General features: G+C 42.7%; 8 protein-coding genes and 1 long non-coding RNA gene across 22 annotated transcripts; 5 read left to right on the top strand and 4 right to left on the bottom strand.

Moving 5' to 3' along the window:
• Positions 1-2,045: 2,045 nt before the first annotated feature.
• EFEMP1 (EGF containing fibulin extracellular matrix protein 1) lies at positions 2,046-47,557 on the top strand. 2 transcript variants are annotated; one of them, XM_059840542.1, is made up of 11 exons: positions 2,046-2,382; positions 2,842-2,929; positions 5,827-5,875; positions 6,054-6,314; positions 35,206-35,328; positions 38,714-38,833; positions 41,012-41,131; positions 42,524-42,643; positions 44,070-44,193; positions 44,314-44,509; positions 46,337-47,557. In XM_059840542.1, the coding sequence occupies exons 2-11, from the start codon at positions 2,849-2,851 to the stop codon at positions 46,493-46,495; spliced, it is 1,353 nt and encodes a 450-aa protein (XP_059696525.1). In that variant the 5' UTR covers positions 2,046-2,382; positions 2,842-2,848; the 3' UTR covers positions 46,496-47,557. The 2 variants fall into 2 exon arrangements, with proteins under 2 accessions (XP_059696525.1, XP_059696526.1); XM_059840543.1 differs by lacking the exon at positions 2,046-2,382 and adding an exon at positions 2,582-2,725.
• Positions 47,558-66,204: 18,647 nt separating this feature from the next.
• Positions 66,205-81,346, top strand: PNPT1 (polyribonucleotide nucleotidyltransferase 1). Its single transcript, XM_059840545.1, has 29 exons — positions 66,205-66,410; positions 67,758-67,818; positions 68,130-68,204; positions 68,783-68,888; positions 69,202-69,251; positions 69,719-69,782; positions 69,868-69,915; positions 70,612-70,725; positions 70,942-71,128; positions 71,302-71,353; positions 72,048-72,105; positions 72,245-72,341; positions 72,437-72,539; positions 73,348-73,418; positions 74,035-74,071; positions 74,820-74,886; positions 74,989-75,078; positions 75,385-75,438; positions 75,543-75,649; positions 76,198-76,269; positions 76,366-76,429; positions 76,981-77,064; positions 77,524-77,607; positions 78,261-78,367; positions 78,453-78,508; positions 79,052-79,130; positions 79,493-79,540; positions 79,891-80,049; positions 80,740-81,346. Exons 1-28 carry the CDS (start codon positions 66,220-66,222, stop codon positions 80,044-80,046), a joined length of 2,382 nt encoding a protein of 793 aa, XP_059696528.1. The 5' UTR covers positions 66,205-66,219; the 3' UTR covers positions 80,047-80,049; positions 80,740-81,346.
• Positions 81,347-85,117: 3,771 nt separating this feature from the next.
• PPP4R3B (protein phosphatase 4 regulatory subunit 3B) lies at positions 85,118-104,791 on the top strand. 2 transcript variants are annotated; one of them, XM_059840558.1, is made up of 16 exons: positions 85,118-85,542; positions 86,881-86,936; positions 92,702-92,800; positions 93,274-93,894; positions 96,758-96,835; positions 97,033-97,149; positions 97,776-97,892; positions 98,237-98,368; positions 98,794-98,896; positions 99,533-99,574; positions 99,828-99,986; positions 100,204-100,373; positions 100,958-101,097; positions 101,571-101,755; positions 102,271-102,395; positions 103,072-104,791. In XM_059840558.1, the coding sequence occupies exons 1-16, from the start codon at positions 85,401-85,403 to the stop codon at positions 103,165-103,167; spliced, it is 2,382 nt and encodes a 793-aa protein (XP_059696541.1). In that variant the 5' UTR covers positions 85,118-85,400; the 3' UTR covers positions 103,168-104,791. The 2 variants fall into 2 exon arrangements, with proteins under 2 accessions (XP_059696541.1, XP_059696540.1); XM_059840557.1 differs by having other exon boundaries at positions 85,120-85,542; positions 102,193-102,395.
• Positions 104,792-105,676: 885 nt separating this feature from the next.
• Positions 105,677-116,227, bottom strand: CFAP36 (cilia and flagella associated protein 36). 2 transcript variants are annotated; one of them, XM_059840559.1, is made up of 10 exons: positions 116,070-116,227; positions 112,475-112,539; positions 111,487-111,588; positions 110,969-111,083; positions 109,957-110,044; positions 109,238-109,289; positions 108,238-108,364; positions 107,822-107,991; positions 107,257-107,409; positions 105,677-106,594 (listed from the first exon to the last, which is right to left on the bottom strand). In XM_059840559.1, exons 1-10 carry the CDS (start codon positions 116,182-116,184, stop codon positions 106,508-106,510), a joined length of 1,074 nt encoding a protein of 357 aa, XP_059696542.1. In that variant the 5' UTR covers positions 116,185-116,227; the 3' UTR covers positions 105,677-106,507. The 2 variants fall into 2 exon arrangements, with proteins under 2 accessions (XP_059696542.1, XP_059696543.1); XM_059840560.1 differs by lacking the exon at positions 111,487-111,588.
• Positions 116,228-117,807: 1,580 nt separating this feature from the next.
• Positions 117,808-131,177, bottom strand: LOC132324445 (uncharacterized). Its single transcript, XR_009485626.1, has 3 exons — positions 131,049-131,177; positions 129,434-129,582; positions 117,808-118,012 (listed from the first exon to the last, which is right to left on the bottom strand). It is a non-coding gene; the product is annotated as an uncharacterized LOC132324445 (long non-coding RNA).
• CCDC88A (coiled-coil domain containing 88A) lies at positions 131,034-201,848 on the top strand. Of its 11 annotated transcripts, XM_059840555.1 has the most exons (35): positions 131,034-131,155; positions 132,420-132,651; positions 134,665-135,050; positions 135,172-135,272; positions 149,405-149,513; positions 153,142-153,211; positions 156,764-156,822; positions 157,416-157,499; positions 158,052-158,192; positions 159,302-159,471; positions 162,975-163,056; positions 164,190-164,348; positions 166,795-166,941; positions 167,430-167,574; positions 168,164-168,348; positions 169,666-169,803; positions 171,839-172,909; positions 173,395-173,522; positions 176,329-176,470; positions 177,044-177,220; positions 177,721-177,882; positions 180,661-180,938; positions 181,713-181,856; positions 182,376-182,562; positions 182,931-183,076; positions 183,747-183,839; positions 184,031-184,245; positions 188,987-189,070; positions 190,116-190,319; positions 190,608-190,679; positions 191,647-191,727; positions 193,117-193,382; positions 194,455-194,938; positions 198,651-198,750; positions 199,292-201,848. In XM_059840555.1, exons 3-34 carry the CDS (start codon positions 134,988-134,990, stop codon positions 198,713-198,715), a joined length of 5,652 nt encoding a protein of 1,883 aa, XP_059696538.1. In that variant the 5' UTR covers positions 131,034-131,155; positions 132,420-132,651; positions 134,665-134,987; the 3' UTR covers positions 198,716-198,750; positions 199,292-201,848. The 11 variants fall into 11 exon arrangements, 10 of the variants coding, with proteins under 10 accessions (XP_059696538.1, XP_059696537.1, XP_059696539.1 ...); XR_009485625.1 differs by having other exon boundaries at positions 194,455-198,750; XM_059840554.1 differs by having other exon boundaries at positions 198,651-201,848.
• A 1,492-nt stretch (positions 201,849-203,340) lies between these two features.
• LOC132324444 (prolyl-tRNA synthetase associated domain-containing protein 1-like) lies at positions 203,341-204,591 on the bottom strand. Its single transcript, XM_059840561.1, has 2 exons — positions 204,464-204,591; positions 203,341-203,891 (listed from the first exon to the last, which is right to left on the bottom strand). The coding sequence occupies exons 1-2, from the start codon at positions 204,542-204,544 to the stop codon at positions 203,454-203,456; spliced, it is 519 nt and encodes a 172-aa protein (XP_059696544.1). The 5' UTR covers positions 204,545-204,591; the 3' UTR covers positions 203,341-203,453.
• Positions 204,592-206,290: 1,699 nt separating this feature from the next.
• On the top strand, positions 206,291-215,927 carry MTIF2 (mitochondrial translational initiation factor 2). Its single transcript, XM_059840563.1, has 14 exons — positions 206,291-206,477; positions 207,716-207,947; positions 208,433-208,538; positions 209,435-209,606; positions 209,767-209,927; positions 210,340-210,516; positions 210,911-211,050; positions 211,430-211,554; positions 212,286-212,490; positions 213,073-213,325; positions 213,961-214,101; positions 214,855-215,019; positions 215,149-215,289; positions 215,668-215,927. The coding sequence occupies exons 2-14, from the start codon at positions 207,723-207,725 to the stop codon at positions 215,835-215,837; spliced, it is 2,181 nt and encodes a 726-aa protein (XP_059696546.1). The 5' UTR covers positions 206,291-206,477; positions 207,716-207,722; the 3' UTR covers positions 215,838-215,927.
• Positions 215,928-216,484: 557 nt separating this feature from the next.
• On the bottom strand, positions 216,485-218,162 carry RPS27A (ribosomal protein S27a). Its single transcript, XM_059840564.1, has 5 exons — positions 218,007-218,162; positions 217,670-217,724; positions 217,394-217,479; positions 216,978-217,109; positions 216,485-216,667 (listed from the first exon to the last, which is right to left on the bottom strand). The coding sequence occupies exons 1-5, from the start codon at positions 218,052-218,054 to the stop codon at positions 216,518-216,520; spliced, it is 471 nt and encodes a 156-aa protein (XP_059696547.1). The 5' UTR covers positions 218,055-218,162; the 3' UTR covers positions 216,485-216,517.
• Between the last annotated feature and the right edge of the window lie 37,617 nt (positions 218,163-255,779).

Here is a 255,779-nt window from a genome sequence, read left to right on the forward strand (position 1 = left end):
CTGTGATACAGGCAGTGTTTTCCTAGGTAGTGGCTTAAGACTTTTTAAAATTTTCACTTAATCCAGAACCCAACAACTCAAATTTTGTTCTCTTTGCGAGGCATGGATGACAATGCCACTATTCAAATGGCAATTCAATACTCACTATAGTCAATTAGTATAGCCATAGTAGATAAAAGCAGTTATGATGTTCTTTTGCATTCATTAGATTATTAGAAATACCTGCATTTCTTTCTATAAGCAAGAAACAGTAAAGTTTGAAATATATGAGGGACCACATCACAAACAGGAATCCAGTTTATACCAACCAAAGTGAATAGCTCAGAGTCAATCCAACACTGTGAAGCTGTATTCCTAAATAATGGAATGCAGGCTTTAAAGGAATCATTTTGGAGCAGGAGGACACATGTCAAAAGACAGCCTGCTAAATATGAAATTAATATGCACACAAAAGTATATGCAAAATGTCCTATAATGTCATCAACTTAGATTTTCTTTATTCCACCATGTTGCTGTTTCTGTTCTTTATTTACCAGCGAGGTGTGTGGATTGCAAGTACATTTCAGGAGTCCCACTTACCTGTAAGCACAGAAACTGCAATGAGAGAGGGAAAATCCTACCTTCTCTCACCTAAAAAATAAAAGATAGGCAACATATGGTTGCAGCTACAAGTATTCTAAAACTACCAGCTTGGCTGATTCTAGAACAGATAAGAAGTGATTTGATTCAGAGACAAAATTAATGAGCACTGTATGGCTGTCCAAAAAAGAACTCATGCTTTGTGGAAGATCAACTATAATTTAATGTTAAGAATTATGGGGTTGTATAGGAAAGCCATTCTCTAGGCCAGCAGTGTCAGAGGTCTGCAGCATAGTAAGACATTTTTCCAGATCTCCAGTTCTTCAGGCCCTTCAAGGACTACATTAAGGAGACAAAAACTTATTTTAAAACTAAAGACCTCCTGTTGAACTACAGGAAGAGAATAGAGGCGCTGTACTGTGCCACAGGCCCCCCAGAAGCAAAACTAGGGAATTAAATAAAGATGTAGTGAACGCGTTCCTGGACACCTTCTCCTCACCCAAACCCTCCAAAGCTTCTAAACCCCTGCAAAGCCTCCTCATCCTTCTTTCTGTCCATGAGCTTTCCCCTGGGTGGGGAAATAAGAGCATTTCACAGCCTGGAAAGATTTTTAGAAGTGATGACTGCTGCACTTAGGTGGTGTCTGAGGAACAGGCATTGCCCTGTGGAGGGCTTCTCATGGCTTTAACTACCGAATTTTTAATAGCCACAACACATCAGTAATCCTGATATTTTACATTTCATGGGGAGGTTTAGATTAAATATTACAAAAAAAAAAAAATAAATTCAAGGAAAGAGTTGTAAAGCACTGAAAGGGGCTGCCCAAAGCAGTGCTGCAGTCACCACCCATGGAAATGTTCAAAAATGCGTGGATGTGGGACGTGAGGGCAAGAATATTGGAAGTAAGTTCTGTTTGCAGCCAGGTGAAGGGTAAGAGATCGAATGGCCTTTTTTGTGAGTTTATTTTCTTTTTGATCTCCTTGTGTTCAGTGTTTGGCTTGCATATTGTATGTCATGGAAGGAGCGGAAATTACACAAGCTTGGACTGGGGAAAAACCCAGTTTTCCAGTCTCAATTCCACATCTGGTTACGGTTGCGACTGAGAACATGGCAGCGACGGGCCCGATAGTCCCAAAGCTCTCTTTTCCCAACCTTAAGGATTCTACAGTCGCATGACTCACGACAGACACCAAAACGATGGCCGTGCTGCGCTTCCTCGAAGATCCCAACCGGGACGAGCCGCCGCGGGGCTGGGGCACCGGAGCAGCGGCAGGGAGCGGCTCCCGGGGCCGCCCTCCCCTCACGGCTCCCCGCGCTCCCGCTGCCCGCAACGGCGCCGCGCCCGGGGCTGCCCTCACGGCCCCAACATGGCGGCGGGGCCGCACCTGCCCCGCGCGCTCCCGCGGCGCCGGCAGGGGGCGCGCGCGGCGCCGGCGGGACAGGAGCCCGTTCTATTTAGCCCGGGGCCGGCACCGGGCACGCACCGACAGCGGCGGGGGAACTGCGGCCGCCGGGCACGGACGGACAGCGGCTGACAGCAGCGGGAGAACGGGCACTGCCGGCCGCCGGCGCCGCACGGCACCGGGGGGAAGGAGAGCGAGCGGCCGCCGGCACCGCACCGACACCGCGGGAAACGGAACGAGCGGCCGCCGGCACCGCACCGGCACCGCACAGGCACCGGGAAAAGGAAACGAGCGGCCGCCGGCACCGCACCGGCAGCGGGGCAAGGGGAGCGAGCGGCAGCCGGCAGAGCAGCGGAGGCGGTGAACGGGAGCAGCGACCGGCGCTCGCCCGGTCCCGCAGGTAGGAGCGGGCAGCGCGGGCGGCTCCGTGCCCGCCGGCCCCCGGGCACGGCTCTGCCCGAGCGGGTCCCTGGCAGAGCCCGGCAGGTGGGGGGTGTCCCCCATGCCTTGCTTTGACCGAAAAATTACTTTTCCGCCCCAAAGCGTGCGCCGGGCGGGCAGTGCCGCTGCCCGCGCCTCGTCCGGCGCTGCTCCCGGTGAGCGCTGGGGTGTTTTAAACTCCATTGACTGGTTATTTCCGCCCCTCTCTCCCAGCTGGATAAAATCCCCGGGCTGGGAAGCGCGGCCAAGCCTCACCCTCTCCTTGCGGGAGCGAGCGGGCAGCGCCGGGCCGCCTCTCCCAGGTAGGGGCTGGGTGGGCTCCCCCGGCAGGACGCGGTCCCAGGGGTGCCGCAGCCTCTCCCAGCAAAGGAGACCGCTAAAAGCATTCCTGCTTGATTTGTTTTTCCTTTCTTTCAAGGTTCACGATGTTGACAGCTATGTTCTTGGCTGCGCTCGTTCTTACTACAGTACATTCGCAGGAAACTGAGGAAACCATAACGTACACGGTAAGGTTTAATAGACTTGGAGATAATTACTGCTTTGCGGGGATTCTTTGCTAAATGACCCTTAAGAAAAACCGAATTTCTTGCCAATGTATAGCATGTGCTACAGAGGTCGCTGAGTTTGAATGTTAACCATAAAATAAGCTGTTCCTGCACTCAAAGAGTGTTTAAAAGTTCAAGTTGACAAGATTGAGCAAAATACATTACAACTGTTTGTTTGGAAAAGTTTATCTGTGTACTCAGTTTGAGGGACTGAACAAAATTAGGAGGTTTTAATATTTTTTTATTCCATTTTCATAAAGACAGGGTCCCTAGGACCTTAATTTGAAATATATGGAGTTTGACAGATAATTAGGTCAAACATTCTTTTGTGTTTTCTTATGGATGTTTCAAGCTGTTTTTAACAAAATGTAAGTACTTCCAAATTTGGGGCTCTTAATGAAGCATCTGAATCCTGGAGTGATCATGGGACTGTTCTTTTCTGGGCTGGTTTTGAGCAGTGGCTTTGCATGGCTTGATAAAATCGTTCAAGAATACTGGAAATAGGTTCTGCTTGCAACCAAGTAGCAGGCTAAGAGATTTAAAGGCCTTTTTTCAGGCTTTTTCTTTTCAATCTGCTTGTGTTCAGTGCTTGGCTTGCATAATGCATGTCATGGAAGGAGTGGCAATTACCCCAGCTTGGGCTGGGGAAAAACCCACATTTTCACATCTGATTACAGCTGTAATCCCTGCAACTTGCTTCATATGGGTGGACCTCTGGATATGTGCACACACATCAGCCCAATGCCACACAAGCAGAAAATTCTGCACACATGCAAAAAGTTAGAGAACCACAGCCAAAGCCCAGGATTGTGTCTTATACAAGTAATCCCACTGAAGTCAGTGGGATGGCTCAAGCAAGTAAATATTGCAGAGTTGGACCTTCTTGTAGAAGTCAGGGCTTAAAGAAGCCTCAAGTGAGCATCAGGAAGTCAGTAATAAAATACTTTAACACTGGGCTTTAGAAGCATTAGGGTTTTGAAGGCTGGGAGTAGTTTTATTTAGAGGCTTCTGTGATTTACTTTTGTTTTAAAGTCCCTGTATATAAGTGGAAACTGAAGATGTAAGTACCTTTTGAAAATCTGGACCAAACAGGGATCCCACCCTCTTCCTTTCTCACAGTTATTATATGAGGGGGGTTTAATTATGCAGCATTTCACATAATTCTGATTATACCAGTTGAACATTTCTAGTAAGCCTGTGTGACTTGGGCACCTATGCTCCATTTCCAAGGAGGTTTTAGCCCTTAGGTGCTTCACTGATGGTTAAATGCTGATCATGTGAAATGAAACAAAAAAAACCCAGCTTTGGGAGGTTTTGCTCTTGGGATGCTACTGTTTCTCATGCACACATTGTATCCATGGAGGGCCAAATCCTCTGCTATTGTAAAAGCCTTTGGCTGCAGTAATAGATGGACTTGGCTCCTTGCAGTTAAACAGACAGTACTTCTGTTGTGCATTAACAGGAATTGGGTGATTCAGTAAATGCATGAATTAGCTGTTTTCCTTTGGGTTTGCCTTTTCATAGCTACAGTAACTTTGGAGTTGTCAACTCAGCATGTAGTCAATCCTTTAGAGAGTGTCCACTTACCCCTTGGGGAGAAAAACCCTTCCAAGCTACAACTCACTGCCACATTTGACAAATCACTGGTGTCACCTGCAAGAGAAGAAAATATTTTCAATCCTCCTGCTGAGTCAGAGTCTGTCAGTAACAAGTCCCTTAAAATAACTTGAGGATAGGACCTGCAACAAGTGGATCTTGGCATCAGAAAGTCAAGTTTGCCACTTGTAAGTCCCTCAGCAGCAGAGGAGTTGCAATAAGATTTAGCTTGCTTGACTGTGACTAATTACATTAGTCAACTCCATTCCTGTTTTGTATGGGGCCATTAAAGTAATACCATGAGCAGCCCAAGATGCACCTACACAGCACAGTCTGGTTGATTCAATGGTATTTTAATATTTTAAATGTTCCTGCTGCAGTTGGTAGTACCATGATACTTTGCTAGTCAGTCTCTGTAACTGTGACCTGCAATTAAAGTGACTGCCCTCTGGATAATTTAATGGTTTTGGGCAGAGGAATAATGAAGATGCAGAGCAGACTATTTAAAATCTTTCCTGAACTTGCTGGTGTGTATTGATAGGAATAGTTGCTGAGTATAGCCTTGTTTGAATTCTGCAAAGTCTTCTATAAATAAGTAGTCCTGCTGTTATAAACTCCAACTGTTTATTGTGTGTGTCTCACAATATAAATTGTCTTTCCTAGACTGCAGTTCCTGGAGTCATATGATTAAAAAGCATGTGAATGAATTTCCAGCTGTCATGGGATCCTTCCCCATTGCTAGAGTGCTAATGGGAGAGAGGATGAAGTCCAGGGGCACAGAGTCCTCTTGGTCCCTCTGGCAAACAGAGTCTGAATATGAAAGAGGTTCATCTGTTGGAAGGCAGGGAATGAGATCCAAATTCAGAAAAACTTGTTGCTTTTCATAAAAAGATTTTCATTCTGGTCAGCTTGGTCACTCCAAGGATCATCCAAAGATTCCGCCAAGGAGAGATGGTGTAACACAGGGCACAGGAACAAGGGAAGGAGAAAGCAATGGTTTTCTCACTTTGCTCCCCACCCTGCTCACAACAAACTATCTTGAGAACTTCCGAGTGGGAATGCTCTACGAGCATTCTTGTGGGAAGGGACCCACAAGTTTTGCTGCTCCTGCACAGCAGTGATGTACCAATTGCCGTTTTTCTAGCCTACCAATATATTGCATTTCCCTTTGTGTCACACTTGGAGTTCCCAGAATACACTCGACTGTTTTTCCAAAACAAAGAATCCCGAGTAACCAAATTATTACTATTTTTTCTTCACAGCAATGCACAGATGGCTATGAATGGGATCCTGTTAGGCAACGGTGCAAAGGTACAGTAAATAATTTTCAAAGACAGACTTGTCACTGGTATTCTTTAAGTATTCTCACTGCACACCCCTGTTTTGGACACGGAGGTGTGTGTGCATGTCTCGTCGTGTTCTTTGTGTTAATGGCTGTTGCAGAAGGTTCGACTGTTAAAAGCATGACTTGTGTTGTTGCTAACCACAGATATTGATGAATGTGAAATAGTCCCAGATGCATGTAAAGGTGGGATGAAATGTGTTAACCACTATGGAGGATACCTCTGTCTACCCAGAACAGCGCAAATTATTGTAAATGAGCGAGAAGAAGCAGCAGCTGAATCCACAAGTGGTCGGAACAGCGTCATTCGCCGGACCCCGGCCGACCCCCAGCGCGCCACTCCCAACCCAAGCCACCAAATCCAGTGTGCAGCTGGGTATGAGCAAAGTGACCACAACGTGTGCCAAGGTAAGCCATGCCTGCCTCCTCCTGCTCCCATGCAGGGCAGTGGGGGTGACCACAGAGCCAGGGGGATGACAGCCTGTAGCCCTCGTGCTGACTGAAGGGGCTGGTGCTCCATGAACACCTTTAAAGAGACAAAAATAAAATACAGAAATGTCACTGTTGTTGTTCGAGGCATCAGAATGTGCAGTTTGTTGCAACCTTACAAGTCTGTTCCATCTGCTTTTGGGCTAAAAAATTGAATTAATTCTGTTGTCTGTAGCTCCTAAAAAAAGTCTTAAAATTACTCTAGTGAAGTGTTTTGTGTTGTATTAAATATTTCTAGGAAAGAAAGTGCTCTGAAATGAGTGGGCAATGTAGCAAGGCGTAAGCAATTTGGAAAGGTTTGCAGAACTCTGTATTTTTCAGTAAGTGAATGCTGAATGAACAAAAAATAACCACAGGATGAACTTTTGCTTAGAGCAGGCTGCAGTGCAGAAAGGTCCTGTATTTTTACTGTGGATAAGGAATATTCCTCCAGCAGTAGGAACCCAACTTCTGAACAGCCTGTGCTCCTCTGATCTCTGTGGAAGTAGCCCTAGGCCGACCCTGCCAGTTCACTCCCAGTCCTAGCCTTGCCACTCTCTGAAACTATGGCAATGAAGAGCTTTCATCTGAGTGTACATACACCACACAGTGCCAAAAATTCTCAGGGCATTAGCAATGTTAATTGTATGCATTCAGGAACCAGCCTCACAAGCACTTCTGTAAACTAAGACTGTTTCATTTATTATTTTATATAAACAGTTTACTCTTCTACTTGCTGAAGTAACAAATGTTTTGGCCATTGTTTTATTTTCTTTCATAGAAATGTATTCTACCCCTTGCTCACAAACTTGCTTTTCAAGCACATTGGAGGGACACCCGTGCAAAGAAAGGGCAAAACTTGACCCCACGGTTCATCTTTTCCACTTTGTGGCCTGTAGCAGTATAATCACATAAAATAGTACTTTAGGGACTGTAATCAGGGCAGGCTGTAATACACAGTGGTAGTTTCCTTCTCCCTGGTATTCATGTACACAGGACATTATTTATCACTAGTAAGTAAATTCCCTGTCATTCTGGACCACAGTAATCATCATGGAGGCTGGAGGAGTTATTTTTGTAGGCAAAGCCTCAGAGTTGCATTTCTGGCTTATCTGCTCATGTCCAACATTTCTGTCACTCTGATTCAAGAATGTCAAGTACAGAACCTACCACAGGAGGTCAGATCTCCTTAACCCTAGGCGTTCACTGGGGGTCATCAGGGGAAAATCAAAATTTCCCTTAGATGGAAAATTGGCTTTTTCCTTAGTTTAACTTGGCAAAGCAGCAGCAAAACCAGGAGCAGAACTGCTGGGTTTGGCCTGGTAGTCCCTCCTTCAGGTGATGCTGCTGCCACTGCTCTTCGCTGGTGAACTGTAATAAACTGTTCCAACTTCAGCACATAACATTTTTATTTGATAAAAAATGCAAGTCATGCTAGAAAATGTCAAAACATGACTATCCCTTTTGCTATGCTGGCTTTAGGTGTATAAATTTGGGATACAGTAGGGCAGTTTGACAGCATTTAGTACCCATAGTTTGTGCTCCAAAAAAAGGTTGAGGGTTAGGTTTAACTGAGAGACTGACAACTGGTTAAGGTTTCTGTTTTGTTGAGGAGAAATTGGTGGTGATAGATTACTATCACTTTACTCCATGCTCTGACTTCCTGGAACTTGCAACTAAATATTCCTATTCAATTCCCAAATCTTTGGTTCATTTATAACAACAACTAAGTGTTGTTACAGTACCAGAAGTTTTAACCAGCAGGCACACAAACTGTGGTGAAATCTTGGGCTTGACTGCATCAAGCTACTCATTTCCTCATGCCAACCTTTCAATCTAAATGCAGAAAGCATGGAAATATTAGTGTTTAAAAGCTGAAATGTATTGGATTGAATGCATTCCAGCTGGAAAAAGGATAGTGGACAGTGTGCTTGAAATGAAGGATTAAAGAGTTTTGGAGCACTTAAAGCATGCATCCAGCTTCATGATCTTCATGCTTTTCACTGCTGAAAATATCTTATAAAAGATAATCTTGATCAGCAATGGTCCCGCTGCGGATTTATTTAATTATGGTTAAAAGACTTTGCTATGATAACTACTCGAGGCTCCTAGGGAGTGTAACTTACAGATATAGTCACACTTAAGCTTGTTTTATTGTTTAGTAAATCAAATATGAAGTCCAGCTCCTTCTAATTGTTTGCAGATGTATGACATTTTCCTTCCAGTCCAGCAGCACTTAAGTATTTTATAACCAATGTGAAAGTGTGGAGACCTCTGTTTCAAACAATAACATGCTCCAAGGAGCTGAATTACTGACATCATGCTGCAGTGTGAGGGGCCTTCTGTTTTAACACAAGTGTCCACTCCCTTTTCAAGCATGGAACAGTGTGGGAATGACAGGCCAAACACACTCCTGTGCTTCCTGTGCTTGGAATAAATGCCCATAAACGGCCTGGTCCTGGTGGACTTCACTCCAGTGATGTGCTGATACACATTTTTATAACTACCAGTGAGCACAAACATGTTCTAGTGTGACCCCACTGATGTTAGAAGTGGGGGTAGCAAACGTTTCCTGGGACATTCTTAAGATACTCTTTAGGAGCAGTGATGCCAGGAGCCCCCAAAGTGAAGCAAGGATGAGGGAGGTTATTCTGGAGAAAGGTCTCTGATGTGGAAAAAGTTGTGCTTCAACATAAACACTTGAAGTGTACTTTAAATTCTGAGTTTCTGATCTTACCTAATCCTCTCCATCCCCATCCCAATCAGTTCCCACTTCACTGTCACTCCTAAATTTGGTCCCTAAGGGAGATTCCCATATGTGGCACCTGGTCACACTTTCAGGAAGCCACTTGGATGTTCAGCCCTGCCCCTGTGAGGGTATCACTGTAATGGGGAAGAGCAAAACACAGAGTAAGAAATCATTTGAAACAAATTATTGAGTTAACTCAGGTTCCCAGACATTTTTTCCCTGATAAAAACCATGAATAGCTGCACTCTGTGCCTGCACTCAGGCCTGAGTTTTATTTTACTTTGTTGTTAGGCTCTCTGTGATTTCAGTCTGCTCCTATTGAATTCAAAAGAAAATCACCCAATTAATTCAATTTTGTCAAACCTAATCTGCAAGAAAGTACTGGCTTCTCCTAGAATGTTAATGACACTTGAATGAAAAAAGGGACCAAAAAAGGTACCAAATAACCTGTAAACTTGAGAAGGGAAAAGAACTCATTTTCCTTAACTCCTATCATGTTGGCAATACAAGCAATAAAGTAAGCAAACATTTTTGCTCCTCAGCTAGATTAGCTTTTGCTGTTTCTCCAGCCTGTTTGTAACCCTTTGTGCTGCTGCAATGTCAAGCACAGGAGGCAGACAGACAGCAATACAAGAGATCAGTGCTTGCTTCTGAGGGAGAAAGGCATTTTTCCAGAGTTCTGTCCAGACTTGGTGGACATTGGTTGCTTTTTTCCTCCTCTGTGGAAGAAGGAAAAAAATGAATTTGTTTTCTGTGCTGTGGTTATTTTTCCCTCTGCAAACTCATTTTAGGTATCCTTACACTGGTAGAGGTTATGGGTGGTTTTTTTGTTTTGTTTTTTGGTACTTTTCAAAGTAACTTATTGTACTCAAGCATGCTTTTGACTCAAGAAGGTAATTGTAAATTAGTTTAAGAAGGCTAAATTTTGCATCTGTAGAATGCTTTTTGTTATTGTCCTGTTGGGGGGGAGGAACAAGGGGGAGCAGTTCATGATGTTTTCCATAAAAAAATCCCTTTATATTATACATATTTACATATGTCAGGGATGTGCAGCTGGCATATAAAGAACATTAAAGGTGTGTGAACATGCAGGTGCACTTGGCTGCCCTTGGCAGAGCCCAGCTGTGCCCTGGCAGGAGGCTCCTCCCTGGCATTTTGGCAGCTCCTAATGAGCTCCACTCACTGTGCTTTGATTCCCCTCCCTGAGAGCTCCTGGAACGTGCAGCCACATCCAGCCGAGCTGAAATTCAACCTGAAATGCACCCCAGGGGTGCCACTAATGTGCCACAACCACTAATGAGCACTCAGCCCTCAGGGCCAGACTCCAGGGAGCCTCAGAAGTGCATGGACTGGGATTTTGGAGCCTCTGCACGAAGCTGGGATCTGCTCCCATGGGCTCAACCCATTTTCTAATACAGACACAGCCTCAACTACAGCCAGAGATGTTCCTTAGCCATGAGAATGGTTTTGAGAGCTTTTTGTAAAATATTGTAGCATCCCAAGTTTCCCCCCTTCCTGTAGGTAAGGAGTGCTTTTAAAAATGCTTCAGGGCTCCTTGTGGCTGCCCCATCCCTGGAAGTGTCCAGGACAAGGCTGAATGGGGCTTGGAGCAACCTGGGACAGTGGAAAGTGTCCCTGCCCATGGCAGGAGTGGAAAGAGATGATCCTCAAGGTCCCCTTCCGACCCAAACTCTTTTGTGATTCTGTGAACAGCACTAGGACTGTTGAGTTTGAGGACAGGGTGAGGACAGAGCCTGTGGCAGGAAAAATAAGGCCTGGTTGGGTGGTTTAGGATGGCAGTAGCTCCAAGGGCTCACTCAGACCGTGTGTTTGTGCAGCACTCCAGCAAATGGGGAGCACTTGTTGCCAGCTGTAGCCACTCTAAGAGACTGACCTGGTTATGTGTGCCCCTTCAATGGTAATTACTGGGACAGGCCATAGGAATTCTGCAGGTCTAAGAGGATCCCCAGAAGGACACAGGCTGACACTTTCATGGCTCTTTGTTCATAGTCTCCAATTAATTCCTTGTACATTTGGATACATCATGCAGAGATCATCTTTCATCAGCCCATCCCGAACCAACTGTTCAAGCTGTTAATCTGTGAAACTGCTGCACTCTGCTGCAAAGCAGCATCTCTTTAGTAGCCCTCAGGGTCCACAGGGGCGTTCACAAAAACCCATCTTGTTTTGAGGGCCTGGTTTTGGGCATTTTTGAAATCAGGCCACTCTGAATCATCTTCCCATCTGTGCTATTTGCACAGCTGTGGGTGTCAAGTCAAGACCTTGGAGAGATACTCTCTGTTCTGTCTGACCATTTTACTGTGAACATCCATCACAAGCATAAATACTAGCAGCTGCTTTCCTTTCCTGAGTTAGTTACTGCTTTCCCATTGTCCTGACCCCTGCAGGAATACACTCAGTGTGTTGCAGTTAAAGATTCCTCCCATTTGCTCATCGTGCTAAGTGTGCTAGAGGCAAGCAAGCTTCCCCAAGTTGTATTTACCTTAGCTTCCTGAATTGGGATTATGCAGGCAAGCACTGGACTTCGAGTTTAAGTAAACTCATTAGCAGTTCTCATGGCTTCTTGCAGCAGAAGAGTGGGATCACACAGTAGTCACCTCGGCTGTCATCCTCGTGGGCTGCATTTGTTGATTTTAAAGCCTGTTGCCTTAGTAGCTCGGAGGAGGCTCATGTTTTGACAGACAAAACACAGCAAATGGATTCAGAAGGCACATGGCCTGAAGAAAGTCCAAACTCCAGCCATCTGTCCTCCTTCAGAATTCCTCTCTCTAAGCCGGAGGTCTTTTTCACAATGCAATCAGGAATAACACCAGATAGCAAAGGGGAAGAATGTGCTCATGCCTGGTCCTGACTTGGCACCCCAGAGTACTTGGCACCCCTTTAAACAGCTCAGAGCACTTATTTCTCTCTTGAGGAATTCCCTGTACCTGTTGCAGACACTGAGATCTGTGCATCCTACAAGTCAGAAAAGCCACACCAGGAGTGAGGGCTGTCACCTGCTGCACCAGAGGGCACAAAACAGGACTTGGGGCAGCACAGGCTGTTCTCCCTGTGTTCCCTGTGCCAAAACCTGCTCTCAAAGGAATACATTCCATAGCATCACAGTGACACAGGCACTTCCCCCACCAGTGCCAAGGCACCCTGGCAGCTGCTTTTTGCACCTCTCTCAGGTGATTTTCTAGTGACACTATTGCCACTGGGATGTTCCCATTGTGCTTGCTCTGAGCAGTTGTTTCCTCCCAGTCTCCTGCACTGTCACTCAGCCTCCTGAGAAAGGCTCTGTGCTCCTCCTCGCTCCAGTTTTTTGCTCAGGAGGATTTTCTCTCAACCACCACTTTTTTCCTCCATTTTCAAACCTGATTCCTACTTCAGATTAATTAGTGTTTAAAGGAAGTGCTCTTACCTGTGTTTTATTTTCACTCCTGTAGTCTGGGTTACTGAGTCACACTTGCTAAAACATTTCTGAAGGATCTCAGCATTGCAGACACATTTTTCAAAGGTCCAAGATTTTTATTGAGCATCCCTAGTGATAGAGATTTAGGAAGCTGGAAAACTAGTTCAAGAGCTGAAATTTGAAACTTATTTTCCTCATTTTATTCTCTTTCCAAGTGATATCTCCCTTCCCATGCTGACCAGGGAAGATGATAGCTGCTGTTTCTGTGTGCCAAAACAGCCCTACAGGAAGAAGAAAGCTTCCTGCAAAGGCAGCAGAGGCCTGTTTGATTCCTCCCTGCACCACCCAGGGATGCCTGTGCTGCTCTCCCTGCCCTTTGCTAGGGAACCCCATCTGCTGCCCTGCAGCCAAGCCCAGCAGTCTCCAGCACTGCAGGAATTCATTCAGTGGTGGTTGGGCTCGCTGGTTTGCCATTTTCCTACTGTCAAAACCAGTGGGAGTGTTCCAGGACTCCTTTCTAGTGAGATATTTTTGGTGTGGTAGAAACCACAAGGAGAGTGTAATTTTTGAGTTCACCTACCAGGTTGCATCTTAAACATTCCACATTTTTTGTGGTGTAGTCAACTCCTCTTGTGCAGCACTTTGTCATGGCAACCCCTTTGTGCTGTGTCTGTGTTAACTGGGATTAATGTAAGCTGAGCTTGACCACCTCCTTTCATTGCACTTAAAGAATATTTATTCTTTTCTTCCCCTCTGTGATGCTTTTTGAGCTCGTTTTTCTGGGCTATCATCATTAGGCATGGTCTAGAATAAGTCATGTGAAATGTAAGCCTCCTTTGGGCTGAAGGGTTCTTATCAAAGGGAGCTTTGCCACATACCTGACAAAGGGTTTAGATGCTTCTATCCACAAGGTTGGAAGATCTCAACTGGGCTTGTAAGATCTCTGTTCTCTGTATGACAATGGAATAGGTAATCAGACATATAAAGTTCATGAGTAAAAAGTACAAAGTTTCACAAAGAAATATCTGTTTCATCTTTAATTTGATTTTATTTTCATAGCTGCCAGATAGCAACAGTTTTGGAGAGGAAGTTACTTGCCATAATTCAATAGACAGCAAAATGTAACCTGAAAAAAAAACCTATACTAAATACACAGAAATGCTGTGTGTACCTTCTTTCATCTACCTTTTAACTTTACTAAAAATACAGGAGGGACTTGCAAATTACAGAGCTCTGAACTATTTTAGCACACATGTAGTTATTATAAAATACCTTTAATGCTCATTCCCATTTGTGTCTCATTTGTTAATCTGAAACCATGTTAAAGGTTGGTGCTGCTGTAAGCAGAGTAATATCTAATTTTTGTTAGGTATAATTATATGATCAAAGCTGAAAAAAGTGACTAAGAAAACATTTGTTGCACACACTTTTATAAGCTACAGTGCTAAGAAAAAGTTCTTGAGGCCCAGAAATTAATTAGACCTTTCCTGGCAAAATATATCCCAAGCTCTTAATTAAGCATTTTTAAAATTAGATATTCAGTAGCCCCTTGTCTGTTGCTGTTACTGAATGGCTTAAATAAATAACTCCAAAGGGAAATTCTTCAAAGGAATGACAAAGGATTCAGTGTGTGAAGGTCTATCTCCTGGGAAGAGAAGTTTACTTTGGGGAACTCTCAATCTGGCTTTATTAACTCCTGATATAAAAAATTCATGCCTTTGAGTGAACATTAATTAATTAAGCCTGTTTTGATGAGCTCTGAGCAGAAGATATTGCTGAGCCTTCCTTTATGAGCTGAATTTAACCCGAAGGAAACTGCTGGTCTGGTGCATGACCCAGGGTGAGGTGATTTAAGCAAATCTGACCCTGCACTAGAGCCTGTTCAGCCCATGCCTGAACAGCTGTCCCATGGGGATTCCTGGGGACAAGCAGAGCTTGTTCCAGGGTTTTTATGTTCCATGGGGATTCCTGGGGACAAGCAGAGCTTGTTCCAGGGTTTTTATGTGCATCTGCCTGCACAGGTGGGATTCCTGTGACCAGGTAACAGAAGGTGTGCAATCAAACCAATCCCACTCTCAGATGGAGCCCAAAGACAAACTCTGACCAGGCAGATTGCTGTGCAAAACTGGGCCTTATACCAAGAGTTAAGTTTGGGTTTCAATTTCAGTTAAAATTCACCAGAGTTAGAGAAACTCAAGGAGGTTAAAAAAAAAAAAAAAAAAAAAAAGGCATCTTGTGGGCTATAAACCCCCAGAATTCCAGAAAAGCAGTAATTTGGACAACTGATTCCTGAATATCTTGTAGTTTTATAAATTTAGCAAGAAATCCTTATCAATACTGTAACAGCCTAGTGTTGTCAGAAGTACTTAGAATTGGGAAATACAAGGGCTTTTGACAGGTAACAGTGTTCTGTGTGGTTTTAAAGAGGTTGCCAACAAGTTAACATTTCATAACAATCTTACACAGAGCAAAGGAATCAAACATGGCCAAGTGAGCAGAAATTTAAGTGTGATTTTAGTTGACATGACCTATCTTATAAAAATAAAAACCAGGACAAACAATCTCTCTCCTGTCTAAACTGATTCTGGGGAGAATTTCAAGTGTCTGGGATACAGAGTAGGTAGAATCAAATAAACTTTTAGAAACAACAAATACTTGCTTGTAGTTTTTAAAGCACTTTCTTCATAAATTAATTTGCTCTTAAGGGACTTTCTTATCAGGAGCCAGTTCTCCATAGAACTTGGGAGATGATAAAACAAGGACTGGGTAAAACAAGGACTTGTGTGTCAGTCACTCCTTGGGTGAGTTAAAAGCAGGAATATAGGAATATTTCACAGGGCAGAGAGCACAGAATCACATCAGAAATAAGCAGGGCTTTGGAGCAACCCCTGCTCTGCCCCTGTGGGCTCTGGATAACACCTGACTTCATTCCTCCCAGAAGTTGTTGGAGACTAAATCAGGAAAGAGAGCAGAATCCAAAAGTCATTCCCACTTCCCAAGGGGAAAGAAAAATCGTGTTCTTCCCTGACATCATCCTGCCTGTATGTACTCTGCATCCAGACCTTCCTCAGTCTTATCTGGCTTAACTTGAAGCATCATGACAGATTTTCTTTCCCACTCTCTCCTTATGTGTTACTGGAGGAGAAAATAATTTGGGGGTGGTTGTGATACCCAAAGATACTGCTGACATTCTTCCCTGGAGCAGACAGCACTGTACAAGCAGATAGAAACTATAGACTTAACACCACGGAGCACCTCTTGCCTTTCTGCTGTTTGCAGGAGCAGCAGAACTTTCCAGCTTGAATTATCCTGAGGTGGAAGAGAGTTAGAACCACACTCTTGAGAGCATTTGTGCAGTAAAAGTTGGGTGCAGGAAAATTTGGCTGAAGGAAAAACACCCACCCATTTTCCCTGTTGCAAACGCTGACCATTATTTAAACAATCCAGAAACTGTATTCATAGATCTTAATCTATTAATCAGCATTCTTCAGAAAAAGGATGATTTTGGGGAAGTGAAAACTTTTTGTGTGTGTTCCAAGACAAAGTATTCCTCTGTTAGAAACTGTGGCTCTCTATGCCTATAAAAAGGAAAATTCCTCATTTCTAGACAAGATATTTTTACAAAAAAGTTGCTTCATTATGTATTTAAATCAAAACATTCTCTCCATTCTGGTTACACTCAGAGCTCAGTATCCACTGTGAGGAGAATCTCTTCCTTACTATGTATGCAGATTTATAAGGCTCCAGGCACCTTTGAAATAAATTGAAAGCACAGCCATGTAATAGAGCCAAACCCCAAAACCAGCCAAGGAGATCCACCCAGCAACACCCTCGAACACCCTCAGCCCTTCCCCTAAGCACAGCTTTAGAGTGCTGGTCTTGATCTTGTCTCTGCTTTCTCCACCCTCCTAAAAGCTTCCTGGGGGATTCCCCAGCTCCAGAGCCATGCAGGGGCTGTTTGGGATACAGGAATTGTTCACTTGCTTGGTTTCCTTCCCTCTCAAACAGCTCAGGAGCAGGGCAGCTCTTTGCAGAGCCTGGGACAGGGGGATACTGAAAAACAGGAGCAGCAGGAGGAAGGAGCAGCTTGGGGATGCAGAGGGGTTTTAACAGTAGATCACAGTGTAGCAAAACCATACAGGAATAATCAAGGCAGGTTTGTAGCTGCTTTTTCCCACTTTGAAATTCACAATTTGAGTATTTGTGATGCTGGAAGGTGACATGGTTGGAGAAGCCCCCCAAAAGGAAACACTTCCCAAAATCTCTGCCATGGGATAGGAGTGAGGCCAACAGTTTAGGAACTTGATCCAATAAAGGTCTGGACATTTTATACAGTGAGAGCAGAAGTTAAAAAGCAGCAACTTTTGAAAAGGTTAAGCAATCTAATTTATGCTTAGGGCAGTCCTCAATTCTTCACAAATGTCAGGATGAGATTGATTGTTGAAGAGCAGACTGGTGATATCTGCACTTTTCTGAGGTATGTCCCAGTGCCCAGTTTGAGAAAGCAGAATCAGTATATTTTCCATTTTTCTGGATTTAGTGGCTGTTATCTGTGTTTGAACACCAAGCCAATTCCCCAAAGCTCTGGATAATCACTCTGGTGGACATCAGATGTTCAGTCCCATAATGGAACCACTCCTGGCCCTACAGGCTGCAGAAGGTTGAGCCTTTTTTGGGAGAGCACAGACCAGTGTAGTTTTGTTAAAAATGAAAACCTTTGGAAAATTCAGACAAAGTTTCTGTAATTCTGACTAAGTGGTGTATAAATAATCTGATTGTTAGCTGTCAAATGCAATTTCTATATCAAAAAGAAATCAGGTATTGATATCAGAACATTGTCATCACAGGAATCAGGGTTTGTTATTGCGGGGGAGAGCAAGCAATACTGAAATTCAGTGACACTGAGTACTGGCACAGCTTCCAGGGGCCCTCCAAGGTCCCATTCTCCTGAAGAACATGTGCATGGAGAAGGAACTGTCCTTCACTCAAACCAGCCTCATGGGGCATGCACCCCCCCACCTTAAGGGCTGGACTTGATGACCCCTTTTAACTCAGAGTATTCCATGATGTGTGACTTAGCCAGCACATCACACCCCACAGTTGCTGTGTTCAGTGGTACATCTGGGACAAAAGCAGCAGCAGGAGCAGCTTATATCATCCCTTGCATTTGATTCTTTGTTTTAGTATCTGTCATGTCCAAGCCAGCCAAAAAGTGGCCTCAGCACGTTCTGGCTGCTGGAGGCTGGGGGAGCCCCGGGGGCTCCATTCACATGCCTCATGTGTGACCAAGCAGGGGCTGAGGAGCCACTGCACAGCCTGGTCCTCAGGGTGGGGTCCCACTCCTGCCACAGCCTCGAGCAGGAAGCTGGAAGCAAAGCATTAAAGACACCAAAGGGACCGGTTGGGATTTTCACATACTCAGTGGCCATTGGGGGGGTTCAGCCAGCAGGAAAAACCCCAAGTGTGTAAGAGCAGGAAAAACAGCAAAAAGGCAGCAGGAACCAAAAGTGGTTTTTCATCTGGCTGTAACACTGTGAGCGGGACAGCCGTGGGATGTGCCTGGATGGAGCCCATCCCCATGGAATGCACCATCACACACACGGCTGTTCCAGAGCTCCAGAGCTGCCTCTGTCACACACAGCCAGCTTCAAGACAGCATTACTGTCCCGTTGGGATGCACTTGGGATGGGCTGCACAGACAACAACCCTTAAAAACTGGAATGATAATATGCAGGTTTTTCCATTCCTATCATTTGTCCTTAATTTGAAAAATTAAATGCTTATGTCCCATTGTTAACTATTCTTAGCACTAATTTCACAGTTTAGCCCAGTGGTGACCAACTGGTTTCCTTACAATTCTTCTCTTAATTCACAGCTGGGCTGAACTTACTTACTTGGTTTGAACTTAGTTTGGCCGCCTTAAAAAAAAAAAGTTGTGTGATAGTCTCCACATGATTTAATCAGAAACCTCACTGCATTCAATTCTTGCCTGAAGAACACTATAAAAAGTCAGAGGAAAGAAAGGTAGCAAAGTTCTCCATTCTGGTTAATAGCTTAGAGTAGTTTACAGCAGCCCAGTTCAGGTGAGAAGGAGCCTTGGAAGGTCTCCAGCCTGACATCCTGCTCTGCTCTGAGATCAGACCTGGGAGATTTATCCAGTCAGGTCTTGAAAAACCCCATGGAAGTAGAGCACAGAATTTTTCTGGGCACCTGTTCCACACCTTGACTGCCCTAATGGCTAAGAAATTTTCCCCATACCTAGAATTCCTCCTTACAATTCACCCTGGATTGACACACACAAAAGAGATGTGCTAACAATTACTTATGGGGGAAACAGGTTTGTTTTCTTACAAATGTGTAAGTGAAAAAGTGTTCTCCATAAGGGGAGGTAACAATTCTGGGCATTCTAGGTTTGAATGAAAACATTTTCCTGAGGAGCAGACTGGCTGAATGTCATTCCCAGTCTCCTATGACCCAACTCCCATTACAAAGGAATCTCTGCAGCTTTTTAACTTCCAGTTAAAAACAAAAACAACAACAAAAAAATCAATGTGTGTCCACAAACAAGGAAAGAAGGGAAATTTCACTGATCCGTGACTGTGCTAACTTGAACTCTGAAAAACTGCAGATATTTTCATAGCTAGTACCCACCAAGCTTCTCAAAGTACTGAGAGAATATCAAGACTGATTTTAATAAACAAAACCACTGTTTGTACTTTGAACTGTCGCATTAAGACACCTTCAGTTGCATTCCAGCTTTTAAAGCACGCATTTAGATCCCAGTATTTTCCCTGACACCTTTGCACATGCCTCAGTTTACACAACTGCTCCCTGCTGGCTTCAATCAAGTTGTTGCTAGGAACTTTTATTTTAAAACCCCTCACTAAAAAACTTGCCAGAGCAAGCCTGCAATACCAGGCACAGGCTGATCCTGCTCATGGGTGGGTAGGAAATGCTTGAGAGTATCGGAGGGAGTAGCCTTGATCTGGAGGAATTGCCTGTTTACTCAGCTTGCAGTTCCATTGCTGGGACACTTTTCAGATCCCTCTGCTGAATATCCCAGCTTGTCTCACATCTACCAAGGCTGCTCCTTTTAGATACTCTTCAATTCTTGTTTCTCTTCAACTCCTTACTCTCCCCTCCTCTTTTCTTTATTAAACTTTTGGCAACGAGGGCCAAAACCTGACTGAAAACAGCAGTTCACACTGTGGTCCTGGATAAATTATGGTACAATTAGCAACGTCACTTTCAAAAAGTTAATGAAATAAAGCTGCTCCTTTAGGAAAGCAGATACTTTACTGTTGATGATTTATGGTGACTCCAGACAGGACTGTGAATTTGCAGTGCCAGATGAGGCCATGCAGTCACTTCTACTCACTAAATACGTTGTGCCACTTCTCTAGGAAATCAGGCCTGGCTTGGTTACAAGAACCAACTCCTCAGCATCTTCTCTGTAAAATCTTATCCCTTCTGGAAGCTGAGTTTCCAACTTGTTGATGATCTGCAAACCAGATCAGTTTTGTCCCTTCTGAGGAGTAGATGGATGCAGGGGCTGGTTTGGGACAGAGTGACACGTAACAGTGCATCCACAGAGATCTTTCCAGGAACCTCTCAGATGCTTTTCTGGCTCAAGGGGCCTTGCTGTCCACCACTGGACATTTTGGGCAAGTACATGTACATGTAATAAGTGTGGAGCCCTGTGGGGTAAATAAAAATTCCTGCACAAATAAGGGGAATAATAAATCAGGCCCAAGAATTTTAAGGCGATGTGAAGAATTAACCTGTTTGCTGAACCTTCTCTAGATAAGAGGTCATTGTTCTTTGCTTTGAAAAGATTTTTGGTTTTAATATGTATTTAGCCTTACTTATCTATTATACTTCGCTTCCTTTTTATTTTCCTTTAATTGAAAACAAGACCTAACTCCTTAAAAATTGTTTGGACTTGATCCTAAAACACACTGAACACTTCCTAGTCAAGAAAATAACAGGGTACAAGAACCTTCATGACTTGGATTTCATTTGTCAGAGGTGTTTTTAAACCTCTGAAATCCCTTCAGAAGACCCTGTGGTTACTAGCTGAGACATTATTTCTTTTCTTTCGTGCTGATTTTTTTGCCTGTCCATGAAATCTCCAAAGCAAACTAACAGTCTGTTAGATCCTAAGTAACTTTAGATACAGATCTCACTACAGAGGATGTTCAATTAACTGCTAGAAACCAATCTTGTCATTAGTCTTCCACTGGTGTTTGTTGGTAGCATCTGATTAATTAAACCCATCCTCTAAATCAGGCCAGTTAGTTAAATGCTATCTATGAAAGTTTTCAAGCTACTGAAGCCCACATGTTTTCAGTCTGCTAAAAAACTTCCCCTCCTCTTCAGTAGTCCCTGTTATAAAACCTTATATCTTGAAAAAGCTGTTTTTAAAAAAAAAAATCTTTACAACCCACAACTTTCATTACCTGGTTCTTGCTGTGCTCTGAAATTCCCCCCTCTGTCCTCTCTGTTTGCTGCTTGAACATCATCCTGGGTTTTGGTTCAGGGTTTGGAGCAGCACAACAAGGGAATCCTCCACAGCCAGAGCTTCTGAAAGCCAAGAGCAGAGAGAAATCCAGGCTGGACCTCCCAAACTTACACAATGAATTTGAGGTTGATTAGCATGGGAGAAGGCTTAACGCTGCACACATTGGTTTGTGCTCTTCCAGCTAACAACTGTAATTGCATAAATAATAAGATTAGTAAATTACTTTTAAAAATTACTTTAAAACACTCCAGCTTTAGAATTTTAAGCAATCCCTCCCTTTATCCTATAGGTAAGAAATGAATGGGCTCATAGATCATTTATTCTATCTTCCTAATACTCAGCTACATCTCTCCTTCCTTCACCTTTTCATTCTATTCCTTGCTCTTGGCATTAATTACTTGGATATAATTAACCTCCTCTAGATTCATCTTTTGCCAGTTCACCTCTTGCCTCATCAGTTCCTGGAAGGTAGCACTTCCATGAGGAAAGAGCCACCAGTCAATTTTGTTGCCATCCAGCAGCTCAGAGAGGATGGCATGGACCTGTCCTTACCTGCTGCACTGCAAAGCTGAGTGGACAATCCATGCACTGGAAATAAATCCATCTGGAAGGCATTTGAGGCAGGCAGGCATCTCTGAGAACCCTAAGTGTGATTGACTGCTTTTTCCAATAGCTTTGATGAAAGTCTAAATTGAGAAATCTCTTCTCCCATCCTGCAAGAATTTATGAGCAGAATATTTTTTGACCATCCACCACTGGCCTGTGTTCAGCAGCATCTGAGGCCCTCATGTTTCCCTGTGGATCCTGCCCAGCCTTTAACCTCGGCAGTGGATTTTAATCACACATTCATGGCTGTCTGCTTAAAGCTCCAGACAGCCAGGCAGTGCCAAATAATGTACTGACAATGTCCTGGGCATCCCTCAGATGTGCCAGGATGCAGACAGGCATCCCTGGCACTTGGCTCATACATTCCATTTGCAAGAGCATAAAGATCTGGGATCTCATGCCTTTTAAAGAGGGGAACAGAACACACAGAGAACTGAGCAAAAATCCTTTGGGAAAAAAAAAAAAAAAACTGAAAATGTCCTCAATGCTTTTTCAGGAAGGATGGTTCCAAAAAATGGAGAGGAACTTTTTGCAATTTATTTATTTGCATTTGCATTGAGAGAGTAGGTTTATATCAGATATCAGAAAAAAAATTCTTGGCTTGAGGTGAGGGCTGGCACAGATTGTCCAGAGAAGCTGTGGCTGCCCCATCCCTGGAAGTGTCCAAGGGCAGGCTGGACAGGGCTTGGAGGAACCTGGGACAGTGGAAGGTGTCCCTGCCCATGACATGGGGTTGGAATTGGATGAGCTTTAAGACTCCTTCCAACCCCAGCCATTCTATGATTCTGGAGCTTCCCACTCATCTTTCTTCCTGGGGCCAGAAGCAATAGAAGCATCTCAAGCCACAAAGTATTAAAAAAACTTGTCCAGTGAATCTGTCAAGGCTTGTTCCTTCCCTTCCCCCTGGGAGCTGCAAAGCCAATTCCTTTTATTCCTGCCATTCTCTGGAGGCAAAAGCTCAGTTTGGACAGGCATCAGTGCTAATGATTGTCTCACAGATCTCCCTGTGTCCTGGCCTCTGTGCTGCTGGAGCTTTCCAACCCCTGCCAGAGATCCAGGACTCTCCTGAGGTGGAGCAATGGCCCAGACCAATGTTCCCTCCTTGCAGCCTGTACTTGGCTCTGCTGCTCACGGAGCATCAACACGTTCTGGGGAGCACCCACACTTGGTCACAACCACAAATGGCTTCAGAAGCAACAATTTTCTTTAATTTGATTCTAAAGTGCTCTTGCAGGAATTTCATATCTTACAGGGACAAGCAGGGGTTGTTGGAGGAGATGCTTTTCCTCTCACGACCACTTTGCAAAAGCTGATTTTCTCACCGGGCTGTGTCCTGACAAAGCCTGGTTGTCTCCCCATGCTCCCTTACCTGTGTTCTGTACATTTTAAGATCATCTGGAGACTTGCACAGGGCTGTATCTATTTTAGAGTGTTTTTATTGGCAGCTGGTGTATACTACCATGCACCCACGTGAACAAAATTACAGAGCCCAGACAACTTTTGTACAGAATTCCTTTGGCCACGGTTTCTCTGTGGGTTTCATTTGGCAGAAGTGATATCAAGCAGAAGTCTTTCCCTCAGCTTCTGATGTCAACTAAAATGCACCTTATAAATAGAAAACACAGGCATTAGGAGCAGTGCCTTTGGGCAATCAGCCACCTTTGGGCTATGGGAAAAATTCAGTTAGATATGATTCATAAATGTAATGAATAGGGTGCCATAAACTCGCCTTGCTCTTCACAAACAAAGGCACATCCTCTGCCTTGAAAAATTAGAAGGGCAGAACCCAAAGGAACAGGGAAAGAAAAACAGGAGAGGAGTGGGAGATTTAAGGAGGAGAGGGAAAAATGGGGCTTCAGCTGTCAGTGGAAAGTATAATTTTGAAGCCCACCAAACAATGTGTGGAGCAGAACTCCACTGCACCCCCCATGGCCCGCTCCTGCTGAGCTCCAGCCTTGCTGTGCAGAGCTCACCGTGTAAGACATTTCAAAAGGCACTCAGTCTGTTCTTCAGGCTCTGGTTTAGCTGAAGGCTCCTATTGATTACAGCTGGAGCTGGATCAAGCTGGGGCTGCCTGTGTTCTGCTGGCAGCCTCTGGTTTGTAAATACCTTTCATCTCGTCCAGCAGTGATGATGATGTGCTGGGATGATGTGGCAGCAATTATTTATCTGCTGCGTTGGGTTTTCTCCTCCACGCTTGCCAAGAGCCCTGAAGTCAGGCCATAGAGAGGGATGCTGACATCTTTACATTTCCATTAAATCTTCCTGCTTCTTCTGGAGGAATTCTAACAGCTCTATTGTCATTTCAGCAGTCATTTCTTTCCTCACTCTCACACTGATACATTTGGAAGCACTGAACCTATTCCATGAGATTTAGCAAGTCTAAACTTGTCACAAATAACCTTGTTATCTGATAGCACTCCCCAAAGGAAACCCCCTCCAAGCCTCCCTTCTCCCAGGCTTCTGAGCATCCTGTCTATATCCAAAGATGAAGCAGGAAAAGCAGGCAGGGTAGGCCTTGGTTACCCTCTGAATGGATTTACACACTTGCTTAATACCATGTAAATACTGACAAATAAAGCATGGATCTTGTCAAACTTAAGAACTTAGCAAATAAGGAGCATTAGAAACAGCAAATAGAGCTGAAGTATCTACTGCCAAGTCAGTGAGAGATCCCATGTCCTGCCTGGCAATCACTCTAAATACATCCTTTCTCCCACTTCATGTGACCTTTCCAGGTCAGCAATGTTGTGTGTTAGTTTAATATTTTAAAACTGGAACTTTACTGGTATTTGGCCTACTTTTTGCTATTTATTTTCTAAACAAATGATAGCCACTCCCTTCCCAAGCTAACCTTTTAAGCTTCGCCAGGAGTCTGTGAAGATCACAAGGTATTTAAAAAAAAAAAAGAAAAAGAAAAAAGAAAAAAATCACATGCTCAGGCAAACAAAGCAGGTTGCTGCACTTCCCCCTCCCTGCAGCTGGATGTTCAGAATGCTTCAGGAGTTCTCCACTTACTCTAGGAAACTCTGCTGAAATCTCATTTGCAGTGAAAAGTGCCAGGATTATGGTAGCACAGCATCTATTCTGAGGCAAACCCATGCAACTTCCCAGCCAAACACCAGGGGAAAAAAAAAAAAAAAAAAAGAAAGGAGCAAAGCTGTCCCAATTGCTACTTCTACTTGATTGCTTAAAGGCAGCTGGGAAGGCAGATCCTCAGCCTGAGAGCAGAGCACATCCCAATTTTAAGGCAAAGGAAATTTGGAAGAAAAAATAGCTCTCTCTTCCCAAGGAAACTTCTGGTTTTTAGAATGTTCATTTTTATTTATTACTGACTCATTGAAAGAACAAAGTATTTTTTGGTGTCCTTTTTTTTTTTTTTTTTTTTTTTTTTGTTCCCAAATACAGAAAAAAAAAATGTGGCTAAACCCCAGAAAAATCTTAGAGTGGGGCCAAAAATAATAATAATTTTCAGTTTTCAGAATTTTTTTGTCAGGTCTTTGAAAGAACAACAAATATTTCCCAAGCACTGCTGTAACTTACTAACTCCAGTGGACTGCACACCCTCAGCTTATTTCAGTTACCCCTCTCATCCATCTCCCCTTTTTCACAACCTCCCCTGGGCTCCTGTCTTGCTTCTCCTATGTTCATTTTCCTTCCTTCGTTAGTATCCATACTGCTTTTTGCTTTTTTTTTTTTTTTTTTTTTTTTTTTACCTTCAAAGGATTGATTTCTTTTCCCCTGGTGCCTCTGCCTCACTTTTGATTCTGCCTGGCTTTGCCTCTCCTATCTATTCTCTTGCAAACAAAGAATTTTTAAAACTTCAAACTCAATTTTAAGCCCTCTTCATGTGAAGAATTACATGGAAAATTGAATTTTCCACTTAAGTTCTAAGGAGGAAGCAGTTAATAAGAATTCTTAGGGAAAAACAGACAAACAAAAATTTATAAGATCCAGTTCCGGATGGTTTTGTTAGATCAGAGCTGTCTAACACTGCTTGTCTTTGGCATAGTCCAATTTATATTGCCACAGAAACCTTAACTTCTGCACACCCTTTCACTTCACTTGAACTGTGCAACCTGAACATTGTGTTTTTCTATCCCAGCTCTTCCAGTCCCCTCCCATCCCTAGAGTATATTTTGGACCAAATCAACTGATGTGTCTTTTTTAAGTACTATTTCCATCGTTTGCTTTTACTCTTCTATCATTCAGAAGCTGTAGGAGGCATGAAAGTGAGAATTTCTTTTAACCATTTATATTTCACAGCCCAGTGCCTGCCAATAACACTTTAAATGGCTTTTAGTTACATTTCTTCAAAACAAGGCATCTGTGGGTATATCCAGCCACATGCTAAAAGTATCACATAACCACATAGGAAAAATTCAGAACTAAATAATGCCTTCAAAGGCATTTCTGAAGCTGGAACAGCATCAGGAATCTGCTTATTTACGTGGGGAGCTGGGGAGATTGCAGCATGTTGGTACTGCCAACAGATAGGATGATTAGTGCTAAAAACAATATCATCATTTAGATAAGCCCTCTCCTTTGGAGAGTTGCTATTGAACTCAGCTTGAACTTAAATGTTCTCAGCTTGGAAACTGGAATTCCTAAAAAGGCTCATTCAGCCTGCAAAAGCTGAAGGGGAATGAGATGGTATTGATAAAATTGGACTCATATAAAATATTCTAAGTCACTTGTCCTACATCTGAAGTTCCTTCTAAAGGTTCCTTGTTTCTTGTGTCAGCAGAGCTGCTCTGATCAGCAACACATCCACTACCAAAAAACCCCCAAAACTGGGTTCTGCGCTTCTGACTGGGACTAAACCAGTGGAAGGCATGCCAGCATACAAGATAAGCAACATTTTTTGCAGGAGCTGTTTTCTGAGCTGTCTCAGAATGAAAGTTGATTTTTGAAGTGTGCCCTGAACTCACTTTTTGGGTAGATATTTATATTTTCCTTTGCAGGCATCCAGCAGCTGCCAGTGTAAGTGCTGTGAAAATGCTTGCAAAGCTTTAATGAGCTTCAACTTCCTAATTAAAAACCACAATGAGCTTTCAGGCCTTGATTTCCCCAATATTACAGGTTGTAGCAGTGATATTTTGTTCAGTCAAGCCTAGCTAAAGGAAAGTGCTTACGAGGTTTCCAAGGAGAGAAATAAACAAAATGGAAATGAAGAGGGAACTTGGAACTTTCAAGCGTACGTAATTAAGAAAAAAATACATCCTTCAGATAATTCTGGAAAGTATTAGGAGATATTCATAATTCATAAGCAGTTGTTTGGTTTTCTTTCAAGCAAGGGGGCAGCTTTACATCAAACACTGACTAGCTTTTCCATTAACTTAAGTAAACAAACCAGTATGTTTCAAGTTAAGTGAACATCCTTTTTTATTTTTTACTTTTTTAATAACTGTGTGAATTAGAAATAAGAACAAGACATTTACTTTCAAATAGGAAATTAGCTTGCATGCTATTTCTTCGTGTTAAAAATACTTTGGAACACTCACAAAAACAACGTTAAGCTGAATTTATGGAAGTGTTCCATATCAGTTTTGAAGATGATATGCCAGATGTCAGGGAGAACTCTTTCATCTGCAATAATGGAATAGTTTCATCCACCCTTGTTGTTTTTGAGCACAGTCCAAGTGTATTGGTCATCATGGGTGGGTGATCCCCACTTGGGCAGGCATGAACCAAAAAGCACAAGTTGTTAGACCTCTAGCATAAAATCACAAGAAAGCAACAGCAGGAAATACTCTACTGAAAGTAAAAATAAGCTATTGCAAAATGTAAATCAAAAAGTTTACCATTATGGCAACTCATGTTTTGGAGCACTCAGAGACTTGCAGATACATTGCTCTGAATTAGTGGATTGTAATGACTCCATTTAGGGCTCCAGCAAAAATAAAGCCAACAAGACAAATTTTAAATGAATCCATCAAAAGCATGGAATACTTTTCTTTTTGATGAGTGGGGATGCTAACAGTTAACAATGTGGTCTTCTAATGGGGGACTAAAGTGCTCTTCCCTTTGAGAAACTTTAAACACAAGGACACATTATTGTCCATGTTCTTATTTTAACAATACACATTGGGGTAACACTGGATGGGAAATCCTTTTGGGAACAGTTTGTGGCCTTGTGGCCTCAGAGCAACACCATATCAGCCATACCACTCTCACTTGCAGTGATCATTTTCATTCCTGTGTTACCAATGTTTTACGTGGCACATTCATTTAGTTCCCTGTGGCTGTGGTTAGATAATGAGGTATCCATCTAATTCCAAAGGATCTTGGAACAGGGAGCCATTTCCTGTGTGCAATGCACCTCCCAGAGTGCTTGGTGTGTGCTGGAGAGGGAAGGAGCAGGAGAAAGGAAGAAAAGCATTTTCAAATGCATCCGTCCAAAGCTTCATTCATTTTTTTCTCCCTTCTCAGCTGCCTGCCTCACACAGGCATGTGGGAGATGTTCTAGTGCTGAAAGCCATGGTTCCCTCCTTCATTGAGCTGCTCTGGGTGATAAGTCAATTTGCTTTGGACATACCAGAGACAATAGATAATTGTGACAGAAAACTGCAGGGCAGGCTCACTTAGGCCAGCTTGTTAACTCTGGCCTGTTAATAGAAGGATGCTTTTCCTGTACCTTCCTATTCCTGGAATCTCTGTGCTTGAGTAACTTGCCCAAATCCACAGAGGTTGCTCTGGACACTTTTGCAGTCCAAATACAAAAATCACACAATGACTTGCGGTGCATTCAATTCTCTTTTTGCACACTTACCACATCAATTTACCAGATTTACCACATCAATGCTTTGCTTCTCTTGTGTTCTGCCATGACCCCCAGGAGCAGGAGGAGATGAATCCACAAGGAACTTGCTTTGCTGCACTCTCAAATGGGAAATGTTTCAGCACACCAAACGGAGTGCAGTTTTTCAGGAAAATCTCATTAATTTAAACATTCTACCTCACCTATTTGCTTTAAATGTAGGTCTTGGCTCTCGCATCTCTTTTTCCTGTGCAAACAAGTATTTGTGCAGGTTACCTTCGCTCAACTGTGAAAACTTGTTACCAGGGCAATCCGGCCAATATACCTCACATGAAAGGGCAAAGGAAAATTTAAAAAGGAAAAACCAGCAAAAAAGGGGGAGGTTTTGGGCTGCTGCAGAGCTGTGCAGAATTAGAGAGGGTGCCTCATGACACCACTGGAAAGTGACAGCACTTGGAGTGAAGGTCTCTGCATTAACAGGTTTTGCCACTCCAGGAATTGGAAATTTCTCAAGATATTTCATCTCCTGCTGCCTCCTGCCCTGATGTTATGTAACAGATCCTATGCTGGGCTCTACCACCACAAAGCACAACCTCCCAACACCAATGAGTTAAAAGCTGTCTGGGCATCCAGCCCAGATGAATAACATTGCAAATGTTGAAGGAAGTAGCAAGGGAAATAGAAAAGCCTTTGACAGAAATTGTTGATAGCTTGCTAAGGCTGGGGAGGGAACCAGGGAATTTGGAGGTTGCTAATGTTGTTCCTATGTGTAAGAAAGGATCAGGGAGGATCCAGGAAACTACATAGCAGTGAGCCTGGCTTCAGTTGCAAGAACAATATAAGGAACATAAATAAGAGACAGAATACTTAATTTGGTCAAATAAAACAAGCCCATACTCATGGATGAAATGTAGAGGTCTAATTTCTCCAAGTACATTATCTTCAGGTGGTTCTTTCTGAAAGATGCCAGTATAAAACATCTTACAGACAGAATAGAAGTTAATGAAGTGGTCAGAAAGGGAAAGTTTTGACAGAAGCCTGAGGTTAAGTAAATTGTCAGTGATGCTGCAGCCCCGTGCAGATCGCTGTGTGTCTGATATCAGACTGTCTGGTGCCATTGCTGACGTGGGAGCTGATGTTTGCTCTTCAGATGAATCCATTGGAAAAATAGACCAAGTCATTTTCTGGCCTCGCTCACACTGAGAACTCAAAAAATTTAAACCCATTAAGTAAAATATTTATGGTTTACATTCAAAACAAATTGAGAACAGGTTCACTGCAGCCCATAACAAGTGCAACACTGACATCGGTGGGACCATCACAGATTTGGATTTCTATGAATCATTCAGGAACTGCTCCATTGATGCTCCTCAGTGTGGACAGAAATAAGAATTTCAATCCCAAAAAATATTTCAAGAGCTTTCTTTTTTTATGTGGTGGAATATTAAGGTTGCTATGGACCAGGATAGAGAAAAACAACCTATTTTGTTTGGACAGAGGAGGATGTACACAGAGAGCAAGAAGATGCTGTAATATATTGCAATATTTTGAGAGAGCAAGCAGCAAGAAACTGAACACTTCAGCCACAGGAGCAAGACACACTTGAGTTAGTTAAGAAAACATTTCTCCAGCTCTGAGCACAACATACAGGTATGTGCTGGAAAGGAGGAGAAAAGCTTCAAGTGGCCTAAATAAGATGAAGGTGGATGTTTTTCTCTAACAGTCCAAAGCCCTGGTGAAATGCATCTCCTGGTTTTATGTGCTGCTTCTAATGATACGAAGCAAATTGCAGAGATTAAGCTGTTGCATAAGTGAGTGAGCAGCATGAGTCAGGGGGTTTGGGAAAAGTGAGTCACAGCGGGAAGGGAACAGAGCCAGGGCTGGAGCTGAGAAAGGGAGACTAGCAAGAAAATTTTAAGGATCTAGATAAGAGCCTGAGAGAATGGAGTGCAGGAGAGAAGCAGAAAAACTATCTCTAAAAGAGGGAGCCATGCACGAGGGTTAGGGAAAGCTATAGCTAAAAAGCAGGTCAGGCAAAAATTTTTGTACACAACTGGTGGTTGAAATACAGAGCAGGCTGCCAAAGTCAGCAGTGGAGGGACAGAATTGTGCAAATCACTTCAAGAGGCAGTGAGGGCACATTTTTGGAAAATGAGGGAATCACTGGGTATAGCCATTAGTGAGGCTTGTGGAATTAAAACTATGAAATGCAAGCTGATTTATATTTTGAAGGAATACAGGAGTGAGCTCTGCTGCCCTCCATGGCTCTCACATCATGGCTGTGGCACCCTGCAAGCCTCAGACACTTGCCTGTGCAACTCAGAGCATTCTCTTAACTCACAGAGAGTTATGGATGGCACAGTCTTCCAAAAGCAGCTTTCTAGAACAGCCCTGGAAATTGCTGCAAAGGCAGTATTTACATCAGGGTGAGTCACTGGGGGCTGAAGGCTCCATTTACCACAGCACAGTTGAGGACTTACATTTCTGGAGGAGCAGGGGAGCTCACACATCACTTAATTGAGACAGGCTGTCCCTAATTGTTGTGTTTCTGCCCCACTTCTCCTTAGACTGCCCTTGACTTCAATTTAAGGCTTTTATACAGCAACTTGATAAAGGCCCACACCACCCAACCCATTCTGGGCACAGCAAGGTTGGTCCAAGCACAAGGCTGCAGGAACAACAGAGTGAGATTAAAGACTCTGTTATGAGGCTTTATGGAACTGAACTCAAAGTGTTCAGGGAACCCGAATTCTGGGCTTCTCACATCCTCAACTTGGGAGCTGTCCCATCTTTCCAGTGCAGTATTCTGGATGTGACACTTACAAGCAACAGACACAAATTAACGTACTCAATCTGAACCCATTTTGCAAATAGTTTTTCTAACAAAAGTACAAATAAATCCCTTAATAAGTTTGATTTTGGGTAGCCTAATGAAAGACTACATAATTCCCTCAGTTCAGTTATTACAGTGATCAAGACACTGAAGGTAACCCAGCTCCATTTTTAAGATTGATCCGCAAAAGGATTGTTAAAGACACCCAGACTATTTCAAAGGAATTTTTCCACCTACACAGGATGTAACTGTCCAGAGGAAAACTGTCTGGGAATAAAAATCTGCGAACCTCATCACTCAGACTCAGAGATACAGTGAGTTTAAGAGCTAACCTGTATTTCACAGGTTGCATGCATCAATAATCAAACACCATTCAGGTTTTTTAACTAATACAAACTTACAGCCCTTGTTTATGTGTAGTGAACAGCACAACCTTTAGAAATGTTAGTGAGATTAGAAAACAAAGGAAAAAAGAAAGAGCAGATCAATGTCATTACTACTTACTGGTGTAATTTACATGGCTTACCTAGACAAACAAATGCTTGTACAACATCTAAAAATGAAATTTAAACAAAGTTGATGAGGAATGATTTGGGAGTGTTTTCAGGTGTTTTCTTATCAGGCAAGATATTTGTTTAAGGCAGAAGCCTCAGCTATGGAATGAGCTGCTGAAACAGTTCTGGAGATGAAGTTTATCATGATGACACTAAATTTGGAAAAATAGGATGTAGAGGAAAGATGCTCAAGAATGAGCTTGTAAAAGCCCCATATTTTCTTTCTAGATCTGTTTCTTATACTGCACTCATCACTGTGGTATCTTGAGCGCTTTCCAGTAGTGCATTAAGCAACATGACAAACATCTGTCACATGTTTGTTCTCTCACCCTCTCCCCAGAGGGACAAGCGTGTGCAGTGGAGAGCCTTGCTTTAATTTTTTTTAATTATTATAAATACACATGCACGTAACACGTTATTAAACATTCGTGCTAGAGAGGAAAGGTCAGATAAATTTATCTTGCTCTCAGGATTAGAGCTGGTGAGCTCTGTGATGTTCCCATATCACACCCTTGCCCCAGATTGCAGTGTCTTCTCAAAGACCAAATCATGGCCATGGGAGTCTGCACCATGCAGAAACCAACAGTTTGGATTCCCAGTGCCTCATTTACTGTTCCCACTTAAGCCCAGGGATTCTGTCAAGAAACATCAAATGGAATGAGGTGGTAGAATTTAGGGAAGATCATGTACTTCTCAGATTTGATGGAACCTCAAAAGCACTGTCAGGTCAGAGGGCACTGAAAAAGTCATGGTAAATCTAGGAATTTCATGGGTTGGAAAAGTCTTATTTCAACAACGGAACAAAGACCTGGGAGTGAATGATTTCCCTACAGGGGGACATACACTGGGAAAACAATCTGGAAACTTGAGTTTGGTCAGACCCTGAAGAACTGCATGCAGATAGACAACCTACCCACTCAAGAGCCACAAACACATTGCGGGAATCCCAAAATAATCCCCAGTCCCCAGTGTGGGTGGTGCCATTTCCCATGGGCAGAGAAGTAGGTGTGCATTGGTAAATAAATTACTCTGCCTCTGCCACCTCAGAGAGAAATGGAGCTGCTCTGCCACATGCCAAGGAAACTCCAGTGTTGCTGTTGCTTCCCTCTGATGACTCCCACACCTCTATTTCTCCAGTAACTCTCTGGACAGTTGGGAAACAGACTATTTCTGTAATGGACAGTGATCTGGGTCACACTGAGTGCCAAGAGCTGGAGCCTCCTCTCTGGCCTTGCTCACAGGGAGAGCTTCAGCATCACTGCTAAATCCACCAGTGCTCCTTCCCATACTCCACAAGGGCTGGGCTGCTCTGGGATTGCACCAACCCAATCCACATTTGGCTCTGCTTTCAGCACAGAAATCCTCACTCACTTCCTCACCCCTGTATCAGTCGCAGCAGCAGGACACATCTGTAACTACTGCAATACTGGACACGCCAGCACTGAAACCTTTCCAGGTGCCTGCTGTTCTCCTCCCACCCTGTTTCCCTCAAACACAACCTTTAGGCCACCAGCCTTGCTCTACCAGCACGGATTTCCCTGCACAGGTGGGAGCAGACCCAAGCATGGCAACCTTACCACCCTTCCCTGGGGAAGGCAGGAGGCTGCCTCACTTCCCACACCTTTTACAAACCCAGATCTTGGCCACAAGATCAAAACCCTCCAAGGGTTTCCAGATGGGGAAGCAGTGAGCAGGCAATAATTGTTTTTCTGTCCAGCTGAACTTACCATCAGGAAAAGCCAAAAACCATGAGTTCAGAAGTAAATCTCTGAATCATTTTAGCTTGAGTAGCTTATTATTCAATGCATTTTAACTAATCCATCTTAAAAGGCAACTTCAAGTTTACTCATAAATGAAGCTCCTAAAGATCAAATGAACCTTCTTTGTTCCGGCACAGTCTGCAACAAAAAGGATTGGAACTGTACAAGTATTTTATTTCCAGCTTTTGTAGGAACTGGGAGTACAAAGCTCACGAGATCCCTGCAAAGACTTGCCTTGAGCTGCCTGGTGTTGGGGTGGCAGGAGGTAGCCAGACCCAAAAGTCTTCTTCACACCTGGGAATGTGCTTTTTAGTGTCAGGACAACAATGAGCTCAGCAAATCCTGCACCAGCACAGCAGCTTCAGGACTGACACTGTGCAGAAATGCAAAGAGCAGCCTAACATAAGAGACCTTTAGCTTCTCTGTAGAATAAAGGGAAGATGTATGTAAAATATTTGGACATTTGGGGAGAGGGTAAATGGTGAGAATTAATTCAAACTGTTGATGGTTTATTTTTTATTGAATCTTGTGGTCGAAATTGTTTTCATTTGTTATGAGAAAGAATCCATCATTTTTTCCAAAGCACCACCCAGAATCTGCCACTGGTGATGTTCTAACATCCCCAGTGCCTATACAAATAGAGAGGTCAGCTGAGATTTGTAAACTAGAGATCATAAGTTTTAAAGAATTTGTTTATTCAGCCTAGAGTCTCCAAATTGTGTATGATGCCAAAATTAAAAAGTCATCTCACTGTACTGTGTCATGTTACAATACAAAGCTCTCCAACATTTTGGATGTTCAGATGAGAAAGCAAATTGTAATTCATTTGTCAGCACATGCAGCTTAATTATAATTAAGTACCTCCAGCAGTCATAATGAGCAGGCAAAATGAAAATGCTGTTTTTATACTTGTATAAACCTGCATTGAGTGCAAACTAAAAGCTGCCTGAATTACTCTGAAAAGCATCGGGCTAGAACTTGCAGTTTTAGCTGCACTGAGCAAATTCAAACATACATAAACTGTTTCCAGAGACTTGAACAGATTGACTGAATTAGGAGAATTTTCATGGGAATGACAAGAGGCAGAACTCTTCCTGATGAGGCCACCACATACCAAGTTCCAAGTCCCTGTCCAAAGCATGGAGCACGGGAACCATGCAAGAGATCAGCAGAGTCCTTTCAGTACCAGCAAAACAACATATTTCTAACTCCTCTCCTTGAGAAAGAGCTGAACTACACTTGCTGAAATTTTCTGGAGTAATTCAGCATGAAACATCCAACCAGCGTGGGAAAAAACCAAAACAAAACAAAACAGGCAAATGATTCAAATATGATGAAGCTACAAGAAGTTCACAGAAAATTCTGGACCGACAAGTACAAAATATTAATGGTATTTGACAAACAAATGTTGAAAATAACCATATCTGAAAATATCTACAAAGGCAGTGTATGAGAATTAAAACATTACCAGATTTCTGATAGCTGCAAGTGTTGAGATGACAGCTTGGGAGTGCACCTGAACTTTTCTGCCTGCACTCATAGGTAGCTTGAAGATGTGTAAAGCATTTCCACAGGCTAAATACTCTAAGTAAATGCAATGACTAATATTGCACTTGTTTTCTTTTTTATAAAGATATAGATGAATGTGCAACTGGAACCCACAGTTGCAGAGCTGACCAAGTGTGTGTCAATTTAAGAGGCTCCTTCAGTTGCCAGTGCCTTCCAGGCTACCAGAAACGAGGGGAGCAGTGTGTTGGTAAGTGTTGCTTTCAATTCAATGGTTTTCTTTCATTATCTACAATTGCAAACTTCATGTTGGTCATAAAGCAGATGGGTATGTGTGGTGTGAAACAGCTGTTTCACTTTGGAATGCAATGGAATAGTCACTTTACCACAGTAATTAATCACTAAAACATGGGAAGAGGAGCTTGTTTTAAGGATAATCAACACTTGGAGTTCACAAGCCAGTTCTGCTAATAGCTCCCATTGTGGGATTGTTTGTGTTGGGGCATTGCCCGGTGTCCCAGAGACTGCCACGAGTCCCTGATGGCAGCAAAGCACACCTTTGCCCTGAGATTCAGCTCCAGGCCCGTGGGGCACAGCACTCCCTCCCCCAGCCCTGCTCCAGGACTCGGCTTTCTGAGCACAAATGAAAGAGATGGAAACTCTGAATGCAGGTACAGGAGAGCTGCAGCCTCTAAAACCCACCAGGCTTCATTCTCCACGCCAAGATAAGCTGTTGGCACCCTTGGGAGCCATGCAAGCATAGCATGGAATTAAATCCAAGTGCAGGGCAACACCACGTCTCTGTCCCATCCTCAGGTGGGGACATCACGCCAAAGTGCCATCCCCCTGTTCCTGCATTTGACACCTCTTTAATCACCATTTCAATGGATAAATTGCTTTTAGAACCACTCCAGCCATTAGCCTTGGGTTTGTCAGATAATAAAAACAACGGTGAAGGAAGAGAGTCACAGCTACACATCAGGAGGTGATATTCAAGACAGCCTCCTCTAATACACTGCCCTGGTTTTATGCTGCTTAGGAGAAAAGCATTTGATGCTGGGACTTTTCCTCTTTCAGGGATTCTGCATTTCAAAGTGTCTAAGCATTTTTAAATTTTTATTCTTAATTTTTTTTTTAATTTTTATTCTTAATCTCTTCTCTTCCTGCTAAGGCCACAGGTAAGAAACTGAGAAGATTTTAGTACACCCCTAGACTAACTTCAGTTTCTGGGCATGGCCCTTTCTTCAGGATTCCAATCCAAGGGCTGTAGAAATAATAAGAATAAAAATTCTTATCTCTTTCCTAAGAGACATAGATCAGGCCACAAACTGTCAAATCAGTGTAAACACAGGTCTATCTGATTTTTCTCAGCTCTCTGTGCAGGAGTAGGATGACTAATTTGGAATGTAGGTAGATGAATAGTTTTGGAGGGTCATGCATTTATTTTTTTTAATATCTGGGGTTTATTTAGATTTTTTTATATAGCAGGTAAATTATATTACTGCCACACAACTGCATTTTTGATATCAAGACCCATGGTCCTAAATGAAAGTCAGGAAACAGGACAGAAGTGAGAAGAAATGGGAGTGATAGACCTTTATACCTAAATGTGAACATATTCATGCATCTAAATCTATCCATGAAGAGGTCTGGAAAGTGAAATTTCCCGTCTCCTATTTAGGTCAAAACCAAGAATAACACCTGTGTTACATATTACACACTGACCTAAATTACAAGTACATCCCAACAGTTAGTACTGTCAGCATTTCAGAATAAAGCCTGTCTTTAGGGATTTTATAACAGCTTAGCCAGAAAATGTTCTTGGGGCCAGATCTTGATAGAGGTTCTCCATATGGGAGGAAATGTTTCTCAAATTTGAAAGAAATTTTTCCAGACTATTTTGGCTTGAAGGTAGAAAGAGAAAAAGATACATTTTTAACAATTGGTTGATTTTAATCTAAATTCACTAACAATTTCTGACTTTTTTTTAAAATTTTTTTTTTAATTTGCTTGTTCACTATTGCCAAATGAGTATTTTCTGAAATGCATGACTGCAGGGAGAATGAATTGTTTTCCAGCATCACTTCAAACAGATTTGGCCCAATTGATGAGATGAATCTCAGCCCTTAGATCTGCCCAGAGCTGATGTGCCTAATCCCACAAGGAAAATTCTCACTGAATAAGAGCCACATCCTGAAAGCATTTATGTGTATAAATGTACCAAAGCATTGCTCATATGTATAATCCCATTTTTTTAAAGTTACTTCTAAGAGCTTAGTCCTGTAAAAGTCAAGGATGGAAATCTACTGTGCCTCCTTAATTTATTCCATTTCCACTTCCAAATTTCTCTCTGCAACAGGAGTTATAGTGACAATTGCTACTGTATGGATAGCCAGGAATTTTCCAGCAGAAGCCTTTTCATTCAGAATCATCCAAAACACTCCACTAAGTTCAGCCCTAAATTTGACAAAGAAAGGGTTAACTTCTAAAGATTATTTTTTCACTTGATATTAAAACAAACACTTTCCTCATTATATAAAAAAAAAAAAAAAGTCTTGGCCTCTTTTTAAACACATCTATGGTGGAAACAGCTGGAGGTAGGAAATGCAAGATCTGGCATGGATGTGGGAAGTGCCTTTCTTTGTTCCAGTGAATACTGCTCTGATTTGTGTGAGTGTTGATCCCTTGAAATGTCCCATTGTGTACAAGCCCAGAGCACAGCGTTGGGTTTCTTCACCGAGCTCCAGCCACCACAGCTCAAGGCAGCCACTGCACATACACACAATAATGGAATAATAAAACATGTTTTCCAGGCAAAGCCAGAGCCACTATCTCCCCCAGAAGGCAGGGAAGCCTTTTAAAATGCAGAGGGGTACGGGAATGGGGTGGTGCATGTTCTGTGTGGCAGGCAGGTGAAAGCCCTGCTCTGATGCACAGCAGGAATGCTGACTCTTGGAAAGGCAGACTGATCCACCACTGTAAGGAGAGGCTATGGAAGGCTCTCAGTGCCCGAGATGCACAGCCAGGTGTGGTGCTGCTGGGTGGGAAGGGATCCATGACAGCCAGGGGAAGGGGAGCAATGGGAAACCTTTGGGGAGCAAGGCAAGGTCTGGGGATCCCTGTGAAAGCACAACCACCTGTTTCCTTTTCAGGCCCATTAATTCTCTATCCTTGCCATTCCCTTGTACTTGCACAGAAAATCTGGACTGTTCTTAATGGAGCTGAAAAGATTTAGTATGTGCCAGGAGTGCTGCGAGGTTTTGGGAAAATGAGCTCCAAGGCACATTGGCTGTGTTGGTCAGCACCGTGTCTGATCCTGAGGGATCAGGGAAAGCTGAACACAGCACTGAGTTTTACCCCCACAAAATAAACCAGACCAAGCACTACTGCAGGACTGAGTCAATAAAATAAAGTTGAAATGCACATTGAAGACAAGGAGCATAAAAGCTTGTTACAAAAGAGTCACTTACAGGAAAAGTTCAAGTGTATCTTGTAATAGCCAAGGAAGCAGTGCCCAGCTCACATAAGCTTTCCTCCTGCCTTTAACCAAGTACAATTAACTTTGCTCAGACACGAGAACAGCAGGGAGGTGCTGTGCTTCCATGTGAACTAACTGGTGTTTTTTGGTGCCCCAGACATCGACGAGTGCACCCTGCCCCCGTACTGCCACCACCGCTGCGTCAACACGCCCGGCTCCTACTACTGCCAGTGCAACGCTGGCTTCCAGCTGGCATCCAACAACCACACCTGCGTGGGTAAGCACTGCTGAGGACTCCCCAGCAGCCCCCCAGACACCAGCACACACCTGCCACACACAAACTGAAAGGAAATCAACACCAACCAGGAAAAGACTGCACTGAGAGGCTCCTCTGTGAGCGAGCCGAGAGCTACAGGAGGGCTGGAGAATAACAGACATTCAAGAAAGCTCTAAATTTTTTTGTTGGCATAGCAGATTTCCAAGGAACACCTAAAGCCTTATATTCAGCATTTAATCCTAGATTGACTTGTTCTTTCAGTTCTGCTTTATTATTTCCTGATATTATTCCCAGATCACATGACACAGGCCAGAACTGGGAATCTAAGGAATCAATACCATACCTCTGCAGTTAAGGGTAATTACCCTCAGCACATGGTAAAGAAAGCCTTTAGGTCACATTTGAATATCTAGAAAATGTTAGAAATTGAAACAAGGGTTGCTAAGAGTCACCTTTCAGCTGTGATGTTGCCCTTAGAAATAAAACACTAAGGGAAGCTGCACAGTAAAACTTTAAGACTGATGTCCAGTTTGAAATCACAACATCTGTTCTAGAAGGATGAAAGTGATAATAAAGGTAACTCTGCAGAAGCACAGAGAGAATGGCTACAAAATCAAGAGACTGGTGGTGGAGATGGTCAGCTCTTCATAGATGTAATTTGTGTATATAACATCTATATTATACACATAGAAAAATTAGGCTGTGTTTTCCAGCTTCCACCATCCCTTCCAACATTGCCAACCCTCATCAAGCACCCTGGCTCTCTGCACAGCTCTGCACTGAGACAGGAATTGCTTGGCTCTCACCAAATCATAGGATTTTAAAAATTGCCAATGGACACAACAGAACCATGTGACAAAAGTCACTGACTTGTCCCTTTCCATGGCTCAGATGGAAGGTGGATTCTTTCAGCACTTCACCAAACTTCCCTTTCCTGGCTTTCCAGCCTCCCAGCCTCATCAGGCACATTTCTACCAGGTAAAGGGGAGCAAAGCTTAAGGAGAAGATTTATGAATGGATGGTTGCTGCATCAAGACAAACTCTCACATCTGGCCCAGCAGCACTTGACAGCTGCAGCTATTACATTTGTGTCACGACTTCTGCCTCTATTGAAAATGGGTCAATATTTCTTGGGAAATGAACAGAACTGGGGCTTTGGCCACCAAATTTATTCCTCCTGGTAGTATTGGAAGAGGAATGATGTACATCCTTTGCACTGCTGCCAGAAATGAACTCAGAGGAAAAAAAAGATTTTGTGATGAGTTTTCCCTGTTATCATTCATTTTCAGGACAAGGAGGTTCATTATGCAGAGAATTCATATCCTCTTCATTGGTTTCAGTTTTCTGAGTGCCTCATCTTTGTCAGTTTTTAGGTGCATCTGTAAATTTACAGTGTTGCTGACATTTATAAGCCATGAACTCAAAGGTTTTTCTCCAAGCACAGCTCTCTGCTCATGGAGAGATCTGATAAATACAAACATGAACTGAAAACATGCAGGATGGAAATACAAGGGAAAGCACTCAAATCCACAGACTGACAGGAGCAGCAGTTAATCAACAGTCTGTGCCAAACAAGGGCTATAGATTCCAGAGGTGATTAGACTTATATAAACTTCCCATTAAAAATTGCTTCTCTTCTCATACCAGTGTCCTCAAAATGTTCTTGGGATGGGCAACACCATGGAAAATGCAGCACAGAAAAATACCTTCCCCCAATATGGTCTAGGCCTTAGAGCTCTGCAGAACTCCACTGGCCTCAAAGGCTCATGTTATAATTGCAATGGAATTTAAAAGAACAAATTTTCAGAGTAATAAATAGCTCAAATAAATCTTAACCACTGCATGCTGAGAGGTCTTATCAGTATGTGTTCCTTATATCAATTATTTATAGAGACTTGGCATTTCATACCTGAAAAAAAGGCGCTGGAATGTGGAGCTTAATAGCCACATTAAACATTTTTGGGAGAATTCATCACACATTGGAATAACTCTCATTCCTGGAAAAATACTGGTTTTTACATGGAATGTAAAACACAGATCTAACATTGCTCCAGTGTCTGCAGATCTACATTGGTAGAGCCAACTGAGCTTCTGCTGAGCAACAGGCCCAGCCTAAGGACTAATCCACCAAGCCTAATTACCACCTACACAAGAAAAATATCTCATTTTTCCTTTCAGACATAAATGAATGTGATGCCAACAACCCATGTGCACAGCAGTGCTACAATATCCTGGGTTCTTTCATTTGTCAGTGCAATCCAGGCTTTGAGCTCAGCAGTGACAGAATCAACTGTGAAGGTGAGACTTTTTCTCTTGGAAAATCAATTTTTTTGGTTGTTTTTTGTTTGTACTGAAGCCTATGAACTAAGGGACAAAATAGAAGTGGAGACACTCTGTGGGTAGAGTTTGTAGCCAAAACCCTTAAGATATTTAATTTTTATGGTACAAAGGAGGTTAATTCACACCTGAGTAGCTGCAGCTGCTTTCAGGTCTAGGTGGGAATGGGTCTCTCTATAGCAAATGCAAAACAGGACAGAGATTGGTGCACTTGATCCCAAGTGGGAAGAAAAGTTTCTGAACCCTGATTGCACAAACTCCCTGGAATTGTGGGTGGTCTAATGCTGATGATCATTTAATGAATTGGAAAGGAATGCACACCAAAAACAAGGGCAATTTTGTGTATTGTTCGGCTCCTCTGAAAACAAAACCTCCAATTCCCGATTTTAAGGGGACCACAAGTGTGCTTTAGAGGTGCTTTGCAGCCTGTGTACACAAACAGCATGCCTCCTGTATGATTACACAATCAACACTTTATTTCCTCTGCCAGAGGCACCACAGGGGTGCCCTAATCTCCTTTTGGACACATGATGACCTCACCCTTAGAGCCCACATCCTTTCTACCAGCCTTGAAGGCAGAGAGATCCCTGTTTCAGCACTGCCCTCCCCGGTGAGCTGGAAGAGCTGTTACAGATGCTCCCTCTGCTAAGCCAAGCTGCTTAACCTAATCCTATTTGAACAGAACAGGGAACAGCAAGCATGCAGCCTCCAAGGACAGCCCTGAGCCCAGCCCAAGAGCCGGGCTCAGCTCAGAGGTAGGAGGAGGGAGGTCTGTGCTTTCCAAGCCAACCCCTCCTCTTGATGGGTTTAAATTCATTTCCTGTTGATGGCATACACTGTTCAGCTCTGTTTCACACCAGGCCTCCCTCACGAGGGACCGGTGGATACACAAGGATAAAGAAGCAGGAGAATGATATCCACTGATTATTATTAGAAGGCAAAAAAGAAGACCTTTCCCTCTTTCCCAGAGAGCTACTCCATGAGCATGGGGCACAAGTACAAAGCAACATTTTTGCCTTACTAACTAATTTCACAGCTGTGGGTTTTTTCCTCAAAGTCATCACATTTTGGAATACTGCAAGTATACAAAATTTCAAGAGTCATTTTCCCAAACTTGTTCTGAAGTCTAATTTAGCTTATACTTCCTCAAATCCACACCACTTCTTTTGGAGGATTACTAACAAAATCCCAGCAGAGCTCTCCCTTCCATTCTCAAGGTGTTAAGCAGCACATTTCAGGTTTTGGATAGCTCTGTTTAGATATTTTTTCCCCAAGCATTTAGCTATTATATTTAGTTCTGCAACAAGGTAAATCTCAAAAGCCAATAACACAAAGCTCTTTTGCTCTCTGCAGACACTGATGAATGCAGAACCTCAAGTTACTTATGTCAGTACCAGTGTGTCAACGAGCCAGGGAAGTTCTCCTGTGTGTGCCCTGAAGGATACCAGGTAGTAGGAGGCAGGACATGCCAAGGTAAGTGCCCTCCCCTTGGCAGGCTCAGCCCTGCATTATTTACACCACTTCAGGCTAAGGGTGATTGCTAGCTAAATGGCTGTATTGCATGACAGGATTACTGTGCTGATAGCAGAAGATATGTTGATAAAGCACTTGATGATTCATTAAATATCTTCTAATCTCATTTGAATCCTTCTGCTCCACCTCCAAGTCCTTTGGATTACTAGGACAAAATGTCAGTTTTTGCAGCCCTCAGGTAAAGCTTGTCTTGGATGTCAAGGTAGTGGCTCTAAATTTGAGATCAACATCCCTGAATAAATCCAGGTCATTTTTTACAGACATGAAACATGGCTTTATATCATGTTTCTTTTCAGAGAGATTCCTAAATCCAGCCACAGTAAAAATTAAAGATATGTTTCTTCTGATATAAAGGAGAAAAAACTGCAAGCCTTCAGCAGCTTAGATAATTCATGTGCAGAAAAACAAATGTTCTGGCCAGGTGCCACCAAATGCCAGGATTTTCAAGTTTGTGTTTTTTTCTCAGTGATGCTAAAAGTCTTTGCATCTTATTAGATTATATTGTTCTGCAATATTCTAAGAGTAAGAACTATTGCTTCTGTAATGCAGAACCAGATTGAACAGAATGTATTTTTAGAAACCAAGAGGTGTGATAATTAGGGCCAGAAAACATGAGAAGCTAACTCTTTATCAGTATTTTGTCTTACAAAATCCTGATTAACTTCTTTTCCTTCTGAAGAACAGCAGCTGACACTGAGCATTGTGGGATGGTTGATTTAAGCATCTAAAAACCTGTTTGTGCCTTCCAAGAGATTACATTTGGATAAAGCCTTTCTGTGCCTGTATGAAATTCAGGAGACCAAGTGGGTAGACAGTGGGGCTCTGGCACTGACAGGAAATAGACCATTAATACAGTGCAAGGCTCACAGTCCTCACCTCCCTTCAGGGTTCTTTTCTCAGGCAAAAGAAGCTCTACTTTGCACAATAAATGAGTTTTCACTATTCCTTCTAAAGCTATTTTGGTGAAAATGTAGCTATTAATGAAGCACTTTAGAACCATGAAACCCGGGTTATAACAACTGAGAAGCCACAAAAGGCAGGTAATCACAATTCTTCCATGAGACCTTTCCTTTTTCCTCTGTCTCCAGAACACCTTCAGCTGTAAAACCATTCTTTGCTAATTATAAACTTGACAGCACTTCCACTGTTGCATTATATATGATTAATGTGCATCTCCAGTCAGCTAAAAATATTCAGTCTCACTTAACTGCCAATAAGCAAGTTTATTCCACTTCTGCACAGAGAAACCCTTTATAGCCAGGTCCCAGAAAACAAGACAAGGACATGGAAAGCAGGTTTTTTGTAGTACCTTTGTAGAAACCACGTTTCCATCTGCTTTGACACAGTCCCTCCTCCTTCCTCCTAGATATAAATGAGTGTGAGACCACTAATGAATGCAGAGAAGACGAAATCTGCTGGAATTATCACGGAGGGTTCCGTTGTTACCCCAGAAATCCTTGTCAAGAGCCCTACGTCCTAACCTCGGAGAAGTAAGGGAAAAACTAAATCTCGTGGTTTGGGCTCATCCTGAAGAAGGGGCATGATGGAATTGTGCAGAACATTGTGTTTTGATGCCTTTTGCTGTGCTCTCCCCCCTGTTTGTGTGGCAGCCGCTGTGTGTGCCCGGTGTCCAACGCCATTTGCCGGGAGCTGCCCTACTCGGTGGTGTACAAGTACATGAGCATCCGCTCCGACAGGACCGTGCCCTCCGACATCTTCCAGATCCAGGCCACCAGCATCTACCCCAATACCATCAACACCTTCAGGATCAAGTCTGGCAATGAGAACGGAGAGTTCTACCTGAGGGTGAGTACTGGGGGCACTCAGAGCCTGCTCCACACCACCCCGTCCTTGTGACAGCCCCAAAGGTCCCCACAAGGCTTCCACAACACCCCAAAGTTCAGCAGCTTTTTGGTGCTTCCTTACCAAGTGTGTTTGGTTTTCAGTTTTTACCAAGCCTTTTACTTTCCTACCTGAAAACCCAAAACTGTGACTCCAACTCTCAGGAATATTTAGCAATCCTGGGACACCCATGTCAGATTCACACAAAATAACTCCCTGCCTTCTCCTCCTCTGTACCAACACCTCAGATAAATCTGTTTAGGACACAATTAGACAAAGACTCCTTGTACAATTACATTAATTACATTTCTTATTTTGCAAAATAAGAAATCAATAACAGCATTCTCAAAATCTGCACCCCATCCCAAGGTAAGCTCAGGCCAACTTACATTGGTGTTGAAACATAACTAAACCTTTATTTCCCACAGGAAAAACCAAGGAAGTTCAAAAAACTCGGGATAGCAGTATTTCCTGTTAGTTGGCTACATTCAAGTAGATACACATAAATTGAAGTGTCTAGAACACCTGCTTTTTAAGCAGATGTTTTTTGAGTTTTTTGGGAAGAAATCTCATTTTCTTGAACCCCTATAATATTTACAAATTCCTGGGAAATCCTTTCTTCATGTGTGGCTTTACACTCAGTAAAACAGATTCAGCACAAAAATCTTCTATCAGAAATACAGTAATTGGGAAGTTTTAATGTTTCATTATTTTCCTTCAAATCAGGAGATTATGGGCTTTTGATAGTACAACAAGTGTACCAAGCTGTGGTATTGCCATTTACACCATGTTTACTCAAGGTGGGAACAGGGAACTACTCATCCATATATCATTTTTTCTGAGATAGACCCAGAGGAAAATACTGGATTACAGGTTACACATCAAAACCTCTTAACTAACCCCAAAATACAAACAGCTACTTGCTTAAAATAAAAGCAAGATCACTGCAGGTCCCACTTGGGTTAGACCCCAGGGTGGCCCTCAGACTGACCCTGGGAGTAACAATTCCCACCTCCTGTTGCCACCCAACAAGAAATAACAGGCCTTAAATAAGGAAGCACGTGTTTATTCCTGCCAGAGGACTGTGGTAAACAAAAGCTTATTTGGAAGTTACTCCTACTGTTGTAGTAAAATGCTGATCTGGCTCCTGGATGCAGCAGATGGATTGGATTCATCTGTGCACCCAACTCACATGACACAGGGAGAAAATATTTGTAGTAGGCAAAGGGAGAGATGGAGTTGATCCTTTTATCAGCATCTGGAAAAGGCAAAACTGTTGGACAAACCAGCAGCATAACCCCAGACTGGGAAAGGAGCTTAGAAGCAAAACAAGATGGGGATAGCAGTAGGCACACAGCAGTAACAAAAATCTCAGCATTTATAAGGACAGCACAACTCCTGGAGCATGAGCCACAAGACAGACTTGAGTTTCCCTCCACTGAACAAACTACCTCACTGTTAAAGACATTAGGGCTCTTGTTTCACTTGTTCTCTCTCTATTTTAAAACCTGGTAGATGGGGTTAAAACAAAGACCATCTTGGGATAGATTACCACTTCCCACATCCTCTGGGGGAGTCAGCACAACCAGGAACAGATTCTGCAGTTTATTCCTGTGGGCCTCAGTCAGGTGGGCTTTTCCCTGCAGCACAGCCAGGTGTGAGATTAGCCACGGCCCTTTGGAAGTGCTGAAAGCGCCCTTGCCTGAGCAGGCCCGTGCTGAGACAGAGCAGTGACCCAGCAGCAGGGAGCTGCTGTGGGCTGAACTGAGCTGGGCTGTGTTGTTGTTGCAGCAAACCAGCACGGTGAGCGCCATGCTGGTGCTGGTGAAGTCCCTGTCGGGCCCCAGGGAGCACATCGTGGACCTGGAGATGCTGACGGTGAACAGCCTGAACTACCGCACGAGCTCGGTGCTGCGGCTAACCATCATCGTGGGACCCTACGCCTTCTAGAGCCCGCAGCCGCCCCGCGGGCACGCGCCGCAGCCAAAGAATATTACCCGAAAGAAAGCACTTACTATTTTTATTTATAGATTTTGCTCTCTTTTTTAAAAGGATTTGTTTAGTAAGTTGATCTCTCTTATTCACACGTTACACCTGTAATTCCAGATTAGTAGATGTGTTCCATAGTATAACATGGGCATTGTCACTTTCTGTATAAAGATTTAAATCTTTTTTTATTACCTTCCTTGGACTAGATACATACTATGCTTTTATATGAGAACTGTATGTTCATACTATCCTGTAAAGCTTCACACACCCTTCCTAGCCAAATAGGTCATGCAATTTAAAAGTGATCTTCTGTTTTGTTTTTATTTTAAATTCTAATGCAGCTACACTGAATCTCAAAAAAGAAAAAAATTATGTAGTACGAATGATACACAAAGTAACGGTTATCTGATAAGCTAAAATATATTTCTTATTTTTAACTACTTTGTAACAAAAGGTAACAGTAAATAAAAATCTATTTCTGTAGACATTTATGTGCTATCACAGTTGGTTTTTCTAATCTGGGTTGGAGGTAAAGTGACATTGTGAGAAATGCTTTGCATCAGGTTTTTGTATGCAGATTGTGTTAACCGTACCATGGAATAACATTACTCTCTCTCCAAGAAAAATAGACCATCGGAAGAAAATGTCTCCAACAAAGAAAGAAACTCCAAATGGGAAATCACCAGGCAGGGCACAAATGTCCATGAGAACACTGTTGGTAGTTACTGCTCAGAGGGAGGCAGCATTTTCAGACTGAAGTAAACATACTATTTTCCAGAAATATTATGTTGTATACTAAGAATTGAGTGCATTTTCTTATTAAGTTATATCATTTTCAGGCACTCGGTCCTGTGCTTGCTCTTACAACTCAGATGTATCATGTACAGTGTTCATAAAATTTATTTCTAATTCAAGAACTAATAACATCTTTTGTAATATGTAAAATCTTATTTCTTGTTTAAAATGTAGCAGTTAATCCTTTGATGTACAAAATTTTTAATAAAGATCTCTTACCATATTGTATTTGGTCTCTTTTGAGGTAGTTTGTTACTCCTGCTGTTATTGTCACGTACTGTGGGAGTTGGCAAAGCCTTGTTGAGGTCTGAACAGTCAGAGGGATCCCGATCTCAGCCTGTACAGGATGAGTTCTTGGAAGATTCACAACACAATTCCTTTGTAGAAGAATGAGCCTGCTGCCTACTGAGATTTAGTTTTACTGACAGCAAAAGTTCAGTCCAGAACAAAACTTAGAGCAGGCCACAACCACTGTGGTTGAGGGCAACACATCCCCCGGGCCGGGCAGACTGCAGAGCAGGCCCCCATTATCCAATGATCATTCCTTCAGGAAGTCATTTGTGGCTTTAAACAAACATTTCATCTGCCAAAAGTCTCGGAGCACGTGGCTGCAGCACAGGCCAGGAAATGGTGCTGGTGCTGGGTCACGTTCTCTTTGCCTGGGGCCCCAAGCAGCGGGGTGAGACCCCCGGCACTCCTCGTCACTCCCAGCAGGGAGGGGCTCACCAGGACAAATCCAGTTGCTCTGTAGTGGGATTTAACTGGGGTTTGCCGTGGTGAAAAGTCTCTGCTACAGAGTTTGGCTTGTAGGAAGCTCCTTCCTCCCCATTCATCACTACAAATCCACTTGGTCTGAAAGGCAACTTCTCGTTCCACACAAGCACTGAGCAAGATGCCTCCTGCTCCTCCATGCAATTCCCATGGCAAATGGCACATGCTCACCTCTCCGCATCCTTTAATTAACTTTGTCTCTCAATGTAGGCTGTCCTCATGAGCTGTGCTGTCCCTCAGGCACTCCCTCCACCCCCAACATCAGCACTGTTCTTTTACACCAGCTTTTAATTTCCAAACTGTGCAATCCAGCATTGCCCACTCCAAGAAAATCAGCTTTGGTGCTTTTATGGGCAATTCTCTCTTGAGAGGTGCCCAGAAGAGGCTCAAGTGGCTTTACCTCCTTAAGACCCCAGACTTGAAGGGGACCAGGCTGGTCCCTGGAGCAAATTAAGGAACCACAGATCATCCCTGAAGTCTCCAAGCTTCCAGGCTGTGCCCCAAGGATTTACTCAACCAGTTTTTATATCAGTTTCACCAACAGCCCTTTCAAGCCTTCCATTCAAAACTCTGCTCATCTGACAGTAACCCAAAATTGATCACTATATATAAAAACATTTATACACCTCTCAAAGGGCAGAAGCAGCAGAGGCAGTTGTGCCTCACACACGTGCCCAAGTCATCCTCAGCCTGCACAGTCCTGCACTCCTCACTGTGCAGGATACTTGGCTCAATCCACTTTATTTACACACAACTGCCCTGCTCCCTGTCTGTTTGCAATATCCAGGTGTCCAGCAGACCACTGAGAGACCAAAGTGTCAGTGGTTGTCACACAGCTCAGGAGTGCAGATCCAGCCATGTGTCACTATTCTGCAGGCTGGTTGAGCCTGAAGATGGTCACTGGGTGTGGGCAGCGCTTCCATGAGAGCCAGGAGCTGGAATAACAGCAGCCCCTCCAAACCAAAACAGGAGCAGAGCTGAGCTGAGCAGAAACTGGCAGGGGGTGGTTGGTTTTGTTTTGGGTAGGGGTGGGGTACATGACTGAGCATGAAAGGAGCCCACAGTCAGAATGAGAAGATGATTCAGAGCCTGAACAAGGAGAGCTTTTGTACACCAAAAAACCTGCACAATTTTAAGAGGGAAACCTACAGGTCCTCCAGCTCTCCAGGCAAGCAGAGCTTCACCTGTTCCCTACAATTTGTACAGAAGTGCAGCAAACATGCAACGAGAGTTTGAAGAGCTACTCGGATTATAAGGGACACTAAAATCCCAAGAAATTATATGAGAGCAGAGTATTTGCTCAGCCTTCTCTGTATCCCACTGCCATGACCATTACCAAGAACACACTCCAGGAAGGGTTCTCATATAAATCTGTCAATGTTGGAGAAGAATCTAAATCAGGATCACATGCAAAGTTAAGTATCTTCTCAGAAACAGAAAACAGGGAGAAAAGGGAGGAAAAAAATGGGGTGAGTAAACAGAACTTAAGGAAATCAAAATGCAAGTTCATTCACTTCCCCAGGACCACCTGAACACTGTGCAGTGGGATTATTTTGCTTGGAAGGTTCACAAATGCAAGTTTGTTGTTGAACCTCGTTTCCATGACTGCAAAGAGTTGCTTGTGTTTTGAATGATCATCCGTGTTTCTAACTTTATAAGTCTCCTAATAAAATATAGAACAGCTGCTGCCCCAGTCAGCTGTTGAGCATATGGAGCCCACCAGGGACAAAGCCCACTGTTAACACAGAGAATTATTTTTAACGCCCTCACATATCTAAACCTCCCCATCATCTCAGCAAAATGGCACAATTCCACACTTCCCAGCTGGGGGAACACCTGCGTCATGCAAAGCTGAACTGGGCTGCATCTGCTACAAAACCCAACTTTATTTCATCTGGCCAGCAGAAAAAAGTGATCAGCCTCAGTGAATAGGGCAAAAAGTTAACTGTGTTCTATATCTGGGGAAAAGCAGATGTCTAGTTAAGATGTTTATACAGCAAACATTTCTGTATATATTAGGAGGAAAGAGAGCTGTTTAATAAAACAGAGTTGGGTTAGAGTTGCCAAAGCAAATTTGAAGGGCAGTACAACAGCTTTTGTAGTTTTTGCATGGGAAAAGATATGAAATCCTGTTTTATATTGATATTGATTATGGGCATTGAACAAGTAATTTTTTTTAAGTGACCTCAAAACTTACTCCTTAAAGTCTCACACTATGTGTATTTGCTCAGCAGAAAAACTGCAAATATCATGTCACAGAAACATGACAAAGCAGCATTGAAGGCACCGCCTGATTTATTCCCTGCTATCTCAGCAATCACCTTGATACTGGCTGAGGGACCAAGACACACAGCAATATTTCCTGCAGACAAAAATACTGCAATCAGGTGAGCCCCAGGTTTTGTTTGCAAACACCTTTACTCTGGCAGACACATGATTTCTCATGAGATAGATTATTTTGCTTTCTGCTCCAGAATCTCAGTGGTCCCAGAAGCAACATCAGCACTCTGCATCCCTGCTCCTTCACAGAAATGCATCTAGATAATTAGTATTTTTTAATGGTAATAATATTTTTGTAACTTCTACCTAAGCACAAAGTACATTTACATTTAAACAGGATAAACATTCAAAAGGGGTGCAGCTCTCAGCTAAGCACTCCAGCAGCCCCTGCCCTGCAAACACACTCTGCTGCACTTCATTGCATTGCTGTAATAAAACATTCTTTTTTTTCTCTCTCCCCCAACCCTTAAGACACCCACTAAAGCTTCTGCAAGTCCACAAAAACTCCCAAAGCAAAGACATGGCCCATCCCCATCCATACACCTGAACAAGCACACAGAAAGGCTTTCAAATGGAGCAGCCTGCCAGCTGGGTTGACAAAAGCAACATATTTATGCTGTTAAATTCTGAAACCACAGCCATGGAAGCTACACAGGCACCTCAAGGTTTAAATCCTGCCAGTGCCACTCCAGAAACATCTGAACCTGTGACCACATCCTCTGGAGGGTCACATTTTCTTCTTGCACTGGAGTGTTTCTGGAGTATCTCTGTGCAACATACAGGAATGTTTCCTATACAGAATATATACAACAAACACCCAAGTGGGAAGTCAAAAGAGCAAAATTCCTGCAGGCGGCATGGAAACTAGGAAAACAAACAAATTTTGGAAGCTCAGAGCAAGGGCTGCAGAGGGGAAGCCAACATACCAAAACAGCAGGGTAAAAGGCATTATTAAAATCAATAAGTCATTCTCTGAGAAGCTGAGGCTGTACATGAACACGGCAAATGGAAATGTTCCTGAGCTCTGCAAGGTCAGGGGTGAAAACAAACACGGCAGGCCAAAGGAGCAGCTTGCAAATGCCTGCACTGGCAAATCAAAACTCTCCCAATCACGGCAAAAGCAACATCCCAGGAGGCTGATGGGACCAATGGGGGACCCACACATCAGGGACACAAGCAAAAACCAATAATGCCATGGCAAAAAAAAATGAAGTGAAACTTTCTGTTGCATGCCTGGAGGAGGAATTTGGCACAACAGCACAGTGCCAGAGCTCCTCTTGCAGGCAACGTATCAAAGGACCTGCCCCAGAGTAAGAAGTGGATAAAAGAAGTGGAACAGAACATTTTGCTAATGATATCCAGTTGCTCAGGTAAAGATGAGCATCCCCTGGAAAACAGAGCCCTTACAGTGCTCTAAATATTGAGCAGGAAATGCCAAATAAAACCAAAGGGGATAAATGCAAAGTGATGCACATGCAGGAAGTTATCCCGGCTTTATTTGAACAGCAAAGGCCTCTGGACTGACCACTACCTCCCTGGAGAGCATCAGGGTTATGGCACACCATGCAAAGAGGAAACCACAACTCCACAAAACTAATCCAGCATCAGGAATAACTGGGGATCAGAGCAGGGAACGAAGCTGAACCTTTGCACACTTGTGCAACTGCACTACAGCATAAACACAGCTTGGAGCTTGGGTCCTGTTCCCTTCTTGCAGCAGGATGCTGGGAATGTTAAAGCCCAGACCAGGCTGCACACATCCACAGCAAAGCCTCCCAAGAGCCATTAAATACGTGGCTGTCCTGGACAGGAGCTGTTCCCCTGGCACCCGCAGGCACAGGGCAGCATTTCCAGGTTGCCATCGGCAGCTCCGGAGCTGTTGCACGCCCTTGCCAGGAGCTCTGCCGTCAGCACCAGCCCTTGGGATGCCAAATGCCCAAAACCTGGAAATGCCACCAAAAGAAGAAGGGAGCAGCCTGCACAGAGCATGTTGGTGCTGCCTCCATGGCCTGCATTAGTGAGGTTTTTGTGTAGCTGCTGCCAGCACCGGGTTCGGTGCCCAAATATCACACCCAGCTCAGCAGTGGCCATAACTGCATCAAAGCCAACTCAGCCAGCAGCAAATGTTTGCAAAAAAAGTCACCTTCAAGGGAGAAAAATTTCACTTCTGCCCAGTTTAAAGGCACTGCCTGGGGGAAGGCAGCAGGAACCAGAGCACTGCAGACAAGGGTGTTTCCAGCAAATCTGTTTCTGCACATGCTAATTAGGCATGAATTTGATCCTTGGAGTGATTAAAACAGATTTGCATTTGCTGCTTTCTCTCCCCAAAATAAACCTGGTTTTAGACAATTTTGCAACCCAGGATCAGTCCAGAGACTGCACCCCAATATTTAGTAGGGCTGTTTTGTTTCAGGAGAGCTCTACAAGTTGGCAGAGGTAGGTAGGCAGAGGAACATGAACCAACACGCCAAGAACTCTCTGCAAGGCCTGTGATTCTGTACTAAAAACCAAATCACAAGGATCAAAATAGTAACATGAAACTTTAATGGGGTCAGGAGATTTCTGCCTCTGCTCTGGTATGCTGAGGAGGAAAGATTTGAATTGTACAGTGAACATGTCCAATAAAGCACTGACATTCCATGGACAATCAACCATACCAGGCTGAAAGCTACTCAGTTCTAACACAAGCAAACATTTTGCAGGAATATGTTTTCTCACTTGTTTTAAATTTTTTTACTTGCATTCTCTGGGGTGACAGAATTTAACAGGCCACAGTGTCATTCCTGTGAAGCTTCACTTTGTGCTTTGCACAAAGGCTGTTTGCATATGAGTGCAAAGCAAAGCTGGAGAGGCACCACACTCACAGCAATCAAAGACGCAGATAAAGCTCTCCTGAACGATTACTCACATATCTGCTACAGGTGCAGGATACAGAAAGAAATGAAGATCCAGTCAGTACCAAAATCCCACCCAAATCCACCTGCCTGCAGGTACCCAGGTGATGGAAACATGTCTCTAAGCTGGCAGCTTGTTGGCACAAAAGAAAGCACTTAAGTCACTATTCATCTTGTCATAATTTGATGCTTTGTACCTAGGCCAAAATCCCTAAACCAGGCTATTTGCAAATGTTAAGTCCAGTAGCTTGGTATGTTTCTCTTCTCCAGATTGGAATAAGCATTAACCAGCTCAGGGAAAAAAATAAAACATACTCATAAAATTTCCAGATTCTGGTTTTTAGCCTCTATTACTGAATTTACAAGATTATTTTGAATTTGAGCACTGAGTGTTCAAGCACATTTTGGAGAAGGGTAGAACACCCCCAGCCCTTCTTTACTCCGCCTGTTCAATGGACTTTGGGCACCAGCAAAACACATCCTCCACCATAGCATATTCTTATTTTAATTTAACCCTTCCCCTGCTGTTATACTGCTGCAGGGATATTTTTTAGCTCTGCACAGCAGAATATTTCTTCACCCCTGGGATCACCCGGATTTGCACACACTCAGACACTTGGGATCAAGGCTTTTGGTCTGATTGCTCCTGACCACCATCACCCAAAATGAAAATACTGTGCTTCAGGGGGGACAATACTTTCTAGAAATTCAAAATGATCAGCCTGGCCTTGAAAAGATTAGACAGTGCTTTCGAGCAGTGGAAGGTATTTGCTGATGAGGGGGTGCTGCCTTACACCACAGGCCCCAAACCCCCAGCTATTTAACCTAGGGTATTTCAACAGCTGTCCTGGGCAGAAGCTTGCTGAGGTTGCCTGGAGTCCCCAGAAGGATGTAAAATATTTGTAGTAATTCCCCGAACAAACCCAAGAGGCTTCCTCGAAGCAGAGCCCTCAGCTCTGTTGACTTGTGTTTTTAAAAGGTAATATAAATTCCACTTACGCTGGTTTGTTTTGATGTTGAAAATTGGTCTCCATAGACATGCTTGAAATCATGCCCTGCAGCACAGAGGCTGGAGCCAACAACCACACAGCCCTTCACCGGTTCAGAGCTCAGGAGGCTTCAGAGGTGTAAATGCCATCCCACCCAGCACAGCAGCACCAGGAGAGCAAAGGGAAAGGGACAGGGTGCCCCATCCCACAGGGAAAGCCCAGAGCTGTGGCCACCCAGGCACTGGGAGAAGTCTGTGGGGTTCCCCCCACATCACCCTCGACCCATTGCTCGCACATTTCCTTCACCAGGCACTGACAAGCCTTAAAGAGCACATGGGAAGCCTAAAATATTAATTTTGTTCATTTCTAAAGCCTTGTTGCCCTGTAGGAGCTCCTTCGAAGGCTGACATGCAGCTAGGACCACAGCCGTGTCTGCCAAGCAGAAACAGCAATAAAAAGAAATCAGGGTGAGACAATCAGGGGAATATATGGAGAAATGACAAGTCGAGGTTTTTATATGGAAATTTATATCGAGGGTAGCATTCCTGTCTAACACAAGCATTTTAATACTTCCGGATGCAAGCTCCAAGCCAAAATCCAGTGAGGTCTGATGTTACGATAGTGTTTAAGCTCAGGGATGCTGAGCGTTTTGCAAGAGCTACAGGTTTTCCCAGTGCCAAAAACCATGCAGAAGAACAACAAAAAAGCTTTTAATTCTGCCCCAATGACCCCTCCACACTGTCCCAGCACAGAGCAGAAACGAGTCCTGAGGCACCAAACCGCCCAAGTGGACTTGAACACAGAGGTGCTGCAGAGCCTGCCCACCCCATCCCCAAAAAAGGCAGGAAATGGCCTACAATATTTGGGAAAGCATTATTTCCATGACACTGTTTTCTTCCCTTCTCTGAAGCAGCTCTAAGGCTCCTTCAGCCACCCCCTGCACCACCCCGGGGTGGTTTCGCAGCACTCCCTAGCACAGCAAATCCCAGGCAGCAAGGAGGAATTCCCTGGAAAGCTGGCTCAGGCTGGGATAAGGCACAGGACGGCCTGGTTGAGGGGGATATCAGGCTGAGATCAAACCAGGAGACGTTGCCCAGGTCAGCAGTGCAGCAAGCGTGAGCCCACGAGCGATAAAGTGTTCAGAACAGCTTGTCCCGGAGCTGCCGCTGCTGCTCTGCGGCTGCCAAGGCCCATTTCTGCTTGGTTTATGCACCATGCCAATTCCTCCCCTATAAGATTAAGCTGCCTTGAGGCAATTTCAACTTACACATCTGATATTTGGAGCATTTGCTATGCTCTGCAGCTCAGGCACAACCCCTGTGCTGCCACTTCCCCTCTTCACCTCACGTCACCCTTCGCAAAGGCACTCACTCCCATTTAAGGGCTCACACACCTTTTCTGTGATTTTCAGACATCAAGGGAATAACATTTCTCTGAAGAGCAGGACAGAAGCATCAGTGCCATAGGGATCAACACTTCAGGGGCATCAACCTGACAGTAAAGAGTACAGGACCTGTTCACTTGGATATATCCATCATCCTGGAGAAGAGTTTCCCCCTCTTAAGACTGTTCAGAGCTCATGAAATCCATTAACTCATCACAAATACCAAACCTAGAAACAAATAAACGCTGTTCAAAGCCTAAAAGCTTGGTTTCAAGACCATTCTGAGTGATTCCAAGTCAAAAAGGCAGATACCCAATTAAAAATATTCAATAATCTTGAAAGTCTCCAAATTCCTTATTTGTTTATTTATCCAACTACACATGAATAATTTTAGTCTAGCACAGGCCTGTTTGGGTGCCAGATCATGTTTGCAAGTCTGCCCTGTGAAAGGCAAATGTACAGTTGAACTTGGATGCTATGCAAGTATCAGCCAGCTATTAGCAGTGATTGTTAAACAATTTTTCCAAAAATTAGATCAAACAAAGCTCAATGCCTGTGGTTGTTGCTGGTTACCTCTGTGAGGAAAACAGTTACTAATACACAACTGGTTGGGCTCAAATGATAAATGCAAGTTAAATGCCGCATTTATCTGGCTAAAACAGTAATTCCATTTTATAGAGGTTTTTTTTTTTACATCATTAAATCCAATTTCTGTACACACCAACAAGATGGACGGACCTAAAGGGACACTTGTGTGCACAGGAACCACCATCATCTTGATTCAGCTCACAAAACACCAGAAATTTTTGCAGATGCACCTCCAAAACCATTGGTTAAACCACCTAGATGAAACAGTTGTGTAACAGAGTTATAAAGAAGACCATGGAAAAGCAGAAGAGGAAAGCAACTTCCTGAGGGTTTGGCATTGTTACTATTAGTGATGGCTGAATTCATTTTGCCTCATTTCCAATGCAGTCAGATCTTCAAATAAAACTTGAATACCATCTGTTTGCCATGATCCAGAGACAACAAGGGTTGGAGACCAGGAGTCATGATGATGGCAATAGTTATATACAGGTTTTGCTTACCAGATCCAGCCTGGGACCTGTGAGAAAGGCTCTACCTGGAACAAGGGAAAAAGTTTCCTCTAAATGCAAACCCATTTCTAACTGAATCAGCATTGGATGTGTGGAAAGAATACATTTACAAGGGAAAAGATTTTACAAGAAAATTTTGCAAATGTAATCAATTCTTGCATGGAAAGAGTCTCTGGAACAGCAGGGCAGAAAGCACTGGCTTTACAGCAACTGGGCAAGAATGGTTTGCAAAACCTCTGCACCTCAATCTGTGCTATAATTATACAGCTCATTAGTTTAATCACTAACAACTCCAGACTCTTCATGCTGAAATCAAGAGTGTTGCTTTTCTGATCTGGGAAGCTCTCAGAAATCAATTTTTTTTAAAGCTGAATTTTTTTAGAAGGCTGACAAAACCAGGAGCATTAAAACTCCATATATTCAGGAACTGAAGTAAATCAACTAAATAAACATCCAAAAAAAGCACCAAGAAAAGCCCTAGAGCAAACTTAATTGTGATAACTGAGTTTAATGATGTAAAATGGCAAAGCTCATCATAAAAAAATTACAACTGAAACTTCCCCCCAGTATTACTCAGGGCAGGTTTCACTCCACTTAACTCGGACAACAGGAACAGGATTCACAATTCATTTAGTCAAGGAAAACCTGTGGGGAGCAAGAGGGCTGAGGAAGCAAATCCATAATTAACTCCATTTGGAGGCACAGTTATGATATGAGTGTGCACTAATCCTTCATTTTCCTTCCCTCAAATATTTGTGCTCCTAAATTTGTAGCCAAGATTTGCACATTTCCCTGAATGAGAATAAATCTGTGCAAGGCTTTGCTCTGACATTTGCTTGGTGTAAAGCCCACTCTGTCCCAGGCAAAAGCAGCCCAAGCTGGCACACAGGGTGTCCCAGCCCCTCCCTCTGCCAGCAGCAGCACGGGCCAGGGGACACAGGCAGGCTCCTCAGGAATTCAGGGATCGCAGCACGGCCATGCCAAGCTCCAAGGGTCAGCCCAGGAGGTGCCATGGGCAGGTTAGAGAAGGGAAAGCCCCTTGAGGAAGCATCCATTAACTCCCACCCAGTTAAAGGCAGGTGCTGAACAGCCCCCAAATTGCCACAAAAGCACCCTCAGCAGTATTGCACTGCAATCCTCAAAAGCATATTCCCTCTTGCATGTAACCAAGGCCACTGGTGCTCAGGGCCAGCCCTGGCCAGGGATCCCAATGCAGAAGCCAACAAACCCCAAACCCTGCAGAGTCAGCCAAGAAATTGGGTTTTATTCCAGCTCAGCCACTCAGGGCCAGAAGCTCCCAAACCTCAGAGGCTCCCAAACCTCAGAGGCTTCAAATTCTTCCCAGGGTTAAAAAATCAGCCCTTGCCTCAAAATTTTGTGGCATGGCAAGTGAAGAGAGGATTTTCTTGGCATTGCTTTTTTTTTTTTTTTTCTTTTTTTTTGCACAGCCTCCTTAGAGGTTGTGAGTTTGCTGGTGCCCATCAGCATCTTGCACTGTACCCCTGTTATAGCAGAAATTGCTGTGCAAGTCCAGCCATGTGCCACTGCTCTCAAAAGTATCAGGGTCAGGAAGAAAAGACAAGATTTACAGATGAGAGATTTTTTTTCTGCCCATGGCAGGCACAGAATTACATTTGCTAGAGGATTTCACAAGTAGAAACTACTCAACAATTGCTTGGAATTGGAAAATAGGTACAATCCTAAAGGAAAAAAGTCACTGAGAGAAGATTCAGCAAAGAGATCAGAGTTAACGAGACCCTGGATATTGCTGCCCTGGCTTTGTGTTTCTATTTGCCTGTACACACAACCATTTTTAATATCCTGAAAACACCAAAAACAACTAAAAAATCCTTTATTAAAAGGTGTTTTTTTCAGAACTATGTTGGAACCTCTGAAGGCAGAAGGATAGAGTATCACCTGTCCTGGGAATAATATGCTGGGGGTTGTTGATAAAGATCATTCCAGTGACACAGCTAAAGATCAGGGAGTTTCACTGAGAAACTCCTGGTTTCCTTCAGATGCTCTTTCCACCCACCACACAAACACTTACAAACAGCTTATAAAGATCAGGTCTGGGATGCTCTGAAGTCAACACCTGAAACAAGATCAAGGCCAAACACACAGTATGAAGTTATGAGACAATAAAATAAATCAAAGGTTGCAGCTGAATCACTGAACTGTTACCAGCTGTGGAGCAAATACCTGTTACTGGGAGCAGCTGCTACTACCCTATAAAATTTTACATGTTCTGCACATTTCAGACCCCAAAACAGGGTTGACTATAGCTTTAAAATGCAGATACCCCTATAAATATAAACAATTACCACTCTTCTCCTACTTTTACTAACACTGGCATTTTTCAAGCCAGTTGCAACTTGTGCAGGTAACTGTGTGAATTAAACACCACACTGAATTCTTTACTAACTTTTCTTTCAACAAGGTAGCAACGTGTAAGTGTAGCTGTAGTAAGTGCTGATGAGATTTATAACTGGGTCCTGACTATAAATCATAATTTTATCATCCCCAGAAATTTTTATTGCTGTTTTCATCCTTCATTTTATATGTCATATCTCCTCCCATCAGGAGGACCTATATCAAGGTGTAGCTCTTACTTCATACCCCAAAACATAATACAGATTTTTTCCCCAAGGAAAAAAAAAATTAATGCAAATATTTATGGATTCCAAGGAGTCAATTTGAGGAAATAAGTATTTGCCTTCATAGTAAAATTTCAAACCTCCATACAAAGAGCTTGACCCAGCCCTGGTGAAGCCTGTGACATTTGTCAGAGCAAGAGGATGGAGCCAAACAAACTGCAAATGGATCAAGGACATGGCATGGGTTGACAAGCTGCTTCATCACTGGCTCTTAATTTAAGTTTAGACCTCCTTTACAAGGCAAGTGGGTGAGAACAGCAAAAAAAACCCATATCAATCACCACATCCACACAGTTCCCAACTCCTATTTATAGCTTTGCTTTGAAATTGAGGACAAAAATGCAAAGCACCATGCCAAAGGGGAACAGCCATGATCCACAGGACTCTGAGCTGCAAGGCTGCTGCTTTATTTCAAGTGTGCTGTCCACCACACTCTGCATTGCTGCAAGTTCAGGCTTCATCAACATCCAACTTCTAACAAGATTTCAAAGGCTTTTTCTTGGAGTTCTCAGAGAGCAAAGAAAAAAGGATTCAGTGGCTGAGATGCTTTAACAATGGACAAGTTGTGGTCAAAAAACTCTCCTCTCTTTCTCCACTATCTGGACCTTTCTGCTTGGCACCTCCAGCAGCCTGGAGGCTTCCAGAGCTTTGTTCTTTGTTAGAGAGGCTCTATGAATCACAGTCCTGCTTTTGCTTCTCTTACTTGAAAATGCCTCTTAAAATTGTTTTAATGGTTTAAGTAACCATTAAATAGCTATTGCCAAATGTCACATCCACAGGTAAATAATCACAGCTTTTCAGCTTGGGGTTTGAAGAGCTATAAATTCACCTTTTTGGACTGATTTTGTGCCATCATCCAATACACACCACAGATCAATCACAGTTTGCCTTTCAATCACTAAAGGAATTCAGGGCCTTGGGTCATTGCAGACCTCCTTGCATTCCTTGGTATGTACCATAATTCCCATCAGATGCATTTAATATTAGAGCTTTGGCTCTTCACAGCCAACAAAGATCTGCAGGGCCTCTCAGGGTGACACAGAGAGGAGCCCTGAGCAGTGCTGAGCCCTCAAATGGGATTTTTGGAGTGTTTTCTAGACTACAAATCATTTTAACTTGGGCACCTAAATACTGACTTGACAGAGTGCAAGCACACATATCAGGAAGCTTTGTGCATTACACGTGATGCTCACTTACATTTTGTACACCACAGGTCAAAGTCATTTGTAGTATTAGAAGTGGTTCTGATTCAGTTTAGAAAACAGGATTCTGAACATTACCCCACACAGGCAGAGTGCTTTTGCATTTAGCTTTGCTCAACTCCTTTGTTAAAGGCACAGCACTGAATGATCAGAGTTCACAGAAATGCCTGAAAAGGCTTTTAAAACGCACCTCTAGGTGCTCCTCTTTAATCCATTAATTTAGGGTCTCTTCAGCTCCTCTCCACTCCCTCTGCACACAAAAAGGGAAGAGCACTGTCCATAGTAAATTCTGTAAAATTTACTATTTCTGTAGATCTATCTCTTCGCTTCAAACAAAAAATCCTTTCAGAGTCAATCACTCACCCATGCAAATTGAGAACTGACATGAAAACCAAGCCGTTGTTTTCTATTACTCCTTAAATATTCAGAGAACCTCGCAAGTTTCCAAGCGAGCCGTGGAGGAGTTGCGTGGGCAGGAGCTGCACCCTGCAGGCACCACCAGGGAACAGCCAGAACGGAGCCCGGACCGTGCGGGGCGCAGCGCAGCCCGTGCCCGGCTCACCAGTGCCACCGTATGGCAGAGGGTTACTTTCAATAAAGGCACCAAACCACGCTTTTTTGGGTTTTACTCAGTCCAGAGGGCTTCCTGCCAACATGGGCACGGTATTCTCAGTTTTGGTACTGCAGAAAAGTCAGGGCATGGTGAAGACCCCCCCAAGAAAAGGGGGGGAATTAAAATGTGATGTTTCACATTGCCTTGAACACTTGTTATTCAGTGAACTGCCTAAAAAAAAAAAGTAACTCTCACTGTGGTTGCTCATCCTCTGATTTCCTGGTGCAGTGTTCCAGGCCCATCTACTAATTTCTTCCCTCTGTCCAACGGCAGGAGCAGCCCCCAGCACACACCTGACCCCCAGCTCAACACCCACTGCCAAAGTATATCAACCACTTCAAATAAAGCACATTTACTTCAAAGACACGCTGCAAATAAAAGAAACGCTTGCAGAATCTCACATGCCACAACAAACAGGTCTATGTATTTAATAAGTAGATATAAACAAACAGAACGTCCACGTGGTACCTGTCCCACTGACCTGGAACATTCCTGGTTCCTGGGGAGATGGTGAAAGAGAAAGCAGCTCAATAAAGAGGTATAAAATACAAAGGTAACACCTTTAAAAGGACAGAGTTTGTTAGAGGGAAGAGTTTTCCTTTCATTAGATAGAAATGCATTAATACAATAGAAATACATTAATACAATCTTGCAGCACATGTAGATGATTATTTCAGCACAATCCAGACTGAGCAAAGGAATTCAAGTGGTTTTAAGTGTCAAAGAAGCCAAATCCACAGCTCCTAGAAAGCAGAGTACCTGCTCAAGGACATTTAAAACTCCTGGAAGGAAGAACAACATAAAGTCTCTGTGTCTGAGGAATATGGAGAGGTTTCACTCAGAATATAAAACCACTGCCCATTACCCTGCAGAACAGCCCTTGCCAGCTCACTGAACAGGTTTGAGTCAAATCCCCAGCACAGCTACAAGGTCCTCACAGCTGAACAGAGAAGTTTCCACTACAGCACCTCAGTTTCAGAGGCTACTCCCACCCTTTGCATCTGCTGAGCCTGTTTTGACCTGCCAGAAGTTCCAATTGCCCAGGTCTGGCTTTTTCCTTCATGTGACCCACCTAAGAGCTGGCCTACAGAGACACATTACATCCCATCCACCAGCAGGAAGGCTTGGCTGAACCCAGCTTCTTGGTTTATAAGATACTTTAACTCTCAAGATAACAAATAGGACAAAAGAGAGGTCAAGAAAACATGAAGGGATTGACTCCAGCAGTTCAAGTAAGGGGTTCATATTTTCTTTTGGGTTATTTTTCTGTTGTCTCCTACAAGGAGGGGGAAAAAAAAAAAAAAGCAACCACTTTCCTGAAGTTCTTCACTAAGTTTAGGCTCCACAGCAATAAAAATTAGGACTCAAATGGTTTCAAAGTTTGCTGCTGAAAAGAAAAAAAAGATGATACCTTATGTGTCTATTACACTGTGGGCATGACACACAGGCTTTATATACACAGGCACTTTGACTACTGACACATCCAAACAAACCTTCTGGAAAATAAAAGTTTGCTCTGACAATTATTCAACTGTCTGCCCTAATTGCTCCTTATAGAGTGCAAAAATAAAATATTAAAAAAAACCCAACATACCCAATTCACTTCAGAAACAACAACACTGGTTTGGGAAAGGGGATTTGCATCTTCAACTCTTTCTCATGTGTTCAAGCAGTCCCATAAAACAAATGGTTGTAGAAATTTCCAACTTACTTGGCAGGACAGCACAGCTTGGGTGAGCACAGGCTTCAGTTTAGTCACCTACACCTTCTGCTTGAAGCCACCTTCCATTCCCAGGGCATAGGGAATGCTGCAATTTCTCACCTGCTCAGGGAACAGAGCAGCACAGAGCCCTCAGGAACCTGGGGGAGAAAGGAGGGGTCTGGTGTTGTCCTAAAATAGGAAGATCCAGGAGGCAGATGGGCAATTTGTTGAATACAATCAGTCCCCCCTTTTTATTTCACTCAAATCAAAGATTACACCCACCTACCACAGCCATTGTGATTGCAGAGTTCATCCACAGAAGAACACTGAGACACTGGAGTTACACCAGCTAAGGAAATCCAGTGGCATCTGAAAGCCATCCCGAGAGATACAGCAGGAAATTAAATTAAAGTACAGTTAAACAGGCCAGGAATAAGGAGAGAAAACCAAGTGAAACTAAGCTGGTTTAAAGTCATGCAATTTCAATGGATTCTCCCAAGGCTTCTTATGAAGTCAGGATGAGAGATCTGTATCCTGCTAAAACAAGTTTATCATTCCAAAGAAGTTACTTGCTCAGGTGCAGCATCCCAGGACTGCTTAAAGATGCCATAGTTCTTCACAGTTTGCAATATAGCCAGAAGGGGATGCCCCACCTGGGCATGCTGGAATGGCTGGAACACCACTGGGAATCTTTCCTGGAACAGCTGCAGGTACAATATCTTATCAGCAATGATGGAAAAAAGGGGGAAATAAATCCCTGTCAGGCTGTTTGTTTGTTGGGTTTGTTTTTAATTTAAGTTTTATATTGAGCTGCTTTGATAGAGCTGGGTGTGTACAATGGGTTCCTCTTTAAAATAAAATTATAATACATCCAAAAATAAGTGTGTAGAGCTTTATGCCAAAACCATGTAAGGGGCTCAATTTAATCTTGTTTGACAAAAAACTTGAGCCCAGGAAAAACCAGAAGCCATCCAGTGGAGGAGTGCATGGAGAATGGTCACAGCCTCTTCCTAGGACAGTTGGTTGCATGTTTACCATTCCTTAAAATAGCCACAGGTCATTGTTTTACAAGTGCCTGTAGCACTTGAAGTGAGAGATTGACTGAGCTGCAGGATGGGGATGGAGAGAGTTGGGTGATCAGCTACAGACGGACCCTGACCAAAATAAATAAATGGCAAAATAAAGAAGTGGCTTGAGACTAAGTGGATGTTAACTAATTCCCTCAAGGAACTTGGAGAACTTCAATGCACGAGAGCTCTCTGCTGCACCAGCACACCCAGTGAGCTGGAGAGGAGGGGGCACAGACAAAGGGAGCTGCTTCAGCTGCTCCTAAATGAAAACACTACTTTTATTAACAACCAGTAGGGCCCACAGAGCATAAAACCATGGAATAACGTCACAGGGAGATACTAAATATGTTTCAGTGTGGCAGAAGCTGCTAGAAAAGGCTAAAAAACTTCTGCTGCTCTCCTGAAAGCTTTCATAATGATCTTTTTTTGTGGCTTGTTTGGGAGTTTTTGTTTGAATTTTCAACAGTGGAATTAAAAAAAAAAACAAACCAGAGAAAATTTAATGAAGTGCAAATCTTTCTTAATAAATGAACCACAGTTTTGCCTTCTTTCATGATGTTAAACATTAATTTTGTTTGCTGCCTAGAATTTGGAATGAAATCCCAACTCTGGTATCCTTTTCCTATGACAGTGGTATGGCCACAGTTTCAGTCCATGACAGCAATGAAATTTTCATTTATCACCTTGGTGAGTGTGAGAATAGCAACTGCAATAATTACATAAAAAAACATTCCAAACAGTTGTCTGTTTGTCAGCAGCAAAGTGAATGTGAATTCAAGAGAATATGGGGAATATTTCTGCTTTGCCACCTAATAGATTCTTGTACCAAACAAAATTGTACCAATAAATTGTAAATCTGGATAAAGTTAACAGCCCTTTTGCCCAGATCAAATCCCAAGTTTCTGATCATTTTACTTCTCTCTTTTGTGTCTTGCCAAAAAGATAAGAAACATGTTGGCACAAAAGAAAAATTATTGCTTGGACTGTTCTCCCAGTCTTGAATCTGTTTCCTATAAAAGCAGCTTGGACAGAAAACTTGAGTTAAGTAAACAAGCAACATCAAAATAGCTTTAGAAATAAAATAGTAGCAGATTGATATTTTTTTTAAATAATTACTTGCCAAATATAAATTGTTAAATGCAGATGGCAGATAAGTTCAAGGTGATGTGTGACAGATACATGTGGGATTAAATGAATATAAACTATCTCACTGTTGGTGTGATCAGATCTCCACAATCACATTATTGTTCACTCACCTCAGAGACATAACTAGCACTAATTACTCATTTATTTTGCATTACACTGAGGAATAATTAATAAACTAACAAAACCACTATGCCCTGAGTGACATTCTGATGCACTCTGAGCATGTAAGAGCGCATGAAGTTTGGGATAAGTGATATCTGTGTTCTATCCTTCTTGCACATTGCAGATTATTTTGGTGTTCCTGGTTTAAAAGTATGTTTCGGTTGGGTTTTGGAGATTTTTAATTTTTTTTTTTGGGGGGGGGGTGTTTTGGTTGTTTTTGGGGTTTTTGTTTGGCGGGGTTCTTCTGGGGTTTTTGTTTCTCTTTTTAGGGTTTTTTTGTTTGTTTCTCTTTTTAGGGTTTTTTTGTTGTTGTTGTTTTTTGGAGTTTGTTGTTGTTGGTTGGAGTGTTTTTGGTATTTTTTTCCTTGTTGCTTTTGGGGTTTTGCTGTTGGAGGTTTGTTTGGTTTTGGGTTTGTTTCTGTTTTTTGGAGTTTTTTTGGTGGGTGTATTACAGAGCAAGGTCTGCGGAGTAAACTAACCCCAGAGGCAGGTACTTTTCCCCTCACGAAACCATCCGGCCGCCGGGCCTGCCCCTCAGGCAGGTGGGGCCTTTCGGCGGTGACGTTACCAACCCTCCGGCCGCCTCCCGAACTCCTGAGGCGGCAGCCCGCTGCCGGTGTCTCCTTCCTCGCTCCGAACCCCCGTTCGAGCAGCTTTTCCTCAGATTCCACCTCGAGGTGGCTCCAAGGCCGCCTCAGGCACCGCCTACGGACGTTTTTCTGCCGCTTTTTACCTCAGGATTCGAGAGTGGCGGAGCGGCCGCACTCGCGCGCTCTGCGCTGCCTGAGCCTCCCCAGCCGCTGTAGCGCCCGTACGGAACCGAAAGCGGCGCGGCCGCGCCTCAGCCAATCCGCTCCGCTCTCACTGCGCGGCGCCGCTGCCCCGAGCCAATCGCGCGGCCGCCCTTTCCTGCCGGCGGCGCTATGGCGGCCGCCACGAGCTGCGGCCGCGCCGCGCTGGGCGCGCTGTCCCGGGATGGCGGCGGGGCCGCGGCGCGGTGGCGGCGGCTCCTGCCCCCGAGCCGCCCCGCCCTGCCCTGGGTGTGTGCCCGAGGTGCCGCGGCGGGGCCCAAGCCCGGGCCTGGGCGGGCCGTGACGGTGGAGGTGGGCGGCAGGTGAGGGGGTGTGGGGGCCGACAGGGCAGAGCGCTGTCCCGGCTGGAGAGTAACGCAGATGTGAGGGGAGACTGGTGCAAAATGCGGGATGTGTCGAGGTTATCCTCAGTCGGGACGTTCTTTGGTGTCGGATTTTGGTGTGTTGGAAAGCAAGGAAGGAGCCCGGAGCAGTGGGATCAGCCTTGTCATGGCTGAGTCAGGGCCATCCAGGAGCTGAGAAGCCCTAAGGATGTAATAAATCAAGAAGTTGATGGATGCCTATATGTACATTGCCAACTTAGCAAAACATTCCAGGCCGCCAAGTTGATCAGAGGGGTGGAGATCTCTCCGGCAAGGAGAGGCTGAGAGAATTGGGATTGTTCAGCCGGGAGAAGAAAAGCTTTTAGGTGGCCTAATTGTGGCCTTCCAGGAGCTGAAGGTGGCTGCCTAGAAAGATGCAGAGACAGGACAAGGGGGAATGGGTTAAAATTGAAAGGCAGTAAGTTTAGATGGGCTTTTAGGGGAAGAATGTTCCCTGTGAGGTCTTGGCACAGAGAAGCTGTGGCTGCCCCATCCCTGGCTGTGTTTAAAGCCAGGTTGGATGGGGCTTGGAGCAACCTGGGATAGCGGAGGGGTGGAACTCAATGATCTGCAGGCTCCCTCCCCACCCAAACCATCCTGTTACTCTGTAGTTGAATTGTGTTCATTGTAACAATAAAAATCACACCTGCAGGTCATAAGGACCTTGCTCAGATTTTCCCCTGAGCGTGTGAACAATTTACCTGGGATAACTTGTATAAAAATTACTGAGTAGTCATAATAGAGGGGCTCTGCTTGGGAAGGGACCAGCTCTGGATTTCTGTGTATAAATAATGGCATGGAAGGTCAGGAGGGTGTGCTGGGCTTGTGCAGTAGCACCCTGCACACCCTTGGAATAAATAATCCATATTTTTATATATTGCTCTTGAGGGTGTCCTCATTGCCTTGTTGTTCTCCATTCTCTGCCACAAAGGATGGAATATTCTGCAGCTGTTCTGGGAAGTGTGCAAGCAGCTCCCCTCACCCTTGAGGGTGTTTTCCACTGGCTAAAACCCAGCTGGAACAGGTGATGATTCACCTTTGTAACTCCTAGGGATAGTTAAAAGGCTTTGCTTCAAGGTAAAGGAAGCAAGACACTTGAAATTTAAGTGGATTTGGTCACTTTTGCTCAAAGAGTGTCAGTTTTTATATCTAAGGAGGATTTTTGTATCTCCTGCGAAGCACAACCTTTATTCTGTGCAGTTGGGGCTACAGATGAATGCAGAAATTGCTGGGGAATGTACATGAATTAACTAGAAACTCGTATAACAGGTTCATTCTTTCCTTTAGAAAGATGGAGCTGTCTTCTGGAAAACTTGCAAAGTTTGCAGACGGATCTGCTGTTGTTCAGGTAAAAAACAAAAAATAGTCAAAGTTTGTGCAGCTTCAACATTCCTGAATCATGGAAGTCATTGTTTGGGCATCAGAGCCTGTGGGATATAGAGCCTCAAGTGGCAATTTTATCCCTAATGAAGGGACAGCTGTATTTTATAGGAAAATATTAAGTTTGAAAAGCAAAAACAGGGCATGAACTGCAGATTTATGTGGTGGTTTTCTGCAGAGTATAATTCTTAAGAATGACTGGTTTATGAATAAGTTTAGAACATTAGGAGTTATTTTCTTTTCAGGTAACTTCAGTTTTACCAATTTTTCTTAAACCAGCTAGGTGACACAGCAGTGATGGTCACAGCAGTCAGCAAAACCAAGCCCTCTCCCTCTCAGTTTATGCCATTAGTGGTAAGTACTAATGACAGAATTAGTTTTGAGCTAATCAGTGATGAACTTAGCAGTCATAGTCCTTAAACAGTGGAGTTCAGGATGCTGGGGGGAGTAGGGAGTGCAAAGAGTAGATGGCAGACCCTGGACTGGAGAATTGCAGTTGATGATAAACTCCAGGATCCCTGTGTGGGTGAGGGATGAGCCCTGGGTGTTACCTGCCTTGGCTTTAGCAAGGCTCTCTTCCAAGCCCTTGTGGACTTTGCCACACCATCCAAGCTCAGGTGTTGGGGTTTGCTTGTGTGGAAAACTGGTGGGATGTGGAATTCACATGCCCTCTGAACAGAGAGAAGCTGTGAGACAAGCAGAGAAGAAGGAAAACACAATTCTTACCTCACTTGCTCACAGCTTCTCTCTGTTCAGAGGGCATGGGAGTACCACAGTGGGATTGTGAGGCTCAAAGGACTGGGATTGTTAAGGGTGGGGAGTAAATAATTGGCGTTGGAGCTGGATGATCCCAAGGGTCCCTTGTGAGGGTTTCTGTGGCTCTGCAGTAAATAATCAGTTGTCATTAATAATGTCTGAATGTTCTTTGGAAGGTTGACTACAGGCAGAAAGCAGCTGCAGCAGGAAGAATTCCTACAAACTATCTAAGAAGAGAGCTTGGATCCACTGATAAAGAAATTCTTACAAGTAGGGTAATAGGTAGGCTGAAACATTTTATTTACAATGTACTTTAAAAATGTTGTCATTTTCTTGTGAGTGTTTGAAAACACAGCCATTTATAATGCTGTCAGAAAACAAACATGTAATTTATTTATCAATATGATTGATATTTTAAGGTTATATATGTCATGCTAAATACATTTCTGGGTTCTCTACTTTTTCTCTCTCCTTTTTTTTTTTAACCCCCTTTTTGTCAGTTTCTTGTGGGATCATTGCAGGACAAACTGAGTATGAACTACTGAAAACCAACTTCTTATGAATTCTTAGGAAGAGTTTGTTATTTCCTTTGCAGATCGCTCGATCAGACCACTCTTCCCAGCAGGCTACTTTTATGATACACAGGTAGGTCATGCCACCTTCCAAATGGAAAACTTGGATATGGCCAAGGAAAATTTCATTATCTGGGCCCTGTTTTAAGAAAAAACATTTTTGTTAACATCAAGGAGGGGTTTGCACTTCACAAACAAGTGTAATGTTGCTTTTTAGTCTGTCATCTCCTTGTGTTAAATTATTTATTATTACATCCTATTTTCCAAGTTTTGTTGTCAAGGTGCAGGAACAAAATTAAAATCTCCTCTGTACAACAGAGGAAAGATGCTAATAGTAAATATTTTATATATGATGTGATATAGTATTATCCATTAATGGGGCTTTATTGTCAGCTTTCTATTTTAAATACCTGAAATAATTTCCCTGTGAAACATAGACTTGTGTAGATTCTTGGGGTTTTTTACTGTCCTTAGCTTTGTATTGATAGCTAATAAAAATGTATAGGTCAAAATTATTCATTGTCTTTTATCTTATGCCAGATCCTTTGTAATCTTTTAGCAGTAGATGGTGTCAATGATCCTGATATTCTGGCAATTAATGGAGGTAAGAAGGCTGTGAGAAATTGGTGTTTTGGTGGGATTTAAGGAGAGCAGTTTTTTCCTCATCCAGATTTTTGTCTTCCTTTCAGCTTCTGCAGCACTTGCCTTGTCTGATATCCCCTGGAATGGTCCTATTGGTAAGTAAACATTTTTAAATTATGGGTGATTGTAATGGAACGGAAGATTTAGACCACAGCTGGCACTTTTGTTTTTTTAAGTAGAAGCTGAATCTAAACATGAAATTTCAAGCATTGTAAATAATTTTACGATGGATAAGATTGTTGCACTTCAAGAGATTATTTTTTCTGGACTAAATGCACTTTTGAGAGGAAATACAATATAGAAATAGTGTACTATAGAGAACAATAAATTAATTTTCTCTCAAGAGAACCATATTTATTGAAAAGCATTGTTTGGAAAATAGCTGGTTCAGAATGCTTTTCCTCACGAGACTCAAAAAGAGATTTATTTCATTGTGAGTATTTTCTGGGAAAAGATCTGCCCAAGAATGAATATTGAACAAGTGTCTTCCTTTCAGCTGCCTTTTTTTCCCTAGAAAACATGTGCTGAAATGACAAAAAACTCCCAGTACACTCCCATTGTGTGTAATACTGGCATGATTTGCCCTACCCAGTAATAGTACTCAAAATAAAGACAAAATAGGCAATTTTGTCTTCTGGATTTGTTCTTAATATCCAGTCAACATGCTGATATTTAAAATTAGTCTGTAACTTTAATTATTGTTATTAGCTGTGTAGCTTTTCAAAGTAAAGTGATGCCTTAAAGAACTTCCTTATGATAATAAGAAATGACTTTGTGGAGTTTCTTTGCAGGTGCAGTGAGGGTAGGGCTGGTGGATGGAGAGACTGTTATCAATCCAACTCGGAAAGAGCTGGCCTCTAGTGCTCTAAATTTAGTTGTTGCTGGAGCTCCACAAAATCAAGTTGGTAAGTGAGTTAATTGTTGTCTGTTGAGGGCTTGGAAATCTTTGCAGTTGTTTTCCTTCTCTTTGAAATGTGGATTTTTATACAATAATAGGGGCAAACAACAGTGATAGGTAACTTTTGGTTAAGTAGATTCCCTCATTTTTATGCAGTTTGATGTTAAGTTGCTGTTGAACAATAAGACAGGAATTCACTGAATTATCATCTTTCCATTGCCAGTTATGTTGGAAGCAACTGCTGAGAACATCTTGCAGCAAGATTTCTGCCATGCCATCAAAGTGGGGGTGAAGCAGACCCAGCACATCATCCAGGGCATTCAGCAGCTGGTGAAGGAGCGGGGTGTGGTCAAGAGAACTGTCCAGAAATTATTTCTTGCTCCTGAAGAGATTGTGGAACTTGCAAAGAAGTAAGTTCAGAGCAAATAATGCAGATGTAGGAATGTTTGTGAGTCTGGTGCTTTCACCAGACTGGTATTTCACTAAATAATTTTCAAATATTTAGTCCCCCCAAAAAAAATCCCTCATTATAGAAGTGGTTTTTAAGCTGTGTTTTCAAAGTTTCTCCCTTTTCTCCCTAAAGACTTGCTTCTAACAAGATCTATGCAGTGTTCACAGATTCAAGCCATGATAAAGTAAGTAATCAATTGTGATAGAATTATTTTTTGAATTAATATCACAATGAAACTGAAGGAGGATTGAGTTCTTTAAGCTTTTAGCTCTTTAAGCTCTGTCCCTGGAGGTGTTTTAAGGAAAGACTGGATGCGCCATGGTCTGGTTGACAAGGTTGGTCTTGATGATCTCAGGGGTCTTTTCCAACCTCAGTGCTACTGTAATTTAAGCTTGTCTCCTTCCCTGCATCTATTTGTAATAATAATAATTAATTTTTCTCCAAGTTCTTAATTTGACCAGAATATTTGCTTGTATTATGTGGAGGTGGAGACTCCCTTTTCCCAAGGAGTCTCATGGAAAGGATGAGGGGAGATGGGTGCAGGTCACTCCTGAAAGATTCTGGTTGAGCACAAGGGCAATGTTCTTCTTGGGAAAAATTATCAGTCCCTGGGATAATCCGCCCTGGGAAGTGGTGGATTGCCCAGTGTGGGACATTTTTAGGATTCAGATGGGGAGGGTGTTGGGCCATCTTGTCTAGACTGCTTTTGCCAAGAAAAGTTGAATCACACAACCCTTGAGGATCCCTTCCAACCTCATTTTTTAATTTGTGTGCCTGTTCTGTTTCTTATTCCTTAAATTTTTGCAGATCAAACAGCCCCAAACCTCTGTTGTTGTTCTGCCCTGTAGAGTTAACTGGTTGCAAATCCTCTGTTCTAGATTTCAAGAGATGAGGCAATCAACAAAATAAGGCTTGAAACAGAAGAACAGCTGAAAGGTATTCTTTTTTATTAATATTTTGAGAATGCTTTAATGGAGGTAGCACTACTTGGAGTTAGAGTATCCTCTTTGTTGGAAGCTATTTTAGTAAAAGTTCTATAAAATTAATTTCCCAACAATTTCTTTTCTCTACCCAGAAAAGTTTCCGGAGGCTGAGCCTTATGAAATCATGGAATCTTTCAATGTGGTTTCAAAGGATATTTTTAGAAATCTTGTGCTAAATGAATATAGAAGGTGGGTGTGTCAAACTCCTACTGATAATATTTCTGTCAGCTTTTAATCCAAGACTGTGGTTTAACTGATCTCTTCATCTCTCTTTGCCACTTCAGGTGTGATGGGAGAGATTTGACTTCCCTCAGAGACATTAAATGTGAAGTGAACATGTTCAAAATGCTTCATGGATCAGCCTTGTTTCAAAGAGGTCAAACACAGGTAGTGTCACTTAAACATCACAAATGATCAATGAACTAGCAAAAGCTGAGAGATTTGGGTCTTTCATTTAAATGCCAGGTTTCCTTGTTCTTCACATTTAAATAGCAATCAGCAGAAGTGGTGTGTAGGTTGGGAAGTACTTTGATGTGTAGGGCACTGCTAAATTGGGCACCTCATGAGAAATCTTTTAAAAGCAGCTTCATACGCAGCCTGAGCCAAATAGGGAAATTTTACCCAAAAAATTGCAATAATGAGAGGATATTTTTCTCTTCTTTGCCAAAAGTGTCAGCTGTTGGGTGGATTGAATTAAGATCATCCTTGAGATTTGGTCTTCTGTACTTTTATAGCTCCCTTTGCTAGAAGACTGTCAGCCATAGATTTGACTTCTTATTGCACTGATTTAGGGTGGCAGTTGCAGACAGTGATTTACTCCTCAGTGTTGTCCCCTCTTATCCCACTAAAAATAACACCCACTGCAAGTCCATGTGGGAAACAGGCACAAACAACATTGTGGCTGCAGCTGGCCCTGTCTCTTAAATGTTTCTTAGGGAGCAAACTGCTCTTGGCTCCTACTTAAGGAGCATTAAATTAGTATTTTTAAATGGGGCTGCTTGTAAGAATGTGTGGTCTTTACAGATTAGGAGTAAGTTTGTGTGATGGAGAGAAAAAGGTTCTATGAGTGGTAGCTGATGGCATCTCATGTGCTGCTAAACTCGCTCCTTTTGATTCTTCATAAACAGTAACATTTGTGAAGGCTGGAAGGGTTTAAGAGGGGCTTATTTTTTATTTTAGCTCATTTTCATTTCAGGTTCTGTGCACAGTTACATTTGACTCTCTAGAATCCAGTGTAAAATCAGATGTTATCTCCACAGCAGTGAGGTATGTATGTCTTGGTGCTTTGGCAGTAGTAACAAGAGGGTGAGCATTTAAGCACATTTGATAAAATCCCCTTGAACTTCCACATAGATACTTTCTAAGGACTGAAAAATGTGTAAAATTAGACTTTGAAGTGGCCTGTTCTCCAGAGATCGTGGCAGTGGGTTTGTGTTAGGGTGACATTAATTCCATAGGCCACATTTGAAACTGGAGAGTGTTAAAGGGAACATCCAGTCTGGTTTATATATTTAAAATATTTGTGGAAAGTTTTAATTGGGATGCAGCAAGCCGGTCCTTGTGCTTTGAACACTTCATTGCTGAAGTGAAATTGGTTCCTTTTAGAGCCACATTTCAGTGATGTCACCCCAGTGATTTCATCCCAGTGTGGGAGCTTTTACATTTTAATGTCTCAGCTTTACTGTAGTTAAATCTTTGTTCCCTGGAAGAGTTTGTTCATATTCTCCAATTTTGGTAACTGTGGGTGATCAGCAAATGTATTGATTTGTTGGTTTTGGCTGGGTCCATTTGTAAGCATAACAATATTAGTTTGAATTACCTGTTGTGTGTAACACATGTTGGGTTGCTCCTGTTTTGACATGGTCTTGTTTTTAATTAATAGTGGAATTAAAGATAAAAACTTCATGCTGCATTATGAGGTGAGACTTCTCCTGTGTTACAACTTTCTGCATGATTGACAGAAGGGCTCCATGTCTTGCTTTTGAAGGTGCAGTTGATCACTTCCAAGGTTATAAATTAGATTTGCTAAAATGTATTTATGCTAATTCATGCATGAATTTATATAAGCAGAAGTGCTGGTTTCCTGAAAAGCAGTAGGTAATTTGTAAATTGCCAGTTTATACAGGCTTTTTAATGCCATAACATTAGGTGAGCTCCTTCAGAACAGGTTCTTACTGAAAGCAGGATTAACCTGTGCTATTATTTTTAGTAAACTATTAATATGTTCAGCTGATATGGCACAGCAATAGTAAATAAGTGCTTTTATATCTTGGATCTCTCTCAGCCTTTGGAGCTTGCCCAAAGTATTTCCTACAGGCAACAGGCAGATCTTGTTCCATTATCTCTGACAGAAATAACATTTCTGCTAGGTTGTTTGACAAGTTTCTTTGGAGGAAGCTTCTTGTGTTCTCTCTTAGCTACCTTGCTGCTGCTTTATTCTCTTTTGTCTTGTGGAAGTAAAACATTTACTAAACATTACCTAAACTGGTCCTGGTTTGCAAACCAAGTGACTGTCAGAAGTCATGTGGTGGTTTGATTATTTTATTTTTAATGCATATTTACTTTGAGATGCACCAAAACTTCAAAGATGTTTTTTCTAAGTGTATGTTTTAAAATGGAAAAGAAAAGCAGGTTAATTTTCTGTGTACACATTTTTTTGCTTCATAGTTTCCACCTTATGCAACCAATGAGATTGGCAAAGTTACTGGGCTGAACAGAAGAGAGCTTGGACATGGTAAGTCCAGACTAGAGAAATGCCATGCTGAAAGTTCCAATATTTTATCTGATTTTTATTTATGGATCACTTAGTGGTTGTTGTGGGTTTTTTTTTAAACAGGTGCACTGGCAGAACGAGCTTTGAAACCAGTTATACCCCAGGATTTCCCATTCACAATCCGAGTTACTTCTGAAGTCTTAGAATCCAATGGTATTGGGATTTTCTTGTTTCTAACCTAGTGCTGGAGACTCCATTTGGTTCTTAAAAAGCTTTGTTTTGACAAACTTGATTTATAGGCATGCTAAATAATAGATTTCAGTTTAAATGTTCTTAAAACTATTACCTGAAATATTTTAAAATAAAAAGCATGTTCATGAAGAATGGACCTTTCTTGGTTTAATAAAATGGTATTTGGGGGCATTTTTATGCTACAAGATGAGGAAAACAACTCTGACTTGTACTGAGACCCATTTTTCAATGTTTAATCCCTGGTTTTTTCCTGTATTCCAATTCCAGGGTCTTCCTCAATGGCTTCTGCATGCGGTGGAAGTTTAGCATTAATGGATGCAGGTACAAAATAAGGCACCAACAAGGATAAACTGCATGGGATAATGTGTTACAGGATCTGGAAATGACCAAAGGCTTCTAAAATGTATTTTTTTTGCCACTCCTAGGAGTTCCAGTGTCCAATGCAGTGGCAGGTGTAGCCATAGGCCTCGTTACCAAGTGCAGTCAGGGCAAGGGGGATATCGAGGACTATCGCTTGCTGACAGACATCCTGGTGAGTGTCCTCACATTCCTCTTGTTGCTGCTCACTGCTGAGAAATACCTCTTGTGGCCTTCTTCTGGAACCTTCTACCCAGTCTATTCTGGAACATCGCTTCTGGAAAAATCACTTGCATATTCTGTTTCATCTCCCAAATTGCTCCCTCAATTTGAAAAATTTGTGTGAAATTTTCAGTTGTGTTTCTTACTTTTTGTGGTTTTAGTTACTTAAGCATTTATAGGTTTTCTCCTTCTAATTAATTTTGTCTTTCTTCATGGGAGAAAAAGATGAGTAATTTACTGAAAGACACTACATATTGGGTGGAGAACAAGCACTTGGGAGAGGGAGTGGGGAGGAAAATGTGCAGCCACTGGCAGCACAAGATCAGAAACTTGTCCACGAAAGCTCTTGCTTTCCAAGGAGAGAAAGGAGCAGTTAACAGTTAACCCTGAACAGCAAAATAAAGCTGAAGAAAACTTGGAAGTCTCAAAAGTAATTCTTCTGTACTTTTGGTAGAGTGGAGAAAATTACTCCAACTTGCTTTTGTCTGTCTGTGGTGGCAGGGCATTGAAGATTACTATGGAGATATGGATTTCAAGATGGCAGGCACCAACAAAGGGATAACAGCACTGCAGGTATTGTGACATGGAATTTTCTTCAAGTGAAATTCTGAGAGAGTATTAAAAGAGCTTTCCTGACATGTTGATGGCACTTAATTCTTCTCATGTCAGGTTGATCTAAAGCTGCCAGGAATACCAATAAAAATTGTGGTGGAAGCTATTCAGCAAGCTACAGGTAAGTCTGTTCTTGGATTTACACCCATTTCATTATATCAAATGATAAATAGAATTAAGTTGTATGAAACTAAACAATTAACTATTCATTTTTCATTCTCGTTGTGGAAAAAAACAAGCTCCTGTCTTTATGAAATGGGTTTGGCTTAATCAGTAAGCTCCAAACCAACTTCAGAATAACTTCAGCCATTGCATGATTTGGACTAACACACGTTGCATGACTTTGTTTAAATTCAACAGGATAATGTTATAAAAATAACAGCAAACTTCCTCTCATTTCACATAAATTCAGCTATATTTACAAGTGAAACTTGCTGCCATCTGTATTCTGACATGTGCAGCTAAAATATTCTTGAAGCACATGAGAAAATGAAGCGACGTGGTTTAATAAGGATTTAATGAGTTGGAAAACTTTCAGCCTGACATTCCCAGCTAGGCAGGAGACAGGTTTTGACAAGGAATGCTTTTCTACTGTATAACAAAAACTTCATATATTTATTTTAATCATAAACAAAATTATTGATTTTTTTTTGTTGTTATTATTCCCTCTAGCTGCAAAGAGGGAGATTTTACAAATTATGAACCAAACACTGGCAAAACCCAGACCTAATAGAAAAGAGAGTGGACCAGTTGTAGGTAATGTTATTGTGTGAATTCATAGCTTTCATAATTACCTTTTTAACAATAAACTTCCACTTAAAATACCTTTTTTTTAATTGATTGATTGTTATATATTTTTGCCCTTGCCCCGTGGGGATAATATGTGGAGGGGTTTTGGTTATTTTGGGGGGATTGTTATTGCCATGTGAGGCAGCACTCCTATTCCAGAAAACAATTTAAGTGAAGTTATGTGAAGCTCTCAAAATCAGAATTGATGTGGATGAGAGTATCACTATGGCTTAAGGTAATTTACAGTCATCAGGGTGTATGCTCTGTCTTAATTTATTTCAGTTCTTGCCTGTAATTACATCCCTGTTCAGCAAATACCACAGGTAGCTGTAAGAGATTAAAAGCTCCAGGAATGTGCCCTTTTGTGTGATAGCTTTCAAGATGATTATATTTAGCACTTCAAAGGATTTCTAAATGTTCTTTCAGAAACTATCCACGTTCCATTATCAAAAAGATTAAGATTCATTGGTCCTGGGGCTTACAATTTGAAAAAACTTCAAGCACAGACTGGTGAGACATTTTTGATTCCTATGATAATTTATCCTCACGTGTTCCCTTTGTTTCAGACTTGCATGTTGAGCTGTTTCAATGCTCAGTGCAAACTGAAAATGAAAAAATTCTGGTGTCTCTAGATGACAGGCAGATGCTCTGCTTTGGACCTGAAACCCTTAATGCTGTGGTGAACTTGATTAATGCTTCTCAGGGAATTGGGGTGGAGAAAAGGAGGAAAAATCCTATTTCCCTTTGGTTGGAAGCCTGTCTGGTCTGGCCACAGAACTCTGGAAGGACAAAGAATTTTACCATTCTGGCTGCAAAACACTTTCATTTCCCTCAACTGTTAATACAAGTATTATTAAAAATATCTGGGAAATTGATTCATAACCCTCAACATTTATTCAGGGTTTGTTGGGGTTTTTTTGCAGCCTTTAAAGGATTATAAAAATAATTTTGTGTTCTTTTATGGCCCCCAAGTTTATTGAGGTATTTGCAAGGAGGTAGTGGCCACATGCAGTTATTCAAGGCCTAAATTGAACAAGATTAAATAATGATTAGAAGTCTGAGGTCTTAATGAGTGTGCAAAACCAGTCTGCTCTGAGCAAGTCTTTTCTGAGTGTGATTGTCTGCACTGTGCCCTGACTGCTGTCCCAAATCCCCTTTTCCAGGTGTGACTGTGAGTCAGCTGGATGAGGAGACATACTCTGTGTTTGCCCCCACGCCGGGGGCAATGCACGAAGCCAGGGAATTCATTGGGGAGATCTGCAAGGATGATGTGAGCTCAGACTTCTGCCTTCAGCTCCAGAGTTTGCTCTTTGTGGCTTCGTGTCTTACTGGTTTCTTTTTTTTTTCTTCTACAGCAAGAAGTGAATTTGGAATTTGGGGCAATTTATACAGCCACAATTACTGAAATAAGGTATAAAATGTGCTTTGGAGATGAAATTAACTTATTTACATACCTGTGTTCCTGATACCTAATAATGATGTAAAATTATAATTGATTTTTAAGAGTGCCAAACTTATTCTGGAGATATTGGCATCTGCATCATTTCTGATACTTTTTCTGCTGAAAATACTTTGTTTCCTGATAAAGCTGAGGTGGTTTTTTGCTGTTTGTTTCGTTTTTAGAATGTCTCTAAATTATAAAAGTTAAGACCTTTTTCATCTTTGAATCTGAAAATGATGATATGAATTGGCTTTCTACTTTTCATCACAATATTTGTCTTGTAAAAATTACATTTTGGGTGGTACCTATTACTGAAATAAGAAATTCTTCTCATCCATTTTCAGTTAAAGAAAAATGAGTGGACATGTTATGGTGGATAAAAGATTTTTAAGAGGGGATGAGTAAAATGTTGTTTATGAGAAGTTTACAAGTTTACTTTGGGGACCATATATAGAGTGAAATGTGGACTTTTCTTGATGCCCTTTAAAATAACTGTGCTGTTTCCTGCTGCAGAGATTCTGGAGTGATGGTAAAACTGTACCCAAACATGACCCCAGTATTACTTCATAATTCACAGCTGGATCAAAGAAAGGTAAGCCATCCTTAAACAGCTATAAAATGGGCAATTAGATTTATTTTAACCAGTTGGCATGGCTGTAACACACTTACTGTTGTTCCATAGTCCATTTCCATGTTAAAAGCTGTTCATTAGCAGCACCTTTTTGTTGTAATTCTTCCTGCCCTGTCCTTAAAGCTGCAAAGAATCTGCTGCAGTAATTTTTACACCAAGTCCTTTGGCTCTGCAATACCCTTTTCCATGTAATATTCAGAAACCTGTTGTTCCTAAGGTAGTGCTGAGCCACTGGGCTGAAGTGTAGCATGAAGAGCCCCTGAATGAAGGGATTTTTATAACAAATTCTGATAATTTTATTCCTGTAAAACACTGTGTTCTAGATTAAACACCCTAGTGCCCTGGGATTAGAAGTTGGACAAGAAATTCAGGTAATTATTTTTTTAACATTAAAATGCTAATAAAATGGTGTTTGTAATTTAAAATTTGGGGGGCGTTAATTATTTATTTAGTGTTTATGAAGAAAATATTTTTCCATGTTGGATTCCCTTTCTGTGCTAGTTAAAGGCCTGATCATTCAAGTTATGTTTATTTAATGTTATCTTCTTGCTATCTAGGCACCACTAGTATTTGACAGCAATATAGGCTAAAGGATGCCTATTTATTGCTTTTCTAGCATCAAACTGATAAAAACTCAAACCCAACCCCCTGTCTTTAAAGGAAAATGCTGTTTCCAGCTCTTGAAGTTGGTCAGTGTGAGATTGCTTTGTTTCCTTACCAGGTTAAATACTTTGGCCGTGATCCCACTGATGGCAGAATGAGGCTTTCCCGTAAAATCCTGCAGTCCCCAGCCAGCAGCACCCTGAAAACCCTGACAGAAAAAAACAGCATTGTCCTGGGAGGGGCTGTTCCACAGACATCCACCTCATCCCAGTGACAGGTAAGGCCAGCAGAGCAGCTCCAGCTGACTCAGGGCTGCACTGACAGCTCTGCTAAAGAACTGTGCCAGTCTGGGTTTGTATTGGAGTTTGTTGGGAGTTAACAACTGGCCCTTCACACACTGTAGCTGTAGGAAATTTGATATATAAAATTGGTTCAAATGGCCTTGACAGTTTCAGGCAGTCTGGACAGGCTCCTCTGTCCAAAACAAACTTACTTGTTCATGTCCAACATCCTTTTTCTCTACCTTTTAAAGAAAAAAACCCAAGGAGGGTATTGGAGGAGAACAAAAGATAAGCTGCTTTCTTGAGTAACTCAACAGTGGAGAAGATTTCAGTCAATTAATGAAAGGGCCAAAGCTCTTCCTTAGAAGTAGCTTTCCAGCATGTATTTGACTGTCAGAAGGCTCATGCCTCAACTTTTCCCAAAATTTGTGTGGGCTTTCTTGTTCTTAGAAAGCTGCTAGAGCAGGAAGGTGTCTGATGTTAAAATCAGGAGCAGTTACATAGCAAGATTGGCAAATGCACAGTGCACCAGTGGGAACTCAAGGCAATCTGTGGCAGTCTTCTAGGAATGATTGACAGCACAAAAAGAAGGGAAATGCACTGAAAAAATCTGAGTTTTAAGGAACATGTTTGATTCTCATACCTTGATATAATGACTTGGTTACAAAGTGTTTTCTCTCTTTCAGGAAAAAAGGTGTGATAGTTGGTGAAAGTACAAGTGACCTTTGCTAGAACCTTCTCAAGAATCTGCAGGTGGATGGTAGTGAATCATATTTATAAAATAGACACTATGCTTAAAGGTGATGTAGAACTTCAAAGCCTTCAAATTGATTAAAAACTTCAAAATAAAACCAAGAACAAGCAATGCCCTCATCTTGTGTAGCAAGGCTGAGATGGGAATACAAGAACATGGAATTCTGTGGAGAAGATATTTCAGTACTAAAGGTTATTCTCTTTTGAGTTATCCACTCAAAATAAAACTGTGAATATGAAAAGTAAGAGCTGAACAACTCTTTTGTGGGAGAAAGAACTATCCTGTATGCTTGGTCAAGAGTCACACTTGGCCAAAGTTTTACTGGCTTTTCAGTGTACAAGAATGTTGAGCAAGACATAAAGACTTGGAAGTATCACCTTTAACATGATGGATGCTGGTTTAGATTAATACATCACTCTCAAAATCTTCAGACCTGCTACAATATCTGAGCAGAACTTGGTTGTAACATCACCCCTTATCATCTGAGTTCATTAGCACTGACTTTTAAAATACATAATTAAAATGTTAACATCAAAATACTTTTTTAGAATGAACAATTGCTGTGATAAATCTTTCCTTAAAACACTCTCATTAGGAGTGTCTTAATCCTTCTATTAATTATGTTGCATCAGTGAGTTCACTGATCTCTTTTAGACTTCAAAACATTTCCCAGGGGCTCATGAGAATGACTCGTTTTTCTACTGTGAGGTACAGACTTTGAAAATCAAACAGGGTCCTTCTGATGTTCAACAATTTGTATGCACACAATAATAAGAAAATCAACTTCCCACCTGGTGGCAGGTGGGCTCTGAACCACCTGAAGAAAAAACAAAGCACTGGGGAGAGGAGAAGTGGGAATGTACAGTAAAAATTACTCCTTTTTTTATTCTAAGTTAAAGTATTAAAGAAGAAGGAAATGACTGGTATGCCGCTCTGTAGTTGTCTCTTTCATCATGTAAGGTTAAAATTTGAAAAAAGTTTAGAAAGTATTTCCTTGGCAATTTGCCTCCTCTTTGAGGGCTTTGTCTTATTATTTCTTAGTAAGGATTCAGATGTCACTTCTTACTGTGACAGTTGACTGATACAGGATTGTTACATACGAATAGTGTGAATAAAATAATGTAGGTCAATGTTAAAGTCACTGAACAGAACCTCACACATTGGCAGTTCTGGTAACTCTTCCCAGAAATTGACCTCGCCAATCTCAGTGGGTTTCCAAGGTTTATCTCCCTTTATTGTGCACTAATTTCTGAGGCTGTGTTGTGGAGCTGCTCTCAGTAAAGCAGCTACTGCAGTGCTGGGGCTTTGTCTGTTTGGTAGATGATGATAAAGGAGCAAAATGACTTTAATGTTGCTGTGGCAGAACCTGTACAGTCAGCCTGACTTTCTGCATCGGGAACCAGCTTCAGGCCCTATGGGAAGGGGCGGGGAAAGAGCACATGGGGAGCTGGCTGGGAGGAGCAGAAAGCAGCTCTTACCTGAGGAGAGAAGCTCCATGGGAGCCAAGAGTTGAGTGAGTGTTGCTGCTCTGACCCTTCCTGGAGGGAAGGACATCCCGGGCTCCAGCCGGTGTGGGGCCGTGGCAGGAGGAGCTCGGCTCTCAGGTGGGATCAGCCATGATCAGAAACCAGGTGGGTGCAGAGAGTCGAGAGAACAAGCTCAGTCCTTTTGCAGCAGATGGTTTTTCGTGTTTGAAACATTATTTCTTCTTTCTTACTGCTCAGCATAATTAGCTGCTGTAATGACCTGTCTTAAATGGAGCCACTGAAGAAATTGCCTTGGAGAGTGAAGCTGGGCAGGTGCAGCATTGCAGCAGCTCAGGAGGGCCAGAAGTGCCTTTCTTTGACAAGTCTGAAGTTTTCATGCAGGTGCAAAGAGTCAGGAGCTGGGGTATCCTTAAATGCCAGCAATAAATATTACAAGTGCTATCATAAAAGTATAAGAGCTGGCCTAATTGTGCTTCTGGGATTACCTGCCAGAGGGAATGATACAGTCTCTTAATTTCACTCCAAGAAATTTTAAGTGATTTAGGAATGAGTTGCCTGTCTTGCTTGGGAAAAGAAAAAAAAAGGAGCTCTGCTGCTCATGTAGTGACACTTGTGAGTTGCTCTGTCTGCTGCCTACCCTAATGAAATCCTTTGCTTTGATGAAGAGCAGAGAATTCTCAACACTGATAACTTGATGTTGGTAATGGGGAAGGATGAGCTGCTGGCAGGTGCAACACCACCGTGGAAAACATTGCTTTGCATTCAGTGTGTCTGAAAGAGCAGAAACTCAAATGCTTTCCTGGTCTTAGCCTGGTTTAAATCCAGTATGTAACATTTGTTGGGGCAAGTATTGTGTGTCTTGTCCAGGCAAAGCCCCCAGAATTGACTTGCTGGTTGTGGGTACTGATGGCAGGGTCATGCTGGGCTTTACAACCCTCTGGATGCTGTTCTGGGCAAAGAGAAGCCCCACATGTGAGTGAGTGCAATCCCACTGTGTTCTGGAGTGATATTTTTCCACAGAGGTCATTGAGTTCATGCCTGGAGAGATCATGGATTTTTTTTCCCAGCTGAAGCATGAGAAATAGTTTTTCATGCCAATTCTAATTCACATATCTCCTTTCTGTAGCTATTCACCATAAGAATTTGCTCCAAAATACTCTGCTGTGGTTTCTTGCTGTTTTATATATCCTGAGAAGTGCTGCATTTAATCATGAGTACAAGTCATGCTTTTATTTTTGTGCATTTGGTTAGAAGAGCCAAAAAGCACGCACAGAAGTTGCGCAGAGGGAAGAGAGAGTTCACAAGCTGCAGATGTCCTGAGGCAGAAATACTCTGTGGCTATTGGGGTTTGTGTTCCTCTCTGTGTTTGCTGTTTATTGAGCTTTCTCTAAGGCAGAAGTATGCTCAGTTTATAATACCTTGTGAGGAAAGTCCAGTAAAACACAGCAGGGAAGGCTTGTTTGGAACCTGACTGTAAACTGGTTCATGTGATTCTCAGTCCGGGGTTTTGAAATCACTTAACATGGTCTTTTTATAGTTACTGACTCACTTGTCCATAATGATGCACATGTCCCAAGGTGTGCTCCTATACAGCTAAATAGAAGTGCATAGGATAATTCTCAGAGGTGTATCTTGTGTTTTCTTGGTGACTGAATCTTAGAGGCCTGCTACAATGAATATCAGAGCAAAAGCCGAGACTCAAATGTTACTTAGATGTTAAGTTTTCTAAATCTGCCCGGAGAATGTTTGGAAAAGTTGCACATAGTTACTTTGAGTGGCAGAGTTTGTTGGAAACACTTTCTTTCCCTTCCTCTGGAACCACATTTGAACTTGAGAGCAGAGAAATGCCAGTCGTGAGAACAGGAGCCATACCGGTGTAACTGCTTTCACCGTGAGGCAAGAGCCAGGAAAGTCTGGCTTTGTCTGGGAAAGGGGCACACCCTGGCCTCAGGAGAACCTGTCCTCCCTCCTTCCTTCCCCTTCAGAGCCTCAAAAATTGGGTTTGGAGACACAGCCAGGCTTCTCCTCGTCCCCAGTTTCCCGTTGTTACACACAGCTTTACTCCCTGAACACTTTTGGGTCCTTTTCCCTATTCCCACCCAAGCAGGGAGATGTAATTTTTTTTTTTTTTTTTGTTTGTAGTACAGAGGAACCGTGTAGATGGTATTTAGCTTTGAAAACTTAAGATACACAGACTCCACGATGCTTGGCAAGTGGTCTGTCTTAAACTGTACGCTGTTAAGGGCTAATTAAGCATGTTTCTCTCCTTTTTGAAGCTTCACCTTCAGTTTAGCTTTCGAGCCTTCTGTGGAGATGTACAAAGCAGGGGCAGACGTGTTGCACTATGGCTGCTGCTGTAAGGAGATGCCGCTCACTAACCTTTCCGCCGCTTTGTGATGCAGGGGACACTTTTTCTTCTTAAAAATTGAAACTGTTTCAGTTGCGTGTGCTGTTTAAATTTACCCTGGCCGGAGCGTGGAGCTCGCTCGTCATTTTGTGTGACGGCGGTGGGTGGCACTTTCTGTGGCGTGACGGGGGGAGGCGTGTGTTTCGTCAGCGGTGGCACCAGCTTGTAGACGGACTTTAAAAATAAAAGGAAAAAAGAAAATTAAGTTTTTTCGGGGTAACATGTGAGCCAATTCCCCCTTTAGACGCCTCGGGCCTTCAAAGGCAGTGATGCGCCCACACCCCGCTGTGGGTGAGGGCAGCCGCCATTTTGTTTCCCCCTCCCCGTTCCCGCCTCGGCGCCGTGAGGGAGCGCGCGCGGGCCCCGCCCCGCGGCCCCGCCCCTGTGGCCGCCGTCCCGTCGGCGGCGCGGCGGCAGCGGGCGGCCGCCGTAGCCCCTGCGAGGGGAGCCCGTGCCCGGGCGGGGAGGAAGAGAAAGGCGGCCCGAGCCGGGTTACAAGATGGCGGCGGCGCTGTGGTAGCTGCTGAGGCGGAGCGGCGCCAGCGAGGCCCGGGCCGGGGCGCGGCGACGCTGACTCGCCATGGGAAGCGGCGCGCTAAAGGCCCCGCGGTGCCCCTGAGCGGCCCGGCGGCCCCGCTTGCTCCCCGCCGCCCTCACTCCATCGCCCCCGCGGAGGCGGAGCGGGCCCGGGGCTGCACCATGTCGGACACCCGCCGGCGGGTGAAGGTCTACACGCTCAACGAGGATCGGCAATGGGACGACAGGGGCACCGGGCACGTCTCCTCCAGCTACGTGGAGCGGCTGAAGGGGATGTCGCTGCTGGTGCGCGCCGAGTCGGACGGTGAGATGAGAGCGTGGCCGGGGCTGCCCAGGCCGCTTCCCCTCGCCCCACGCCCGGCTCCGGGCCCCGACCGCCGGGGCTGCCCCTCACCATCGCCGGACTCGGCTGTTGGTGCCTTCCCTTGGGATACCCCAGAGGATTGTTGGTGTTATTGTTATTATTTCCACTCTCCGTGCCTTCCCTTATCTTGGGGATCTTGTGAAGTTTCCTTCTTACCATGCGAGCCACAGCAGCGTTTGCTACCGTGGTCTTAGACTTTTCCCCTCCCAGTTCATAGAATTATGGAATGTGCTGAGCTGGAAGGGACCCCTCCGGATCATCAAAGTCCATCTCCTGGCCCTGCACTGAGCTCCCAACAATCCCACCGTGTCCCTGAGAGCGTTGTCCAGGCGCTCCTGCAGCTCGGGCAGCCTCGGGACCATTTCCTAGGGAGCCTGAGCAGTGCCCGACCACCCTCTGGGGGAAGAGCCTTTCCCCGATATCCATCCTAAACCTCCCCTCACTCAGCTCCATGCTGTTACCCCAGCCAGCTGCAGCTCCCCGGCCTGAACAGAGCTGAAGCTGTGACATATGAGGACATTTTATTCTCTTTCAGAGCAATATCCTTTCATTTTGAGGTGCTCTTTTCCTCCCTTTCTTACTGCTGTGAAAAAAGTTGTTTGTTTGTTGCTCTTTTTCTCCTCAGGAATTCCCTGCTTGTGTTCCAGTCGGGTGGCATCCCTCGTGTTTTATTGCACTTTAAAGTCACCTTAAAGGGTCTTTTTTAGAGGGGGGAGGTACGTGCTCCCCACTTTGTCAGCCGACAGGTGCTAATGTGCTAAGTAAACCACCTAAGACCGGTATAAATTGCTCCGGAGCTGTTGCCAGGAGACATACACTGCTTGCATACACAAGATAAAGTCCCTGCGTTTCTAGTAGCTGGATGATTCACTTCGGAAGGGCAGCTGAAGGGAATAAAAGCAAGTGACCCACGTGGCTTCTCTGGACAAAAACATTTTTATGCTGGGCAGCACATTACCTGCTGGAATTTCTATACTTGGCCTAAAAGACCTCTAAAAAAGCTGGTTCTTACACCAGATTTCAGAAGAAATGAGTGCTACGGTAGATTTGGACTAAATTGAAAGAGAAAAGTGTATTTTAATAGGGATATTCCTGTTGAATTTTGTCTTACCTGGCTTATTTTAGGAAATTATATTTAAAGGAGGCGGTTCTTGTGGATTTTCTGTGAGATTTGGATTAAGCTGAGAGTCTGTTGGCTGGCACGTGGGCAGTGGTGTGAGATGTGTGGAGATGTTTGTTTTGTTGGACTCAGTAAATCTCTCTTCATACCTTTTTCAGGTTCACTACTGTTAGAATCGAAGATAAATCCAAATACTGCATATCAAAAACAGCAGGCAAGTATTATTGCTAGGCTTTACTTTCTCTGGTTGCTGGTGCTGAGGAATTGTTTTGTGCTCGGAGTAATTGCATTTTCCAGGAAAAAAAGGAAAGGCAGGAGGACATGCAATTTTTGATGGTGTTTTTTATAGAGGTGAAAAAATTGCTTAGAAGCCTGTGGGTGCTGAATGCTTCACATTCTAGAAATTAATATGTGGGTCTTCTAGAGAAATACATTTTGGACTTCAGGCTTTGAAGATAATATATGCAATTTGGAGAAATATTGAAATCGTTACAGGAAGGATAGTTGATAACATGTATGTGTAACTTTTGTCTCCCATGCCAGGCCCTCTGAAATAATTGCAATAGGGAGGCAAAACTTTGACCAGCTCTGTTCAATTGTATTAATTTATTTATTTATTAAGTTATTTTTCTGGAAATAACATGGAGGAATTTGTCTTTGTGGGACTCCTTTCTTTGTTGTTGCTGTTCAGTTTTTATTTTAAGCCCTGAAAGCTCCTGTTGTCCTAGGTAAGGCCACAAGCCACGGTGAGAGTTACCTTTCCTAGGGGTAAACCTGCTGCAAGACAAAGAAGTAAAACAGTTGGGAGCTGTGTTAATGGGTTATTTTTGTTTCAGGCACTGAAAAAAATCGGCTTACTGAATCTCTTCTGCTTTTATTGTTTTCCCTTTTTCAGCATGCATTTTTGATGTCTCTGCCTGCATTGTTCTCATGGGTTTTCTGGAGTTTTTTCTCTCTGTTCCTTTGTTCTACAGTAGAGTCTCTGTTCCTTCAGTGGCTGATTCTTGTTCTTTATCGTTGTGGTATCCAGAAGTGTTTCAGCACTGTAGAAAACAGTAGATGTGTTCTTCCCAAGTCACAGAGGGACACATCTTTGAGGATTTTGTTATAGTGACGAGTTACAGTGTGAGAATTTGAGAAAGAGACTTTGTTATCTTGTGGACATCGGTTGGCTCATTTTAGGTTAGGAGTGAGGTGGAGTTTTGGGCCAGCCTTTCCAGGGGGCTGTTTGCTGTGGTTTCTGCTTTTCACTTGTTAGGGGTTGGTGGCTGGAGGCTTTCCCTGGGTGGGCCATGCTGAGGAAGGAGCTCTGCAGAGCTCCAGAAGCCAAGTCTTGAACTGCTTCCTGTTTACTAGAGGAAACCTATACACAGTGAAATACAAATGCTGATTTTGTTGCTGTAAAGTTTTAAAATGCTTCCTTTCACACCCTGTTTCCTGAAACTACAACTGATAAATTGTAGGACTTTTTTACTTAATTGGTAGCAAATTTTCAAGTGACTTAAGTAGCTTTTGTTACCCTTTTTCTTGTGGAAAAGTTAGATCATAGTTTAGAAACACTCAAGCTGAGGTTTATTTTGGCTGGCTTTTATTTCTGATACTAATGCTTTTGTGTCCATGTGGCAGAAAGCTTTTTCTTCACTGTTTGCTCCTTAAGGTTTGTACAACCTCGTGCACCTTTTAGTTGACCCAGAGCATTGTCTTGGAGTTGATGGTCTGGGATTTGGGGAAAGCTGCAGGGTGGTGCAGCTGGATGGAAAAGAAACATGCCCTGCCTACACATCTGTCATGTAAATGACTTGACTGCACTTAGAGGGTACTTAGCGCTTAATTGTGGTTTGCATAACAGCGTCCTGTGAAAAAAGGAAACCAGCACTGATTTTTCGGTGCTGTGCATCAGTCTGTGACTTCCAGTATTGCACTGCTAGTGCCAAGTCGTGCTGTAGCTATTGGCTAACCCCAAACAGGACAGGCCTGTTACCTCCGTGCTCCAGTCGCGTTTGTGGTTCCTGGGGAATTCATTCTGTCCAGGTGTTGGGCACACTGTCCTCACGACTTTCCCTTTCTCAAGGGAAACTGGGCTTGGATGGGTCAGACAGGTGCCAAGCTGTTCAACATACAATGTAAATTATCTCTGGTTAGATGAATGCAAAGAACGCGAAGAGCTTTAGGTCCCCCTGGATTTTGGGGCACAGGCTTGGAGAGTTACACACCTCTGCTGGACACCCCACGTTAGCCAGAGGGCAGGGTCAGATGTGTTCTGGAGGCTCTGGCAGGAGTAGTTTTAAAGGTTGGCATCACACCCATTTGATGTTTCAGCCTCTGCTCGAGGTTACTGTTCCGTGGCACAACTTGCAGAAGAGCGAGTCCATGGCTGAAAGACATGGAGCTGCTGCAGAAATCCTTACTGGGAGTGTTGCCTTCCGGTGTTCCCTTGGCTTTGGGCGTGGTCCGTTTGCAGCTCAGAGATGAAGATCCTGTGCAAATCCCGTCTTTTGCCCAGAGTTGCCATCACTCATGTAACAACAGAAAGCTTTGTTGCTTTGTTCGAGGCAGAACAGGAGCTCCTGGTGGCCAGGATTTAACACATTTGCAGGGGTGCTGTTAAAGCCAGTCCCAGCAGTTTTGCCAGAGGGCTTCTTCACTCCTGTTTCATCCAGCGGCAGGTTAGATGTCGGACTGAGTCAGTTGAAACATGTCTTCCTGCTGGATTCGTTTTTATCCCCACGTGTTCCCCATCTGCTTCCCTGTGCAGCACACTGGTGCTGGCATGGGGACGTGGTGCAGTGCAGGAGCACGGGGGGTGGAGTAGCAGACACTGCACACCAGCACCAGCACTGGAGAAGGGTTTGAACTGCTCTGAGTTTCAGTTTCTGTTCAGAATTAATCTGTTTTGTCTTTATTGGTGAATTGAGGAACGTTGCTGTTGCTCGTGGATGGAGCAGCATGGCCTCTAAGCAGGTGGGAGTGTAGAGCCTGGCCTGGAAGGTGTCTGTCTGCTCTTCCTGGGTTGTCTGAGGTCATGCAGGAAGTGTGTGCCAGATGAGTACGTCTTATATTGGTTTTGGACAATTATTTTCTGTTGAAACCATCTTTCAGCCTTTCTGAAATATTTTTGGAAAAGCTTATATAACTTCTGCTTTGTGTGGGCAGTACAGATTGTAACAAGTACCATTCAGTAACTCGAGAATTTTCACAAATTTTTGACTGCAGTCCCTGGGTGCCTGGAGTCATTTTAAGTTACTGCGTTAATTCTCTTACTTGAATCATCCTGGGCTATGAATAGGGCTGCTGAATGCCTGTGTCCTTCTTTGTTCAGTGAAGCACCTCTGAGGCTCAGCTTACCTGGAGTGCATTGATTTTGAGTGGCAGGGCATCAGTACTTGCACAGAATGTTTCAAGGTAAACATTTCAGATTTGGAATTCTGTAGCAGCCATCAAATTGTACTTGAGAATTATTTTTTTTATCAGTCTCTGAACAAGAACCAGATCAGGGAGATGATGAAGCTTTTCCATGCATGCAGTTGACAATTATTATTTTTCCCTTGAAGCCCAGTTGAGTTGTTGACTCTGAAATGGCACAAGGTAAATACAGAGATCCAGAGGTCTTGAGCTGGAGATGAGGGGGGACAGCTGTGAGTGAAAACCACGTCAGCTCTAAGAACTTGGATCAGTTGTGAGTGGAGCCTGACAGCAGAGAGGCTCCCTATTAATATTTCTCTGTAGGAGAAAAGTGCAAGTGTAATATAGGACACTGTAATATAAATTAACAGCTCACAACAGTGCTGAAACCACAGTGAACTCAGTTCACTCATTGAATTCTGTTCTTTCCACAACAGGGAAACTTTGTTTCTCTAAAGAAATGTGTAACAATTAGTAAGAAATTAAAAAAATTGTCTGTGCAAATTTCATTGTTTTGAGTGTGGCCTGTGATTATTTTGGGAGAAGGAAATGGATCTGTTGGTAGGCATTTGTCAACAGTGATGTTATTCTTAACTTTATTTTCAAAGAAAAAAAAAAGGGCAAAGCCAAAACCCCCAAGATATACAACTCCCCATGGATATTGAGGAATTAGGATTACTGTAGAAATTAGCTGAGGAATTAATGCTGTGTCAGTGCTGCTGATGTTAATTCATGTGCCAGTGGTAGTTGTGGCAGCTGGGCAGTTGTGTTTGTTGAGACAGGTGTGTGTTTTCCCAATAACTGCTGAAGGAAGAGGGAACCTGCTGTCCCATGCCCACAGTCCTTCCCAGATGTCAGTCCCCTCTCTCCTGGAAGTAGAGGAGTGCTCCCTGACCTGTGTAAGCCCAGATAACTGCATTTACAAAGGCCTGTTTAAAACTTACTGCCTCTGAAGCTTCCTAAGGAATATCATCAGGTGTTTCTTTGGGTTTCCTTGCTGAGCTTAAAGATACCACTCTTAATATTTTGTGTTCATTATAAGTGGTCTGAAGTCCTAACCAGCCTTGAGGAGTTGTGTGGTGAATATTGAATGTTGTAAATGTGGGAATTAAATTACTTTACTGACCATTAAGCAAGAGCTTGCTAGTGTTTAAAAAACACTTCAGTATTTAAAAATCTGTGGCAACAGTCCAGGAAGTCAAACTTGCAATGTTGAACAGTTTTGCTGGAGCTCATAAAACATTCTGGAGGTTTATCAGAGAGCTACTCAGTTTGGATATTTTTATATGAAGATGAGTTTGCTGTAGGATAGGGAATTGTTCTCCTGCTTTTGTCTGGGACAGAGTTAATTTTCATCCCAGTAGCTGGTGCAGTGTGTGGTTGGATTTAGGATGAGAATGACACTGAGAGCACAGGGATGTTTTAGCTGTTGCTGAGCAGTGCTTACCTTCAGTCAAGGACTGATGAGTTCCCCATGCTCTGGCAGTGAGGAGCTGCCCAGGGAGCTGTGAGGGACCTGGCCAGAGGGATGTTCCATACCTGGGGTATCAGGGGCAGGGATAAACTGGGGGTTGGCCAGGAGGGGCCAATCACTGCTCAGGTGGTGCAGAGCATCACTTGTCTGTCAGGGTTTATTCCTTTCTTCCCCTTCCTTTTTTTGCTGTGACTATTATAATTGCTTGTTATATTTTATTTTATTTCATTTTTGAAACAGTTCTTACCTCAAGAACAGAACTTTCACCTTGTCCTGATTCTCCTTCCCATCCCAGTGGTGGGAGGAAGTGAGTGAGCAGCTGTGTGGTACTTCCTTGGCAGCTGGGTTAAACCACAACCACTCTGTATTTGAATGTTGAAGTGCAGGCCTGTATTCCTTACAGGACAGCAGCAAGTGTCTAATAAAGCCTCTTCAAAAACCATTTTAGCCTGTTCAGAAATTCCATTGAAACTTCCAGATCTGCTGTGCAAGTGCACAAATTGAATTGGTGGAGACGTTAGTAACAGGCAAGAAAACCTAGCTCAGGTGATAATAACTGGCAATATGGTTGTAACTTTAGTAGGAACTTGGGAGTTTTGTATTATTCAGGCTGTATGGCTTTTAATTCAGAAAGGAATATTTGAACATTAGCTAGGCATTATATCTCACTTAGCTAGGGCTGTCAAGTACTTTCTGAGGGGAAAACTGAAATCTTAGGGGGTTTGTTTCTATCTTACTAGATATGAAAATACTTAACCTGTTATATTGTAGGTTTTCTTAATCTAGTCTGTGCATTCCCATTTCAAGACTGTTGGCTCAAGAAATGTATCTTGCAGAAAAATGCCATCATAAATGGCTTGGATATGAAAAATAGCATCTTTAAATATGTTTTGTGTAAGGCAGTGGTCATAAAATAACAAGAAAGAAAGTCGATGTATGGCAGAACAGGTGATATATTTTAGTGGTTTATGGGGTTTTTTGGGCAAGTGTAACTTTAATTAAAATTATTTATTCTGTAGACATTGGCTTTTAAGGAATAGAGGTTAGTATGTAGTGCAGACCTGTTTCAGAAACAATTACTTTCTTGATTTTATCTCAAACAGGACACCCTGATTGTTTGGTCAGAAGCAGAGAACTATGATTTAGCACTGAGTTTTCAAGAAAAAGCTGGCTGTGATGAAATTTGGGAAAAAATCTGCCAGGTACAGTAAATTGAAACATGCCATTTATTCCACGTGTTCTAGTGTCTTCTGTGACTTGATGTGTTTGTGCATCCTTTTTAAACCTGCTTGTAAAGTAAGCAAATATTTGTTCTTTTCTGTGCAAGGTCTTGAATTGCCTCTGCTTAGAGCACCAGTTGTTGTTCTTATGATTGAATGTCAGGCCTTTGAAAAATCACTGTAATGGTGAGACTCAGGTGGTCGGTGTTCTGGGGCAGTTGGTGTGATTGTTTATTAGAAAGGGACTGCCAGAGTTCCATGCTTTAATTGTCCTCCTCCCAGCTGGCCTCAGGAAGCAGCTTGGTGGAGTGCAGTAAGAACCAGAGAGCTCAGATCCCATTGCAGCTGCCTTGGGACACACTGGGCAGTTGGGATGTGTTGTTATTTTGGTTACTGACCTGCTCATTTTTGTACATTTTGGGATCAGACAGTAACTGTGTGCACTCTTCCCTTAGGTTCAGGGTAAGGATCCTTCAGTGGAAGTCACGCAGGACCTTATTGAGTCAGAAGAGGAACACATAGAGGAAATGCCTGAAACCAGTCCTCTGATTGACCTTCCTACTTGTGAACTCAACAAACTTGAAGAGATTGCTGACCTAGTTACCTCTGTTCTTTCCTCACCCATCCGTAGGGAAAAGCTGGCCCTGGCCTTGGAGAACGAAGGCTACATTAAAAAACTGCTACAGCTTTTCCAAGTCTGTGAGAATTTAGAGAACACCGAAGGCTTGCATCATTTGTATGAAATTATTCGAGGGATTTTGTTCCTCAACAAAGCAACTCTGTTTGAGGTGATGTTCTCTGACGAGTGTATTATGGATGTGGTCGGATGCCTCGAGTATGATCCTTCCTTGGCTCAGCCAAAACGGCACAGGGAGTTCTTGACCAAAACAGCAAAATTTAAGGAGGTTATTCCTATTACAGACTCTGAACTCAGGCAAAAAATCCACCAGACTTACAGGGTACAGTATATTCAGGACATCATCTTGCCGACACCATCTGTTTTTGAAGAGAATTTTCTTTCTACCCTCACTTCCTTTATTTTCTTCAACAAAGTTGAGATTGTCAGTATGTTGCAGGTAAGTGGTTCTTCATATGCTCTAGATGGATTGTTTGTAGATGCCTGTAGCTATAGTTTCAAAATGGATTGCAGTTAATCACACACGTCATTTGCATAATGTTTTGAATGATTGCCCTGCTCTCTGATACCTCTGATTTTGTATTTTGAAGAGGTACATTTCAGGTGAGTATTCTAATATTTTTAATGGGTTGTAAAGCTGAAGATTTTTCTCCTTGATTCCCAAGCAACATACAATTTTTGGTCAAGTTTGTGTAGGTATCTAGAGAACAGGCAACTAGTATTCTGTATTAGGGACATTGTGCTGGTTTTGTGACAAATTCTGGATCTGTGACTCAAAAGAGCATGTTCAGAACCATTCCTGTTGCACTACTGTTACATCATGGTACTAATTTCAAATGTTCCCGTTGTCTTAAAGATTAAGTCACTAGTTGCTGGGGTTTTTTTCATACTGATATCCACAAGTATTTATTAATAAATAACCTAGCTGTTACTTTATGAAAAACTGTCCTGAACACTGGAGTCAGAAGAGGCTCCAAGGTGGTTGGGACCCTGGAAGGAGCCTCAGTGGAGAGCTGTGTGAATTCATGGCTTTTTGGGGTTTCCAGTTGGTGCAAACTCCTGGGTAGCCAAGTGGCTTTATTCTGTTTATCTGTGTCCAAAAATGGCCCATTTGTGTAGGATATATCACACACCCACCCCATACTCTTGGGGTGAGTGTGGAGAGCCTCTGTGAAACACCAAGAGTTGAGGAGAAGAGGAAGGAGGTAAAAATGGTGGAAAGAAGGGGGCACTGGAGACATAACATATCCATATGGAATATGCTATTGAGTTCAGATATGGGTGAAATGTGGTAAAGAGTTCAACAGAGCACTGGAAAATAAAGCTGAGTAATTGTAGGGAATTGCATGAGTATGCTATTTGGCTTCTTTCTGCTATCTTTGTGGCTCAATAGCAGAAAGAAACAATTAAATCCCTCTTGCAAAATTATTAGCTTTGTGTTAAATAAAGATTTTCCTTTAAATTCTTTTGCATATATTTTCAAAAACTAAAAATAAATTCAGTATTATGCTCCTGAGGCCACAGTCCTGTTTGCATTTAGAGATTTTAAAGTCTATAGAGTTCTTTTTTTTTTTTTCCCTTGGGGCTCTACAGTACTGAATGTTTAATTGGACAGTATCAGAGAACTCAGATTTGCTGTTACCTCGAGTACTCCTTGCAGAAGGTTCTGAAATTCCCTGACAGTTCCTTGCTGGGTTTGCCATCATAGAGGGAGTGTGTGCACACAGGTTTGCCTGCTTATTCCATAGCCTGTGAATGAGATGTGTGGTGATTTTCAGATAATGTTGATCCTTGAGAATTACAGGTTGAGAAGAAAGCACACATGGAAAAGATGTTACAGCACTCTTGAGGAAAATTCCCACTTCAGGTCGTGGGGACCTCAGGTCCAGGATTGCTTTCACAGGCCTGTGGTGTAAATCAGCTTGTTGGGCACAAGAACTCCAAAGCTCCTTTGGGTTTGGGGAACACATGGGACGTCCTGTTACCCTAAATACACTGGCAAAGCTCCCTGGGAGAAGGCAGTTCAGAGGAGCAGCAGATTGTGTTTGCCACGGCAGCAAAGCTCCTTTCTACGTGCCACGGAGCACTGGAGCCCAGTGCTGCTGCTGGAGGGGCAGCCACAGCCACGTGGGAAAGGAACCTCCATCCATGCCCTGCTTCAGGACACAGGATGCAGCAGCCCTAGACAAGCAGGAGATGTTTCTGTGCTCAGGTGTTCTGTAGTAGGGATTTTCTACTCAATCTGCTGTTGATTGTAATGTGGTTTGGGTTTTGGTTTTTTTTTCTTTTTGTAACAGGCTTAATTAAGCTGTTTAAGCCAGCAAAGCTTAAAATAAACTACTAAATCTGTGTATGTTGCACTCCCTGTGATGTTGATGCCAGGTATCATTTGTTTGTAAAGCACTTCTATCCCCACATCTTAAAATTGTCAGGAAAAGGTTTGCCAGACTTTGGTTGGCATTGCTGTAACTGTAAAAATTCTGTATTGTTACTCTAATAAAGCAGACAGATTTTAGTGACAGCACACAGCAAAATAGACAGGTAAGCACACTCTGTGTTATGTAATGTAAAGCTCATGTATATTGGAATGCTGCTGTTCATTTTTGTTCAATGCACAAGGTTATTGAGTTGAATTGGTACAGTGATGCAAAATTTTGTAAAGCTGTAGCATGTTACTGTTTGCTGTCAGATTTGTATTGTCTAAAAAAGGTAACAGAAACCTTTGAATTTGAGAGAACTCCAACACTTATTTTCAATGTGAAAGAGTGCATAATAATCCAAGGGCAGAAAGTGCCCAAACCCTTGAGACATGCTGATTTTGGGTTTTGGGTGCCTCTTGATCTTATGGGGTAACTGAAATGCTTTGCAAGAAGTGAGGTGTTCCTGTAAATATCTCTTGGTAACAGGATGTGAATGTGAAAATCCAGTAATAGTCCATAATGTTTCCCAGCTTGGCAAAGCAGAGCGCGTGCAAGTGAGAGAGGCTGTTTCATTGTGAGTAAGGTTCTGGGGACATGGCTGTAAAGCTGTCCCTTGGCTGGCACTTTGTAGATGCAGTTTTAGGGACCATCACTGAGCTCAGCTTCACCTGGCTCTGCTCTCCTGGAGCTGCTTCTGCTGCTCAGAGGGAGTGCTGAAACAATGCCTTGGGAGAGATCCCACTGGATGTGTGCTCTGGCGTTTGTCTTCTTTGGCATAAATGGGATGCAGAGCTGGACTTTCTGCAGGGTTGGCTCCTGTAGGGATGGAAGTTGTTTTCCAGAGGCGCTGTGTAAGGTGTGTTCCTTTTGTGTGTCACACAGGAAGACGAGAAGTTTTTATCAGAAGTTTTTGCACAGTTGACAGACGAAGCTACAGACGACGACAAGCGGTGTGAGCTGGTAAGTGCCAGCCCCCTGTGCTGCCTCCAGGCTCGAGGTCAGGGGGTGAAGGAGAAACAGTGAAACTCTTCTGCAGTCACTGAGGGATTTCTGTACAGCCAGCCAGCACACAAACTCTGCCCCGAAATGTAACTGTTTGATCCTTTCAGAGAGTTTTCTGACCCAAATGCTCGAATTCCTTTTTCCCTGTGTGACAGGTGAACTTCTTCAAGGAATTCTGCGCCTTTTCTCAGACGTTGCAACCTCAGAACAGAGATGCATTTTTCAAAACTTTGGCAAAGTTGGGAATTCTTCCAGCTCTTGAAATTGTAATGGTGAGTGAAACCTCAAGCTGATTTTAACCAAGTAGAAGAGCTACAGCCATGGAGGCAGTTTTGGCTCTGCTGAGCCCCTCTGTGTCGGTTTTGCTGTGCTGGAGTGGGAGTTGATTGGAGTGTTCCCAATGCAGAGGCTGCCCCCAGCTCTGAAGTGCCTGACCTGGCTGATCTGGGTGTTCTCACCTGGTGTGAGCCTGTGGTCAGCACAGTCCTTGGGACAAGGGGGTGTAAAAACTGGCAGAGGCTCTTTGTGCAGCTGGATTGTTGTTGTGGTTGTTGCTGGCCCAGGGCCCGAGAAGTATTTTTAGATAATCTTGAACTGTTGGCTGGTTCCTCCCAAAAGATCCCATAATCCTGTCGTTAGCAGATTAATCTGTCCTAATCAGCAGTGGGAAAACAGAATTTCTTTCACTCCTGTGGTTGAAGCAGCTGTTGCTGCCTGAACATTGCAATTCATTTTGCTGGTTTATTGTTGTTTTTCTGTAACCCTATTACTGTGCTTCTCATAGAAATTCTGGTAATGAGATGTTCCCAAAACTTAAAAGTGCCTATTACTTTCAGCTTTACTTGATAATAAATACTGGTTTAATTTGTTCTTGCTAATCAATTTCTCTCTCTATTAGGGAATGGATGATCTGCAAGTTAGATCTGCTGCTACAGATATATTTTCTTATCTAGTAGAATTCAGCCCATCCATGGTCCGAGAATTTGTGATGCAAGAGGCCCAGCAGAGTGATGATGTAAGTCACAGTGGTTTGCAGTTTGTTCAGTCTTTGGGCAAGGAGGAAACAAACAAAACAGCAAAACAAACCTCTAGAAGTACAAGAAAAAGTAGGCTTAATATACAAGCATTTCTGAGCATGTTGGTGTTGGATGAGTTTACAGTTTTGGAAATCTGACTGCCAAGAGTTGTAGGTGAGGAGGGTTGTGCTTGCCAGAATTGCTGTATCCAAATGCAACTCTCAATTCTTCAGTTTCATGTAAAGTTGTCTTCAAAAAAATTACAGAGACTATGGGAATTACTTTCCACTCTTGAAAGTGTGTCTAACTGTTTGGTGGTGTGTTTGTTTGGGTTTTTCTGCAGGACATCCTCCTCATCAATGTGGTCATTGAGCAGATGATCTGCGACACAGATCCGGAGCTCGGGGGAGCTGTTCAGTTAATGGGGCTGCTGAGAACCCTGATTGACCCAGAGAATATGCTAGCCACAGCCAATGTAAGGATATGTGGGGGGTACAGATACTGCACTGTCTCAGCAGAGCTGAAAAACTGACATTTCTCCACGTTTGCTCTGATACTGAATTTAAACAGGCCAAAAATAAGCTTAACGTTTCCATTTTGGGGCATTGTGCAGGTGTTTATTAACAAAAGTTTTGTCAAGCTTTTTGAGTTGTTGATGTTTTTTCAGTAGATGTTTGCATGGTGGGGATTTTTTTGGTGATGGTGAGCTTGGTTAGTTGCCCCAAAGTGCAAAAACTGATCTTCCCTGAACAAACATAGTCCTGCAGGCCCAACAAATATACAGGCAGACCTGAAGGAGCCAGTAGAATTCTGTATGGGCTGTCTCCTGTGTTACTGTTCTTTCTTATTTAAAAGCCTGTGTACAAATCCCAGTGTTTAATGAAGTTATTTTTGTTTTAGAAAACAGAAAAGAGTGAATTTCTCAATTTCTTCTACAACCATTGTATGCACGTTCTCACTGCTCCACTTCTGGCCAATACATCGGAGGATAAATGTGAAAAAGGTACTGAATATTTCCACTTTCTTTTCCTTCCTTTCAGGCCTGTAGTGTTTGGCAGTGACTGACAGTGCTGGTCCCAGGGATCAGCCTGAGATGCCAGCTGGGAATGTGCTTGTGGAGAAGTGCTGCTCCCCCAGGGACAGGGGTTCTGTGGGCAGCAGTTCTCAGCTCTTCCCTGCAGCTCTGGATGCTGCTGCAGCTTTGTGCTGTGCTTTGTGCAAGATGCACTTCCTTGATGTTAATCATGCTAATATACAATTGTTAATTGCATTTAGAAAATACTTCCTGTAAAGCAGAGTGTCTGTAATTTAAATGCAGTGTCTGTAAATGAAAATGCTCTCATTTTAATGCATTATTTGAAAAATGTAGGACTGGTGCTTTTATTTTATATCATATTCCTAAGGTTTAGGTTATACATTTTCACCTAGATGGATTTAAAACTTTCTAAGGTAAATTAAATACAGAAATCTCACCTGGCTGCATTCTTGCTGTGTGATTGTGTCCCTGTAGCTCACAAACATTTGATCTGATGAAAAATCTGAGCACTTGGTAGAATTGATTGTTTATCCCCATCTTTCAAATCTTGACAGTGCTTTGAAAACCTTTTTCTGATTTTTGTTTTTGTTTTCTCTTCATCAGATGCAGTAGTTGGATCCACTAAGAGTAATACAATTTGTCCTGGTAAGTGTAAATTGACTTTGAATTTTGAAACTTGTCGTGTGTGCTGTGTATGGTACTCCAGAAAAAAAAAAAAAGTTAGGCATGCCCATATTTTATTTCTTTTAATACTTTTTACTGAAAGGTAAAGGAGCTTTGATTCACTTGAGATGACTGGAAGATGAAAAAACATTTTCATCTGTTTTTAACTTAGTGGGGTTTTTTTTCCCTAGTCAACCTTGTTACTGAAAGTTGGAATTGTTCATTTTTCTTGCAGATAATTACCAAACAGCACAACTACTTGCCTTAATTTTGGAGCTGCTTACTTTTTGTGTGGAGCACCACACATATCACATCAAGAATTACATTATGAACAAAGATTTGCTAAGAAGAGTACTGGTATTGATGAATTCCAAACACACATTTCTGGCCTTGTGTGAGTATGGAGCTGTTGTGATTTCCTTCTTCCAGGCATGGTGGGGCTGTGTGGAAGGTGTTCAGTGTACACTTGGGATTTGTGTCAGCAGGTGTGGGTGAAATTGTAATGCTCTGGGTGTGGGGGCCCATCTTCCTCTGGCTAACATGAGGGGTTGCAGTTCTTTCCAGAAGCCCTGGCATGTGGGTATTAACTCCTTGAATTTTTCTTCCCACAGGTGCTCTTCGCTTTATGAGGAGGATAATCGGGCTGAAAGATGAGTTCTACAACCGTTACATCACCAAGGGAAACCTCTTTGAGCCAGTGATCAACGCCCTGCTGGACAACGGCACTCGCTACAACCTGCTCAACTCTGCTGTGATCGAGCTCTTCGAGTTCATCAGAGTGGTGAGTGCAGCTGCAGCTCTCACAGGAGCACCAGCTCCTTGGAAAACAAGTACTTGCAGCAGCTCCTGAGCCACTTGCTGCCAGGGCCTTCATGTGTGGGAGGCTTTGCTGGGAATCTTTGTGACCTGTGAAAGCGAAGGGTGGCTTTTAGTTGTAGGGTGTGGTAGCTGCTGTCTTTTCCAGCAAGAAGAACATTAGGAATTGGAGGATTTGCCTGATAGGGTGAGAGACTTGATAGAGGGGGACTGACCAAAAGGTTCCTGGTCCCACATGAGCTGCTGTAGTTGCTGAGGACTGGGGAGGTCTGGAGCCTGTGGGGAGGACAGGGCACAGCTCTCCTACATAAAAAAATCTTTGTTGGGACGCTTCTGGGTCCATTGTCTGTTTCTATGGGGAGTCTAATAATTATATCTCAATCTCTTTTATTAAGGATAAATCTGATTTCATGCTTCACATTTGTGTAATGTTGTACAATAATGCTTTGGCTTTGGGCAAGAAATCAGTTACTTTCCAAACTAAACTCAAAAGCTTTCTGAACTGCTTGTGCCCATTTGAGGCTGAAATCCTGTTTTGTTCTTCTGCAGGAAGATATTAAGTCCCTTATTGCACATATAGTTGAAAACTTCTATAATGCACTTGAATCTATTGAGTATGTTCAGACATTCAAGGGACTGAAGACAAAATATGAGCAGGAAAAGGACCGACAAAGCCAGAAGCTGAACAGGTAGGCCCCAGTTTCTGTGCCCTGAGCCTGGCAGGGGCTGCTGCTCTGCAGGGCTGCTCCTTGCTTTTCTCTTTCCCAGAGGGCAGCAGGAGCAGGAGGCTGGGACTGAGGCTGGGTTTCATTCTTGGTGAAAACTACGCAGATTAGAGGAAAGCCCCATCTGCCTTTCCTTGTGGCCAAGTGCAGTAGAGCTGATGTTGGCCAGTGGACTAAATGTTATGTTCAGAAAAGTGTCTAAGAGAAGAGAGAGAACTCCCTAAGAGAAGAGTAGAATGTTGCTCTGTCACTCTGATTTGGGATTCAGTCAGGCTCATCATCAGCTGGGGTGTTGGTGAGTCTTGGGATGAGGGCAGAAGCAGAGGTGGAGCTGCATTGCCTTCTCAAATGCACTGATTGCCTCCAAAGCTCTGAAGGCATTTGTGATGGCGAGCCTGAACAGCAGCCGAGCTGGAATCCCTGTGTGTCTCTTACAGTGTCCCATCCATATTGCGTAGCAATAGATTCCGCAGGGATGCCAGAGCCTTGGAGGAGGATGAAGAAATGTGGTTCAATGAAGATGAAGAGGAAGAAGGTGAAGCTGTTGTACCTCCAGTTGAGAAGTCAAAACAGGAGGATGATTTTCCAGATAGCTATGAGAAATTTATGGAAACTAAAAAAGGTATTTACTCTGTTTGAGCTTGTTGGCACTGGAAGTGCTCCATGGCAGATCCATGGAGTATCACCCAAACTAACCCGTGGTTGGTGCTCTGTACCTCAAGCAGCAGGACAGGGTATTCCATGTAATTGAGTCTTGACATCCAAATGTGTCTTCGCAAGCCAGTTTAGGATTAAAATAATGAGTTTAAATGGTATCCAAAAGCAGGACTTTGAATGTGCCTGTGTGCTCCAGGTGAGCCACGTCCCCGTGCCCTCAGCGTCCAGGCCCTGCTCGGTTTGCTGCTGGTGGGCTCAGGATGGGCTTGGTTGGGGAACTGAGAATTGCAGCAGAATTGGGACCAAAATACCTGCTGGCTCTCTCCTGCGATTGCACTGTGATGTGGATTGTACTCCTTGGTGTGCAGCTGATACCTAAGTGTGACAATGTTTATCCCTCAGCTAAGGAGAGTGAAGACAAAGAGAATCTTCCAAAAAGGACTTCAGCTGGGGGATTCAAATTCACTTTTTCCCACTCAGCCAGCGCAGCCAACGGCGCGAATGGTGCAAACAGCAAATCCGTGGCAGCTCAGACATCACCAGCCAGCTCCAACGGCTCCTCTTCCAAGAACGCGGCCCTGAGCCCGGCGGTGCCGGCCCCCAAGGTGGGAGAGCTCGGGTGGGGAACAGCAGCACAGCCTGTGGGCAGCAGGGCTCAGCTGGGGATAAGTTCACCCCGAGCCCCGCAGGGAATCCCCCACTGCTCCGGGGAGGTCTGAGTGGGGCTGGACTCTGTCGGGATCTGGCGGGTGCAGTCTCATCCCACATCCTCTGCATCGTTTCGCTATTTCCGCTTTTTGTTCCTGCTCACTTGCTGCTCTGTGTGTCTGATGTACAAAGGAAATTGGGGTTTTTGGGAACTCTCTTAGTGCCTCTGTTAGGGGCTGGGGAATTGCCCAGTGTTTTTGAGGAGACAAACCCTGTGTGGTGCCTGACTCAGCCATTGAGCTCCTGAGCAGCTGCAGAAAAGTGTAGCAGGGAGTGCTTGCCCACCCTAAGGCTGAGCAGCCAAAGGGATGTCAGCCTGCATGTTGGAGTTTGTGTCTGTCCCCCTGGGCTGAAGGTGATTTTTAAACAGTTCCCAGTCCAGACCCAGAGGAGTGAGGAAGCTCCACTATGTTTTGCAGTTTGGGGTTCAAACCCATTTGCCAGACAAATGGGACTTGGAATGCCAAAGGCTGGAGTGCCCTGGACAGGTTGGCTGGAGGTCGTGTTCAAATTTGCACCTTTCTAGGTACTTCTTCAATATAAAAACTTCCTTTTTCCTTTTCTAATTGGCAGGGAAGTCTAGTTGGGCTAGTGGATTATCCTGATGATGAAGACGATGATGAAGAGGAGGAGACATCTCCAAGGAAAAGACCTCGTCTGGGTTCATAAAAGAAACCAAAACTTTGGAATAAGAACTTTTATTATGGGGTTTCAAATGCTGCAACTGTTTTAAGAGCTAAAAAGAATCTGAATCAGAAAGCTTTCTCCCATGAGTATATAAGATAATACAAGGAGTAGCAAAAGAAACTCGGTGTAACAGCTAGAAAGGGTTAGTTCTGTAAACACAAATCTTCCATGGAACTTAATGTCTTTCTAGAAAGTAAGGAGTCTGCCATTCAGGCTGTCAAAAAAAAGAAAAATTAAAAAAAAAAGGTGGGTTAGTATTCTCAGAACCTGGATGATGGCTTCTCAGCAAGGAAAGTCTCAGGTGTTGGGAGGGAAAGGGGGAGGGAAAGGTATGGTAACACTTTTTTAAAAATATTGCAGGGTTTCCCCATTGTTTAACAGAACTAGGAAAAAAAATTCAAGCTTAAATTTTGAACCCAGTAATCTTAATTTTGTAATGGTGCTGTCAGTTGTGTTCTTTTAGCAATGCCTCTTTTAAGAAAATTTTAAGGGAAAACTAACTCTGTTTGCATAAGAACAATCCATATTTTGGGACCATTTATTACCAACTAAACTGCATTTCTCATGATTGGAGGGAGGGACACTGCAGTTATAGTGCATGTTGAGTTGTTTAAAACAGTTAAAATAAGTTTTAATTTGTATTTTCCAAGAGGAGAGAATGGAAGCTGGATTCAAAATGGAAGGTTTTGCTTGTTTTGTCAGTGAGACGTCCAGAAATATCTATGCCAAGGAGCAGTGGCTTCCCAAGGGTCTGCAGGAGCTGCTTGTGTCATGGTGGGGCTGCACCCAGCACATCCCTCAGCTCTTGGCTTCAGGTTGGGAAGAGCCTGAATTCCAACGTGCTCCACGGTGTTCCAAGGGCTGCCTCCTCTTGGAGCAGCCATTTCCCTGTTTGGGAGCTGCATGGTTGAGGTGGGAGTAAGAAACACTCAAAGGTTTTTCATAGTGATGGACTGAGCAGCGTTTTAACACCCAAGTCAGTTTGGACCAAGATGGGATTATTGCCAGGAGAACACCTTGAGGGCTTGGAGGCGGAATCCACAAGCAGCACCTGAACCTGGGGTGGCACAAAAGCTGCTTTTTCAAAACACAAAGCACATTCCACATAGGTGAGTGAACTGTGACTGGAATAGCGGAGTTCATGGCAAGGTGACAGAGGCAAACAGTCCAGGTTTTATTTTTCAAGAGCAGCACATGAACTGTAAATATTTTAATGTTAGTTTGCCCATGTGTGATCCGAGATCATGACTAAGTGAGAGGAGATTTCCCAGCGACTGTGTCAGAGATGGTAAAGATGGAACCAGCTGCAATCCACCACATAGATCACTCTTGTAATACGTGTTATGGGTCCATTTCTCCTGGAATAGTTTAAACTGAAGCAGTTTCTCTGTTTTGGAGATTTTTGTAGTTAGTTTTAATTTTAGCTCTTGTTTGGAAAAGATGGGCTGTCTGTGTAGATATGAAGTATAGTTTTTTCCATAAAACAGAAGTTTATTTTGTATTAAAGATACCACTGTACTTGTTTTACACCATTTGTATACATGTGGTGATATTAATGCTGAACTGTAAAATTCAGGAATTAAAATGTGACCCTGTAATTCCATAATTATTGCTTTTGTTTGGTTTGTTTCACATGGTAAGTGAACTCAGACTTTCCAATGTGGCTGTTGTAGGATATTGTTTAAGGTTAGTTATCCATGCAGGTTTCAGAAATAACTCCATACCACTGGATGGAATCCCAGAGGGAATGGGTGAGCTCTTCCCAATGGGTGAGCAAGACACAGGTGCTCTGATGGACCTGGGGACAGTGGTGTTGTCCCCAGAGAGCTCCAGGCCACCCAGCACAGGACTCTGAGGGAACACCCTTCAGCTCCAGAGCCGAGGAAGTGTTTGCTGGTAAAGAGAAGCTGCAGCACCATCCTCATGTGCTCACTCTCAAGCTGCTTTGCTTCCCACTGGGTCTTTTGTCTCCATCAGCAAAGAAGATTCCCAGGCCATGAAAGCAGCAGGTACCTGGGATGTGCCTTCACTCACCTGAGGAGCAGAAGTGGCATCACCTGGAGCGTGGACCCCTGTTCCTGATTCTCTCCAAGAGCCTCCCAAGCCGAGTTCTCCCCAGGACTGCCAAGGAGCGTCGGTCCTTGCTCTGCTCCTCACCGCGCCAACGCTGCTGCAGCACGGCAGGAGCTTTAACAACACACTCAGACACTACCAGGAGCTGGCTTCACAGCAAAACCAACAGTGTCATGAGTTTTTACCGTTCCTAGGAAAGGACTGGGTGAAGTGGCAGTAGATATCCTGTGAAACACCAGCCTGCACTCCCAGGAGAAGGTGAGACCCAGCACTCTCTGGTTTTTCCCTGAGGCTCTCACCCCTCCGTGCTGGTTCCCAGTCTGCCCTCTTGGGCAGCCACGTTTACTCTCCTGCCTGGAGTTTATATTCTCCCTTCCACTGCCACTTTTGGGGAAAGAACAGAACATCTGCCAACATGTACCAGTTCTAAATGCTATTTTAATAAAAATTCCATGAAACTAGAAGGGGTGGGTTTGTCTCTTACGTTGTGAGTAGCTGTGGCCTGTCACGGCCAAAGGTGACCTCTCAGTGAGACCATGCTGTGGGCAAAGGGTGACCTCTCCTGGCTTTTTGAGTCTCTGACAGCCAAACCAGTAAGGGACTTTAAAAGATTTCTGCTACTCTGGCAGTGGATTGCTAGAACAGTCTCAGCTTTGCACTAAAGCAACTCCTTTTATTTCAAGTTGCATTTATTGCAAACTGGCACCTGGGGCCTGGGAAGCTGCCCCAAAAGCCTGTAAAGCACTGTAACCTGGAGTTAATTTGTGAATGTCTTGACTCCCAAGGTCCACTGGCTTTCTCACAAACGAGGTGCTCGAGGGTGCACTTCCTTGTGAAACCAGACTTTATTACACTGCACAGCTGAGAAAGAGCCATTGGTGTACAATGGGCTAGTGAAAGGAACCACCTTCTGCACAGCTGAGATGAACACGTTCCAATGTTGAGCTCGGAGCTGTTGCCATAGGAATTCCTTTCCCAGCTCTCCAGGTGCCTCTGCTCTCAGGGCTGGAGCAGGGCTGTGCTCTGCAGTGATGGCACGGCCTTGGACAGTCAGGGAGTTTCCAGCACTCTGGAAAACGAGTGTTCATGGTGTGTTTCAGTGGCATTTGCAATAGGGAGTTACCAGGTACTGAGCTGCTTGTCTGAAAGTTCTATAAATCCCAGTGCAAGATTGGAAATCCCTTCACTTACTGATAATTTATTCTAAAACATCCTTGTGTTCTTGGGGTCAGCAATGAGCCTCTTAAAACTACCGCTTATTAATGACTTCTTCTTTTAGCTTTTCTGCAAGCATCTTCCTCTTCTGGAGCAGCCTTTGCTTCTCTTCTGACATCTCCTAAAAACAGAGTGAAAACAACGCTGCAGTGAACCAGCCCCACCATGGATCAGAGGGGTGGATGGGGCTCCTGCCACCACCCTGCCCTCTCCCACTGCCCTGGTCTGTGTTTTGGGAGCCCCAGCTTCAGCTCCTGCTGGGCAATTGGCCTGAAGGCTCCCCAATCACCAGGATTTGGAGCATTTGGAGCACAATAAAATGCACAGCAACTCTGAAAAGTATTTGAGGCAATAGAAACTCTTTGGACATCCTTAAGTACTTGCTCTATAAAGGAGAGTAGTGATTTTTGGGTTAGGAACAGAATACTTGGTTTGTAATGTCAGAGGGGTTTCAGGTCTTCTGGTATTTTCCTCTTTTTTCAGAGAGTTTTCAAGAATTTGCAAAAGAAAAAGAAAATCCCTGGGATTTGAGGAGCAAAACAGTAGGTCAGGGACTAGGAGACACTGGCATTTTACTCCTTCATAGACTGAAGTTAATCAGGAGTGTTTGATGATGCTGAAGCCAACCAAAGGCAACTCCATCACTGAAACTTCCAGCCCAAAGCTTCTGCAAAACCAGGAACTTGGAAATACTTCCCCCTTCTTTTTAACCCATCCCCACTCTTCAGCAGCAGCGTGGACAGCTGCAGTGAGACCCTGTGGGTTTATATGAAAGTGCTTCACCTCTTTGGGAGGGGATTCCTCTTCTTTCTGATCAGGGGTGGGTGGTGCTGCATTACTTTTTGACTCTTTCTTCGTAGCCAGCAGCAGGTCTCGTTTTTTCTTTAGGTAATCCTCACGTTGCTTCAGCTGCTGCTTTTCAGTTTCTGATAAATCCTGGGGGGAAAAATTTAAATTTTTGAAATTAATTCCTTTGTATCAATGTCCTGTGCAAGAAAAGCACATTTATATCTTATTTGCTTCCAAAAATATCAGGTGAAAACAAATCCAAGTTGAAGCATCAAATCAGAGCTGTCTCCTAAGAAATCAGCAAAGGACTGAATGCTGAATTCTACTCTGAAACCAGAAATCATGAGCTGAACTTTATGCTAAATAAACTGTGAATAACATGAAAGAGTGTTTACATATTTGTTTTTTAAAAAAACCAAAACAACCCAAATCTATTTGATTACAATAAGAGAATTTCTGTATTTAAATATAATACTATTTTAAATATATATTCTACATGCAATCTTCTCTTTTTGCATTCTAGTTCTATAGCTTTTTTTAAAAATTGTTTTTAACTTACAGGTCCTTTCACCCCAGCTTTTTGCACTGTGTTCTCTGAACCTTTCCCAGCAGACCTTTTCTTAGTGTCTTCTTTCCCCTTGGTACAAGAGGGCTGGGGTAAGTTTTCAGTTCCTTTTTGTACTGGGCAAACTGGTGTGGGGTCTTCTTTTGTAGATTTATGAGATCCCTCTAAGTGATTTTACACAGAAAACAATTAGAAAGACTAGAAATACATGAGATAAAAATAATCAATCAGAACAGAACATCATGGCATAGTCAAACATCCCGTGTTGGAAGGCATTCCTGCAGGGCAAATACACTTTACTCACAGCCTTCTCCAGCCAAGTTCTTCAAGTCTTGGTACAAGTGGACTCTTGATTCATTTAAAACCAGCATCATGTTGCCCACTCAGCACTGCACTCCCCCTAAAATTACCTAATGGGCATTTTGGACTTTCTTCAGAATGCTCAGCTCCCTCAGTGGATTCCTTAACTTTTACAGCTTCTCTCGAATCTCCTGGACAACTGTGGGTAACATCTGGAGCTCTGAGTTTAGCACGTGCCTTGAATTAGAACACAAACACAAGAGTTACATTTCCTGGCACTGCACCCCAGGTACTGAACTGTCCACACAAAGAATCTCCCACAAGAACTTCCAATTAAACCTGCATTGTTTACACTACAGACAATCCAACCCTTCTCTCAGAATTTCTGCCTAGGAATTCTCTATGCTGTTGATCAGCCACGGCATTCGTGTCAGAACCTCACACCATTCATTAAAATATGAAATTATTTTGTGTTGAAACATTCTTTTAACAAAAACCCCATCACTGAACACTAACTTTCACCTCCTCTGGCCAGGGGAACTTGACTGGGGGCTCTGCAATCTGGCTTGTTTATCAAGATATTGCTGTTCTTGGTGGTCCATAGAGATTTGGATAAAACCTGCCTGTTTTCCCAGTCAAGGGAAGGTTTATTATCATGATTCCACAATTTGGACAGTCCCCATTTCCATTCAGGTTCCTTTCTCTGTGGTTTACTCTGATGGACACCAAGGGATGGTCTCTTGGAGAGGATTTCTGGGTCCTGGTGATTGGGTCTCTCTTGTGAACACTCAGTGAATAACTGCCCTGTCTATCAAGTCATCCTGAAGGCAGTTCCTGTGGGATTATGAGTGCTGCCATCTCCAAGCAGCTTACACTTTGAAGGCTCTTTGATCCTGACAATATCAGCACTTCAGCTGCTCCCTGGATCTGAAAGGCTGACACCCATTGGCAGGATTTCAGGGTTCAGGTGCTGAGCAGGGAATGTGCTGCTTGTGGGAGACTGCATTGAGGGAACACAGGGCCTGGAAGGGATCTGGGCATAGCCAGGACAGAACATCAGGGGATTTCTTAATCCTCCCCATAACTCACACACAAAGGTAAGACACTCACTTCTTCAGTCCTCTTTCTCTCTTGCTCTATTTCATACTCTTCCTTAGATTTTCTGTAACAATAAACATGAGGAAATACTCAAAACTCATTTAGTGGTAGTGATTCTCAGGAAAATTGAACACTGCTTAAATATTTGAGGACTATCAAAGCAATTACAATTTATTTGATAGTCCTCAATCAAAGCAATTACAAGGTAATGTGAATTTGTCAGCATCCAAAATATTTCCATGACTTAAGTCTTAATAGAAATAAATAATTGGGATAAACACCTAAGAGCCCACTGTCCTCAACTACCTTTATGCTAAAATAATTGTGTAAGAATTTCCAGGACTTACCTATCCCTTAATTTCATTTGCTAATTTAAAGACAGGAAGAGAAGTATTCCCAGAATCCAGAGGGAAAGCAGCACTGTCTAATATAACCTGGATGGACTCATCTGCTGTTACTTGTTTATGTGTCTGTGAACTGGGAGTGGGGGAGAATCTGCAGCAGTTGTACTGGTCTCACACAGATCACAGCCACAGTTCTCTCTCACTGTTTCAATGTTCCTGAGCACAGCCACTGCCCAGCACCACCCATTTCCCTCAGGCTGGATGTGGACAAGAATATTCCTACTATCTGTAAGATGAAGGCAGTTTCCTGGAAAAGGCTGGAAGAGTTAGGTCCTACAGACCTGTACTTTAAAATAACATACTAAATGGGACTGATTGATTTCGTACCTTAGAACCTCCCTGAGTATTTTCATTTCCTCCTGTTCAATTTCACTGAATACATCAGAACCCTCTGTCAAACACTCAGGCAATACACCTGGAAGAAAACAAGATTTATGCATTATTCTAAGGAAAATGATCTTGTGCTCCAGTTGGCAGAGAAGAAAATTTAAAAAAAAACCCAAACAAAAGAAAATCACATTCCCAAAACCAAAGCCATGTGAACTGTTTCCACAAAGTTCCTAGAGGAAAACATCCTAAATCCTGTTAGGAAAAAGACAAAGATTTCTGGCAATGAAAGCTTTGACATCAAAGGTGAAGCCAAACTCTGCACTGACTACTATGTGGCATTTCCTGCAGGCTGCAATTCAGCCATGGCCACCTGAACCACTGCCAAATGCAGCTGCTATATGAAAGGTGAAATCTAAAAATGATTCTCTGAAGAACACTCAAAGTAAGAAGTAAGGTAAAACATTAGACACAGAAGGAAGGAGTGGGATTAAAATATTTTCAGAAGCATCAACAGCTCAGCAGAGTTGGGTGTGGATTATTTTCTCTTCATCTTCTTTCTCATGCATGTATGAGCATGATGAAGGCTCTAAGTTGTCCTTCCTGAATGGATTTTTCAGTGTGAACTGCACAGCAGACACTACAACATCCTTGCCATGCAGGGAGCAGAATTCCAGCTATTGATATTGCTCCTTTTGAGGAACTGCTCTAATTGCTTTAACTCAGAAATGCCACCAAAATTCTGCAACAGAGAACTCAGTTAACTTCCATGAGAAATTCAGACAAACAGACCTGAAAAATGTGTTAACCCTACAGTACAGACAGCTGTCACTGAGAGTGCAAGCCAAGGACTGAGCAATGAAATCCCTGTCCCAGTACCTTCAACTGGGTGTTTTCCTGTAACTTCAACTGGAGCAGAACCAGCACTCCACACTCATTTATGAATGGCTTAAAGAGTCATCAAAAGAACACTCAAATCCTTCAGAGAACCCCCACGTTCACCACTGCTCACCATTTCTTTCTTTGATGATTCGAATTGCTTGCAGTTGCATTTCAATATTTTTCTGTACCATCATTTTTTTAAATAGCCTAAAATCTTCTGCTGCCAACACTGTTTGCAGAATGGCCTGTGGGAGGAAAGATATGCACAAAATTAAACCCCCACAGAAATCCTAACCAGCTGAGTCTGTTTGAAATTAGCTTGATTTTTCAATTCTGGGGAGCATGTTTCTAATAATTATATCTCATTCTCCTATCTGTCTGTTTTTCCAGATACACAAGAAGAGCTCATGGTCAGGAAAATCACTTGGTGGGTTTTGTCTTTAGATCACCATGCCTGCAGTAACAATCTGACAATATTAGAATATTATGACAAAATTGGGTTTCCCAGTGTCAGTTTACAGCTGCAGTTCAATTGAAAATTACAGTTTCACCAAGAAAACTTTTCCAGTTTCCATCTCCTGCCAGCTGTATTAGGGAAAACATCAAGCTAAGAATGGAATCCAAACATTCCTTAAGGAAGGCAAATACCTGGGAGGTGTGGGTCTTTGCAAGAGGAGAAGAAAAAGCTTCTTGAAATTTCTCCTCATTAATTCCAACTTCTTTAAGGTAGTCCTCTAGTAACCTCTCCACCTGGAAGAAAGTATAAGCCTTACCTTCTAAGGATTTTCCCTGAGAATCAGAGGAATTTTTGTCCTGATTGTCTATTCTTTTCTGCTGATGTGGTTTATAAACTCCAAGGAAAATCACTACAAGAGCATAACTGACTTTTCTGATTTCAAGCTTTATTTGCTTTCATGAACTGTTCAAAATGAGAATTTTTATTGCTCAGTTTGATGGCTCCTTAATGTATCTTCTCCAATTTCCAGGACTCTCACCCATGTACCTTTTCCCCAGTCTCCTGGCTACTATTCCTCATGGTTTTTTCATGAAAATAAAAGGCTTTTTGCCAGTCTGTGCCTGAAAGCCTTTAGGGTCAGAGCAGAAATGAATGCTGGTTTGTATTTATTCAGTCAAAGCTTTTAAATATCCTGTATTTCCCAGCCTCATTACAGAAAGTGCTAGAAATCTGCATGTACTATTTTATAGGTACTTAAGCTCCAAAAATCTCCTGTAGTTTTTTCTAATAATTGAAAGATAATTCAAAAGATTCCCCAGACTCATTAGTGAACAAAATACAAGTTGTGAGTGTTCCCAGACATCCTGCTGGTTGTCATTTTCACTTGACAGAAAATAACATTATCAAGCTTATAAATGCAATCTTGAAGGTGGTGGATACATTAATTTTAATGATGAATATGTAAAGCAGCCTAAGAGCTATGACTGTGTCACAGTTTCTTTTCCATGTACCTGGTCTTTAGGCATATAAATGCATATGTCAACTCACAGGATTTCTAAACAACACATGGAAAAATACTGAATAACAATAATAACCCAATCAGAAGCTCATCTAAATACTTGTTTAACATTTTAAATTCTTTTGCTTAGAAATTTACCACAGATAGTGAATAATGCTCACCAGAGCTTGGTACTCCTGATAAATTTCTGTGTATGACAACTTGCTTTCTTCTTCATCATCAAAAACTGAGGAGGGGGAAGAAGAAACATTTTGCAGTCAGTGTACACACCACCACAAATTAACTTACACCCCCAACAGCAAGATTAACCTTTACAGGGTAATATATTTAATCAATGAAAATATAGGCCATGATTTATGAAAGTCCTGTGTTTTTCCACACACTCAGGCTAAGTGTGTGCTTTTGATAACTGAAGGTAATTAAGCTGCCTAATTTAATATTGGGAAAATTTATCTGCATATTAGACTTGTAAGCAAGTTGAGTATTCAGCAGATACATTCACAAAAAAGTAAGTTTTAATATAAGAACTGCCCCATGATCCTGTGTAAGGTTGTTCTATGACACATCAAGCAGGAAATTTCTCACTCTCCATGTATTTGCATGTATTTATTAATGACTTAAACAATTTTTTAAATGTCATTCATATCGTGAGAAGCCAAGGTGATGCAGGAAAATGAGTCCCTGCCTGTACAACCAGATAAACACAAAGAGGAAATGTGGTGCAATTAAGTTATATTTTAATTATATCTATCCAGATTTAGGAAAAATGGACATTGCTATACTACAGGCCATGTTAATCATATTCATGTAAATTCATATAAAAATCCCTGACTGGAGCTGCTCAAGCTCATGATCTCAATGCTGCAGAATATGTGGAAGAAGCAGAAAATAAGAACTTGAAAACAAAGGTTTGGGGGAGGGGTGGGGGTTAATTTACATTTTTTTCATGCCAGCAACTAAGAGAGGTAATGTAAAACCTGGCAATTAAAGCAGAGGCTTAGAAATAAATCTGCTTCAATCCCCTTCAGGATTAGCCACTTGGACAAGTCACTTGCCAGGAACATCCTTTGAAGTCATTTGGAGAACAGGAATTCTGCCTAAATTGGTGTGATTTATTCTTCATGTGCATGTGACATCTCTGATGGTGGTGACGCCTGTGGAACCAGTGCAACCTTCACTCAAACTCAGAGTGGCTTTTTGAAGGCATCCAACATCCTTCCAGCTGTGACAGCCCTGAGGTCACATCACTCCAGACCTGGGGACAGTGTGAGCAGAGGTGGCACTTCCTAAAGCAGCATCACTTTCTAACACAGACGTGCAACGACAGAAATCCAGTGACACATTTCAGGTCCCCCAAAAGCAGAGGGAAATCTGCTTTTTAATCATACTTTGGAAAACCAAAATTGCTTCTGGGTTTTGCACAGGGGAACATTTTTAATGAAGAAATTAAACTAAAAGGCTTACAAATAGCTAGGATTAAATTCAGATGGCAGGGAAGGTATCACAGAGATCAGTTCTATGCAACCACCATGTTACCAAACTCAGGGGAGGGAAGACACTCGACAGCCTCTGTTGTCTCCTCCTGGCTGGGGATCACTCCCAGCTCTTGCAGACCACAACCTTCCCCTTTTTCCAACTGTCCCCTTTTCCCCACCCTTGCTGTCCTGGGGATCCCAAGCACAGGGATGTCACCCCTCGGTGACAGCCTGGCACTGCCAAGGGGATGTTCCTCCTGCAGAGCAGAGTGGGAAGCTGGCACATCCTGTGCTCTGTCCCCAGGCTGGGGACACAACAGGATGAGGTTCAGTGCCAAGTAAAGCAAGCTGCAGTCAGCATCTCATCTCAGCTAAGTGGCTTTAAGGAGTACTTGGAACAGAGACCTTGGATTTTCTTGAGTCAGGGCTTCTGAATCACGTAGTCATTATTCCTTACGGTTTTGGCACAGCCTTTGGTGGCCCAACAGGAATAAAGATCTGAAGAACCACGGTATGTGGTTCATATGTATGTCCCCACAGGAGGAAGACAAGCCAGGGGACACAGATGTCCTGGAGACACTCATCATCTTCCTGTTAAAACTGAAAATCTTGGCTAGGACCCCTCAAATGGGATGATACACACCCATCTATTTAATTTCAGTTTGATGTTAAAGGAAATTATTCAAGCTGTAAAAAAATTAATCAAGTTCCCAGAAAGAGGGAGAGAGAGAAAGCAAACACTTACTACCAGAGAGAAAACCACTACAATAAGTTTACAAGTTGAAGTGCAAGGACTTGGCTGAAGTAACTACAGTTCTAAAATGAAGTCCTCACATACCGATTACCAAAATCCAAATTGTTTTTTCGAGGAGTCACAAAATATTGTCAGTTAATCAGAACGTTGCTAATTTGCTTGTCCAGCCCCAAGATGAAATGTTTTGGGAGTGCAAAAGACTCTGTCCTGACAAAGTATGTCGGTACCAAACCAGCAGTGGAATCAGCAGGAAGTGACCATCAGAGCCTGCCTCACACTAGGTGGAAATTTACAGCGGTTCCACAAATCTTCTTACTGTCAGTAAATTCCCCTCAACCTTCTAAGGAGAAGGGATCATTGCTCCTGAGAGGGATAAATCAATTCCCTCGATAGCTAAACCCAGACCTTTGCAAGATAACCAGAGCATTTAGCCCACCCCAAGTTTAGGCAGACTTCCCAGGACAGAACTTCCAGCCTAGGTTTCTCTAACCCTTCCTAGCTGGGAAGGCTCCAGGAGCTTTCCCTTCCTATTTTCCCTCTCTTTAAGAGAGAAAGGCGTGTGGACTCATGACAATCGTGCCTCATGCAAAATTTGGGGGAGTAGAAACGATTCAGGGAGAAACTGAGAAGCAATTTTTTTTCAAGAATCACAAACAAAAGCTGTCTTTGTTTTTCCAAAGGGCTTTGGCACTGCTTTCAGACTTGCCCAAATTGTCATTACTTTGCTACTGTAAGGATCCGGGTGTTTTTTGGCAGCAGAAGTTGTTCTGTAAGCAGAAGTAACTTAGCCAAATCTCTTCCTCAGAAAGTCTGTTTCCTCCTTCCCCTCCGCAGATACAAACCTGCACAGGCCCCCCTGGCTACAGGGCAATCCTGGCCCCTCCTGACTGCCTGTACTTCCACTTCACCCAGGCTGCTCCCCAAATTATGCCCTGATGGTCTCAAGAAGACAAAGGAAGGAACGGAAGTTTGAACTGGAGTTGTTTCCGAGCTAAACTCACACGCAGGATCACGTACAAAACATTGCCGGCAACCACTGACAGAGCTGACTATCATTTTTGCGATAATCATTTTTGCGAGGTACTGAAACTCGGGGGTTTTCACCTCTGAACTGACAGCATTCACATAATTGCAGGAATTTAACTTTGGGCCTTCTCCTCCTCTGTCGCACTGACCGGACGGCGCTTTCGGTTGTCCGACCAGTTTCCTAAGGAAAACTCCCGGCTCTGGGAGAGCTTCGGAGGCCGTGCCGGGGTCCGGGGCGCCGCAGGGTGCAGCGCTCGCTCGGTATCAGCCGTAAGCTCACGCCATAATCCCAGGACGAGCTAATGGATGCAAACGGCACCTCCCGGCACCCGGCTCGCCCGGGGGACACGGCGGGCCCCGGGCAGCGCCCGGCGGGGAGCGCGGCCGGCGGGGCCGAGTGCGCGCTCCCGCAGGGAGAGCGCCGGGGGGAATCCCGCACCCGGGACAGGCCCCGGCCGCGGCCTCGGGGCACCCGCCCTGCCCGCCCGGCGCCCCGCTCACCCTCGCAGTTGTGCTCCATGAACTCCAGGATGGGGATGGACCAGGCGGGCCCCCGCAGGAAGCCTGCGATGGTGTCCACCACCCACTCCACGTCGTCCTCCTCCCCGGCCGCCATGGCCAGCGGCGCGGCCGCTATGGCAACCGGCGTCACGGGGCGGGACCTGCGCGCCGGGAGCCGCCCTCGCCTCGCGGCATTCCCTGGAGTGCGGCGCGGCGGGAAGCGGGAGCAGCGGGCGGGCGGCTGGGCGGCATTCCCGGCCGGCTGGCGAGAGGGTCCTGCACAGCAATGGGAAGAGAAGGAATTGGCCCCTGCGGTGATTGTTAGTGGCCGATGCTGAGGGAAATGGAGCACGGGAATTGGGGGTTCAGCCAGGCTTCCCTGTGCTTGGGGATTGCCGGGATGTGAGGGACACCGCCTGGCGCTGGCCCTGTGCCCTCCGGAGAGCCCCAGCTGTTCTAACCCATCTCTCACCCTCGTTTTCACAGCACAGTCAGGTTGGGCTTATATATTCAAATTTTATAAAATATGATGCCAGATGATGGAAAATTCCTGTTACCTGTGCAGAATGCAGTGACATGGTGGAGGTGGTGCTCTAGTTCTAATGTTAACAGCTCATCAGGCCTTCATAAGAACATGGATAATTTGTAATTTAGTAATGCTGCACCCTACAGTGCTGGAATTAAGGAATAATTTACAAGGCAATGGGTAAGAAGGTTTACATTGATGCTCAATCATTTGGGTATTTCTTAGTGCTGGTGGTTGTGGTATATTCCTATTCCACTGAAATTAAGGTAATTTCTATCACTGTCCTCATCTGACAAGTTTTTCCCAATGTTTAAATGTATGTTCTTCCTAATACTGGATGATTGTTTGCCTTACTGGTGCATGTTGCTGGTAAATAAAAAAAAAAAAAACAACCAAAACCCCAAAAACACAAAGAAATAAGCAAACAATCCATGAAACCCCCAACAAAACAAAACAAACAAACAAAAAATAACCCAACCAAAAAGAACCTCTTGATCCTTTTTGAAATATTTTAATGACCACAAACAGTGGCAGTTCCAGTTCTTTACATCAGGATCAGGCTTGGTCTTGCTCAAGAGCTCTTGTAGCCATTAATGAGATTTTACCTGCAAAAAGTTGCAGTGTAGGTAATTCATTTTATTTAACTTTTTAGAATTTAATTTATTTCCTCACTTTTTTTTCTCAGAGGTAACAATTCTATGCCCTCAGAGCTGCAGAGAAGTACCTGATCATCATTTAAATAAGAATCTGCACTGGAAAAACTTCAAATTTTCCTTTTGCAGGCCACTTTTTTTCACCATCAGTGCTTCAATTTCTACAGCCAGTTTTGTGGTCTGAGAGCATCAGCAGTATGATAAATTCACTTCCTATTTGTTGCATAAAAAAGTTAAAGCATTTCATCACAGTTAGAAGAAAAATTGCTGCAGTAATGAGTATGGGGAAATTCTGTCCTCTGCAATCAAATCCATTTTGTCACCTCACAGGAAACTGCCTGATGTGATCATGTCCTATCCATAGCTGCCAGGGGAAACACGGGAGCTGGTGGTTTAGTTGTTAATAATACAAAAGATGGAGCAGGAAATGCTCCCTTGTCTGAGTCACAAAAAGCATTTATTGCTTGATTTTCTGTCTTCTCTGAGCAAGTTGCTATTTCAGACATTTTGACATACATACATACATACATACATATATATATATATTTACATACTCACATGCTGACAGGCAAATCTTGTCAAGCCTTTCCAGTCTCTGTGTTCCACTGAATTCTTTATGTCAGTGCCCAACTCTCTTCACATCCAGTGGGTTCCACTCACAAGCACAATAATAAAGTTTGAAATTCCAGAATGTTGAGAATATCTTGACTTCTTTTTGCTGAATGCTGGTTTTGAGCTGTTGCTGAATTTATAAATTTCTTTATCTATTAATAAATAAAGAGGCAAGAAGTGAGGCAGATGAGCTTCTTAGCTATTGGCAGAGATGGTTTTTACATCTCTTCTAATTTCTTCAATGTGGATAATTTTGTAGCTTTTGAGCAATTTAAAGGATACTGGCAAAAGTGCAATTAACAGATTAATAGTTAAACATTATTTTTATTATTAAAAATAAAATAAATAAATTTTTATTAAGTATTATTTTTAATTACTCTTTTGTTTCGGCTTTAATTCTCCCATCCACCTTGTTTCTAACAGTCTTACTACTGCAGCAGCTATAAATATTTTTACCATAGTAAACTTAATGCAACTTTTCCAGTTTGTTTTTATAAATTTTAGTTTGGGGGTGATTTTTTTTTAATAAATCTGACCTCAAAGAGAACACTGAGCTCAAGCTTCTGAAAACCTGTGGTGCAAAGGCCTTTTCTTTCAGTCCAGGAGACAGAATTAAATGTGACATCCATATAAAAGTTGGAAATTAAAACACTAATCACTTTGGGCTTATTGGCTACAATTTATTGTGGAGATTTTTTGGTTAAATATGTTATACTTCAGGGACTTCACTGCACTTTAGTTAAAGCTAAACTAGGAGAGAAATTGGTTCTGAGCAATGCAGACACATTGAAGAAGTGCCTGAAGTCAAGTAAGGAATTGTGAGTTATCTTCATTTTCCTCCCCTCTGGGATATTGAGCTCCTGCAGGAACTTCTAAAGATCTTCCTATTTAGGTCATTTTCTTTCATTTTATAAAGCTGTTCTTTTCTCTTGTGACTTGAAGGTTTTATACAAATGTAAGGCTGTTTCACAGAATCCATTCTGCCTGAGAGGCCACTCCTAATATAATTATCTCATAATAAGCAGATGCTTTTCCTATAATAATGCTTCTTAGTTAAATTATCTAATCTTAAAAGCATCTCAAGTGTCCAACATCTAATGTTTTCTCTCTGTAGCTTGTGAAAAAGAGAGATACTAGGACTACAAGAATATGATTTCTCCTCTTTTTTTAGATTTTTTTCCTTTATATACTTGCCACAAACCACGCACATTTTACCCACAAATTTATCTGAAAGTCTGTCCATACACCTGATTTCACATATTTTCCTGAAGCAAATTCTGTTGTTTATTTAGCAACAATAGAGTTCATTCCCATATACACTTTTCATAGGGATTTTCTCCACACACATTGACTTGGTGTTTTAGTAATTGCTGCAGTGCTTTTACCATTGGTTTTTTCTGTGGTGTCTGCATCTCTTGAATTCCAAAAAGCCTTGTAACAGTTTAGATTTTTCTGTCCAATTTCAGCTGATTGTTATTGATGGAAGATGAACTGCAGCAAGGTGAAGCCTGTGGTTTGATCTGAAGCCTGTGAGCTTTGTTATTCTAATCTCTTCTGGCATGCAGTTCTGCAGCCATGAGCAGGTTAAAAAAGGAAAAAGGAAAAGCCCTGTGACCTTTCTTTGGAAGGGGAGAGTTTCACTGAACCAGGAAAGGTGGCATCTGTGGAGGATGAGATGGTATCACTAAGGATATGAGAACAGTAAAATAATAAATTGCCAGATGCATGGGCATTTTATTCATTGCAGAATAAGAGTGGGAGAAAGGTCAGGGAACATGGTTGCCACAAATCCATGATAACAATAGGTAAAAAAAGAAAAATATATAGCTTTCAGTTGTGTATTGATTTTGGGGAAAGATCTTTATTTCTGAGCTTAGGAGGCTTTCTACACAAGTCCAGCTTCTAACACCTTCAGCCAAGAGTCATGAAAGCTCTGCAGAAAGACTTCTACACACAAACTCATTTCACTGCCTCTTCAGTTTTTAGCACTGAGAATTATGCATTTTTAATTTCTTTGTAGAACTTCCCTTAAAAAGAACTCCTCAATATTAAGATTACTGAAGTGTTACCTGGGGCTGTGTGGGGAGTGGGACTAGAAGAGGTCTGGAGGCTGCCCAGCCTTGGAGTTTCCTTGACTGCACAGTGCAAGAGAGAATTTATTTGAGGCATGAGTTTGGTTTGAGTCATTTAGTGTTACCTCAGGGCTTGGCTTTCAAGGAGGCATTTACAGACAAAGGGCTGGTTCTGGGGGCTCTGGGGAAGAACTGGAGTTTGCATTTCTGAGTTTTATTACCCACATGTTTCAGTTGCCCCCAAGAACTTTGGCTAATTGCATTGTATTGTTGATTATAAAAGCCAAAGAAAAACCCCAAGGAAAACAATGCACCGGAGTGCCTCACAGAAACTGTGCTTTCTACTGCTGAAACAGAAAAATCAGTCGGATGTACAAGAAAGAAAAACTTCCATAGAGATACAGATGGAAGTGCTTTGTTCAGAACCTCATCAGTCCTGTTTCATGGATTTCAGATGTATATGACTTGTAGCAAGTGGGATATTGGAAGAATTACACAAATTAGATGAGCAGATTACATGTGCTGGAGAGCAGCACTTTATCCTGAGTTCCAGGTGTGTTCTCTGGCTCCCAGCTGCAAAGGGACTCCAGGCTCTCAGCTCACACTCTCACTGTGCCAGCTCACTGATGTGATGGGGCCCTGTGTCCAGGGTGACACAGGAGTGTCAGGGTGACTTGCTCTGAGATCTGAGCAGAGCCCAGGAATTCCAGACCCCTCACTCCACCCCATTAACTCTCCTCACTGCTGCAATTGGCCTTCCAGCAACTTGCAGGTTTGAGGGGCACTGATCCATAAGGGGTTTTGCCACCACAGCCAGCAGTGGGGAGAACAGAGATGCTGCTGTGGTGCTGCTGCTTCCCTCTTGCTGTGCTATTTCCTTTTCATTTTCTAAGGTGCTGTCCTAGGTTACAATATTAAGATATATTCTGTTCCCATCCTCAAGAGCTGCTGAAATCAGGAGGGGCATTTTTTTTTCCTTATCTCCTGTTAATGGGTCCATCAATGCCTTTCTGTGTGACTCAGAGATAACTCTCTCCAGGAGCCATTCCTGTTTAATGGACCCACCACACCACTCACAGACTGGTAACAGCCCATTGGGAGATGCTCTGCCCAGGGGGGAGGAGCCAAGCATCCCCACCTGGATATAATCTGGGATTTGGGACAGAACAGGCAGTTTTTCCACTGGATCCCCAGAGGAATGGCTGTCTTTTCCACTGGATCCTCAGAGGAAGACTACACCCTTTCTACAGGATCACTGCTCCAACAGAACCACATCTGCCACTCCAGGAGGACTGCAGCCACCCATCCAACTGGACTGCTACCACCAGGGTGTCAGGTTGTGTTCTGACTTTCTCAGTGGTTTTTCTTTTGCATTATTACATGTATTATGGTTTTCTTTTCCCAATAAACTGTATTTCTGACTTGGAGGCTCTCACTGGTTTTGTTTTTGAACCAGAACAGGTGCCATCTCCTCAGACTCATAGCAGAGGCTCTGTCTGGAACAGAGGAAGAGCTGAGGTGTGTTGGATGTGGCCAGGAGCTGCTGAGCTGTGTCCCTCTGTATATCTGGCACAGCTGCCACACCAGTAGGTGTGACTCAGGAAGGCATAAAAACCAGAGGTGTGAGACAAAGAGTGGAGCTTTTCACAGCTTCTTGACCAGGTTAAATGATAGCAGCACAAGCAGGGCTGCTCCTATTCTTAACTTGGAGGACACACTGTAGGATTCCAGTGTATGCATGGTTTTCATTAAGCTCTGTAACTTTTAATAGTTGATTTTTATGAAAGCACCATGAGTTATTTATTAAGTAGTTTGTATTTGTGGAGTATGGGATTTTTACTTGTGCTTTAACATTAGGATTTTAAAAGAACCCCACAAGTTGGCAACTATGCTTTTATAAAATTTTCATTATCAAATGACGCTGTGTGTAACTGTAGGTTATTTTGTGATTGAATCATGGATTACTTCACAGTGGAGCTCAGAGATGTGGGCTATGCTCTCATTTCAGAGGACTTATTTTACCCTGCATGTCTTGCTCATGCTTTTTAACCTTGAAAAACTTGCCAAGTATTTCAAGTGTATGAAACTTGTCACCAGCCTTTACAAAGGTGTGAACAAGCAAGCTAGTTAGATTTTGTAGGAAACAAAGACCAGGAATGAGGTGAAGTGAGTCGTACAAAAAATTGTAATTTCAAATTAGTTTGACAATGGAAGGTGGACAGCAGGAAGTTACCACTGCACAAAGCTTTTTGCCCTGGCTTTTTCTGTCCAGTCCTAGCTCTACTTTCTGGAGAGGAGTGAAAGCCACCTGTGCTTTCAGCTGAAGGGCTCAAAGACAGCCATGAACTTCAGTTTTCAACAACCTGCAGGGAGAAAGGCTGACCGGACAGCCTTGGAGGTAAACCAGTGTCCCCCAAAATGAAGGAGCTTTGGGGATCTTGGCAGACCAGGATTATCACTCCTTGTTTGCTGGTGGTTAGGGCTCTTAAAGTTTTATTGTCTTGGGGGTGGGGTGGTGATGATGATGTTTTCTTAGCCAGTTGCTGGTACTGGTTCCTCAGAGCTCAGTGTCTGTTCAGAAGTGTTTGCCCTGATGTTTCTCTGTGAGGTTTTATGGAGCTCTGCTGGTTTGCATATGCCTGCGGTGGGCTGGCAAACAGGGCTCTGAGGCTCACAGGGTGAAGCTAATCCCTGCTTCTGCACTCTTGGCAGAAATCCTGGCAGGACTTCGGGCCGTGAGGGAAGTTGGATGGAGGACAAGGGTCGGAGGGAGGTTGGAAATTGCATTTAAGACTCTGCTGGGAGTCTTAATACTGGTAATGTGTTCACTGAGATAAAGTAGGAAAAGTGCTGGTTGGGAAAGCTGACAAGAGCCCAGCCAGATCCATTTTGGAGCTAGGGATCAGAAGGCTCCTTCCTGACACTTTGCTTGGCTGGACAGGCTTAGTTTACTATTTTAGAGCAAACAACAAAGCAGCTCTGCATTGTGGTGCCAGAGTAGTAATAGAGCACTTCCTGTACTTGAAATTCAATTTTACATTCCCTGCAGAAATACACATGGTTTTCACTGAACTATATAGAGTTTAGCATGTTTGGTATTAATATTACTGGCTCCTTGCTGTTTGTATGCATTTTTGTGCCAGAATGCTTTTATATGAGAAAAATATGTCCTGAAAGCTTTTGTAGGGATGAAACACCATACTTTTTACTTGGAAAATGCCTCCAGAAGGTCTCATGTGGTGCTGTGTATTATTCTGTAATAGGATGGAGTGATTTGAACTGACCTTCACAAAGTGTTTAGCTGACTGAACACTTTCTGTGGCAGGGTTTTCATTCGTAAATCCAGGATGCCAGAGGGAATAAGGGATGGGAAAAAGGAGAACTTCCAGAGTAGCAAACTCTGAAGCAGAACCAACATGAAGGGAGATAAGGGAGCTGTTGAGCAAAAGGTACAAGTTAAGTGGTTTTTTCTGCCAGGCCTTCACTGTTCACCACAGAATACATGAGTGAGGAGCTCTGACACTAAGGATGGAGAGCTTGGAAAGAGAAGGTGACAGTTCCTGAGAGGCTGAGTGGTGCTTGGGCTGGTTAGAAGCAGGTGACTGGAGATACACAGGGCAAGGGTTGTTTCTTTTCAGATGCACAGTGAGGGAAGTGTAAAGCTGATGGCATAGAGCCACAAGATGATCACCAACATCTCAGCTGCAGGGCTGCATCTTTGGGTGTGCACAGGACTTGAGAGCTGGCAGATAAAAGGGCTGAGAGATTTGTTCTCAGGGCCCACTCCAGCACTTGCTGCTCCTCAGGGCACAGCCAGTCCCCTGCATAAGGCTCTTTGAGTCTAATGCCAGTCCTGTAAGCACAAAGGACATCGAGGCTCTAAGGGTGACAGCAGATCCCAGAGCAAGCAGCCTGGGCTGCTGAGGAGGCAGTCTGGGTGGTAAAGCACCAGGAGCAGTGCAAACCAAAGTACAGCTCTGAGGCATGGATCTCAAAGGCAGTGCCAGCTCAGGGCCCCTCCAAACCCCACTTTGCAGCTGTGTGATACCGTGCCAGTCACTGGCTGCATCCTATGGTTTCAGATCCTTTCAATCAGCAGTAACTGAGCTCAGTACAATTAATTTGTTCCATTCCCCTAAGTGGGCACACCCTGGAACAGAAGCAACTCTTTGATTTTCCAATCAGCAGTTCACTTAGGAGATTTTATACATGACACTTTCAGAATTTCTCATATGCTGTTCCTCTTATACCTTTTTCCATGTCAGAGAAGTTTTGTTTTAACATGCTTTTGTCTTTTCTGCTCATAGTGTGGCATATCCTAATAAATCTTGTTTATTTCTGAAACCTTTCTTACCTGTCATTATTTCTGAGGATTTTTTCCCCATTTCCATCCTTTGAATCAAAGCCTTTTTATGTTGGTCTTTGCTGCAAACCAGCAGTGTTATTTTTGTTAAGATTTGGTAGACTTTTTTATTGCTTTGTGGAGGTGGGCATTTCAATTACATAGTTTTAGGATTAGCCAAAATTAGAGAGGTTTGGAAGGAACAAGGCCTCTTTGGATCCACATCAGCCTAATAAAAAAATCTGTAGAAAAACTGTTTCCAACTTTCTGGGCCTCATTTGTAGGAAAAAGTACTAAGTTTAAGTTCCCTTGTAGTTGAACAGTCACCCTCAAGCTGTCTACTCCTGTGCATACATATATATATATAAAAATCCTCACGGGGGCACTCTTGGTTTAAGCACAATGTAGAGGAGGTGCATTTTCATCTCGATTTTCCTTTGTAGTAGACTGACAAAAAAAAAAGCTTAAGGAGCTCCTAGAATGACTTTCAAGTCACAGTTAAAAATAAGCTAAAATAAATGTTACATAAGGCAAAGGAGCTTCAAGTCTGTCATCCTGGTATAAAGCAAATCTAGTTATATAATCTCTACTGCCAGAATTTTGACTTTCACTTAAAATAGGGTCATAGTAGGAATGAAAGGTCATTATTTAGAAATTTGGGATTTAGTTGACTGTTTTTCTTATTTCTTTTGCAACCATTACTCCTTTTTTTTGTAAGTAAAAGAAGGAGGGAAGTAAACTGTCCCTGTATGTGATGTTGTGGCTTTCCTGCTGTTACAGGTTATGATGTATAACCCACAGTGACAGGGAAATCCAAGATACCTAGGGGAAGAATTTATTTGGTAATTTGGAGGAAGCCTCTTGCTTGTGTCCATTTCTCAAGCCCACAATAATTGAACTGAAGTTATTTCTGAATTTGTGTACTGTTAAGCTTCTTGACCAGCTGGAGTTCTCTTTGTTATCATTATTAATAAGCAAAATTATTAGTTGTTCAAATAGCAGACATGTCAATATATTATTGATCACCAAACAGCCCAAAAAAGTTATCAGAAAGAGAAGAAAATTACATTAAACACCTAATTTTGCTTTTTTTGTCTTGCTGCAAGGGCATTTAGTAGGTAAAGCTGAACTGTGTCATGGGCTCTTGAGTGAGGAATTCCTTGGAAGAAGCAAGCCTTGTTTTCTTCACAAGAAGGATTAGCAGTTCCTAAATGCCTGACTAATTTCTTAAACACAGTCCATGTCGCTGGTACAAAGGGAACTACAGAACTCCCAATCCTTCCCTGTTCCCTGCTTCCACTTAACTGCATCGGGACAGAAGCAGTAAAAGAAAGAACTAGACAGGGCAGAAGATCTGGGCTCCAGCAGTTATGAAGTCAAGTCATTCTGAATCATGTGCAATGTGGATTTCCACTCAGAGCAAAAGGATCAGCTCTGAAATGTTATAAAAAAAGCCTCACAAGCTGGAAGCATGTCAGTCATCCTTTTAATGGAAGTGTGGATGAACTGGGGGAAGGCTCCAGGGAGCAGAGAGGGATCATTTGAGTCAGAGGTTACTCGTGGGCTATTTCCACTATTAGTACACAAGCCCTCTGCAGCAGCCTCTGCTTTCCTGCCAGCAGCTCTGTGTTCCACAGGCACCCAGGCTGGGAGCTGCAGCTCCTGCAGGGAGCTCATCAGAGGCAGGAGACCTCTGTGTGCTTTGGGATAATGATTATTATTACTGCCAACACCCCTTTTGGGTGACTGTCAGCTTCAGCTAGAGCACAAAATTGGCTCTCCTCGTTGGTTAATTAATTTTGTTTGTAAAATACTCCTCTGAGGGAGAGGGAATAAATGTTACCATTAAGGACTTAAATAGGCTTTCAGATGAAATACCATAACCAGCTGCAGGTCAGCAACAAACCATTCTTTGTTAAGGTGTTTTCCTTTTGCAGAGATACAGCCTGAATAAACTGAATAATCTCATCCTTTTAAGGCAGACTGTTAAGGTGGACTAATTCTATGATCAAAAATGTTCTACAGATCATAACAGCAGGAAGAAATACATTTAAAATTATTCATTATTTTAGTAGAGCATTTTCTGTGTGAAAAGGGCTACAATCTTCTACTTTGTATAGTAAATATATCTATTTTATTTTAATACTTTATATCTTTTTGACCTGTTACTAATATTTAAAAGTAATAGAATAGAAGAATTAAACCTTCTCTGGCCCACACAAGAATTATCAAGTGCTGAAATCAAGACTGATCTATAAAAATCAGAATTCTAATCTTACCCAGGTTATTTTTAAAAAAATCAAACAAACCATAGACTCTTTTAGATTGAAAAAGATCTTTGAGTGCAACCATTCCCCCAGCCCTGCAAGGCCACCACTAAACCTCATCCTAAAGTGCCACATCTGCATGGCTTAAATCCCTCCAGGGATGGGGACTCCACCACTCCCCCAGGCACCCTGTTTCAGTAGTAATTTTAGGTAACTGCTTATTAATTTCAGCTTTAAAAATAAGGAGTGTGTTAAATTGCTTCATAATAGATTTTAAAAGGCCCAGACAACTGACATCTCAGTACAAGCCTGAAATTAGAAGGAAATTTAGTATTTTGCTGAACCATCTTTTGACCTTTCAGCCACTGCATACTGTACATTAATTCAGAAGTTGTTTTACAGAATGGAATATAAAAATCAGAAAGAACTTCAATATTGTATGGCCACCTTAGGGAAAAATAGAGCATTTTTTAGGTACATAAAGCTGGCAAGAAGAACCCACAGAGGGAGATATTTAGGCACTGGAATGGGATAGGCAGGAAATAGCTGTCGATGACAGTGGTTTGCAAAAGCCTAAATAAATGACCAAATGTATCACTGTGGGTTTTAGCAGATGAAAAAATACCTGTTATAGAAAAATGCTTCAGTAAGAAATTTTACAGGGTGGAAGATTTGGATTTAAAAAATGGCATATGAGATGAACATAGGTAAGAATTCCAATTTTGTGTTCATCTCCAATTAACTTCACAATTCAGCTGGTGTCACAGTGAATTGAACCCTCTAGACTTAATGCAAACAAAGGGGTCATGCAGTGGTGTCTGAAAGAGGTGTGAGTGAGTAGGTTGTTCCCAGTTCTAGGTAACCCAGGAATCCACCTTCTTTCAAGGAGCTTAATCAGGAATGCTATCTAATAACTCTAATTACTATTTTTTATATCCAGCATTAATTACTTTTTAATGAATTATAATTTTTTCTGTTAATTAGTTCATATATTTTAATATCAGTCTTTTTAGTGTAATGCTGTAACATTACAGACTGTAAATAACTTGTGTTTTCTTGTTCTGTAAGCTTGTCAAATTATTTTCCCAAAGGCTAAATAGGGATGTCTTAAAAGCTTTTAATTGTTTCACCAGTATTTCATGGAGAGAAAAGCTGTTTTCAGATGTAAATAATTTGACAAATAACCAGGGGTAAAATCAGACATGAAAATGAAGAGGATAATCCTGAGGGAGGGAGCTCAGAAGAGCAGAGGCTTGAACAGAAGTGACTCTACTGCAGCTGCATTCTTTGTGCTGTGCGTTTTTTCATAACTAAGTCCACATACACAAATGGAAATCTCAAGGACAGAAGTGTTCTCCACCCAGTTCATTATTTCCTGACCTTGGGAAGATCCACCTCCAGCTGGTGAGGAGTGCCTCGCTAATGAGACATGCTAACATCAAAGGTGATGCAGGGCTCTGAAACTTAATAACCTCTCCTGAGCTCAGAAATCTGGGTCTCCTGGCAGCACTGCCCAAGCTCCTGGGGTCAAGTGACTTCCAGACTGCAAAACACGGGTGAAAGTAGGGAGGCACCAGCAAGAGTCCATGGCAAAGGACAGGGAGCCAATTACCAGAGACGTGGTGTTTGTGAAGGAAAGTAAACTTAGTGCCATAATAAAGCAAAACTGAGGCAAATGGAGTTTTAAGAGGTACAAAAGTCTCTCCCAGGGATAAAAAACCTCTTCTGTTTTGTGAAGCTGAATGGGGAGAGTGCTCCATGCTGAAGGAAAACACCAGAGAAGAAAATCAGCTCAACATTTCTGTACATCAGGGATATGAGATGGTGACTACAGGCCTAGTGCTGTACATACAATTCCAATGTCTTGCTTTCCCAAGCCCCAGATCTGCAGGTTCAGGGGCAGCTGTGTCTGCTAACAATGAGCAGCCTGGGCTGCACTTTCCTCCTCATCAGAGGAAATGCAGAGCGTGCTCTGTAATTCATCTTTCTGACCCAGTTCATAAGAAACACTGCTCGTACTGGCAGGATCTCCTCTGACAGAAGGCATGTCAGCAAGAGCTTTTGCTCAGTCTCACTCCACTGGCCACAACAGAAGTGAGTAGCAAAGCTATTGTCCTGGTAACTGCTGCTCTTGCTGCAATGCTTAATGCCTGCTTTAGGAAAAGAACAATCTATTTCCTTTTTATGCAGCAAGTAACAAGGGGAAATTCACAAACAGCGTTATTAGACAGTCTTGTAGTTCACAGATGACAGCTGGAAACAGATAAATGTTTTATTGGCTAAACAGGGAAAAGAGCTGAATTGTAATACTAAGTTCAGATTTTCTTTGAAAGGGAGTATTTCTCTGACACCCTTTTAAGAGTTTAAACCTATGGAAAATCTTAGGAATGGCTATTAAATTTAAAAATCAAGGTAAATACTTGGTTTATCTCTGATCACATCAGTTGGCCTGCCACAGTAACATTCTTCCTGCCTGTCCTACTGATTGAAGAGGAACAAGAAGCTGTAGGCTCCTCCCTCCCCAGATGAATCCCAGTATTAAATGGGACACTTTTACCAAATGTTTCACCTTTTAAATACTGTCCATGTAGTCCTTGAAGGAAAGTGTGGATATGTTAGGTAGGCATGGCTAGAAATGGTCAATAGCTGTTCTTGCAATGAACATTGTGCCTGACAGAAAATTCTGATGCTTTGACACTGGTACCCATACAGGGTATTCTTTGTCTGCTGTCTCTGTACTAATTTCTTGCTGTTTGCCACAATTGGACACAAACTGCAAAATGTCTATGATCTGTAAAAAAATCTTAAATGGACAACACCAACTTTCCCCAAGCTCCTACTGTTTTCTTCTTAATTTTTCTCTCAAAATACCCTAATTTTGAGGTTACTTACAATTTTCTCAGGAAGTTCCCTTAAAGCTGATGGGGAATTTTGGTCATGTCAGAGCAGACACTGTAGCAGGGAAAAAAATCTTCAAGAATTGTTGTGGAATTTTCAGTTCTTTATTAATGCTCTAGAGGGATTTCCCCTTCTTTGCACTCCTGTGGAACAAAAAGTAACTTTTAGTCTGCTGTATTTGTGGCACTTTTAGGATTTCATAGCCATACATAGAAAGGCTCAGCCCCTCAGTGCCCCTTCTCTTTATTGCCCCATCTTGATAGGGAATAGGGTTTGATAGGGAAATGGGATTCCCTGGGAGCAAGCAGGACAAGGAAGGTGGCTGTCCTTGTCATTGGCTTGGAGTTTTCACCAGACATTGTCCTATCAAGCCAGCCCATCATCAGAACATTCCAGTTTTGGCTGTGGTTTCATAACCCTGCTGTGGATCCCAAGCATCCACACATGGTCCCTGTTTTTCCCATGTTCTAAGGTCCCACTGGGCAAAGGCTGTTCACCCAGCAGGGCTGGCTGGGAGGCAGAGCCAGCAGCGAGCACAGCGTCACCTCTTTCCTCTGCTTGTGTGTGAGAGGAAGAGAAAACCACCGTGTCTTGCATCAGCCAAAAAGGGAAGCTTGGTTGTCATCTACTCCCCAAACTGTCCCCTCCCTTGGCTCGCTGCGGGCAGGGCTGACCAGAAATGATTCGACAAACCCTGACAAGGTAAGTGGGGCTGTACATGGTCTCCCTTTCCTGCTGTCTGCAGATTCAAGGCATCAGGTTTTTTTCTGGATGTTCTTTTTCAATTTCTCTTTTGCAATAACAGGTACAGGAAATGATGCCATGAGCAAAAAAAAGTTCACTGAGAAGATGAAGTAACTCTGTAATTTTCAGATCTGGGAACTAGGCACAGGTCATTTATATTTTCCATGTCTTCTGTGTAGAGTCTTTGTGGCACATGGAAGATGCAAAAGAAAGGAGATGGGAGTGCTTTACCTGTACAAGAACAAACATGGCTCTTCTAACAACAAAGTCATCTCTAAATCTGTTTGTTCAGAAGCAGTAGATCATACCCTGTATCAAATACTGACAGGGCTGTTCCAGAAAATGAAATGTGAAAGAACAAGTTTGTCCTCTATGCATTTTTTCCAATTATAAAAAGGAATTTTTTTTTTTAGTTCCAAAATATTCCTGAATGTACATTTTTAGAATAGTTAGAACTATTAAAACTTCAGTTTTATAATATTGGTTCTTCTCTGTTTCTGGGTCAGCTAACTTCAGTTGTCAACTTCTTCAGCTTCTGGGATTGACCACTGTAAGTGCACTCATCAACCTTTCTTTTAGGAGCCTTCCCAGGTAAGAAGTGCTAAAACAATGCGGCCAAATATATCACAAGCTACAGGTTACAGTAGTGTAGTCCTGTAGAGCTGTGACTTCCAAGTATTTCCTTGAACAATACTCCTGGGACTCCTGACAGCTACGCTGAAAATGAAAGCCTTCCGTATTCAGCTCAAGATAAGAGAAATAACTCGAAAGACAAACATTTTAATTCATTTTAAGGGTTGTCTGTCAAACAAGGGCTGAGCAATCAAAGGCTGACAGCTTCCTGTCCTAGGGCGAGTTGTCTCACCTCGCTGAGGTGGCTGCAGTCCAGGTTCTTCTGGCTCTGACTCCACTGCAAACATCTGCCCTGGCAGCCGTTCATCCCGCTCGGTGTCTGTGTGTACCTGGAAAGAGGTAAATGTTCTCACACTGGGTGGGACAAAGTGGGAGCTATTTGGAAGAAACTTTAGAGTTTCTTCACAGGTTTTAAGGGCTCTTAGTCTTGGGGAAAAAAAAAAAAAAACAACTTCAAACCAAAACTGAAAACAAAACTCCTCTGACTGCGTCTGGATACCTTCTCTGAAATTTTATCTTGTACTAATCTCCAGTTCAAATAGAGAACTGTAAATCATTTGAGGTAAAACAGCTGACAGTACATTTCATAGCTAAAATGTAGCAGTCTTTCTGCAGGAACAGTGATCAACAGCAATGCTGAGCACACAGGCCAACTGCATGATGTGGATGGAAGCAAAACCATCTAAAACCATTTAATTCAATTTTTAATGCTAGGGAATCTCAGTATAAAATGGTTTCTGTGAGCCAGCTGCTGTTACTACTACATGGGCTATCAACTTCTACTGGCTGGGCTCTAATTCCTAGAAATTGCTTGATGCCAAAGCCATTACTGCCTAATTAGAGCCCAGAAGAAACAAGGGGATGAGCCAGGGAAGTTCCATGGCATTGTGGGCACAGTGGCATGTTTACAGACTGCTGCCAGCCCCGGGAGCGCAGCGGTTGGCTGGTCAGGCTGGTACAAAAATGCTTTTGTGGCTGCCTTTAAGGGCTGGGAATTTATTGGCAGTTATTTCACCCATGGATCACCAGGTTCTTATTGAGAACCAAGACTGCAGAGTTTTCCTTTGCCCTTCCTTATTTCTTTTGTTTCACAGGAGGGCTGAATTCACTCTAGAGATCTGTGAGAATCAAAGTCATTTAACTATGCAACATTGTCTAAATTTAAAAAAAAAAAAGCTTAGAATGCAAAAGACAGACTAATATTACAAGGTCCATAATTTATTTTTCTAATCTGTTACTTAGGCATTCAGGGAAACAAGTCATGATTGGAATTGGATTTTTCCTCAATCTTGGACATTAGGAAAAATGTATATCTGGTATTTGGGTTAAGGAAAACCTTGTCTGTTTAGCTGTTACTTGATTTTTTTCAAAGGCACTTAATTTCAGTCACTTCTATTGCAATGTTTTGTGGGATTTGTTTTTCGTGTTTGTTTGTTTTTTTTAAATTAGGTGTGCAAAATGAAAGGTATTTGAAAAAAATGCTGCTGCAATTTAACTTATACCACACAGAAGAGAAGCTGGATTTAGTTTGAGATTTTGTAAAATGCTTTGCCAATGAACCACATAATGTATTAAGGAGATATATCCATGCATATTAATGCAGGACTGAATACTGAAAGCACAAGAAGCAGGAGAAGGCTCAGGGAAGGGACAATGATCAGGCCAGCACACTGCTTGTCATCCTCTGATTCCCCACAAAATCTTTCCAGAAAGTTGGATTTTACCTTAACATGGGTGTGTCTGGATTCCACCTTCTGAGGAGAAAACCTGCCCTGCTTCTGCATTCCGCTTCCTGAGGGGAAACCTGCCCTGCTTCTGGATTCCACTTCCTGAGGGTAAGAGTTTTTCTCCTCACAGACACCTTTATTCTCAAAAAGGAAAATGGAAGAACATCTTAGTCCTGCACTGAGTTTTTTCCCTCATGGGCCCCTTTTTTCCCCAAAGAGGCATCTTTTCCTCCCACACTTTTCCCCTCATGGATAGCTTTACTCCTTAAAGGGCAATGGAAAGTCATCTCTCACCCACACCAAGCTTTTCCCTCATGCCTTTATTCCCCAAGAGGGAAATGGAAGAGCATCTCCTTCCCACCCTTCTCCCCTCACAGGCATCTTTATTCCACATGAGGGGAATGGAAGAGGATCTTCCTCCCTCCCGTGATGAGTTTTCCCCCTTCCGGGCATCTTTATTGCCCCAGGGGGAATCAAGGAGCCTCTCCCTCCCTCTCTCTCTCCCGTGCTTTTTTCCCCACGGGCACCTTTATGCTCATAAAGGAAATGGAGAATACCCCTCCCGTGCCAAGTTTTTTCCCCCACCGGCACCTTTATTCCCAAAGGGGGGAATGGAAAAGCATTTCCCTCCCTCACACGCTCTGCCCTCACGGGTACCTTTATTCCCCCAAAGGGGAAAGGAAGAGCATCTCCTTCCCGCCCTTCTCCCCTCGTGGGCACCTTCCTTCCCCAAGAAGTGACGGGAAGGGCCTCTCCTCCCGGGCTTTTTCCTTCCCTCACGGGCACCTTTATTGCCCCGAAGGGTAATGGGAGAGCATCTCCCTCTTTCCATCCCTCACGTGCTTTTCCCTTTACGGACCCGTTTATTCTCCTAAGGGAAATGGAGAATATCCCTTCTGCGTTGAGTTTTCCCCTCACGGGCACCTTTATTCCCTACGGGAGGAATGGAGGAGCATCTGCCTCCCTCATACGCTTTTCCCCCCACGGGTACCTTCCCCAAAGGGAAGAGCATCTCGTTCCCGCCCTTTTCCCCTCATGGGCACCTTTATTCCCCTAAGGAGAATGAAAGACTATCTTTCCCTCCTACACTTTTTGCCTCACGGGCACCTTTATTCTCCTAAGGGAAATGGAGAGTATCCCTCCCGCGCTGAGTTTTCCCCTCACGGGCATCTTTATTCCACCAGAGGGGAATGGAAGAGCATCTCCCTTACGGGCACCACTACTGCCCCAAAAGGGGGATCGGAAGAGCATTATCATCCCTCAGGGGCACCTTTATTCCCGGAGCGGGGAAGGGATGAGTCTCTCTCCCCCTCGCCACACCGAAGGCTGAGCGGGGCCCGCAGCCGCATCGCGCGCGCGCGCCGGGCGCGAGCCCTGCAGCGGTTCGGCCGCGGCCCCGCCCCTTTCTAATCGCGCCGCCATCCCCGAGCGGCGGCGGAGGGATACCCGGCTCAGGGCGGAGGGATCCGCACGCCGTAGCCGGCGGCCGGGCAGGGAGGGCGGGAGGCAGGCAGGGAGGGAAGGAGGACCAGGACGAGGCGAGCGATGCGGCGCGGCCGCGCTGGCTGAGGCGAGGTGGCCCCGCAGTTCGGGAGGACGGGGGGTGGGGAGCAGAGCGGAGCTGGTGCCGCGGGGAAGGTGGCGGAGCGGCAGGAGAACAGCTGGGGAGGGGTCGGGGGGCGCTCCGGGAGCGGCGAGGGGAGAGCGGAGCCTGAGGGGAGCGGCCAGCGCGGGGGAAGGGCGAGGCTGCGGGGCCGGGCGGCGTGTGCCGGTCCTGCCGCTCTCTGGCGCCGTAGTTAGTGGAAAAGGGAAGGGATAGAAAAGGGAACTGATTTAAAATAGCCCCCGATCCCTCCGGGGGCCGGTTCCCTGTCGGTGCCATTGCGGGGGGGTAGCGGGGCTCTGGTGCAGCCGCAGCCCGGGGGGCTTGGCTGCGAGAGGGGCGGGGGTCGCTGCCCTCGCTGCTCCCCTCGCTCGGGCTTGGGGCTTTTTTTGTGGGGAAGGGGCAGGATGAGCTTGCGGAGTTTTGCTGGAATTTTTCCTTCCTTTCTGAGGCGCTGCTGCTGCTGAAGCAGATTTTTCCTTCCTCTCTTTTTTTTTTTTTTTTTTTGTCTGATGCAGAATCCCAGTAGCTAGGCAGCCTCCCTCTTTTCTTTCCCTCCTTCCTTCCTTCCACCTCTTCGCTATGTAGGAAGGGAGAGGCATCAATGGAAAGGCTGAAATACGCGTAGATGGACTTTCGGATGCATTTTTTCTTGAAAGAGGAAGATAAATCCCGCTTGCCAGTGCACTGACTTTTGTTGGTGTTGCATCGCTTGGTAAAAATGGGGTTCACTCACTCCAGCTGAATCCTTGGAGCATTCCAGAGAGTTGCTGCAGTGAAGGAGTTATCTTTATTTTTTGCATCAGAGGAGCTGCATTGATGTTAACCATTTTTTTGTAAAATGGAGAACGAGATCTTCACACCCCTTCTGGAGCAGTTCATGTCGAGCCCTCTTGTCACCTGGGTAAGCGTTCATTTTCCCCTCACACGTTCCTGGTTTTATCTGCTCATTGTTTGAGAAGAGCCTTGCGGCAGGGGATTGAGGTGGACTTGGTGTCACGGTGCTGCTGCTGGTTCTGTTCCAGGTGAAGACGTTCGGACCGCTGGCTGGAGGAAATGGGACCAACCTGGAGGAATATGTGGCACTGGTGGATGGAGTGTATCTGAACGAAGTCATGCTGCAAATGTGAGTGCGGGCAAGCGCTGCCTTGGGGTAGTTTTTTGCTGGTTTGTTTCTCTTGTGGTTTTTTGCTGCCTTATGAAAAAGCCTTTCCCCCCTTCTCCCCTTATTGACCTTGGTAAATTACTTTCATTTGTGCGTGACCCGGTCATGTGGTGAGTTAAGAGGAGACTTGGGATCGTGGCAGATCCCGACTCCACACAGCTGAATGTCCGAGCAATGTATTTGCAGGATGTATAGTGTGATACAGGCTGAATCATCTTTGTAGAACTTACTGGAAAATGGGATGACTGTAAATAGTTTCCCAGATTTCCACTGAGAGGCATAAAAAAGGTTCATCCTGCTGTAAGTCATGCTCATAGAGAAAATTTTGAATAAATTTGCTTGGCTAATAAGGTTCTAATCCATATCTTTGTGCACGTGACATGCAATTTAAGGATGGCATGCAGCTCACACAGGGCTGTTCAGTGAGCAAAAGGACTGCCCTTAAACTCTTTCCTCTTCATTTTCCACACTTCCTAATTAGAGTAGATAGCAGTTGAGCAGTAAAGCTGGTGCTTTAATTGTAAGTGTAGAGTGTTTTCTGACTCCAGCCAACGTGGGGTTATAACCTGTTTATTGAAAACTCTGGTTGTCAGAAAAAATCCTTTACAGTGGCTCTCTGTTAATTATAATTTTGACTGGAATGTTGCCCACTACTGTCATGCTGGAGAGTAACACTTGTCAGGTGTCTAGTGATATAATCATAAAAGTGTTACTAGTGTAAAAATTCCTACATACCTTTTTTTTTTATTATTTTTTGAGTCTCTGCAGAGAAATCCATCCATTTTCTGTATAGGTATGAAAAGCTGTGGGCTTATGGCCGGCTGGGTACATCCATCAGTGTGTGAGCAGCTTGTGTTGGCAGCTGTTCCTCAGGAACACTGCTCAGGGATGGGCATCCTCCTGCTCTGTTTATAGTCTTTATTCATATTTAGTGCTTTAAAAGTTGTTATTCTTGGTGTTCAGCTTGTGTGAGTAGTCTGTGTCAAAAGAGCAACCCTTTACCACATTTAAGTGTGAATTCACAGCCTTTTAAAACCAGTATTTCCTTTGTCACCTATTTCTCTACAACTAAGACTCTCAAGTATTCACTTCTAATATTCACTCTAATGTTGAAAAATATGGAAAACTTGGTGGAATGGCGCTCCTTGAAAAAAAAAAATTCTGAGTGGAATCTGGTGCACTTAAACAAGAATTTGAAGTGATCCATTTCACTGAAGAATAATATTTTTATTTTATGACTTCTTTCTTTTTTTCTTGGATTGCATGAAGTAAGTAGATTGCCAGCTGTGGCCACGCATTTCAGATGTAGAACTTGTATGGGATAAAAAAGTTTGACAGCTGGAAGGCAAATTTAGCACTGGAACAATGTGATTTTGAAGAATATAGTCTTAAACTTTTTCCAGTCAGTTTTTTAATACTGAGTATAAATTGATGCATGTATGTAAAATGGAAAACTGTGGAGAAGGAACATTGCCATGCCTAAGGCACTGCGTGTTGAATTTGGCTGTGACTTGGTGCATCCTTGACCCCATGCCATGATTACTGTGCTTAGGAAGCATTGGGGGTGTGTGTGTAAAAAATACACATTGGAGATATAAATTTAAAAAAAAATAGGTTGGTATTCAGAACAGTGAAAACAGTGAAATGTGGAAAAGCATTGGTGTACAAATAAAATTAATTTTAGAAATATGTCACTACACGGGAAGGTCTTGTGGGAGCTGAGATGTATCATGGCTGGTTACTGCTTAGAATTGCCTCTTAGAACTCTGTTCATATTTTGGGAAAGTTCAGTTTGGTTTGGGTTTTGTGCCAGGATTGAAATAGGGGAAAAATTGTTTCATGTTTTGCAGTGTGGTCCTGTCAGTGGTGAAGTCACTGTGGAAACCTGTGTTAACTTTTAGTCCTGTTCATTTTGAATATCCACATATTAAGCAAGTGTCTTCATTTGCAAAAACACTTCCAAGATGCAGCTCTAAGTAATCACCAATACAGATTATTAACAGTGTTTTCTGGTTTTATTTCTCTTTTATTTTCCTTTTATTCTTTACTAACATATATTGAGGAAATGTGGCAGAAAACTTTGTGTCATGTGACTTCAAAAGAAGGGTGTTTTTCGTCAGAATGTTGGGCTTGGGGAAGTTTTTTTGGTTGTTTGGTTTGTTTTTTTTTTTTTTTTTTTTTTTAAAGCTCAGTGACTTCACTTGAGAACTAGAGGTCTGTGGTTAGGAGCTATGGCAGTGGGGCTGTCAGAGGTGCTGTGGTCCTGCTGCATATGTTCTTTAATACTTACTTTTTTCTTGCCAAATGTTGAAAAAACAAATTTTGTGACCATAAAAAGTGAGTGTTAATATTGGATTAGGCATGGTTTGTAAACAGTTACACAGTCAAAAAAAAAAAAGTGGCTTTGTTAGTTAGAGAAGGTTTTTTTGTTCAGTTAGAAGAGAGTTATTCCTGCCCTCCATCATCTGCAAGTGAGAGTCCAGCATTTGGTTCTCCTTGTGCTTGTCTGGATTGACTTTATGTTCAACAATGGTAATGATTCAGACAGGGAAGAGAGGTGTCAGCATTGGAATATTTGCAGGATGCTGATGGTGCTGAGATTTATCAGCACTGAGTTTATTAGTAGCTCATCCATGAGAGAATTCATTGCATTCCTTGTATGATTTTTGCCTTTGGATGTTGTGGGACATGTGAAAAATTGCCCAGATTCTGTTCAGTGACAAGTTACATCTGAAGGGCTCTCTCCCTTGCTGGAGATGCTACAGGCCAATTGATATTATTATTTTTTTAATTTTGTTTTTAATTAAGGAGAGTCCCAGTGTTTATAATATTAGCTCCTAACTTGAGAGAATGTTTCTAATTTCCTGTTTAAATTTAGGTCCCGTGCTTCAGAAGTATCTAGTTACTTACCTTCTGCTGGGATCAGTCAGTATCTGATACTTGTGGATAGAAACCCATCTGTCTTTCTAAATCTGAGCCTTTATCTTTGTGCTCTTTGATACAAAAAGGGGGTCATGCATCTTGGAAATAAATCAGAGCACCAGGGATCACTGCACTGCTGTTCTGCCATGGCAGGGAGGTGGAGGAACATGCCAGGAATGCTTCATACCTTCACTGCACCTCTGGATCCTAGTGCTTCTAACATTATATTTATAAAGTGCTCCTAGGCTTGAGTGGAATCTGTTGTGTGTGGTACTGAAATCAGGGAACCAGTATCATTCAGTGGATTAGTCACCTGTTGCACACCCAATTACAATTGCACTAAAATAATACTCAGTTGTCCTGGAGATATTTGTCCAGATGCTGATTAATACCAGCTCAGGTTTTTTTAATAGTCTTAGTACTGTACTGTTTATAAACTCCTCTGATCCAAAAAAACCATGCAGTATTTTTACAGAAACACTCATTTTCTGCATAGTATTTATTTCCATTTTTGATAGGTCTTGTTCTCTGATACTTGTTAACTGAATTCCAATAGGATTGGGTAAGAAACGATGAAAGTCTTTCAGTATGAGCTGTGGTTCCCAAACTGACAAGAGTCTTGCTGGGTCCTTTGAATAAAAAGAGACAGCTGCAAGTACTTACAAGATTGGGGCTTTCATTACATTTACCACCACCATTAATATTTGGTCAAGCAACAAAGACTTGAAACAGTATTTTAGCTTTAATTGTTTTATATTACTGTGCTTTGTATTTGTGGAAATAAATCTGGTTTAAAGGAAGTACTGGACCCAGACTGTATGCAGGGCTGGTAATGTACAGAACCAAACTCTGGAACTGAATGAATTTAATCCACTGTCTGGAAATCTGGCTGCTTTCATCCCAGAGTGCCTTTTATAACTTTGGTCTTCATTACATCGATTAAGTGATACTTTCCATATCAGTCTTTGCATCCAGACATGCTGAAAACTACTTCAAAGATGCAGCCTTTCATTCTTCTCCTGGGTTTTTCCCCTTTTACCATTCTCCCAGTTTTTCACGGACTGAATCCACTTGCAGGCCTTTCACACCATCAGATTTTCCAGGTGGACTGGCTGCCTGTTTCCTCCCAGCACGCTGCTGGTGTGTGCCTAGAATGTGGACAGCTTCCTTGGCTCCTGCTCTCAGCCTTCACTTGTGTGCTTTTTTCCAAGCCCTTCAGCTTGCCAGCCCATACTTCTGGCTTGCCTATATCTTCCCCTGAAAACTGGACTCAGTCTCCAGTGCTGGAGCCAGCTGCCAGGCTCTGTGAAACAGTGCAGCCACTCAATCCAATTAACTCCTTCTTGGGAAGATCAAGGAGGGAGAGGCAGCTTCAGCCAGGCCCTGGCTGGATGGGGAAATGGAAAAGAGTTTTGAGGAAAAGGAAATCGGTGACTTTGGCAGCAGAAGTAGGAATGTGTATTTTAGAAAAAGCTCAGATATTATTAAGTCCACACCTTTATCACTTCATGGTGTAGATTCACACTTCCCAGATGTGCTTTGTCAGGTTTTCCACAGGTGCAAGGTGTCACTTGGACTTTGTGGGAGTTGTTGCTCCCAAGAGTAGTTCTGCAGCAGCAGGGCTGAGATTTTTCTTCAGGAAAGCTGAATTTGTAACAGTCCCTTTTTTTGTAAAGAAGCAAATTCTTTAATAAGTGGTCCAGCACAATGTGCACCAGGACTGTTGAAATTAAACCCTTTTGATTAGAGGAGAGGAAAGGTAGTTCTTAGTGTAATGATGAATGATTTTAGATGGGACCATCAGCCTGCAGTGAGCTCTGAACTGGGCAGGTGAGGTGGACATAGGTGCACCCTGCACCTCTGAGGTGCTTGGGTTTTTGATAGATAGAGGGGGAAAATGCATGGGATGAACATGGAATGCCTGAAGTGCTTGATCTTGGCCTGTCTCTGTTTTACTAGTTTTTGTTATGCTTTTGTACCCTTTTCCACAGCTGATGTCCACATTTCCTTCATCCTGGCTACCCTGATTTATTTAAGGAAACTACTCTGTAGTTTGCTCTTGTTGTGTGCAAAGTTTTCAATATTAGGAATTAAATCATCTAACCTTCCTTTACACATACTTATCCACATCCACTCTCTCTTTCATGTGCCATCTTGGTTATCTTTCTTTGACTCTGTCTCCTTATTTGTTTTGGTAGCCTGCTACTGCCCCATCCTTACTCTAGGCTAGTACCTTGGGCCAGGGAATAAAAACTGAATTTAAAACTATTTTTTAATACATACAGAGAATTCTGTTAAGCCTGTCAACCATAAATAGCCATCTTAGATGTAATATCAAAATAACTTGTCTCAGCACTGAAAGCATTCTGGCAAGGAGAGAACATGCATTCACTATGGCTTTGCAGTTCCTTTTTCAGAGAATTTTGCATTTCACATTCTACATGCTGTTTCAAAGCATTCCACGAGAATAAGAGCAGCAGTAAAATCCAGTTTTAATTTAGCTACAGACACCTGGCTGATCAGCTTGTACCCTTCAGTGACAAGGCTGTGGTGCTTCAGGTTTCATGGCTGCTCTGGGGATCTCTCCACCACAAACCTTTGCAAAGTATTGCTGTGCTCTGATCTTTCTTGTGAAAGCTTATTAGTTAACTGAATTTGGGTGCTAAATCAAGCTCATCTTATCTTATGCCAAATTTGAGATTTACTTCTAGATTTTTCTCATTTGTTTCTTCTGTTAAGAAGGGGCTTTTGAGTTTTGTGGTTTTGAGTTTTGTGTTCATATGGTCTTATTTTTGTTTCCTCCTTTTTTTTGTCCAAGCTAATAGCAATTTATTACCTCCCTTGTCTTTTGTAATGCACCACTTTTCCCAAGGTAGTAATTACTTAGGGATCAAGACATTTTTCCAAGATGCTGCTTTGTTAGAGCACGTGACTTCAGTGGCCAGAGATTATTTGGGAGTAACTGTGTGAGAGTGTTTGTGTGCTTTGTTTCAGAGTCCAGCCTTTGTCCTGAAGGTGCTCCAGAGGCAGTTGTTGTTGAGCACTGTTTGCAAAATGCCTCCCTTTTGTTTAATGGGATTCACTGATGCCAGGGCTTTGAATTGAAGCAAGGCTACTGCTTGACCCAAGCAAAAATTGCCTGCTCTTGTATTTTGGGATGGGAAATTGTAAGGGATGAACCCATAAATGGTGTCTGTTGTATTCCATTGAGTGAATCTTTGTGTTGCACATTTAGAGACACTCCAATACTTGCTTTCTTTCCTATAGTGACAGAAGACAGTCCACTTAGGTTTATTACAGAATTTTATCTTGGTTTAAGCTTCAGGGAAATATTTGCTCTAGTTTTCCTCTGTGTGGTATCTTTGTTTTTCTTAAATAAGCCCCTGAGCAAAAAGTGTCTGCTGGAATTTCCTGGTAGCTTGGGAATACACTTGCTGTATATTTGGAGTATTGTGTGTGCTGGGCAAAACCAGAATACAGAGACAGGGAGATGTATGAGAGAATGCAGGCAAATGTCACATTGTCACTAGTCTAACAGTGGGTGTGGAGAACGATGAAAATATGTCTTTTATTATTAACCATTTACTTATAGAGGGTTTATTTCCCTTCATAAGAAAGGAAATTATCTACAGCCATGGTGTTCCAACCAAAAGTATTTTGTGGAAATCTGTGTGGTGCTATTTTTACAACTGAAGATCTTTCTAGTCACTGCAACCATAATATTTGTGTATTTGGTGCCATCACACATCAGAATTTCCTGCAGTTGTTAATGCTGAGTACTGAGGAGTTTACCTGTGGTCAGACTATTTGTGACTCTGAAGTGAGAACTAATTTTCTTGAGAATTTGTAGCTTCAGCCAAGTTTAAAGTCAAGAGTAAAATGAGTGAACATTTTTCCAAGTCTTTCAAAGGAGAAATAGTTTTTTGGTAGTGCTGTGATTATCAAGTATAGCAAAGTACATACTGTTGTGGTGCTGCTAGTTAGGATACAAGAAAAAAATCTTGTCCTTGCATACTCCTCTTAAAAGTTTTTTTTTCAGCTTAAATGAAAAAGACTGCATAAATGTGTATTGCTTTTAAATCCTACATAGTAATTTTCCCTTACATTAATATTTTAAATGTCTTAGAAATCATGTTAGCTCCACAAATGTCATTTGCTCAGGGCAATGAGTGTTCATTGTCTTCTGTTCTGTGCTGCTTGCTGCTTCCTGGCAGCGGTGACAGCTCTGCTTCTTTTATAACTTGATGTTTCTTCCAAACTAATACCTTCATGTTTGCAGAGTGATGTTCCCAAGGTGTGCTGTGAAAACATTTCCTGACTGCAGTGCCCTGGGATGTTTTGGTGCCGAGTCAGGCTGCATCTTGTGATGCAGCTCTGGCAGTGCTGTGTGTGAAGCTGATGTTACCGCTGTCACAGCATTGCTGGGGGTGACAATGTTTGCAGCGTTCCCGTGGTCAGTTGCTTTGAGGTGTTAATCACAAAGTCAAGTGATTCTCAACTGCTCTGGTTTTTGGTACTGAGCTGAAAGGTCTTGAAAACTTGGACTCATTTCAGAAGTAAAAAAAGTTGGCTCTGAGAGGGAAAATAACAGGCAGTGCTTGAAGTAGAAGTCAAAACTTCAGACTTCAGTATCCTCAGTATTTTGCTTCTGTGGCATGTCCATGTTGTTGCTTTCCTTACCTTTGGCCTGTACACTCTTGCATCCTTGGGCACTTTTTGGGTTTAGTTTAATTTGGAAAACTGTGTGGTGTAAGCACTGCAGCAGTTTAATTCTCCCTTTTCAAATGATATTTCCTGCTCAACCTTCTGTAGTTAAAAAAACCCTTCAAAACCAACCAAGCAAACCAACAAGATGTTCCTTGAAAGATATTTAGATTTGTGGGGTAAAGTGTGTTTGTCAGACTTTCTGGTTCTCATATGTTTTTCCTCACTAAAAAAAATTTTGTTTGTTGATGTTTCCTCTGGGAATTCTCAAATTTTTAATGCCTAGGTGTGTTTATTTTGTGTGTTAAGTGTTCTGTGCTGCTCTGAATCCTTGTAGATTTGCCTTTCTGTGAGTGACACTTGTTAATTTGGTGGCAGCCAGATTACCTTTTGCCAGCTGTGTCATTCATTGTTTTTTTGGGGGAGCTCACTCAGGTTACTTGATGTGGTCAGCAGTGACTCACTAGGTTCAACTTCTGGCAGAAAGCTTTATTGTTACATACTACCCTTTAGTGTGATAGGAACACAGTCAAAGTGAATCAATAGTAATGAAGTTATTTCATGCTATTGGATGATGAAGACAGTGGTTGCTCTTTAAACTTGGAACTAAGGGTCCAAGGTTTTGGTCTTTTCCACAAGAGTTTGCTTAGTCACAGATGTGTTTTGTCAGACAGGTGAACTGTTTCACCTCCTTTCTTGTTTTCTCACATTTTATTCACCTGCATACATCTTCTTCACTGCAGTTAGGGAAAAGAGAACAAAAATAAATCTGGACTTTGTTTAAACCCTGGGAAGGAGAAATGAGAGCTCAGTCAGCAGACCTGTTGGGTGCACTGTGTTTAGCCTGGCTGTTGGCCCATTCCCATGTCCCTGGCAGTGTGGGGCTGTGAGGGGATGTCTCTTCACACTGATGTGGCTGATGTGCAGCAGGTCCCCGTCCCTGGGGCAGGGAGACCCAGGGCAGGACACAGCTGCAGCTCTTCCAGCACCCTGCAGCCTTGAGGAGCCATGCAGCTCCTGTGCTGGAGTGCCAGCCAGGCTGCTGAGGCACCGGGCAGCTGCCCTGGGAGCAGTTGAGCTGCTCAGAGGCTGAGGCTGGCAGAGGGAAGCTGTCTGCATATGCTCAGTATGCACAGATATGTTCTTGGCAGTGCTCCCTGTGATCCCACCAGCCACTCTGTTTGGGTCAGGCCAGTTGGTCGTGGTTTGGTTGTTTTTTATTTTTAAGTAGGCATAGGGCTTCAGCCTCCTAACAATTTATGATGTTGGACATAATCCTAGGAAATGGGGTTTTGTGCTAGGGCCAAAAGACTTTTGATGTTAGGCCTGCTTCCTAAAGCTCACATGATCACGAGGCAGAAAATGTTGGGTACAGCTGTTGGACTTCTGGCACACACAGTCAGTCCTTGCTAAGTGCAGAGTTAGCACAGTGTCCTGAAATGGAGGTATTAATACTGATTTTGTGGTGTTTGGGGTATCTTCAGATGTCTGAGCGGATGACCATTTCAACACTGCATTGCTTGCTGCTCAAGCAGTATTGTCTCAAGGATAGAAATACAGTGTTCTACATCTAAAAGGTAGATTGTAAAATGTTAAGCAATTTGAAGATTATCAATTTTTCTCCAGTGAAAGCCCCATGTTTTGTTTTTACTTTTTTATTGTTTTGTCAGTAAAAGGACAGTGCTGTATTAAGTCTCTTGGTAAAACACATTTTGAGCATGCTTATTATTTTTGTGCCAGTAGTAAATAATGAAGATGCTGCTTTATTAGTTGAAGTCTATCCCAAAATTCTGTTATCAGAAATTACTAAAATATTTGACAGATACCAAGAGTGAACCTCAGCATTCCAGTTAAAAGGACTTGGCATAAAATAAACTTTATTAGGCATGCAGCATTTATCTGTACAAGTGAATGCTGTGCTGCTGTAAGCTGAACCACGGGGTAGCATTTCACTGAACTCACCAAATACATTCAAACAATGGTATATTTCAAATTAGGGAGCATTATGATACCAGACTTAATCATTAAGTACCATCAAGGAACAGATGGCAAGGGAGGACACAACTGGTTTGCAGTCTGCATAGATTTAAGCATGAGGCCATTAAGCTATCACATTCCCATTTCTGATAGATTTTGGTCAATGAAAAATTAAAGACACATAATCCCTGATTATATGAAGTCTCAATCTGTGATTCATGACACTGGTAGTATTTCAAAATCACTGAAGTTGCCTGTGTAATCAGGAGTTTTAAACTAATGCATTGTTGGGATAGATGCTCCTGTCTGGTTTTATTGCTATTGAAATTAATGTATCTTGTCATAAGTAGGTTGCTCTTAAATGTAAAATTGCTTAAGGGGATCTTTCACCGCTCTGCTTCCTATCGACTTCTAGACAGATTTGCCCTATTTTGCTGGGCTGTTTGCCACTGAAGCAGCTCAGTATCCCCACCTCATAAAAGGAGCAGTTCAGAGCATGGATGGCCTTAAAAATGTTTATGGTAGCCACCAGAATCTGAAGGTTTTAAAATGCTGCTTTTTAAAGCTGTGTTTTAAACTGGCAACGTAGACCTTTTTATCTTCAAAATTATTTAATTTGCATCCTGTATTTCCATCAGTTTATTTCAGTGTCATTGGACCTGATGTATTCTAATAAACAGAATTGTTTTGCATTAATAAAAATATAATAATATAAACATTTTACTGGTCATAGAAATTTAACAGTTCAACTTATGGGCATAAGTACTTCATTAAAATCTTTAATAAATTAGTTTTCCATAACTGTAAATGAGTTTAGAGTTGCTCTTTGAAGGTTCTGGCAGTTCCTGTTTAGAATTTTATCTTTCTGTATGGAAAATAGTTGCACTTAGACTTGATGCTTAGTAAAAAGTATTAGTATGTCATGACTTGGACCAGCCTGAAAAAATTTCTGCAAACCACATAAAATGGAAATGTGCAGCCAGCATCCTGCTATATTATTTCCTCTTTAAGAGGGACAAATTAAGATATCAGTGTTTGAGATGATGAACTATATAGACTAAATGAATAATATTTAAAATGCTCTTTAGTGGATTTACGAGCATTCAGGTTGGAGTCTTTGAAAAAATGAGACCTGTTTGTCAGTACTGGAAGTGAAGGTGGGTTCAGTTGGTTTTCTTTTTTTTAAATAAGGAATTTCCTGTTGAAGGACCTAATCATGGTCCTTTCATAACACTGGTGTGAGGAGGGATCTGTCAGGTCTGTGCTTGGCTGTTCCATACACAAACCTGACAGCTCTAACACAATCTGAAAGGTAGAAATAAATCAGTGACTGAAGATGAGGGAGCTCTGCTAATCACCAGCACAGAGGCTGCTTGCTTGGTGGGAATCCCTCAGTTCTCAACATTTACTTTTCAGCACAGGGTCATTCTAGCAGGTAGCCTCTAAACAGTCTGTGTATAATCATTTAATGGCATAATGTGGTTAGAAGGATCTCAGTTACTGTAGCACAGAGGTGAAGTCCTGTTTGCAGTGGAAGGTACTGAGAGCAGGATTGCACTCTGGCAAGCATGGGAAACAATTTTTTGTCCAAGTCACTCATCCTAGTCATGGCTAACATGTACTAATTGAGAGTGTCAAAGACAACTGACCTCCCATGGTTGAAGAATAATGAGCCACGAGGACATTCATTACCAAAAAACCAGAAAAAGGAATCTACTACCAATAGTGAGTTATTGAGGGTGCCTGTTTAATTAAAGAAAAATGACTGGTAGAGAGTAGTACTGATATCTCACTACCTTGCTTTTACTGAACCTTAAAACCAGTGGGTTAAACTTCTTGTTCCCACTACCTGCTTTTCAGTTCTGCTGAAAAATGTTAGGGGAGCTTGGAGTTTGGGATTTCTGTTGGACCCTTTGCCATAATCTTTTGGAAAAGTTTAAAATTACTAAAATAATTTTTTTTCTGTGCATCAGCTTGTCCCAAGGCTGACATTCTGATTTTAAGTGCTGGTCATTTGCACTAGCAGAGCATCTTGAAACTGGACAGTGGAGTTTTTCCCAGTGGTAAAAATCCAGCTCCAGAGCATGTCTGTGGCCCAAGTTTTCCCAGCAAAAATTCACAATCTCAGTAAACTGCTTCCTGCAATTTAAGCCAACAACAAAAAGCCAAACCAAAACAGAAAACTCCCCAACTGTCTGTTTTAAGCTACAGGAATGAATCATTTTGGCACTGAGCAGGTCACTGAGGTTGTCCTAGAGGGAGGTGAGGTGGTTAAAGCAGCCCAAGCCTTCCCTGCTCTCTGGGCTGATCCTGTGGTGTCATGAAGATCCAGTGCTGTGCAAATGTTGAAGTTTTTGTTCATCCAGGATCAATCTCAATATCCTAATACAGCTTTGGAAATGAGAAAATGGAAAGCCTGAGCTTTTATGATGTTTGTGTTTTGAGTTCTTGTGGTTGCACACTAATTTTGGTGTTGATGCTAAAATAAGAGCTGGCACAACATCCAGGAAACCCCTTTGCCCTGGTCTGAGTGCTCTAAAGGGAGAGGCATCTGAAATGTGTGGCTGTAGAAATGCTGCTGAAGATGATGAAAAAGCCCAGAGATAATCTTCATCTTTAATCTTAATGACCATGGGATTAAGGGCCCAAATCGGCCTTTTGGAGATATGCATGTAGAAATAGGAGACTTCAGCTGATCTCTGTAGGTCAGCAGGATTTATTGTGGATTTTCTCTTCTGATTTTAACAAATTTGAATGAATTCAGTGTGGAAAGGAGTCCAGTTCTGTGCATCTGCAAAGCATAATTATTTTTAGCCCATTTAGTTGCTTTTACAGCTACAGGTTGGCTGATCTAATAAACCCAAGGTCACATCTTAGTCATGTGGTTTGGCTAATATGTTCTAAAATATATTTTAATTGTTTATAATATTTTTAGGAACATGGTGATGAGCATTTAGGAATGAGGCAATTACCCATGTCCTAATTTTCCTAGATTCATAATAAAAAATATAGAAAAAAGATACTGTGCCTACTGCTTTTCTTTTAAAAAATGTCTATGTGTTGGAGGTGCATTTTTTATATGACCTGGCTTCTTTTCCCAGCAGTGGTTTTTCTATTATTTCTATTTGTGTTTATAAGCCAGGAAATGCTGATAGCAATAAACTGAAGAAAAGACATAAAGATATATATATATATTTTAAATCTTATATGCTAAAAGTTAAGCTGTAAACGGCAAATAAAGTTTGTGCAGGTAAGTTATATAAATAAAAAATATGTAATTTTTGTACAGAGAGTATGTGAAACTACCAATGAAAGGGATAAATTGCATCAGAGTAAGTCACAATGTCACAATATTCAGGTCATTTTTGTTTTATAGCAAATAACTCCTCTTTCTGCATTTGATTCTGACTCTGATCCTTTGCCTGTGAGTGAGTTATTGAATTCCATTACTTATGCAAAAGGATCATTCTCTATTGCCATAGTATTTTTTGGGGGTTGTTCTTTGGGTTTTTTTTTCTCCTAAAGTTTGCCAGTGGCTGTTCTGGAAAGTGTATTCTGTATTCCATTGTTTAAATCATTAATGACAATGTTGAATAAAACCAGAGCCAGCAGACACATATCCCTGCTGGGAGCCCTGGTTTGACAGGGAAAAATTGCTAGTTTGTTTTTGAGTGCAGCATCCCAGCCAGCTCTCACTTATCTGATAATAATATCATTAAACAATACAATAATACCATTAAATATCAAAAGTTGCATTATCAAGGATCTGTAAAAGTGAGAAACTTCTCATTGTCCATCCCTTAGGAATTCTTTAAGCATTTCAGGGAGTGTTGTGGGGTGTGCTTTGATTCTGCATGGTTTTCCAGGAGAAATCCCAGTGAATGGTTGTCCTGCTGTCCTCTGTATGATACAAGGTATTGAAAAGGGTGACTCATCTGCCTTTCCTCAGATCCTTTCTGCTTTGTGAAGGAAAAAGTGATTGATTTCCTCCCTGAAGCCAAGACAAACCAGAGAAAAATCTGGTAGTGTATGATAGTACATGACAAAAACTCCAATTAACAATCCCTTTGTTGTCACATTCCAGCAATCTGTAAATACATTTAAAACAGTTCTCTGTGTGTTAGCATGATGTGTTTCACATTCATCATCGTTCTAAAAGTTAAAAATTACATTTTGTTCCTAGTAAAAGATCATCATAGAGCCACAAAAACTTTCCTGTCAGACCCATTCCCTGGGAGTTGTGGTGGGTGCTCCCAGTTCCAGGCTGCATTGGCAGCAAACAAGAATGTGAGGCTGGCTGGCTGTGTCAGAGACACATTTCATGCTCTTTCCATCTTCCACAACTCCTTATTGATTTGTGGAGGGAAAAACAAGGCTGGTTATCAAGACAAGGAATGGCTGTGCTGGCACATTAACTAGACCATTTGTTTTATAGAGAGAGCTTTAAAGATTAATGGTCAGTGTGTTTAATTCTTTTTTTCTTTTCACAGCAATCCAAAGTCTGCTAATCAGAGGATAAACAAAAAAGTAAACAATGATGCATCATTAAGGATTCAAAATTTGTCTATTTTGGTGAAACAAATAAAAACTTACTATCAGGTCAGTAATTGTTTGTTGTGTTATGTTTTGCCTGAAATTATTTCTAAATTTTCTTCTGTAGTTATGGCTTTAAGGGTAACAGGAGTAAGATGAACAAGAAATGCTTGTGTGGATGGTTGTTTAGCTATCTGGTCAAATTTCTTATCACTGTTTACAGGTATAAAGGTGGTGTGAATGCACTTTGGTATGAATGATGATCTGTTTGCAGAACAGATACTCTGTGTGTGCAATTACTCCTGTGGTTGGTATTTTCTGAGTTGAAGCAAGTTTTGTGCCAGTGAGAGAGATTATTGCATGTGCATTTAGTCTTGTAAATGGAATTTTTGTTAGAAAAATGTGATGAAATTTACTGGGCTTAGAATTAATTGGGGAATTTGTGGTACATGCCCTGAGGATCTAAGTCACAGCTGTACAAGAGCCACTGAAGTTTGTTGCAGTAGTAGGAGCTGGTCCTGTGCCTGCTGGATGCTGAGCTGGAGAGGGTGCTGTACACATGGACACAGCACAGCTGGGCACTGCTGTTGTCACCAGTGTCCCTTTAGTGTGGCTTTTAGTGCCCTTCCCCTCTCCCCTGCTCCTTCCTGCCAGGAGAGCCCAGACCTGGGAGAAATCCTTTGCTCTGCCTCTCCCCACACCTCCTGGCCTGAAGTCTGCTGCTCCTCCTGTGTCCACACACAGTGTGTGCTTCCCAAAACTCTGAGTGCAGTGAGGATTGCCAGCTGTCACTGCCCTCACCAGCCATGGAACATCTTCCCAGCACTTCCACCCTTCTCTCCATGGATGTATGTGCTGCCTGCTCAGGCCCATATGCTTTTCCTTTTCCTAAAGTAAGTCATTTTCCACCAGGCATGAGTGTTCCACAACTGGTGCAACAGAAAGCACAAACACTGACAGGATTGATCTTTTTTGGAACACAGAGCATTCCCCATCCTGCACTGTCCTCGTGGTATCACCAGTCCCAAGTGCTCCAGGACCAGGCAGAATTACTGGCATTTAGGTACCTTTGGATGGTTCAGGATTGTAGGTGTTGCTCCAAACCTTTGTGATAGGAACAAGTTTATTAAAGCTTTTTTAAAAGAAAAAAATTATTCTTTATAAAGAAATGGTAAAACCAGTCACCACTTTAGTGGTCCAAGCTATATTGAACTGCCCTTTTTAAATTGTTTTATACACTTTTCTCCCCTTCCCAGTCTTTCAGGGTTTTGGTCACCATGCAGACATTGAAGGGCTGGTGTTTCTAGCAGGAGTGAAGACATTTACTCTCCAATCTGGAGAGCTCCTTGGAACCTAAAATTGCTTTTTGCATGTGTAGCTATTCACTCCCTACAGTGCCTGCAGGGAGGTTTGTGCTCTGTGGTAGCTGAAGTGTTAAAGGATGGGCTGTTTCACAGAGGGGTCACTTGAGTTCCTGTCACCTGGGAAATTCCCCAAGGCAGGAAAGCTGGGGCTTGATGGATGCCTTGGAATCAAACTGAGAGGCCTCCCTTAGCCTGGGGTGAGGCAGGAGCCTCCCAGCCCAGTGCTCCTGAAAGCTGGGAGTACAGGAGCCCTGCCTGGGGCTGTTCCTGGGGGTGCCTGGGATCCCAGGGAGGGGACAGCACACCATTCACTGCACTGAGAGAGGATTTTACTGAGGGTTGGCATCAGATGCTGATGAATGTGGGAATTTGGGATTTTTAGCACTGATAACCTAACTCTTTAACACTTCTCATTGTGAGCTTGTCCATGCTGCTTTGTTCCATGTGGTTTTATGACATCTGTGGAAAACCTTCTCTCAGTTTAGTGAAAAATTGCATCAGTGCTGTGCATGTACTTTTCAAAAAACCTGCACTGGTAGCATGTAGCATTCAAAATTAAGGTGTTAAGTTAGATTAGTCAATTTTTCTGTTCCTGTATCATCTTAGTTATTCTCTGGAATTACAGTTCTGGTCCTGAACCAGTAATTGGAGTGTGTACATTTCTTGGCAGTGGAACTGTTCTCAGCAGTTAGTTCAAGACAAATGATTCTAAATTTTTTGGTGGGCTCAGGAGGTTTAATCCGTGAGTGTCCATGACTCTCAGCAGATTTGACTGAGGAGGTGAAAATCTTCAGTAAAATAAATGCTGGTGAACTGTGAAAGTTTGTGCAAGCAAAGCCAGTGCTGAGGTTAACACCAAGAGACAGAAAAGGTGTCAGACACCTCTGGGGCACGGCAGAGGTGTTGTAAGGAAACAGGTGATCGTGTCTGTTCAGGACACATGGTTTGGTTACTGCTGCTCATACTCTGATACATGATCAGCTTTATGATAGCATCATGGAATTCTTTGAGATGGTACCAAAAAACCACCCCCAAAAAACAAAAAAACCAAACAACAAACAGCCACTCTAAAAATATGTGATTTTCTTTCAGAGTAGCTGTCGACACTCATTAAATTAGTTATATTTTCTGGTTTATATTGATTTAAAACATCCTGTGGTGCATTTCATGTTTTGTTTTTATTTGAAAACAGTCTTTATGAAAGTCTGAGAAGTACAGATGTCACAGTTGGTTACATTTCATGACATTGGAGGAGGCCAAAGCTGATTTCTCCCTCCTTATAATTTCTTAAGCGTGTCCAGAGGGAATGTATATTTTGTAGTCTACTATTAATCAATTCAGGTATAATGTTGATGTTGTATATGAACTGGTGAGAACTTTCAAGTATAGCTGTAACTAATAATTTCTACTGGTGTTTTTCAAGAGATACTGGGTTTTTTTCAATGTGACCTAAAGCAAGTGGACTTGTGTTAGGTTGTTGCTTACAATGTGACACCTGATGTGTGCTTTGGGCTCTTCTGGAATATGTTGCTTTTGAGTAGCAGCATTTTATATAGTAATGGATCTGTCACTGTGGAAAAACAAAAAGCCTGACCATAGGATGGCATCTGCTGGGAATAAATATCTGGGAACAGGAGAAAGACTGTTCTGCTTCAGGAGAATTAGGCTCTGTCTAGACTGGGGATTTGACCCGATTACAGCCATTACAGGAGCTCCATTGATGGAATCCATGGAGCAGATAGGCAGAGCTGCTGCCTGGTGTGTGGCACTTCCCAGCTACAATTCCATGTGATTGTGCACACAGGGGTTTGTACCTTTGTATTCACAGCTGGCCCAGTGTCACTGCAGCAAAAACCCCTAGGATTTTCACATCCACATTTTGGTGAGGCCAAAGAAACCGGGAGATAAAGGAAATGGATTTTTTGCAGCAGAAATTGACCTTAGAGCCAATAAAACAAATATGTATCAATAAGTTAGTCAGGGAAACATGAACATAATAAATTTAAAGGGTTTTGCTGCATTCTGAGGCTTGGGATCTCGTTGGCTTAAGATCCCTAAGCCAGCTCATTGCCGCGAGAGGATTTTGCTTTGTGAGATGATTGTGCAAACCAGTAAATCAAAGCTTCTGTAGAAGTAACTCGTATTTGTTAGTTGTTTTTTTTTAATTAGAATGCAAATAATTAAGTATTGTACGAATTGTATGCGTGAAGTCCTGAAAAATATTAAAGCTGTTTAATTAATACTGATTTCTCTTTAATGGCTGTTGGCATTTGATGTTTGCTTTCATTCAGTACATATGATGTAAATAATGTTTTAATTAACTTTTATAGGAGACTTTGCAGCAGTTGATCATGATGTCTTTGCCAAATGTGCTAATAATTGGCAAAAATCCTTTTTCTGGTAAGTTTATTTTTGAACTAAGACAAAATTGTATACTGGTGTGATAATTTATATTCTTTCACTGGAAATAAAATTCCTGTAGGGTTGAGCCTTTCAACAGAAGAATGCTTAAATACTTTATCAAATAAGTGGTTTAACAATGATGAGTGATGATTTTATAATGATTTTCTTTGTCCACACAAAGGGTCCACGCTCTAAAAAATGTGTTCTGTCACAGCCTCAGCCCTGGCTTTCACTAGGATTTATACTGAGCCTGAGTGCATTTCCCAGCAACCAGTGAACCACTGATGGCACAGTTAAAGTTTCACGTTCTCCCAGCTACTGCACCTTCAACTGTCTTTACCTATGTCACTGCTGAGGGAATTGGCAGTCCAGTGCATCTCACTTGATCCAGCTCCTGATCCTTGTTTCTCCTTCCCCCAAACTCTCCTGCTTCTCTTGCATCCATACCTGAAAAATATTGCAATTACCTTCTTGTTTTCTCCTCTGAACTGACACTGTCTTCTCCATGCTCCCACCTTCTCTGCTTCCAGCTCTGAGAGTTGCAATTTTCAGACCAAGAAAATTAGCCTGTGTGGAGCCAGCTGACTATCCACAGCCACTTGGGGATCTCTGCACCATGCTCTCAATTCCAGCAGCACGGAGCAGACACACCTGGCCTGCATGGAGCCACTATGGATTGGGCAGAATTTATTTCCCTAGGTCTAATGTGCCCCAGGTGTTGTCCTCCTGACGTTCTGACACCTCAGCAGAGAGGTCAGGAACTGCTCTAACAGGCTGTGTAGCTTCCCCTGGCTGCTTTTATTTCTTTGGGATGTCTTCTCTGCCACGCTTCTGTGTCTGGGGGTTCCTCATGAGCCAGAAGAACCATCTGTGTTTCCTCACTTCCCAGTCCCAGGGCTCATAACATTGGTATTTTCCATATCCCATCTGCACATATCCCATCCCTGTAGGTATCTTGCTTTAATTCTTTTGGGTTTTACTTTCTGCTTTTGAGTATTGCTGCTTTTGCTTCCGAGGTCACAGCTTTTTCAGTTTTTATATGTGCAGCTGCTGTCATATGCACCAAGAAGTGTGAATGTGGTCTCTTCCTTTCCAAAAGAACAGAATGCATCGTGCTTTTCTAATTTTGATTCCAGACTCTCTGAAGGTTTTCAAAAGACTCCATGGATTTGCCTAGAAACCAGATTTATTGGAAAAACAGATTTTAAAAACCCCAGCTCATAGTATTGTTTTGTAGTGACATTTTTTATTCTGTTCAAGATACTGAGAGGAAATGTTTTGACAATATTGTGTAGTATAAGATGACATTTCATTGAACATGCACTATCAAACCCCACAGAGAGAATACTGCATTCAGTTGTATACATTCAATTTTATGGTTTGGTCATTTTTAAGGAGTTGTTTCTGTGTTTTGGGATCTGTGGTTTGGCAGCTCTGCTGGTGTGTGCTTTGCTCTTCTGTGGGGATTTTTTTTGGATTTGTGAGAAAATTTGGGCTTTTCTGTAGTGTAGCACTCACATTTAAAAAAACTGTTTTGCTTGGACAGCATTCTTGAAGGTGTTTCAGCTCTCTGCTGGAGTTCAATCACAGAGTTTGGTCTGAACTAGAATATAGACCTGTTCTTCTGGGTTCTGTCCAGAACCTTTCCCCTTTGAAAGTTAGGGCTGCTCTTGCTGTGTCAGCTTGGAAGAGGATCTCATCCCTACATGGATTTTTAAGCTTTTTTTGGGCAGGTGAAGGGAAATGAAACCTCAGAGATCCTTGGAGGCACTTGCTGTGTAAATCTGGTTGCATCAAGGCAAGCCCCAGAGTCAATTCCCTGATAAAGACTTGGATTTGGTCCACTAAAACTTAGGCTGGAGGTGTGATTTTTCACAGGAATGTTTCCCAGTTTTTGCACTTAGGGAATGATTAGTAGAGAAATCCCAGAAGATGCCAAATTTCAGATGGCAGGAGCAGCTACCAGAGGCAGTTGGCTTATGGAGGAAGATGCAGGGAGAAGGCTGGAGGTGAGGTTTGGTAAAACAGGTCAGCAGGGATTTTATCAAGAAATATTTCCTGAGCTGATTGGCAGGAAGGCAGTTGGAGGAGAAAACTGGAGGAGAGCTACAGCCTGGGACTGTAAATGTTAAATTAAATTACAGAGGGATAATGGTGAGGCAAAGGGGAAGGGGAAAGATGAAAGTTCATGTTCCTGAGGGAGCAGGGCAGGGGAAGATGGAAGCCTGCAGAGGGTGTGAAAGTCAGGGATAAGGGTGAGCACAGGGAAGCTCAAACAGTGGAACAAGGAGGGAGGGACGAAAGTTCAGCAGCAGGTTGAAGGGTGTAAAACAAAATCATCTATTTCTGTGTTTCTGATGGAGTAAAAGGAAGAAGAACAGAAGATGAGGGAAGCTGAGATGGTTCAGTATTTTGCCCTGTTCCTTCAGGGAACGTGGGGGAGAGACAAGGAATCAATATTCAGGCAGGTGTTTGAAAGGCAGTCAGGAGATGAAGAATGAAGAGGAGCTTAGGGATTGTTTAAAAATTAAGACAATGTGATTGATTTACTGGGGTAAGTGAATGCAGGCTATAAGTGTTGGATTCTCCTGGTGCAGTATTCCTGTTAACCTTTATTGATAAGACAGAAAGCCAGGTGGAATTCCCCTCCTTCAGCTGAAGCAGCTTCTGGTGAAACACATTCCATGATGGTTTTTCTATTTCTCCATAAAAGACTTCACAGCTTGAGCCTTTGGGATACAAGAAGTCTGAATAAATGACTGAAAATCTCCCATTTGAGTCTATGTCTTTTGTAATGGATTTATCTACCTGAGAAACCTCTTGAAAAATTGCAATATTCCATGATCATTGGGATTATACAGATTATGTTGCTCCCTCCAAAAGCAGCAGCTTGAGTCAATGCCTAAACTGTTTTGTCATCCTTGAAGCATTTGCTTCGTGGCATTTATGTTCTAGATATAGAATATATTTCTATATTTAGTAGCAAGATGAGGGCATTGTCAGCGAAGAAAGTAAGAAACATTTTTGTTAATCTGTAAACAGAGTTCTTTAACTTAAGCTTCTTTAGGAGATTAAGATGCTTAAGGCCAGATTTGGAAATACATTTTGATTTTTTGGATGTGCAGATGAATATCTAATACAGCTTTGTAAGGAATAGAAATGAACTTGTCACCTAAACTCTTCCAACTTGGGAGCAGCAGATAATTTAAGCATTTTTATAACTATCTTGAGAGACCTTAGATGACCATTAAAAACTTGATTGTAGGTCTCCAAAGCACTTCTAAAAATGTCACTCTGAGGTTTTGCTTTTTGAAGGGCTGAATTTTTTTTTTCCATTTGAAATTGTGGCTGTTAAGGTGTTGGGTAACTCTGGAAGTCGGCAGTTAAATGGCAAAAAGGACTGAGCTGAAAGCTCCTCTGGTTCTTTTCTAAACTAGCTTAACAAAAGTGATATGGAAATAACTAGAAAACCTCCTGTTTTCTGAGGTATAGGGGAATAAGCTCTAATTACAGTTTTACAGTTACCATTCTTTGTTGTTTTCTTCTCAGAGCCAGGTACTGAAGAAGTAAAAAAGCTCCTCCTGCTTTTGCTTGGTTGTGCAGTTCAGGTGAGTTAATTATGTTTGTCTCCATGAAACTTTTGAATTACTGATCTGTTTTTTTACTATTTTAATACTTGGGGTAGTATAAACCTTCTTCCTTTGGTGGTACAACTGCACTCCTTGAAAAATTGGAATATTCTGATTTTTAATTAAATGGCTACAACCCTACACCTGTTACTGCACAAATACCTCCAATACCACCATAATGGGTTATTAATTTCAGTAGTGTTAATTAAGCTGATACTGTAAAGAAAGGGAGGAAATGGTAAAGTACTGAAAATGAGCTCACTGCCCTGTTTCATGTTTTTAATGAACTCTCACAGAATTTGAATAAGTACCAATTTTAAGAAACCTCTTCCTTGTACCATTTCAATTTGATTTTCCTTGTATCATTTAATTAGTGTTGAAAGTTATAATTACTGTAAAGTGGCATGAACCATGGATTTACTGGTCACCAGAATTATTGGATAATAATTTAGTCATGTGGCCATTGCAATGTCAGCTTTATAAGTTTTAGCTCTTAAGAAATGCAAAAGAGGAATGAAAATACTTGCAATTATGCATATAAATGTGTATAAAATAGATGTCTCTATTTTTAGTGTCAGAAAAAAGAAGAATTTATTGAAAGAATCCAAAGTCTGGATTTTGATACCAGAGCAGCTGTTGCAGCCCATATTCAGGAGGTATTTTGGGGGATTTTTGCTTTTAATTTTGGGGATTTTTTGAGATGGAATATTGTATTGCAGGAGGGGGAGCTGCACGTGTTCAATGGCAAGTAAATCACATATGTGATTTGCATATTGAGTGGTTGTAGTGAGCAAAAAAGGCTTTATTTTTTCACTTGATTCACAAAAAGATTTAATGATTGAGCATTTTTGGGTTTTATTTTTAGAGCAGTACCAGAAAGCAAGTTTGTTGCTTCATGGATTTCTTAGTTACATACAGCAAATTTAGTTTAGTGAAATCTTTATATTCAGTTTCTTTATAAAATATAATTCCAATCAAATGTACGTGGTAGGTAATTTATAATGTTATTGTCACCAGAAGGACAAGGTGCTGCTTCCAGATAGACAAAAAACTCTTCCTTTACGTACAATTAAATATATTTTAAAGGTTTTCTCATACCTTATCTAGAAAATTTAACCTGTAGAGTTACAGCTTTATTTTTTTTTTGTGCTTCCTTTCTACTCTTAAAATTTCAAGAGGATGTTTCTCTTCCATTTCACCCCATGTAGGTAACTCATAATCAGGAAAATGTGTTTGACCTGCAGTGGATGGATGTCATTGTGCTGACACAAGAGTATGTTGAGCCTCTCCTGAAAAATATGGCATTGCATTTAAAAAGGCTTATAGATGAAAGAGATGAGCACTCAGAGGTATGGATGTGGCTTAAGAGAAATACAAGAAATCTTCTTTTTTTGAGATAATACAGCTCAGGGTTTTTATAACTTAACAGTTTAATTTTCTGCTGACATGTTAAAGCAAGGATTCCTGACTGCCAGAACGTTGTTTCAGGGAGTTCCTCTGTGCATTTTTGTTAAATAATGTAGGAAAGATAAAGTAGAAATTATGAGAGGTGATCTTTTCCACGTAGCCAGAGTGGGAAACAACTTCAGCATTCATCAGTAGCTGAAAACAGAGAATCCAAAGCTGTATCAGCTGCATTTACCAGGAATCAATAACCCATCAATTTGCAAGCCAGTCACTGAAAGCTGTTCTATTCCCATGTCCTGTTGTCCAGGTTTGAGGGAATAAAGCAGAATCCATACCAGCAGAGGAGGTTTTGCAGGCTTATCTTGAGGCACAGTTGTTGTACCGTGTTAGAATCAAGGAACAGAACTGTATTTACTAAAAAGTTAGAGTTGTGAATCATGTTGGTGGTCCCAGATTTGCCCCTCAGTAGAGTGGATGTGTCAGTGTTGCAATTATTCCAGATACTCTTTTGACAGTTCTTCCAGATCACAACCTTGGTTGGACTAAAACAGAGGGTAGAGAATGGGGGTGATGCCTTCGTGCAAAGCAAAGGAAAAACACTTTAAACGATGAGAGATGTTCATATTTGGCTAACACCTTTATTTGTGGGGGGGAAATAGGAATACTCCTGTAGATCTGGTGCTTTATGCAGTTGTCAAGGATGCTGCTGCTTGCTGAAAAACACAACTTTGTTTAGAGATAGATGTTTATTTTTAGGAGGTGGTGGTTGTAAGGAATTCACAGCTTTCATTACCTTGTCTGTTCTGAGCACTGGTCATTTTGTGGGCTTAAATGTCTGGAGTGAAAAACAAAGTTTAAAACAGCAGAAGGTCCTGTTCAAAAGCTGTGGCTCTTTGCTTTAGGCATAGAGGCGCAGGCAGAGCTTTTGACTTCCTCAATGGCCAAAACCTTTCCATGGTTGTTGTGCCATTGCAGTGTTTGCTATGAATGACACCCAGAGGTGGCTCTGTGAGGGCCTCTCTGGACTTTTGCCTGTGCTCTGCCCCCTCAGACCATCATCGAGCTGTCGGAGGAGCGGGACTGTCTCCGGTTCCTGCCGCACGCCTCGGCCGCGCAGTCCCCGTGCGGCTCCCCCGGCATGAAGCGCACCGAGAGCCGGCAGCACCTGAGCGTGGAGCTCGCCGACGCCAAGGCCAAGATCAGGAGGCTCAGGCAGGAGCTGTGAGTACCAGTTCACACTCAAATCCTTTCCACACATGTAGTCCTCTTCAGACCCATTCACAGAATCACAGAATCATGAGGCTGGAAGAGACCTCTAAGGTCATCGAGTCCAACCTATGCCCTAACACCTCAACTAGACTAGCACCGAGTGCCATGTCCAGTCTTTTCTAAACACATCCAGAGATGGTGATTCTACCACCTCCTTGGGAAGAACATTCCAGTACTTTGTTATTCTTTTGGTGAAAAATTTCTTCCTGATATCCAACCTATCCCTTCCCTGACGTAGCTTGAGACTGTGTCCTCTGGTTCTGTCAGCTGCTGCCCAGTGGAAGAGACCGACCCCCACCTGTCTACAACCTCCCTTCGGGGAGTTGTAGGGAGCAATAAGGTCACCTCTGAGCCTCCTCTTCTCCAGGCTAAACAGCCCCAGCTCCCTCAAATGTTCCTCACAGGGTTTGTGCTCCAAGCCCCTCACCAGCCTTGTTGCCCTTCTCTGGACGTGCTCAAGCACCTCAACATCCTTCCCAAACTGAGGGCCCAGAACTGGACACAGCACTCAAGGTGTGGTCTCACAGCACCGAGTACAGGGGCAGCATGACCTCCCTGCTCCTGCTGGCCACACCATTCCTAATGCAGGCCAGGAGCCACTGGCCTTCTTGGCCACCCAGGCACACTGCTGGCTCACGTTCAACCAGCTGTTGATCAGCACCCCCAGGTCCCTTTGTGCCTGAATACTGTCCAGCTACACTGTCCCCAGCCTGTAATTCTTTGTCCTTTCAAATGGTTTTTTTAGTTATTGCTCCCCAGGAAGGGTATTTTTATAACACAAGAAGATTTGTGGACCCATGGGACAGATACAGTGTTTCATCTGTGTTTGTCTCTGTTTGTATTCATAATGATGCTTTGACCTAAATTTTATTCACTGATGTCCCTGAAATCATGGATTAAAAGTGGAAGTCTCACAAATCTCAGCATTTTGTTCTCAAACCAGGTGATCATTAAAAGGAGATGAGGCAGGAGGGATTCCTTCTCAGCAGCATGATTAGGTGACCTTTTGTTTCCAACAAGAAATACTCACCTGTGGTTAATTCATGGTTTAAAATCATTGCAGATAGGACAAAAAAATTCCATTAGAATGCTTTCCTGTCTCCCACCTCTTTGTTCTTGTGTAAAAGATTTCTTGTCTGCACAACACTTACTTGCTCCTGAAAACTGCTCCTGATTCTGTAGGTTTCTGTGGGCACTTTGTCTTCATAGTCAAGGAGCAGATCTGAGCAGAATGAGGAGTTATTTAAAGAGAAGATCAATAACAGACCTGTGGAGAATCTGCTTCTCCCTGTAGCAATGTGTCAGTTGTTTTAGCAGAGTGAAGTGTGTGTTCTGAATTCAAATGCTCAATCCAAAGAGATTCAATTTGTGTAGAAACAGCATAAATAAAGATTTTTTTTTTTTTTTTTGGTAGCATAAGTCACAATTCCCAGAGTTTGTTGATCAGATGATTTCTAGCTGGCTGGATTAAAGATCTTGTTGATTTACTCAGAGGATCCCCTTCCCCCACTACAGCATGGTCTGCATGAGGAACAGAGGACAAAAGCTGGGGCTCTTTTTTCCTGATGTCTGTATTATTATGTGTCTCCTGCCATGAGCCCGCCCAGGATATTCTATAAACAGCTGCACCAAGAAAATTAGTGAAAAAATTGCTGTTATTAGTTTGATTGACAGTTAATAGATAGCCTAAACAGTGAACACTGGTATGTTCTGTATAATTTAGTCCAATCCTCTCCAGTCTGTAGCTGAAGCGTGCAATTAGGGCAACACTGATGGCTCAGAACAGTCCACATTTTGCACTCTTATTTGAATTCAGTTGGTAAATAATTTCCCTTTACATGTAGCAGTATCTTAAAATACCAGACTTGGATGAATTAACTTCTGTCTGCAGCATTTAGTGTTAAATGCTGCATCTATTTGATAAATTTTAAATTACATTAATTCCAGACTTGGAAATACTCAGCATAAAATTTATTTATAATCTGATTTTGGCTGTGAACCTTCATACCTGGTTTAATATGCAGTGTAGCTGATGTAATTTCCTATAAAAGGTCTATAAAGATTATTTTTCAGTTGGATGCAAACCAGGGAATGCAGAAACTCCAAAGATGGAATTTGCACACCTCATTTTCTGAGTGTTGAGTTCTGTGTTTTCCCATGTAGAACAATAACAGGAATATGATGCTGATGGAAAAGGTACAGAAATCAGGAATAAATTTGTGTTTGTGCCTGGTTTCTGAGCACCTCTGGAGGGGGAAAGCTGTGAAGGGATGTTGCACTGAGCTGTGCAGAGCTGAGCCTCCTGTGCTTGTAGGCTCAGTGACCTTCTCCAAAAAGAGCATTCATGGTGAAACTGGCTCATTTTTAAAAACAACTGCTCTAGTTTTGTTTAAAACATACCTAATTTTTTTGGTATGATTGCTTTGAGGTGGCATTATGCATTTCAGTCCATCAAATTTTCTTCTTTCCCCCTTTTCTACTTGAGTTTCTTACTTGTATTCCAGAATGTGGAATAATACAGTAACACATTTGAATATGCATTACATCTTTTAAGGATATTCAATATTGGCAGGTTTTTCTACAGCAAATACTGCTTGTTCTGAGGTGCAGTTGAATTTTGAACATCAGGTGTTCTTTGTCTGTGAGACAATGAAATATTTCCTTTGCACTTACTCATGGTTTAGCAAACTCATTTTTAAGGATTGGGAAATGAGTTGGAAGTTAAGAATGAGTCATGTAAGAACTGTAGCATTCTATTTCAAAGTGGTTTTATCACATGTTTCTGAGTAGGCTACAACAGACACTGTGTTGTTTCCATAACGTTAAAATTCATTGTGTGTTTCATGAAATTACTGAGTTTATTAAGCAGTATCTTTTTCAATTGAGTCAAGACACCCAAACCCCTTAATTCTTCTCTGCAAGAGGAGGAAAAATTACAGAGCTACAAAAGTGCTTTTAAAATTGGCTTTATTTGATTGTGACCAGGGGTCAGTGTCTGGCTCTCTTGGAAAGAATTTGGACCTTTGGAATGTGTAATTAGAAATGATTCTGAGTTGAGTTTTGGATGGGGATCTCCTGGTACACATTCATGTGTGATGTCTGTGGTTTTTTACACAAAATCCCTTATTGCAAAAATTCCTTATTTTACACCCTGTTTTCTGCCTTGCATGAGTAGGAAACAACAATTTAAAGCACTATGAAAAGTCTTAACAACATTTAAAATATTAGATAATCAACATTTAAAATATTAGATCTTTATCTATTATTTGTTTTTCTAATGAAAACCAAAAGAATAACTAAATCTTAATGGCAACCCTGAATTTTACACTCTGATGTCCCTGAAATTGTGGATTAAAGGTGGAAGCCTTTCAAATCTCAGCATTTTCTTCTCAAACCTGGTGATCATTAGCAGGTTTTGTGGCCATGTTTAACTGGTTTGTGTTTTCTCCTTCAAGTGAGGAAAAGACTGAGCAGTTGCTTGACTGTAAACAAGAGCTGGAACAGATGGAAGCTGAACTGAAGAGACTTCAGCAAGAGGTGTGGGTTTAATCATTTCATTATTGCAAGAAAAGTTGTCACCACCAGAACAATTCACCACTCTTTTTTGATGTTAAGTATGTTTTCATGTTTATTTTTTGTTTTGTATTCTGAACCTGACCTTGTGGAATTTATTCCTTTATTTGGTATATTATGATGGGGGAAAAATGCCCTGACTTAGGTTAGTGTTTCTTCTCAAATTTTTTTGTTTCTTCATTCAAACAATTTGCCACCAGTGCATCCTCTGAAAGGATCTTCTTAAAATGAAACTGGTCCAGTTTTGTCTGATTTTTCTTAATACTTTGTGTGGTGATAATGAGGGGGAAAACCTTAAATACATCATAAATATATAATAAAAAAAATGCCCTTAGGTTAGTGTTTCTTCTCTAATTTTTTTTATTTCTTCATTCAAGCAATTTGCCTCCAGTGCATCCTCTGAAAGGATCTTCTTAAAATGCAATCAATCCAATTTTGTCTGCTTTTTCTTTATACTTTGTGTGGTGATAATGCGGGGGAAAACCTTAAATGCATCATAAATATACAATATATTTTGTGGTGTTTTGAGGGTCCCCAGGATGAAGTGAGAGATGAGAATTTGACTCCAAATTCTCTGAAGGCGGATTTATTATTTTATGATATTATATTATATTAAAAGAGATGATATACTGAAACTGTACTAAAGAAAGAGAAAGGAAACATCAGAAGGTTGGACAAGAATGAATAATAAAAACCCATCACAGACCAGAGAGTCTGACACAGCTGGACTGGGATTGGTCGTTAAGTAAAAACAATTCACATGCTGGGATAACCAGTTCTCCAAATCACATTCCAAAGCAGCAAAACAGGAAGAAGCTGAAGCTTCTCAGGAGAAAAAATCCTGGCAAAAGGATTTTTTAGAATATATCATGGTGACACAATATATTTGTATTTATAGTGAGTCCTTGAAAAAGCCCAGTGCACTTTCCTTGGAAATGCAATCATCTGCAATCCTGTACAATATATTCCATTTTCCCTTGAATTGTCAGCATAACAAAACCCCTCTGCATTCCCTAATGTAACCCCTGAAGGAGCTGTTCCCCTGGCCAGGCTGTGTGCAGTCCTGCTGCATTGCTGTCTCTTTCCCTGTGTCCCAGAACATGAACCTGCTGTCGGACGCGCGCTCTGCCCGGGTGTACCGCGACGAGCTGGACGCGCTGCGGGAGAAGGCGATCCGCGTGGACAAGCTGGAGAGCGAAGTCAGCCGCTACAAAGAGAGGCTCCATGACATTGAGTTCTACAAAGCCAGGGTGGAGGTGAATAAATCCTGAGGGAAATCATCCATTCTTTACTGCGGCCTCTGACGGGTTTCGGGGTATCCCAGGCGGGCTGCAGCAGGTCTGGATGGCTCAGTCCTGCTCAGCACAGCCTGTCCGAGCTCCCAAGCAGCCCCCATGTCAGAATTCACGACATCCCTCTGGCTGTCCTGGATTGTCAGGATCCCTGCCAGGGGGCTCAGAGACCCTAGCACAAAGCCCAAGACGCCTGTGATTTTGATTATGACCCATGGAGCAAATTACCAACTTTATATGAGGATCTGCAAGCTACGAAAGTCTAAGTAGAATAATAATCAGTTTGTCATGAGGTAGAAAAATAGATTTTTTGGGGTTTTTAGAATGGGGGTTCAGAGGGCAAGATGGGGGAATCTGGGCGTGTCCAGCCTTCCTCCTTCTTCTTGGCCTCCATCTTCTGCTGTGATATTGGCACTTTTAGATTGGTTTAGAGGAGAAGCTCACTGTCTGACATAGGTGATAGGTATTGGGAAGTTATGGTAAATAATGTACATGTAGTTTTTAGTATAAAAAGATAACACCACCCCAAGGCAGTCAGTGTGAGTGGACCTCAGCAGGCCAGAGAAAGAATTTTATAGGTAAGAAACAATAAACAACCTTGAGACCAAGAACTGAAGAGTTCTGACTCCTTCTTTAACCGCCAGGCTGGGAAAAGAGACTTTGTAATGCATCTTGGAGTCACTCTGAGACCCCCAGCCACAGGCCACCTCAGCAGGCTTAGGTGAGACCAGATCAAGTGTTATCAGCTCATTTGTGATTGCAGCTCTTTGCTTGCTAGGTGCCTTAGGCAGATGCAGGAGAGAGAGGAGAATGCTGTGTGAGGTTCCACAGGGATGTCTTTATTGAATCTTCTGTGAGGGTTCTCAGGGACAGCTCTTCTGCTGAGCTGGGCAAAAGTAGGGGTTTTTATAGGGTACAGAGGTTTTAGGAATTGTCCAATAGTAAGGGTCAAAGGAAGGTGACCTACAGTCTTACAGGGGCTTCTAAGGTCCAGTCATTGTTACTCAGCATTTCCTATCTTGGGCTGCTGAACATGGTGGCATTGCAGGTCCTGGGCCTGCTACAATTCTTCTCTTGGCTGGGGCTTTTCCAAAGTATGTTTGGAGATTAAAGTGTTGGGATAGGAGAAAGGGTTGCAGCGTCTTGCTCTGGGAGATGGCAGTCAGGTTTTTGTGACAAATTCCATTTTTTTGGGAATTGTTTCTGTGTGTAATGGTGTGGAAGTCAGCAGTGTTCACCAGAGCTCTAAGCTAGCAAGGCAAGTGGAAGCCTCTGTGAAGGATGGATTGAGAACCCCACAGAGGAAGTAATTCCAAAAATGCTATAAATATAATCATTCCTTTCTCCTCCTGTCGGTCTCCTAAGGGAGGGCAATTTTCTAAGTCAAGTGTTGAGGAAAGGAGGGCTGTTCACATAAATGAGTACAGGACAATGACATAAAATGCACTAAAAAAAGATGTACCAACACCAGGCAAGGGGAACTTAGAGTTCTGGCATGAGTTAGTAATTTAGGAGGCAAATCAAGATGCAGGAATTTATCAGGCCATCATTCTGTCTGTAAATGACAAATTTGATGGGCAAGTGCCATATGGTATAAAAATCAGTAAAGGAAAACAGATTAGTGTACAGGGTTTAACAACAGTGGAAGTTTCGTTTTCATAGAATGTTTAAACTAATGAACCCCCCAAAAATCGTTTATGTGTCTTCATAGCTTGTAAACTTATCAGATATTTCAAGCATTCTTCAATACAGATAAATGTTAATTAGTTGGGTTTGCTTCATAATAATTATGAGTTAATTTATTTGTGTGGGGAGGAGTATGTGAAGGATATTTATGTGATCCTTTTTCAGATTTTGCAGTTGACTCTATGCTGAAGTTTGAAAAGTTTTGTCTTTATATCATGAGGAAAATTGCCAATTAAGTATTTTACACATTACTTTCATCAGATGCTATTAAAAAAATCCTCTGTGTACCAAAATTAAAGCTGCTCAGACCCTTTGAGAGTGACTGGTTGTATTTTAAGATTGTGGGTGCATTTTCAGCATCATGGCCTGACTTTGGGCCCAGTGGCCTATAAACCTAATTTTGGGCTGTACGTGCAGTACATCTTTCCAGATCACAGGCCAAATCACAGAGATTCTGATGGTTTAATTATAATTATCAACACCTTATTTATTCTTAATGGCTTAGGGAGTATTTAATTTATGTCAAATTTTATTTTCACAGAAATTCATAGGTTGCATTTATGTGGAATTGCTGTAAATGTGCTTTTTATAAAAAGTCTGTTACAGCTCCCAGTTTTAGTTTAGGTTTCTGAAACTGGTTGTGATGTGTATCAAAGTTTGCATGAACACAGGAATGCTTCTGGTTTGGGATTGATTTGTTGTTGTTGTTGATCCATTTTTGCAGGAGTTAAAGGAAGACAATCAAGTGTTGCTAGAAACCAAGACAATGTTGGAAGATCAGTTAGAGGGGACCCGAGCTCGTTCAGATAAACTGCACGAGTTGGAAAAGGAGAATTTACAGCTGAAAGCTAAATTGCATGACATGGAGATGGTGAGTGCCAGGGGAGGGTGGCAAAGGCAACTGATACACACTGAATTTAATTTCCTTTTTTAATAAAAGCCTTCAAAATAGCAGGGAGGAGAAGGAATGTGATAGTAAATGCAGAGATTCAAGAGCAATAGGTTTGATTTTTTTTTTTTTTTTAATGTGAATCAATTGTCACTCAAATATTGTGTTTACCCCATGCACTTTGCTTCCTAATATTCAGAAGTAAACTTTGGAAGAGTTGGGAGTGATTGCTGTAGGTTGTGAGGAGAAGAGGTTCTTTGTAATCATCTTTTTACTGTCCCCTGCAAAGTTCTCCCTACTTTTCCCAGTTCCTCCCCATCTCAGTGTCTAGGCAGGTCAGAAAAAGCATTTTGCCCTTCCCTGTGACAACATAATAAAGATAATATAATATAGACATCAATAGAATGTAGGTAATGAAATACTTTGCACTTATTGAGACTTTTCTTTTAACCTGTGAAATAATTTTCAAGGAGCGTGATATGGACAGAAAGAAGATTGAGGAGCTCATGGAGGAAAATATGACCCTAGAAATGGCTCAGAAGCAAAGTATGGATGAGTCTTTGCATCTTGGCTGGGAGCTGGAGCAGATAAACAGGACTACTGAACTTTCTGAAGGTAAACAGAAATTATTGAAGTTGAAATCTCAGAGGCTGGGTAGCATTAGGAAATGAAATGTCCTTATTTCTGAAGTACAGAGTGTGTTGTCCTCTGATTCCCATGTATCCATTGAGATACAGCCTACATGAGAAGTCTGGCCTTGTGGTTCTTGTTCAGTTAAATAGTTGTGTAAACCCCATAAATACCTGGAAATTACATTCTTGTGCCATTCACTCTTCTGTACTCTGCAGCACAGGTCATGAGTCTCCTTGCTTTGCTGCTCTCAAAGTTAAGGAGAAGAGCTGTGGTAACAATTGTGATTCTTCAGTATAACATGCTTGGGTACAAACTGGATTGTGTGCAAAGCACTTGTGGAATTTGGAGACACATCCTGAGTTGTGGGAAACAAATCTGTGCTGTGATTAGGAACACTGGGAGAGTAGAACATATTTTAATTTTTAATATTTCTAATCCTACTCAGTTCTGGTCACCAGGAGGGCATTGGGAGGACCTTCAAAGGCTGTTAAATCCTCTAAAACTGCAGAATCTGAAGAAATCTGGCTGATAAGTCACCTTTTATTTGAATAATGGTGTTTTTCTCCTGCAGTGCCACAGAAATCACTGGGCCATGAGGTGAATGAGCTGACATCCAGCAGGTTACTGAAGCTGGAAATGGAAAACCAAAGTTTGCTGAAGACTGTGGAAGAGCTGCAAAGTGCAGTGGGCTCTGTGGAAGGCAGCAGTTCAAGGATTCTGAAAATGGAAAAAGAAAACCAAAGACTTAGCAAGAAGGTAAAGGTCAGGGTGTGCTTGGATTGTGTGAGAGCTGCCTCATGTTCTCTGCTATTTTCTTCCTAAAGGGTAATTCTATGAATTGCTCTGATTTTGGGTAAGGCATTACAAGGGTCTAAATGGAGCTACAGTGTTTGTAAGTTTATGGTAGAAAATAATCTCCAAGAGGTTTTTCTCTTTTTTATTATGTGAGAGTGTGACCAGTTTATTCAGAAAGGTCTTAGACCAGTGAGGGGAAAAAATAATAATATATTGGGGATATGATGAATAATTAAAGTGGTTTAGAATACTGAAGAGGATTAATTTTGGTAATTATGGAGCAGAAGAAAGTGTGTGTGCAGAGGTGGAGAGTGAGTGATGAGTCTGAGCTGAAAACTTGGTCCTGTGTCCTCATTTTAGCTGAGGGAGAGAGAAGGTGGCTCAAGGAATTGATAAACAGCTCAAGAGGGGAGTTTGTCAGGTTTAGCTGTGCTGAGCTACAGCACTTTGCACCTCAAATGATGTGCATCAAATAGAATCATTTAGTCAATGGTATTTATAGAGTTGAAAAATTAGGAAAAGTGGAGTGAAAATGTCTAAAATTCCTGAAATAGCTTTGACTTCAGCAGCTATTTCAGGTGAAAGACTATTCTTAGAGTGGCTAAGAGAGAATTAAAAAAAGAAAATTAAAGAAATCCCTACTGCATTCCATGCTTCCATAAGTTTTCTGATTCCTAAGAAGCTGGTGGTTTTTTGGAGCAGCCTCTGTGCTGTGCCCAAGAGAAAGGAATAGGTGTAAGAAACACACAAACATCAATCAGGTTGACTTGTTACCACTTAAATGTGGCAGAGAAAACATGCTTGGGTATTTTAAATTTTAAATAGCTTTGCTCTCTGCAACTTGGAAACACTTGACAAAACAAACCCATATATTTAATTCCCAAGGAATCATCTTAATTATCTCTTGAAAGAGTTAAGTAAGATCAAACAATATTCAACCTTACTAAGTTACAGGGGTCCTGGAGGAGCAGTATAAATCTCACTGAAATGGAATTTTAAGAGGAAAAAAAGATGCTTGAGGAAATATCCAGAGCCTGAGAAAATCTGACCCTTTTCTTTACACTAAAGTACTTTATAGACACAGTGTTCTGAGCCAGGGAGAACATTCTGGCAGGAGTAAATGTATTCCCAGAAGAAATTAATGTTTCAATTAAAGATTAGAAAATTCTGTTTAATTCTTTCCCTTAAGCTTCTTTGTTCATTTCTATAAGGGTGCCTTCAGCCCAGCTAAGACTGTCATTTTTAAGTACATTTTAAAACTTTTGTTTCTCTTCCCAGCTTGAAGAGCTGGAGAATGAAATTAGCCAAGAGAAACAAAGTCTTCAGAACAGTCAAAATCAGAGTAAAGATTTGATGAAAGAAAAAGCCCAGCTTGAAAAGACACTTGAAGCACTTCGAGAGAACTCCGAGCGACAAGTGAGTACAGAACCAAAAGTTTTAATGCTGCTTTGTGCTCTGCTGCTCTCCTTTTGGAGGGTTTTACAGACATAAAGGGATTGGAAATGTAGTGGATTTGCCAAAAGGAGGTTCCTGCAGGAAAACGGCTTTGCTGGGAGCTGCAGCCAGTGAGAGACATGACTCATTTCTGGCTGGGGCTTTCCTGGTGGGTTTAGAGCTTGGTGGTGTTTGTAACGCTCCCACAGCTTCGTGGGCATCTGCTGGAGCTGCTTGGAGGCTGTAGCTCAGCCAGAAGAGAAAATTGGGAACTTTGGAGGGAGGCCAGACTCCTCCCAGAGGAGGAGAGCAGGTCCCAGGCAGCTGGCAGTTCTTGGAGTCATGTTGGAGTATTGATGGGAATTCCAGCAGCCTCAGGTCCAGCTCCATCATTCTGCCCTGCACTGGGAGGGGTTCCTGGATTTATTTGTGGCTGTCAAACACTGGCATCTGAATCTTTGTAAATGATGTACCTGTGCCTGATGGACCCTGGCACCTCCTGAGGTGTCTACAGAGCAGCCACCAGGAGAAAGAGTTCTGGAATTCCCAGATTTAGGAATTGAGTCCTTCAGAATTAGAACTGCCAATGGCTTTTATAAATTCAATTTATACCTCCTGATGACATGGCCATTTAGTTTGATTTAAAGCACAGAATATTATATTTCCAAAAATGCTGGATATTTTTAAAAGCCATTAATCAGTAAATGGAATTCCAGAAGGAAGAAAAAAGGGAGGTGAAAAAAAAAAAGCTTGGCATGGAAGGTTTACTTTCATTTAAACAGACCTATCTTGTTTTAGGGCTGATATTTCAGTGGGCCTATTTCTGCTTAAAAATAATACACTGAAGTCTGATGGGTCAACAGCATCTTCCATGTCTCTTCCAAAATCCTGTGCTGACACTTACTGGAGTTGACTGTAGGAGGTTCATTTGATCTCATCCAAAATCCTGGAGGCATTTCTCAGGATTTTTTGTAGAATTGGGATTATAGAAGCAGAATTGATGGACAGTAATTCAGTGCCATGCCAGGTGCTGCAGAGCTGTGTTTTTAGGCACCTGTTAAAGAGTTTCTGGTGAATATTCCAGAGCAGTTTGTCATTGCTGGGAGCAGAGCTGTGGATCTGTAATTAATAGTTCCATTCAGATTTCACTGGGGAAGAACAGCCTGTAATTTTCTCTGTCTGTTTTTCATTGCAAGCAGCACTTTTGCTTTTCTCCCAAACAATTTATTGTTGAAACATCCCTTACACTGGGTTATTAGTGTACATTTAAATATTGATCCAAAGAGTTTTGCTGGATTTTGCTGTCTAGTGTTACATGCCCAAATAATTCCAAATGATTTGGAGCAGCCTAAAAAGTCAGGAAATACTAAAAATTAAGGTGTAGGTTCTGCCTTTATCCTTGAGGTAGATCTGGGAAAATGTTTCCTAGGAAAATAATTCCAATATGATTTACTTTCTCTGAAGCTGATTTGGAACAGAATATCCAAAGGTTCTTTTTAATTCAAAAATCAGTGTCACTTTGGTGTGTTTCTTCTCAAATTGTTGTTGAATGTGATCAGGATTCCCTCATCTCCCACCCCTCACTTCTACTTTTTCCAAATGAAATAAAGAGATTTTTGTGGCTCCCACACCTCCCTCCATCTCCGGTTTGGTTTAGAATTTGCTGCAGTCCTGTGAACACACAGCTCTGGAAATCACAATCTAAACATGGGTAAACACCAATGAAAGTTAAATTTGCTAGGAAGTAGGTAAAGCTTTCTTTTGATTTGTGCTTTATCAGTTTTGGGTTTACTTATATCTATCAATATTCAAGAGGAAGAGATTTGAAGATTTACTTTGTTGTCAGACTTGAAATAATGTTTGTGATTCTTCACATAAACACTAGCAGAGTAAGAGATTTTCTTTAACTTAAAATAAAAGGTGAATATGATATGATGAGTATCTTGTAGTTTATATATGAAAGCAATTCCTTGCTGGCACGTTGTTTATCACTTTACCATTTTTCTACCCAAATTAGATTAAACTCTTAGAACAAGAAAATGAGCACTTGAATCAAACTGTGGCTTCTCTAAGGCAGCGCTCACAAATCAGTGCTGAGGCAAGAATGAAAGAAATTGAGAAGGAAAATAAAATCCTCCACGAGTCTATCAAAGAGACCAGCAGTAAGTTAAATAAAATTGAATTTGAAAAAAAACAAGTCAGGAAAGAACTGGAGCACTACAAAGAGAAAGGGGAGAGGGCAGAAGAATTAGAGAATGAGCTGCATCGTCTGGAGAAGGAAAATGAGTTATTACAGAAGAAAATCACCAACCTAAAAATCACTTGTGAGAAGATCGAGGCCTTAGAACAAGAGAACTCTGACCTGGAGACAGAGAACAGAAAGCTGAAAAAAACCTTGGATAGCCTGAAAAACCTCACTTTTCAATTGGAGTCCTTAGAAAAGGAGAATTCCCAACTCGACGAAGAAAATTTAGAGTTACGGAGGACAATTGAATCCTTGAAGTGTACAAGCATGAAAGTGGCACAGTTACAGTTAGAAAATAAGGAGCTAGAGAGTGAAAAGGAGCAGCTCAAAAAAAGCCTTGAACTGATGAAAGCCTCTTTTAAGAAGACTGAACGCTTGGAAGTCAGTTACCAAGGCCTGGACACAGAAAACCAAAGGCTACAGAAAGCCCTGGAAAACAGCAATAAGAAGATTCAGCAATTAGAGAGTGAATTACAAGATTTAGAGACTGAAAATCAAACCCTGCAAAAGAACTTGGAAGAGTTAAAAATCTCCAGTAAGCGCCTGGAGCAGTTGGAAAAGGAGAATAAGTTGTTAGAACAAGAGACTTCTCAACTGGAAAAGGATAAGAAACAGCTGGAAAAGGAAAATAAAAGGCTTCGACAGCAAGCAGAAATTAAAGATAGTACCTTAGAAGAAAATAATGTCAAAATCAGTAATCTGGAAAGGGAAAATAAATCTCTATTTAAAGAAATAGTTGTGTATAAAGAGTCCTGTCTGCGCCTTAAAGAACTGGAAAAGGAAAACAAGGAACTGGTGAAAAGAGCTACCATTGATAAAAAAACCCTGGTCACTTTGAGAGAGGTAAACACAGAGGAGTTTCCATTCCCATCACAATCTGTGTATAATGTACAGAAATTGTGTCTGGGTTTCTGATTTGGGGGTTTTAGTCTGCATTAATCTGTGTACTGTTAACACCTTTATGCATTAGATAATCAACATTTCTAGAATCGTAGTCATGGAAAGGAAGAATATCATATTGCTGGAGTGTTCCCCTTCACTGGCATGTTCCAGACCAAATTTAAAGGGAAATTCTAAAGGAAATTTTAAAGGGAAAGGAAGAGAGCACAGGGAAATCATACTCTAGTTGCAGTGTAATGTCTGACACAGCTGAAAGCTGCAACTGGAAGGAGACTTAAAGCTGAATTATTGCAGTCATGTAGTGACAAAACACCCTTATCTCAGCTCTCCTAGAACTCAGACTACATTATTTTATTTTGCTGCAATTTTTATTATTTATTTTATTTTTATTTTGCTCTACATACTGACTGTAGTTTTTTCTGTGCAAGGACTTGGTGAATGAGAAATTGAAGACTCAACAGATGAACAATGATCTGGAAAAACTGGCCCACGAGCTGGAGAAAATTGGCTTGAACAAGGAGCGTCTCCTGCACGATGAGCAGAGCAGTGATGACAGGTGAGAATGGCAGGGCCTGCATGACAGAGGACAAATGAGGAGCTTTTTTATTCATAAAGTGGTTTTGCAGACTAGTTCTGTGCATACTCTTAGATTTTTAAGGCGCATTCATAGACCCAAAAAGGAACTTGATATTTTTGGAAATTAATTAGTTCATGTGCTTTCACATTCAGCTGACTGTGACAGTGAGTTGCCACTTTTTGTTGCTAAGAGACTCATTGAAGTATGTCAGGAGATACAGTTAATTATAATTAAAATGTTTTATGCTCTAGTCAGCAGCAGCAACAGTAGCAGTAAAAGATAATTAGCTGAAAGTAGTTTTTTTTCCCTTTTTGTCTGCCTGTCTGACACAACTGGTTTTTGTAACATAGTGATTACCTTAAACCATCTCACTCTCTCCTTGCAACCATTTCCTTCTAATTCTCCCATCCTAAAAGAAGCTGCATTCCCACTTCCCCTGGCTGGGAAGTATGCAGTGCTTGAGTGTCTCCAGAACTTGGTGGTGGCTCCATCACTCCTCCACACCTTCCACTGCAAAGCAGCTGCTGCCCTGACATCTGTCTCCTCTGCTGCACTTTCCTCCTCTGCCTTATCCTGCAGGGATTTAGGGAAATTGGTGACAGGAGCAAAGCAGACAGTGTGGGCTTCCAGCCAAGCTTTGCTTCCCAGTGCAGTTCTGCTGTCATGATCTGTTACTACAGCTGATTGTTGTGAGCATGGAGTTGGATCTGGGCCTTCTGTGTGCAAAGGAACCCAAACCACACTTGGGGTTAGAATCCAGCTTCCCTTTCCCAGTGCTCTGTCACAGGGCTGGTGCCATGGCCATGTGTTACCCCTCTTGGTCTCTGCTGGAGGCTTTCACCTGCCTTCCTCAGCTCCCAGATGAGTTCAGGAAAAGTTCTCAGAACTTGAACTGGTTGGATTTCTTTGATTTAAGCATTTCTGTGTCACATACAGCACTTGATAAGCATTTGGTGTGTCCTTAGGTAAATGTACCCCATAAAAAACCACCAGACCTTGATCCAAGCTGAAGCTTAAACTGAGATGAAGCCCAAATGGAGCAACATTTAATCAAGTTCTAGGTTAGAGGTACTTGGGCTCTGCTGCTGCCTTGAGCTTCTTCCCAAGCTCCATGCAGAGCTGGAGGACCATGAAAGGGCAATGTTTGTTATCAAAGTGAGAGCTAGGATTGGTTTGGAATTTTGCTCAGCCCATAAGTATCCTGCTTTTCCATTGTTCTCAACTTGTTCATTCATTCCTTACATAACAACACATAGGTGAGTCATTGCCAGCTCTTCCGTCAGGGCTGTGAAGAGCTGGGTTCATCATGGATAAAATGACTTCTCAGTGGAGTTTTTCATCTGCCTCTGTCATTCTGGTAATGGAATTTAAAAATGTACCATTTTCCTCCTCCTGACTGGAAAGAGCTTGTGGTTTTTAAGGAATGATCTTTGGTAGCACCTCAGAGTCTTTCTATTGAGGTCTAAACTGGCCAGGTTTCATGAGTTAACTTTGGAGTGTTTTCCGTTTTCTCTTGCCTGCTGTCCTTGGACAAAGAGATTTATGGATTTTGACTCTGAATCCAAAATAACCCAACCTGCAGTCATATTCAAAAATGTGTGCCACCTTTCATTGTTCAAGGTGGAAGTGGGTATTGGATCTCTGCTACTATTATTTTTCCTCCTTTGTTTTCTATAGAACTGTATCATTTTTCAGTAGCAGGAATTACTTGTAGCCAAATCTGTGCTTCAGCCCAAGAAGGTGAAATTCTGTATATTCTAGTAGTCACAGGCTGCCTACTATTCCATAAATCCTTGGAAATCAGTTGTCATATCTGAAAATCTCAGATTCCCCTCCTGCTGCATGATGCTACTGGACAGCTTTCTGCTTATTAATTCTCTCCCCACCGGTCTTCTGCTCCAGTTCCTGACTGGATCTGATGCCATTGTCCATTCAGGAGTCTGCTGCAGTTTATTCCCTTCACTAAACTGATGGATCCTTCAGCAGCCAGGATTACAAAGGGGGATATCAGTGGTTGAGTTTATTTTATCCAGCTGTGGGGAGGAGTGGGGTGTTCTCCAGATTCTGAGCCACACACAGGGACTGAGTTGCTTAGAAGTGATTAATGAGTGTGGGTTTTGGTATTTCCCATAAAGGATGTGCAGTTCTGTATCAATCCAGTTTAATCTGGCCATTTCTCTCTCAAACTGATATTTTGGGGGTTTTTAGGTGCCCTACAATATCATGAATGTGGTTAAAAATGGAAGCTTTGCACATCAAGGGTGGCAGCAGTCTTAAAATATCAGCAGCTGGGCTGAGTGAGCAATTTGCACATTGATGCACCAAATGAGCGTGCACCTGCACGGGGCTGTGCTCCATCTCCTTCCCTGTCCTCCCCTTTGGAGCTGGCAGGAAATGGGAACTGATGAAAATCTTGCTCTCCAAATACTTCACATCCTAATTGAGTTCAGATCCCTGCTGGATTGGCTGGAGTGGAGCCAGAAGGAGTGCAGGCACCACTCACTAATGATGCAGAGAGACCCGGCACCCCCCTGGTGTGCCTCAGTGGGGCTTTTTCTGGGTCTAACACGTTTTAAAAGAAAGGAGGAGTCAAAAATGGTTTTGACAACAATCTTCTGGTTATTTTTGACATGGAACTTGCTGTGGATGCTGAGTTGCCTTCATGGTTTTGACCACAGTACTCAGGGATTGTGGAATGTAGCTGTGAGTCTTTTCTAGAACATTTTAGAATGTAAATACCTGGAATAATTATTTAAAATACAGACTCTCTTCTGTTGTTGGCCAGTAGGTACAAGCTTTTGGAGTCCAAGTTAGAATCCACGCTCAAGAAGTCTCTGGAAATAAAAGAAGAAAAAATTGCTGCTTTGGAAGCTCGTTTGGAAGAATCAACAAATCTAAACCAGCAGCTGCGTCAGGAGCTGAAAACAGTAAGGAAAAGGCATTTTTCTGTAATGTTAAATGAGCTGGTGTTATTTCTACTTTTTTTGGGTAAGACAGCAAAAAATGGGCTTCATTCAGGTCATAGAAAGCAGGACAAAGGTGTGAATGCTTTTAAGATTGTAATCACATGAAAAGTTGTTGAGCTTATTCACTGGGCATGAAAACGTCAGCTGGATAAATAACCTGGAGATGATTTGATTTGGGATGTCATTTCCAGTTACATTTTCTGGCCTACCTTGAGCAGCCTGAGTAGATTGGTTAAAAAAGGAAATTCTTTCACTTTGGTTGTAGAATTTTATTATAAAAGTTGGCGTTTACAGTTAAAAACACTGAAATAAAATATAAAATAGAGGTCTGCTGTTTGCTGGGGTTAAACTGTCCATATCCATGAATAATTTGTACTTCATCTCCCCAAACATGTACAAAAACCAAATTTACAAATGCAGTAACAGCACTTCCTGTTCTTTGAGAAGGGTCATGGTCAGGTAATAAAGTAATAAATTTGGAAGTACAAAAAGGAAAATTCTAAACCTAACCTAAGTTGTCCTAAATAATTCCAGGTGAAGAAGAACTATGAAGCTCTCAAGCAGAGACAAGAAGAGGAAAGGATGGTTCAGAATTCTCCTCCAAGAAGTGGAGAAGGAAATCAGTCTGTCAATAAGTGGGAGAAAGAAAATCAGGAGACTACTAGAGAATTATTGAAAGTTAAAGATAGATTGATCGAGGTGGAGAGGAATGTAAGATGTGTTTTAAATATGATTCTGGTGGTAATAATTTGTGGTGAGCTGTTCCAGTGATGCAAATGAGGGTGCTGCTAAGACACTTCAATTTATCACCTTGTTTCCATCCCAAGCACAATCTGAATTAAATGCAGTGTGTGTAGCAGCTGGATTCTGCTCTGTGGGATGCCACAAAGCACTTGACAGGCATTTTAAAAGGAAATGTGAAAACCTGAATTTGCCCTTTGGCATCCACAGCTCCCTCTCCAGTCCCTGTTATATAATCCCAATTTACACCAGTCCTGGAGGTTCCTCTCCTGTTTCTCCATAGGTACAACATCCGTTACCTGTTTTTCCAGTGATAAACCCCCCAAAGTGTGTTTGTTCTGCAGTTTTATCCCACCCTGTAAATCTCTGCATGGCCCTGCTGCTTTCTGTGGTCTGGAGAACACTTCTGTTTTATCTTGGAGTTCCTGGAGCAGCTGTGAGCTGAGGTTTGGTGTGGTTTTCACCCCCAGAACGCGACGCTGCAGGCGGAGAAGCAGGCGCTGAAAACGCAGCTCAAGCAGCTCGAGACGCAGAACAACAACCTGCAGGCCCAGATCCTGGCCCTGCAGAGACAGACTGTGTCCCTGCAGGAGCAAAACACAACTCTGCAAACTCAGAATGCCAAGCTGCAGGTAATGCTGCCTTAGTTTGCTTCCAAAAATAAAATTAAAAGGTTTTTTTCCCAAAGGGAAACTTGGAGTACATCGTTACCGTTAGCTTTGAAATCACACTTGGCTTCCTGCAGAGACCTGGGAAAGAAGGTGATGTGAAAATAATCTGCACTCTGCAGTCGAAAATAGTTTGTTTGCTGATGAATAACTACATTTTTAGAAGTCTGTTGTAATTCTTTGTCCAATGTAAAATCTTGACTTTATACTTAGAGTAGATTCTCCTATCCGTTCTTCCAAGATTGCTTGAGTTCTTTATTGTATTTATACATCTAAATTAGATCAGGGAAGTAGTGTGTCCAACCATATTCTAATAAATTTTATCTACTTTTATAAATTTTAAAAAAACCCAAAAGTGAAGCCATACCTAAGAGGAAAATCAAGATGCTTAAATGCAGAAGGTTTAAAAAAAAAAAAAAGCTACATAAATATGGAAAGCTACATAAATATGTGAAGACCTGAATTTAGATAATTGAGAGGCAGTAAAAAGGTCATGTGGGACCATGGAAATTATAAAAATGGTTGTCCCCAGAGTCTTGCAGCTCTTCTGGCCAAAATGCAGATGCTGCCCTTATAGTTTAATAGGGTTATTAAATATGGATCTTTTTTCTTTATACATTAAATATTCTTGTTAATCAATTTAATGCCTTTGGTGTTCTAAGAATCAAAACTCCTTCAAGAGGGGATCAAAAGCCCACAGTGCAGCAGAAATAGTAAAGAGTGTCAGAAAGGATGGAGGGCTGATGGAAATCAAGATGTCAAGGACTATTTCAATGGAACAAACAATGCATTTGGTGGATGCCTGGAGTCTCCTCCTGGCTCTTCCTGGAAACCAGAACGTTGTTGTTCCATGGATGTACTTTCTGCTGCCACATTGAAATGTCATTAGTGCCCAGCACTCCAGTCAAACAGGACATTGGTGCACACCCTGTGCCACCTCTGGTTGTTAAAACCAGTGGATATGACATGGAAGTATCCCATTTAACCAGTTGAGAGGTGATTGCTGGGATTCAGAGCTCTCTGAGTGCTTTGTAATTCCCTTCATCAAAAAACCCCAGGAATATCTGTGTAGTTCCTTTTTTGCCTCATGCCCAGCAGAGCAGGCCTTTCTTCTCTGGCAAGACAATTCTCTATGAATTGCAAATCCAAGTGGAAGTTGAAATATGTTCAGGAAAATCAAAGTGATGAACTGTTGGCTAAATCTGAAGTGCAGACTGAGCTGCTCTACCTGAACTGTGCCAGAATTGCTCCTCAGCAGCTAATTCTTCTCTTCCTCCTGATACCCATAAGGAGCAGCCAAGGGAAAGGATGGCTGAGAGGCTGACTGGGAATTCTGACCTAACCAAACTCAGGATTCAGCCTGGGAAGTTTCCCAGCACACCCATGCCATCAGACATGACTTCATTTCCAGGGAAAGATTCAGTTTTCTCATCTGTAACAAAGAACACTGCAGTTCCAGCAGGAAGGGATTTGTTCCCTGGTAACAGCAGCAACTGGAGTGAAAGATGGGATTTTTTTTCCTTCATAGATACCCCGAGGGTATTAGAAGGCTCAGTAGTTTGTGGTTTTCATCTCTTGCACAGGAAAAAGAAAGAAGCTGGTACAGGTCAGGTGACAAGCACCAGTTCTTTAATATATCCAAGGATTTCTCCAGAGGCACAAAAAGAGAAGTTGTTGGTTGATTGGGGCTTTTTTAAACTGTTTATGGTTGAAGGCTTTAGTGTATTAATACCCATGAATATTGTTCTGGGCCAGTTGTGGGAGAACTGGTGCTGTTCCACAAAAGAGCACAGAACAGAACATTGGTAGTTCCTTCCAGGTGCTGTTATTTATCTCCCTGTCTCTGTTAAAAAGATGTTCCTGTTGGAACTCTCATTGTGAAGGAATGTGTGGCTACCATGAAGATTTCATGGTGACACTACAGAATTTTTTAAAAAATAAATCTCCATGCCACTGTGAAGGTTCCTCTTATTTTAGTCATGTCACAGATTTGGCTTTTATCAGGATCACTGGTGATCCATTTCTCCAAGGTATCTCGGTGCTAGAGGAAAACAGCCCTGTCAGCAAGATAACATTTTAACAGATGTTGAAAGGTAGATAATAATTTGATCCATCCCTGTCAATTCAATCACATGCCTCAATGCTTTCTGCTAAAAAATACTCTTGGAACATTTTGAATTGGAGCTGTCTCCTGGGATGTTAGAAGAGGTTGTCTGTGGCATTCACATTCTCTGAAAAAATTCCTTTGCCCAGGATTTTTCTCCTAGGAAGCTGAAAGGCAGAAAGAAGCCTCAGAGAAAAGGAACACTATTCTTACCTCATTTTCTTCTCCCATGTTGTGCTCACATGTGGAATGTGTTTGGAGATTGTTTACCCACAGGTGATTGTTCCATTGGATTCTGCTGTGAGTTATTTTCACTCTTTGGCCAATCAGGGCCAGGCTGTGTCGAGACTCTGGAGAGAGTCAGGAGTTTTCATTTTTATCTTTTTAGCATTCAGTATCTTTTCTGTATTCTATTGTATAGTATAGTAATCTTTAATATAATATAGTATAGTGAAGTAATAAATTGGCCTTCTGAGAACATGGAGTCAGATGCACCATTCCTGCCTTCGTCGGGGCATTCCCAGCAAATACAGTCGTTGTCAGTGGAACAACCAGAAGGTCGAGAAGGGTTAAACCCAAGAAATCTTTGGGAGGTGGGGGATAAAATAACTCAGAGTGCTCCACGTTTGTGGCTGCAGGTTGAGAATTCCACGCTGAACTCCCAGAGCACGTCCCTGATGAACCAGAACGCGCAGCTGCTGATCCAGCAGTCGGCCCTGGAGAACGAGAACGAGGCGGTGCTGAAGGAGCGCGAGGACCTGAAGGGGCTCTACGAGGCCCTGCTCAAGGACCACGAGCGCCTGGAGCAGCTGCACGAGCGCCAGGCCGCCGAGTACGAGTCCCTGATCGCCAAGCACGGCAGCCTCAAGTCTGCCCACAAGAACCTGGAGGTGGAGCACAAGGACCTGGAGGATAGGTAAATACTCAGGAAAATCAGGCTGCCATGCAGTAGAAATGGCTTTCTGTGCGGGTACCAGTTGTGGGTTTCTCTGGGGCTAGATTGAGATGGTATTTCATGTTTGGACTCAGGTGTTTAGTATTTTTTAGCAGTAAAACAGTCTCACTGCTGTGAGTTTGGCAGCTTTTCTTTAGAAGGCACAAAATGGCCAACAATCTCTTGTTCCAAGGTCTTTTAAGACTAAACTATCCAATGAAGAACTGACACTGGATTACTTTCCCTTTTAACCCAATAACTGATCCCACAGAGCTGCAATGGGGACTTCTCTGCCCAGTTGCAGAGTGCCACCCAAACCCATGAAGAAGGAGGAAAAAGAAACATGAAGAAGAAACCCAGGACAATACCCTGTGGCCTCCATCTTGCTTCCATCCAAACATACTGAAAATCCCAAAACCTGAATTTTTCACCAAGTGATACACCTACACTACTCTCTATAATCTACTACACACCCTAATGGATTCTAGTCTAGGAGTCTAGGAAACTTTCTCCATGAGTGAGGGTCAGTCAGTGCTCCCCTGGGGGTCAGGGCACCCCAGAGCAGACTGAGAAATAGTCCCTGTGCCCTGGGCTTTCGCAGCTTTCTAATAAAATGATAGAATGAATAAAATCACCATCACTCCATCACTAGATTGTGATTTTAACAGAGGCCATCTCATCAAAGTCCTTTTTTTTTGGGTCATTCCACAAAAGGAATTGTCTTTGCAGGTACAGCTAGTTGTATTGTCTTTGCAGGTACAATCAATTGCTGAAACAGAAAGTGCAGCTGGAAGAACTAGAGAAGGTTCTCAAGACAGAGCAGGACAAAATGCTGCAGCAAAGCGAGAAGCATGAAACTGTGGCAGCAGAATATAAAAAGCTTCGGGATGAAAATGAAAGGTAAAGAGAAATCTGGCACCTGAGCACTTGCCAGTGCAGCCTAAACAAGTGGTGTGTTCTTCACATTTCTTTGACAGCTGAGGCTGCTTCATGATCCCACAAAAATAATCATTATATCCTGAGGGGACATGTGGGACAAAGGGGCATGGCAGGGCCCAGGAGGGACAAAGGGAGCCCAGGAAATGTGTAATCTCCATGATTGCCAAAGTTTGGGCCATTCCTGTTTTGTGTTGGCAGGAAATCCTGGCTGGTTTGTAAGATTCTTTTATTCTGAAAAGAGGCATCTTAAAACGAGTTGTGACACAGAGATGCTGCTTTGTATTTAAATATACAGAGAGCAGTGCTTGGCTCAAAGGCAGAATACATTCCTAGGAGAACGAGGCTGGGATAACTTACAGTATGTGACAGTAAGGAATTTGTGTGGATATTTTATGGAGTAGTTGGAAATGTTATGTTTCAGAGGGGGTGTGGGTAACAAATTCATTTCCAGCACTCTTTGATGGTGTCTTTGCATCCCAGGCTCACTCACACGTACACTCAGCTCCTGAGGGAGAATGAGGTGCTACAGACTGACCACAAGAATCTGAAAACATTGTTGAACAATTCCAAACTGGAGCAAACTCGGTTGGAAGCTGAGTTTTCCAAACTCAAAGAACAGTACCAGCAACTGGATATTACATCAACAAAGCTGAATAATCAGTGTGAGGTATGTGGGAATTGTGCTGCTTGTAATGGCTGGAATCACTGGAATATTTTTATAACTGCATTTATGGGTTCAGAAAATCATAGGAAGTGCTGGAGTATCAGTCATTTATAGATAATGAAGTGGATCCAAAGACTAATTAATTTGCCTGGTATACAGGCAATACACAATCTCAGGCTCATATTAGGGAAACTGGTTTAAATTATTTAAAGCATCAAAGAGGCTTTTATCAGTTGATTTGTGATTTCATTTTGAGTTTGATTTGACTCTGAGAACCCCTCTGTAGACATAAATTTTCTTGATAATCTCATTATCTGTATGTAAAATACACTCACATATAAATGCATGGGCAATTTCCTCTGTTGTAACAGCTGCTCAGCCAACTTAAAGGAAACCTGGAGGAGGAAAACAGACACCTGCTGGATCAAATCCAGACCTTAATGCTGCAGAACAGAACGTTACTGGAGCAGAACATGGAAAGCAAGGATCTCTTCCATGTAGAGCAAAGGCAGTACATGTGAGTTGTGAAAACAAGGAGGTCACTGGGATTAGGGCAGTGACACCAATACCTGCATTTTAAAAAAAAGCTTCTGTTAAATGTAGAATTTTAGACACGTGCTGCTTCTGAAATGTTTCTCTTTAAAATAAGAATTTCAATGATAAATGTAAAACAGGTAACTCAAAATATCAACGTTATATTTGTAGTTCTAAAGGATCAGTGCAACTGTGTTCATTACTGATTATGCAAATAAGGAATAAAAACTGATCTTTATTCCTCATTCTACTACTGGCAAAGTTTAGATTTGTAATCACCGTATTTGTAGATTGATAATATTCATACATGAGTTTACATACATTGTAGATTAATTTGTAGATTTGTAATCTAAACTTCTTCAGTGGACTCGAGAGAAGAGAAAATGTGCTTATCTAAATGATAGAACACTTTATTTAAAAAGGAGGAATGTGTAAAAAAGGCAAATGGAATTTTATTCCATTTTATATCATGAAGTTAAGCCTAAGGCTGATTGTTTGCTGTATCTCTTGCTTGTTCAGTAAGAACCACGGGTTATGTAAGAATTCCTCACAAAAGGTGGCAGCTCTCAGATAACAGACTCCCAGAGGAGTGTGCTGCCCACTCATCCTGTGTACGTTTTTGAGCATAAATTATCATTAATTCCTGTTTGCAGTGACAAACTGAACGAATTGAGGCGGCAGAAGGAGAAACTGGAGGAGAAGATAATGGATCAGTATAAATTTTATGAGCCATCCCCACCAAGAAGGTACTGATGAACATGGTGTGAAATAAAACAGCTCTAAAGCACGGCAGGCCTGTTCTGTTCCCGCTGAGAATCGAGATCCCGTTACATTCGTGGGAGCAGAATCATGTCTGCCTTGCTTAAAAATGAGTTGACTCTGCAGGCCCAAGCAGTGTGTTAGAAATGCAGTGAATGTGCTGTGGTTTTGATGACAGAAGGGGCAACTGGATCACCCTGAAGATGAGGAAGCTGATCAAGTCCAAGAAGGACGGGAACCGCGAGCGCCTCAAGTCGGTGACGCTGACGCCCACGCGCTCCGAGTCCAGCGAGGGATTCCTGCAGCTGCCCCACCAGGACAGCCAGGACAGCTCCTCTGTGGGCTCCAACTCCCTGGAGGATGGGCAGACCCTGGGCACCAAAAAGAGTAGTAGTGAGTACTGCAAACCACTTCATTCCGTGAATAAACCTTGGCTAAATGTTGGCAAAGACCGCGTGTTGTGGAGGATTTGTAAAGATCGTTTCTAAGTCTGTAGGAATGAGGCCTGAATTAATTTATTAAGGGCAGAACTTCTTGTGAACTCCCTGAAGTATTTGAGCAGAACTAGTTTTGAGCATTTCTGTATCTCAAAATGCAAGTGTTGAAATACACTCACAGTGCCTGGGTAAGATGAAGCAGGCACTGGTACTGGGTCAGGTGAGCAGGATTTGGGATAGAATGTCAGGTGTCACCACAAGGACCCTTTTTGTTTCTCCCTCTTGTCCCAGCATGACTCTTTCCCCTTGTCTTGGAAGTGTTTTCCAAGCTGTGGCTGTGCTAACATCCTTGAGTTGCTAAAAACTCAGCATCTCACAAAACCAGTGATGAAATTTGGATATGCAACAGGAAGTGTTAATGTAGAAATACAACCTGTTAAAAATGCAGGAATTGTTACTGATACTGAAATTGGAGTGAAGTGGTTGAGAGGGAGAATGAGGACCTACAGAAGTGTGATTAGATGGAATATTCCAGACACAGTTTGCTGACCTTGAAAGATTTACTAGCCATCCCATTAGGGTGCCCCCATTAGGATATATAAGACCAGATTCTGTTTATTATTATTTATTATCTATGTCTTTTGTTCTTCACTTTTGGCATGAATCATAAACTGCCCAGTTTCTCACAACTTGAGAGGTAGTTACAGCCAAGTTATCAGGATGTAATGGTTCTGTTTAATAGCTATGCACCAAAAGCATTTTGGCTGTGCATGTAAAAGCATCAGAATCCATGTGCATTAACAGTCACTTCCAATGTTTGCACTACTACTTTTAAATTTAATGTATTGGGTTTCAAAAGACAGCAGGTCTGGGGTTTGTGCCAGCTGTGAATTATTACAGCCATTATGATGTGGGTTTTTTTTTTCCTTCTGTGCTTCTAGCAGAAGCTTAGTCAAAGTTAAAAAATCCCAGAAAATACTAAAGTTAAAATCAGATCTGTGTTTTTTTAATGACTGAAGAAAATAGTTCAAGGGTACATTTTATCACTTTTGTTACTAACTTACCCCTTTGGGGAGCTCAGCCTTTTTCAGTGTAAGCATCAAAACAGGTACTTTAAAACTTTTTTAAAAAGCAACTGTTGCTTTTACATCCAAACTGTGAGTGGTGTGGAACTGGGGAGTGACTGGAGCTGTCCTGGTTGTGTTTCAGTGGGAACTGAGAGTGTGCACGCTGTGGTTCAGCCCATCTGCATCTGTGTCAGCAATGTCATGTTCTGGAAGGGCTTTTCTGTGACAGTTTTCTTTGCATGATCCTCGGGACCTTGTAGTGTGCAGTTACCCTCCTGGGGAGCCACGGCTGCAGTTACGGTGGCTGAGCCTCAAAAAGAGGTTTGAAGCTGTTCAGACCTCATTAATTTTCTACTCCATGGACCTTGCTCATGTTCCCCTTAATCCCAGTGTATTTATCCACAAACTGGAAGGGCTGATCTAATTCCGGATCCTAACCTTCCTCCATTACACATGTCGCCATGGAAACCGCAGTTTTGGAGAGAATTCGGATGCATTTTGTGCCAACTCAGCTCTGACAGTCTCTGAGGCAGAGATCTGTGCCTCACAAAGCAGAGAGAATATCTCAGTGGGACGAGTGCTGGTGATGGTGCACATTTTGCAGTCTTCTTCTTCTGCTCCTAGAGTGACTGTAAGTCCTGAATCCCGGGATTTGGGTCCTTTCTTTTCCATGGGAAGCAGTTCAGCAGTAGCAGCTTCCACTGAAGGAGCTACAGGAGGGAGCAAACGTGTGAGTGCTGCCTGTCTGTGCCAGTGCTCAGGTGTTGGAGCTCCCTGTGCTGGCTGAAGGCAGCTCTGGCTCTGGAGGAGTTCTGTGTCTCCCTGACCTCCAGCAGCTGGGCAAGGAGTTGCTTCCAGCAGGAGCTGCTGAGGTGAAAATGTCCTGAGTGTCCTTGAGGAGATGGGAGAAGGCAGCTCACCTTCCCTGGCACAAACCAGCAATGTTTGAGCTGGAGGACTGAGGATCTGACACAGAGATCTGGAGGATACACAGGGCTCACACCCCCCATTCCCAGTCAGAGATACTGATTTCAAAAGTGTTTGCTCTGTGTGACATCTGTAGTTTTTTCCTCTTTTGTGGGTGGTGATGGAGATTGTGTTTTTCCAACACAGGCCACTTTTCTCATGCAAATGTTTCCAGGTGAGCTGTTATCTCCCTGGGAAAGGTGATCTTGGCACAAAAATCAGGTTACCCTGTTCTCAGAGAACACCACCTGAGGTCTCACAGCGTGGCCACAGCCTGTGTCTGATCCCTGTGGGAAGGAGGGGTTGCCTGGAGGGCTTTTGCTGTCCCAGCACAGGTTAATCCTGCAGGAAGTGTGTGCTCCTGACTGCTGCAGGGTTTCACCTTGGCTTTTCATGCCTCCTTGTTCCCAGGTACTGCCCACAAATTCTCATTGATACCCCTCAGGATCAGGTGAGTGCCATGGATCTGACACCTGCTCTGTGCAGAGCTTTTCCTCTGGATGGGAACATTCTGAGCTTTTCCAGAGAAAACCCAAGGCAGGCAGAGAGGGGATTTTTGTTTTCTGTGGAGAAATAAAGATATCTTCTGCTGGCTTCCACTTCAGCCATTTCATGAAATTAACAAGTTCCCAAGGAATTAGGGCTGTTAGTATAACTGTCATCTCTGCTAGGAACAGCAGTAGCAGGTATGCCATGTCACAGAGGGAATAAAAGCAATGTTCTGGGCTCCCAATACCGAGGCATTTTGAAGATTTCTGCCTCATGTTTTCTTCTGTGCATGAACCAAAATATGACAGGATTTTAATACAGAATTCCCCAGAGGATTTCAGGCAAGCAGGAGAGATAAAAAATGGAGCATTTCCTGCTCACTTGAGGAATTCTGCAATACTCATCATACATTCTCAGCTCAGAAAGCAAGAATGTATTCACAGAATGCTGAAAAGAAAAAGAACAGTTGGTTTCTGCTGTAGCTCTGCCATCCCAGGATTAATTATTAGTATTACTATTGCAGGACATTTTCTGAGGTGAATTCTGTGCAGATATTACTGACACAGTTTCCCCTCCAAGCATTTTGCCTTTTGCTGCAGGGTTTGCAGGACATCAGTGGTTGCAGGGGAGTTTGCTGGTGGGCACAGTTGTTGAGAGCCATAAATCAGCCTGTTGGAGGGGATCTTTGTTAATGGACAGGAAGGACAGATGCCTCAAGTGGTACTTGAGCATCCTCTGGTTACTTTTTCATAAGTTTTAGGAGTTTTTAGTGAAGAGGAGTCAGTTATCTTCCATAAAGGATTACAGAGGGATGAGTTATTCTGTCTGTTAAGGGTTACAGAAGTTACAGAGGAATTTTTTTTTTCCTGTGTTGTTTTGATGACAAAGAGTGGAGATAAACCAGAATGACCTCTGTGGTTGGGTTGGTCTGTGAACCTGTTCCTGTGGGTGCAGACGTGGGAAGAGCTGAGGGAGAGGCAGGAATAGTGAATATTTCACTGCCAGGGTAGCTCATGTGCACTTGTAAATGGTATATATGATATATATGCACTGCTCTGTACACAGAACTGCTGTGTGCCAGGCTGGGGGAGCAGGGCACACCTCCCAAAAGGGGCTGCAGAGACAAAGCAGGCAGAGCATGGTCTGACAGACCTCTGCAGAAACCAGAGCTGCTGCCCTCTCTGCAGAAATCACCACTTTGGGGAATTCCATCCTGTGTCCTCTTCTGGATCTTTCCATGGCAGCTCCTGTGCCTGGCATCAGCCCCCAGACTTACCCCAGGCAGGTCAGCAGTTCCTAATGCAGAGTTCCTGACTCCAAGGACAAGATTAACTCGTGACTTCCCCCACCTCCCTCTTTTAATACTATTTGTAATTTTAACTCTGTAATTCTCCTGGTAGAATTTAACTCAGTTTTCCTTGGGCCCTCCCAAAACGTTACAGCAACACTCACATTTGGATTTTCTTTTGCTGTTTTGGTTTTTTTTTTTCCTTTGGTGTTTTTTCAGCTAAAATACTTGCACATTTGAAGCAGATTGATTTTAGTATTTTACCAAAATACCACCCACAAATTACATTGATCAGAAGGCCCTTGAAGGTTTTCTATGAGACCGTAGATGACCAAAGTTATTACTGAGCACAGAATGGAAGAACTGAAGACTGATAATAGACTGTGTCCTCTTAGATTTGCAGGCAAAGCATTACAGAAGTTATTAAACTCCAAAAATAAAGATGTGAACATATTTTAACATAGAAATTGTACTTAGAGTTGCTTTCATGTTCAGCTTTTTTTGCTTCACATTTTTCTTTATGTTCAAAAAAATGCTGTTTTTCACAGTAAAGATTACATACTGGTCAATTCCTGTAATCACCTGCAAAGAAATGACATTTATTTTTTCAAGAGCTTCAAACTGTATTACCCTCTGCACTGTAATTTTCAGTGCATTTCTGAGTGATCTATGGAAGTTTTCCTGGTGCAGTTTTCCCGTTTCAGTGTACTTTCATATTTCATTATCACCCAGAAGCAGGAGAATAATAGCTTTTAGCATAGCATACCTAGCTTAAACTCAGACATTCATTTCTGTCCTTAGTTTCAACATTTAACTTCCATCTGTTCTTCTCCCTTTTTTTCTTTCATTTCCCTGTTTCCGTTTTTCCTCATGCTATGACATAAAAGTGGGTGCACTGAAAAGACTGCCCTTTTTGAGGAACAGACCGAAGGAAAAAGACAAAATGAAGGCCTTCTACCGTCGCTCCATGTGTAAGACTTTATGACAGTTCAGCTTCTTCTCAATGGCTACACTGGCTTCCGTTACTAATTTTTCACTAACCTCTCCCTGGACTGCGCTCTATTTTTCCTCCTCTTTTGCAATGTGCAAGTCCTGCTACGGTACAAGGAGCTGGAGCTTTTTTCTTTTTCTCCCCCCCTCCCTTTTTTTTTTTTTTTTTTAATTAAAAAAAAAAAAACTTTGGCACTGAATACTTTATGTCTGTGCAGCTGTGCACACACACGTAGCCACACGTTGCCATGCACATGCATATAATCTATTCAGTGCCTCGTGACTGCATATATTTGTATACATAGCTGCCTATATACACATGGCCCCATGTGTATATGAATTTACAGTGCACTGTGTTAACGGAAATAGTTTTAAATGACACGTTTCATAAGCCTTTTGTTCAGAAGTCACTGTAATTTATTTTTTTTGTTGTTGTTTAAAGCAAGTGTAGGAGATTGTGCAAGGCTCTCTGGTGGTCTGTCACTCTGCGAGTGTTCATCAGTTCTCGTTGCCAGAATGCTGCATTGATTTCTTTTGTTTCGTTTTGTTTTCTAATGAGGGGTGGACAGTTTTCTCGAGTTTGGGGAAGTAAAGGTGAATATCATCAGATGTGGTATTTTTCAGATCCTCTCTGTTGCTCTGTAAACCCCAGTGTGCCTGCAGTAACCTGCACTGTACAAGGATCCCGTGTCGGCGCCGGCACTCCGTTGTATGAGCACCCGTGCCCGTTTTGTCCCCGCTCATCCCATTTTCTCACGGCAAGCAGCTGGCAGAGCCTCTAACAGCACCTGGCGCATGGCGACCCCTGACAATCCCGTTTTGAGCACCTCCCTGGGCTCAGGAGCCCGCATCCCCTCCCTCCCTCCCGCCGAGCCTGTTGCATGCGGTACCCGGGGTGTGGTTTGCTCCTGCCGGCTGCTGCGGGCGCTTTAATGCTTAGAAAACTGTCCGACCTTTGCAATGCAAATTAACAACCGGAGCAGGTACATTGCCCACGCTGATCATTTGCTTTCATTTGCATCCCAGCCATGAATGACCTGGTGCAGTCCATGGTCCTGGCAGGAGGACAATGGACAGGTAGTTCTGAGCATCTGGAGGGTCCTGATGATATATCCACGGGTAAAAGGAGGAAGGAATTGGGAGCTATGGCCTTCTCTACTACAGCTATCAACTTTGCCACTGTCAACTCCTCCACAGGCTTCAGATCCAAGCAGTTGCTAAATAATAAAGGTATAGGTAGAAGCTTTTTGCACCCTGATGTAACTGTGTAAATATTGGTTTGACTTAATGTTTTAAGTTTTTCAATCTTAATGATTGAGTTGCAGTGCTAAGATAATGAACCGGTTTAATAACTGCAGTTGTAAAATGTTTCAAGGTTTTTCCTACAGAATGTTTCCTAAGTAAAAATGGATTGCTTTGAAAAATATTTTCATTTTTACCATTTTACCAACGATAAGTATTTTAATACTCTTTCCACTTTATTTTATTTTACATCTTCCTTTATGTCTCTGTGTGTAGATACTACATCCTTTGAAGATGTAAGTCCACAAGGTATTAGTGATGATTCTAGTACAGGATCAAGAGTTCATGGTAAGATGTGAGCTTTCATTAAATGAATTAAGCATATATGATGTGAATGTTAATGAATTTGTGACAATACATTGAATGGCATCATTGCAATGAGCATGCTCTCTCTGATTTTCATATCTCTCTAATGTATCATTTCTTCAGATTCTCCTTTCTCTCTTAACTACTACATCAGACAGATGTTCTGTATCTCTGGTAGAAAGTATTTGTGAAGTGCATCTGAACAGGATCAAAACATTTTCCCTTTTAGTGGGAAAATGTTTTCACTTCCATTTGGAGCTAATAGTAAATAAAGGAAGTTAGCATTTCAATCTTAAAAAATCAAGTCCAAATCTGGCCTGAGTTTTCAATGTTTATTGTTCAGTGAACCCCAAATTTGCCATGTGCTGTAGTTTATAAAATCGTTACGTGTTCCTTCAAGCAAAGCTTTGAAGTGAAAAATAGGCTATTAATAGAAGTGGAGTTTTAACTGTACTATAAACATTTACAATGAGTACAAGCAGCAGACGTTTCTGAGGCTACTAACAGTGCATTTCCCTTGTATTGGCTTAGGAGTACAGGACTTTATCTGTGCAGATGCTCTTGCTCCTCCTGTCCGTGGCATTCCAGCCCTGTGCAGGGTTCCCTGTCAGATCTGTTGTAAGTGACCTGAGCACAGCAGCCCCTGCATGCCCCTGTCTGAGCCCTGCTTCCCCACTGAGCACTCAGTTTCAATTCTAAACTAGACTCTTTCTCTTTTCCTCTCCTCTGTACCTCGCTATTCCTGTAGTGCCCTTTTCCAAAGTGTCCTCTTGGACCGCCTGGAAATTCCTTCGCTTTCTGATCTGTAAGAAACCACTTTGTTCCCATGGGCATGTTCAGCCTGGGAGGTCGTGCATGATCCTCTGAGCATTCTGGCAGCAGAATGTGAAGGTGCAGTGTCCTCTGCTAAAATGTTGTTCATCATGGTGTCTCCTAATTTTCCATTCAGCTTCCAGACCAGCCAGCCTTGATAGTGGCAGGACATCCACTAGCAATAGCAATAACAATGCTTCACTCCATGAAGTCAAAGGTATGCTGGGGGTGAATTCACATCCGTGCTTCATTTCCATTCTTTTCTCTGTAAGATCATCTGTAGAGGTTCAAAAACCCCCACAACCAAAAACCTCCCACTGCACAGCACAGCCTGTGCTTCCTTGAGTGTTCACAGCCTTCATTCCCCAGATTAGAAGCACAGATATTTTATGGTTTTAGTCAATATTACAAAGGGGGTGTTAGTTTTGAAGTTACCTACTATTTTAAATCAAACCTAACCTGGATAACATTGTTGTCATAAGAAAAATAAGAATTCCCCCCCAAATTACTTTAAAAGCTTTTTAAGCTGAAAAGTTGCTCCTTTTTTTTTCTCCAAGCATCCTCCTGCCCTGCACTGCTGCTGTGAGCTGTGTGCTGTACAACTGCACAAAATGGCACATGTTATTCATGCTAGAAACCTTTATATTTTGGTTTTAATAGATTATTAACATCCCTTGATTTATCAGTATTCTCTAAATTTCATGTATTAAGAACCCTAATATATTTTTGTATCTCATGGCTTTTTTAGCTGGAGACTGTTGTACAGACTAGACTAGAGCACTGCCAGCTCAAGACTTCATTTAATATCCATGGCTTGCATCTTTTAAATGGTGTCTCTTTGTCTGGAAATTTAGGAATGAATGCTAGCTGAATATTTCTAATAGTTTATTTTATATCTGTTTGATTGCTCCCTTCTGTAAAAGGTCCCTTGAGGTCCTCCTTGCCCCAGTGACTGTACAGAATTAGGCATTTCCACTATAAACAATTTACCTTGGTTCAAACTTAATTTCATTTCTTGGGAGTGACATGAAGCTGGAAATACCTGATTATCTATCAGTATTTTTTAAGCAATTCATACTTTCTGACAAATGAAATGAACTGGTGTTGCGGAATTGATTTTGCATCTAACACCATGTGCTTCCTCCAGGTCCCAGTTGTAACAAACTAGGAGTAACAGCAGGAATTTTTGGAGAAGCAGCATTCCTGAGTAGTTCTTGTTGGAGAAAACATTTTCTTGCCACTCAGTCCTTTGTATTTCCTTTAACATTTAATTACCCTGTGTCTCTCAGTGATGCTGAATAAGAGTGGAGCTGTCTCTTTAACCTCTTGGAATATATTATTATGTAGGTGGAGGCCCAGATTATAAGTGAAAGGTAGTTTTTATTTAAAAAAAAAAAAATCATGCCATGTCTGAAGAGCTGCAGAAGGTAAGTCAGGGCAGTGTAATTTTACAGAGTAAAAAATAACAACTGGGCTTTTTTTTTAGTCTTGTCAATAGAATGAATGCTAAGTGAATCTGGTAACATTCCAGGTTTCAGTGGGGTTATACAGGCTTACAGCTTTTTGGTGTGTTTCTAATGGAAATGCTTACTGCCTTCCCCCAAAGCAGGTGCAGTGAACAGCCAGAGCAGGCCCCAGAGCCACAGCAGTGGGGAGTTCAGCCTGCTCCATGAGCACGAGGCCTGGTCCAGCAGCAGCAGCAGCCCCATCCAGTACCTGAAGGGCCACACCAGGTCCAGCCCTGTGCTCCAGCACAGGACGCCCGAGGCGCCCGAGAGTCGCGGCAAAGCCACCAAAACGGGCTCCCCTGGCAGTGAGGTGGTCACCCTGCAGCAGTTCCTGGAAGAAAGCAACAAGAGGAACTCCAGTGAGGTCAGTGGAAGAGTGTTTAACCACACAGTGCCCATCTGTGGGCTCAGAATTAATGCAAGGCACAGTGAGTAGAATTCCTTAAAGATTTCTTGGAGCTGTCAGTCACGCCTGCACTGAGAGGTCATAGGCATTGTCTCCTGATGCACTGTCTGGTTTCTCCAGCAGGAAATCTGTGGAATTTTGCAGTTTGACCCTCTGTGGTCCCTGGGTTGGGTAGGGAAGTCGACCTGTACTGACAAAGGTGTCCAGTGCATGAGATACCAGAGCTCGGAGTGGGTTCACTTGTCTTCTTCCAGTCCAGCAGCAGCTGCTGTCACATCTGTCCTGTATCAACCACAAGGAAGATGTTTGACTTCACTCCCTGAGGAGACTCCTGTCTGCTTCAGTTTCATCTTCTTAACAGTACTGGGAAACAAAAAGTGACCTTGGAGCTTATTGAAATCTGAGAGGAGTAAGATGAAGGGAATGTTTCTGTGAATCAGTGTCAGTTTCTAAGAAGCCCCAGATGACCTCATCTCTGCTGGAATTCCAGGTTCTGCATCCCTGGTTCTTGAGGAGATCTGCCCAAAGTCATGTAGGAGATCATGCTAGGATAAAGCTAGCCAGTCACTGTGACTGGGGCCTCTCAGGAGTGGGGATCCAGGGTTGTCTGGGGCAGGTGACACAGATCTGGAGAAAATTCTGCATTTTTTGGTTAGATACTTAACATGGCTCCCACTCGTGGTCTCCCTGAGAAGGATTTTTGGGGTTTAAGCACTAGACAGTACTCTTCTGGCAATAAGAAATAAAAAACACCACCTAAGTCATCAAGCCAGGTCCACTGCTGTTCACAAATCCCAGAATCCCTTTCATAGCCTCACAGACCCATTCTGGGTGGAAGGGTATTCAAGCTTTCCTGTCTTCTGCCAGAGCATTTCCCTAATGCCTTTAGCTTAATTCTTCCCCAGTGGTCTCTGGTACCATTTTGAAAACAACTGCTGTCTTTCTTCACTGGGTCTGAATATTACTCACCTAAACTCTTAAGAAAAGGTAAAAATCGCAATTTAGAAACGTCTGTTTTCTGTTTTTACAGATGAAGTCTGCAAGTGAAGAGAACCTTTTAGATGAAGTGATGAGGAGCTTGTCTGAGTCTGCGGAGCTGGCAGGGAGGGAGAAGCTGCGAAAGCAGCCGGCAGCTGGCTGTGGGATCGTGAGATCCCTGAGTGTCAGAAACACAGGGGATTTCTCAGATGGACGATCCCTCAAACCAGAGCAGCTGGTGAGGCCCAGCCTCCGGAAGGCTGAAGATCTCTACTTCAGCAGCTCTCCAATCAAATTCACCCCCGGCGCCCAGGGGAAGGCCCGGTCCGTGAAAGAAAAGATCCAAGCGACTGTGACCCAGCGACAATCCAGGGACTGCAACCCCTACGCCACCTTACCTCGTGCCAGCAGCGTGATTTCCACGGCAGAAGGAACCACACGAAGGACAAGCATCCATGATTTTTTGTCTAAGGACAGTAGGCCGCCCGTGCCCGTGGATGCAGCCCCGGCTGACAGGAGTGCTCCGCCCAGCTCCAGTGAGTACTCGGCACTGCGGGTGTCCTCTCCTTGTGTTCACTGTGTGCCTGCCAGGGGGGAGCGTGGCCCGCAGGGCGAGGCGGCTCCCACGCTCGCACCACGCCATGTAGGAGGTAACTCTGAGCTTGCCAAGCCTTCCAGGATGGAAAGGCCGGGTTGTCGTGAGAGGACTTTGCCGAGCGCGGGGGTGTTCTGGGATAAAGCCAGCGGATCTGGGAGTGGCGGTGCAGGGTCCTTCGCTGCGCCCCAGCCCTTCTTATCCCTCAACACCGAGTTAGTCAGCAATATCAGTGGATTGCCCCCGAGATCCTCCTCCAAAGCAGCTGACCAGGCAAATGTGTCGGCGTTTAGGTCAGTGCTGAGGAGCCAGGAGCAGCCTTGTGCTGCTCCAAAGGCTCAGGGTGACCCTCGGGCAGCTCTGACCGGGGACCCTGTCCCGGCCCCCGGCCCTGGCGAGGCCCAGTCCCCGCTGCTGGTCTCGGAAGATAACCAGACCCTGTGGTATGAGTATGGCTGTGTATGAAAGAAAGCTGTATTATTAAATATTTATGTCTAACATGCCATAAAGGTGTTCTCCATGTCCACTGGATGACAGAGGAAACTTCCCTCCACTGAAGGAATCATTGCTGGTTTATCCGCGGGGTGGTTGTTCCCTGCGGACGGCGGCTGTGGACTGTGGCATGTTTGAACGTGGAATTGTAACCCCACCAAAGTCTGCATGAAACATTAATTGCACTGTGTATATTTTGCATGCCTTTATAATACAAGCTCTATTTTAATTTGTCACGCATTGCAAATATTTTGGTGTTTTCCTGTTGGTTACTGCTGCATGTTAAAGCAAGAGCATGCCCGGAACGGCGCAGGGAGCAGCATTCCTGGGACAAGGACAGCACTGGCAGTGGAGCTCGAGCTCTCAGGGCTATCAATAATACACTGAATATCTGCCTGGAGGGAAAAAAACCTTTTTTTCCCTCTTCTTTCAAAAATGAAGTACTAATGGTAAGAAGCATTTGGAGATAACTCAGTGTCTTCTTACCCTTTTCATTTATGCTGTGTCATGGCATAAATGCACGAGGAACAAGTGCCCAGTAATCCAAATAATTCAGTGCCTCTTAGTTTGCACAGTAAATATTAATTACTGTCCATACTGAGTAATAAACACACACACCATTCATAATCCCGAACAGAAATGATAGTTCTTACAAAGAGGTGATAAATAGTTGCATGATACACAGCACTTGTCATGAAAAAATGACCTTTTCCACCTTTTCCCTTTGATCTGCTTTGTCTTTCCAGTCGTGGGTACAATTGTGGTGAATTGTTTGGTTTTATCAGGGGTCAAGTAACAGGCTCCTTGTGATGGATAGGAATAAAAAACTGTCTTGAGTATGGTGGAAATTCATTTTTTCTTGTCAATGGAAGTACCACTGATGTAATAAAAAACAAATGGTGTAAAAAAATAACAGAAAATGTTAAAGTGATGCAGTTAAATAAAAGAAAAAATAAAGTTGTTGCAAGGTTATGGGAGGATATGAATACTTCAGCAAATAACTCCTTAAATTCCAGATGAGCAGCTAAAGAGAAATGTTGAAAAGTAATTAGTTAATGTGCCACTGTCTCTGCACATGCTTGAAACTTCTCAATGGTAAATTCAAAGAGAGTTTAAAATTGTATCAGATTTAAGCTATAATTACACTAGGCTTTGGACATGAGCACTTCTTTGCAAGAGGACATTGTTATGGCAGTTATTGGAGCTAAAGTACATTATAAAAAATTTGAATGACAGTATAGCTAGAGGAAAAATAATTAAAATTGAAAATATACATTGAAAAACAACAAGTGTCACATTCTGTTTTGTACAAACGCATTTATTCTGCCAACAGTTTTGTGGCAGTCACAGAACCACTGTGTGGGCTGGACTTTTAATTCCTCAGTGCTTAGTTAGTGAGGGGCAGTGAATCCATAGCTCCCCAAGGAGGACTCCATGTGGGAGTCTGGAAGGGTTCTGTTTTTTATGGGATGGGAAGCCCTGCAGTTCAGGAGCGAGGGGAGGATATTGAATGTCTGTGGAGAATAAAATGACTGATGGAGGGTGTGACACAGTCCTTCCCTCAGGTCTGTAGCACTCATTGTTATTGGGCTGACAAATCCTTTACTTCTCCCAGGACTAGGCACTGTCAGCTATTGCTGTGTTCCCTCTGAGCTATCTCAGCAGCAAAAGAATGAGAAATCTGAGCTATATAATCTCAATTTCACACAGGTTTACTCTCACAGAGCAAGAGCAGTGTTCTAGTCTTGGGTCATGCATTTGACTTCTCTCCAGCTCATCTGTAGGTGTGTTGGGATTAGGTTGGAGGTGAAGAGCAGCAGCATCCCAAGCAATGTGTGCATAAGGCAGAATTACAATCCCAGAGAGCCCTTAATACAAACTCATCCTGTGCTGCCAGGGTCTGGCTCTTCTTCCCTGTGCCCTCAGAGCCACTGGTCAGAACAAGGTGTGTGGCTGCTTTAATCAGCTCTGGCTGCAGAGCCCTTGAGTGTGGTGTTGCCTCCTCCTCTTGCTTAGGTTCTTAGACAGTCACCTACAAAAACTTCCAGTATTGTCCTCAGCTTCCCTCTTAAACCCCAAGGGCTTTGGAATTGCCAAGCATGAGTGCCCTGGAGCACCAGTGCCTCCAGTCTGCTGGAGTTGGAGACTGAGCTGGTCCAGCTCAAGCCGCTCTGCACTGGTTTATAAATTTGCAAGGAATTGCCTTTCAGTTCTGAGGAGAATAACTTGTTTTGTTCCACTGAGTTCAGCAGCAGCAGAATGTTCTGCAAGAGAGTGTTTAATGGCTCTGAATAACGTCTTATCAAATTTGTTTGTTACATATGAAAAAAAAGAACATGTTGTCATGGACAGAAGGATCTTTTTTGTCCTTCACTTTTTGGATGTTCGTGGATGTCTGCCTATGTTCAAGTAGTGGAAGGTTCCATGGAGTTCATTCCATTCCCAATCTCTGCTGCTCCTCAGCCACATGTGCAGGGCAGGATGGAGCCCTTGCTTATTCCTTGGTTCCTGCTGCCTTGGGCAGTGCTAAGTTAGGACTTTGCATGATACTGATAAACACTAAATATGTGGCTGCTGCCCAGAAAGGTTTTGTTGTTCAGGCTCAGCCGTTTGCTCACAGTTGAGGCTTGCCTGGCTCAGGGTTTGCCTGGCTCAGGGTTTGCTTGATGCTTTGCTTTCAGTGACTGGTGAATTCAGATGCTGCATTTTGCATGTTCAGGCTGTTGCATGCAAAGACAGTTTTGTGCTTTGTGGAGCTGAATGTGAACGTTCCTGTCGGTGTGCAGCAGGTCAAAACACAATGAAAGAAGTTCTCTGCTAGGGCCAGTCAGCTGTGATTGCACCTCAGTATTGCTTTTTATTTCCATTCATGCAGAAATGTAGGGTTGGTGTAGCTAAAGGTGACATGTATCTGACTGTGGCTTTAGGAATAATACCTGGCTGTTGTAAATGCTGAGATGAATGTCAGTGAGTGTAGATGAGCAGGCACTTGGAGTGAATTTCTTCTGTCCCTCTCCTCTGTCCTTTCCTCCTAAAAACAACCAGAAAGTGTTTATGTATCCTTTTGCTCTCCTAATGAGTAGAATGTGTTTTAATGCATGAGGGGTTTTTTTCATGTCCTGATAAACACAATGAATAACCTGAAATGCTTTTCTCTGCAGATGTGGAAGCTATCCCAGAAAGCAGAAATTCAAAAAGCAGGTCTAGGGAGCAACAAAGCTCCTAATTCTATTACCCACTACCTGAGCTGTGGGCCAAGTGGTGAGTTTCCTGCCCAGCCTGTAAATGAGATGAATTTCATTTACAACAAACTAACAGCATTCCATCTCAGCCCCAGAGCACATTGCATTAACCAGATGTAAATCCTGCTTGCTTCCCTGGCTTCTCTCGCGCTCACTCGTTAGCCCGGGGCCGGTGGCTCTCCAGAGCTTCTTCCAGAGGCAGGGAACCTCACCCTGCTCAGCCTTTTGCCTGTAAAAATGACATTTATTTTTATTTTTCCAATCTCCTGAAGAAGAAAGTTCAAAGAAATCCCATTAAGAAATAATACTGTAGTCAGTTTTTTAGACAGGGACAGGTAAATCTGAAAGAACAGTTGAACAAAACTCCGAGTATTCAGTACCCCACGGAATCTGTCTTTTTATAAAGCTTGGTTTTGGTGTTCTGTCCTCTTCTCCACCTCCCTGAGCCCCTTTGGTGCATGCTGTTAGTGCTGTTAGTGACTGAACTCTGTGTGTTGTGCTTCTACACTTGAAGCTTTTTCTTACACTCTTTTCTCTTTCTGCCTTTTGACTGACCACAGAGAGAAAAGTGTCCTTCAGTATCTCAGTGTGAAGCCTTTATATCTGAAGTAACAAGACAGCGACTGTAGGAATCATTAATAAAAATTAAGGGAATTTTTTACATTCTTCGTGACTAGAGCAGGCAAGAAATAAAAACCTACCTACCTACCTTCCTTCCTTCCTTGAATCAAGGAGCTCTACTGGAGTCTACTGCCGAAAATGTGTAGATGGTCTTAGGAATTATTGCACATTGCACTGTTAAGATCTACTGAATAAAGGACAGTTCTCATCTCCCTAAGGACCAAGGATTTTAAGGTCTCGAGAATTACTCCAGGGGAAAAAAAATAAAACAAAACTTCTTTCATCTTCTGTTTTTGAAATTAGCCACTGATTTGCTTAAGCTTCTGCTAATAATTAGCCAAAAACCCCCAAAACTAGCAGTTTCTATTTACGTCTGTAAATCTAAAGGAAATGCTGTAGAATTTTGTTGAAATGGACTGTATATACAGATACAAAAACCTCACAGCTCCTGGCACTTCACTGCCTTATTTGGTTAGCATAATCTGCATGAAATTGCTCTTAAGAAAGTTTATGCTGATTTTTGTTGCATACTGCAAGAGAAAAATTTGTTTACATCCGTGGAAAAGCTTGGTAACTAACAGAAGTGGGAGTCATGGGATAATGGTATTATAGAGACATTGTTTGTCCTTTGTGTTTTTCACATTCCCGAGTTACTCTGCATATGTATGTTCAGATGTTTCTGACAGGACATTGTCGGGTATGGTTTTTCTATAACTTTTATTTTAATATAAGGCTGTTTTCCACAAATGCCATTTCCAGGAAAGACTGTCTTACGATGTTTGTGTATTGACTAATTTTTTTTTTTTTTTTTTACTGTTCGTCTTTTGACATGAGCTGATTGTGGCTTAGGAGGTTTCTTGATGGCAAAAAGAAATGTAAATAATATCACATGCATTTTACAATCAGTTCCCTCTAAAGTTATCTTTTACTAGATACATTTTGTTCATTATTGATTTATATTAAAGTCAACAAACATTATTGGTACATTTGGTGGTCGCATATATTTGTTTGGAAAGATTTGCAGCGAGCTCAGAGAAAGTTGATGGGAACTGAGACCCAAAACGAGTTGTTCTATTTTATTAAAGCCAGTAAGCACATTCCTGTTCCTCATGTAAAGGGCTGAGTTCCCTGTGTCACCTCCAAGTGTCCAGCAGGCATAATGTCACCTGCAGCTTCCTCAGAAGGTGAGCCCCACTGCTGAAGGCAGTTCAACAGATTCAGAAGCTTGAAATCTTCTCAAAAAGGGGAAAAAAGAGGCATGGGCAATAAGCTTTAGAAGGGGAGATTTTCTGTTTGTTTTCTTGAAAATAAGTTTCTTCTGAAATTTTCTTTGTGGTAAAATGGGCTCAAAGATCTTAGGGCATAACGGGTATGACAGAAAATTCAAAGGCCATAAAGATCAGGAAAATCTCTTCATTCTGAATGACAATGGGCTCAAGCTCATTTCAGGGCCTGGGTTCTCCTCACTCTCTGCTGACAGAGGACTGATGCAGCTCAAACCCCCCAGCCAGAACCGTTTGTCACGTTACTGTTACAGACCCCGGAGATTGAAACTGCAGTGCCAAATGCTGCCAGGATCCCAGCTGGGTGGCTGTGTCTGGGGACACTCACTGTCACTGCCATGACTCTGGCACACACTCTGTGTGTGGAGCACTGCTGGGCACATGGAAGTGCCCTCAGCACAGCTGGATGTGTCCTTTCCATCACGCAGGGATCCCCTCCCGCTCCACTGACCAGCTCAGCTCGCTCAAGCTGCCTGCTTTGCTTTGCTTTGCAGAGAAGTTCCCTGGCACTCGAGCAGTCAGGTGGCTCTCTGTGCTCTGCCAATTCCCCTTTCCTTCTTCTTTTCTTAACCTTCCCAGTCTGTGCCCTTAGAGGGAAATAAAAAACCAAATTTAACCTGGGAGCAGCTTCTCAGTTCCTGCTGCTCCCAATGCCAGGGATGCACATGGCAGCTTTGTACCCCAGGGATCCCAAACCCAGCACTGCCAGTTCCAGGTTACAGAGGAGGTTCTCATGCCATACAATGTGTATGTTCTATTTACTTTTCTGATAGTCTCTGAAGATTTAGTAACATTCCCAGCACCTGTTATTATTATCATAATTTCTAAATTTTGTCCAGGACATGATGCAGCCTAACAAAGGGAGCTCATGTGTGATTTTTAGGGGTAGCTGATGATGTATATGTAAATAATGCTTTGATATTAATAAAACTGCCTTAAAGGAATGTACCAAGGTGTGAACCAGAACTTAAAAAGCTCTTATTTAAAATTGTAATTTCCTTTACATATTGATTTTTTTAATGTTTGCCATTGTATACATTTATTAATGATGTTATTAAAATGCCAAACCAAATAATTTTTATTCTTATTTTGTGTGTGTGTATTTATACACACTTTTTTCTGGAAACTGATGTTACTGGAAGGGTATTGGTGTCGTGGTGATGTGTGCAGTGAGTATTTCTTCTGGAAGGAAACTGGTAAAACTGTAGCAGAATTTTTCTGGGCCATGTGTAGTTTGTTCTGTGTGATTTGTGTAGAGCTGGGAGCTTTTAACTGTACACTATTTTGATACTATTATTTAAAAATATATATATATACACTGATTTCATAAGTAAATACAAAAAGAAATCATTCTAGATTTGCCAGGTGTAGTATTTGAAGCCTGGTAGTTATTTTTGCTGAGATGAGTCTCAGGATCCCCTCTGAGGATGAAGTTAGTCACACTTTAAGCAGTGCAGACTCCAGGATTGTGCACGTCCTTCAATTTGTCACATTTAAAACATTCCAGATTTAAAAACTTTGCCAAGTCAAATCTAATAGTCTTTTTTTGAAATGATAAGGGATTTTGGGGTACAATAATAAAAAAAAAAGTTAAGGGGGAGGGAAAGTGAATGGCAGAGAGAGAGCAGGGTAAATACTACTTTTAAAGACACATCCTAATGTATCAATGTGGAGCTAATTTAGTGGTGCATCTGTCCATCCAGAGCTCATTCATCTAGCCAGTATTCCTAAACACCAGATGTTCCCTTCAGTCTATAAAAATCTCATGTATCTGGACATCTCTCTAGTACTCTTCCTACAGCTGCAGCATTTTTTGGTCACTTCTTTCCCACTGGACATGGCTCCCAGGATAGAGGGGGTCAGTTTGTGTCTGTCAGAGGTGGAGAACCAGAACTGCTGGATGGTGAAGGGTTCTGTCACTCAGAGCTCCAAGAACAGGTACCAGATGCTTCCAGATGAAGGAAACGTGGTAAGGCTGTGAGTGAAGGAACTTGCCTTACCGTAGATGATGATTTTTCCTACTCAGTTAATAGTAATTGTTCATTCACCCAAGGTCACAAATGCTTTTACAAGTTTTTAATTTGTGCTCCTGTAGTTTTGGTTTCAGTTCATCCCAGCCTGTGCTGATGCTCTTGCCCTAGAGGCATTTTTTGTACTGACATTTTCCTTGGGCTGCATCCAAAAGCCTTTACCCCCAGCACCCTCACATTCCATCCCTCACTCACTGCTCCCCTGGCTTTGGGTTTTGGGGGGTGCTCATTGCCATGGGATGTTTACTGGATTTGAGGGAGTTTCTGCTGCTTCTGTCTTCAGCACACCATGATTGAAAAATGACAATCAAATGCATTTCCTGTAGTGTAGGTGAATTGGTTTTTTTAGGTAAAAAGAATAAAGTAGTAAGATATAAACGGGTGCAGGGACAGTCACTCTGTCCTGGGGGTATTGAAAGGTGTCCTGCAACTTGGAATTTGTTCTTTCCTAGTGATGTCAAGTTTAAACCTTCAAGGCCAGTCCCATGCCTGGGAAATTCTAGTTTTATCCATTTACTGATAAAGACTGTCGTAGTATTTAAATAATGCCTTTTCTACTTACTAGCTACTTAGTGGTAGATTGCAAAATGTCTTTTTAAGAACACTGTTAATCTTCTAATAACTGAAAGGCAGTATTTTTTCTTAGCACATTATACACTACAAACTTAGATAACTGAAACAAATGAAAAAGGAGTAAGCCATTTTTTTCAAGTTTTATTTGTAATGAGATTTTTCACCAGTTTTGCTCTACAAAAATCTATGAGTAGTAGTAGAAAAATGAACTTCCTCTACTTAATGTCTTCATCGAAGTGTATGATGATGGGGTCGTGGCCTGTTGATCTCACAAACTTCAGGAAGTCGTCGGGGCTTAAGCCCATGGTTGCAGAATTTGTCATTGGATGAAAATACACCTTTTCATGGCCCCCTTGGAGCAGGGCAGCATCCAGCACCAGCCTCACATCTCCCTGGTCACAGAAGAGGGCGAGCGGCGTGGCACAGCCCTGACCCACTCGGAGCTTTTCCAGCATGGCGTTCTCGTCAGCAAATCTTAGGTTTCCGCTTCCAACACCCAGTTTTTTACCAAGTTCGTTCAAATTGACCTGCCTGTTGTGCAGGACCGTCACCAGCCAGAACCCTTTCTTCTTTTTGTCTTTAAGAAACAGGTTTTTACTGTGACCTCCTTTCATGTGTTGGACGTGGGGCATCATTTCTTCAACAGTGAACACCTGGAAAACAGCAGCAGTGCGGTGTCAGACTCTGTATGCCATTAGACTCCCAGTCGTGTGCTGGCAGGTATCTTTTGTTAAGTATTTAGAAAATGCTGAATGTTCTACTCGGCCTAAAAGCTGTACCCTTTTATGAAGGAATTTTAACAGAACACGAATAAAATGTGACGAACTGCTCCGGCACACTTTCAGAATCGTTTCTGTCTCGTGTGTGCAGCAATGTCTCGCTTTAAAGGCAGCGCTGGGAGCGCTCCGGTTTGCGGCTTCACACGCTTGGAATGACGTGGCTTGTAACTGGGAGCGAGTAGAAGACTGGAAAGCATCTTGGATGCCGCCGACTTCAGGGAAAAGAAGTGGGCGAGCCGCTTCTCAGACTACGGGGGAAAGGGGGTGGATCTGGAGGCAGAGTCAACGCGACCAAAAAGCGTCGCCAAACATTCTGCCAGGCCCTGCGAGAACTTCCACAGATACTTCTGCTGAAACCGCGGGGCAGGACCTCATCCCGCCCTGATCCCGCTGTGCCCCGCTGGCAGGGCGGGGGTTTATCACAGGGTTTTAAGGAGGCTCCGTACCTGGGGGTGCTCGGCGGTGACGGTGGCGATGCCCAGGTCCCGCAGCCGCCGCTCCAGCGCCTCCCGCAGCTCAGCCGCCATCGCTCCCCGCTCCGCCCCCGGGCAGCGCCCTGCCCAAAGAACGGGCAAATCCATCAAAATTGCGCTCGTTTTTGCTGAAGAGCACCCCCCTGAGGTCCAGGCTGTGCATATAATATGTCCCCGTCCCACCTGAGCCTCCCCTCCCGCACAGTTCGGTACATTTCGTGTTCCTTAATGCCATTTCCTTCCCAAATAGCGACATTCACGCATTGCTTCGGCACACATTCCCTGGGGACTGTATTTGGTTTAAATGTTGGTTTCAAGCAGATATTTGTCTCCGTTTAACCTATTAATCCTTTGTACACGTTCTTACTCTAATTTCAGGTTCTGGCGTGCTCCTTACACACAGTTTTGCTGAAAACACTGCTAGATAAGAAAGTTACGAAAAAATCAAAGCTAAGAAGAAAATCAAAATACATGCTGCACCCTATAAACAAAAACAGCATCATCTGTATATTTTTAAGTCAACCAATAAAAATCATGTATTCCAACTAAGGGACAAAGCTAAACATTAATGGGCACACAGTTGGAAAATATTTCTACAACCCAAACCATTGCCCCGACCTATGACATCAATAATTATTTGTTTCCAGTTGGCCCTTCAGAAAAACGGGCAGTCAGTAATGAGCTTTAAATCAAAACAGTATGACTGTGGTGAAGAGACATGTGGGTAAAATATGACCCCACGCTAATTCCCAGAGCACACAGCAGCGCAGGAAGATTTCCAGGCAGCATCCAGTGGAAGATCAGCTCAAAAAGCAGATTTGCAGTAAACTCTGATGAGTTTCACACGCTAAATCTATTTTTGCATTAAAACATTTTTCAGGTCAGTTCCAGGATGTGTTGCCCTCGTAGCAGCCCTTCCTTCCCAGCATGTCTTCTGTGCTAAAACACTGACTGCTTTTAATGTGCTTTGCACAACTTTTGGGGTTTAATATCTTATTTTTTTCTACTGTGATTTATTTTTGAGATTATTTTACCCGTGGAGAAGCACTCAAGGGTCCTGTGCATTCCAAGGTCTCAGTACCCCACCTTCGAAATGCAGAATGTTTTTTTTTTTTCCAACATTCAGCATCATAAATGAGCAAATACTTGTAGGAAAGATACTGAGAGCAGCAAAGCACATAGTTACGGCTCTTGGAAACGTGTGGGAACTATCACAGGTCCCACATTAAGGCAAAGAGCGTGAAATACAGAGCTCAGACATGTAAATCATGGTCATTCCTCGTCTCACACAGTTTGCAGTGTCCGGACAGGGATCGCCACAGCATCAGCACTGTGCCGGGCAGGCCCCTGGGATTATCCCTGGGTTTTACAACCAGCATTAACCAGGTAACATTAAGGATTTTTCACTTGTAGAGCTTCATCTTACATTTTTGCTTTCTCTACTCCATTTAGTGGCGCTATTTTAGACACGCCAAATTAGAGATGACTTAAAAATCAGGCGCCTTAAAGCTTTAGATTGCATGTGGGTGGGGGAGGGCTTTGCAGAGAGGAAGCTGCTGTCTCCTGGCAGGAAGGAGTAAAACAAATTTAAATGTGTAGATAGATAAATAGATGTTTTAAAAAATAAATTTCAAAACCCTGGAATGGGCATCATAAAATCAGAAAATCCCTGTCCCGTAACGGAGTCCGTGTCCCGTCTCCCCTGAGGGCATTTCCCGCCTCCCGTGAGGCGAGGCTCCGCCCCCGTCCGGCCAGCCCCGGGGGCGCAGCTGCGCCTGCGCGGCTCCCTCGCACCCCCTCGCAGCGCATGCGCAGAGAGCGGCGCGCCGGGCGTGAGGCGCGGAGGGGTCGCGGAGCCCTTTCCCCTCCTTCCCTTCCCTCTTTCCCTCCCTCATTCCTTCCTTCATTCCTCGGGCTGTCAAGGCTGGTACCCGGGGGCTCGGAGAAAGGCGCTGCTCCCGCGGGGAGGGCGGGCTGCGGCTGACAGGTATTAATCAGCCAGAGCCATGGGCAGGAGAGCAGCAGGAGCGGGAATGGGGCTCCTCCGGCCCGGGAGCCGGGAAGGGTTTTCCGCAGGCAGAGCCTGGCGTGGGATTCGCTGCTGTGAGCTGGGCCAGTGCCGCCTTGACCTTGTGTTGTTTGTGTGTGTGTGTGCGCAGCGTCTTGTGGCAGCTCCGCGGCTCCCTCGGCTTTACCGATTCAGCCCCTTTACGGTTCTCTTTAGGGTTAAAAACCCCACCAAAACACCTGGGTTTGGTTGGTTAAGTTTGTCAAGTGCTCGCTTGCTGCAGGAGTCAGGGTGCGAGGGAGGTTTTGAAGGGGCCGCAGCCGTTCCGGGAGGAAGCGAGAGCGTTCCCTGCCTTTGGAGCTGCAGGGAGGGTGGCACAAGGACACCTGTGAGTGCGGACATGGAAGGGACAGAGAGTCCATCCCCGAGCAGGACAGAATCACAGAATGGTTTGGGTTGGAAGGGACCTTAAAGACCATCCTGCTCCACCCCCTGCCATGGGCAGGGACACCTTCCACTATCCCAGGGAGCCCCGTCCAAGCTGGCCTTGGACACTTCCAGGGGTCTGCCAGCCACAGGGGACCTGTGCCAGTGCAGAATAGGCAGCTCTGGGCAACAGGAGAAGCTCAGGGTGTTGTACAGGATAATTGGCAAAACGACTCAAACTAAAGTTAAGATGGTTAAAACAAGATGTGGGATGATCTGACAGAAGCTTTTGCTGAGCCAGGGTTTAGCCTCACTGGAGGTCTCTGACCACACCTCAGCACTGGTGTCACTGCCGTGCTGTGATCTTTCAGTGGTGCTTTTATCTTGAAATGCTCAGGTAAAGGGCATTTTGCAGGTGTGTTTTGCTGGCTTAGAGAAGTTGGGTAATTCTGTCAGTATAGCATGAGGAGTGCAAATGTGAGGTTTTTGTAGGAGACGTCCAAGAACCTGCAGTGGGGGAATTAATAGTTTTTATAAGAGACCAGTGGAGAAAGATGAAAGATCTGTAAGCTCTTAGTAGATCCATGTGTCTGCAATAGAGAAGTGGGAAAAGGTGAAGTGCAGAAGGAAATGGAAAAACTGGAACAGTTCCTAAACAGTTTCATTTTGCCAGTGTTAAAAAGCCTGTTTGGAAACATAACATTTGTGCCTCGTGTTCCTGTACATTTTGTCCTGAGAAGAAGGATCTTCAGGCCTCGAGGCTGACCTCAGTGTGTGCTTTGTGCTTGCAGTGGGGAAATGAACCAAGGGTTGCTGCTGAGGTTTGAAAATCTGGTGCAGCTCCGTGGTGCCTGCCAGCAGCTGCGTGCCCTGTCCTCCAGGAAAGTTTGTGGAGCACGATGGACACCTGTGGAGGTGTCTGCACATCCCATGGGCTCCCTCCCTCTGCATCTACAGCTCTGGCCAAAACACAGATTAATCAGTGCTGCCTTAGCACAGTGCAGACATCTAGCCACAAAGGAGGTAATTAAGGACATCCAGTAATTCCTGGGTTTGTGTGGGAAGTACAAGAGCTCAGTTTGAACATTTTAATGAAAAAGGAAAAAAAGCACTTTATTAATGAGTATAGAGAAGTTGGTATAAATCTATAAAACAAAATGTACTTCATGTATGATTTTTTTGCCATTCCCTCTCAAATACTGACTTAGACCAGTAGCATCATGAATTTTTGCTGACACTGGAGGAAATTATTACAAACAAAAGTGGAAATGGTTTTATTGGCTTTTGGCCTTGTTCTGAAAAATTAAAAATGCTAAAAGATTAAGGGTAGCGTGCTATACATTTGAAATGTTCATTATGATGTGTTAACTCATTTGTTAATTGTATTTAATTGGTATTATAGTTAAGAAGATGAGTTTACCTCATATGGCTTGAGAACATTGTCTTTTTAATATTGTTTTTGTTATTTCTTAGTTTATATTCCTGTGTATGTGTCTAATTCCATGTAGGAGACAAAAAAGAAGAAAAAGAAGATTCCCCTGACAAAAGGTGAAGTGGAGATAAGGCAGAAGATGACTGTGGAGGAACTGGCACAAGCTATGGGCAAAGACATAGGTGAGAGCCTGCTTTGGGGTCAGAAACAGCAAAATTTGTCACAGCCCTTCCACCAGTGGGAAAGGCAAAGGTGTCTTCAGTGGCCTGAGTGGTTGTGGATCCATCCCAAAGGAAATGTTGGGAGACACAGTGCAGACTAAAGAGAAAAGAAGTTGGGCCATCCAAATGACCAGGCCAGACATTTAAATGTGAAGAAGCCATGTCTGTCTGTCCTCTCCAGCAGAAAGGCCTCAGATCCATGCAGGCTGCTCCTTGTGGCTGTGCTTCCCAGGGGCTCAGTTATTCCAGAAGGAAAACGCTGCACCCTGCTCTGTCAGAGCTGGACCCCCGTGAGTTAAGAACTGGAGGCTAAAGAGCTTCAGCCCAAAACCCAGAGTAGGAGTAGGAATCTTGGGTTCAGGAGCAATTTGTGTTTCATTAGAACAGCCCTTTGATTCACTGGGAGTGGCAGGACTTTGTCTGGCATTGCTCCCTGTAACAATTTTTGACTGCTGGGATATGTTCCGTGTTTCTTACAACCAAAGAAAGCAGCACGTGATCAGATTTATCAAATTTCCTTCCTCCTTGAATCACTCCTTTGCTCTTTGCCTTTTATGAATTTCAGTTGTTTTCTCTTTTGGAGTTAGTGGAAATTAAGCCATGAATATCTGAGTGGAAAATAAGATTCTAGCAGCCAACAGAGTAGTAATTTTCAGTAAATCTGCAAAAAGTTCTTCTCTGCAAGTATGTAGATTAATGGCAACTTCTAGATAAATCTAACTAAAGGAAAACTGCTTGGTGAATAATACTTAGTAGCACAAAGAAAATAATGGAAAATTCTGATGAAGTGTGTTGGGTTTTTTTGTCCCACATGTTTTTATGGACATAATTGTTAAATGTGTTTATGTTTGCTGCAGATCATATTTACGAAGTGCTGCTGTACACAAACATTAACCTTGATTCAGTAGAACCAGATTCCATCTTAAGTGAAGACCACATCAAGATGATTGTGCAAAAATCAGGAATGAAGTATAAATCAGCAAAACTGAAAGAGGAAAAGGAAAGAAAAAACACAGATGCTGTCAAGAGGCAAGTTGTGAGCTGCTCTTTTTGGCTCTTTTTATTCTGTTCCTTTCTGCAGGTGTTTGGGGAAGAGGCAGCCTGGACTGAGTGGCATCGAGTGCTGTGGTGGGTGTGGCCCAGTGAATTTTTTTTGGCTTTACAAGCCCTGTTTTTGCTGCAATTGCAGACCTCCTGCAGACCCAGCAGTACTGACCCCACGGCCCCCAGTTGTCACCATCCTGGGACACGTGGATCATGGCAAGACAACCCTGCTGGACAGCCTGCGGAAAACCCAGGTGGCGGCGATGGAAGCAGGAGGCATCACACAACACATTGGAGCTTTTATTGGTATGATCCAAGTCCACCTGCTCAGGTGTAAGACACTCTCCTCTCCATCTCACTCAGCAGGCTGACTTGCTGCCAGTTCACTGGGGAAAAAAGTTGCCACATAAATGGTGAGAAAGGAAACTATAACATAAAATGTCTGTTGCTGTTACCTGTCATAACTATGTACACAGAGCTTTGAAATTAATTGTCTGCACAAGTTGACATTAGACTATTTTGGGTTATGGAAGATCCCAGGACGCTTCCTTGTTCCTGAGGATTTAACAGCACCGTTGACAGTCATGCCAACAATTACCTGACTGCCTAAAACATGTCATTGTTATTAAAATGCCCTCAAAGGGGTGATGCTTGATCTACAACACATCAAATAAAGCTGGCTGAAATGCTGATGTTAAGCTGTTGCATTTGCTCACAGTGCACATGCCTTCTGGGGAAAAGATCACCTTCCTTGACACTCCTGGCCACGCAGCCTTTTCAGCCATGCGGGCGAGGGGCACCAACGTCACCGACATTGTCATTCTGGTGGTGGCAGCAGAGGATGGAGTGATGCAGCAAACCATAGAGTCCATCCAGCACGCCAAAAATGCAGGAGGTACGGAGTGGGGGGGCTTTGGGAACCTTGCTTTTACCTCTCAAAAAAGCCTCCTTGGACTGGAATCCACAGAACCTGAGAAGTGACTGTCCTAATCCCATTCATCGTTCCCTGTGATGTTTGAAAATGTCCTGAATATTGCAGTAATACAAAAAGATGCTAAAATACAATTGTGTAGCAAGACAGGGGTTCCTTGTTCGGGATTTTTTTACCTTCTCTCCATGGGTAACTCCTGCAGCTTCCTCCTGGTAGCTCAGATCTTGAGGGCTGCTCAGGGAAGAGTAAGCTGATCTGTTCTAAGTGGCCATAACTTGCTCTAACCTTTTCTAGCAGCTGTGGTGGTAGCAGCAGGTTTTGGTTAGGTTGGTGCTGAGTTTGTGTGTTCTCTTTTTAGTTCCTCTTATCCTGGCCATTAATAAATGTGACAAACCTGAAGCTGATCCTGAAAGAGTAAAGAAGGAATTGCTGGCTCACGATGTGGTGTGTGAAGAGTTTGGAGGTGATGTTCAGGCTGTAAATATTTCTGCCCTCAAGGTAGGAAAAAAATGATGCTGTTCATGGGTGTCTAATATGTGCAGAGAAATGCATTTTTATTTGACAGCTGGAAAATAAAATGCTTCTCTTCCTGGTATTTGATATCTTGCCATGAACTCAGTGCTACTGGCTCTTGCCAGAATTACTTGAAACTCACTGAAATGTATTTTGAGGCTCAGACTTCCAGCAAGCAATAATATCTCATTTTTCTGCTGGTAATTCAGTCCAGCAGGTTTGTGTCTGATGTCTGGAAGTCTTTCCTGGGTGTTGAATGTCATCACATTTCAGTGGGGGAATTTGGCACTGAGGGTTAAACTTCTGATCCCACTTTGCGTGGGCACTTCCTTTATTCTGTGTGGTTTTGTGTGGTTTTATGCAGGGGGAAAACCTGATGGTTTTGGCAGAGGCAACTGTAGCTCTGGCAGAGATGTTGGAACTGAAGGCAGATGCCACGGGGCTGGTGGAGGGGACGATCATCGAGTCTCGGAAAGACAAAGGGAAAGGGTGAGTCAAGTGCCACCTCTACAGCTTCAGGGAAGCACTTGGTGACAGCACAGACACACTGGGCAGGGACCTGTGCCTCAGTAAGCAGAGGCAGAACACTTCCTTTGCAGTGTTCCTAGGCAAAGCCTTGAAATACTACTCTGCAACACTAGAGGTTATAAACTGATGGGGCAAAATTCATCACATCCCTGAAATGAAAATCCTTTAACAGAAAATAGTTTCAAATGGTAGAAATTAAGTGGTTTTTAAAATGTCTTTTAAAAAGTAAGAGCAATGAAGTTAACAGTCAATACATACAAAGCTCTTGACAAGTTTTGTGTAGCATGACATTCTACCCTTAAGTATCTTAGTCCATTGGCAGGGGCTGTGAGCAAGGTGTGTTCTACCCTCTTTAAAAATGAACTGAATTCTACAAGGTTGTTGGGATTTGTTATTTGGGGTTGGAGTTTTTTTGATGGGGGTTCACTTAATGTATAAAATCATCCTGTTGCTGGGTTCACAAATGTCAGATTTTGGATTGATCTGCAGAAATGAAGAGTACAGTGCAGATTTTGGGGCTTTTTAACTCGCTGAAACATTTGGTGAGTGCTCTAGTAAATCATCACAGGAATTTTCTGCCTGTGATGGATCACAAATCCATTCTGGTTGTGTTGTGCCTACACTGGCTGTGAAGACAAGGAGAAACATCACTTGAATTTTGTCTGTTATTTTTCTCCTCTGCTCTTCACCAGTCCACTCACCACAGCCATCATCCAGAGAGGAACTCTGAGGAAAGGCTGTGTTCTGGTTGCAGGGAAGACCTGGGCAAAAGTGCGTTTCCTGTTCGATGAGAATGGCAAAGCTGTGGATGCAGCCTCACCAGGCATCCCCGTGGAAATCATGGGCTGGAAGGAATGCCCTTCAGCAGGAGATGAAATCCTTGAAGTAGAGTCTGAGGTACACAAAGAACTCTTCAGTGAAAAGCTCACACTGCTGCAAGGATGGGAAGGAGCTGAGTAACAAAATAAGTGAGAGCTTTTAATCACCTGGATAATCCCTTGAAAGGTCAAGCATGGGGATTAAGGGACCTGGGCTGGATGATCTGGAAGAGGAATGAGGGTTTGCATTTTGCCTCTTTCTTTTCCACCTTTCCCCTGCTAGACTGTCCTCATCTCCACTGGAACAATCCAGTACTTGAGGAGATCAGTGTTTTAATTTGAGAAAGGCATAACTCTTGCCTGACAAAAAGAAAATGCATAAAATACAGCTTGAAATAGGTGTTGTGAGTGCTGGAAAAACACCACATGAAAGAACGAACAACAATTATTTTCTGCAATGAAGAGATACTATAAAAATAGGCCTTGAGTCATGTGGTAGCTCAGGGAAGAAAAGCTCTTGTCTCATTCTCTGCCATCTGTGCAGCAAAACTGTAGTTAAAAGTGAAGGAAAATGAGTGAGCCTGTAGAGAGGATGTGAAAGGATGAAATTGCAGTGTTATGAAGCAGTGCTTTAAAGGTAATGTTTCTGTCTTCTGCCCAGCAAAGGGCACAGGAAGTTGTGGCTTGGAGGGCCTATGTTGAACAACAGGAGAAGATGAAGAAGGATCTGGAAGTTATTGAAGCAAAGCAAAAGGAACACAGGTTGGAATATGAGAAGCAGCAGCAGAAGCTGGCCCACCTGACCTGGAGACAGAGGAAGGCAGTGCTGTACAAGGCCAGTAAGCAGCTGATGTTCTCAAGGCCTAAGGAGAGAACAGAGATGGATGAAAACACACTCTCATTAATAGTTAAAGGTGCTGTCCCTGTCTGTGTGCTGCTCCTTTGGTTCTGTGCTTCTCAAATGCTCTGTCTGAAACAGAGCTCTAAACTAAACACAGCTTCTGTTACCAAAAGTTTGATCAGTTTAAAACTTACTGAACTCCCATAAGAGCAGGGGCGTCAGAAAACACCCACTGGTCAGGAGGATGTGCTGCCAGCAGGGCCAACAGGAAAACTTAGCATGCTCAATGCACTTACCCAGGGGCTCCTGAGAAAACCCATACATAACCCTATATATGTCAAAAAAGTCCCAAGCTATAAGTGTTTGGCATCAGCAAAATAGAGGAGAATAACAAAATAACAATTGTATTCAAGTGGGAGAGGAGGAACTTGGTTTTACCTCATTTAGTGATGCTCAAGCAGTGACTGTAGTTGAAAACTTGCAAACTTGACCTGACAGTGACAGCAGGTGTAGAGCCTCTGGGCCTTCTGTATTTATCCAGTTTAGTTTTGGAATTCACAGACTTTTTGGATGGGTTTTAACATATTACTCTAAATATAATGACAGATGTCAGAAGACTTTCTGTTGCACAGTGTGGAGTTGACATTGGTTGTGTTTCTGTGTCTTTGACTTACACAAAGCCAGCAGTATTTTCATTTATCCGTGCAGGTGATGTGGATGGATCTGTTGAAGCTATTCTTAACATTCTGGACAGCTATGATTGTGAGGATGAATGCAAACTAGACATTGTCTACTTTGGAATGGGAGATATCAGTGAAAATGATATCAGCCTTGCTGAAGCATTTAATGGTGGGTGTCTCAAATTCCTTTTACTGTTTTCAAATTCTGACTTACTGAAATGCATAGGCCTCAGCCAGGTTTTGTTTTCTCAATAATTAGCAGCATCAATAAGGTAAATTTTTGTGAATGTTGAAAATGTTTCCTTGAAATCAGACCAGTACAGAAGGGGAGGCTCAAAGTCTCTCAGAAATGGAAAGACTCTGGAAAAGCTCTTGCCAGAAGTTCAGTAGTTAAGGTTAAACTCTGGCTCTTCACTCAGGTTGCTTTACGATGCTCACACAGGGCAAAGCTAGAAAAGCAGGTTAGAAAATAATTTTCTTTTTGCTCAGGGAGGCACCTGGATCTAGGACTGAGTCAGTTGTTGCTGTTCATACCCCGTAATTCTCACTGCTGCAGAGAGTGAGGTCACTGCACGTGCCACAGGTGGGCAAGAATCAGCTAGAATTCACTTCTGGCTTTATTTGCACAACCTAGTTGGTTTTTCCAGCCGAGAAAGATAGATCTGTGTCCTTTACATGAGCTCTGTGTGTTATTTTCTGCTTTGATACCTCTAGTTCTGTCATCAGGGACCTTCTGTGGGCTTTTTGGGGCTATTTATTTTGATAGGTTTGTAGCAGTCCATGAGCCATAGCAGGAGAGGCAAATGGTCCCCCCTTAAAAGAGAAGCAGGAATAAAATGTACCCTGTGCTGCAGAATTTCACTTTCACTGTTCAAAGGCTCATCCCTTGCAGTCATCACTTGACAGATGTTTCATTTTTCAGGTGTAATATTTGGATTCAGTGTGAAAGCCAATGAAAGTATCAAAAAGCTGGCTGATAAAAAGGGAATAAAAATTAAACTTCACAACATTATCTACAAACTTATCGAAGACTTGAAGGATGAGCTGAACAGCAGGCTGCCCCCAACTGTGGTGGAGACTACAGTAGGTGAGTTTTCATTGATTCATTTTTGCCTCAAAATGTGGTAAATTCTACACTCCTAGAAAAATGCACCCTGCTTCAACCTCGTGCCAGTTTGTTATTCCTGTGGACTTCAACTTTAGTTTTTTATTTTAGGGGAAGCTTCAGTTCTTGACACCTTCTCTGTCACAGTAGGAAAAAACAAAATTCCAGTGGCTGGATGCAGAGTGCACAAGGGGCTGCTGGACAGAAAAATGAAGTTTAAGCTAATCCGTAACAGGGATGTTATTTGGAAAGGTGAGTGGAATTGTCACAAAATGTGGATTTGTGCTTAGCATTTTTAGATATTGCCAGTTCCATAGGAAGTCAGTGCAAAGGATCCTGGAGAAATCCTGAATTCTGTCCAGGATGGAGAGGAAAGCCACCAAATGCCAGTGGGTTGTTCCCAGACCTTTTTCCAACCACCCACTCTGGCAGGAGAGTAGGAGCATCACAGGCTCTACCTGCCCAAAGGACCTGGTGTCTGACTGCCATTAACCACACCCCCATCCCTCCATTTTCCTGCTTTCCCTGTGGAGTCACTAAGTGAAACATTAATCCTGCAAGAAGGGCAGACCAAACCACTGCTCTGCTCTGCTGCTGGTGGCCTCTCTTTCATGCTTTTTCTCTTTGTAGGATGTCTGTCATCACTAAAGCACCATAAAGATGATGTCCAGGTAATAAAAACAGGAATGGATTGTGGATTGAGTTTGGACAAAAATCTGGAGTTCAGTATTGGAGATGAAATTATCTGTTATGAAGAAAAAGAAGTTCAACAGACAACTTCCTGGGACCCAGGATTTTAAAGACATTTTAACATGTGGACACTAAAGGATATATATTATGATCTTGGCTGGCCTTTACCTCTTAACATTAAATGAACTTTCAGAGATGCACAGGAGCTGTTCTTTACATCAGAGCACTTCAGATACATTTTATATCTGAAATGTTCTGCTCTTCTATCATGTCAAGCAACCAGCTGCCCTCACTGGAACATGGGATAAACCACTCAGGTAACTGCAAGCACTTTAAGTGTGTAAAACCAGCACGGTAAAATATTTCTGATGACAATCTCTTGTTTCCAAATTAGCTGAGCCATCTCCTCCCTCCCCACCCAGTGCTGCTGTGCAGGATTTCAGTGTGCTGGCTGCATTTTGTCACCAGGATTCCTGATCATCCCACTCTCTAGCACTGACCCACTGTGGACCTCTGAAGTTGCTATTTTTCCACATCAGAACTGTCTCATGTTAAAGAGAACACTTTTAAGGTTAGCTTGGGTGTTGGTTTTCTTCTTTTTACAACTGGTACCCAGTATTCTTTAAATCTAACTGCTGCTTCAGCTTTACACTCAGTATTTCACCCTAGCTGGCTGGCAGCACCCCAAGGTGCACAGATTTTTCTCACTGATCAGCAGAGAGGAAATGCAGCATCACAGAAAGAAACCCTTCAGCCGTACAGAAGTTCAGATTTTTATTGTCTGGTACATTTACTTGTCTTCTGGCTTATTGAAGCAGTATGTCAGACAGCACTTGCCACAGTAGTGCCTGTCAAAGTGGCTGGCCATGAAGACTCCAGCCCCACACTCCTCCGAGGGGCACTCCCGGCGCAGGCGGCTGATCTTGCCGTTCTCATCCACCTGGGAAGGACAAACAGACACTGGCTCACACACACTCTCCTCCTTTTAGCAACAATAATCATTTTGAGTATTTTCCCTTGGCATAATAGTTTCTGTAACAGCAACTACACCAAACTTCTTAAAGTACATGTCAGAAGTGCCCAACTGCAACAGGTCGTGTGTCTTTTGTTTAACACATGGGATATTTACAAGTAGGAGGAGTTTAAATATTAAATACACCAGAATCTGTGCAGACCAGTCACAGGCTCCACACCCTCCCTGGTGAGGGATGAGTTTCCATCAAGTTCCTCCCCAAATTAGTTCTACCTACCTTGTAGTACTTGAGCACTGCAAGCTTAACCTTCTTTCTCTTATGCTTGTTCTTCTTGGGAGTCGTGTAAGACTTCTTCTTCCTTTTCTTAGCACCGCCACGAAGTCTTAGCACCAGGTGAAGGGTTGATTCCTGTTTGTAAAGCACATGAAACAGACTCAAAATGCTTTCTCAAGGCAACTGCAGCATTTAAATAGGCCTCTTCCTTCTAGCTAGAGAAAGTACATCTCGAGTGCCAGGCACATAGGAAAGCTCTGAAAGGATTATTTGCTGGTAAGGTGGCATCCCAAGCTCCCAGTATCAACACTACTCCAATCCCTTGATTTGGTTGAATTTATTAGAAATATTTCTCAATCCCAACAGCAAAGGTCAGTCAGCTCTGCCCGTGCCAGCTCCAGGCTGCCTTTCCAACTCACTTTCTGAATGTTGTAGTCGGACAGTGTGCGTCCATCCTCCAGCTGCTTCCCAGCGAAGATCAGCCGCTGCTGATCCGGAGGGATGCCTAATGGTGACAGAAATCGGGAATAAAAGAGGGACGTGAGCTACAGCATGCTGTAATAAAATCAAGATTGCTGTAGGGAATTACATCTAAGATACACATCAATGCACAAAAGCACAGAACAGAATCATGTATATAACATATACTGATTGATATCAATATATAATAGTCAATAAGTGCCTTTAGAACTTACCCTCCTTATCCTGGATCTTCGCTTTTACATTTTCTATAGTATCAGAAGGTTCAACCTAGTACGAAACAGAACAACAGAATCAAAACGCTCTGCACATTTTAATTAGCCCAGCAAGGCCGAACACCACGAGGTGCTCCCGGCACAGGCCCGGTGCTGCCAAGGCCATTCCGGGCCCCACCGCGCGGTCGGAACCGCCCAAGGCAGCGCAGGGCCGCGATTCCCCGCACATCCCGGGCTCTCCCGGCGCATCCCGCTGCCTGCCGGCACATCCCCGCCTTCCGGAGCACCGGCAGGCACAGGCGGCGCGGCGCGGCGCGGCGCGGCGGTGGAGGCTCACCTCGAGGGTGATGGTTTTCCCCGTGAGGGTCTTCACGAAGATCTGCATGGTGAGGCAGGCAGGGGGGACGGCGGGGCCGGAGCGCGGGCTGCCCGCGCTGCTCGCGGAATGGCGGCGGCGGCCCGAGAGAACGCCGCGCCCGCACGCACGGGGTTTCCGTGCGCGCCGCAGGAGGGGCGTGGGGCGCGCTGGAACTACGGCTCCCGGCATGCCCCGCCAGCGGCCGCCGCGGCTGTGCCTGCTGGGAGATGTAGTCCCGGCAGGGGAGGAGTGGGCGGGAACTGCGGCTCCCACAGTGCATCGCGGTGGCTGCCGTGAGGGGAGGAGGAGCCGCCGTGACGAGTCAGGCGGGGCCGCCGTGAGGGGAGGAGGAGCCGCCGTGAGGGGAGGAGGAGGAGCCGCCGTGACGAGTCAGGCGGGGCCGCCGTGAGGGGAGGAGGAGGAGCCGCAGCCGCCGTGGGGGGAGGAGGAGCCGCCGTGACTGGTGAGGCGGGGCCGCCGTGACGGGAGGAGGCGGGCTTGCCATGATGGGGGAGGAGGAGGAGGAGCCGCCATGGCGGGTGAGGCGGGGTCACCATGAGGGAGGGGAGGAGGAGTCGCCGTGAGGGCGGGGTTCTCCAGTTGAATGACTCGGTTTCTCCGTGCGTTATAGTGGCTGTCGGTGGAATTGTTATTTTAGGGCTAGTAGGTTTTTGATTTACCTGCGTCTCTGTCAAGGCCAGGTTCGACACGACTTGGAACAGCCTGGTCTAGTGGGAGGTATCCCTGCCCATAACGGGGGATGGAACTGGATGAGCTTTAAGGTTCTTTTCCATCCAAACCATTCTGGGGTTCTGTGATTCTCTGCAGCCTAAAATCACAGAATTCGATGTCCTGGTTCTTGAGGAGGCAGTTTAAACACACCTCAGCCACTTTGCCACCTGCAGATTCCTCGAGATCAATTCCAGGTTTATATCCGAGCAAAGATTTTTAAAACTCGAAAAGCTGTAGGTAAATTGGGAATAAAGGAGCCTGGAGCCACAATTTGGAAATTGCTTGTTAGGTGGTTTTATGATTGTGAGTTGAAAATGGGAACAGCTAAAGCAGAATCAGGATCTGCTTGAATAAATCAGCTGAGGCCCTTTGAACAATTTCAACCCTTCTGTGGTTTGGTGACAAAATGAGCAGGTGGGCTGTGTTGGGTAAGGGCTATCTGAGGAGTGTTACATTGTGTACAATAATGCATTCTGTAAGACCACAAATAGTTTTCCAGTAAATGAGCATTTGACAGTATATAAAAAGTGGTTTGCTGGTTTTTTGTCTCCAGTTGGTGTAAGCAGACTGGTTGTGACAGAAATCAAGGATTGATACATTTTCAGCTGGTTTTTGTGCTCCTGTAAACACTGCAGTAGAGTCAGGGTCACTACAGTGAATTCATAATCCCAGGAATAACAGTAGGGTTCATGCCTGAAAACCATTTTATGGGAATTTTGAAATGATAAAGCTGTCCTAAACCAGAAGAAAATCAACAAAACTGAAAAGACCCATGACATTTATCTCACATGCCCTGTGCTAGCATTACCAGCCCTTCTGTGCAAAGGTTATTGCTGAAATTCCTGAGGGATTCCTGCCTGCCTGCCTATGTCTGCCTTCTTCAGACACTGAGATGGGAAAGGCCTGGAATAAATCAGGATTCCAGGTTTTGGAGATGGATAGGAAAAAGGGATGCTGGCTCTGCTTTTAAATCGTGAGTTGGATTGGTATTTTAAGGTACTAAAATGCACAGCCCCTGCTCCCTTGGTTCTCCACAGCTGTAAGTGCAAAGGACATTTAGTGCCCACCTAGAGAAAACAAATGGTGTTCCAGCTGTCCAAAGAAGTGCTGGTTACCTTAGTTTTAAATAATATTGGTGATTATTTAATCTCAGGTGAATTTAGAGACTGCCTCATAATGAAAAGTTTTTCTGCATTTTCATCATCTTGAACGACATTGCTTTGCTTTTGGGGCCGTTTTTTGTCATCTTAGAGCAGCACCATGAAGCTGCTCTATTATTTTATCTATTCATTTTATTTTCCTTATGCCATACTTATTAGAGTGTTCCAGAAAGTTGTTTTCCTGTTAATTCTCTCTCTATAAATGTCATATCCAAAAATACATCAGTGGATACTGCAGGATGTTACTGTATGCAAGGATATCCTCGCTTCAGCCAAATGGACTGTGAGGTGTTTATTGCCAGAATCAAGAGTGGTTAAAGGAATGCATTTTTTTGATCCCTCAGCTCTGTTATACTATTGGAAAAGATTATTAATTAGAATTTTTTCTTTTATTTTTTAAAAATATTAAATATAATTTATTTTAATTTGATTTTTTATTATTAATATTTAAAATATCTGCAAAACATGTTAATTAAGACATTGATAATTTAATTGTCTCTGGCTTCTTTCATTTGTGTTTTTAAATGTTTCCATTCTTCTTTTATTTTCATGTGGCAGCTACTAATGATCGTGTAAAACCTTGGTAACATGAAAACCTGAATTTAACTAATGCTGCAAAAGGTGTTTCATAAAAAATTATCTGCCTGAGGGGATTTTTTCAGTTCTTAAAAAAATATACGCAGTTTTATATATTTCATATAAATAATATCTTTTCATATAAATCTATTCGTTTATAAAGTTTGTGATTGTTTGGTTTGGTTTTTTTTTTTTTAAATTACTATTTTTCAAAGCTTTAACCATTTTGACTCTGAATTGATGAGGTGGTACTGGGGTTATCCTGCCCTGCCATGGTTTGTATTCTGTGATGTCCCTGGTAAAACAGCTGAAGAATCACTGGGATATTTGGGAAGGAAAGAAGGAGTTTGTGTGCTGTAGCAATTTGAAATATCCCAGTTCCCACATCACACCAAATGCAGCCCTTCCAGGACACGTCCTTTTGGGGACCCTTCTGGTTTTTATGAAAGTGCTGCTGTGACAGCCATGCACATGGAGTCCTTTTTTATCCGTTTTCACATGTTCTTCCTTGGCCCTTTCTCTAAAGGAACTGAAATCGCAGAGCTCAGCTGTTCTGTGTGTTGTGAAAACTGACAAGAAAATTTCCAATCTGTTTCTGTGTGTACAGATGAAAAAGTAAAGCTTGAGGCTTTTCCAGAAGAATCCAGAATCCTGGAAGGAATTGGGCATCAGATGCTGTTGAAAACCCCCAGAATGCAAAAGTCTATTTCTGGGTGCTGAGATCTCATTGCTGATGTAATCCCTGGGTATCAAACCCACAAATTAGTTCATTAACTCATCTCCCATAGCCTGCTGAGTAGCTGCTACTCAAAAATAGCTCTCTCCTGTTTCTAGCCATTGATTAATTAGATTAGCTCTTCCCAAATCACAGATGCTATATTTTCTGTAATTTCACTTGAGAAGCAATATATTCTAAGGACTTCCAGCCCCCTGAGATTTACCTGTCAATGGTGAAATGTGTCCTTTTCTTTCTTCTATATGTTCTCTTCCTTAGATTGTTGTTGCTTAGTTATGACACCATTTTTAATTCTTATTTATTTCCAGGCCATATTTCCATTTTTGTGGGAGACCATAGACCATTTTATGGGAGGATTTTCAGGTTATCTTTTCTTCTAGTGTTTCTTGATGTTGTCATTCTAGGACATTTCTATTTACAGGAAAAAATGTTCTTTGTATCCATGTTTTCAAGTAAAAGGTTGGATGTTAGTATCACCTGATTTCCCTGAACACTTCCCACAGTGTTCAGGGAAATCAGTCAAGAATTTTGTGTGGCTTTTTGGCAGGGAAAAGGAGAGGTCACTATACACAAATACAGAATAATCTTGCTAGCTGATTTTTCAGATGATTGCTTCTTTCTGTTGGAAAACTGTCCTAACACTGCATTAATTCACTGTCTCAGTCAACTGTGGATTAGAAAATTACAATTTTCATTTATGAGGCTGGTTTTAACCTCAAAAAGATTTTTTTTACCCAAAAGATGGGTTTGGGCTGTTGAAACAAATGAGAAAAGAAAAGAAAACACAACAAAAATTTAATAACAAACTTTGAAAAGTGAAATTTTAACTTAGCTCTGATTCCAGCCTACAAATTACTTTGGCTTCAGTGCTCCCTTGGGCAGCTTTCCATGGAGAGAACTCTGCAGGCACTTGGCTTTCAGTGGAGCCTCTATGAGCTGACTCTTGGACGAGCTGCAACTGCAGCACTTGGTGCTCAGGACACAAAAATAAACAGAGTCCTGCTTGGTTCCAAGGCCTGGAAGTTTTCAGAGGGGCTTTTCCTTGCACTGCCAGCCCATGGGGCAGAAGCTCTCCAGGCAGCAGGAGCCCAAGCCAAGGGCAGACAGCTGCAGCAAATCACATGGGCAGCAAGTGCCAGGAAACCACTCTGCAGGCAAGCTAACACATATCTGTCTGGACTGAGCTAGAGAAGTGCTTCAATTTAAAGAGAAAATTTCTGAAAATTAGGTTTTCTGCATCCATACATAGTTATTTGCATCCAATGTGCTTTTTGTGTCTTGCTCCAATGAACTGCCCTTGACTCTGTGCCTGCAGCTGCTCTGTCATTCTGTTGCTGTTATGGATTTCACAAATGGTTTTGGGTGCAAGCAGGGATTTTGGCCTTTAAACCTTTTAAACTAAAATTTGTGCTATTTCTCTTCTGTGTCATTAATTTCATCATCATCTTTTTTTTTTTTTTTAACTAAGTCTTTGGATTTCTAATCCACATTGAAATCAGTGAGTGAGTTCTGCAATATGCTTAGTATGAATAGTAGAAAGATTTTTAGGGCAAATTCAGGATATTTAAATGTGGGGTTTACTTTTCCTTAGAAGCATTGTTATTCTAAATGATACCAGCAGTACTTTGTAAGGCTGGGCTGAGACAGAAGTTGCTTGGGGAGAAAATAAGCATGAAAAGTTATCTCAGGATGGAATACATGAAGATGAGAAAGATGCCAGGCTGATGGAACATGTTTGCTGCTCGCTCCTCTGCACAACAACAGAGGGAGCACTTTCAGCAGGCACGTGAAGAATCCTCCTGGCTCTGGGTGAGCTGCAGGAAGCACCGAGCATCACAGACAACGCTGAGGATGCTTCTACCAAGTACCAGTTATTTGTCCATGCAATATGTCTGTGTGAGAACGTGTGCGGTCTGTATTTTAACTGGAGGTGTGTTCTCCCTGCAGAAGAAAGCTCTGCAATGGGATGGAAATGGAAAGGAAATGCTTTGTGCATCTGTGTCACCAGCTGCAGCACATCAGGTCTGTCCTTGCTGTAGTCTGCGCTTGGGTTTAGAGTCAGTGTGAGTGAGCTGCTTCTGAGTGCTCCCTCACTAGGGAGCTGCCCAAAGGGGATGCAGGGTAGGCATGTCCCAGTGCTTGGTCTTTTTGGTTTGTTCCCTGCTAGGTCGTTGCTGCAGTCATAGCACAAATGAGGTTGTCAAGATAATTAACAAATCCTGTCAAAACAACAAACGCCTGCCTAGGACAAATGTAGGCTTTGGTCACGTGCACCCGCCTGCTCCTTGGTCTGCTGTGGGAATGGCCTGGGCTGGAAGAGCCAGTAGGACAGCTTGGCCCAGGCTGATCCTTAAGAAATGGATAATTCAGCCTTAAGGAAGGAAAGATGCCCAGCTGCAGATTGCCTGGGTGCCTGTTGGCAGAGCCTCTCTTAGCTCAGCCCACAGCCAGAATCAACAGGAAGAATACTGAATGTCATTTGCTTTTGGAACTGTGATACATGTTCCCAAATAACATTTATCTCAGTAATTAAGCTACATGTAGCTACTGCTAGTTTGTTTCATTTTTAATGCGTTTTGGCACTCTTTAAAAGCATATTTATTACATGGATAAATCTGCAGAGTTAGGATTCACAAGAGAACTGTAGTTAAAGGAAGAATTACTAACGTAGAGATATTGGAAGTGTTGTGTGGATGAGGAATAGAGAAAGGTGTGGAAGTTCACTTTTCGACATGTAGAATGATATGTCCTCAAGTATGCAACCCTTCAGAATGTAACTCAATATAAATCAGATTTTGACCAAAAGAGTGGAAACAGTGAATGGAAAGGTCACTCACTGGCTTTGTTACTGCACAGAAGCTGTGACCATGTGAGAAAGCAGTGCAGTGTAGCTGCCACACTCCCCAGAGTGGTTTCATGGTTCTTGTTTAGTGTTTGCAGCAGCTGAGCAGTGAAGGTGCTTGTTTAATAGAACAAGGCAGTGGTGGATCAAACTACAAAGTTTTATTCTTCTTGTTTTTCCTCCTCTGTAGCTATTTTCACAGTGCAGCAGGGATTTCTAGCAGGGATGCATGGCCAAATGGCAGGCCTGAGTTAGGTGCTTCTGCTGTTGACCTATTTAGTTGTTGGTTGTTTTTTATTCAGGATCCTCTGGAAGTTTTAGGAATCAAGCTCCGTAAGAAAGTTTAGGTGCAGTGTTAAATGAATACTATCTAAAGCAGACTGGGAAGGATTGTGTTGGTGTGGCCTTGTGTGCCTCGCTTTCCTTCAGAAGAGCTTGGTGTCTCCCAGTCCAAGACTCAGTCGCTAATCATCCATTGAGATTTAAACCAATTTATATGCATGATTTATTCAGTAAGCTCAAGAATTTTCACTTACTTCATCTTGAAAAAAAAAAAACTCTCTAAAAAATTCTCTAGCAAGATGGCAATATGCTTTTACCCATATACTTTTACTGTCCATAAAAGCCAAGCAGTGTTTTAGCAATAGTCAAACACCCAAAGTTACCTATAGAGAAGAAATGGAGTTTCATAAAAGCTAGAGACATCTGTAAATGCCCAAACAAGTTTAAGGATCCATGCCTTGCAAAACTTTGCCTCCAGTCTCAGATATTATTTTGAAGGAAAGGTAGGTGGTTTCACAACGGGAGGAGCATGAGGGCTGTCTTGTCACCTCAGTGGTAAGAGAGATTCTGAAACATTTTGGATACTGGCAGTACTCATATTTATTTTTTCTTCTTTATTATTCAAACTTAGATTTTATCATTTTCTCAGGGGCTGACTGACTTGGATGAAACTGTCTGGTCAAAATATGATAAAGTAGTTGTGACTTTCTAAAATACTTGGAGAATGAACCAAATATACAGGTGCACAGCATCATGCTCCTATGCAATTTATTACTGCCAACCTGTGAGAAGTTGAATTTCTTCTTGTCTGTGCTTGACTGGTGTGCTGCAGTCACTCCCAAAGGTCAGCCACAGCTGACCATGCAAGAAAGCAGTGCAGTGTAACTCGATTTATGCAGAAATTAGGCTGTTAACTAACAAGATCTTACTGAATAGGACATTAAAGCCATGGGAATGAGAGGAAATGGGAGGTTACTTCCATAGCCTAATGCTCAGGACACGTACCTGAAGGAGGAAGTCATAAGCTGTTCTTCCTGCCTCATGGTATTCTTCTGATTTAAAATTAATTCATTATTAATTATTAATTATTAATCATCTTCTGTCTTTAATTCATTATTCACTGAAAAAGTACAAAGCCCATCCGAGATCCACTTCCAGCTGAGTGCCCTTACCACAGAGAAGATGATTTTGCTCCACTCCCTCATTAAGAAATTTCATTAGAGCTTGAGGAAGTGACAATATTATTTTTATTCAAGTCTTGTCTTTGTGAGGGTTTTTTTTTTATATTACTCTGACAAGTTTTATGGAGTGAAGATGGGCATAACTAAGCTTGTTGCATGCTTTAAGCATAAATCTCTTATGTGATGTGAGAGTTAGGTTTTCTGAAGTCATCCAAAGCCAAAGAAAATTTTATGTTACAGCTTTTACCAAATGAAAATCGTGGGTAGAAGGTTATCTGTATAAAAGAATCTGTGTTGACAAACAGATAAATGATAAATGTATTGATGAGGATTTATACTGATAAGAGTCTATACGTGATATTCTTGAGGGTTTTTTAAGAGAAATCAGGATATTAATTTTTTTTTATGTTGTTTCTTCAAGCTCTTACCATTATTTCACTTTTTTTCTTCTATCTTCCTTGTACCCCCATGGGCAAATTATCCTTCTACTTGAAATCTCAGCATGGGAGGAGCAATCTTTCCCTGACAGAATAATGATATTAGCATGGTGACCTAAGAGGGTAAATGTGGTCTATTTCCATCCCTCTGTAATCCCATGGAAATCCATGAGTCACACTATGGGTGCTTGGCCTTAGTCCCTTTCCTTCCCTGAGCTCCATGACTTTTTCTGCTCTGAAGGCTGGATACAAGCACCTGATTTGTTGAAGCCATTGGTCAGAGCCATGGAAAAGGCACCTCTGGCCAATGATCCAGGCTCTCCCAAGCACAATTACTCCCAAGCCTAGGGACAGTACTGCTTTTGACAGGTGGTTTGGAAACTTCCAGATGCGCTGAGAAATCCTGGAAGATTTATTCCAAATGAACGGATGGAATCTGCTGTCTAGTCACAGTGCTCGAGACTTCATTAATTAAAGCTTCTCCTTGAATTTAGTAAGCCATAAATTCTGGCTTGTGCTTTGCTCCAGTGTTACTCAGTCTGGCTATTCTGCTGGATAGCTGAAAATGGAAGAAGGTTATCCCTGGAGAAAGCAGAGCAAAAAATGAAGGATTATCTTCAGAGGTTTTTGTGGTTGGGCTCTCAGGCTTGAACTCTATTTTATGCTTTGCAAAAATAAGCATAGTCTAAAAAACCTTTTTTTAAAAGTTCTATAAATACGGTGCAGGGGACAGGATTAGTGAGCATGCAGCTGCTGAGGGCACTTGGGTAGGATGGAGTAAATTAATTTCGAATGAAGCTCACACTGAAATTTGAAAGGCCAAATCGTTTCCCAGTAACTCACCATTAATGCCTAATGCAACTGGGACATCTAGCTAACTGTGCTTCTACTTCAGGAGTAAAAGTTAAATTATAGTAAAAAGAGAGTGAAGTGTCATTTAAGACGTGCCAGGACAGACTATTCTGTGCTTGATGTTGCAAGTGAGAGTTGCTCAGAAGCAGGAAAACCTGCACAACCCTCCCTCCTGGAATCACCAGAGCAGCAAGTAGTCAATTACCAACATTTTGATCATAAACTATCAAGGGGGGGGGAGGTAGCCCATGGAGTTTTGTAAACTGTAGGAACACAAAACCATGTAAGAAGAATGCTATTTAAAAAAAAATCCTTCCAATAAAGCAATATTAGAAAAGAAATCTCTGCTGGATATCTTGCAGAGATTATTATTTCTTGCAGAGCTTTAGCACCAAGACTATATTCTCATTTCACCAGATATTGCTCAAATACCAAGAGACAGACAGCAAAGATGAAAAGAAAGCACACTACAAATATTGAAGTAGATCTGGAAAGGTCACTGATAGACACTTTCGTTCTGGTTACTTTTCTGAATTCTAAAATGCACAATGAAAAGAGCAGAGGGGGACAGAGACACTGCACAATAATTTGAATTTTTTAGATCAGAGTCTGATTCTAGAGATTAACTGCTGGTTAATTTGTACATCTGAGTTCTACTTGGATGAAAATTAAAGAGTAACCAATGTGATTGCATTATGAATATAATCTGGGTGTCGTAGATTAGCTAAACAACACTTGCTTGACAGCCTTGAGTGTTTGGTTATTTTATTCATAATTGCACAAAAATATAAGATGGTTGCAAAATGCCCTGCACCTGCCAAGGAGGTTACCCCTCACTCAGCTGAGCTGCTCATTTCCTGAGGGGCACAGTGCAGAGCTGCTGCCAGAGCACAGCGGGGCCAGGCCCCTCTCCCTGCTCCCCTCCTCAGCTGCCGTTGCTCAGGCAACAGGATCATTCAGCAGCACAGCAACAACAGAAGGAAGCTGTAAGGGTGGGAGGAGAGAGATTTCCCAAGGGCTGTGGAAAGGGTGGAAGAAAGGGAGGGAGAATATTAGTACATGTCTCAGAGAAGATATTTGCCCTTGTTGTACAGAACGGTGCCAGAGGCTCCTTCAAAGCACCGCAGTTATGCTGCTTTGTAAGTTCCCCATTCGGAGCAGCTTCTTTCCCTCTCTTGGCTTTTGCAAGAGGTGAGCAGATGGAGTGAGGTGCCAGGTGCTGCAGTGCTGGTATCCTCCTGGAAGGGCAAGCTTGAGGGTTCATGCAAGTGGCTTTGCCTGGTACACTTGGGATGAGGCATGTCACCTGCTGTGTTGGGCCAGTAGCAAAGTTCTGACACAGAGGAACAGTGGGGCCTGGAGGAGCCATTGCCAGCACTCAGGGCTTCTCCTTCCCTTGGCTCTCAGGAGACCTTGCTTTGTGCCCTGGGGGCTCTTGCCTCAAGAATCACAATCAGAAAGCTTCTGGTAGCTGGTTTACTGTCACCTTGAGCCAGAAATGACACAAACTCACTCGAAGGCTGGTCTGCAGGAGAAGAGCATTCAGTATGAAAAATCCTCTCTTTTATAGGCAGATTCGACACATTCTACTTGATTGGCTAACTAACAAAAACATCTTTCTCACAAACAGTCCTTGAGAAGAACAGAAAAACAGAGTAGGAAAACACCACCTGCAGGTTGTTTGTACTGACAAACTACCGTCATTTTTCTACAACTCCCTAAAATGTCTCACAAGTCCACTGTGAGAAAACAAAGCCTGTTTTCTCGCTTTCTGACCAGGCTGTTGCATCCAAGTTTACCAAGTAAGGAAGATGGTGTCTGTAATCATCCTCTTATAGAAGTGAGAAAAGATTAAAAAGGAAAAAAATGCTACACCACACACCTCCTTACATTTCTGCAACTGCATTTGGGGTATTGATCCTTTTATCAAAGCTGGTCAATGTAAGAGCTTGTTACTGAAATTCCTTTGAACCTAACACTGATGAAAAATAACTATTTTAAGATCTTAGATCTTAACATTACCTCTTCATTGTAATTGGATTTAATTGCTATTACTTTCATTTCATCAGTACCAGAACATGAACACTTTGTAGGCTTAATGCAGTCTGTCCTTGCAATTCTGATTTCCAGTTAATTAAAATTGATTGGCTGACCTGCCATTTATATTTATCACATTTTATGAAGGATCCAGGTTTTGCTTCACATAAATTTTACTGCTGCTCTCTGTTAGCTGTTTTGTGCAAAAAAGCTTTACATAATGTCAGATACAGTAAAAAAAGCATCTTAATCTTTTAAAGTTGCATTGCAGTCAAAGCTACTATCAATGACAAGATTTTTCCCCTTAGTTGCAAAAAATTGCATTGTTTGGATCAAACTGTTTCTTTTTATGGTCATTTTCTGAAAGTTTTGAAATGAATTCTTACAGCAATGCTGACAAAAATCTTGATTATAATTGTATGATTAGCACTTCTCATGTTGGCCAATACTATTATCTCGTGACTTCCCTTGTAGAAAATGTACATGTGTTGTGTCTCATCTCTGACAGTAAATTCCTTGGAGCTGTGATTGTCTTTTGTTCTATATATAGCTGTCCTGCAAATGAAGTCTTGTTGGTGAGCAGGGTTCTTGTGCAGAGTGGTGACAGAAATCAGACTTCCTCCTGAATATTTTTCCATTAAAATGGGCAGTGAAAGCAGCAGCAGAGCAATGACATTGACAGACTTGTTCATGCTGGAGATTGCTCTCAAAGGCTGCAGGGGCTGCTGGAAGTGGTTTTGCCCCTGCTGCAGAACAAATATTCATTCAAGTTTTTACATTTTGCCTCCAGATTTGAAGTTCATTTCTTGAGAAGAACAGTTGGCTACATTTGTATCAGTCCCCACAGAGGGAATTCTTTGGAATGAGATGTAGAATTTAGAGCCAATAAGAGGAATAAATAGAATTCATTAGATCAGGGTAGGGAGCAGTAAGGTAAGTGGAAAGGTGTCAGAAAGGGAAGAAGAGTTAGTTAGGAGTCATATCCAAGGCAATGAAAGAACAGGAGGCAGGAGCTGGCAGGAGGGATGGTGATTCTGTGCTGCAGTCTGAGGCACTTACGGGTATTTAACGCTTTGGGGCACAGCATCCGGGATGGCACATTGATGGGAAGCTGTGACTTTGCACCGTGAAAGTGTGATATTATTTCATTAAAATGTACCTGTCACATCACCAGGTACATAAATAGTTGGGTTTGTTTTGTTACCCTTTTCATCTGTGAAAGAATTGATGGCTCCAGAACAGAGATGGGCACTGTAGTGCTGCACAGAAAGGAAAGCTGAGAGAGGAGACCTGGATGCAAGTGAGGAAGGAGGAGAGGAAAGTTTCATATTATTTATGAACTTTGAGATGGGAGAAAAACAAAACAGGAGAAAACTGTAGGAGAGAATACAGAAATTTAAGGGAGCATAGGCACTCCTTGAGCTGTGAAAATCAAATAATGCAAATGTTTCTGGGTGAACAGCAGGGAATGCTCAAGAAAAGAACCATGAATTCATAAAAAAGATTGAAGGAATGTCAGAAGACAGGTATAGCTTTATTTTTCAGGTAGAAAATACTGTCATCCAGTGGCCCTTCAGCTGGTGGCTGTATAGCTTGTATGCCTTTCCTTTTTAATTCCTCTAGGGGAGTTGGTTTGGGTTTTTGGGATTTTTTATTTTTTAGCATACAGAAAGCTCCTTTTCACTGATTTCTTCAGTAGAAGGAGACATAGAAACCCCAAAAATGGATGGAATTGTTTACAGTCATATCAGTATTGCACTGAAAACTCCAAAAAGGGAAATTATTCTGGTTAGGAGGGAGTATTTCTTTACAATGTGGGTATTATAATCTCAGGGGAGATGATAGTTTCTCCTTTGGGATATTTGAAACTGGACTGGAGAGAAGAGCAGAGGTGAGTGGTGGGGTACTGAAGGTTGTGTGTGGGCACAGCAGTGGTGCAGGGTCAGTGCCGTGTGAGCTGAGCCAGCACTGCTTTGCCATTTGCAGCAGGTCTGGATCTTTAATTAGACTCACAGACAAGTAATGCTGCGTGAATTTGCATCCCATCAGTTGCATTCCAGGCTGGGATTTGAAGTGCAAAGAGGAACTGGCAGCTGCTCATGGAATATTTGAATACAAGGTTATATTCAGGATTTTCCTTCAGCGCTGAGTATGGGTATAAATATTCTTATGCATCAGGATTAATACATCCCTCATTAGTTGCCCATGTCTAAATCCTCTTTGCACTGAGATGCTTACACGGTGGGTTTAGTTATTCTTAGGGTTGATCCTTTGGCAAAAAAATGTATGACAGGGTTTAATAGTTGTACACTTGCTTCTGCTAAGCCCTGCTATTAAATATACTTCTAATTTCCATTTGGTGAGTATATGCAATTTGTCTTCATAGCTGTGGTTGTAGGAACAGGTTTGTATTTTTCTTTAGCTGATGTTTCCAAATCGAGTTTTGTGTCATCAGCAGAGAATTTTAGAGCTGAATTTCTTCCTCATTCTACAGCCTACATGTGGCAGGAGTTTTTTTTTCAAGAGGAGCAGCTTAATGGTCTTCTCATTCTAAAATGCTTTGGGAAATTCCCTGGTTGATTCATACACTTGTAAATCTCTTAGAGGTATTTATTCTGCTGGGTTTGGAATGACAGAGATCTGTACAAACAGCAGTTTGTCCTTCTCAGAACAGTGGTGTGATGCCTTTGTCTGCAGAGAGAGAGTCTGGGCTAGGAATAGGCATGAACTGGAGTCTTACATCCTGTGTTTGGAGCTGCAGGGACATAGGGATTCATGGTCTTAAGGGATTCCTGGCTTTGAGTCCAGACCCTGGCACAAACCACACTTCGATCTCTCAGCCTCACTGCGGGTCAGAATGACCCCAGGGCTTGTAGCTGTGTAGTCGAGACCTACGTTTTGGGGCTTGGGATCAGCTGTTGAGACACGGGGCGGCACCGGCAGCAGCATAAACAGAACAGGCCGTAGCAGGTTTAGGAGCTTTGCTGGACGTTTGGGTAGCGCACTCCCACCTCGGCAAGGGAAAATGCTCCTGGATCACAGAGGTGGCCGTGATCAATGAATCGTCGGCAGGTGGCGCCCGAGAACACCGAGTGCCGCGCCCGCTCTTGGCTCGGTGTCACCCGGCGCAGCTCGTGCGATGTCTCCTGGAATTCAATCCTACAGCCACAAGTAGTGCACCAAAGCGACACCCACCCATTGCTCCGTGTAAGAACCGAAGCTGTGTGGGGGCTGCTTGCAGTGCTAGTGACAGGGACAGACAAGAACTGCAGGATTCAGAGGGTAATGCCCATGGCAGGAGGGGAAAAAAATCCCTCCTTCCAGATGTGGCTTCATTAAGTAGTGAGTTATCTGAAACAAATTCGTGTGGCAGATAAACTCCTTGTAAAGCCTTGCAGAAGGCCAGGCCATTGCTAATAAATAATTGCTTGGGTGGGTGTAATAGGGATGGCATGTCAGGAATTATTTTTTTTCTTAGTCATGCTTTGCAACATGAGTTCAAATATTTCTTTGCTCTCATAAATATTGGAGAGAGTAAGATGGGAGCCTAGATGGTGGAGCTTTCTTCTCTTGCTCAGCACTCAGGTGAAAACACAGAGGGATTTAAGATGGATTAGATAAGCATTCTTGAGGGAGTAGAGAACTCTGGGAACAGTACTCTGGCCTATTAATTGTGAAGGATGCAAAAAACTGCCTGGCCCTTTTCTGGTTGGAAAAGCACAGTGTTTATATCTGGGGTTTATCTGATGTACAGCTTCAGTTGGTTCTGTTGGATTGGATGATAATTTTTTCCCCTGCATATCTTTTTTTTTTAACTGTTTCAGGGTACCCAAGGTGTTTGTTCAGGTGTCCTTTCCCTGGTATGTCCCATGTGCATTAAAATGCCAGCAGGACTGAAAATAAAACGTTGACCCATAAATGAATACTAAAACTGTCATGTAATGCCAACTTGTCAAGATACAAAAATTTACTTTTAGTAAGACAACCTATTCTCTGCAGAGTTCTCTGCCTGATTATTTCAGAACTTTTTTTTTTACTTCAATAGGAAGGAAGCGAGGCTATGCCATGAATATATTTTATGTGCCTATTTTGATTTAATCTTGTATATTTGTTAGATGATGGGTGTGGAGGAGAGTCAGAGCATGTAATTATTATGTGTTAATTAGTGCCCTAAAGCTATATTTAATTAAACCTTTAATAGCAACAGATTACAAATATTCTTGGGAAATAAATTCCTCTTTGTGAAGCAGGGCCATTGTAGTGCAGCCTAACTACAAGCCCACAGCCTGACAGCTTGCACCATCCAACACTGATTTTTCTGTGGGGAAAGATAAGAACACAGGGAACGAAGGGCAAAGTGTCAGTGTCACCATTTTAGCAGCTGAATCCATTCTGTCTGTCTCCTGCCAAACAGCCTATTAAACCTTTTAGCATTATGCTGTCTGTGACAGTAGGAGTTGGTCCCATTTATACTAACAGCTTTACTGAGAGAGTAGCAGGAATACCCTTCAATAGTCCTACAGATAAAACCCCACAGAGTACATGGAACAGAAGTTGCTTTAAATGTGTTGTTTTCAGTGTATTGTAGCACGGGTTGCCTACCTAAGGATGTTTAACACACAGCCTAAATGGCATGGCACTGAAGTTCTACATAGGATTGCAAGTATGAAACTGTGTCTATAATTTCCATTTATTCTCTGGCTTCTGTTGAACTATTTGACCCTTTACAAGCTCCTTTGTCTCTTTTCTTCCATGTGTCCTCTTTGGAATTCTCAGTATAGTTCAGGGTGGCACAAAGAAAATGTGCCAAGCTGAGCAGAAGTTCATTTCTAAGACCTGTCAAAAACATTTTCTCAGCCTTGCTGCACTTCAAAGCAACAATGTTTTTCTTTCCTAAGGTTTGCTTCCTTGCTTAGCAGTGGTTCAGAAATTCAATATGCCATTTGCTTATGCACCATGATTTGTTTCACAGGAAAAGCTTCATTTTTGTGGTGATGCCAGTTAAGAACCCAAATTTGGTTTGGTTTCCCAAAGTACAAATATTGTTAGAGGTTCCTGAGTTATGGTACTGCTTAGAAACAGATCTCAAAGACTTTCATCCTACTCAGCTGGGACTCTGAGTTCTGTGAAATTGCAATGTTCAAGGTACTGAAGGAATGGGCAGAGCTTGAACTCTTGTTCATGGTAAGATATCACACTGTGCTGATCTAAAAGCCTAATCAAACAAAAAGAAGGGAAAGGTAGACATGTAGCTGGTGAATATTTAGGCAGAATTAAAAATAAAGCTGTGGCAGTAAAACCCCTCAGATCCTGTGGAAAGTGCTGCTGCTCACTGAGCACACTTGGGAGAAAAAGCTTTGAGACTTTTGGAGCCACTGGCAGAGGCCTCCCGGGCACTGCTGGAGACTGTTTGAGCATAATATTCCATGAACAAAGAGAACCCTCAGCCTCAGCAAGACAGACCTGTGCTCCAGATCAACAGAAGAATCAAATATAAGATTAATAATTGGCAGTGAGCTGAGCAGAGAGGGAAAACTGCCTGATTTGCCTATGCAAATGCAGCACCTCCCTGCTGTGTACCTGTGCTGTGGGAAACAGCTCAGCAAACCCACCCTGGGGTTTCTCCTGTCCACACTTGTGCTGCCACGCTATGCAAATGTTTACATTCCCACATGTTTACTGTGTGCATTTCCCTTCTCTTTAGCTCCTTCCCCAAATAATTAAATAATTGAACAGCTTCTTTCCTGCAAAGATCTGTTGGCCAGTAAGTTTATTTCCAGCTCTGCTATTGACCAGGGTTGTAATTGCTGCAAATTGTGTTTCTGTTTCATGGTACGGTTTGGTTTTCTTACTCAGTGTTTACAAAGGTACTGCTGCTGAATACCCATTTTTTGGTATCTTTCTGGTTAAATGAAGTTTTTCTCTGTCAGGCTTTCAAGTCAACAGATGCTAGCAAGGCAGGCTGAGTGGTCTAAGCTAAAAGAAGATTTTGTCCCCAAAGCTGCAGTCTGGGGAAACCTCCAGTAAATTCCTGGTCCCCATATGCTGTTATACAGAACAACATGTGGTGTCCTGCTGTCCTTTCCAGGGAAGCAGTGTTTGGGAGGGTGAGCTCTGTCTGCCACTAAGATGGATGAATTCATGTTTGCAGGGTTTTGTACACAGCTATTGGTATTACTTCCAGGCTCTGGTTTCTGTGTAGAATGAACTCATCTTGAGACTTCCAGGGGGGAAAAAGCATCAGAAGAGAGAAAATCAGTCTTTCTTCCACTAGATGCTCAAGGAAAGAAGATGTGCAAATGCCTTTGGATTTCTTTCTAGCAGGCTGCAGTTCCAGCACACAGCACACTGCTGCTGGCTGTGTCCCCACTCAGCCCTTTGCTCCTTGATGGGCACTGCAGTAAAACCTCAGAATATTTACAGTGCTGCCATAGTGCTCGTGTCTCACACATGCAGCAGATTTGGCCTTCATTTTCAGAATTTCCTTATGCCACTGAAGGTTTCTTCATTTGGATTTAGTGAGCAGAGATCTCCCAGCTCCTCCTTAAAGCCTTCCTGCTGAGGCCCCACCATTTTCTGTTAGGTAATTGAGGTTATTGTAACACATTACTTGAGGGGCATACAAGAGAAGAGACTTCATCTGATATTCCAAAATAAATGCTGACACAGTTTTTCAGTTAAAAAAAGTTTGTCAGAATATTTTAGAAACTAACAATTAGATGCTAATATTTCTAGACTAACAGGAATAGAAATCAGAATTAATGAGTTCTCTGCAGGTACATCTGTCACATATTTAATGATATGAGGCATATTTCATGCTCACAGCACTCTGCCAGCATTATACAACCCTTGTACTAGCTCGCTGCAGTAAATACCAATCTTGCTTTGCTGCTAGGGTAAATGAAACCTAGTTCCAGGCCTGACACCCTGAGCCTCTAAGAGTGTCTCCCCCTGAAGTCAGGGGATGTAGACATCACTTGGGCTGTCTGTGGACTTGAGGGGATTATTCATGACTGCACATGTCCTTGTCTGAGCCCTCTGCACAGCGTGGAAGCTCTGCAGGGCTGCATCACTTGGGTGCATCAGCTGCTGAATCCCAGACACAGAGAAGCAGCCATTTCCAAACATACCTGTTGAGCTGCTCAAGGCTTCTGGGACAGAGATAAATGCTAAATTTGCTTGCAGAACAAAGTTTAACCTGAAACAACACTGTCAAGCTTCCAGTGGGTGGTAATTAAGGGACCTGATTGGTCTCTGTTACCATTCTGCCCTGTGTAAAATTACAATACTAATTGCTGCTATCTTAGAAGAAACTGGAAGGATAAATATTTCCTTAGTGCTGAGAGAGGGTTGATCTAATAGAAATATGTCCTCTTCTTTCTCATGATAGAATAAGAGTACCAAGCTGCACTGCTGTCCTTGAGAGTGCACATTCACTGACAGAGGCCTCCTCTTCTTTTGGCAAACTGTTCATTCCAAATAAACTGGGAGACACTGGGCTCTTCCAGTCTTTCCATCATTTACAATATGGCCATAAACAAATTGCATCTGGGGTTCATTTAACATGAAGTTTCTAAAAGAGTCTACTCATAATTGGAAATTTGTTTCAAATTCACTGCTTTTTTCTCATTTGGCTCACTCTCATTTTTAGTCCCAAGCAGTATAACTGCTATGACCATTAGTAGTTTTTGAGGTAAAAGTTGAATATAAGGAACACAGGCATTATAGTTTCAACAGCTGCTGCAGGTCTGCCTGAGATATTGGTGTTGGCAAGCATTGAATTCACTTCCCCAAACCAGAAAAGCCACTCCCAATTGCTTTGAGCATGGTCCTGGGAGATGTTCATGTTTCTTTGTGAACTGCCTTATTTCAGGACAGGATAATTCCATGTATGACAGACATTTTCAGGCACAGAGGGGGACCTAAAAGGGAAGCTTTAATTTGAATCTTAACTTCTCTTGTATCTAGGGGCTGTTTGAAAGTCTGTGGGAGTCCCATTAAAAGTTTAATTTCTAAAGTTCAGTTCTAATTCTGAATTTTCCCTGGGATAAAACAAGGAGGATTTTTTCCACCTGGAGCTCTGGTATATATTGTGTCTTTGACACCACTCTTGATGGCACTGACAGAACAGAAAACCTTTCATTTTGTCCATTAAGGGAATCTCCATTTACCCTGTGTGATAAAAACTGCTCTCATGAACATCATATGCCTTATAATTTTGTTCTTGAACTGTAGATGAGAAATTATTCCTTGTCCTGGGAAATGGAGACTTCGCTACATGGAAATATTTGGGTTTCCAGAAGCATCTCCTGCTGCACAGGAGTTCTGAGGTTCCCTGTCACAGTGCTAACACACCTGTTACCTCTGTGCTAATGCCACTCTCCCTTCCTGGTCCATCAGAGCATCTCCTCTTTTGTGCCTGGGCTTTAAGACTGATCTCTTCCTGCAGACCAGCAGCCAGCCCAAAGGACCTCTTTGCACATGGATCATCTTGGCTACTGCCCAGGAGCTTCCCAAGAGTATATTGGTGACCAGAATTACCCAGCAGCACTCATCATTGGTTCCCTCACAAGGGCTTCTCAAGAATATCTTCTTTTGAAGAATGTAGAAATAAGAGTTGTTGATAAGAACTGTTGATGCCTCACCACTGTTAGTGTCCCTGGACTAAATAAACCAGAGTACTTCTGTTGCTGTTCTTTTGCTTTATGATTGAGCTGAAGCATCTGGAAGGACTGCTTTAAAAAAAAAAAGTGAATCCAGGATGATGGAATCCTGACAGGACAGTCCTGACCACTGCAGGCTGAATGCATGGGCTTTAAGAAGTGCCAGTCTGCACTGGGAATTGCAGTGTGGCCTCCAAGGATCCAACCTGACCCTGAACTGGACTGTCCAGAAACAGGGAAAATTAGCCCATGGCAGACTCTCCTCAGGATTGCTGCAGCCAGGGAACTTCCAGGTCTCAGTCAAACAAGCTGGGCTTGCTTAAAACTAGTTTTTGTTTCTGTGCATTGTATCTCAGGCTTCAGTAAAGATCCATCCAGTTTTGTTTTCCTACTTCAATCTAGGGAAAATCCTCTGTGTGCTACAGGAAAAGCTTTATCAGTTGTGAATAACAAATGCTAGGAGGGGGCAGGAATTTTTGTAGAATGTCTGTAAGGGCTGCACAAGCATCAGCAACTAGGCAAGAAAGGAAGCTGAAGTGGAAGGGGATCATGTCTTGGGTCTATTCTCCATCTAAAAGGGATGTTCAAACTGTGTCAAAATACCAAGAACTCTGCTCTGATACTGCTAACACAAATTCCTGAGAATGATGCATGAGAAAAAAGGAACAGTTTAATTATTTTGATATAATCTGTGAAGTTTAATTAGGTATCCAGTTTTAAATCCAGTTATGTTTGCATGTGGCTTTAGTACCTCCCCTTAATTCAAGAGACCATGTGACCATGTTATTCTCTCGCAGACTGCCCTGCAAAAGGCCTGTAAAGTTGAAATGCCCATCAGAAATATTCAATACTTTTCTCTGTGACCTTCTTTATTTTATTTCTGAAAATTTGTTTACTAACAATCTACTCACTAAAATGTGAGTCAGCTTCAAATAAAAAAACCAGAAAAATAGACAAACTTGAGTCAGCCAATCTGACTGTTCCTTCCTTTTTATCAGAACTGAGCCTCAGGGAGGTCTCAGAAGAGGTCTCTCCTGCCTTCTTACTTTACTGAAGAAATGTTGTACCTTGAATATAATTCCAATTTGTGAGGATTTAAATCGTAGAGAGACTGAACTAAACTGTCCCATGTTCAGCCTCCTGTGCTGTTCCTGGTCCCAGTTTGTGTCCTTTTGGGCCTCACTAGGGTCACTTGCATGTTGGTCATTTCCTCAGCTTCTCCTTGAAGTCCAATGTGAACAATGATGAGCTGGGATCCAGGCCTGTGAAATCCCAGAGCAAGGGCTGTGTTTTCCTGCTGTGCAGTTCATGTTTCACTCTGAGTCATGCTTCAACAGGTTCAGCAGCTGTGCATGTTAAAGGGTTCTACAGGCCTGTGCTTTTCATGTAAAGGGAGGTGGAAAGGCAGAGTCTGAAATAAATCCAGGTTGATAAATATCAGCTGTGCTAATTTTAGCTTCAATTAAAGGTTTGCAGCCTGTGCATGGCTGCGGAGCACCATGGACAGTTGTTTGTCCAGTTTTGATTGCTGTCCAGTGGCAAGAACCACGTGTGGATGTGTGGGCCTGGCCACCTCTGTTTAACTGCTTTGGCATGGATGTTTGTGATAGCCCCAGCTATAACCAAAGTCCCACCCACCTCTTTGATTTGATTCTGGGAATCACATCTGCATATCTGTACTACCAACTCTCTGTGGCAGCCAGGTACACAAGCACCCACTGCACAAATTAATAGTGCATCATGTGTTCAAGTGCAGCTTTCTCCTCTGACTCCTATTGTCACTTCTCTGTATCATATATTTCATAATTAGGCAGCTCATGCATAAAAGATCCTTATTGATCAGCCATGATGTGAAGAAGTGCTGTTCAGACTTGGCATGGAGTTCAGGAGAAGTCAAATCAAGGACAGGGCTGGCAAGTGTTCAGGCTCAGGCACCACAATGCTGAAATCTGCATTTATTCTAATCTGTTCAGATACGATTTCTGCAATGCAGCCAGTGGCTAAGGCTGACCTTAAATCCAAAGAATCCTTGGATGTTGGTCTGTTTCCAAAGGCTTAATCCCTTTTGGTCTTGAATTTCTTTTGTTCCTCCTTGTGCCTCCACAGAATTTAATGGTATTTCTCTGGCTGTGTTAGTTTTCCTGAAGCAGTCCTGCAAATGACTTATGGATTATTGGTATTTTGGCACTTTCTTTTTGAAGTGATAATTTCCCTTAATCCTAGTTCTGCAGCAGTGTTTCAGCTGACATGCAAGCACACTTGGAATTGCATCAGGGCTGCTCTGTGAGTCCAGAGGCAGGACCCAGGGTGGTACAAGGCACTCCTTTCCTCCTCAGCCACTGCTTTCCTCCCTGTGGTTAAAATCCAGCCCTGCCACAGCACAGATCAGCAGCTCAGTGAGTGTGATGTGCTGTGTTACAAGTGTTTTGATGGGAACAAAGAGGCAGAAGTAAGAAACAAGCTGTGCTGCCCCAAGTCCCCATCTGTGATCTCTCTAGGTAACCTGGCAATGCTTTATTTTACTTTAATAGGAGAAATCTTTAATAGGTAGAATCAGCTCTCTGTGGCTATGCAGGCAAGACATTTCATCCCTTTTTGCTCACTTCCTGCATAACCTCCTTGTGTCAATCTGGAGAGAACAGCTGCCTTCTGCACTGGGCAGGAGGTTACCATGGGCAGGTTCCTGGCCTCATTTTCAGAGCCTTCATCTTCTAGCACCTGGTTTCAGCAGTTGGTGATAAAAGTCCTGCAGGTGGGTAGTGCTTGCACTGTCTGATTACATACAGAGCTGTAAAAGATGTTTGTATCTCTAGAAATTTAGGGCTTCAAATTCAAGAAACTCTGCAAGGTACATCTGAGTTAGAATTCTTCTGAGGGAGGTGATTCTCCGCTTTTACTCTGTTCTTGTGAGACCCCACCTGGAATATTGTCTATGGTTCTGGTGCCCCCAGCATGAGAAGGACATGGAACTGCTGGAGAAATCCCAAAGGAGGCCGAGAAGTTGATAAGGGGACTGGAGCACCTCACCTGTGGAGACCTCTCAGCACCTCCCAGGATCTGCAGGGGCCTACAAGGAAAATAGAGTGGGACTCTTCACCCACTGGAGTGGGATCTGGAGTGGCAGGATGAGGGAGGATTGCTTCAAACTGAAAGAGGGGAAATTTTACACAGAAGGAATTCTTCTCTGAGAGGGTGGAGAGGCCCTGGCAGAGGTTGCCCAGAGAAGCTGTGGCTGCCCCATCCCTGACAGTGTCCAAGGGCAGGTCAGCCAGGGCTTGGAGCAACCTGGGATGGTGGAATGTGTCCCTGCCCATGGCAGGGAGTAGGACAAGATGATCTCCAAGATCCCTTCCAAACCAAACCATTCTGTGATTCCCTATTATTCTATTATTTATATATTGATTTCAGGGACAATAGGATGCACCTTACCAGTTACATGCTCTTCCAGATAAAAATCAAAACAACCCGAAACCCAACCCTCTAAATACTCCAAGAATTTCGTTTTTACTATCACCATGACAGTGTGTTTTTCCCTTTGACTTATTTCCTGGAAACAGCTGAATCATTTCTTGCTCAAAAGCTTGCCAAAATTTGCAGCCAATGACATGGAAAATTTTGACACAGAGGTTTTTTAAAAAGCTCAAGTCAGATTGTTTTAATGGGGAGTGGCAGGAATGTTCACAGTGTGGAAATCTGGGAGCCCAGAGTGTAATCCACATATATGTAAACAGATCTGTAATCTTAGATCTCCCAGGGGAATGGAAGAGAAAAAACTTTTCTTCTGTTTAAGGAATGCAAAAGATTTTAAAGCAATCATTTTTCACTACTAGTGACTGTGTTCCTGTGGGTAAGCAAGGCCAGCACATTAGATTTGCAAGTGTTCCGGAAATCTGACCTTTCCTGTAAATCTGAGCGAGGTGACTGCCTTTGGTTTCATCCCAAGCGTAGATGTGTATCTTAGCACAGCGGCTGGAAGCTTTTCTGGTTGTGGCAGACTCTGTTTAGCCACAAGCTGAGGTTCCCTATCACATGCTCAGTGAGATTCCGCCGGACAAAGGCTGTGTAAATTGAATTACACTAACACCACCTATGGATTCGGGGCTAGCGCATTTGCATCACAAATGCCCTTACAGTGTGCATGCCCCGCGCTCACCAATTAGGCTTTCTTCCCAACCCTCTTGGTCCTTCATAAAAAAGGGAAGGTTTTTTCTTTCCTGATGGAGTTGCAAAGAAAAGCTGCTAATGAAGGGCTGATGAATGGTCTGATTGTGTTGCTGTTTGTATAGTTCCACCTTCATTTGCATCAGTACCAGGCACAGATCCCAAGACTCATTTTTCACTTTTCAGTGCTCCTCTTCTTTGGCCCCTGCCTGCTCTAGGACCAACCAAACAAGCACATTTATCTTTGCCTCCTGGAATATTTCCCTTCGTGCATCCCAGGGGCCTACACGTGGTGGGATGGGACGTCTCCCCAGCAGATCTGGCTGCTGTTGCAGGTGATTTGGGAATCTGACACCAGCTGAGTGACACAAAATGTACTGGGAGTCCTCACTGCTTTCCCTCGGGAGCACTTAATGCACCATCTCTAAGTGTGTCTCCATTTCCTGCTTCAAGGAATGGATCTCCTATTTGGTATCTTTTCCCAGAAGTTCGCACAGCGTGTTTGACACTGTAAGAAAAGTCCCCACACCTCCAAGACCAGAGAAAGCACGCAAACAGCGTGTCAAATTGCTTACATAGAGCACCCCAGAACGATCCAATCAGAACGGAGTCCATTCTGCAAACAGCGGAGCAATCCCTCTCTTCCCGTAGGAGCAAAGCACACGCAAGCCACGTTCGGCTAGTGACTCTTCAGTTCTGGAGTTCTTTGGTTCTTCCTATTTTTCCTGTCATTTTGAAAACAGCAACTGCCAAAAAATAATGATTTTCTTTTTAAAGAAGGAAAAAAAGAGAATGAAAGAATGTGGCCCTTTGTTTTCTATATCTGTTCAGGGAACAAGCTTCATTGATTGAATGCCAGGAAGAGGATAATGCAATCTCCCATTCGGCCTGTTTGCATCTTTTTCCAGGATGACAGTTAAAGTCTGCTGGCTACAGATGGCCTTTGACAACTGACAACACTCACTGTTATGCCAGTGCATGACTTCATCTGTGTGACACTGCATGTGACTGCAGCTTTCTTCCTCTTTGCTTGCAGGAACTATTCTCCATTTCAGGAGCACCAGAAGAACAGAGGAAGTTTCCCTTGCCAGAACCAGAAGCCTAAAAATGCCTTCCAGGCACTGGAAAAACAGTATTGTTGGAATATTGCTGTTTGCTTGGGGCTTTAACTGCCAAGTCTGAAGTTCAGAGGCCAAATTTGGTAAAGCTTCAATACTTCTTTGAATGGACATTTTTCAATACTAGTAAGGCCCACATGGCCATTTCAGAGTGTCCCGTGCTCCAGAGTGCTTCCCAAAGGGACACCAAGCTTTGCAGCTTGTGCTGGAGGTGCAAAGGCTGCAGACCTGTGCTGGAATTTGGAAGAGTTTTTGTCTTCTGTGAATCTTGGCAACCTCAGGGAATGCTGCAAGTTGAATGAATGAAGTCATCCATCATCTAGCAGTAACTGGAGTAGGTTGAACTCATTCCCACTCTGTCTTTTGCTTCAGAAGCAGGAAAAAATTAAGGCTTATATTCTAGACTTTTCTTTTTGCCACTTTTAAACACAGGTCACAATTTGATTTATGGTTAGTAGCTATTACCTTGTCCTAATTTTTATTATAACCATTTGATCTAAACTTGATTCTCAGGCCTGTTCTAACACATGTAATTTACTATTGGCTTTTTAGAAAAAAAAAAAAAAGGAAAAATACTTTTGTATTTTCTTCAACATTTTTTTCTGTTTATTGCTCTAGGCAAGTAGAGAGCTGAGATAATAGAGCAGTGTGGTTCACATGCAGGGGCTGTCAAAGTAGTCCATCATGGATTTGGGATGAAATTTAGCAAATACTGGGCCTCATATCAGAAGATGACAGCCAAAGAGTTAAACAGAGACAAAATTATTAGAAATCATATTTTTCATCCTTTTTTTGTTGTAGTGGAACTCAGGAAGCCTCCTCTGAACTATATGGCACAAGCATTTCCAAGGCTTCTTGTTAGTAATTCAGTTTTAGCAAACAAAGTGGTTTTCAATATCTGGGGAACAATGAAGAGTGTATATAATGACCTCTATTTCTCTGAAGATCACATTTCAATGGTCCTGTCTTCACCATGGAGCCACATTCCTGTGAAAATGCCACTGCCGTGAGGCTGTGAACCATGCTAACAAATAGGGAAATGAATGTGCTTAGCTGAAAATTTCTTTTCTTTGAGTGATTGTGTCGTTGAGTCTGTCAAAAACTGGGCAGCCTAGGAGGCAGATAAAAATTGACATCCCAAAAGTTGTTTGGTATTAGCGAGGAGAGCCCTGCATCTGCAGAGCATGAGTGAATTCCCCAACAGTTTCAAAAGAATTCCCCAACAGTTTATTAAAATACAATTTAACTGTCCCGGATAACTAAAATATCTTAATTAGAGGAGAGTTTAGGAAACAAACCAACATTCTGAGAAGCTGATTCTCTCTCTGTCTTGCAAGCAGGCCAAATAAGCCCTTGAGTGTTGAATAAGTCACAGAATAGGTCTGTGACTCTTCAGAGGATCACTTCTCCAAGTACCACTAGTAAAATAATGTGTTCCCCACAACCTGCTAAGAATGAGTGGGACAGATGCTGCAGGTTTCACTTTGACACTTATCCCATCTGGTCAGATGGTAATCTAAGGGATGACAAAAGAGAGGAATGACTCTGACAAAAAAGAATTTCTATCCTAATTCCTTTAGTCATGTGGTGTTCATGCTGGATGGACAGTCAGGGTCACATCCAGCACGTTGGGAGTGCTGTTATAGTTCCTTTTCTGTTCTGAAATCCATCACCTCTTCTATCAGGCAGTGATTGATCTCTTCAAGCTGGCAGGCACATGGCCAGCTAAATGTCACCTCTGCTGTGATGCGCCAACCAACCTCTTCACACACTTAGCTACCAAAATATTCATATTATTCTGATAGACTCTCCGGATGCAACACGGGTCTTAGATGAAACAAATTGATAGCTCCTTCTGCCCTTGGTTCTTGGGACAGTGGATGAATCTGCTTTCTTGTTTTGGGACTTCAGAATGTATGAATTTTCCCCTTGTTCAGGCTGATCTTTCTCTATCTGATGATGTGAAGTTGAGCCCTTGGAAAGGACAGGGAAGAACAGCAGCAGCTTGGCTCTGAGCAATCACTTTGGCTGGCAGTCTGGGAGAGAACACAGTCTGTTGACTGGCAGTGATATAAATATTCAGGGCTGGATTGACAGTATGCAGGACATAAGCCTGCTGGGAACAGTGAAATTGAGACATGACTTCTTTTCTTCATTTGTGCTCCTTTGTGAATGCATGAAGGGTGTCCAGCAACAAGTTTCTTTCCTTCCCCAAAATAAGCTGTTAGAGGACAAATGGAGCTCAGCAGCGAGGAGTTGTTGGTATTGTTTTCCACTTGCTTTCAAGTTCTGCAAACGAAGCCAGAGCTGGTAAGTGAATATTGCTTAGCCTGGGTGGCTAGACCTTCCCAAAAGTGCTGAGTCTCAAAGCTGTTCTTGCTCCTCCTCAGCTAAAGAGGGGCTCTGTGAATGACAGAGAACTTTGGTGTTGGCTACGTGGGGCTGTTTTATTGCTGTAGTTCACCCCATTACCTATCAGTTTGAGGCTTGATGCAAAAGACAATGAGTTTTGGTGACAGTGAAGACACAGGTCTCAGTGGTAGTTAGGGGGCTGCATGGAAAATCTGATTAGTGTGGTGACATCAGTACTGGGGAATGTTATTTGTGGTCAAAAGTGCCAAAGAGATCAATGGTTCTACTCCAAGCCTGGCCATAAAGAAAAAAGAAGCTTTAAATGGCTTTCTAGTATGCTCATTTCCTGAATGTTAAACTGATCATTAGAGCCCTTTTTAACTTGTCCACTCATGGATCAGGTCAAACCAGTATGATTATTCAGAAGCACTCATCATATCCAGGTAGGATGAATGTGAGTGCTAAGCTAAAGTGCAGCAATCCTGCTTATCAACAAACCTAAAACTGCATCAGGTCTGGGATTTTTCCCAATAGTGGAGCTAAGGCCTTGAATATTTAACTGTATTGTGGAGTTGCATGTGAAGCAGAACCATTTCATTTCTGTACTTACATTTATGCCCTTTATTTCCTCTCTTCCTTTGGGGCATTTTCATGTACACAGCAGGAGCACACCTGAGATGGGCCCTAAAAAGTGTTGTGTAATCTGTAGGCAAAGAGCATAGCAGGGGAAAGGCATGAAAGGAAAACTACCAGATTGTGAAAGGGAACCAAGACTGACTTTCTGCATTGTTCTTATTGGCACATGCTGTTTCTGCTTCACATTCTTACGTTGCTGAGAAACCCTGTCATCTGCAAACAAAACCAGCTCCTGCAGGATGGAGTGTGTGCAGAATGTAAAGAGGGAGGTGTCTGTAGGCAGCCTACAGAAGCTTGCCACGTTGCTTCCATGCACACAAAAAGTTCCTTCCTTTTTGGTACCAGACTCACCACCATAACAGGCAACCTGTCTGCACTTAGGGAATTTCATGTCAGGAAGTTTTTCTGAAGACTTGACTCGCATATTCTCAAGTAATAAATATAAAGCTGGTATTAAGTTATGCATTATGATCCAAAGCATTGGTCAATGTAGTATTGGAATTACAGCATGTGGAATTATAGCATGTAATTTTCACCAGGAACACCCATCTCAGGGCTTGTGGCTATTTCTCCATACCCTTGACAACACTGGTAGTTTTAGCACTAGATTTCGTAAATTCTTGCAGAGTATCTCTGGTTCATATTTTATTGATGATAGAATTTGATCCTGTAGTATCTTTAATAGTTTGGTCTCTGTGCATTTTTGTGTGTCCTGCCATCCTTTTATCTCAGGATGAAATAAAGAGACTTAGTTGTGAATTCCTTTCTGAGCTGTTCCCTGGCATTTACCCACTGAGGGCCTAACCTGTCCTTGGACATTTAGAAGCATGGCTCTAACTAGAAAATGCTGAAATAAATTTAAAAAATAATAAAATGAAATGTATTCCCAGTGGTGAAACAACTGAACATTATCTCAGGCAAAAGCTGCTCAGCCAGACAGCCTGAGAGCAATGGCCTGGCTGCATTCAAGATCCCTACAGGAAGACACTTCTGGTAATGAAGCTTGTCACCAGGAAGCTGGTGGCAGCAGATGGCAGTGCACAGCCTGGGCCAGGGGTCTCCTCACATTCCAGTTCCCCATTATATCTGCACGGGGCTTCTCTCCTTAATAGGGGAGTTGGAGCTGGGCTTAATGGGCTCTGACTAATGACTAAAAAGGGGAAAAGATGAAGAATTGGCTCCTTTGTGATTTTCCTTTCTTTCTCTCACCCATCTTTGACAGGCTGTAAATGGATTTTGTGTAGCTGCTGCATTTCACTGGGGAAATGAGCAGGGTGTGTTTTTAGATGATTAGACATTATCTGGAGGGTTTGTACTCAGCCCTTGCACTACATCCCTGTAAGACCAAGGAGGCCCTTAAGTTTTCTAGTGGGAATTCCTACTGGGATGTTGATGGGGAAAAAAATTGCCTAAATTCTGTTCATGCCCAAGGCAGTAACAAGACCTGTCTGACTTCATGGCTTGTGACTAAAGCAGGCTCTGGGCCAGCATGTGACTACCTGGCTCCTCTCTAGGAGCTGCCTCTGTGCCACTAAACGTTCTGTTTGTCAGCACCGTGGGGAGAGAAAAGACTCCATTGTCTCCGTTGCCTCAGCCCATCCTCTTGCCTTTTAGAAGGCTTCAGATTTCCAGATATTCATGTGTATGTTCAACAGACAGATTTTGGTGATAAGGTTAAGAAATGTAAATGTTTATCCTTCAAGCTTAGCATGCAATTCCAACTTCCAGGAAAACTCTGTGGAGTAAATTCCCTGATGCCCCGTGTTTGTGCTGTGCTTGCAGAGAGCTTGGCATGTGCCATGTTGCAGTGTTTGTAGTGTGTTTGTTGGATCAGTGTTTCACTGTTGCAGTCTTGAAAAAAGAATGAGGGTGATTCATGAACTGAGAATACCACAGTCTGTATAGGGAAAAACCAAAACCAAACCTTTGTAATCCATCTATAATCCAACTAGGAAAAAGTGCTGTCTGTACTGGTATGTCTTAGGTGAGGCTGCAAGGCAGGGAAGGAAAAAACTTTAATTCAGGCAAGTTTTTTTTCAAAGCTGAATAATCTGAAAATATTTGGGCTTTTTTTCAAAGTACATGGAATCCCTAGACAAGTGCAGCCATCAGCTTCTTCCAAAAGCCCACTATGGTTATGCCACTGTCCTGTGCTGAAAGAGATTGCAGAGGTTATTTAGTGGGGATTCCCACTTGGGTGTTTGTGGGAAGAAATGACCTAATGCTGGGTCTTGGCTGGTGAAGATGTGTGAAGCACAACAGGGGCTGGAAAAGAGAAACCTCTCACAGATGGGGAAATGTACAGATAATTTAGGCTACAGATTTTGACTTAGGACACCTGAAATATTTGAGAGAACTTTACACAGGATGTTCCTTAGAGCTGAGTGATATCCCAGTGTCTCTAGGACATTTCATATCATCTCACTTGGCACTGAGCAAGAGATCCAGTCTGAAAACAATGAATTGACTTGGTTTAACCCAGGAGCACATGGAGATAAATGTTCCACTTACAAAGGAAGGTGAGTGGTAGATACAAAATGGATTCTGCTGTTTATTACTCTGAGAGCAAGCCAGAAAGAACAGTAAAGCCTGTCACAGTTTAGAGTAGTGTCTTTTATGTGTCTGCAAGACGAGGAAGTCAAGCCACGAAGATTTAATGTCTGTGCAATTCAGGGGAAAGATTCCCTAAGGAGCTGGGGTAATCTGGAGACTAAGGCTGGGGGACAAGGTTTGCTGTCACCTCACAGGTTTGTGTCTCCTTTAATAGTCACCAGTGAATTTTATCAGTTTCCTCAAATAATAATAAAAAAAAAATTGTCTAAAAACCATAAAAATATTAGAGGGTGTTTGAGGGAAACAAGCACAGAGAGTTGGAAATAACTGTATTTCTCAAAAAGAGAAGGGAATGAAGGCAGAGTGTTGAGGTGAGGTATGTCTGACAGGGGGATGAATGATTTGAGAAGAGGCTACTCCAGGCTTGTTCCAGTGGCCTTTGCTCTGCTGGCATTTACAGTCAGTGGTTCTGCTTCTCCACAAGAAACAAGGGCAAGCCTAAAAACCACAGACACCTCCAGCAGGCAGTTAGGTTCAGCTGGCCTCAATGACACAGGGTAATTAACTTAATTGGCACTTCCTTGTTTATAGCAGTTGAGGATCTGACCAAAATAAGTGCAGTGTGTAGCACAATTGTAATGTACCTTCAATTCACAAAAAATTTGCAACACTTGTAATTGCTGGTATATCCTGTCAATAACCAGGCTCAGTCATTCATGTCTGAAGTCCACCTGGAAGAAGCAATTGCAGATTTTCTGACTCAGGTATGTCAAATAAAGGCTGTTGTTCAGCCATGAGATGTTTGGATGTGGTAGATCACCCACACTTTGATAACATAAATAATGAAGTGGTAAAATGCTCTTAGTACTCTACTAATTTGTTACAATGGGAGTAAATGGCCTTGGTTGAAAATTGCTTAATAGGCAACTTGAGATAGGTTTCCTTTGTTTGAGAGCTCGTTTAGGTGTTTGTTGTACTGTACAGATAACAGAGTTTTGGTCAAAAGTTTTTAGCCTAAGTCAAAACAGCAAGATCAGAGTTCTAGAAGAAAAAGCAGTCTGTTTCAGACAGGCTTTAATTGCATTTTGGAACAAGAAAAGGACAAAAATTATCTGTCTGCTGTTGGTGGATGGAGAAAAAGAAAAGAATGATCAATAGAGCATGGAAATGAAAGAAGAATAATTGTAGACCTGTCAGTGAAAGTATTTTTTTTCAAATAGGAAGTCAGTTTCAGCTGTCTCAGTTTACCCACTGGCTGCTCCCTTCAGTACTTTCACTTTCCGTGGCAGAACTTTCACTGATCATTTCTGCAGCTGGACATTCCACATTTCTGCCTTCACCCTAGAGATAAACACTGAATATCTTACAGCCCAGGTGGTTGCTGTCTGGGCTATAAGGGGGAAGGGACACTTAGTGAATTAACTTTTCTGGTCAGAATGTAGTGAAATAATTCTCTGCTTAACTTGCTGTGTTATTTTTTTGTTATGCTTGAGCAGGATTGTCTCATGCTTTTGCATGACTGCTATGAATTAAGCCTCTACCAAAGGTTTTACACATCCATCTGCTGTTCCTCTTTACCATAATGAATCTGCTGGAAGATCCCATTTGGAAAAGGCTGAAGTTGTGATATCTTCCAGTTATGCTGAAGTACTCTTGGATTCCTGGGATCAAACAGGGCTGATTCTGCAGTGCCTTGGAGCTGTACAGAAACAATGGGAGCAGGGACTCAGGCAAGTTCTCAGGGACAGTTCCTGAAATTCAGGTCCTCTCTTGGGAGCTAATTCTTTATGCACCTCAGGCTTATTTCCTTGAGGAAAATTCAGATGGGCAGGTGAGGCTTGTTGAGCATTTTTGGCTCCAGTGTAAACATGAAACAATGTAAATCAAAGCATGCTGGATGTATTTTTTATTGCTGTTGCAATCCTGTTTCTTCGATACAAAAAAAAGTAAAATGCAATTTAGGAGAAGCTAGAAACTTCAGGTTTATTGGAATATTTACCAGAGAAAATGTAAATATGACATCTTTGATATCAAACTTGATAACTCTGTGATGATGTAAATTACTGCAGCCTAATGCATCTGCTGATGTGTGAGGCTTGTAAACATTTCTGCATTTTTGAAGTCAGAGGATGGATATTTGTCATGAACTGTTTCATAACAATTGAATACAGATCCCAGCCTGACAGCCTGGTTTCCCCTGCACCTGTTAAAGACAATTGCAGGGGGTTTGTTCTGAGTGCCATCATACTTTTGGCTAGAGTCTGCAGCTTTTATACACATGAATTATTTTATTTTTGTGAATACTTTTACTGAACTCTGCATGGAAGTATTTTCAATGTGGAGCTTTGGGCAGTGTGAATTCTTCAGAGGAGCAATTATTATGCCTAATTTTTGGCTCTGTTGTAACAGGAATTATAATTTGAACACATATCAGAAATATATTTGTAATAACTGAAGTGGCAAATACACTTTCTAAAATGTGCTTTGAGGAAGGACATATCACTTGCTAACCATTGAGAAGGAATTTACAGGAGTGAAAAAACATTGGGTTTATGTAGGCTGGGTGACAAAATCTAAATTTCAGATAGACTTTGTCTGTGTCCCTACATTTGACTTTTCATGCTACAGGTGTTTAGGAAAATGGAGATTAATTTTTTAACTGACTACATTTGAAAAGGAACTTACTGTCAGTGTTGTGGGCCAAATAAAATCTGGTCTCAGTGCTTACACTCCTGTGATTTCTATTGAAGTACTTATGGTAAATCAGATCTGGCCTTGGCTATCAACCATTTGTTGATCTTTCATAAAAAGATCAAATTAAAGTCTTGTTGTGATCAAGCAAATTTCTACTGAGGTTCCAGTCATTCCAACTAATTTCAGACCATGTCACCACTGGCCTGGTTTTTTACATAATGGGATACTTGGCATAGATTTTGGTCTTTGTAGGGGTACCTGGGAACACTCAAATATATTCTGTCATTTGCCAAAAATTTTGAGCCAAGTTTTCCATATTAAAGAATTATATCTGGATGAAGTTATAAACTCAGATTAGTACTTTACACTGCTGAATAAGTTTCACCAATTTAGTATGGAAATGTGTTAGATTGTGTAAGATTTCCTGCTGCAACACCTCTCTTACTGAAACCTTTCCTAACAGAGCAAATCTACTGACTCAGGTAAGAACACTCATTTTTTTCCCTGAACCATGGAAGTGTAGCCATTCAGAGATGTGCCCTGGGTCTTATAATTCAGATTTTCTAACTGCTGTATAACAGCAAGGGCTTCAGCAGCATCTTTGTGTGCCAGGCTGGAGTTCACTTTGCGTGCCCAGCACTAGAAATGCGTGGCTGATAAGCTGATGCACTTTTTATCTACTTTGGAGCCTGACTGACATCTCCAAACACTGTTGTATCTAAACAGCTTGAATATGTGACCTCATTCCTTAAATACCATCACTTGAACAGCTCTTGTTACTAAAATAAAAGGAGTGTTGATTCTCTGTTGTGAAAACTCCCCCAGCCCCTCTGACAGGCGCAAACCAAACCACACCTCCTTTTACTATGCCAAAAGTTCATTTGTTGCCATTCCAGGGTACCTGCACCGAAGGCACGGCTGGCTTTGTCACTTTCCATGTTAACCTGTGACTGGCACAGAAATTCAGGCACATGGAAAAGGAGTCGGGAACAGTTCCCAAGGAAAATAATCCCAGAAAGGTGAAGCGGCTTCGTTTTGTTTTCTTAGGCTGACAAGTAGTTTAACTACTCTCTAAACTGAGGGAAGATTGGAGTTGAGCCAAGCTTTCCTGAAAAAAGAGGCCAGGATCAGCTTTCCCCTTTTCTGCTGATTTTTATTGCTCAGAAACAAGCCCTCTGCATTGCAGGCCTGTGTCAGTGCTTTGTTAAATATAGAGTTTTGAAAACACAAGCTATTGCCCTCCATTCAAACACAACCACGTGTCTCTCTGCAAACAGTGTCTGTTAAAAAAAATCTTAGAATTTTCATCTCTGAAGACCATTTCTGTGGGAGAGTTGAGGTGCACATCCTTTGCAAAGTAAATTTGAAAAAAGAAGTAATTTTTTAAATGAACATACTTATTTCTTAATCTTTAAACAGACCTTTTAGTTTGGTGCTGAAAATCTGCAAAGAGAACTCACTACTTTTAATCTTTTCATCTGGTGATAGGAGCTGCCATCAGGGTTAGTGTCTGATTGTCACCTGCTTCTTAAAGCTCAGTGTTGTTTTGGTAAGGGAGGAGTGGCTGAGAGTGACAATTGCAATTTGTATTTTAATTTACAGCAACCAGATTCAACATTTACTTAGAGAAAAAGGACTTCCACGTAGCTTTGGGCACCAAACCTGCATTTTGGGGGGAAAAAGGGTAAAAACTCTCACATAACTGGTGATCACAGCAGGTTGAACATGTCTGCAGGAGAAAGGCAGCCAGTGCTGCTGACTTGCCCATTGCCTGGTGGGCCAGGGAGGCCTCAGCCAGCCTGGGTTTGGCACTTGGAGGGTGAGGGAGTCACTGCTCTAGGGAGAGCACTCGGTGGCGACTCCCCAGGGCTCCAAGGGTCAAGAGGAAGCACCTTGGGGCCAATATTGAATGTGCCTGGCAACCAGGGTAACTAAGCCTCTGAGGGAGTTATGTGCTTACTCTGCCTGCTGCCAACAAAACTCCTGCCAACTTCTTTTTGTAGCAGATGAAGTCTATTAATTCTGCATGCATACACAGCAGCAGAGAGGGTCTGACATCACGCTGGCCTCCATGGAACAAAACACAGACATGAGGAAGGGCAGGCGCATCCCAAAGAGGCGAGGAAGTGGATTGGCAATGTTCCCAAAGAGCAAGGAGAAGCATTTCTCACTCCCACGAAGGCACTGGCTGTGTGCTGGTCCCTGGGGTTGAGAAGGAGCACTGGGAGATGTTGTAAAGGGAACACAGTTTAAGGGTATCTAGAGAACACAGGCATTTTCTCTGCTCATACTGCACTAATTTGCAGACTTCTTAACACTCTGCTTACAGAGGACTCAGGTGCACTGACAGTGCACAGAAGTGGCAGATGGAATCCTGGTAATGATTTTTAATTACATCTTTGTGATACTTGGCATATGAATGAAATTTAGGCTTCCTGATGGTTTTATTAGATCTGTAAGTGAAAGATTTACAGACTGAAGGAAAGAGCTGAAAATAGGGCTGTGAGGAGATCCATGAAGAGTGATTTAATGAAGTAGTTAAATCCACTGTAGAACACAAATTGTTTTTAATTGGAAACGTTGGACAGTTTAATCTTTCTATCAAATGTTCAGAGGAAATCAAATACCCTGTTGTATAAAAAGCAGCTGGGACACAGGGAGAATGGCCCTTATATCAGTGCTCTGTAAGAGGTCAATGACAATTTTAATTGATGCTATTTCAGTTCTTGTGGTATGGTGGTAACTAGAATAGGAATATCTGAACTGCTTGTTCTTAGAAATGTGTGGACTTTATCCAGGAGAATTTTCAGCTTAGAATCAAAGATTCGATGAAATCTGCAAATACAAAAAAAAAAAAAAAAAAGGGTGCAGTTAAAGATCATTTTGTGGGTATATCCCATTCCATTTATTTCTGAAAAATACATGGGGTGGCAACATTCACTTATTTTCAAAGACACAGTTAGCAGTGTGGCCAGATATTATTGAAAATGCATCTTGTACAAAACCTAGTGTTACAGTTCTAAAAAAATGTTTTTAAACAGTTGCTTTTAAACCTTTTCTCGATTTTTTTTTTTTTTTTTAACTTTGCAAAGCCCTTTTTATGCCTCTTTCTTTGTCAGCCTGAGAGTGCAGCATGGTCCTACTAAATCCATCTCTTTGGTGTCAGTGTTGCATAGCATCCCGAAGAGAAACTAAAGGAGTGGGAATATGGGCTCAAGCTGGAATAAGAGCTGTATTCCCAGCTTGGTTTTGCTTTTTTCAAAAGATTGAGGAAGATTGCTGGGTCCATTAGAGACAAAAACAGGAAACAGAATGTAAGTAATTTTGAAGGTAGGGTATTTCTAAAGTTTATCTGTCAAGAGACCTACATTCATTCATTCATTAAAAAAAAGAAGAGGAAATCTCTGGGCTTTTGGTCTTTGCTATGGGCTGAAAGATTTAGTAGGGAGGTGGTTTTTGGTTCTGCACTAAACATGTGGAAGGTGGACTTTGTGAGTCTGGGACACAGGGGGAGTTGGTATCAGACTTAGCTTGGGGGGTTGTTCACCTGCTGGATCTGTGCTCTCCATGGAGCCCACATTTCTCGTGGGTCACCTCGAACACCTCCAGCCTGAGTGCAGCCAGGGCTGAGCTCACACCAGGCCCCAGCAGAGGGGCTCCACTGCAGCAACCTGACCCCAGACAAGCTGAGCCTCCTCCAACAGCTCATTGCTGAAGGAGCTTGCATCTGATTTTAGTGACAATATACATGATATGAACTCTCTAGAGCTAATCTTTAGCCAGGCTGGTAAAAATTAAGGGTCGCTTCCCTTTTCCCAGAAGCAAATACACCTTTGCATGGTTCCACACATTTCTGGGGTTATCTTTTGAACATGTTTACCAATGTCATTAATGTGTAAAGCTGTGCTGTGCATTCTTAGAAGGAGGTTGTTCTTCCACTGCAGAGCTGTGCAGAAAAGCTCCCTCTGGAGAACCAAGAGGGAGATGATTTCTCTGCCCTGTTTCATGCCCAGGGCGTGGTCCCTCATCCACAGCTCCAACCACTGCAGCAGGGTTTCCCATCAGTCCTCATGGGACTTCAAACCCCTGTGAGCACTGGGGATTATGTCAATACTGGTCACTGTGTTAGGATAACACCAACTTTCTGTGTGTCCTTTGTCCCCTGCTAGCTGGGCTTTGTGTTGCTTTCCCAGGCTCTGGTTATTTTGGCTCACTTGTGTTTCTCCCTTGGTCCCAGCAGTCCCTGGGTTTGTGGCTGAGCTGTCACTCTTGTACATGCTCAGAAGTAGAAATGCTGAGCTGAGCAGCTGCATCTCTTCAACTTTTCATTTCCAGGTCTGAACACCTTTTGCTTTTTCTCCCCAGTTCCATTGTGCTTTCAAGGTTTTAGGTGTAATTATTCCAAAGAGCATTAATCACATTAAAGGTGTAATCGTAGTAATGGTTTTTGCTTGATAGTGTTATTATACATTCAAATGTCTTTTCAGCTTCTATTTGTGGATGGGGTTTTTTGCTTGATAGTTGATTGAGGGTGCATCTTAGTCTACAAGAAATTTAATCTGTGTGATATTCATAAATGCAGAGACTCAGATTTGTTATTATTCGATAAATGAATGTGTGGCTGTTTCAGAGTATTGTCTCAGGGTAGCACCTTCCTATTTTGATATTTTTGTACAACTGTAACAAGCAGAATGGAAGGTCAGGCTATGAAGTCAGTGCTGACCATAGAGAGCAGTGTAA

Source organism: Haemorhous mexicanus, chromosome 3, assembly GCF_027477595.1.
Source record: "Haemorhous mexicanus isolate bHaeMex1 chromosome 3, bHaeMex1.pri, whole genome shotgun sequence".
In the NCBI taxonomy this organism is placed as follows: Eukaryota; Metazoa; Chordata; class Aves; order Passeriformes; family Fringillidae; genus Haemorhous; species Haemorhous mexicanus.

What these genes read in the sequence shown, in the direction of transcription:
- EFEMP1 (XM_059840542.1), top strand. Translation starts at nt 2,849, where the DNA reads ATGTTGACAGCTATGTTCTTGGCTGCGCTCGTTCTTACTACAGTACAT. An exon ending in TGACCACAACGTGTGCCAAG is followed by an intron (nt 6,315 to 35,205) that starts GTAAGCCATGCC and finishes TTTTTTATAAAG; the next exon opens with ATATAGATGAATGTGCAACT. An exon ending in TACGTCCTAACCTCGGAGAA is followed by an intron (nt 44,194 to 44,313) that starts GTAAGGGAAAAA and finishes TTTGTGTGGCAG; the next exon opens with CCGCTGTGTGTGCCCGGTGT.
- PNPT1 (XM_059840545.1), top strand. Translation starts at nt 66,220, where the DNA reads ATGGCGGCCGCCACGAGCTGCGGCCGCGCCGCGCTGGGCGCGCTGTCC. An exon ending in TCTTACAAGTAGGGTAATAG is followed by an intron (nt 68,889 to 69,201) that starts GTAGGCTGAAAC and finishes TTTCCTTTGCAG; the next exon opens with ATCGCTCGATCAGACCACTC. An exon ending in TATTCTGGCAATTAATGGAG is followed by an intron (nt 69,783 to 69,867) that starts GTAAGAAGGCTG and finishes TCTTCCTTTCAG; the next exon opens with CTTCTGCAGCACTTGCCTTG.
- PPP4R3B (XM_059840557.1), top strand. Translation starts at nt 85,401, where the DNA reads ATGTCGGACACCCGCCGGCGGGTGAAGGTCTACACGCTCAACGAGGAT. An exon ending in ACACACATTTCTGGCCTTGT is followed by an intron (nt 99,987 to 100,203) that starts GTGAGTATGGAG and finishes TTCTTCCCACAG; the next exon opens with GTGCTCTTCGCTTTATGAGG. An exon ending in ATTTATGGAAACTAAAAAAG is followed by an intron (nt 101,756 to 102,192) that starts GTATTTACTCTG and finishes TTTATCCCTCAG; the next exon opens with CTAAGGAGAGTGAAGACAAA.
- CFAP36 (XM_059840559.1), bottom strand. Translation starts at nt 116,184, where the DNA reads ATGGCGGCCGGGGAGGAGGACGACGTGGAGTGGGTGGTGGACACCATC. An exon ending in CAAAGACCCACACCTCCCAG is followed by an intron (nt 111,084 to 111,486) that starts GTATTTGCCTTC and finishes TTCCTCCCACAG; the next exon opens with GCCATTCTGCAAACAGTGTT. An exon ending in AAGTCCAAAATGCCCATTAG is followed by an intron (nt 107,992 to 108,237) that starts GTAATTTTAGGG and finishes AAAATCACTTAG; the next exon opens with AGGGATCTCATAAATCTACA.
- CCDC88A (XM_059840546.1), top strand. Translation starts at nt 134,988, where the DNA reads ATGGAGAACGAGATCTTCACACCCCTTCTGGAGCAGTTCATGTCGAGC. An exon ending in GACTACTGAACTTTCTGAAG is followed by an intron (nt 167,575 to 168,163) that starts GTAAACAGAAAT and finishes TTTCTCCTGCAG; the next exon opens with TGCCACAGAAATCACTGGGC. An exon ending in TACAGGATCAAGAGTTCATG is followed by an intron (nt 190,680 to 191,646) that starts GTAAGATGTGAG and finishes TTTTCCATTCAG; the next exon opens with CTTCCAGACCAGCCAGCCTT.
- LOC132324444 (XM_059840561.1), bottom strand. Translation starts at nt 204,544, where the DNA reads ATGGCGGCTGAGCTGCGGGAGGCGCTGGAGCGGCGGCTGCGGGACCTG. An exon ending in TCACCGCCGAGCACCCCCAG is followed by an intron (nt 203,892 to 204,463) that starts GTACGGAGCCTC and finishes GCTGTTTTCCAG; the next exon opens with GTGTTCACTGTTGAAGAAAT.
- MTIF2 (XM_059840563.1), top strand. Translation starts at nt 207,723, where the DNA reads ATGAACCAAGGGTTGCTGCTGAGGTTTGAAAATCTGGTGCAGCTCCGT. An exon ending in CGGAAAGACAAAGGGAAAGG is followed by an intron (nt 211,555 to 212,285) that starts GTGAGTCAAGTG and finishes GCTCTTCACCAG; the next exon opens with TCCACTCACCACAGCCATCA. An exon ending in TCCTTGAAGTAGAGTCTGAG is followed by an intron (nt 212,491 to 213,072) that starts GTACACAAAGAA and finishes TCTTCTGCCCAG; the next exon opens with CAAAGGGCACAGGAAGTTGT.
- RPS27A (XM_059840564.1), bottom strand. Translation starts at nt 218,054, where the DNA reads ATGCAGATCTTCGTGAAGACCCTCACGGGGAAAACCATCACCCTCGAG. An exon ending in GAAGATCCAGGATAAGGAGG is followed by an intron (nt 217,480 to 217,669) that starts GTAAGTTCTAAA and finishes TGTCACCATTAG; the next exon opens with GCATCCCTCCGGATCAGCAG. An exon ending in CAGTGCTCAAGTACTACAAG is followed by an intron (nt 216,668 to 216,977) that starts GTAGGTAGAACT and finishes TGTCCTTCCCAG; the next exon opens with GTGGATGAGAACGGCAAGAT.